Genomic DNA, 288,358 nt, shown 5'->3' with positions numbered 1-288,358 from the left:
TTTCCAATCTCGTAATTTTCTGCACCTGATTGTCCAGCATACAACATGTTTACACCTCACTAAATGGCCAAACTCCCCACACGGGGCCGTGGTATCGACACTTGGCGACAGCACCCGTGAGAGTGCAGTTTGTCTGAAGAGGTGGGTGAGCCCGCTTTTGGTCGATGGCACTGCCACTGGGTCCCTCCTAGTACAATAAAGTGTCTCTGGCGGTGGTGGTGCGCACCCAACGTCAGACACACCGTTGTAATATGAGGGGCTCTGGGCCTGTACCGCCGGCCACAAGACAGTTTCCCCCCACCCCAGCTCAAACAGTGCTCTACCACTTGCAAAATTATCTCACAGCTCCACCAATGTTTAGTCTATGCGCTGACATCCTTCAATGCCTGCCACTGACAATACCATTGTATTGACATTTTTGTTATGTTAGGCCTTCGATGCCTGTCTGTGGTCACTCCTTCCACTAGGCCTCCACTGACCACACCACTGCTGCCCGTGTACCCCTGGAACCAATTTAAAATTGCCTACAGCCATGTGTTATTATTTTAGGCCTTCGATGCCTGTCTGCGGTCACTCCTTCCACTAGGCCTCCACTGACCACACCACTGCTGCCCGTGTACCCCTGGAACCAATTTATAATTGCCTACAGCCATGTGTTATTATTTTAGGCCTTCGATGCCTGTCTGCGGTCACTCCTTCCACTAGGCCTCCACTGACCACACCACTGCTGCCCGTGTACCCCTGGAACCAATTTAAAATTGCCTACAGCCATGTGTTATTATTTTAGGCCTTCGATGCCTGTCTGCGGTCACTCCTTCCACTAGGCCTCCACTGACCACACCACTGCTGCCCGTGTACCCCTGGAACCAATTTATAATTGCCTACAGCCAGCCCAATTTTTTTATTTTAGGCCTTCGATGCCTGTCTGCGGTCCATTCTTTCAACTACTACTACACTGACCAGGGCACTGCTGCCCGTGTACCCCTGGAACCAATTTAAAATTGCCTACAGCAATGTGTTATTATTTTAGGCCTTCGATGCCTGTCTGCGGTCACTCCTTCCACTAGGCCTCCACTGACCACACTACTGCTGCCCGTGTACCCCTGGAACCAATTTAAAATTGCCTACAGCCATGTGTTATTATTTTAGGCCTTCGATGCCTGTCTGCGGTCACTCCTTCCACTAGGCCTCCACTGACCACACCACTGCTGCCCGTGTACCCCTGGAACCAATTTAAAATTGCCTACAGCCAGCCCAATTTTTTTATTTTAGGCCTTCGATGCCTGTCTGCGGTCCATTCTTTCAACTACTACTACACTGACCAGGGCACTGCTGCCCGTGTACCCCTGGAACCAATTTAAAATTGCCTACAGCCATGTGTTATTATTTTAGGCCTTCGATGCCTGTCTGCGGTCACTCCTTCCACTAGGCCTCCACTGACCACACCACTGCTGCCCGTGTACCCCTGGAACCAATTTAAAATTGCCTACAGCCAGCCCAATTTTTTTCTTTTAGGCCTTCGATGCCTGTCTGCGGTCCATTCTTTCAACTACTACTACACTGACCAGGGCACTGCTGCCCGTGTACCCCTGGAACCAATTTAAAATTGCCTACAGCCATGTGTTATTATTTTAGGCCTTCGATGCCTGTCTGCGGTGACTCCTTCCACTAGGCCTCCACTGACCACACCACTGCTGCCCGTGTACCCCTGGAACCAATTTAAAATTGCCTACAGCCAGCCCAATTTTTTTATTTTAGGCCTTCGATGCCTGTCTGCGGTCCATTCTTTCAACTACTACTACACTGACCAGGGCACTGCTGCCCGTGTACCCCTGTAACCAATTTAGAATTGCCTACAGCCATGTGTTATTATTTTAGGCCTTCGATGCCTGTCTGCGGTCACTCCTTCCACTAGGCCTCCACTGACCACACCACTGCTGCCCGTGTACCCCTGGAACCAATTTAAAATTGCCTACAGCCATGTGTTATTATTTTAGGCCTTCGATGCCTGTCTGCGGTCACTCCTTCCACTAGGCCTCCACTGACCACACCACTGCTGCCCGTGTACCCCTGGAACCAACATCAGAAAATATAAAAATAAGTATTTTGCTTATAAAAAAGAAAATACTGGAGAGATATCAAATGCAGACATTTTAACATTAAAAACAAACACATACAACAAAAATCTGGTACAGTACTAAAAATGGCCACCAGCTACAATAACTTTCTCCTGCAAGTAGTTAACTGAAAGGTTTTTTCAATTTTAAACACAGATATGGCATCCACCGAGTGTTGTCCTGTCGCGTCTTCTTTATATTATTGCCAAGAAGATGCAAAACAATGAAAATAATAAAATCATTATTTACCAAAAAAATAGAGTAAGTCAAAACCACATTGCAAATAAACATTCATTACAAATAAAGAAGCAGGGCGCGTCCGAGGGTGAGTATATACCTAATAAGAATATAATCACCCTCGGACGCGCCCTGCTTCTTTCCGACAGCCTTCCTTCCTAAGAATCAGCCCTTCCGTGGTGTAGAGAGAGGGTTTGTTACACTCCAAGGTGTTCCCCAGGTTGCCTTTCCTGAGCTTCGATCTTCCGGCTCTCGTTTAGTAGTTGTTGGAAACTACGCTGCATTGGGCCTACAAATTGGGTATGGGGTGTAGACAGATGGTGTGTTCCACTCCAAGGTGTTCCCCAGGTTGCCTTTCCTGAGCTTCGATCTTCCGGCTCTCGTTTAGTAGTTATTGGAAACTACGCTGCATTAGGCCTACAAATTGGGTATGGGGTGTAGAGAGATGGTGTGTTCCATTGTAGAGAGATGGTGTGTTCCACTCCAAGGTGTTCCCCAGGTTTCCTCGCCAATGCTTCGATCATCATGCTCTCGTTTAGTAGTTGTTGGAAACTACGCTGCATTAGGCCTACAAATTGGGTATGGGGTGTAGAGAGATGGTGTGTTCCACTCCAAGGTGTTTTCCAGGTTGCCTTTCCTGAGCTTCGATCTTCCGGCTCTCGTTTAGTAGTTCTTGGAAACTACACTGCATTAGGCCTACAAATTGGGTATGGGGTGTAGAGAGATGGTGTGTTCCACTCCAAAGTGTTCCCCAGGTTTCCTCGCCAATGCTTCGATCTTCATGCTCTCGTTTAGTAGTTGTTGGAAACTACACTGCATTAGGCCTACAAATTGGGTATGGGGTGTAGAGAGATGGTGTGTTCCACTCCAAGGTGTTCTCCAGGTTGCCTTTCCTGAGCTTCGATCTTCCGGCTCTCGTTTAGTAGTTCTTGGAAACTACACTGCATTAGGCCTACAAATTGGGTATGGGGTGTGGAGAGATGGTGTGTTCCACTCCAAGGTGTTCTCCAGGTTGCCTTTCCTGAACTTCTATCTTCAGGCTCTCATTAAATTGTGGTTAAACGGAACAACTGCATTTGGCGTACTAGTTGGTTTGGGGCCTACTATCGGTGTCTGCCACTCCTTGCTGTTCTCCTGGTTTCCTGTCCTGAAATTCCGTTTTCAGGCGCTCGTTAAGTAGTTGTTAATGTTAGACTGCATTTTGCCTACTAGTTGGGTTGGGGCCTACTATCGGTGTCTGCCACTCCTTGCTGTTCTCCTCCACTGAACAAAGCTGTGCCGCCTGTTTACTACGGTTGCCAATTTTGAACTGCATTTCGACTACTTACTGATTTGGGCCTACTCTCTGTGTCAGCCTCTCATTCCAGTTGTCCTCCACTGCAATGCCCCCTGGTTATTCCTGTGTTACCAATTTTGAACTGCATTTAGCCAACTTTATTCTTTGGGCCTATATCTGTGTTTCCTCCTCATCCTGCCCATTGCCCAGCCAGTGATAGATGAGTCTGCTGGTACATTGACCCATAACGCAACATTCCCGGTGCACGCTACACAACAACATTGTGACCCTGCTGAAAGTCAGGTTGCTCTTCCCGCATACCATACCACCTTACACGGGGACAAAGAGGAAGGTGCAGATGAAAGTGCAGGTTCCTTCATCAGTTGGGGGGGAGGAATACTAGTTGGCGACGTCACTGGCACAGGGCCTCTCATAGTACGCAAAAGTGTTGCTGCCGGTGGGAGGCGCCCCCGCCGTGCAAACACACCGCTGTACTTTGAGGGGCCTTGTGCCAGTGCCAATGCCAACGAGTGGGCCCCCCCTGCTTGCTCAGGTTCACAGCACTTGCAAAGTTGAAATACTTACCTCTCCCTGCTCTACTGCCGTGACGTGGTCCAGATTTCCTGGGCCCACTAATTACTTGAACCAGCCCTACCCACCACAACATTAGCCAAATGACCCCCAATTTCAAATGCCTTCCAATTATTATAAGGTAAATTACGCTTGACAAGCTTCATTAAGAAGAATGGATGGTTTTGACATTAAAATGGGCACTCTAGGTGTTTTCCTGGCCCCCACTCACTGCCGACTATGCTGCCCCATTGACTTGCATTGGGTTTCGTGTTTCGGTCGATCCCGACTTTACGTCATAATCGGCCGATTTCACTCGACCCGACTTTTGAGATAGTCGGGTTTCGCGAAACCCGGCTCGACTCTAAAAAGGTCAAGGTCGCTCAACTCTAGTTAGGAGCACCCGGAATGACCTGATAGTTAAACCTCATACAGAACGAGCTCTGGGATGTGGGAGCTCTGCTGACCGCAAGCCCTAATCCTATCACACACACTAGAAATAGCCGTGGAGCGCTCCTGACCAGACCTAGGCGCCACGTCACAGCCTAAGAACTATCTAGCCCTAGAGATAGAAAATAAAGCCTACCTTGCCTCAGAGAAATTCCCCAAAGGTAAAGGAAGCCCCCCACATATATTGACTGTGAGTAAAGATGAAAGTCACAAACGCAGAAATGAAATAGGTTTCAGCAAAGGGAGGCCAGACTTACTAAATAGACAGAGGATAGGAAAGGTAACTTTGCGATCAGCACAAAAACCTACAAAAGACCACGCAGAGTGTGCAAAAAGGACCTCCGCACCGACTCACGGTGCGGAGGAGCCACTCTGCATCCCAGAGCTTCCAGCTAGCAAGACAAAATCATGATAACCAGCTGGACAAGAAAACAGTGAACAAATAATGACTATCAGGAACTTAGCTTCCGCAGGAGAAGGCAGGTCACCAGAGAGATCCAGGAGCGAACTGAACCAATGCAAAAACATTGACAGCTGGCATGGAGTAACGATCTGAGAGGAGTTAAATAGAGCAGCCAACCAAAGGATAAACCACGTCACCTGTGTAAGGAACCTCAGAAGCAGCAGCTTCACTCATAGCCACCAGAGGGAGCCCATAGACAGAACTCGCCGAAGTACCATTCACGACCACAGGAGGGAGTTCGACAACAGAATTCACAACAGTACCCCCCCCTTGAGGAGGGGTCACCGCACCCTCACCAGAGCCCCCAGGCCGATCAGGATGAGCCAAATGAAAGGCACGAACAAGATCGGCAGCATGAACATCAGAGGCAAAAACCCAGGAATTATCTTCCTGACCATAACCCTTCCACTTGACCAGGTACTGGAGTTTCCGTCTCGAAACACGAGAATCCAAAATCTTCTCCACCACATACTCCAACTCCCCCTCGACCAACACCGGGGCAGGAGGATCAACGGAGGGAACCATAGGCGCCACGTATCTCCGCAACAACGACCTATGGAAGACATTATGGATGGCAAAAGAAGCTGGAAGGTCCAAACGAAATGACACAGGATTAAGAACTTCCGAAATCTTATATGGCCCAATGAAACGAGGCTTAAACTTATGAGAGGAAACCTTCATAGGAACGTGACGAGATGACAACCAAACCAAATCCCCAACACGAAGTCGGGGACCAACACAACGCCGGCGGTTAGCGAAACGTTGAGCCTTCTCCTGGGACAAAGTCAAATTGTCCACCACATGAGTCCAAATCTGCTGCAACCTGTCCACCACCGCATCCACACCAGGACAGTCCGAAGGCTCAACCTGCCCTGAAGAGAAACGAGGATGGAAACCAGAATTACAGAAAAAAGGAGAAACCAAAGTAGCCGAGCTGGCCCGATTATTAAGGGCGAACTCAGCCAAAGGCAAGAAGGACACCCAATCATCCTGATCAGCAGAAACAAAGCATCTCAGATATGTCTCCAAAGTCTGATTAGTTCGTTCGGTTTGGCCATTAGTCTGAGAATGGAAAGCCGAAGAAAAAGACAAATCAATGCCCATCTTAGCGCAAAAGGACCGCCAAAACCTCGAAACAAACTGGGAACCTCTGTCCGAGACGATGTTCTCTGGAATGCCATGCAAACGAACCACATGCTGGAAAAACAATGGCACCAAATCAGAGGAGGAAGGCAATTTAGATAAGGGTACCAAATGGACTATCTTAGAGAAGCGATCACAAACCACCCAAATGACCGACATCTTTTGAGAAACAGGGAGATCAGAAATAAAATCCATGGAAATATGTGTCCAGGGCCTCTTTGGGATCGGCAAGGGCAAAAGCAACCCACTGGCACGAGAACAGCAGGGCTTAGCCCGAGCACAAGTCCCACAGGACTGCACAAAAGAACGCACATCCCGTGACAAAGAAGGCCACCAAAAGGATCTAGCCACCAAATCTCTGGTACCAAAGATTCCAGGATGACCAGCCAACACTGAACAATGAATCTCAGAGATAACTCTACTAGTCCATCTATCAGGGACAAACAGTTTCTCCGTAGAACAACGGTCAGGTCTATCAGCCTGAAAATTTTGCAGCACACGCCGCAAATCAGGGGAAATGGCAGACAAAATTACCCCTTTTTTAAGAATACCCGCCAGCTCCGGAACACCCGGAGAGTCAGGCACAAAACTCCTTGACAGGGCGTCAGCCTTCACATTCTTAGATCCCGGAAGGTATGAAACCACAAAATCAAAACGGGAGAAAAAGAGCGACCATCGAGCCTGTCTAGGATTCAACCGTTTGGCAGACTCGAGATAAGTCAAATTCTTGTGATCCGTCAAGACCACCACGCGATGTTTAGCTCCTTCATGCCAATGTCGCCACTCCTCGAATGCCCACTTCATGGCCAACAACTCCCGATTGCCCACATCATAATTGCGCTCAGCAGGCGAGAATTTTCTAGAAAAGAAGGCACAGGGTTTCATCACCGAGCCATCAGAACTTCTTTGTGACAAAACAGCCCCTGCTCCAATTTCAGAAGCATCAACCTCAACCTGAAAAGGGAGCGAAACATCTGGCTGGCACAACACAGGGGCAGAAGCAAAACGACGCTTCAACTCCTGAAAAGCCTCTACAGCCGCAGAGGACCAATTGACCACATCAGCACCTTTCTTGGTCAAATCAGTCAACGGTTTAGCAATACTGGAAAAATTAGCGATGAAGCGACGATAAAAATTAGCAAAGCCGAGGAACTTCTGCAAGCTCTTCACAGATGTCGGCTGAGTCCAATCGTAAATGGCCTGAACTTTAACAGGGTCAATCTCGATAGTAGAAGGGGAAAAAATGAATCCCAAAAATGAAACCTTCTGAACTCCAAAGAGACACTTTGACCCCTTCACAAACAAGGAATTCGCACGAAGGACCTGGAACACCATTCTGACCTGCCTCACATGAGACTCCCAATCATCCGAAAAGACCAAAATGTCATCCAAATATACAATCATGAATCTATCCAGGTACTCTCGGAAGATGTCATGCATAAAGGACTGAAACACAGATGGAGCATTAGAAAGCCCGAATGGCATAACCAGGTACTCAAAATGGCCCTCGGGCGTATTAAATGCCGTTTTCCATTCATCACCCTGTTTAATTCGCACAAGATTATACGCACCACGAAGATCTATCTTGGTGAACCAACTAGCCCCCTTAATCCGAGCAAATAAATCAGACAGCAGCGGCAAAGGATACTGAAATTTGACTGTGATCTTATTAAGAAGGCGGTAATCAATACAAGGTCTCAAAGAACCATCCTTGTTGGCCACAAAAAAGAACCCTGCTCCCAATGGTGACGACGACGGACGAATATGACCCTTCTCCAAGGATTCCTTTATATAGCTCCGCATAGCGGCGTGCTCTGGCACAGATAAATTAAACAGACGGCCCTTAGGAAACTTACTACCAGGAATCAAATTAATAGCACAGTCGCAATCCCTATGAGGAGGTAGGGCACCAGATTTGGGCTCTTCAAATACATCCCTGTAATCTGATAAAAACTCAGGGACTTCAGAAGGAGTGGAAGGCGAAATTGACAGCAATGGAACATCACCATGTACCCCCTGACAACCCCAGCTGGACACAGACATAGATTTCCAATCCAACACTGGATTATGGACCTGTAGCCATGGCAACCCCAAAATGACCACATCATGCAGATTATGCAACACCAAAAAGCGAATATCCTCCTGATGTGCAGGAGCCATGCACATGGTCAATTGAGTCCAGTACTGAGGCTTATTCTTGGCCAAAGGCGTAGCATCAATTCCTCTCAATGGAATAGGATACTGCAAGGGCTCCAAGAAAAAACCACAGCGCCTGGCAAACTCCAAGTCCATCAAATTCAGGGCAGCGCCTGAATCCACAAATGCCATTACAGAATAGGACGACAGAGAGCAAATCAGAGTAACGGACAAAAGAAATTTAGACTGTACCGTACCAATGGTGGCAGACCTAGCGAACCGCTTATTGCGCTTAGGACAATCGGAGATAGCATGAGTGGATTCACCACAGTAAAAGCACAGCCCATTCCGACGTCTGTGTTCTTGCCGTTTAGCTCTGGTCAAAGTCCTATCACACTGCATAGGCTCAGGCCTATGCTCAGAGAATACCGCCAAATGGTGCACAGCTTTGCGCTCATGCATGCGCCGATCGATCTGAATGGCCAAAGACATAGACTCATTCAGACCAGCAGGCGTGGGAAATCCCATCATGACATCCTTAAGGGCTTCAGAAAGACCCTTTCTGAAAATTGCCGCCAGGGCACATTCATTCCACTGAGTAAGCACAGACCACTTTCTAAACTTCTGACAGTACACCTCCGCTTCATCCTGACCCTGACACAAAGCCAGCAAGATTTTCTCTGCCTGATCCACTGAATTTGGTTCATCATAAAGCAATCCAAGCGCCAGAAAAAACGCATCAACATCACGCAATGCAGGATCTCCTGGCGCAAGGGAAAATGCCCAGTCTTGAGGGTCACCACGCAACAAAGAAATAATGATTTTTACCTGTTGAACGGGGTCACCAGAGGAGCGGGGTTTCAAAGCTAGAAACAGTTTACAATTATTTTTGAAATTCAAGAACCTAGATCTATCCCCAGAAAATAAGTCAGGAATAGGAATTCTAGGCTCTAACATAGAATTCTGAACCACAAAATCTTGAATGTTTTGTACCCTTGCAGTGAGATGATCCACACAAGAGGACAGACCTTGAATGTCCATATCTACACGTGTGTCCTGAACCACCCAAAGGTCTAGGGGAAAAGAAAGACAAAACACAGTGCAAAGGGAAAAAAAATGGTCTCAGAAGTTCTCTTATCCCTCTATTGAGATGCATTAATACTTTGGGCCAGCTGTACTGTTATGACCTGGTGGTTAGGAGCACCCGGAATGACCTGATAGTTAAACCTCATACAGGACGAGCTCTGGGATGTGGGAGCTCTGCTGACCACAAGCTCTAATCCTATCACACACACTAGAAATAGCCGTGGAGCGCTCCTGACCAGACCTAGGCGCCTCGTCACAGCCTAAGAACTATCTAGCCCTAGACATAGAAAATAAAGCCTACCTTGCCTCAGAGAAATTCCCCAAAGGTAAAGGAAGCCCCCCACATATATTGACTGTGAGTAAAGATGAAAGTCACAAACGCAGAAATGAAATAGGTTTCAGCAAAGGGAGGCCAGACTTACTAAATAGACAGGGGATAGGAAAGGTAACTTTGTGATCAGCACAAAAACCTACAAAAGACCACGCAGAGTGTGCAAAAAGGACCTCCGCACCGACTCACGGTGCGGAGGAGCCACTCTGCATCCCAGAGCTTCCAGCTAGCAAGACAAAATCATGATAACCAGCTGGACAAGAAAACAGTGAACAAATAATGACTATCAGGAACTTAGCTTCTGCAGGAGAAGGCAGGTCACCAGAGAGATCCAGGAGCGAACTGAACTAATGCAAAAACATTGACAGCTGGCATGGAGTAACGATCTGAGAGGAGTTAAATAGAGCAGCCAACCAAAAAGGATAAACCACGTCACCTGTGTAAGGAACCTCAGAAGCAGCAGCTTCACTCATAGCCACCAGAGGGAGCCCATAGACAGAACTCGCCACCATTCACGACCACAGGAGGGAGTTCGACAACAGAATTCACAACAGTGGCCCTAGGGACGTCCGTTGTAAAAGGGGGGAAAGGTCTTTAAAGTGGAAATGTTCGTGACGCCACCTGTGGTATTCGGTCAGGGTGACCGACACTGCTTAGGGGTCTGCTGGCGATGTTATGGCAACTAGATGGTATACCTTCCCACAGGTGAAGTATGTCGCCAGGGCTTCCCAGTGTATAGATGGTGGATGGTGTGAGGCGCAGTGAATAACGAGGACACAAGGTTGCAGTCTCTTTACCTTTTTACTGAAGGCTTCAGCATCCACAGTCCAGAGCACCAGACCACAGGGCAGGCAGAGTCCGGCCGGTCTGAAGGCAAATCCAGAGCCCCTTATCCAGGTGGAAATCAGTAGCCTTCATCTAGCGCCTGAGTGTCGTAGTCCCTTCCAGCTAAGCTTCTCGGTAAGGTCCTCACAACTGATGTTGGTGTTCTAGATGTTATGTCTTTCTCTCAGTCCCCCAGATGGATAGGAACCCATATGACTGGTGGTTGTCACGCTCATGCCCTGACTGGTGGGCGTGTGCTCGGGGCATTTGTGGCCCCACAAACCAGACAACCCTGGAAGGGGTGTGACTTTGACAGCTGCCTGGGTTTTCATGGGAGCCTCTGATGGTGAAGTCAGGCTTGTGCAGCAGGCAGCTGCCAGGAGCTACTCAAGGGTTGTGTCTGGCTGTGTCTGCTGATCCCACTTGGAGAACAGGAACACTAGGACAGGTGCTGAGACACAGCACTGGTAGAGACATGGCAGAGAACACAGGGCTGGCAGGCACGGCAGAGAACACAGGGCTGGCAGGCATGGCAGAGAACACAGGGCTGGTTGGTGTGGTGTATGAAGGAACAGATAGGGACTGTTCACACAGGAGGTGCACGTGTGGATATGTAGTATGAAGAAACAGGTAGGGACCTGTTCACACTGGAGGAGCAGGTAAGAATACAAGCAGAAAGAAATGAAGTATTAAGGAACAGGTTGGGACCTGTTCACACAGGAGAGAAGTGCAAGGCTGCAGATAGGAGCGGAAGAGCAGCAAGAGATAGCATAGCAACAAAAGCTAAGCAGAGCAGAACCGCAAGGAATGAGGAGAGGAGTTGCAGCAAAAGATTACTGCAACAAGATCATTATCTATTTGTAGATTTGTAATCTTTTCAACTTCAGATATTTTACAGATGGTGTTATGTTTGTATCAAGAATTTGTTGCCATTTTATTGAATCCATTGTTCCCTCTACCTGTGAAATGTTCCCTGTTCTATTGGCTGCAACACAATCCCAAAGCATGAGTGATCCACCCCTGTTATGGACCTGGTGGTTAGGAGCACCCGGAACGACCTGATGGTTAAACTCACACAGGACAAGCTCTGGGAAGTGGAAGCTCTGCTGACCGCAACCCCTAATCCTATCACACAACTAGAAATAGCCGTGGAGCGAACCTAACATGACCTAGATGCCTCTTCACAGCCTAAGAGCTAACTAGCCCTAAAGATAGAAAATAAAGCCTACCTTGCCTCAGAGAAATTCCCCAAGGGAAAAGGCAGCCCCCCACATATATTGACTGCGAGTTAAGATGAAAGTCACAAACACAGAAATGAAACAGGTTTCAGCAAAGGGAGGCCAGACTTACTAAACAGACTGAGGATAGGAAAGGAATCTTTGCGGTCAGCACAAAAAACTACAAAAGACCACGCAGAGTGTGCAAAAAGACCTCCGCACCGACTCACGGTGTGGAGGTGCCACTCTGCATCCCAGAGCTTCCAGCTAGCAAGGCAAAATCATGATAGCCAACTGGACAAGGAAACAATGAACAAATAATTAACTAGCAGGGACTTCGCTTCTGCTGAAGTAGACAGGTCACCAGAAAGATCCAAGAGCGAACTGAACCAGTACAAGAACATTGACAGCTGGCATGGAGTAGCGATCTGAGTGGAGTTAAATAGAACAGCCAGCCAAAGAATAAACTACGTCACCTGTGGAAGGAATCTCAGAAGCAGCAGCTCCACTCACAGCCACCAGAGGGAGTCCATGGACAGAACTCGCCGAAGTACCATTCATGACCACAGAAGGGAGTTCGAAAACAGAATTCACAACAGTACCCCCTCCTTGAGGAGGGGTCACCGAACCCTCACCAGAGCCCCCAGGCCGATCAGGACGAGCCATATGAAAGGCACGAACTAGATCGGCAGCATGAACATCAGAGGCAAAAACCCAGGAATTATCTTCCTGACCATAACCCTTCCACTTGACCAGGTACTGGAGTTTCCGTCTCGAAATACGAGAATCCAAAATCTTCTCCACCACATACTCCAACTCCCCCTCGACCAACATTGGGGCAGGAGGATCAACGGAGGGAACCATAGGCGCCACGTATCTCCGCAATAACGACCTATGGAACACATTATGGATGGCAAAAGAAGCTGGAAGGGCCAAACGAAATGACACAGGATTGAGAACTTCAGAAATCTTATACGGACCAATGAAACGAGGCTTAAACTTAGGAGAGGAAACCTTCATAGGAACATGACGAGATGAAAACCAAACCAAATCCCGAACATGAAGTCGGGGACCAACACAGCGCCGGCGGTTAGCGAAACGTTGAGCCTTCTCCTGGGACAATGTCAAATTGTCCACCACATGAGTCCAAATCTGCTGCAACCTGTCCACCACCGTATCCACACCAGGACAGTCCGAAGGCTCAACCTGCCCTGAAGAGAAACGAGGATGGAAACCAGAATTACAGAAAAAAGGAGAAACCAAAGTAGCCGAGCTGGCCCGATTATTAAGGGCGAACTCAGCCAAAGGCAAGAAGGACACCCAATCATCCTGATCAGCAGAAACAAAGCATCTCAGATATGTTTCCAAAGTCTGATTAGTTCGTTCGGTTTGGCCATTTGTCTGAGGATGGAAAGCCGAAGAAAAAGACAAATCAATGCCCATCTTAGCACAAAAGGACCACCAAAACCTCGAAACAAACTGGGAACCTCTGTCCGAGACGATGTTCTCCGGAATGCCATGCAAACGAACCACATGCTGGAAAAACAATGGCACCAAATCAGAGGAGGAAGGCAATTTAGACAAGGGTACCAAATGGACCATCTTAGGGAAGCGATCACAAACCACCCAAATGACCGACATCCTTTGAGAGACAGGGAGATCTGAAATAAAATCCATGGAAATATGCGTCCAGGGCCTCTTCGGGACCGGCAAGGGCAAAAGCAACCCACTGGCACGAGAACAGCAGGGCTTAGCCCGAGCACAAGTCCCACAGGACTGCACAAAAGAACGCACATCCCGTGACAAAGAAGGCCACCAAAAGGATCTAGCCACCAAATCTCTGGTACCAAAGATTCCAGGATGACCCGCCAACACCGAACAATGAACCTCAGAGATAACTCTACTAGTCCATCTATCAGGGACAAACAGTTTCTCCGCTGGACAACGGTCAGGTCTATCAGCCTGAAACTTCTGCAGCACGCGCCGCAAATCAGGGGAGATGGCAGACAAAATTACCCCCTCTTTGAGAATTCCCGCCGGCTCAGGAACACCCGGAGAGTCAGGCACAAAACTCCTTGACAGGGCATCAGCCTTCACATTCTTAGAGCCCGGAAGGTACGAAACCACAAAATCAAAACAGGAGAAAAACAGCGACCATCGAGCCTGTCTAGGATTCAACCGTTTGGCAGACTCGAGATAAGTCAAATTCTTGTGATCCGTCAAGACCACCACGCGATGCTTGGCTCCTTCAAGCCAATGACGCCACTCCTCGAATGCCCACTTCATGGCCAACAACTCTCGATTGCCAATATCATAATTGCGCTCAGCAGGCGAGAATTTTCTAGAAAAGAAGGCACATGGTTTCATCACCGAGCCATCAGAACTTCTTTGCGACAAAACAGCCCCTGCTCCAATCTCAGAAGCATCAACCTCAACCTGAAACGGGAGCGAAACATCTGGCTGGCACAACACAGGGGCAAAAGAAAAACGACGCTTCAACTCCTGAAAAGCCTCTACAGCCGCCGGGGACCAATTGACCACATCAGCACCTTTCTTGGTCAAATCAGTCAATGGTTTAACAACACTAGAAAAATTAGCAAAGCCCAGGAACTTCTGCAGGCTCTTCACAGATGTCGGCTGAGTCCAATCATAAATGGCCTGAACTTTAACAGGGTCCATCTCGATAGTAGAAGGGGAAAAAATGAAACCCAAAAATGAAACCTTCTGAACCCAAAAGAGACATTTCAACCCCTTCACAAACAAGGAATTCCCACGAAGGACCTGGAACACCATTCTGACCTGCTTCACATGAGACTCCCAATCATCCGAAAAGACCAAAATATCATCCAAATATACAATCATGAATCTATCCAGGTACTCTCGGAAGATGTCATGCATAAAGGACTGAAACAGATGGAGCATTAGAAAGCCTGAATGGCATAACCAGGTACTCAAAATGGCCCTCGGGCGTATTAAATGCTGTTTTCCATTCATCGCCCTGTTTAATTCGCACAAGATTATACGTCCCTCGAAGATCTATCTTGGTGAACCAACTAGCCCCCTTAATCCGAGCAAACAAATCAGACAGCAGCAGCAAAGGGTACTGAAATTTGACTGTGATCTTATTAAGAAGGCGGTAATCAATACAAGGTCTCAAAGAGCCATCCTTCTTGGCCACAAAAAAGAACCCTGCTCCCAACGGTGATGACGACGGGCGCATATGACCTTTCTCCAAGGATTCCTTTATATAACTCCGCATAGCGGCGTGCTCTGGCAAAGATAAATTAAACAGTCGGCCCTTAGGAAACTTACTACCAGGAATCAAATTAATAGCACAATCGCAATCCCTATGAGGAGGTAAGGCACCAGAATTGGGCTCTTCAAATACATCCCGGTAATCTGACAAAAACTCAGGGACTTCAGAAGGAGCGGAAGGCGAAATTGACAGCAATGGAACATCACCATGTACCCCCTGACAACCCCAGCCGGACACAGACATAGATTTCCAATCCAATACTGGATTATGGACCTGTAGCCATGGCAACCCCAAAACGACCACATCATGCAGATTATGCAACACCAAAAAGCGAATATCCTCCTGATGTGCAGGATCCATGCACATGGTCAATTGAGTCCAGTACTGAGGCTTATTCTTGGCCAAAGGCGTAGCATCAATTCCTCTCAATGGAATAGGATACTGCAAGGGCTCCAAGAAAAAACCACAGCGCCTGGCAAACTCTAAGTCTATCAAATTCAGGGCAGCGCCTGAATCCACAAATGCCATAACAGAATAGGACGACAGAGAGCAGATCAGAGTAGCGGACAAAAGAAATTTAGACTGTACCGTACCAATGGTGGCAGACCTAGCGAACTGCTTAGTGCGCTTAGGACAATCTGAGATAGCATGAGTGGAATCACCACAGTAAAAACACAGCCCATTCCGACGTCTGTGTTCTTGCCGTTCAGCTCTGGTCAAAGTCCTATCACATTGCATAGGCTCAGGCCTATGCTCAGAGAATACCGCCAAATGGTGCACAGCTTTGCGCTCACGCAAGCGCCGATCGATCTGAATGGCCAAGGACATAGACTCATTCAGACCAGCAGGCGGGGGAAATCCCACCATGACATCCTTAAGGGCTTCAGAAAGACCCTTTCTGAAAATTGCCGCCAGGGCACACTCATTCCACTGAGTAAGCACAGACCACTTTCTAAACTTCTGACAGTACACCTCCGCTTCATCCTGACCCTGACACAAAGCCAGCAAGATTTTCTCTGCCTGATCCACTGAATTTGGTTCATCATAAAGCAATCCAAGTGCCAGAAAAAACGCATCTACATCACGCAATGCAGGATCTCCTGGCGCAAGGGAAAATGCCCAGTCTTGAGGGTCAGCTGTACTGTTATGGACCTGGTGGTTAGGAGCACCCGGAACAACCTGATGGTTAAACTCACACAGGACAAGCTCTGGGAAGTGGGAGCTCTGCTGACCGCAACCCCTAATCCTATCACACAACTAGAAATAGCCATGGAGCGTACCTAACACGACCTAGACGCCTCTTCACAGCCTAAGAGCTAACTAGCCCTCAAGATAGAAAATAAAGCCTACCTTGCCTCAGAGAAATTCCCCAAAGGAATAGGCAGCCCCCCACATATATTGACTGAGTTAAGATGAAAGTCACAAACACAGAAATGAAACAGGTTTCAGCAAAGGGAGGCCAGACTTACTAAACAGACTGAGGATAGGAAAGGAATCTTTGCGGTCAGCACAAAAAAACTAGAAAAGACCACGCAGAGTGTGCAAAAAGACCTCCGCACCGACTCACGGTGCGGAGGTGCCACTTCGCATCCCAGAGCTTCCAGCTAGCAAGGCAAAATCATGATAGCCATCTGGACAAGGAAACAATGAACAAATAATTAACTAGCAGGGACTTAGCTTCTGCTGAAGTAGACAGGTCACCAGAAAGATCTAAGAGCGAACTGAACCAGTACAAGAACCTTGACAGCTGGCATGGAGTAACGATCTGAGTAGAGTTAAATAGAACAGCCAGCCAAAGAATAAACTACGTCACCTGTGGAAGGAACCTCAGAAGCAGCAGCTCCACTCACAGCCACCAGAGGGAGTCCATGGACAGAACTCACCGAAGTACCATTCATGACCACAGGAGGGAGTTCGAAAACAGAATTCACAACACACCCCTATGCTTAATGGTTGGTGACATGTTCTTGTCCTGAAATTCTGTGTCTTTTTTTTCTTCATATATACATTTGGTCATTGTGGTCAAATAGTTCTATTTTAACCTCATCGGTCCACAGGACTTGTTTCCAAAATGCATCATGCTGATTTAGATGTTCTTTTGCATACTTCTGGAACTGAATTTTATGATGAGGACGCAGGAGAGGTTTTCTTCTGATGACTCTTCCCTGAAGACCATATTTGTGCCAGTGTCTCTGGACAGTAGAACAATGTACCACAATTTCAGAGTCTGCTAAATCTTTCTGAAGGTCTTTTGCATTCAGGCAGGCATTCTGATTTGCCTCTTTAGCAATCCTACGGGCAGATCTCACTGAAATTTTGCTTGGTCTTCCAGACCTTATCTTGACCTCCACTGTTTCTGTTAACTGCCATTTCTTAATTATATTTCAAACTGAGGAAACTTGAAAATCGTCTATCTTCAAATAGCCTTCTCCTGCTTTGTGGGCCTCCACTATTTCCATTTGTAGAGAACTAGGTAGCTGCTTAGAAGATCCCATGGCTGCAGTATTGTGACACAAGGTAAGAGGAGGTTAGGTTTTTGTAAAACTGGGACATTTGCATCACCTAGCCTTTCCTAATGATCATAGTGAACAAGACATGACTCTAATAGGCTAACTAAGTCTGAAACCTTGAAAAGGTTATCTGAGCACACAAATCTCCAAGGGTGCCCGAACTTTTGAATAGTCCCATTTTCCTTTTTATAAATTTTAAAATAATAAAAAATGACATATATATATATATATATATATATATATATAGACCAAAAGTTTGGACACACCTTCTCATTTACAGATTTTTCTGTATTTTCATGACTATGAAAATTGTAAATTCACACAGAAGGCATCAAAACTATGAATTAACACTTGTGGAATTATATACTTAACAAAAAATTGTGAAACAACTGAAAATATGTCTTATATTCTAGGATCTTCAAAGTAGCCACCTTTTGCTTTGATGACAGCTTTGCACGCTCTTGGCATTCTCTTGATGAGCTTCAAGTGGTAGTCACCGGGAATGGTTTTCACTTCACAGGTGTGCCCCGTCAGGTTTAATAAGTGGGATTTCTTGCCTTATAAATGGGGTTGGGACCATCAGTTGTGTTGTGCAGAAGTCTGGTGGATACACAGCTGATAGTTCTACTGAATAGACTGTTAGAATTTGTATTATGGCAAGAAAAAAGCAGCTGAGTAAAGAAAAATGAGTGGCCATCATTACTTTAAGAAATGAAGGTCAGTCAGTCCGAAAAATTGGGAAGTGTCCCCAAGTGCAGTGGTAAAAACCATCAAGTGCTAGAAAGAAACTGGCTCACATGAGGACCGCCCCAGGAAAGGAAGACAAAGAGTCACCTCTGCTTCTGAGGATAAGTTTATCCGAGTCACCAGCCTCAGAAATCGCAGGTTGACAGCAGCTCAGATTAGAGACCAGGTCAATGTCACACAGAGTTCTAGCAGCAGACATATCTCTACAACAACTGTTAAGAGGAGACTTTGTGCAGCAGGAATTCATGGTAAAATAGCTGCTAGGAAACCACTGCTAAGGACAGGCAACAAGCAGAAGAGACTTGTTTGGGCTAAACCACAAGGAATGGACATTAGACCAGTGGAAATCTGTGCTTTGGTCTGATGTGTCCAAATTTGAGATCTTTGGTTCCAACCACCGTGTCTTTGTGCGACGCAGAAAAGGTGAACGGATGGACTCTACATGCCTGGTTCCCACCGTGAAGCATGGAGGAGGAGGTGATGGTGTGGGGGTGCTTTGCTGGTGACACTGTTGTGGATTTATTCAAAATTGAAGGCATACTGAACCAGCATGGCTACCACAGCATCTTGCAGCGGCATGCTATTTCATCCGGTTTGCGTTTAGCTGGACCATCATTTATTTTTCAGCAGGACAATGACCCCAAACACACCTCCAGGCTGTGTAAGGGCTATTTGACCAAGAAGGAGAGTGATGGGGTGCTACTCCAGATGACCTGGCCTCCACAGTCACCAGACCTGAACCCAATCGAGATGGTTTGGGTTGAGCTGGACCGCAGAGTGAAGGAAAAAGGGCCAACAAGGGCTAAGCATCTCTGGGAACTCCTTCAAGATTGTTGGAAGACCATTCCCGGTGACTACCTCTTGAAGCTCATCAAGAGAATGCCAAGAGTGTGCAAAGCAGTCATCAAAGCAAAAGGTGGCTACTTTGAAAAACCTAAAATATAAGACATATTTTCAGTTGTTTCACACTTTTTTGTTAAGTATATAATTCCACATGTGTTAATTCATAGTTTTGATGCCTTCAATGTGAATGTACAATTTTCATAGTCATGAAAATACAGAAAAATCTTTAAATGAGAAGGTGTGTCCAAACTTTTGGTTTGTACTATATATATATATATATATGTATATATATATATATATATATATATATATATATATATATATACAGTGGGGCAAAAAAGTATTTAGTCAGTCAGCAATAGTGCAAGTTCCACCACTTAAAAAGATGAGAGGCGTCTGTAATTTACATCATAGGTAGACCTCAACTATGGGAGACAAACTGAGAAAAAAAAATCCAGAAAATCACATTGTCTGTTTTTTTATCATTTTTTTTGCATTTTATGGTGGAAAATAAGTATTTGGTCAGAAACAAACAATCAAGATTTCTGGCTCTCACAGACCTGTAACTTCTTCTTTAAGAGTCTCCTCTTTCCTCCACTCATTACCTGTAGTAATGGCACCTGTTTAAACTTGTTATCAGTATAAAAAGACACCTGTGCACACCCTCAAACAGTCTGACTCCAAACTCCACTATGGTGAAGACCAAAGAGCTGTCAAAGGACACCAGAAACAAAATTGTAGCCCTGCACCAGGCTGGCAAGACTGAATCTGCAATAGCCAACCAGCTTGGAGTGAAGAAATCAACAGTGGGAGCAATAATTAGAAAATGGAAGACATACAAGACCACTGATAATCTCCCTCGATCTGGGGCTCCACGCAAAATCCCACCCCGTGGGGTCAGAATGATCACAAGAACGGTGAGCAAAAATCCCAGAACCACGCGGGGGGACCTAGTGAATGAACTGCAGAGAGCTGGGACCAATGTAACAAGGCCTACCATAAGTAACACACTACGCCACCATGGACTCAGATCCTGCAGTGCCAGACGTGTCCCACTGCTTAAGCCAGTATTGTCCGGGCCCGTCTGAAGTTTGCTAGAGAGCATTTGGATGATCCAGAGGAGTTTTGGGAGAATGTCCTATCGTCTGATGAAACCAAACTGGAACTGTTTGGTAGAAACACAACTTGTCGTGTTTGGAGGAAAAAGAATACTGAGTTGCATCCATCAAACACCATACCTACTGTAAAGCATGGTGGTGGAAACATCATGCTTTGGGGCTGTTTCTCTGCAAAGGGGCCAGGACGACTGATCCGGGTACATGAAAGAATGAATGGGGCCATGTATCGTGAGATTTTGAGTGCAAACCTCCTTCCATCAGCAAGGGCATTGAAGATGAAACGTGGCTGGGTCTTTCAACATGACAATGATCCAAAGCACACCGCCAGGGCAACGAAGGAGTGGCTTCGTAAGAAGCATTTCAAGGTCCTGGAGTGGCCTAGCCAGTCTCCAGATCTCAACCCTATAGAAAACCTTTGGAGGGAGTTGAAAGTCCGTGTTGCCAAGCGAAAAGCCAAAAACATCACTGCTCTAGAGGAGATCTGCATGGAGGAATGGGCCAACATACCAACAACAGTGTGTGGCAACCTTGTGAAGACTTACAGAAAACGTTTGACCTCTGTCATTGCCAACAAAGGATATATTACAAAGTATTGAGATGAAATTTTGTTTCTGACCAAATACTTATTTTCCACCATAATATGCAAATAAAATGTTAAAAAAACAGACGATGTGATTTTCTGGATTTTTTTTTCTCAGTTTGTCTCCGATAGTTGAGGTCTACCTATGATGTAAATTACAGACGCCTCTCATCTTTTTAAGTGGTGGAACTTGCACTATTGCTGACTGACTAAATACTTTTTTGCCCCACTGTATATATATAATGTTCTGCCTTTTAGAGATCATTTTATCTTAATCTTGCTCAACTGTTCACAATAACAGTAATATTGACCAGGGGTGCCCAAACTTTTACATGCCAGTGTAACCTTTCCAACTTCCCAACAAAATACAAGTTGTGTTTAAAAAATTATGCAGATGTAAAGTAGACATGTGGTAAATGTTATTTATAAATTATTTTGTTCTCCAAATTTCTGATATTTTCACAAATAAATGCAAGTCATATTGAACAACAATGCGTCACAAGAAAACAATCTCAGAATCAGTGGAATCCATTGAAGCGTTCCAGGCTTATGACCTCATAAAGTGACAGTGGTCAGAATTGTAAAAATTGGCCTGGTCAGGAAGGTGAAAGCAGGCTTTGGGATGAAGGTGTTAATCTTGTGGTGCTCACATATTCACCATAGTTATATAGTTGTACAGGCGTGCACGTAGTTTAAAGATTTATGAAATTATTATAATTATACATCAGTAATCATAGAAACATTTGACTAAAATATCTAGAAACACTGATGCAGAAAAAAACTTTGTGAAAACCAAAATTTGCCAATGTCAAAACTTTTGGCGGCATCTGTATATTCAACAGTACTCTTTTGCCATCTAGTGGTGTTATTTGGAAATAAATTTGCAATCTATTAAAAAAGTAACCAAAAACTTTGAATATGATTTTTCATATTTTGTAGGAACTTTAAAAAGAAAGCATAGATTGAGTAGATTTATCTCAAACGCAGATCACTCTGCTATAAAAATGCCTCTAACATTATCTAACGTAGGGGTGCATAAACTTTCCTGGACTCAGGGCCACATTGTCATATTCCACAACTTCTAAGGGTTGCAATGAAACTTAAAGGGGCATTACTGTTTGAGAAGTTGATGGCATATCAAAATAGTTTACCAGAAATGCCTTAGAGGTGCAGGTTCCACTTCCAGGACTCCCAGATATCGGGAGAATGGGGGTGCTCTTCTCCTCCGATCCGTCCCTCAGAGAGTAGGAGACCCTCTACACATGTGAATCTCCTAATTGAACACTATGGGTGTTGTAGTAGTTGGCTGCATTTCACAATTGATTTTACCATATAGTGTACTGGAAAACGGGTAAAAAATTCCAAGTGCGGTGAAATTGCAAAAAAAAATTACCGGTAAGTCCACAATTTTTGTTTAGTGTTTTTCATTTGCCATGTTCACTAGATGCTAAAACTGACCAGCCATTGTGATTCTCTAGGTCATTACAAGTTCATAGATACCAAACATATAGGTTCTTTTTTAATTAAGTGGTGGAAAAAAAATCAAAACTTTGTAAAAAAAAAAACAAACAAAAAAAAAACCGCAATTTTCTGAGACCCATGCGCCGATGGGCGGGATTAGTGACGCGAGTTAAATGCCAGAGATAAATGTCATAGATTGACAGCGGGATTTAACTAGTTAACAGCAGCGGATGGATCGCGGTTCCACCCACGGCTGTTAGGGGCACGTCAGCTGATCAGATCAGTTGTCATGTGCATGAAAAGATGCGGGCTCATCGCCAGAGCCAGCATCAAAGGGGGAGACACGACATATGACGTATATATAAATGTCAAATGTCGTGAAGGGGTTAAAGGGAGGTATACACATGTGGTAAAAATTGTTGGTACCTCTCGTTTAATGACAGAAAATGCCACAATGGTCACAGAAGTAACTTGGAATCTGACAAAAGTAATAATAAATAAAAGATATATGAAAATGAACAAGTGAAAGTCAGACATTGCTTTTCAAACATGCTTCCACAGAATAAAAAAAAAATAAAACTCATGAACTAGGCCTGGACAGAAATGATGGTACCCGTAACTTAATATTTTGTTGCACAACCTTTTGAGGCAATCACTGCAATCAAACGATTCCTGTAACTGTCAATGAGACTTCTGCACCTCTGGACAGGTATTTTGGCCACTCCTCAAGAGCAAACTGCTCCAGCTGTCTCATGTTTGAAGGTTGCCTTTCCAGACGGCATGTTTCAGCTGTTCAATAGGATTTAGGTTAGGGCTCATAGAGGGACACTGCTTGCAGGTAACAACGGACTTAAATAGCCAGACAGATCCCAAAAATTCAAAACTCTGCTCCTTCCTTCTTGCAAAATTCAAATTTATATCATGGCATTTTGGCGTACCGCTGTCACCGGATATACAGTCGGACCATGTCATTTATTGCCTTTCCTTGGCATCGAAATAGACACCAATTCACTAACTCTTCGCTTACCAGCGGAAACAATACAGAAAACACTACATATGTTGGAAGGTTTCTGTGGAGTCAAAAAGTCACCCTCCAACAGATGCAGTCCTTGCTGGGTCAGCTGACATTCGCCAGCCGCGTAATGTCGTAATGCAGAGCATTCTCTTGCCGATTATCGATGGCGACAAAGCTAGGGGCACGACCCAGCACTGTTAAAAATTTTCGCAATAGTATTGTCGGTGGAACTATGGGGTACACAGTTGAGAAACACGAAAATCCGACAACCGCAAGGAGTTTCAACCATATGTCTTCTGCATATCTGCTCTTACTCGCTCTCTTACACCGGCTATCACTACTATGCTTGAAACACAACATCTGGTGCCGAGCCAGATAAGTGGCAGCTGTAGACGATAATCTCGTTAACTCACTGTTATCTTTCGATTGGCAGGACTTCAGAGACTTCCTCCCCAATGTGCAACCATCGGGTGTCCAGTGTCCTCCATCCCTATGGGATACAGTGGCCAATCAATGATGCCATTCATCGGCTCCTCCGTTTCATTGGCTACCTGGCAGGTCTATGGTAAGGCTTGGGAGGAGTGGTGTTCTCTAATTCAGGATAGACTCGTCGACAAGTGTGATCGAGCGAGATGCGAAGTGTCCACAGAATTTTTGATTTGGCTCAAAGAAAGAGGGAAGTCGGGCGCATCTGCACAGTGGCAATTATCGGGAAAAGTCTTTTTCTTTCAACTAATGGGGTGCGTGGATGTAGCAAAGTTTTTTTCATCAAACAGGCTATTAAAGGCTGGAAAAGGCTTCAACCGAGTCAGGAATGTCATCGCCTCATTTCATTGGGATTATTGCATGACATTATTTCAATATCCCCAGCAGTATGCAAGTCGCAATACGAGGCGATCCTCATATCAGCAGCCTTCGCTATCGCTTTTTTTGGCACGCTGCGAATTGTTGCCGCGTTCAAAAACAGTGACAATTAGGCTGTTTAATCAACGAGGATTCATATGCAGCGATGCTCTGAGCATTCGCGTGCGAAAATCCAAGTGCGATTCTGCCGGTAGCGGTACGTGGGTCCTGATTAACTCATCAGACGGCCCAGTATGCCCACTAAAAATAATCAAACGCTACTGTAACACTCCAGGTTCCTGGTTGTTACAGTAGCATTGCTTTCCTCACGGGGAGAGTGATGTCACGCTTGGGAGCAAGGAAGGATCTCTTTCATCAGATAATCACAAGCATGCAACATGTTGACACTCCAGGCCAAAAGGGGGAGCTCTGATCCAGCTTGTGGGTGGCTCCCCTATATATATATTCTGGTCTGGAGGGAAAGTGAGTCAGTCTGTCAGAGAGACAAAGGAGAGAGAAAGTCAGAGGGGTCGTACAGCCTCCGGAAATGTTACAGCTCCTGGAAGTAAAGAGCTGGAGAGAGAAGCTGAGAGTGGGCTTCCTCCATGCTAAGCGCAGATACCAGTAGCTGGAAGACTGAGGTTGTGCCGTATTCTATATCTCGCAGCAGAAACCGGCAGGACAGCTGATTGCAAGTTACCTGTCCACCACACACCTGAAGACACAGTAACACATAGAGCCTGGGTCGTGATAGAGACCCTGTAAAAAGGCTCGAGTTAACTGTCATACAGGCATTGTCCTACCTAAAGGGGGACAGATAGATAACGTGAGGACTTTGTGTGATGCCTAAGGCAGCGAGGGACTACAACACCACAGCGCTAGAGGGAAGGCTTCTAACCCAACCTGGAAAGGGGGACTCCCAACTTACTTCCAAGCCAGCTGGACCATACCTGCACCTGTGATCCGGTACCCTGGACTGTGGCTGCCTGAAACCTTCAGTAAACCAGGTAAAGAGCCTGCAAACAGATTTTTTTCTCTCACGTACAGCTGGGTCCCCACTTACCAAGTATCAATTTCAGGCAATTTTCAAGCAGTGATTAGCTACAACCGGGGCTGATCCAAAGGAATACAGAACACATTCTTTCCGAAACGGTTCAGCCACCGAAGCAGCTAGGGCATTGGTATCGGAGGCCAAAGTGCAGAAAATGGGTCGTTGGAAGTCCGCATGCTTCCCCAGATATATAAAACCTGAAAGCCCTGGGTCAGTGACTTTCTCTTTCTCCCGGCTGACCCAATGGAAGCATTTGTCCCACCCTCCATCCCTTATATATTGAACGCGACTTATATTGCCATAATAATTGTATGTTAAATGAATAAAAACAAAAACCCTGATGATGATATTAAGTCACAGCGGAAAATGGGGAGAAGGGCAAAGGTTCGTAACCGCTCATTGGACTGCTCGCCTGTCTGTCGCAGACAGGGCATTCGGCAATGAGCCAGTTATGAAATGTAAGAGCCTTTCTCTGCTTACGAAATTAAAAAATTGTGACCTACCTGTTTCAACCCATCTAGACCTGTCTGTGTTTTCATTACGGGACTGGTGGGAGGGGGAGGGGGAAGGCACTGTTTAAGACACGGGGGTCTTCACAGTCTATGCTCAGTGCAGATTAAGTAACAGTGAGGATGTGGCGCTGAGGAAGAGGGGAAGGAACGAGCTGGCTTTTAGAGAAAAAGAGGCTAGTACCCACAAAAGCTTTGTCCTGTCTCTAAGAAGGAGATTGAGGCAAAAGAGATGGAGGAGGAAAAGATGGAGAACAGTCATCATGGTGAAGACAGCGAAGTGTAGGTTGTAGGGACCTTGGCACATATGTACTGCTGCTGTGGCACCCCAGGAGTCCAGGTACCACAGTGGTATTGCCTTCCTCTCGAGGAGGGTAATGCTATGCCTGGAAGCGAGGATGATCCCTTTAACAGGTAACCTGTACATTCAACACTTTCTGACTCCAGGCCAGAAGGGGGAGCTGTAGACCCAGTTTCAGGGGAACTTCCCTATATACAGTTATATGAAAAAGTTTGGGCACCCCTATTAATCTTAAGCTTAATGTTTTATAAAAATTGTTTTTTTTGCAACAGCTATTTCAGTTTCATTTATCTAATAACTGTTGGACACAGTAATGTTTCTGCCTTGAAATGAGGTTTATTGTACTAACAGAAAATGTGCAATCTGCATTCAAACAAAATTTGACAGGTGCATAAATATGGGCACCCTTATCATTTTCTTGTTTTAAATACTCCTACCTGCTTTTTATTAACTTACTAAGGTAACGTTCACACTAGTGTTGTGCGCCAATGCTTCGGCGACGCAACACACAACGCACACAAAAACGCAGCAAAACGCATGCAAAAACGCTGCGTTTTGCGACGCATGCGTCGTTTTTTTCCCGAAAATCGGACGCAAGAAAAATGCAACTTGTTGCGTTTTCTTGGTCCGACGCTTGCGGCAAAAAAGACGCATGCGTCGCACAACGCAACAAACAAAAACGCATGAGTCCCCCATGTTAAATATAGGGGCGCATGATGCGTGCGTCGCCGCTGCGTCGCCCGACGCTAACCCGACGCAAACTAGCATAACGCTAGTGTGAACGTAGCCTAAAGCACTTTCTTTTTTGGTTTTCTAACCTCATTGAGCTTTGAACTTCATAGCCAGGTGTATGCAATCATGAGAAAAGCTACTTAAAGTGGCCACTTGCACGTTGTTCTCCTGTTTGAATCTCCTCTGAAGAGTGGCATCATGTGCTCCTCAAAACAACTGTCTAATGATCTGAAAACAAAGATTATTCAACATAGTTGTTCAGGGGAAGGATACAAAAAGCTGTCTCAGAGATTTAACCTGTCAATTTCCACTGTGAGGAACATAGTAAGGAAATGGAAGAACACAGGTACAGTTCTTGTTAAGGCCAGAAGTGGCAGGCCAAGAAAAACATCAGAAAGGCAGAGAAGAATGGTGAGACCAGTCAAGGACAATCCTCAGACCACCTCCAGAGAGCTGCAGCATCAACTTGCTGCAGATGGTGTCACTGTGCATTGGTCAACTATACAACGCACTTTGCACAAGAAGAAGCTGTATGGGAGAGTGATGCGAAAGAAGCCGTTTCTGCAAGCACGCCACAAACAGAGTCAGCTGAGGTATGCAAAAGCACATTTGGAGAAGCCAATTTCTTTTTGGAAGAAGGTCCTGTGGACTGATAAAACCAAGATTGAGTTGTTTGGTCATACAAAAAGGCGTTATGCATGGCGGCCAAAAAACACAGCATTCCAAGAAAAACACTTGATACCCACAGTAAAATTTGGTGGAGGTTCCATCATGAATCTTGTTAAAGTTCAGGGACGCATGAATTCCTGTTATGACCTGGTGGTTAGGAGCACCAGGAATGACCTGATGGTTAAACTCACAGGACAAGCTCTGGGAAGTGGGAACTTTGCTGACCGCAATCCCTAATCCTATCAGACACACACTAGAAATAGCCGTGGAGCGTACCTAACAGGCCTAGACGCCTCAGACACAGCCTAAGGACTAGCTAGCCCTAGAGATAGAAAATAAAGCCTACCTTGCCTCAGAGAAATTTCCCCAAAGGAAAAGGCAGCCCCCCACCAATATTAACTGTGAGTAAAGATGAAAGTCACAAACACAGAAATGAAACAGGTTTTAGCAAAGGGGAGGCCAGACTAACTAAATAGACAGAGGATAGGAAAGATATCTTTGCGGTCAGCACAAAACTACAAAAGACCACGCAGAGTGTGCAAAAAGACCCCCGCACCGACTCACGGTGCGGAGGCGCCACCCTGCATCCCAGAGCTTCCAGCTAGCAAGACAAAATCATGAAAGCAAGCTGGACTAGAAACCCATGAACAGAAAATAACAAACGGGTACTTAGCTTCTTGCAGGAAGAGACAGGTCTCCAGAAAAATCCAAGAGCGAACTGAACCAGCACAGGAACATTGACAGCTGGCCTGGAGTAACGATCTGAGTGGAGTTAAATAGAGCAGCCAACCAAAGGATAAACCACGTCACCTGTGTAAGGAACCTCAGAAGCAGCAGCTTCACTCACAGCCACCAGAGGGAGTCCATGGACAGAACTTGCCGAAGTACCATTCACGACCACAGGAGGGAGTTCAACAACAGAATTCACAACAGATTCCTCTCAGTATCAGCAGATTCTTGACATTAATGTTCATGAATCAGTGACAAAGTTGAAGTTACGCAGGGGATGGATCTTTCAGCAAGACAATGATCCAAAACACCGCTCCAAATCTACTCAGGCATTCATGCAGAGGAACAATTACACTGTTCTGGAATGGCCATCCCAGTCCCCAGACCTGAATATCATTGAACATCTGTGGGATCATTTGAAGAGGGCTGTCCATGCTCGGCGACCATCAAACTTAACTGAACTGGAGTTGTTTTGTAAAGAGGAATGGTCAAAAATACCTTCATCAAGGATCCAGGAACTCATTGAAAGCTACAGGAAGCGACTAGAGGCTGTTATTTTTGCAAAAGGAGGATCTACTAAATATTAATGTCACTTTTCTGGTGGGGTGCCCATACTTATGCACCTGTCAAATTTTGTTTGAATGCAGATTGCACATTTTCTGTTAGTACAATAAACCTCATTTCAAGGCAGAAACATTACTGTGTCCAACAGTTATTAGATATATGAAACTGAAATAGCTGTTGCAAAAAAAAACAATTTTTATAAAACATTAAGCTTAAGATTAATAGGGGTGCCCAAACTTTTTCATATAACTGTATGTTCTGGCTTGGAGGAGGAGTTTGATAAGTCTGTAGAGAGTGTGAAGGAGGAAGGAGCACAGGAGAAGTGAGGAGCTGGAGGGGAGCTGCGACTGTGCTCCCTCCACGCTGAAGTGGGAGTCCGAGGCTGTGTGTGACTGTATGCCCCACAGCAGAAACCGGAGGGCAGGAGATTGAAAGCTATTTGCCCACAACTACACCCAAAGGCAGAGCAGCATACAGAGCTCAGAGTCACCGTAAATAGAGACACCTGTAAAAAAGGCTTGCGCTGCTTGCCATGCGGGTACTGTCCTAGGACACTGAGAGAGAAAGAGAGAGGACCTTGTGAGAAGCCATAGGCAGCAATGGAGGCACCTTACAGCGCAGCAAGGAAGGTTCCTAATTCCACCTGGCTAAGGGGATCCCTAATCATTTCCAGGCAGCCTGGACCTCACCATCACCTGTTACTGGTACCCTGAACTGTGGCCGTAAACCACCAGTAAAAGGTAAAGAGACTGCAACCTTGTGTCCTCTAATTCTTTCTGGCACCACACCATCTACCATCTTTGCCTACTACACGGGGAGCCCTGGGGATCCAGCTTCACCTGTGGGAAGCCACATCATCATTGCTGCAATAACATCACCCCCAGTGGACCCCTTTAAGCACCGTCGGTTATCCCTGACCGAATACCACAGGTGGCATCATGAACATTCTTTATTCTAAATAACCCCTTTAAAGACCTTCCCTTTAACTTGGATGCCCAGGGCCACAGACCGGGTCACTGCCACCTTGACCACCCCTTTAATGACTACCGAAGCCGGGCAAAGTACCCAAGGTCCTAGCGGGTGCTCCACTGCCCTTTCAGTAATCATCACATAACATTTATCTTGCACAAAAAAAGAGTACTGGTTGTTCACTCTGCTATACCCATGCTACAAGGAGAACAATGCATCTCTTCTTCCTGAAGGAGAGAGGTCTTCTAAAATGGTGCTATACCACTAGGCCATTGAGGAAAATATGTTGAAAAAAATCCCATCATACAATGCTAGAGGAAGGGAGCAACCTTCCTTGCCCAACCAAGGAAGAGAGTTGTGGTAGACCCACAGCAGAGGCAAGGGTACACATTCAAAGGCCTGGGCTAATTTAATGACACCCTCCTAACGTCCATGCTCTGATGACTGGATATTTTTAACAAGTTGGGAAACATTTTTAGAGATGGTCAAGCAATACCTGGCCTACAAAACCAGCATACTTGCTATTTTTTCTGCGACCTTCAGCTGTTGGGCTTCAAAGCTGGACACCTGGCATGACCTGCCCCTCTATACCTTGGAGGTGTTGTGCTGTCCTGCCATTAGAATCTTGTCTGAGCGTGTTTTTAATACCATCATGGTGGTCATAACAGAAAATGCTGATGGGCTCACTCTGATAACAATGAAGAAAGCCTGGATTAGACCCAACTTTTCCACACCACTAGATGACAGCAGCACATAAAGTGTTTTTAATGTTTAATATTTGATTGAGGCCCACCAGTTGTTACCTTCTAGGGTCTATGGATGACTGGATAACCCTACTTATAGTTTGTTCCTGAGTTTGCACTTTGTGAAAAGCCTTTATGAGTGTAGAAGTACCACAAATACACTTTCATTTTTTATGACTCACTACAGTTGGTGCCTTCAAGGTTGTATGAATGACCCTGCTTGTAATTATTGGCAGGCTTTGCACTGTGTGCAGAGCTTTTATGGGTGTAGGAGTACCACAACTACACTTTGTTCACAATGTTTGATTAAGGCAGTACAGTATGTGCTTTGAAGGGTGTATAGATGACCTTACTTGTAATTTTGGCCAGGATTTGAACATAACCTTTATGAGCCTAAGAGTACTAATACATGACAATTTAAACAGAATGCCTATGAGGACTTCATTTAGGGCTAATACAGCTTGTATCCGTGTCCCTCTGAGTCACTAATCTTTTGCACTTTTTACTTCCTTCCTAAATTACACAGAAATTATGTAATAAAAAGGTAAATTTTGGTTAATTTTAACTGTATTTTTTAAAAATCTGTTTTAAATTTAACCTAATATACAAGTCATTATACAGGAAAAAGTGTTTCTTAAATTTTTATTTTCCTATTAATTTCAATTTCTCGTCGATTTTGAATGTTTTATTGTCACTCTTTGGCTTGTTTGATATTTTTCTGATTTAATCTTTTGAGCAGTGTACATGGAATATACTTTATATTGCTGAATCCGTATTTCTGTGTTTTGAGATGAAAATATAAAATAAATAATAATATTCATTGAATTAATCATTCTATTTATGATGCAAAAATATAATTCAGGGTAGAATTAAAGTTCTTTTTATAAAACTAAAGCGTTACAAATTAACTATTAGGAAAGCAAATTACATTTTTCTTAAGTGTACGTTCACCCCACTGTATTTTCCACCTGGATGCTGTGCAAGAAAAAAACTGACTTTACAAGAACCAATGTAATTCAATAGGTCTGTTCAGATAACATCAGTCTATTTGGTATTTTGGATGAAATTTGCCTCTTTGATGGCATACATGTGGCACACGGATGACAATACAGATGAAAAATCATGTTTTGCTGGATACCAGTCCTTTTCAAATTATTCCTCGATCTCCTCCTCCCGAATCTTATGGCTTTTAGTTATTACTAGGCAAAGTAACATTACATCCATATAGAGATAAAGTCATGAACTACGTCATCCTATGTCTACTGCAGGGTATAATATCACTGTGGACAAAACGCCACCGGGTATAAAAGACACTGGACAATGTGGAGATTTTATATACTTGTGTGCACAGTATTTAGATGAAATGTCACTGTGGCCTCTACACAACACAGGGCTGTGGGATGGAGGTGTGGGGGGCACAATGTGAAATATAAGGATTTTTTGTTATTTTCATTGATGTGCATCACTACAGATTTGCACCTATCAGACATAACATGGAAGGCACCTACGTAATATTTTGAGTATTTTGGAGACCTGAGTGATGTTTGATGTGTAGCACGGCACATTCTCCTACTGAAAGGGACCTCTGCCAGTAAGGAACATGGTTGCCATAAAGGGGTATACTTTATTTTTAGATGAGTCCTGGGACATAATACCAAATTGGTAAATCCACCTTAGTTTGGTGAATAGGAGGGTGAAGGGGAAGACAGAGAAATATTCACCTTGTGGGTAATTTGGGTCTGAATCCACCAGGATTGACTTGTCTTCACCTGTTTTATGGTGTCATATACTGGAGCACAGAAATATTTATCTTATACTGTATATATGTACTTGGGAAGCCATGTTTCCTCTTTCATCTGCAATCTTTATGTGCACCCTAATGTTACAATTTATTATTTCTCCTGCTATATTTAGGCGATTTGGTGCCCTCCTTACTATATTCTGTAACACTGCTGTGTTCCTCCATCTCCGATTGTTATTTTAATATGTCTTTGTGCATATGTTGCTTTTAATGAGATCATGTCCATCAATTTTGCATATTTAATGCATAACATACATTTATTTATTAAACTTTATATTTGTTGGTGCAAAAGTTCTTGTATTATTCCTAGGTGCTCACAGTTTTTTGAACAGTTAGATGCAAAACATTTAAGGCCCATCAGTAAAATCTTACAAAAAATAAAAATATGTTACATTGCAAAACAAAACTTTTCATATGCTGGGTCATGTTATTATGTCAAACTTAGACCTTCAGCAGTTGATGACATCATCGCTTACACTCAGGCTGATGATGTCACAATGGCGATGATGTCACAATACTAGGTGATTGTTAGGTTAACAATTCCGCTGTCACTTTTCTTACTTTACCTTCAACTGTTGGAGAGTGAAGACGACTTTTGCGCACTTAACAAACTCGTTATCATTGATATTAACTTATCATGGGACGAAAAAGGAAGTGTGGTGAAAAGAATAAGAGGAGTGCTAAAAAGAGATGCACGGAAGAGAGTTCTTCTCAGCGAGGAGAAACTTCTCAGGACATTGTACAGGACGTACCTGTTGAGAAAACAGATGATCCCTGTACAACATCTTCTGGATATCGACCAGAGATGAAGACGCTTAAAAAGGGGACAAAAAGAGGGAACTCATCTCCTAAGAGAGGAGATGCAACCCCAAATAAGAGAGGAAGAATGGTGGAATCTGAGAGTGGAAAGGATGTTACCTCTGAAATAAGGTTTAGTGGATCAGCTAAAACGGACATCTGACACTGAGACCACCACAAAGAGAAGACGTGAGACTGACAAATCCATCGATCAAGCTCCAGAAGGTAAAGTCTATAGTCATTTAGTCACAGGCCACATCCATGTTTTATATACATTGTTCATTTATTTTACAAAATGTAACCTAATGACATAATCGTATCATGTACATCTTACCGTGTACATAAGAGCTCTCCACCTTCTATACTTGGGGCTCTCCAGCCAGAACATGGTGGTGACCAGGTTCATCATGGTTCAAAGTTTATGATAGCTTTTAAATAAATGCCAACTTATTGTAGCATTATATGTGAGTGTGACTGTAAGATTAATTGTTGGTTCTTATATGTTTTCTTTTCTAGGTGTAATCGGTGCTGAGACCACCAGCCCTTCAGAGCAAGTGACTGCCTGTCTTTCCCTGGAGAGTTTCATCTTTACCAGGAAGCTTGGAGAAGGCAGTTTTGGCAGGGTGATGCTGGCGACACATCAACCCAGCGGACATCAGCTGGCAGTCAAGATGGTCAAGAAGAGGGAATTGTTGGAGAACTCTAAAGACACACTCCGCGTAGAGAGAGAGGTCCTGGAAATCACTGAAGACAGCAGATTCTTCACACATGCCTATGGGACCTTCCAGACAGCGGTAAGAGACTCCTCGCCTTCTAGAAATTCTCTCTCCTTTCTCCCTATCATGTCCAGTTGCTTCTATTAGATTGTAAATTCAATCTTTGCCTGTGCAAATGAATAGCCCTGCTGCATGGTCTGTGTGCCTGTATGCCCTGGGCGCCATTACTGGTGGCTATCATTAGAGGATTTTGACTTAGTTTTCACCCTGGACACCTCTCCAGTGTGTGCAGACACAGAGACATGTCTTCTGGACACACAGTATAGTCCCAGAACCATAGTAAATGTTATCAGGATGGATAAAATCTGCATTATTTACAATCATCTTCCCTCCTCTCGCACAGGACTATGCATTTTATACCATGGAATATCTGAGTGGCGGCGATTTGACTGCATTTATCAATTCCAGAGCCCCCCTGGATGTCTGCACGACCAGGTAAGAGAACAGCCGCTCTGTGATTTCTGTGGCCGCTGTCTCCCCTCATAGTTATTAGTGGTTCAGTAGAACAATTAATGCTGATAGGATTTTTTTCTTCCTTATTAGGTTCCTTGCAGCAGAAATCTTGAGTGGAATAGAGTTTCTCCACAGTCGGGGGATTATTCACCGGTAATAAGTCATTTCTTTTTTTTAGACATAGTGAAAGATTTAATATGGAAAATTGTTAAATGTGCCAGAATTTTGGTGTTATTTGTGACAAAAATCTAGTGAACATGACCAGCGTCGGACTGGAGCACCTTGGACCCACCAGAGAAAATCATTATTGGGGCCCACTATGTAGCTACATAGAAACAAATACAAGACCACCATTTGTGTGGTACAACACGCTAATATCAGGCTATAATATAAGGTAGTACACATCTTAATTATGTAGCAGGGTTTGGGGTAGCCCCTCTCATAGAATATAATGTAGTCCCATCATAGAATTTAATGTACCCTCCCTCATAGAATAAAATGTAACCTCCCTCATAGAATATAATGTAGCCCCCCTCATAGACTATAATGCAGCCCACTCTCATAGAATATATTACAGCCCCCTCTCATAGAATATAAAGTAGCCTCACGCATAGAATATAATGCAGCCCCCTCTCATAGAGTATAATGCAGCCCACTCTCATAGAATATAATGCAGCCAACTCTGAAAGAATATAATGTAGCCCCCTCTCATAGAATATAATGCAGCCCCCTCTCATAGAATATAAAGTAGTCTCCCTCATAGAATATAATGCAGCCCCCTCTCATAGAATATAATACAGCCCCCTCTCATAGAATATAAAGTAGTCTCCCTCATAGAATATAATACAGCCCCCTCTCATAGAATATAAAGTAACCTCACGCATAGAATATAATGTAGCCCCCTCTCATAGAATATAATGCAGCCCCCTCTCATAGAATATAAAGTAGCCTCCCTCATAGAATATAATGCAGCCCCCTCTCATAGAATATAAAGTAGCCTCACGCATAGAATATAATGTAGCCCCCTCTCATAGAATATAATGCAGCCCCCTCTCATAGAATATAAAGTAGTCTCCCTCATAGAATATAATGCAGCCCCCTCTCATAGAATATAATACAGCCCCCTCTCATAGAATATAAAGAAGTCTCCCTCATAGAATATAATACAGCCCCCTCTCATAGAATATAAAGTAGCCTCACGCATAGAATATAATGTAGCCCCCTCTCATAGAATATAATGCAGCCCCCTCTCATAGAATATAAAGTAGCCTCCCTCATAGAATATAATGCAGCCCCCTCTCATAGAATATAATACAGCCCCCTCTAATAGAATGTAAAGTAGCTTCACTCATAGAATATAATGCAGCCCAATCTCATAGAATAGAATGCAGCCCCTATCATAGAATGTAATGCAGCCCACTCTCATAGAATATAATGCAGCCCCTTCATAGAATATAATGTAGCCCCCTCTCATAGAATATAATGCAGCCCCTTCTCATAGAATATAATGCAGCCCCTTCTCATAGAATGTAATGCAGCCCACTCTCATAGAATATAATGCAGCCCACCTCATAAAATAATGTAGCCCCTTCATAGAATATAATGTAGCCCCTCTCATAGAATATAATGCAGCCCCTTCTCATAGAATGTAATGCAGCCCACTCTCATAGAATATAATGCAGCCCACCTCATAAAATAATGTAGCCCCTTCATAGAATATAATGTAGCCCCCTCTCATAGAATATAATGCAGCCCCTTCTCATAGAATATAATGCAGCCCCGTCATAGAATATAATGCAGCCCACTCTCATAGAAAATAATGCAGCCCACTCTCATAGAATATAATGTAGCCCCCTCTCACAGAATATAATGTAGCCCCATCTCATAAAATATAATGCAGCCCCCTCTCATAGAATATAAAGTAGCCTCCCTCATAGAATATAATGCAGCCCCCTCTCATAGAATGTAAAGTAGTCTCTCTCATAGAATATAATGCAGCCCACTTTCATAGAATATAATGCAGCCCACTCTCATAGAATATAATGCAGCCCAATCTCATAGAATATAATGTAGCCCCCTCTCATAGAATATAATGTAGCTCCCTCTCATAGAATATAATGCAGCCCCCTCTCATAGAATATAATGCAGCCCCCTCTTACAGTATATAATACAGCGCCCTGTCATAGAATATAAAGTAGCCTCACTCATAGAATGTAATGCAGCCCATTCTAATAGAATATAATGCAGTCCACTCTCATAGAATATAATGCAGCCCTCTCTCATATAATATAAAGTAGCCTCCCTCATAGAATATAATGCAACCCCCTCTCATAGAATATAATGCAGCCCCTCTCATAGAATATAATACAGCTCCCTCTCATAGAATATAATGCAGCCACCTCTCATCATCATTGCCCATTACACCACAATCAGCTGCCACTAAACTTCTATCTCTCACTTCCTCCTTTGGCCTCACTCAATGGTCTTCTACAGCCACCCACAAAGATAGTCACACACTGGACCTCATTTTCACCCGCTTCTGCTCCCTATCTAACCTCTCAAACTCACCTCTTCCTCTTTCTGACCACAACCTACTTACATTCTCTTCCCTTTCCACTCCTTGTCTACAACCCCCACCCCACAAACTCTCACACCCTCGCAGAAATCTTAAACACCTTGATCTTCACTCACTTTCTGAATCCCTCCTCCCTCTCACAGACATAAGCTCCCTACACAATGCGGATGATGCTGCCGCGCTATATAACACCACAATAGCTGCAGCTTTGGAATCTCTTGCCCCTCTCACACATACCAAAGCTCGCAAAATCAACAGACAACCCTGGCACACCAGCCTGACCAAACAACTGAGGCGAGCTTCCAGGGCTGCTGAGCGCAGATGGAAAAGATCCCACTCCATCGAGCACTTCATCGCATTCAAACAGTCCCTCACTACTTTCAAGACCACACTCGCCACAGCTAAACAAACCTACTTCTCATCTCTCATATCCTCCCTGTCTCACAACCCCAAACAGTTATTCAACACCTTCAACTCTCTCCTCCGTCCCCCAGCACCTCCTCCCTCCCCACTCATCTCAGCTGAAGACTTTGCCTCATTTTTCAAGCAGAAAATTGAGAACATCAGAGACAGTTTTAGTAAACAACCCCCAGAACCCTTCCTCCCAACTACCCAGCCCTCCACCTCCAAAGCCAACTTCTCCACCATTACAGAAGACGGACTCTCCACTCTACTCTCAAGATCGCATCTCACCACCTGTGCACTTGACCCACTCCCATCCCACTTCATCCCAAACCTCACCACAGTCTTCATCCCAACCCTAACCCATCTCTTCAACCTATCACTAACAACTGGCATTTTCCCCTCAAGCTTTAAACATGCCTCAATCACACCTATCCTCAAAAAGCCCTCTCTTGACCCATCCTCTGTATCTAGCTATCGCCCTATTTCACTTCTCCCCTTTGCCTCAAAACTACTGGAACAACATGTCCATCTTGAACTGTCCTCCCATCTATCTTCCTGCTCCTTCTTCGACCGCTTTCAATCAGGCTTCCGGTCACACCACTCCACTGAAACTGCCCTAACTAAGGTCACCAATGACCTATTAACCGCCAAGAGCAAGCGACACTACTCTGTCCTCCTCCTCCTGGACCTGTCCTCTGCCTTTGACACAGTGGACCATTCCCTGCTGCTGCAGACCCTCTCATCCCTTGGAATCACAGAATTGGCCCTATCCTGGATCTCATCATACCTAACTGACCGTACATTCAGCGTCTCCCACTCACACACCACCTCCTCACCTCGCCCCCTATCTGTCGGAGTCCCGCAAGGTTCAGTTCTAGGACCCCTGCTCTTCTCTATTTACACCTTTGGCCTGGGACAGCTCATAGAATCTCACGGCTTTCAGTATCATCTCTATGCTGACGACACACAGATCTACATCTCTGGACCAGATATCACCTCCCTACTAACCAGAATCCCTCAATGTCTGTCTGCTATTTCATCCTTCTTCTCCACTAGATTTCTAAAACTTAACATGGACAAAACAGAATTCATCATCTTTCCCCCATCTCACACGACCTCCCCAACGAACCTATCCATTACAGTAAACGGCTGCCCACTCTCCCCAGTCCCACAAGCCCGCTGTCTTGGGGTAATCCTTGACAATGATCTCTCCTTTAAACCACATATCCAAACCCTTTCCACTTCCTGCCGCCTCCAACTCAAAAATATTTCACGGATCCGTTCATTCCTCAACCAAGAATCTGCAAAGACCCTAGTCCATGCCCTCATCATCTCCCGCCTTGACTACTGTAACCTCCTGCTCTGTGGCCTCCCCTCTAACACTCTTGCACCCCTCCAATCTATTCTAAACTCTGCTGCCCGACTAATCCACCTGTCCCCCCGCTATTCCCCGGCCTCTCCCCTCTGTCAATCCCTGCACTGGCTCCCCATCACCCAGAGACTCCAGTACAAAAGCCTAACCATGACATACAAAGCCATCCACAACCTGTCTCCTCCATACATCTGTGACCTCGTCTCCCGGTACTTTCCTGCACGCAACCTCCGATCCTCACAAGATCTCCTTCTCTACTCCCCTATTATCTCCTCTTCCCACAATCGCATACAAGATTTCTCTCGTGCATCCCCCCTACTCTGGAATTCTCTACCACAACATATCAGACTCTCGTCTACCATCGAAACCTTCAAAAAGAACCTGAAGACCCACCTCTTCCGACAAGCCTACAACCTGCAGTAACCACCGATTGACCAAACCGCTGCACGGCCAGCTCTACCCTCACCTACTGTATCCTCACCCATCCCTTCTAGATTGTGAGCCCTCGCGGGCAGGGTCCTCTCTCCTCATGTACCAGTTGTGACTTGTATTGTTCAAAACTATTGTACTTGTTTTATTATGTATACCCCTCTCACATGTAAAGCGCCATGGAATAAATGGCGCTATAATAATAAATAATAATAATAATAGAATATAATGCAGCCACCTCTCATCATCATTGCCCATTACACCACAATCATAATTGCTTTCTCCCCCACCACCCCATCATTGTCCTTTCCACCACCTCCATCATTGCCTCCCTCCACCACCATCATTGTCGTTCCCCAACACCTCATCATAGCCAATCTCCAATACACACACACAGCACCACTCTCTCTCTCTCACACACACACACACACACACAGCACCACATACACGCACAGCACCGCACCACATACACACACAACACCACACCACTCTCACACAGAAAGCACCGCACCACTTACACGCCCGCAGGCAGGCAGACAGACACACAATACTCACCAATCCGCAAGTTCACCACAACACATCTTGGCAGCCTCTTCCTCGCCGGCAGCTTTCTGTCTGAAACAGCGCGCTGGATGATGACATCATCCAGCTGGGCTGTCTCAGACAAGAAGCGTTGGGCAGGAAGCAGAACGCCGGGATGTGCTGTGGTGAACTTGCAGTGTCTGGATAGGTGAGTATTGTGTGTCTGTCTGCCTGCCTGCGTACGTGTTTGTGGTGTGGTGGTGGTGGGACTTTACATGTGGGCAGTATTAGCCCCACCCTGCAGCTAATGCTGCCTGCTGTTAAAGAGAAATGGTAGTCACTCCTCTCCACGCCCATGGGAGCATGGGGAAGCGTGAATATTCATTTCTCTTTAGCAGCGGGAACAGGTGTGGCTTCCTGTCACCGCTGCTGCTCGCTGGCACAAGGTGGGCCCCCTTGACTCAGGGGCCCCATAGCCACTGGCTGAGGGCCCCTGGAGCAGTGGGGGGCCCTAGGCAGCTGCTGGGCCCACCGGAGAATTCTCCGGTTCTCCGGTGGGCCAGTACGACCCTGAACATGACGTATACCACATTTATGAAGTGTTTTAGACACTTTTTGGGGCTCACTCGAAGAGGGGTCAAGGCTTTTATGGAAATGGGAATAGTTTGATAGGAATTAGTGATGAGCGAATATACTCGTTACTCGGGGGTCCTCCGAGTATTTTTTAGTGCTCGGAGATTTACTTTTCATTGCCGCAGCTGAAGGATTTACATCTGATAGCATGCATAAGTACATGTGGGGGTTGCCTGGTTGCTAGGGAATCCCCACATGTACTTATGCTGGCTATCAGATGTAAATCATTCAGCTGTAGCAAGAAAAACTAAAACTCCAAACACTAAAAAATACTCGGAGGACCCCGAGCGTGCTTGGGAAATCTCCAGTAACGAGTATATTCGCTCATCACTATTAGGAATCCATGTGGCTTACAATGTCACAACGTGCAACTAAATTGTATCCAGATTTTTGTGAAAATTATTGGCTCTAATTAATGAAAACAATAGTATTGTAACATCAGACAAAAGTCTCTGAAGATGCTCTTAATTTGTCAAACAGCCACTGTGATGAATGTGGCGCGTTTTCAGACAGCCTGGTATATGTCTACACAAGATAGGATTAGCGAATCTGCCCCCAGTGTTTAGTGAGTGGTCCTGTGAAGCCCCCACAGCAACTCAAGCACTACAGCTCATCTATGTCTGATTCACAGAACTATATTTCTTTCTTTTTTTAAGGGATTTAAAACCAGACAACATTCTTCTGGACGGAGATGGACACGCTAAGATTGCTGATTTCGGCCTTGCTGCTATGAATGTATTTGGCTCTCAGAAGATCAGAGGATTTTACGGCACTCCTGGCTGCATGGCTCCTGAGGTGACTATGTGACTACTAATATCTCATATTTTATTATCCACCTGCAATTATCACTTAATGTGGAGCTTGTGGAATCACAGATCTATCACCACAGCGGCCCACATTTACTAACGCTAACTAATAGATGGACTGTGTAAGGGCCCCCATACATATTAGACTAAAGTCAGCCGAACCAGCCAATATCAGAAGGATCAACCTAGAGCAGCATGGTGGCTCAGTGGTTAATACTGCAGTCTTACAGCGCTGGTGTACTGGGTTCAAATCCCACCAAGGACAACATGTGCAACGCGTTTGTATGTTCTCCCCTTGTTTGCGTGGGTTTCCTCTGAGTTCTCCGGTGTCCTCCCACACTCCAAAGACATACTGATAGGCAATTTAGATTGTGAGCCCCAATGGGGACAGTAATGATAATGTATGTAAAGCGCTGTGGAATAAGATAGCGCTGTATAAAAAAAGCATAATAAATTAACAGTCTAATGTGTACTGGGGCTTCTCGACTTCAGAGGTAGCCATCAACCAAATGATCTTTTGGCCGACATGTAATACTCTATGTATGGGGGCTTAGGTGTGGAAAAACACTACCAGTAAACATGGACCACGGTTGTTTTCTCTCTCCCAAGATGGACAATAAACTAACTTACTCTTCTAATCTTATGTTTCCACAGATGGTTCGTCGACAGCCCTTTAATTACACGGTCGACCTGTTTGCTTTTGGAGTCATAGTCTTCCAAATGGCCACAGGATATTACCCGTTTTACTCTGGTCAGTGTTCTCGAAGGCGTGCCCGTTCAGTGAAATGTGACAAACCTTGCTATCCGTACACTATGGATTCTCAGCTCAGGGATGTCATAGAGAGAGTGAGTAAATAGACACTTATACCTGGAGACCTAGGAAGGATAGATCAGTCATGAGTTTTGATAATACACCTTACATTTCATCACCACTGTGTTTGGTATTTCAGCTTTATCCAATAGAAGGAATTGGGACAATGCTGGAGCCCCAGGACAGCCTCTCCTATATGTACAGCGCTCTCATCTACAGGCCAATTTATACAATAAAGAGGCTGCGGCACTCACCAAAATCTCTCCTCACAGCTAATCATCAGGATTATTGGGTATCGGTCCCTGACTGATCAACTGCTGATGGCCTATCCTGTACTATCCTATCCTGTCCTGTCCTGTACTATCCTGTTATGATCTGGTGGTTTAGGAACAACATGAGACAAGCTCTGAAGGAGGTGGTATCTGTACTGACCGCAAACCCTCAACCTAGCAGCGCAACTAAAAATAACCGTGGGAGGTACCTGACGCTCCCTAGACCCCTCGGCACAGCCTAAGATCTAACTTCCCCTAAAGATGGAAACAGGAAACCTATCTTGCCTCAGAGATTTCCCCAAAGGAAAGATAGCCCCCCACACATATTGACGGTGAGAGGAGGGGAAAATAACATACGCAGAAATGAAATCAGATTTTAGCATAGGAGGCCAGTCTAGCTTGATAGATAGGACAGGAAAGGATACTGTGCGGTCAGTATAAAAACTACAAAACAATCCACACAGAGTTTACAAAAATCTCCACACCTGACTAAAGGTGTGGAGGGTAAATCTGCTTCCCAGAGCTTCCAGCTAACAGAAATAATCCATACTGACAAGCTGGACAAATATAGAATGCACAGAACAATAAGTCCACAACATGAGGACTGAAAAGAGCAAAGCCAGAACTTATCTTTGCTGAACTGGTCAGGAAACCAGGAAAATCCAAGCAGAGATGTGAATCCAGCCAGGAAACATTGACAAGTGGCACAGGCTGAAGATAGAGCCAGGCATAAATAGCCGAGCAGAAAGACAATTAGTGGAAGCAGCTGCAGACTGCTAAATCCAAGGAGCAGCCATTCCACTTAAAACCACTGGAGGGAGCCCAAGAGCAGAACTCACAAAAGTGCCACTTACAACCACCGGAGGGAGCCCAAGAGCGGAATTCACAACACTATCCTATCCTGTCCTGTACTATCCTGTCCTGTACTTTAATATCCTACCCTGTACTATCCTATCCTGTCCTGAACTTTAATATCCTATCCTGTCCTTTAAAATCCTATCCTGTACTATCCTATCCTGTCCTTTAAAATCCTATCCTGTACTATCCTATCCTGTCCTTTAATATCCTATCATGTACTATCCTATCTTGCACTATTCTGTCCTATCGTATTTGTTTCTAGCAATGGTAGTTTTAATAAATCCATCTTTCTATAAGAAAATGAGAAAATAATTCTACAACTGCTTTTTTTCTGAGATTATTTCTATTATTACAGTACTTGTCATATAATAATGGTTCTTATATATTTTCAGCTCTTGTGTAAAACACCAAAGAAGAGGCAAAATGTTTGCAGCAATTTAAAAGGACATCCATTCTTTTCACCCATAAACTGGGAGGAATTAGAGACAGGAAGGTCACTTCCACCATTTACAATGACACCTGTAAGTGCACAGCGTTATTTTATTATAATGTCACCTCCTCGTCTAATAGTAATAGTAATGTGACAATATGTGTAAGAAATCTATATATATAATTGTCTATGGGTCACTTCCGTCTGTCTGTCTGTCCTTCTGTCACGGTTATTCATTCGCTGATTGGTCTCGCCAGCTCCTTGTCATTGCTGCCACGACCAATCAGCGACGGGCACAGTCCAGAAGAAAATGGCCGCTCCTTACTCCCCGCAGTCAGTGCCTGTCGCCCGCATACTCCCCTCCGGTCACCGCTAACACAGGGTTAATGCCGGCGGTAACGGACCGCGTTATGCAGCGGGTAATGCACTCCATTACCGCCGCTATTAACCCTGTGTGTCCTCAACTTTTTCCTATTGACGCTGCCTATGCGGCATCAATAGTTAAAAATGTAATGTTAAAAATAATTTAAAAAAAAAACACCTGCTATACTCACCTTCCGTTGCAGCTTGCGCCGGCCGCCATCTTCCGTTGCAGGTTCCGGTGGCAGAAGGACCTGCCATGACTTCACAGTCATGTGACCGCGACGTCATCACAGGTCCTGCGCTAATACCAACCCTGGGACCGGAACCTGCCGTGGACTACAAGGGCTTCCTCGGAATGGTGAGTTTATGTTTATTTTTTATTTTTTCACCTGTGACAAACCTGGCTGGGCAATATACTACGTAGCTGGGCAATATACTACGTGACTGGCCAATATACTATGTGGCTCTGTGCTGTATACTATTTCGCTGTGCAATATACTACGTGGCTGCACAATATACTACGTGGCTGCACAATATACTACGTCACTAGGCAATATACTACGTAACTGGACAATATACTACGTGGCTAGGCAATATACTACGTCACTAGGCAATATACTACGTGGCTGGCCAATATATTATGTCACTGGGCAATATACTACGTGGGCTGTGCAATATACTATGTAGCTCGGCAATATACTACGTAACTGGGCAATATACTATGTAGCTGGGCAATATACTACGTGGCTGCGCAATATACTACATCACTAGGCAATATACTATGTAACTGGGCAATATACTACGTGGCTGCGCAATATACTACATCACTAGGCAATATACTATGTAACTGGGCAATATACTACGTGGCTGGGCAATATACTACGTGGCTGGGCAATATACTACATGGGCTGTGCAATATACTACGTGGACATGTATATTCTAGAATACCCGATGCGTTAGAATCGGGCCACCATCTAGTACTCAAATAATGAGTGACAATTAGTGTTGAGCATTCCGATACCGCAAGTATCGGCCGATATTTGCGGTATCGGAATTCCGGTACCGAGTTCCAATATTTTTGCGATATCGGGAATGGGTATCGGGATCCATATTCATGTGTCAAATAAAGAATAAAAATAAAAAATATTGATATACTCACCCTCGGACGCGCCCTGGTTGAAACCGCTGTAACCGGCAGTCTCCCCTCCTAAGAATGAGCGAGTGAAGGACCTGCGATGACGTCGCGGCTTGTGATTGGTCGCGTGAGCAGTCACATGAGCGGTCACGCGACCAATCACAAGCTGCAACGTCATCGAAGCTCCTTCACCCTGCATTCTTAGGAACAGAGGCTGCCGGTTACACCGCTTATAGCCAGGGGCCGTCGGAGGGGTGAGTATATCCATATTTTTTTTTTTTATTCTTTATTTTTTACATGAATATGGATCCCAGGGCCTGAAGGAGAGTTTCCTCTCCTTCAGACCCTGGGAACCATTACAGGATACCTTCCGATATTTGCGTCCTATTGACTTGTATTGGTATCGGATATCAGTATCGGCGATATCCGATATTTTTCGGATATTGGCCGATACAATCCGATACTTTCAAATTTTGGAAGGTATCGCTCAACTCTAGTGACAATCCTACATAGTGTAGGCCAGAATGTGTTTATCCTCCCCTGCTGGTAAATGGGTGGAATTACAGTATGGGGCAGGATGGACAGGCGCCTTTTACATATTTCTCAAAAGTGTAATTATTGTCCCCAATTCTTCAGAAGACCACTTAATGAATAACTCAGATCTATTAAGCTGCGTTCACACCGTGCATTTTTTTGGGGGGAAAAAAGCCATAATGCTCTCGACATTTTATTGGGGAAACCACAACAAAAGTATGAATTTTTGTTGATACTGCGGCAAAATAACCCAATGTGGTTGCAACGTGTGAACACGGCTTTATGGTGCAGCTATAGCAGATGTGGATACCGCAGATTGCCGGGCAGCACCAGTAGTTGACTTGCTCTCAAGCTGCAGGTAACGATGCATCATGGCGATTAGCGGTAATCTGCACACGGTTACCACGGCTCATCCACAATCTGTACAGGTGCCCTCGGGAGGGGACGGATATAATTAAATACCTAATGAAGTAACCAGATTGATTTGTTTTTCTTCTATAGATCCCAGTTTTGGAAACCAGCAAACAAATTGAATTGGACCAAGTGATGTCTGGCATTGAATCTCAGAAACCACCTATAACCCCGGAGGACCAGCAGCTGTTCTGTGGTTTCTCCTATATCAGCAACAGGTGGAAGAGCATTGGAAGCCGCAGAAATAACAGCAATGGAAATATAACGTAGTCCACTCCCCCCAATACCTGACTACTGGGTCAGGGAGGCGTGGACCTGGGTGTGGTCTGAAGAAACAGGCGGGGTCTGTTGGAATCCCACCCCGAGTTCTTCCATCTACTCTGTGACATATCAGAGACCATAGTGTCCTGCATTCTCTATTGCTGCCCCATAACTCACCTGGCTGGCATGCTGCTTGGAGATGTAGGACCGTCATACTACAGGACGGCACGGTGGCGCAGTGATTAGCACTGTTGGCGAGCAGCGCGGTGCTCCTGGGTGTAAATCTGGGACACCACCTGCACAGAGTTTGTATGTTCTCCCCGTGTCTGTGTGGGTTTTCCCCGGGTACTCCGGTTTCCTCCCACAACTCAAAACATACTGCTAGGAGAAAAAAAATAAAATTATTAATTATTGAACATCATCATCCAGTATCTCGTGTATTTCTGTATTTATTACCAGTATGTGACATATAGAAAGGTGGTAACACTGCACACTGTCATGACTTTCATATACTATTACGTATCTTGTACATTACACACCTGTAAGAATTCACTGATGTCCACAGTGACATAAAACATGAATTTCTGAATAAGTAGGTTTTGAGCCTCTAGTAGTCTGCACAGTTACGATGTAACACGTAAACTCACCGGCTCCTTCCTACAGCCCTCCCTATACGTTGTTATTGCTTCCTCCTGAGAATGAGGTTGTGTTGTTACTAGAACTCCGGGTTTCCTGTTACTACGGGCGCTATGAGGATTTTATTTAGCGGTATATGTACAGCGGATGTTGGTTGTGAGTGCATGGAGCGGGCTCAGGAGCGGAGAGCGCGTCCTACAAGGCGGCAGCGGGTTGGATACACAGCTGACTCGTATCTATAACTGACTGAGGTGGCATTGTTACTAGAACTATGGGTTTATGCATCTTCCTGCAGCCTATAACTCTGACATTATCACTCACTTCCATCTCCCCATGAGGCCTAATGTCCGTCAGTCACTAATCTAGTGTACATCTGTCCCATCAAAAGCAGAATAAAGTTACATCAGTCGCCCAATAACTTGGCAGTGCAGTAACGTCCCTGACTACACGGGTGGAATACTATAGCCGCAGGACTCTGCTGGTGATACACAGCACAGAATAGCGCAGTGTGGCATCACATGGCCGAGAATTATCATGACATGTACTGTACATAGCAATGAGAATATTCTGGGAACTGGGTGATATTTCTGCAGCTCCAGGTTCAGCAGTAACCCATAATATCTACCACAGGATGTGACCGTCCAGTCTACTCTATCACAAATTACACAAATTCTCCACATTTCTAGGGATCTCAATGATTAATGTAAGTTTTCCGCTTCTCATCAAGCATACTTCCCCACATCTCAGTGTCTACAATAGGAATGTTCATGTCCTGCCCCCGAGAATACAAGAAACTGCACAGGACGCCTACTTTTGAGTGGGTATGTAATCTGCACCAGTTTTTGGACCAGGACAAGGCCAAGTTGTCTGTGATTTGGCACATTGAAGGCAAAGTGATAAATATTAAATAAACAAAAGCACAAATTCACAGTTTTATCCTCTTCCCAGGGTATGTCATGGCGATTTCGCACCTTCGCCGCCAGGTGTTCAGCTAACATGAAAGCTGACCCCCAGCTCTCACTGCCAGGAGCGGATGTTTAACCCCCTAAATGCTGTGAATGATATCAATCTCAACATATAGGGGGCAGGGAAAGGTAGGGAGACTCTCTCTCCGCTATGATCGGCGCCCCTGTGAGGGCCTGATCATTGCCATGGCCACCCGGGTCACCAGGCTAGCAAGCTTGTTACATCATGCTCATCGCATGGTCTAACAAGCTTGTTTGTCTGTGCAGACCTGACAGCTGTAAATCATTGCAATGCTTTATAACCAGCGATCAGAGTGATAAAGGTGAAAGTTTCATAGTGAGACTAACTAAAAAAAAAATAAAGATAAAGTAAAAAAAAAAATCACAAAATAATGACAATAAATATAAAATAATAAATATATATTGAACCCATATATTTGTATTATTATTCAAAACAAAATAAGTAAACACCTATTTGGCATCGCCATGTCCGGAATGACCCGCCCCATAAAAAACATAACATTGTGTCACACTAGTTAGCCCCTTTAGTGAATACTGGAAAAAAAACGGGGTGAAAAACTATGCTTTTTCATCATACCGCCAAACAGGGCCGGACTGGTCATTTGGTAATTCTGGCAATTGCCAGAAGGGCCTGTCTTGTTATGGGCCGCCTTGTCTGCAACGTTGGTAGCGGAATCGGTTTTCTCAAGACCCCATACTAAATATTGGTTTTGTAGTAAATATTGCTTTCCTCCATCCAGGGAAATATTAGTAATATATCCCATCTAGTACTTGGGGATGGGGACAGCGTGGGCCTGTGTGATTTCAAATGCCAGGCCTGAATTTCAGCCCCAGTCCATCCCTGATATGTGGGCTGCATTATACTGTATTGAGGACCATGGGGAATACATTATACTATATGAAGAACTATGGGGTGCATTATACTATGGGAAGTGAATTGTACTACATGGATAAATATGGCGGTGCATTATACTATATGGAGCACTACGAGGAGATTATTATACTATATGGAGGACAGAGTAGTGTATTATACTATATGGAGGACTGAGTGTATTGTAATATATGGAGGACTATGAGAAGTGTATTATACTACATGGAGGACTGAGGAGTGTATTATACTATATGGAGGATGGAGGAGTGTATTAAACTATATGGAGGACTGAGGAGTGTATTATACTATATGGAGGACTGAGGAGTGTATTATACTATATGGAGGATGGAAGAGTGTATTATACTATATAGAGGACTATGGGGATTGTATTATACTATATGGAGGACTATGGGGCACATTATAATATATGGAGGACTATGGGGTGTATTATGCTAAACAAGCAAAATGCAGCATATTCAACGAGTGATTGGATTGTTCATGCCGGAACAGAAGTCATTGTTCTCAGCAGCACATCGCCGGTGTAAACTGTAGATGTGCTGCTGATAACATGATACTGTATGGGGACAGATTGATCTAATAGTGATTGTTCTGTTCCCTTCATTCTTTCTCAGTTGGTGTAAAGAGGCCGGGAAACAAGCGAACGACTTCAGTATTGTCGATCACAATTATTTAGCGGCCTGAACTCAGCGCTTGTGAATACAACAGAAATGCTTTTGTATGACGTCCAATATGTTAGCATTTGGGGCCCCATTTTAAACTGGGGCCCCACTTTGCCTAAAACCGGCCCTGGCGCCGGGCAGACTAATAACACTATTAACTTGCAGATTAACCCTATATCTGCCGGCTAATAGCATTTTTTTTGGTGACAAGTTCCCTTTAAAAAGGAACAAGTGGAAAAGAAGAGAAAGAGAATGACTCCAGAGCAGAAGTCACCTATAAGATGATGATTGTAAATGTCTATTCGGCCTCTGATTGCTGTATAGTCTGCAGAGTGATGATGGGTGAAACAACTCCCAGCACAGTCTTACCAAGAGGTCTGTTTTCACACTGTTCATTATTAAATGTCATGTCTGTGTAAAACCTGGGCTGGGCACCCACTCACATGTGTTTACTCTCACTTCCCTGTCGCCACTTATTATGTACAGTGCCCTCTCATTATATTATATTTTATACAGTTTTACCTCAATATTTCAATATATACAGTGTGTAAAGCTGTATGTTGGCGCTATATAAAGATTATAATTATGTGCCTAATATACAGTTGTAAGGTGGACACATTGAAGATTTCCACAGTTATTACTGTACAGGGCGTTTGCATGTAAGCGCTGCGATCTACTGGCCAAAGATTGTAGGGCAAGAGTAAGTGGAAAGAATTACTTCAGCAGGAACTGCATAATGAAGTGCATAGTTCCAGAGGGGAGGAGATTGGAGGAGACACCAAGTCAAGTGATAGCTGTGGCGCAGCTAATAATTATAAAAGGTCAAGGAGAGCAGTGAAGGGGAGGAATTGGTGCCTCCACCTAGAGTAAAGGTACCTTCACACTGAACGATATCGCTAGCGATCCGTGACGTTGCAGCGTCCTGGCTAGCGATATCGTTCAGTTTGACAGGCAGCAGCGATCAGGATCCTGCTGTGATGTCGTTGGTCGGTGCAGAAAGTCCAGAACTTTATTTCGTCGCTGGACTCCCTGCAGAAATCGCTGAATCGGCGTGTGTGACGCCGATTCAGCGATGTCTTCACTGGTAACCAGGGTAAACATCGGGTTACTAAGCGCAGGGCCGCGCTTAGTAACCCGATGTTTACCCTGGTTACCAGCGTAAAAGTAAAAAAACCAAACACTACATACTTACCTTCCGCTGTCTGTCCTCCGGCGCTGTGCTTCTCTGCACTGTGAGCACTGGCCAGCCGGAAAGCAGAGCACAGCGGTGACGTCACCGCTGTGCTTTCCGGCTGGCGCTCACAGTCAGTGCAGAGAAGCACAGCGCCGGAGGACAGACAGCGGAAGGTAAGTATGTAGTGTTTGGTTTTTTTACTTTTACGCTAGTAACCAGGGTAAACATCGGGTTACTAAGCGCGGCCCTGCGCTTAGTAACCCGATGTTTACCCTGGTTACCAGGGGACCAGCATCGTTGGTCGCTGGAGAGCTGTCTGTGTGACAGCTCTCCAGCGACCAAACAGCGACGCTGCAGGGATCGGGATCGTTGTCTGGATCGCTGCAGCGTCGCTAAATGTGACGGTACCTTAAGACTGGAACACCTTGGGCCCAACAGAGAGAATCAGTCCTGGGGTCCACTATGTGGCTACATAAAAATAATACAAGCCCACCAGTTGTGTGGCAAAACGTGCTAATATAGAGGTGTAATTTAAAAATACAATGGTTCACATTTATCAAAAATGGTGTAATTTGAGCCACATTTTGTGTACTCACTTCAACTCCACTATTCTATTTTGTCTCATGTCGCCCCTGATGATAAATTTGATGCAAATTATTTAAGCGCATCATTTTAAAGCATGGTAGTACACTTCTCGATGTTAGAAAAAGAGCTGGCGTCCAGTGTGTCAAATGTTGCATAATTATATAATTTTGTACAAATTGCAACTTTTTATGCATGTAAAAAAGGATGCAATATATGTGTATTTGTTCCATGCCTTTTTTAAGACACCCAGTGCCGGGGTAAGGGAGCTCCTCTTCCCTCATGCAAATACATAACATCAATTCAAAACAATAATCCTTTGGAACAGATGAATGTACCAGTTCGTCCACAGTAGGATCCGCATGGGTGGAGTTGGCTCAGAAGCAGAGCACACTTTACACACAACAGATGGCAACTGCGTTATACACTGCTGTTAAACAAGTTATATCAAATCATTGGTCAATCACTGACAGTGGCATTTTAGTTGACATGATTGCGGGGTGCTGATGAGTTGCCATGCAGCTGTGTGCCCCCATCTTGATGCTCCTGTGAAATCCAGCATTAGGCTGGATGATACATATGAAATCATTATTTCCAATATGCACTGCAATACTGTTATATTGAGACATAAAAAACAAGAAGGGGCGTAATGATCGCGGTCAGAGAGAATGCAACCGTGAGCAGACCCATACTGGAGCGTGGCCCACTGACACCAATTTCACCTGGATGTGCGTCCTCTAATGCACATTCTGTTTACATGTATTGTGACGTAGAGACCTGCCAGCTCCCTGCACTGCAATATACACTGACGGACAATCAGAGGTTGGCAGCAGATGTCTTGACAATGATGCGTTGCACATGGCAGTGATAGCGTGCGCTGCCCTTGCTGGCATGCAGAAGTCATCTCCCGGCTCCTTCACTGGCTATTGAAGGACGCCACATGTCGTCAGAGCAGAGGAAGTGTAAGAATAATCTTTTTTTTTTTCTTTTTTAAATGGGATGGAGAAGAACGGAAAGGGCTCAGAGAAAGAAAATTATTACACATTTGGGCAGGGCTACCACTAGAAATTTCAGGGCCCCATAATGGCAAATGTTTCGGGGCCCCCTTGAGACTCCGCCCAAGGCTCCACCCCAGCCCCGCCTCCATGCTTCACCCCTCGAACTGTCCACAGCCCCACCGCTCTCTCTTGGAAAAACTCCACTTCTCACCTTTCACACATTAACAGTTCCCATCACCAGATCACACATATAGCCGGCAGCTTTTGTTTTGACCAAAAGATTTTTTAAGCCGCCACCATAACACGGTAGACACTTTTGGCCTGGCCCTACTCTGCTGTAGCCTATTAAATATTTGTTAAAATATGCAATACAATTTAGGTATATTTGTATTTATTTTTCAATTTTTAAAATGATCAATAATATCACATGTAAGGAACAATTACCGCTACACCATGTCAAGACCACATATTACTGCCACAGTGAATAACATCACATACAAGGAACAAATACCACAACACCATGACCAGACACCATATTATTACCACATAGTGACCAAATAGCACATACAAGGGACAAATACCACCGCACCATGACCAGACCACATATTACCACCACAAAGTGACTGAATACTACAATACTGATCAGTAATAAAAAAAAACACAATACCATCACCATAAGTGGCATTATACACAGGAGATCTGTAATTAGTATGCAGTGTCTGTGTACAGGTAATACCGTGATCACTGGTGATATTTATACACAGGAGCTCTGTATATAATGTATAGGTAATACAGTGATGTGATCACTGGTGACATTATGCACAGGACCTCTGTATATAGTATACAGTGTATAGTGTCAGTGTATAGGTAACACACTGACTCACCAGTGATGTCTCTAGGTGAAGTCCTTCATCTTTCAACTTTCATCCAGCACAGACCACCATCACTTCTTCCAGCCAGGACTTGTCTCTGCAGGAAATAACACAGTTATCTCGAGCTCTGCTTGCAGAACAGATTACTTAATTTTTCCCAACTTCTACATTACACCACATGAAGAAAAAGAGGTGACATAGTGTCACTCCACACAGTAACAGGACCGCCCCCCCCACCATTTAAAACAGTATACTTAAAAAATAAAATAAATACGTCACTGCAGTAATAATATCCCTTAATTAGCCCCTATGGTAATAATATCCCGCATCCTGGCCCCCGTGTGTCTCATTCCTGGCTCCAGCCATATGTTCTCGCATCCTGCCCTCATGAGTATCCATTCTGCCCCATATGATCTCCCCATCCTGCCCCATATGATCTCCCCATCCTGCCCCATATGATTTCCCCATCCTGCCGCATATGATCGCCCCATCCTGCCCCATCTGTCTCCATCGTATCCATCCTGCCCCATGATCCATCCTGCACGATCTGTCTCCAATCCTGCCCCTGATGTCTCCAATCATGCCCCCATGTCTTTCATTCTGCCCCGTGTCTCCAATCATGCCCGTATCTCCATTCTGGCCCCAGTGTCTCCAGTATTTCTGCCCCCAGTGTCTCCAGCATTTCTGCCCCCAGTGTCCCCAGCATTTCTGCCCCAGTGTCTCCAGCATTTCTGCCCCCAGTATCTCCAGCATTCTGCCCCCAGTGTCTCCAGCATTCTGCCCCCGTGTCTCCAGCATCTCTGCCCCCAATGTCCAGCATATCTGCCCCAGAGTGTCCAGCATCTCTGCCCCAGTGTGTCCAGCATCTCTGCCCCAGTGTGTCCAGCATTTCTGCCCCCAATGTCCAGCATTTCTGCCCCCAATGTCCAGCATCTCTGCCCCCAGTGTCTAGCATCTCTGCCCCCAATGTCCAGCATCTCTGCCCCCAATGTCCAGCATCTCTGCCCCAGTGTGTCCAGCATCTCTGCCCCCAATGTCCAGCATCTCTGCCCCGTGTGTCCAGCATCTCTGCCCCAGTGTGTCCAGCTTTTCTGCCCCAGTGTGTCCAGCATTTCTGTCCCAGGGTGTTCAGCATCTCTGCTCCAGTGTGTCCAGCATCTCTGCCCCAGTGTGTCCAGCATCTCTGTCCCAGTGTGTCCAGCATCTCTGCCCCAGTGTGTCCAGCATCTCTGCCACAGTGTGTCCAGCATCTCTGCCCCTAGTGTGTCCAGCATCTCTGCCCCCAAAGTCCGGCATCTCTGCCCTCATTGTCCAGCATTTCTGCCTCCAGTGTGTCCAGCATTTATGCCCCAGCATGTCCAGCATCTCTGCCCCAGCATGTCCAGCATTCTGCCCCAGCATGTCCAGCATTCTGCCCCGTGTCTCCAGCATTTCTGCCCCCAGTGTCTCCAGCATTTCTGCCCCATTGTGTCCAGCATCTCTGCCCCAGTGTGTCCAGCATTTCTGCCCCAGTGTGTCCAGCATTTCTGCCCCCAGCGTGTCCAGCATCTCTGCCCCAGCGTGTCCAGCATTTCTGCCCCATTGTGTCCAGCATTTCTGCCCCAGTGTGTCCAGCATTTCTGCCCCCAGCGTGTCCAGTATTTCTGCCCCCAGCGTGTCCAGCATCTCTGCCCCAGCGTGTCCAGCATTTCTGCCCCAGTGTGTCCAGCATTTCTGCCCCAGTGTGTCCAGCATTTCTGCCCCCAGTGTGTATAGCTTCTCTGCCCCAGCGTGTCCAGCATTCTGCCCCGGGGCCCCCTGGATCGCCGCTCTCAAAAAAAAAACCCAGAGTTCTGACCTGGCCGTGCTCCTGCGGTGGGCGAAGCTCACTCCCTCCACGCAGGTGAAGCCCGAACTCGCCGACAGCTCACAATGACGTCAGACACTGGCAAAGTGCGCGCTGCAGCTCAAGTCAGCTGCCAGCCTCCGATTGGCTGGCGGCTGTTAACTGTTGAAGTGCCGGCGTGGGCCCGCACGTCAATAATGTGCCGCAGCGCCTGTAAGGGAGGCCCGGTGAGCAGATGAGTCGGGGTCCGATGCGGGCCCCTCTGCCCACCGGGCGCCAAACGCCAGTCAGGGCAGTAATGCCCTGATGGCGGCCCTGCATTTGGGACATTTTACCAGGATGTGGACTTAACACCTGGATGAGGGACATACAGTTAGGGACAGAAATATTTGGACAGTGACACAATTTTCGCGAGTTGGGCTCTGCATGCCACCACATTGGATTTGAAATGAAACCTCTACAACAGAATTCAAGTGCAGATTGTAACGTTTAATTTGAAGGGTTGAACAAAAATATCTGATAGAAAATGTAGGAATTGTACACATTTCTTTACAAACACTCCACATTTTAGGAGGTCAAAAGTAATTGGACAAATAAACATAACCCAAACAAAATATTTTTATTTTCAATATTTTGTTGCAAATCCTTTGGAGGCAATCAAAGCCTTAAGTCTGGAACCCATGAACATCACCAAACGCTGGGTTTCCTCCTTCTTAATGCTTTGCCAGGCCTTTACAGCCGCAGCCTTCAGGTCTTAATTGTTTGTGGGTCTTTCCGTCTTAAGTCTGGATTTGAGCAAGTGAAATGCATGCTCAATTGGGTTTAGATCTGGAGATTGACTTGGCCATTGCAGAATGTTCCACTTTTTGGCACTCATGAACTCCTGGGTAGCTTTGGCTGTATGCTTGGGGTCATTGTCCATCTGTACTATGAAGCGCCGTCCAATCAACTTTGCAGCATTTGGCTGAATCTGGGCTGAAAGTATATCCCGGTACACTTCAGAATTCATCCGGCTACTCTTGTCTGCTCTTATGTCATCAATAAACACAAGTGACCCAGTGCCATTGAAAGCCCATGCCATCACGTTGCCTCCACCATGTTTTACAGAGGATGTGGTGTGCCTTGGATCATGTGCCGTTCCCTTTCTTCTCCAAACTTTTTTCTTCCCATCATTCTGGTACAGGTTGATCTTTGTCTCATCTGTCCATAGAATACTTTTCCAGAACTGAGCTGGCTTCTTGAGGTGTTTTTCTGCAAATTTAACTCTGGCCTGTCTATTTTTGGTATTGATGAATGGTTTGCATCTAGATGTGAACCCTTTGTATTTACTGTCATGGAGTCTTCTCTTTACTGTTGACTTAGAGACAAATACATCTACTTCACTGACAGTGTTCTGGACTTCAGTTGATGTTGTGAACGGGTTCTTCTTCACCAAATTAAGTATGCGGCGATCATCCACCACTGTTGTCATCCGTGGACGCCCAGGCCTTTTTGAGTTCCCAAGCTCACCAGTCAATTCCTTTTTTCTCAGAATGTACCCAACTGTTGATTTTGCTACTCCAAGCATGTCTGCTATCTCTCTGATGGATTTTTTCTTTTTTTTCAGCCTCAGGATGTTCTGCTTCACCTCAATTGAGAGTTCCTTTGACCGCATGTTGTCTGCTCACAGCAACAGCTTCCAAATGCAAAACCACACACCTGGAATCCACCCCTGACCTTTTAACTACTTCATTGATTACAGGTTAACGAGGGAGACGCCTTCAGAGTTAATTGCAGCCCTTAGAGTCCATTGTCCAATTACTTTTGGTCCCTTGAAAAAGAGGACGCTATGCATTACAGAGCTATGATTCCTAAACCCTTTCTCCGATTTGGATGTGGAAACTATCATATTGCAGCTGGGAGTGTGCACTTTCAGCCCATATTACATATATAATTTTATTTCTGAACATGTTTTTGTAAACAGCTAAAATAACAAAACTTGTGTCACTGTCCAAATATTTCTGGCCCTAACTGTATACTGTACACCAGTATGGGTGATATACTGGAAGAGGGACATTATACCAGGATGGCGGACATTATACCTAAATGGCAGACATACCAGGATAATGAACATTGTACAAAAATGGGGGACATTATACCAGGATAACGGACATTATACCAGTCTTCTTGGGAATGATGCAACAAGTTTTTCACACCTAGATCTGGGAATCCTCTGCCAATCTTCCTTGCAGATCCTCGCTAGTTCCGTCAGGTTGGATGGTGAACGTTGGTGGACAGCCATTTTCAGGTGTCTCCAGAGATGCTCAATTGGGGTTAGGTCAGTGCTCTGGCTGGGCCAGTGTTGTGAATTCTGCTTTTGGGCTCCCTCCGGTGGTTGTAGATGGTAATGCAGTTGTCCCTGGGCTGCAGTCTTGGACAGGAGTATCTGCTGATTGCAATTCTGACTGGGGTATTTAGGTTTGCAGGACTCTTTAGTCCTGGCCAGTTGTCAATGTTTCTTGGGAAGTGTTGGATCTCTGCCTGGCCTCTCCTGCTTAGCTGCCAATTCAGCAAAGATAAGTGTCTGTTTCTTTTTCTGTGGCACACATGCTGTGTGCTTATATTCAGTGCTATTCATTTGTTTTCTATTGTCCAGCTTAGACTGTGTCAGTGTATTCTCAGTCTGGTTGGATTCTCTGGAGTTGCAGATATACGCTCCACACCTTTAGTTAGGTGGTGGAGTTTTTGTATTTTCTGGTGTGGATATTTTTGGAAGGATTTTAATACTGACCGCTTAGTATCCTGTCCTATCCTTTCCTATTTAGCTAGAAGTGGCCTCTTTTGCTAAATCCTGTTTTCTGCCTGCGTGTGACTTTTCCTCTACTACTCACAGTCATTATTTGTGGGGGGCTGCCTATCCTTTGGGGTTCTGCTCTGAGGCAAGATAGTATTCCTATTTCCATCTTTAGGGGTATTTAGTCCTCCGGCTGTGTCGAGGTGTCTAGGTTTTGTTAAGCACACCCCACGACCTACTTCTAGTTGCTGTGATAAGATCAGGGTTTGCGGTCAGTATAGTTACCACCTACTCCAGTGAAAGTTTTCATGCTGCTCCAAGGTCATCTGATCATAACAGTACAACTGGCCCTTAATGAGTTAAAAAAAGGGAAGAAAGGTCTTGAGCCATTTTTTTTTCTTCAGTCTGCTTTGTCTTCTCCTCCCTCTTTATTTCTGGGTGGCTGTGGAGCCTTGTGCTAGCATGAATGTTCAGGAATTAGCTTCTCGTGTAGACCAGCTTGCTGCTAGGGTACAGGATATTTCTGATTATATTGTTCAGACTCCTGTTTTAGAACCGAAGATTCCTCCTGATTTGTTTTTTGGTGATAGGTCCAAATTTTTTAGTTTTAAAAACAACTGTAAACTAGGGTTGAGCGAAACGGATCGTTCATTTTCAAAAGTCGCCGACTTTTGGCAAAGTCGGGTTTCATGAAACCCGACCCGATCCCTGTGTGGGGTCGACCATGCGGTACGCGACTTTCGCGCCAAAGTCGCGTTTCGTATGACGCGTTTGGCGCCATTTTTTTCAGCCAATGAAGGGGCGTGGGCAGAGTGATGACATAGGTCTTAGGGGCGTGGACGCCTATCGCCATGTTGTCGCTTGTGCGCTGTAGCGATTTGCACTGTGTAACACCAGCTTTTCAGTTCAGGGACGGACGGAGGAGAGAGAGAGAGAGAGAGAGATAGAGAGAGAGAGAGAGAGAGAGAAAAAAAAAATATATTGTATTGTCAGAAATTCAGAAAATGGTCTGTGTTGACTAAATGGAATAATGATGCTTTGGCGGTAATTTTCAGAAAGGGTCTTTCTGAATCCATTAAAGATGTTATGGTGGGGTTTCCCACACCCTCCCGTCTGAGTGATTCTATGTCTCTGGCCATTCAGATTGACCGGCGCTTGCGGGAGTGCAGAACTGTGCGCACTGTGGCGTTATCCTCAGAGCAAATTCCTGAGCCTATGCAGTGTGATAGGATTCTGTCTAAAACGGAACGACAAGGTTTCAGACGTCATAATAGGTTGTGTTATTATTGTGGCGACGCTTCTCATGTCATTTCTGTCTGTCCTAAGCGGACAAAGAGGATCGCCAGTTCATTTACCATCAGTACTGTACAACCTAAATTTCTGTTATCTGTGTCCTTGATCTGCTCATTGTCATCATTTTCTGTCATGGCGTTTGTGGATTCAGGCGCCGCCTTGAACTTAATGGACTTTGAGTTTGCTAGGCGTTGTGGTTTTCCCTTGCAGCCTTTGCAGAACCCTATTCCTTTAAGGGGCATAGATGCTACACCTTTGGCTAAAATTAAGCCCCAGTTTTGGACACAGGTGACCATGCGCATGGCGCCAGCCCATCAGGAAGATTGTCGATTTCTGGTATTGCATAATTTGCATGATGCTATCGTGCTAGGTTTTCCGTGGTTGCAGGTACATAATCCTGTTTTGGATTGGAAGTCTATGTCTGTGACTAGTTGGGGTTGTCAGGGGGTTCATAATGATGTTCCTTTGATGTCAATCGCCTCTTCTTCCTCTTCTGAAATTCCAGAGTTTTTGTCTGATTTTCAGGATGTATTCGATGAGCCCAAGTCCAGTTTCCTTCCACCGCACAGGAACTGCGATTGTGCTATTGACTTGATTCCAGGCTGTAAGTTTCCTAAGGGTCGACTTTTCAACCTGTCTGTACCTGAACATACCGCCATGCGGATTTATATTAAGGAGTCTTTGGAGAAAGGGCATATTCGGCCATCTTCTTCACCGTTGGGAGCGGGGTTCTTTTTTGTTGCGAAAAAAGATGGTTCCTTAAGACCCTGTATTGATTATCGCCTCTTGAATAAGATCACGGTCAAGTTTCAATACCCTTTACCTTTGCTTTCCGATTTGTTTGCTAGGATTAAGGGGGCTTGTTGGTTTACTAAGATTGACCTTCGGGGGGCATATAATCTTGTTCGTATTAAGCAGGGTGATGAATGGAAAACTGCGTTTAACACGCCTGAAGGCCATTTTGAATACCTTGTGATGCCATTCGGACTCTCTAATGCTCCATCTGTTTTTCAGTCCTTCATGCATGATATCTTCCGCACTTATCTTGATATATTCTTGATTGTATATTTGGACGATATTTTGATTTTTTCCGATGATTGGGAGTCTCATGTGCAACAGGTCAGGATGGTATTTCAGATCCTTCGTGACAATGCCTTGTTTGTGAAAGGGTCTAAGTGTCTTTTTGGGGTGCAGAAGGTTTCTTTTTTGGGCTTTATTTTTTCTCCCTCGTCTATAGAGATGGATCCGGTTAAGGTTCAGGCCATTCATGATTGGATTCAGCCCACATCCGTGAAGAGCCTTCAGAAATTTTTGGGTTTTGCTAATTTTTATCGCCGTTTCATTGCTAATTTTTCCAGCGTGGTTAAACCCTTGACCAATTTGACGAAGAAAGGCGCTGATGTGGCGAATTGGTCCTCTGCGGCTGTCTCTGCCTTTCAGGAGCTTAAACGCCGATTTACTTCTGCTCCGGTGTTGCGCCAACTGGATGTTTCTCTTCCATTTCAGGTTGAGATTGACGCTTCTGAGATTGGGGCAGGGGCCGTTTTGTCTCAGAGGGATTCTGTTGGTTCCTTGATGAAACCATGTGCCTTCTTTTCCCGTAAGTTTTCGCCTGCTGAACGCAATTATGATGTTGGCAATCGGGAGTTGTTGGCTATGAAGTGGGCGTTTGAGGAGTGGCGACCTTGGCTTGAGGGAGCTAAGCACCGTATTGTGGTCTTGACCGATCATAAGAATCTGATTTACCTCGAGTCTGCCAAACGGCTGAATCCTAGACAGGCTCGATGGTCCTTGTTTTTTTCCCATTTTGATTTTGTGGTTTCGTATCTTCCGGGTTCTAAGAATATTAAGGCTGATGCCCTCTCTAGGAGTTTTTTGCCTGATTCTCCTGAGGTCCTGGAACCGGTCGGCATTCTGAAAGAAGGGGTGGTCCTTTCTGCCATTTCCCCTGATTTGCGACGGGTTCTTCAGGAATTTCAGGCTGACAGACCTGACCGCTGTCCAGTAGGGAAACTGTTTGTTCCTGACAGATGGACTAGTAGAGTGATTTCTGAGGTTCACTGTTCTGTGTTGGCTGGTCATCCTGGTATTTTTGGTACCAGAGATTTGGTTGGTAGGTCCTTTTGGTGGCCTTCTTTGTCACGTGATGTGCGTTCTTTTGTGCAGTCCTGTGGGACTTGTGCGCGGGTCAAGCCTTGTTGTTCCCGTGCTAGTGGGTTGCTTTTGCCATTGCCAGTCCCTGAGACGCCCTGGACGCATATTTCTATGGATTTCATTTCTGATCTTCCGGTTTCCCAGAAGATGTCTGTTATCTAGGTTGTTTGTGACCGGTTCTCTAAGATAATTATATAATAATAATAATAATTTTTATTTATATAATAAATATTTCATTTGGTGCCTTTGCCTAAATTGCCTTCCTCTTCAGATTTGGTTCCATTGTTTTTTCAGCATGTGGTTCGTTTGCATGGTATTCCGGAGAATATTGTGTCCGACAGAGGTTCCCAGTTTGTTTCTAGATTTTGGCGGGCCTTTTGTGCTAGGCTGGGCATTGATTTGTCTTTTTCTTCTGCATTTCATCCTCAAACAAATGGCCAGACCGAGCGAACTAATCAGACCTTGGAGACTTATTTGAGATGCTTTGTGTCTGCTGATCAGGATGATTGGGTGGCCTTCTTGCCATTGGCCGAGTTTGCCCTTAATAATCGGGCTAGTTCGGCTACTTTGGTTTCACCTTACTTTTGTAATTTTGGTTTTCATCCTCGTTTTTCTTCTGGGCAGGTTGAGCCTTCTGACTGTCCTGGTGTGGATTCTGTGGTTGACAGGTTGCAGCAGATTTGGGCTCATGTGGTGGACAATTTGGTGTTGTCTCAGGAGGAGGCTCAACATTTTGCTAACCGTCGTCGGTGTGTTGGTTCCCGGCTTCGGGTTGGGGATCTGGTCTGGTTGTCTTCCCGTCATGTTCCCATGAAGGTTTCTTCCCCTAAGTTTAAGCCTCGGTTTATTGGTCCTTATAGGATTTCTGAGATTATTAATCCGGTGTCTTTTCGATTGGCGCTTCCGGCCTCTTTTGCTATCCATAATGTCTTCCATAGATCTTTATTGCGGAAATATGTGGTGCCCGTTGTTCCCTCTGTTGATCCTCCGGCCCCTGTGTTGGTTGATGGAGAGTTGGAGTATGTGTTTGAGAAGATTTTGGATTCTCGTTTTTCGAGGCGGAGGCTTCAGTACCTTGTCAAATGGAAGGGTTATGGCCAGGAGGATAATTCTTGGGTTTTTGCCTCTGATGTCCATGCTGCTGATTTGGTTTGTGCCTTTCATCTGGCTCGTCCTGATCATCCTGGGGGCTCTGGTGAGGGTTCGGTGACCCCTCCTCAAGGGGGGGGTACTGTTGTGAATTCTGCTTTTGGGTTCCCTCCAGTGGTTGTAGGTGGTAATGCAGTTGTTCCTGAGTGGCAGTCATGGTCAGGTGTATCTGCTGATAGCAGTTCTGACTGGGGTATTTAGGTGTGCAGGATTCATTAGTCCTTGCCAGTTGTCCATGGTTCAGGGAGGTTTTGGATCTTTGTCTGGTTCCTCTTGCCTTGCTGCCAATTCAGCAAAGATAAGTGTTTGGTTTTTTTTCTGTGGCACACATGCTGTGTGCTTAATAATTTTGTGCTATTCATTTGTTTTCTCTTGTCCAGCTTAGATTGTGTCAGTGTTTTCTCAGTCTTGTTGGATTCTCAGGAGTTGCAGATATACGCTCCACATCTTTAGTTAGATGGTGGAATTTTTTGTATCATCTGCTGTGGATATTTTTTGGAAGGGTTTTAATACTGACCGCTTAGTATTCTGTCCTATCCTTTCCTATTTAGCTAGAAGTGGCCTCTTTTGCTAAATCCTGTTTCCTGCCTGCGTGTGTCTTTCCTCTACTACTCACAGTCAATATTTGTGGGAGGCTGCCTATCCTTTGGGGTTCTGCTCTGAGGCAAGGTAGAATTCCTACTTCCATCTATAGGGGTATTTAGTCCTCCGGCTGTGTCGAGGTGTCTAGGATTTGTTAGGCACACCCCACGGCTACTTCTAGTTGCGGTGTTAAGCTCAGGATTTGCGGTCAGTACAGTTTCCACCAACTCCAGAGAAAGTTCCATGCGGCTCCAAGGCCACCAGATCATAACAGGCTGGCTTGTGCGCACTGCTATGTTGACGTTGTAGTAGAATTCTTCAATAAAATGGCTCTGGAGTCAGCGCATGTGCATTTCCGCACTCTCCGATTCCATTTTTGTGAAGACAATGTGTCTGTGAATTTGCATATACAGTGTCGTCAATAAAATGGCACTTGAGATTGTGGTGTGTGCATGCGCTGACTCAGACGGCATTTTATTGAAGTAATGTACTACAACGTCAACATAGCAGTGAGCACGCGCCGGCCACATGGATAATGGCGATGGCTAGCACATGTGCACTGCTATGTTGACGTTGTAGTACAAGGCTTCAATAAAATGGCGCCACAGTCAACTCGTGTGCATCCTGTGATATCTGAGAATTCACACATACAGCATCTTCAATAAAATGGTGTCGTAGTGCAGTATGTGCAGGCGCCACACTTCGCAGGCGGCACCCATCCCAGCTTCGGACAGAAGGACGCATCCATCATTATATATAAGATGCAGCCACTCTCTGCCTAAGGCTGGGGTAACACTAGCGTAGAATACGGACAAGTGCTATGCGAAAAAATATCGCATAGCACTCGGACCAGTGTTCATTTATGGGGCAGATCACATCTGCGATTATTTCCTCTTGCCGAATTGGCATGCGAGAACTATCGCAGTATGGTGCGATTGTCACCGACACATGGCCGAGTCTCGGCTCATTCGCAACCATATAAGTCTATGGGTGCGAGTGACACAACGCACATCACTGGGATATCATCTGAGTGCAGTGCGATAAACGCTGATGGCAATGAAGAAGATGGAGAAAGTCATTTCTCCGCCTCCTCCACAGCTGCCCATGAGGCTCGGAGGACAGACGCATGACACTCGGCTCCGGCTCGCAGCAGAGCAGGAGTCGGGGGTCATTAGCATATCGCATCGGATGCCATACGCTAGTCTGACCCCAGCATTACACTGGTAATAGGGGCATTTTTTATGAGGGCGCTCTCTGACTGGCATACTGTACCATGGCATGCACTGGTTGGTATTGTTTCCGGTGACTTCACCTATCCGATACTGTGAGTATAATGGCACATATGTTGTTCTTGCAGCAAATTGAAAGAGGCTTTCATTAAGGTTTGTAACAAAGAGGAAAGTAAATATGTGATAGGCACCGCATTATATCAACACATTTAATTGTTTCTTGTGCTTTGGACAACTTCTGATGAGTTCTGTATTTCTCTGTGTGTTCTGGATACTGTAGACCGCCACGAGGGTATAATTTTTTTTTAACCATTTTATTAAGGAATATTTTGCTTACTGTATAAAGGCACTGTTTTCAGTCATAGTATAATGGAATATTCTTTTCGAATATAGGGCATCATTACAGTTCTGCTATGGTGTGATAACTTAATTTACTATATAGCAGTATGACAGTTTTATTCTGTTACTGGTTATCGATATTATTCTGTTGTTATAGGGCGTCATTATTCAGTCACTTTGCAGGTGGCCTTTGTTTACCTACATGTAAAAGACACATGACCGCTGCAGCCCATCAGCGGTCGAAACGGTCTTGTGCAATAGTACTACCATCAGCACTCAATGATGGGTGCCATATTGGCAGTTATATCGAACAATCAATTAGTGGCTGCAGTCGGCACGTGGTGACTGTATGTGAACAAAGACCAGGAGGACCACCGGAGGGTCAACCCTGGATTGGAAATGGAAAAATTATGTTGTTTTGTTTTCTTTTATTCCATCCGTAACTATTTTTTAAAAAGTTCAAAAACCATCTTTAAAGAGAACCTGTCCCTTGCCTTAAATATATAATTTGCTCTTGTGCCTCTCCATCCATGTGCCCCATGTGCCTCTCCAGTCCCCTTTTCCTTCTTGTTATCCAAGGAGGAATTATTCTCAAGAAGATTCCCATAGAGAAGAGTTGAAGACCCCTTGGTTAACAAGACTAGATGTACTTAGATGGAAAAGGGAGGCACATTTCAGGGATGGAGACGCGCAATGGAAAAATATTGCCAGATTCAGGGGAGAACAGCAAAAAAAATAATCATATTTAAAGCAATTGACAAGTCCCCTTTAACTAGTAAAATGAGTCTCTTTGGGTCGTCATGCTATAGAATTATAGTCTATACTTCCTAAATATGATAAAGTGCATTTACTAACATGAAGCACATTATTATATTATTTTGTAATCTAATTTATGCTGCTTAGAAGTTCAAGAAATATCTCCAGCTTTGCAACAATAAGAAAGTTAATGTAGAAAGGAGACTGATTTATGCCACCACCTTGTATGGATTTTAGAAAAACCAATTACATATCACAAAGAACGTGTCTTAAGTAGAGATAAGCAAATCTCCTGTAGGCAGATAGACGGAGTTCTCATATTAGAATGTGCAGATCTTTTAATTTCAGTTTCGAATACCAAAATAGGATGTAGGCGATGTAGTTAAAGAGAATATGTTAATAGGTTTTTTGTAACCCCATCTGAGAGCAGCATAATGTAGGGACAGAGACCCTAATTGCAGCCATTTATGACTTACTGAGCTGTTTGCTGTAGTTTTGATAAAATAACAGTTTTATCGGCTGCAGATCTAGCAGTTCTCTGAAGGCTGAGCTCAGTATAACCCCGCCCACACCACCGATTGGCAGCTTTCTGTGAACACTGTGCATTTACCGAAAACTGCCAATCAGTGCTGGGGGCGGGGTTATACACAACTCATGAATATGGAGGACTACATACTAATTTACTAGTCCTCCACTGATAATCCCCTGCTGATAGTTTTATCAAATCTACAGTAAGAAGCCCAGTAAGTGATACATCGCTGGAATCAGGATCTCTGTCTCTCCATTATGCTGCTCTCAGATTAGGTGGCAAAAATCTGGTGACAAATTTCCTTTATGGAGAATCTATCAATAGATTCTGGCTGCCTGAACCACGAGCACAATGAATCATTGCCGGGTTGTGCAACTGCAGCCAGTTTTTTCAAACTCAAAAGCACTGCGCCATTTTAAAGAAAACACAGCTTGAAAGAGAGAGATCCAAATAGACCAATGACGTCTCCACTCAGCTTTTTGCCGCCCCACTCCAGTTGATTGACAAGTGTCTCCCTATGTACACACATGAGAGAAACCTGTCAATTCTGATGTATGCTTAGTACAAGATCCTTTGTCATTGTGCGATATTACTTTCAATGCACACTGACAGTGCTCTCTCTCGTCAGCTCTAATGAGAGGTGACAAGTCAGCAACAGAGCGCACTATCAGTGCGTCTCATAAGGAGAGAACTCAGCGAGCCCCCAAAAGTGACATCTGCTTGACAAGTTCTTTCTTTACAAAGCACACTAACTGTGCACTCTCTTGCTGGATCATCTGTTATCAAAGCTGGTATGGAAGTGCACTGTCACTGTGCACAGAAAGTAATATTGCACAATGACGAGGGAACATGTACTGGGCATAGGCCTCAAACCTAAGAGATAGGGAGAAAAAAGGGGAACAAACGCTGAGCACGATCTAAGTGTAGTAAAAACTGTTTCTAAATTGCACGCTACAATAGCCTCTGACCCCTGATGATGTCTCATTTGAATTTCCCAGCATGCACTGGGGATTCTCAAGTGAAATGTCTTGAAGCCGGAAGTAATTAAAAAAAAAAGCAGCTAGAGAGAGTAGAGAGGGAACGATAGGGACTTTTGAACTAAAGTATATTGGAAAAGCTATTAGATTATTGCATTGAAGAGATAGACATTTAGGCTTAAAATCAATGTGAATTTTGGAGGTCCCCTTTAAATATAGTTGGAGCCTTAATTATCATTTTATAACCCTGCTGGCCTGTATACTTTCAGAATGTTTAGTTTCTCGGTACAACCATCAGTTTTGTGCACATACTAAAATGTGTTATTGTGTCAAAATAAGGGGACATCAAACCAATGATAATAACACTCCTACACTCACAACATAACCTCTTTACAGTTGTGTCTGTAGGTATGGCAGTGGTAAACCACACAGTCAGCGTGTCAGAAGCATTAATAACCTCACTGAAAACAGAGTGATATACTAAAATACTAACATTTTAATATTTTACAAATGGCCTAAAAACAAAACAATTGGTTTAATAATCACCCTAAAACTGTTTCTACAAAGAATCACAAAGTCTTAATGTGATAAAAACACAATGTGGAGGAAACGTGAAGGGGCCACACCTCGCCACCCCATCTGATGTCAATATTATGTCAGCGGTATCACGTGGTAAGGTCTCCCCACTTGTACCAACATGACGATTCCAAACTCCCTAAGGACACATAAGGTCAGCCTGGCACAGTTTTACATAGACCCCCGTGTCCACACGAACCCAGGAAGGTAGGGGAGTGAGAGAAGGTGACCCACGCAGTCACTAACGTGGCACCACACTCGCCCACAACCCTGACAGGCTGAGAGGCCCCTTTCACTAGCTCCAGTGAAACAGAACCTTATCAGCCCTGTAGGACTGCCACCAGTTCCTCGTTCGTTATATGCCTGGTCCATTAACAGGGTTATATCGGTCCAGGGACCAACCCCCAGTAGCATGTGAGATTAAGCCGAGAAACGGACATGTGGATTCGTGGATCAAGATAAAAAGCAGTCCAAGGTTAAATTATATATTTCTTCGCCTTAAGGGCGCACTAGACAATACACTATATATACACAATGGTTAAACATATAATTGTCAAATATGCAAATACAATAGTGGTAGGACAAAGGGTATAAAGAGAACATATAGTCAGTTACCAGTTAGATGAAAGACCTGGCTTGCCGGGGAGGGGCTGCCACATGGGAGACTTGTGCTCTCCTTGGTGTGTGACTTGTCCTCACACGATGCAGAGAAAAAAGCAATAGGAAATGCTGCACACAAGTATTTAACCCTCTGGGTCACTCCCCTCCTGCCCACTGGGCTGAACCTAAATCTACAAATCTACTCCCCTGGAGGTTTGGAGGTAAATTTCTCCAAACCTATGAAAAATCATAACTCCTTTCTGGGTGGCCCTAGGGCAGAAATTCTGGCACCATCAGAACCAGCCGGGCCCCTGCTACTCATAGACTAAGCACAATTTTGCTACCTAGTTGTTAGTAGCTGTTCTAGGTATTTCCCTTCCCATGCGTGTTAGAATGACTCGAGACCCAGATCTACCTATAGGGGTGCTGCCTTATACTACAGGGTCTGCCTATGTGGTGCTGCCTTATACTACAGGGTCTGCCTATGGGGTGCTGCCTTATACTACAGGATCTGCCTATGGGGTACTGCCTTATAATATAGGGTCTGCCTATGTGGTGCTGCCTTATACTACAGGGTCTGCCTATGGGGTGCTGCCTTATACTACAGGATCTGCCTATGGGGTACTGCCTTATAATATAGGGTCTGCCTATGGGGTGCTGCCTTATACTACAGGGTCTGCCTATGGGGTGCTGTCTTATACTAAAGGGTCTGCCTATGGGAGTGCTGCCTTATACTACAGAGTCTGCCTATGGGGTGCTGCCTTATACTACAGGGTCTGCTTTTGGGGTGCTGTCTTATACTACAGGGTCTGCCTATGGGGATGATGTCTTATACTACAGGGTCTGCCTATGGGGGCTGCTTTATGCTATAGAGTCTGCCTATCAGGGCTGCATTGTGCTATAGAGTCTGCCTATGGGGGTGCTGTCTTGTGCTATAGAGTCTGCCTATGGGGGTGCATTATACAATATAGAGTAGACCTATGGGGAGTGCATTATACTATATTTAGGATGATCTGGTGCATTATACTATATGGAGGCTATCTAAGGGGCCATCATACAGTGTGGAGATTACAGTGAGGGGGCCATCATACAGTGTGGGGATTACAGTGATGGGGTTATCTTACAGTGTTGGAGCCATCAAACAGTTTGGGGCTACTAAGGGGTCAGTATACTGTGTGTGGTACTATACAGTGAGGGGGCGTTATACTGTGTATAAGAGAGGATCATGCTGTGTATAGGGGAGCTGTACAGGGGGAAGACTCAGGAATTTATTAAATGTAAATTGGGCACTTATTGTTATAGGGGAACTCAGGTTACTGTGACTGTCAAAGGGGCACACAGGGCATTATTACTTTCTAGCTGACAAAATATGGGCAGTGTTTTCTAGGGCACTTGCACCTGGCATTACTACATTATAGAGTGTTGCTTTAGAATTTAGGAGGCACAGTGAACCACACAGTAGGTTCAGTAATAGAGACACATATGAGACCAGCGGCTCAGAATTTGGGGTATCAGCAGGATGAGGAGTTTGTGCAGGTTGGGAATAGATGGTGATGGGGCTGGAATATGAGAAGTGAAGTATGTCTTTGTTGTATTCTTGCAGTTTAACTTCCTCAGTTGGCACTTGAATATTGGCAGCCTGGACACCTTTTGTCAAGATGTCTAGTAGTCACAAGAGGTACCCACTGCCCAGCATTCGAGTGCCAACTGGGGAAATTCACATTGTCCATATCCTGATACCATTGACAAGGCCTTCAGATCTTTTTGCACAACTCTAGCACCGTTATTTAGGTATTGTAGTATTGTACATTGAAATCCACTATTTTATGAGCTACAGTACGGACTGTAATGTTATGTTTCCATGTAAGGAGCTAATCTTTCTAATAAGATACTTTGGGTGAGGAGGTGCAGGTACGATTTCAAGTTTTGTCCTCAGACAGCAGGAACGGTAGAATCACCTATAATTTTATGACATTAAATGTATTTGTTTCATAAAATTAAGTTGCATTTCAAAAAAGTGATATGGAAAGAGTGACACTTGCAGGATATTATAAACCATTGAGAAGAACATGCACCCAGCTGAACAAATTGCAAAGAAAAAAAGCTCAGTTTAATTGCTTTATTAACTTCTATCCACAAAACCATAAAGCCGCTGTATGATTTAGCTTGAAAAATGTGCTTAAAATTATAGCTTTTTAATGAAGGATTAAAAGTATTAGGCTGGCCTTACACTGTGTGTTTTATGAATATTATTACCTTGTTTAAATGAAAAATATTACCTTTTTCAAATGAAAAAAAATGAAATAAGTGCAAAACCACAGAATCCGAAATCACTGTCCTCTCAAATATTGCATTTTTCTGTTATTTCTGAGAACTCCATTTGCAAGAGAGGCACACACGGACCACACGTCCCACCATGGATACGATACGATACGATACGATACACTTTATTGATCCCGTGGGAAATTATGGTATCACAGCAGCACAACTTAAATCATAAAAATCATAAAGGAATTCCATAGTTGACATGACAGTTTGTTGACAGAAGAACATTATACATTAGAATAGGTCATACACAACGAGTGAACTGAAATGTAGAGAAATAAGTAGACATTCACCTTGGTGGTTTAACCCTAATGTTATTGTTGTACATTCCCATGGCAGTTGGCACAAACGATTTCCTATATTTTTCCTTCTTACACCTCAGAAGTATTAGCCGGTTGCTGAAGGTGCTCTTCTGTCTCATGAATAGCTCATATAATGGATGTGCATTATTGTTCATAATTGTCATACACTTTCTCAGAGTTCTTTTCTCCACTACCTCCCCAAAAGAGTCCAGATTGCAGCCCACAGCAGAACTTGCCTTCTTAATAATCTTATTCAGCTTACTAGCATCAGAGGCCCGCACACTACTACCCCAGCACGTGATTGCAAAAAAGATGGCACTTGCCACTACAGATTGGTAGAACATTTCTAACATTTTGCTACACACATTAAAAGACCTCAGTTTCCTTAGGAAATACAGTCTGCTCATCCCCTTCTTGTAGACAAACTCTGAGTGGCATCTCCAGTCCAGTTTGCTATCCAAATGGACCCCCAAATATTTGTAACTCTCCACCTGCTCTACCTCCTGACCAGCAATAGTGATCGGTAAGCATTCCAACTTTATCCTGCTATAGTTGGCCACCAACTCCTTGGTTTTCTTAACATTTAGCTGCAGATAGTTACCATTGCACCAATCCACGAAATTCGACACCACCCTTCTATATTCCTCATCCCCCTGATCTCCCCTAATGCATCCCACAACCACAGAGTCATCCGAAAATTTTTGAAGATGGCAAAGTTCAGATTTATACTGAAAGTCTGAAGTATACAGTGTGAATAGAAAGGGCGCAAGCACCGTTCCCTGGGGGGCACCTACACTGCTCAATAATCTGCTTGACACCACTGCTCCCATCTGTACAAACTGTGGCCGATCTGATAGGTAGTCAGTTATCCAATTTCTCATCCCCTCCTCCACCTTCATATCAGTCATCTTTTTGTGTAGTAAAAGTGGCTGCAGGGAGTTAAATGCACTCGAGAAATCAAAGAACATCGCTCGCACCGTGGCTCCGTCATTCTCCAGAAATGAATGTACCCTATGTAGCAGAGAAAGGATAGCATCATCCACCCCCAATCTATGTCGGTAAGCAAACTGAAGGGGATCAATAAAAGCATTGACCCTCGGTCTTAAGTGAGCAAGCACTAATCTTTCCAAGGCCTTCATAGCATGAGATGTTAAGGCTACAGGACGATAGTCATTTAGGGTTGCAGGAGAAGTCGTCTTGGGTACCGGCACCAGACAGGAAGTTTTCCATAACACCGGTACCCTCTGTGTTTGTAGACTTCCATTAAATAGGCGCGTAAAGACAGTACACAGCTGGTCTGCACAAACTTTAAGGACACGTGAGCTGAGTCCATCTGGTCCTGCAGCTTTACCAATGTTAAGTGACTTAAACTGCCTCCTCACATCATTTTCGGATACTCTAAAATAGGTCTGCTCATCCTCCAATATCGATGTTGCAGAATTTGCACCCAGTTCCCATCCACTATCAGTTGGCACATGTACACATGTACTGCTGAACCTGTTGAAATACTCATTCATCTCATTAGCCTTGTCCATTGTTCCTGGATCATTTTCAAGCCTCAGCTTAAGCCCAGTCAGTAATTTCATTCCTGCCCAAACCTCTCTGGTATTATTGTGGGACAGTTTCTTTTCAAGTTTAATTCTGAAGGCTTCCTGGGCCTCCTTTATTTTATGCTTCAATTCATGCTGTTGGATGTTGGCGCATAGATTATTACTGCTAGTAAGGGCATGGTCACAGTGGTGCAAAGATAGTAATCACACCTGGGACCTCCACCTGCCACATATACATCTCGCAATTTTCCAAGCAGAAGAAAGACAGATCATGTGGTGCATTATGGGTGGCATGACAATATTTAATCCACGTTCTGAACCACATCCCTAGCCATACCCTTTTACCATTTTGTTCTCTGCTGGCCCCATAAAGAAAATATTAGTGATGAATGAACACTGTAAAAATAAAAACCAAAAAACATGTTAGAATTGCATGTCTTACATTACTTTATCTTACCAGTGCCAGCATTGAGGAGAAATACTGGGCAATTGTCCAGGAACCCTACTCCGTTAGGAGCCTTCAGCATTTGCAGCAAAAGCTACACTGATAATCGCAATCCTGCATTATCAGTGTAGTTTACGATGTTGTGAATGCTTCATGACATTGGTATTGTCGACTACCGTGAATAAGTGCCTCTCCAAAGGGTCTCCGACCCCCCTTCCTTCCCAACCTCCGAATAACGACATGAGTCTCAAGCTGGATATAATTGGCCACAGCGGCCTTTTATTATAACAAACAAAACATATAATCGTAACATGAGCTGGGAAGGGGTCCTTGAAGCTAAAAGTCTGGTGTTAACCATAGTATAGACAAGTGGACAAGAGACCAACTGTAGATTACTCTCAGCCGTTACCCCACAGGCTCGAGTGCACCAAAATACCCCGAAGGGTTACCATTGTCCACTTCCAACTTAAGAATCTGGCCCACCATTACCAAGATCCCCCCAAATCACCAGACCCGCAACCAAAACTTATACCAACTGGCGAATCCGTATCCCGACGGACCCCCCAGGCCAATTTAGCACCAACTCCAAGGACCCCTCCCCCCGCCAGCACGAGGATACTTGACTTCCTCAAGTACGCAAGACCCCACCAACCTTAACCACTATGGCTCGTTCAATTCCAGACTGCAGCCCCAGGGCCCACAAATCAATGCCCACTGCGTTCAGATGAACGCCATCACCCAAAAGAAATTGGTCACCACCACGTTCCAGCTCAAAATTACGCACAGCCAAGCCCCCATTCCGCACAACAAAACCAGACACGGCCCGATTCACCTTGATGCAAGCTTTATTAATCTTGTCCACCGACCTAGCGTGCCTCCAGGATTTCCGAGGAACAATCTCTGACCACACAATAGACATTTCCCGAAAGGAAACCCATAACCTCAGCAAGTCATGTTTAAAGTCCCGGATCAACTCACGACAATGGCGAACTCCCAAGTCATTTCCCCTAACGTGTAAAACCAAAATATCAGGAGGCCTGTCCAATCGAACGCCATTGTGTACTTCCTGCAGTACTCTGTTCCAACCTAAGCCCCGAAACCCCAACCACCTGATGACGGCCACGTCCCTGGAAAAGCCGAGCTGTCTTCCATCCTGTGGGACGTCCGCCCGCTTTGCGCCCCAGTACACATTAGAGTGGCCTACAATCCACACCAACACCGAGGATGAACCTGAAAAACATAAACAACTTAGACAAGCACCAACAACGAGTAAAATGACCGAACAGTCCCCAGCCTCTCAAGGCCTCACATAACTCCGATAACGGCCAGACTCCCACCGACCTATCCTCTGTATCACCGCAGGAGCCAATCCATTCTGCGCTCCCTCCGTAGCGGCCCCGATCCGAAAAGAATGCGAGGCGAACCTAGAAGAATCCACACCGATGGCCTCCAAAGACTGCCGAAAAACCGCTACAAACTGATATTTCGACAGAAAAGACCCGACCTCATGACGCAACAAAGGGCCATCACCACGTGGGTGAAGCCTATCAAAATCCTGCCAGCAACGGACAGGGCACATAACGGAACCTGGAACGGGGCCAAAAACCACCCTTTTACCCCGTCCCATCTGATCTGTCTTAGACTTCCGAATCCAAAATTGCAGCGACCCCTTGGAAACAAAAAAGTTCCCAGCCCAAAAGCCCCCTTGACGAACCGTAGTAGGAGACACTAGCTCCCCAACCCTCAAAGCTCCATAAAAGGCCAACGAAAAGCTAGGCGAAATAGCGCAACCTCGAAGCTGGAAACACATATATCACCCAGACATACCCTCAACCGCTCCAACATCTCAAATGACACCGGGAGCCTGCGATCACCTCGGCTACCTGTTCTTCTCAACCCGTTCACAGCCTGCTTTACCAAAAAGGACTTCGTCAAATCTTATAGGCTCCGGAGCCTGAAACCAAAGGCTAAAGCCGCTATAGTCCTTTCAACCTTCGCTGCCGACCATCCCTGATCCGCCCCATGTCTCATCCATAACAACAACGCCCCCACTTGGTCCCGACCAGTACCCGCCACACCACAAGATGTCAACCAGCTCTCCCAAGTGCTCCATACCGACTGATAAACCGACCACATACTCGGCGCCAAGGACGCTTGAATTAAAGGTTCTGCAGCCCGGACACCACGCTCCAAAGCTCCGCCGGGCATTCCAACCCTGTCTCCTTGGCCTCCGGAGCAAGCGACCGAAAACGCTTCCACTGGAAACGAGACAGGGAAACGGCAATGCAATTATTAACACCGGGCACATGTAATGCCGTGAAATAAGCATTCAAGGATAAACAAGACAAAACCAACTGCCAAAGAACTCTGACCACAGGGGGCGAAGCTGTAGTCAAACTGTTAATGGCACACACGACCGCCATATTATCACAATTAAAACGAACCCTTTTATTTAAAAAATCATTGCCCCAAAGCCGCGCCACCACCAAAATCGGAAAAATCTCCAACAAAGTAATGTTCCGTACCAACCCTGTTTCAAACCAGGCTTCCGGTCATCTAGCAGCACACCAACGGTCCCCGAAAAATGCCCCGAATCCAATACCGCCTGACGCGTCAGTAAATAAATCTAAATCGGCGTTACCCACTGCTTCTTCCATCAACAATGAACGCCCGTTGTAACAGGACAAAAAACGGTCCCAAACCTCCAAGTCGGCCTTGTGTTCAGCCGATAAACGAACAAAATGATGTGGGGCGGTAATCCCGGCCGTAGCGCTAGCCAATCTACGCGAAAAAATCCTCCCCATTGGGATAATCCCACATGCAAAATTCAATTTCCCCAGGAGCGACTGCATTTCGCGCAGCGGCAATTTCTTCAAACATCTAGCACGGGCCACCTCGTCTCTCAAGCCCCACACCTTGTCAACCGGCAACCTAAACTCCCACTTCACGGAATCGATGACAATACCCAAAAAAGACAGACTCGTGCACGGACCCTCAGTCTTGCCCGGCGCCAGCGGGACCCCAAAACGCTCAGCAACCCAAACAACTGTCCTCAACAGGACCTCACAACATTGAAACTGTTCGGGACCTATGCACAAGAAGTCGTCCAGATAATGAATCACCGAATCCAAACCGGACACATCCCGCACCGCCCTTTCCAAAAAAGAACTAAAGGCCTCAAAATAAGCGCACGACAGTGAACAGCCCATCGGCAAACATCGGTCAACATAAAACCTGCCGTCCCAATAACAGCCTAACAACCTCACGCTATCGGGGTGAACCGGCAATAAATTAAAGGCCGACTCAATATCGGTCTTAGCCAACAATGCCCCCTTACCACAACTGCGCACTCACCTGGCTGCCTCATCAAACGACGTATAAACCACCGAACAAAGTTCTGGATCAATCCCATCATTCACGGACCTCCCTTTCGGGTATGACAGATGCTGAATGAGCCTAAACTTATTAGGCTCCTTCTTGGGGACCACACCCAAAGGCGACACCACCAAATTGTCCAAAGGATGAGTGGGAAAAGGTCCCGACATCCTACCTAAAGCCACCTCTTTGCTTAACTTTTCCGACAAGACTGATGCGTGCAACTCGGCCGATTTAAGGTTCTTCAAACTCGGTGGTACCACAAAATCCGGGGCAGGTATATAAAAACCAACGCTAAAACTGGCCCGGAGCAAATCTGCCCTCTCCCTATCGGGGAACCTACTTAGATAGGGGGCCATCGTGTCCAACCTCACCGGAGTCACCCCCATTGGAATTACCCTCTGGCTTCCCTTTCTTAAAACATTTGGAGGCTCCATGGGAAGCGCCATTGCAGTGCGAGCACAAATGCTTGAACTTACAAGTCGCTCCGAACTTACCCTGGCCCTCGTTGAACTGCCAACACACACCGTGCTTCTGACAGCCGGATTGTCCCGATTGATCCCCGGTTCCTGAAGAGGAACCTTGCGAAGTGCCCTGGCCGGAAGTTCCGGCCCCGCTTTGAAAGGAGTGACAGAACTTCGTTGGCGCCATCACGCGCAACCACAAGCCAATGTCCTTCTGATCCCACTGGATCCCAGGACGAACCGCCTTCCGCTGCCGAAACTGCTCATCGTATCTTAACCATGCTTGCCCTCCATAGGCCCTATGCGCCTCACCTATGGAATCCATATAACAAAACAAAGCAGAGCAATTCTTGGGAGCCCTCTAGCCAATAACACTCGCCAAAATCGCGAATGCCTGAAGCCAATTTACAAATGTCTGAGGAATAAGATGCCATCGCCGCTTTTCCTCATCCTCCTTCTTACTATCCTCCTTCTTACTCTTGTCAAGGTTAAATTTTTCCAACGGCAAAAGTGAAAATATCTCCACATACTCGTCTTTCCAAATCTTTTCACGCACCTCCTTCTTCAAGTGCGCCCCTAACGGCCCCTCAAAGCAAACATATACCTCACCACGTGCCTTATCGTCTAGACGAATGCCCCCTTCTTTCTCTTTTTCAGTCTGCACTGATACCGAGACCGGCTCAGCCGACCTGCCCTGTTCGGTAGAACCGCTGCCGGACAACGCCAACCCAGGATCAGACGATCCGACCCAAGCTGACAAAGGGGATGGCCCTGGCCTACCACTGCCCAACCGTGACAACAGCTCTCGTACACCCGACAGCAACTCCCCCACCCCTTCACGACTCGCATGCGCCCGCATACCGACTCCATCACCCCGCTCTACATACCCCCCAACCCGATCTACAGAAGTCAAAGTCGGTGTCGAAAATGCTGGGGACAAACAAAACATAGATGGGTTCTCACCAGGCTGCAGGGGAGCTGTGATCCCCCCAGCCGCAGACGTTGTCGCCGTCCAGCCATCACTCGATCCCGAAGCCGTCCTTGTGCCCTCACGGACGTGAACTGCGCTCCTCAATACTGCTCCAGCTGACCCGACCCCTGCAGAGGGGACTGTGCTGACCCCGTCAGCCGAGGGGGCAGCCTGGTATCCTGTAGGCCCAGACCCGGACCCGCCAACCGAAACGCTGCCATCTGCCGCCGCCACATGAAGGGATGCAGGCCCGGTCGCAGGTGTGTGATGGGAATGGTGCTCCCTGGCCGAGTCCAGCGACCCCGCTGGATCTGGGGAGCTGCCCGCCGCTGCCACTGGGATGCTCCCCCACCGTCTCAAGCTGCCGCAGGAAGCAGGCTGCCCGGCCTTGACATCACCGCGGCGGCCCGCCATGACATTGCTCCGTCTGTTGGTGGCTTTGGCGCTCGTAGGCTCAGACCCCCGAAGTGATGGGGGAGAAGGCCCAACTGCCGCCGCAGGGCCCAGCGCGGCAGATGGATTCCTCCCGGACCGCGGCCTGCTGGGGCACTTAGAAGCAGGCGCACGGCCCGGAGGGTCCCCTGAGGGGCTCCTGTGCCACCGCTGGGACGCCGCAGTAAGATCAGGGGATAAGCGCTCTGGAGGGGCACTCGCCTGGTCCGCCGCTCACCGGGCCCGGCCGCTGGGGGATCCACACCGCTGCTGACGCTGCTGCTACCGCCCAGGATCCCGGACACCTGAGCTTCCAACCAGCCGGGAGGCTGTGCCGCCGCTGCCGCCCGCAGCTATGCCAGGACGTGTTCAATGGAGGCCATGGTAAGCGCTGGCGTTCCTTCCTGCTCACAGGTCCTCAGAGCGGGAAGTGATAGGCTCCTCCCCCCCACTCACCCCATAACCCTCTCTGGCCAGAATTAACCCTCCCCTAGGAGCGAACCCCACGCCCCCTTCTTCCTGCTCCAAACCCCCTGTCATGGCGGCTTCCATGTACGCCGCCCGGGGGAGGGGGTGGGGCGGCTCGTTCCAGCCTGGTCTGGACCTTCATGTTACAGTGATATCACCACAGGTCCTGTACCTTGTGGAAGTCTAGATGAACTGAAGATGATGAAACAGAAACGTAAGTCCCCTATATTGTGTGAGAATGTATGTGTGCATGTATGCAAGTATCTATATGTATGAATATGCTCTCGGTATGCATGTGTCTAAATGTATGTGGACCGCCCCCACGTCAGGGCAGCGGGGTACTCGGATCCGGGCCCTTTCTGCAGTCGATGGGGATGTCACGGTGGCTGACCCGGTCCGTGGCCCTTTGAGGGGCGTCCAATAAAAGGTGTACAGTTTATAGAGATAGTGTTCGTGACGCCACCTGTGGTATTCAGTCAGGGTGACCGACGCTGATTAGGGGTCCGCTGCGGAGATGTTATGGCAGCTAGATGGTATACCTTCCCACAGGTGAAGTGTACCCCCAGGGCTTCCCAGAGTGTAGTTGGTAGATGGTGGATGTTGTAAGGCGCAGGAAATAACGAGGACACAAGGTTACAGTCTCTTTACCTTTACTGAAGGCCACAGGGTAGGCAAAGTCCGTCCGGTCTGAAGGCAATATCCAGAGTCTCCTTGTCCAGGAGGAATTCAATAGCCTTCCCCTAGCGCACAGTAACACAGTAGGTCCCTACTTGTATAAGCTACCATAAGGTCCTCACTGTTGTTACTCCTCTCTGTCCCCCAGATGGTATGGATAAGACAAAACCTGTATGACTGATGGCCTGAGGCTTTTTATAGGGACCCTAGAGACGCCCCGGCCCCCCACAAGTTGCCACCATATCAAGGGTCGGGCAGCCAACTTGCAATTGACTGTCCTGCCAGTCTCTGAAGTAACGGCATAGAGCTCTTTACTCCCTCGGTGTTCTGGATACCAGTCCTGCGCTTCAGATGGAGGCAGCCTGCTTCTAGCTGGTCTCCCACTGATGTGTCACTCCTGTTGCTACAAAGTCACAGATGATTGGCCTCGGGGAGACCAAAACATCCAACACCGCGGAGACACCATCACGTGTTTCTCAACGCAGTGATTCCAGAACACTGCCCCCATCCCTTATGGGAAATATGCAGATGCAAGTAAAGAAGCTGCGGAGACACCATCACGTGTTTCTCGACGCAAGCAGTGAATAGCCAGGCCTTTCCCCGGGAAGGAACAACCACGGGAAGGGCAGCATCCTATGAAGGAAAGCACCTATGCCAAGCATGGTATCCATCCACAGACAGCTGTTTCGGGGTTTTTGCCCCTCATCAGTGTGGAGTGGGAATCTGGCTATTAGGAGCAGTGCCTAGTAAAAAGGCTATAAAGTCACAGATGATTGGCCTCGGGGAGACCAAAACATCCAACACCGCGGAGACACCATCACGTGTTTCTCAACGCAGTGATTCCAGAACACTGCCCCCATCCCTTATGGGAAATATGCAGATGCAAGTAAAGAAGCTGCAGAGACACCATCACGTGTTTCTCGACGCAAGCAGTGAATAGCCAGGCCTTTCCCCGGGAAGGAACAACCACGGGAAGGGCAGCATCCTATGAAGGAAAGCCACCTATGCCAAGCATGGTATCCATCCACAGACAGCTGTTTCGGGGTTTTTGCCCCTCATCAGTGTGGAGTAGGAATCTGGCTATTAGGAGCAGTGCCTAGTAAAAAGGCTATAAAGTCACAGATGATTGGCCTCGGGGAGACCAAAACATCCAACACCGCGGAGACACCATCACGTGTTTCTCAACGCAGTGATTCCAGAACACTGCCCCCATCCCTTATGGGAAATATGCAGATGCAAGTAAAGAAGCTGCGGAGACACCATCACGTGTTTCTCGACGCAAGCAGTGAATAGCCAGGCCTTTCCCCGGGAAGGAACAACCACGGGAAGGGCAGCATCCTATGAAGGAAAGCCACCTATGCCAAGCATGGTATCCATCCACAGACAGCTGTTTCGGGGTTTTTGCCCCTCATCAGTGTGGAGTAGGAATCTGGCTATTAGGAGCAGTGCCTAGTAAAAAGGCTATAAAGTCACAGATGATTGGCCTCGGGGAGACCAAAACTAGGCACTGCTCCTAATAGCCAGATTCCTACTCCACACTGATGAGGGGCAAAAACCCCGAAACAGCTGTCTGTGGATGGATACCATGCTTGGCATAGGTGGCTTTCCTTCATAGGATGCTGCCCTTCCCGTGGTTGTTCCTTCCCGGGAAAAGGCCTGGCTATTCACTGCTTGCGTCGAGAAACACGTGATGGTGTCTCCGCAGCTTCTTTACTTGCATCTGCATATTTCCCATAAGGGATGGGGGCAGTGTTCTGGAATCACTGCGTTGAGAAACACGTGATGGTGTCTCCGCGGTGTTGGATGTTTTGGTCTCCCCGAGGCCAATCATCTGTGACTTTATAGCCTTTTTACTAGGCACTGCTCCTAATAGCCAGATTCCTACTCCACACTGATGAGGGGCAAAAACCCCCAAACAGCTGTCTGTGGATGGATACCATGCTTGGCATAGGTGGCTTTCCTTCATAGGATGCTGCCCTTCCCGTGGTTGTTCCTTCCCGGGAAAAGGCCTGGCTATTCACTGCTTGCGTCGAGAAACACGTGATGGTGTCTCCGCAGCTTCTTTACTTGCATCTGCATATTTCCCATAAGGGATGGGGCAGTGTTCTGGAATCACTGCGTTGAGAAACACGTGATGGTGTCTCCGCGGTGTTGGATGTTTTGGTCTCCCCGAGGCCAATCATCTGTAACTTTATAGCCTTTTTACTAGGCACTGCTCCTAATAGCCAGATTCATACTCCACACTGATGAGGGGCAAAAACCCCGAAACAGCTGTCTGTGGATGGATACCATGCTTGGCATAGGTGGCTTTCCTTCATAGGATGCTGCCCTTCCCGTGGTTGTTCCTTCCCGGGGAAAGGCCTGGCTATTCACTGCTTGCGTCGAGAAACACGTGATGGTGTCTCCGCAGCTTCTTTACTTGCATCTGCATATTTCCCATAAGGGATGGGGCAGTGTTCTGGAATCACTGCGTTGAGAAACACGTGATGGTGTCTCCGCGGTGTTGGATGTTTTGGTCTCCCCGAGGCCAATCATCTGTGACTTTATAGCCTTTTTACTAGGCACTGCTCCTAATAGCCAGATTCCTACTCCACACTGATGAGGGGCAAAAACCCCGAAACAGCTGTCTGTGGATGGATACCATGCTTGGCATAGGTGGCTTTCCTTCATAGGATGCTGCCCTTCCCGTGGTTGTTCCTTCCCGGGGAAAGGCCTGGCTATTCACTGCTTGCGTCGAGAAACACGTGATGGTGTCTCCGCAGCTTCTTTACTTGCATCTGCATATTTCCCATAAGGGATGGGGGCAGTGTTCTGGAATCACTGCGTTGAGAAACACGTGATGGTGTCTCCGCGGTGTTGGATGTTTTGGTCTCCCCGAGGTCAATCATCTGTGACTTTATAGCCTTTTTACTAGGCACTGCTCCTAATAGCATCTAAACAATAATCAATAAGCACATCAGAAAAATGGGGTCGAGAAAAAACCACTCGTGTAACCCCCTTAATATTACCCAGATGTCTCGGGTTATAAGGACAACTCCAATAAACATATAGACCCAAAAAAAGGAGTAAACCAGTCCCACAAAACATAATAAAATTCAATAGTACTTTATTATTACAGAAAATCGTATCTACAAACACACATATAACACATAAATCCAGTAAACTGCTATCATAGCAAATAAGGAAGGAATTCAGGAAGGAAAAATACCGGTGAGCTGGGTAGCCTACATAGGAACTAATGCATCCACAGGGAAGCACATGGGACTCATAAATGAGTATAAGGTGCAAGTGCCAATAAAAGGTGCTCTACCGCACAATCAGTGCTGCCAGCAAATAAGCTACATACTCATTCCCACAAGCTTACCCATTATGTAGAAGGATGGTTCCCCGCGGCTCCCAGCTGCCCCTTGACGCGCGTTTCGCCGCCTAGCTTTCTCAAAAGGGGGTGTTGTCCATTGATTAATCCCGCTGGTATATATACCGCACATACCGGAACTTCATCCGACTCCTGGCGCGCATGCGTATGAGACCCTGTTCCGCCTCCCTCACACAGCCGTCACAGCCGTACTCGCATGTGGGCGGAACTCCGCCGTATGACGTCAAGTGACATGCGTGCACGGTAGATGGAGATAGCCGCAGAGGGGGAGGAACCTGCCCGGGACCCACAGCGCATGCGCGCACTATCGGTGGCCATTTTTATGGAGACCATGAATGCCGCCATTAAATGTGAGAGACTAAGTGCTAGGACAAAAAACAACGGCAGGAACCGCTATCCTTATCCGGTGTATACTTATACAGGGTGTAACCTACCAACAAAGACGATCAGTGATCAGAAGACGATCAGTGAGACTAGGTGTACAACATCATAGAAACAGTTTAGAACATAATTATATATATATATATATATACATAAAAAAGTGACAATAGTGCAGAATTATAATAACATCAATTAAAACAGTGTACACATATTATCTTGAGAAAAGAAATCCTTTTCCTTGAACAGGGCAGCAGGACGATCACACTAAGCTCCAAGAAAGGCCACAGATTAACCCATACGGACGAAGTCATGCGGATGATATGATATGAATATGAGTCACTGAAAAAAGACAAACAATGGTTAAAATCAAGTAAAATCCAAAATGGTGGACTTGTATGATTCATATATAGGAGAGGAATTGAGAGAAAATGTCGCATAATGTCTCAAAAGATGCATAAAATTGCATCTATTGATATACTTTTATCTTCTTCTGACACAGAGAACGAAGGAACAGTGGTAAATACGGAGGACAAGGAGGGAACGAGAAACAGAGAAGAAAGAGGGGTCGTAATGAAGCAAAATTTCAACATACCTAGGATCCAGGGAAGGTTTACATTGAGGTGAGTATATTATAAGAAAGGGGCAAAGCTCAATTTTTCATTAAGCCCTTTAGGTGCAATCGTATCAAGTGTAACCATCCACCTACATTCACATTGAGCCAATAATTGGTTCAAGTTCCCACCTCTAATACCACCGTGGATCCTATCAATACCCCTCACCTTCAATCCACTGGGATCGGATCCGTGGCACATCAAAAAATGTCTCGGTAAGGTCTTCAACATGGCCATATCCGATGTTCCCCTGGCAGCCAAAATGTCCCGCACGTGTTCGCGCGTCCTCACTTTCAATTCCCTTGAAGTGAGGCCGATGTATATGAGGGAGCAGGGACAAGTGGCGTAATATACCACGTGTGTTGTACTACAAGAGATATATTCTCTGATCTTATATTCCCTGCTCCCATCAGATGATCTAAAGGACTCACTTCTCAGGATGTTAGGACACGCGACACACGTTCCACAGGGGAAACAGCCCATTTTCGGGCCCCTGCTCATAAAGAAAGATTTCTGTGTGGCTACATAATGGCTTTTCACCAAACAGTCCTTCAAATTTCTCCCCCTACGCTGTGTCATAAGTGGAAATGGAGACAGATGGGCTGCCAGAGTACCATCAGTCATCAAGACTGGCCAATGTTTATTAAGAATACCACGGATCCGGTCCCAGTGGCAATTAGAAGTAGAAATAAACCTAGTTTCAACACTCCCCCCTCGATCCAGTCTATTAGGCTGCAGCAACAAGTCCTCCCTCCGTTTGGATTTTGCCCTTCTGTACCCTGCCTTAATGCACCGTTGGCTGTACCCCCTGGGCTTAAACCTATCTGTCAGCACAATGGACTGCTCCTCGAAGCGGGCCTCAGTCGAGCAGACCCGCCTGTTCCTCAAGAACTGGCCAACCGGGATGGCTTTAATGGTCAAATAGTTATGTGCCGATGAGGCATGGAGTAAGGAATTTACAGATGTCTCTTTACGAAACAGATCCGTTTCAATCGAACCATCCTCCGCCACAATTAGAGAGATATCAAGAAAATCCACTCTATTCCGATTCCAAGTGTAAGTAAACTTAAGATTAAAAGAATTCTCGTTTAACTCCTGCATAAAGTGTGATAGGCTAGCCTCGTCACTGTTCCAAATCATCAGGACATCATCGATGTAACGAAACCAGCCTATCACTGGGTCCGCGGCATGTGCTCCGTCGCCCTGAAAGATAAATCTTTCCCAGTAGCCCAAAAACAAATTTGCATAAGACGGAGCACATGCCGCGCCCATAGCAGTACCCTGTAACTGCAAAAAAAACCTATCTTTAAAAACAAAAAAATTGTGAGTCAGAATAAATTGAAGTAGATCTAAAATGAAATCCACAAAGTGGCCATCCCGGTTCGCCATCTCAAGGAAGAAGCGGGCCGCCCTTAAGCCATCTTCATGCCTAATCGAGGTATACAAAGACTCAATGTCGATGGTAACCAGAAGCATCCCAGCCTCGAGGAACAGCCCATTGACTTTGGTCAATACATCAGATGTGTCTCTGACATAGGAGGGGAGCGTCTCCACTAATGGTTTTAAGTAATGGTCAATGAATTTGCATACATTCTCGCATAACCCTCCCATGCCAGAGACAATCGGTCGGCCAGGGGGATTTGCCATATCTTTATGCACTTTCGGCAAAAGATAAAAGGTAGCAACTTTGGGGAACCTGGGCAGCAGCCCATCAAGGACCTTCCTCGGGACAGCACCAGACTCGCTTGCATATGACAAAATAGATTCAAGTTCCCTAACATAAGACAGCATAGGGTTTTGGGGCAAGGCCTGATATACAGATCTATTCTTCAGCTGACGAAAGGCCTCCCTTTCATATTTCTCAGTTGGCCAAATCACCACATTCCCCCCCTTGTCCGCCGGCATAATAACAACTGATTCAAGTGACTGTAAATCTCTCAGGGCCTTCCTCTGCCTGTTAGTTAAATTATCATTGCAGATGTAGTTGGGTATTTTTCTCAGGTCCTCAGTCACAAGTCTACAAAAAATCTCTACCTGGGGGCAGAGGGACAAGGGAGGGAACGTTAGTGACTTAGGCACAACAGATGTGGGAAAATTACCTGGAATCTCAGATTGTTCCCTTAGTAAGTCCTCAAGTGCCTCCAGGGCCTCCTGTTCCACATCATCAGAGGGACCTTGATTTGAATTTCTTTGGCTATGTAGCTTTTTTAAAATCAATTTGCGGCAGAAAAGGTGTGTATCTTTTAGAACTGTGAAAAAATCAAATTTATTAGAGGGAACAAAATTTAAACCCAACTTTAATAAATCCACCTGTGTTTCTGAAAGGGAGTGCGAGGATAGGTTGATTACCTCCAGATGTGTATTTTTCCTTCCTTATTTGCTATGATAGCAGTTTACTGGATTTATGTGTTATATGTGTGTTTGTAGATACGATTTTCTGTAATAATAAAGTACTATTGAATTTTATTATGTTTTGTGGGACTGGTTTACTCCTTTTTTTGGGTCTATATTGCTCCTAATAGCCAGATTCCTACTCCACACTGATGAGGGGCAAAAACCCCGAAACAGCTGTCTGTGGATGGATACCATGCTTGGCATAGGTGGCTTTCCTTCATAGGATGCTGCCCTTCCCGTGGTTGTTCCTTCCCGGGGAAAGGCCTGGCTATTCACTGCTTGCGTCGAGAAACACGTGATGGTGTCTCCGCAGCTTCTTTACTTACTCCTGTTGCTACGACTTCTTTTCTCACTCACTACAGCACAATTCGCTTCGTGTCCTTTCCTGGGATGCTGCCGCATGGGTTGCAGGCGCAGCTCCTTGTACCCTCGTCCTCCTAAGACTTCAGTCTGGATCTGACTAGAGATCGCTCTAGCCAGCTCGACCTGGAGACCTTTCCTCGTCGGACCCCAGCCAGGAACTCTCTAACTTTCCTTCCTACTACCAGTTTTACCCTAATGTGAGGAGTGGCCTAATAGATAGAACCTTTTGCTCCCCCTGGTGGCTGGAGTGTGAAGTGTGTGTGTGGCTGTGATACCTGGACAGAATATCTCCTTCATTGCCTTCAGACGTAACATCACTCCCCCTGGTGGAAGAATAACATTACTGCAACGAACCAGGACTCTGGGGCGCTTCATATGTATATGATCTATGTTTGCATGTGTCTGCGTATATGTATGTGCTCTGTGTATGCATGTGCCTGAGTGTATGTATCTGCTCTGTGTGCATGTCTCTGAGTGTGAGTATATATATATATATATATGTATATATATATATATATATATGCTTTGTATACGCATGTCTGTCTGTATGTATGTGCTCTGTGTATGCACATGTCTGTCTGTATGTATATGCTCTGTGTATGCACGTGTCTGAGTGTATGTACAGTACAGACCAAAAGTTTTGACACACCTTCTCATTTAAAGATTTTTCTGTATTTTCATGACTATGAAAATTGTACATTCACACTGAAGACATCAAAACTATGAATTAACACATGTGGAATTATATACTTAACAAAAAAGTGTCAAACAACTGAAATTATGTCTTATATTCTAGGTTCTTCAAAGTAGCCACCTTTTGCTTTTGATGACTGCTTTGCACACTCTTGGCACTCTCTTGATGAGCTTCAAGAGGTAGTCACCGGGAATGGTTTTCACTTCACACGTGTGCCCTGTCAGGTTTAATAAGTGGGATTTCTTGCCTTATAAATGGGGTTGGCGCCATCAGTTGTGTTGTGCAGAAGTCTGGTGGATACACAGCTGATAGTCCTACTGAATAGACTGTTAAGGTACCTTCACACATAACGATTTCGTTAACGATATCGTTGCTTTTTGTGATGTAGCAACGATATCGTTAATGAAATCGTTAAGCGTGACAGCGACCAGCGATCAGGCCCCTGCTGGGAGATCGTTGGTCGCTGGGTATGATCAGGACCTTTTTTTGGTCGCTGATCACCCACTGTCATCGCTGGATCGGCGTGTGTGACGCCGATCCAGCGATGTATTCACTGGTAACCTGCTAATGCACGTGAGCTTTCCCTGCACTGTGTCAGCGCTGGCCGGCCGTAAAGCAAAGCACAGCTTTACGGCCGGCGCTGACACAGTGCAGGGAAAGCTCTCGGCAGCAGCGCGTGCATTAACCCTGTGGACGCCGGGGGACGTGACAGACATCAGAATGTGAGTATGTACTGTTTGTTTTTTTTTAACTTTTACAATGGTAACCAGGGTAAATATCGGGTTACTAAGCGCGGCCCTGCGCTTAGTAACCCGATGTTTACCCTGGTTGCCCGGGGACTTCGGCATCGTTAGTCGCTGGAGAGAGCTGTCTGTGTGACAGCTCCCCAGCGACCACACAACGACTTACCAACAATCACGGCCAGCAGGGGCCAACGATCACTTACCAACGATCACGGCCAGGTCGTTTCGCTGGTCGTGATCGTTGGTAAGTCGTTTAGTGTAACGGTACCTTTAGAATTTGTATTATGGCAAGAAGAAAGCAGCTAAGTAAAGAAAAACGAGTGGCCATCATTACTTTAAGAAATTAAGGTCAGTCGGTCCGAAAAATTGGGCAAACGTGTTAATTCATAGTTTTGATGACTTCAGTGTGAATGTACAATTTTCATAGCAAATAGATGAATGGCTGCACTCAATTGTACTAAAGCAAGGAAATGTGCGATACATGAAATGTGAATAGCATGATGGCTTGTGAAATCTATGAAGAAACACATGAGATGCTTAGCACAAAATTTGGCCAAAAAATGTGAGCCCCTCCACCAACGTCAAGGTAATCTCATGAATCGGATGGGTCCCTGACTGCCTAGTGTGAACATTTACCTCTGGCTAATATCATGGTAAATCCTGCATTTATAGGAAGGTCAGAACCAACTGTGTTTGCTGTGATTTTAATTACATCCCAACACAGTTGGTTCCGACCTTCCTATAAATGATAAATCACTCTTCTGCCTCCTGTTTTTAGTCAAATATTATTATTTCAATATTCAATATTGTACAAAATGTCACAACAGTTTTCCACCTATGTAGCGGCTTCGTTCACAGTAACATATACCCATCACTTTTATTATAACCCAACCTCTAATTTATGGTGCAAGGACTTCCCCTATTGATCGATTTATAAATGTCCACGTTATGAGTTTGGTAGTGACTAGGGTTGAGCGAAACGGGTCGAACATTTTCAAAAGTCGCCGACTTTTGGCTAAGTCGGGGTTTCATGAAACCCGATCCGACCCCTGTGCGGGGTCGGCCATGCGGTACGCGACTTTCGCGCCAAAGTCGCGTTTCAATGACGCGAAAAGCGCCATTTCTCAGCCAATGAAGGTAAACGCAGAGTGTGGGCAGCGTGATGACATAGGTCCTGGTCCCCACCATCTTAGAGAAGGGCATTGCAGTGATTGGCTTGCTGTCTGCGACGTCACAGGGGCTATAAAGAGGCGTTCCCGCCGACCGCCATCTTACTGCTGCTGATCTGAGCTTAGGGAGAGGTTGCTGCCGCTTTGTCAGAAGCAGGGATAGCGTTAGGCAGGGTCCATTAACCACAAAACCGCTTGTGCTGCAGCGATTTGCACTGTCCAACACCACCCTCGGTGTGCAGGGACAGTGGAATTTTTTTTTTTTTTTTTTTTCCCCTCAGCGCTGTAGCTCATTGGGCTGCCCTAGAAGGCTCCCTGATAGCTGCATTGCTGTGTGTACGCCGCTGTGCAAACCAACTGCTTTTTTCAAAGCACAAATCCTCTTGTTCCTTCCTTTCTGCACAGCTATCTTTTTTGTTTGTCCACACTTTTTATTTCATTTGTGCATCAGTCCACTCCTTATTGCTGCCTGCCATACCTGGCTGAGATTACTGCAGGCAGGGAGATAGTAGCTGCCTGCCATACCTGGCTGAGATTACTGCAGGCAGGGAGATAGTAATTGTAGGACATTCCCTGTTTTTTTTTTTTTTTTTTTTTTGGTGGGAGATTAAGATTGGCAATTTGGCATTTCTGCTAGAGTGCCATCCCTGTGTGTGCCATCTCTCTCACATAGTGGGCCATAGAAAGCCTTTTCATTTTTCTGTATTTTTTTTTGTGGGGTGTATAAATTCTCCCTGATAAAAATACAGTGGGAGATTAATATTGGCCTTTGGGCTTGTGTGCCAGTCCTGAGTGTGCCATCTCTCTCACAAATAGTGGGCCATAGAAAGCCTATTTTATTTTTTTTTGGGTTTTATAAATTCTCCCTGAAAAAAAGGGAGATTAATATTGGCCTCTGGGCTTCTGTGCCAGTCCTGAGCGTGCCATCTGTGCCAGTCCTGAGCGTCCCATCTCTCTCACAAATAGTGGGCCATAGAAAGCCTATTTAATTTTTTTTTTGGTTTTATAAATTTTCCCTGAAAAAAGGGAGATTAATATTGGCCTCTGGGCTTGTGTGCCAGTTGTGAGCGTGCCATCTGTGCCAGTCCTGAGCGTGCCATCTCTCTCACAAATAGTGGGCCATAGAAAGCCTATTTAATTTTTTTTTTGGTTTTATAAATTTTCCCTGAAAAAAGGGAGATTAATATTGGCCTCTGGGCTTGTGTGCCAGTTGTGAGCGTGCCATCTGTGCCAGTCCTGAGCGTGCCATCTCTCTCACAAATAGTGGGCCATAGAAAGCCTATTTAAATATTTTTTTGGTTTTATAAATTCTCCCAGAAAAAAAGGGAGATTAATATTGGCCTCTGGGCTTCTGTGCCAGTTGTGAGCGTGCCATCTGTGCCAGTCCTGAGCGTGCCATCTCTCTCACAAATAGTGGGCCATAGAAAGCCTATTTAAATATTTTTTTGGTTTTATAAATTCTCCCAGAAAAAAAGGGAGATTAATATTGGCCTCTGGGCTTCTGTGCCAGTTGTGAGCGTGCCATCTGTGCCAGTCCTGAGCGTGCCATCTCTCTCACAAATAGTGGGCCATAGAAAGCCTATTTAAATATTTTTTTGGTTTTATAAATTCTCCCAGAAAAAAAGGGAGATTAATATTGGCCTCTGGGCTTCTGTGCCAGTCCTGAGCGTGCCATCTGTGCCAGTCCTGAGCGTCCCATCTCTCTCACAAATAGTGGGCCATAGAAAGCCTATTTAATTTTTTTTTTGGTTTTATAAATTTTCCCTGAAAAAAGGGAGATTAATATTGGCCTCTGGGCTTGTGTGCCAGTTGTGAGCGTGCCATCTGTGCCAGTCCTGAGCGTGCCATCTCTCTCACAAATAGTGGGCCATAGAAAGCCTATTTAAATATTTTTTTGGTTTTATAAATTCTCCCAGAAAAAAAGGGAGATTAATATTGGCCTCTGGGCTTCTGTGCCAGTTGTGAGCGTGCCATCTGTGCCAGTCCTGAGCGTGCCATCTCTCTCACAAATAGTGGGCCATAGAAAGCCTATTTAAATATTTTTTTGGTTTTATAAATTCTCCCAGAAAAAAAGGGAGATTAATATTGGCCTCTGGGCTTCTGTGCCAGTCCTGAGCGTGCCATCTGTGCCAGTCCTGAGCGTCCCATCTCTCTCACAAATAGTGGGCCATAGAAAGCCTATTTTATTTTTTTTTTGGGTTTCAGAAATTCTCCCTGGAAAAAAAAAGGGAGATTAATATTGCCCTTTGGGCTTGTGTGCCAGTACTAAGCGTTCCATCTCTCTCTCTCTCTCAGTCAGTGGGCCATAGAACGCATATTTTTGGTTTTATTTGTTTTCTAAATTCTCCCTGAAAAAATCATTTTATTTTATTTGGTTTCTAAATTCTTCCTGATAAAATCATATTTTTTTTATTATTTTTTTTTCTAAAGTCTCCCTGAAAAAAAAAAAAAAAAAACAACCAAAAAAAACAGTGGGAGATTAATATTGGCCTTTCTGCTTGTGTGCCAGTCTTGACTCCTGGGTGCGTCATCTCTCAGTCAGTGGGCCATAGAACGCCTATTTTTGGTTTTATTTGTTTTCTAAATTCTCCCTGAAAAAATCATTTTATTTTATTTGGTTTCTAAATTCTTCCTGATAAAATCATATTTTTTTTATTATTTTTTTTTCTAAAGTCTCCCTGAAAAAAAAAAAAAAAAAAACAACCAAAAAAAACAGTGGGAGATTAATATTGGCCTTTCTGCTTGTGTGCCAGTCTTGACTCCTGGGTGCGTCATCTCTCAGTCAGTGGGCCATAGAACGCCTATTTTTGGTTTTATTTGTTTTCTAAATTCTCCCTGAAAAAATCATTTTATTTTATTTGGTTTCTAAATTCTTCCTGATAAAATCATATTTTTTTTATTATTTTTTTTTCTAAAGTCTCCCTGAAAAAAAAAAAAAAAAAAACAACCAAAAAAAACAGTGGGAGATTAATATTGGCCTTTCTGCTTGTGTGCCAGTCTTGACTCCTGGGTGTGCCATCTCTCTCTCTCTCTCTCTCCAATTGTGGTCCATAGAAAGCCTACATTTTTTTTCCTTGATTTGGGTTCCAAAATCTACCAGAGAAAATAACTCCATCAATCATTGGTAGAAAAATATTGGCCTCTGGGCTTGTGTGCCACTCCTGATTCCTGTGTGCGTCATCTCTCACTCAGTGGCCCATAGAAAGCATATAGTTTGTTACATTTGTTTTCTAAATTCTCCCTGCAAAAATCTATTTTTTTTTTTTGGGGGGGTTTCTAAAGTGTTCCTGAAAAAAATAAAAATAAAAAAAAAATAATAGTGTGACATTAATATTAACATTTGTGCTTCAGTGACAGTCCTGCGTGTGGGGCATCTCTCTAATTTGCAGCCACCAAAAAAAGAGTGTGTAACATTGGGCCTGATTTTCGCTGTGGTCTCACCAACCTGTAAAGGGGTAGCTAAATCATACAGAAGTTATAGCTCACCGTGTAAGTTGTGTGACTGCAACAAATAACGTTAGTTTGGTTACGTTTTTAAAACAATGAGGAAGTCTAGTGGAAGAGGTCGTGGCCGGGGGCGTTCATTGTCAGCTGGTAATGAGGGTAGTGGTAGTGGTGGAGCATCAGGTGGTCGTGGGGGAAAAAATATTGCACCTAAGTCTGGAGCTGTGGAGCCAGGTTCGTCGTCCGGCTACACAAGGCCTCGAACGCTCCCTTTTCTGGGATTAGGAAAACCGCTTTTAAAGCCGGAGCAGCAAGAGCAAGTTTTGGCTTATCTTGCTGACTCAGCCTCTAGCTCTTTTGCCTCATCTCGTGAAACTGGTAAAAGTAAAAGCAGCGCGTCGTTAGTGGATGTTCACGGTCAGGGACAAGTCACTTCCTTGTCCTCTTCAGCAAAAACAACAACAGAGAAGAATGCAGCAGGCGACACAACGGGTTACTCCATGGAGCTCTTTACACATACCGTCCCTGGCTTAGAAAGTGAAGCAGTTAACAGTCCATGCCCATTACAAATTGAATCTGACATGGAGTGCACTGACGCACAGCCACAGCCAGACTACTATGCTGGTCCTTTGACTCAGACCACAACATTGCCCTCGCAGGGTGCTGATCAAGAATCAGACCCTGATGAGACTATGTTGCCCCATCACGAACGCTATACCACCGAACGACACGGTGACACAGACGAAGTTGCGCAGGAGGTACAAGAAGAGTTATTAGATGACCCAGTTCTTGACCCCGATTGGCAGCCATTGGGGGAACAGGGTGCAGGCGGCAGCAGTTCTGAAGCAGAGGAGGAGGAGGGGCCGCAGCAGGCATCAACATCGCCACAGGTTCCATCTGCCGGGCCCGTATCTTGCCCAAAACGCGTGGCAAAGCCAAAACCTGGTGGAGGACAGCGTGGCCATCCGGTTAAAGCTCAGTCTGCAATGCCTGAAAAGGTATCCGATGCTAGAAAGAGTGCAGTCTGGCATTTTTTTAAACAACATCCAATTGATCAGCGCAAAGTCATCTGTCAAAAATGTTCTACTTCCTTAAGCAGAGGTCAGAATCTGAAAAGTCTCAATACTAGTTGCATGCATAGACATTTAACCACCATGCATTTGAAAGCTTGGACTAACTACCAAACGTCCCTTAAGGTTGTTGCACCCTCGGCCAATGAAGCTAGTCATCAACGCAACATCCCTTCCGGCAGTGTAGGACCACCATTTAGCGCACCACCTGCTGTATCTGTGCAGGTATCTTTGCCAGGCCAAAGCAGTCAGGGTCAGGGAATCACCAGTTTCGTAGTAGGAAACACTGCATCTAGGGCACCGGCGGCAACAATACCATCTCCCACCGTCTCTCAGTCTGCCATGTCCACCGGCACCCCCGCTAGTTCCACGATCTCCAGCTCTCCAGTCCAGCTCACCCTACATGAGACTATGGTTAGAAAAAGGAAATACTTAGCCTCGCATCCGCGTACACAGGGTTTGAACGCCCACATAGCTAGACTAATCTCGTTAGAGATGATGCCCTACCGGTTAGTTGAAAGCGAAGCTTTCAAAGACCTGATGGACTACGCTGTACCACGCTACGAGCTACCCAGTCGACACTTTTTTTCCAGAAAAGCCATCCCAGCCCTCCACCAGCATGTTAAAGAGCGCATCGTCCATGCACTCAGGCAATCTGTGAGCACAAAGGTGCACCTGACAACAGATGCATGGACCAGTAGGCATGGCCAGGGACGTTACGTGTCCATCACGGCACACTGGGTAAATGTGGTGGATTCAGGGTCCACAGGGGACAGCAAGTTTGGGACAGTTCTGCCTAGCCCACGGTCTAGTAAACAGTTGTCTGTAGCCGTTCGCACCCCCTCCTCCTCCTCCTCCTCGTCCTCCTGCAGAAGCAAGAGCTCGTCCACAGACCGCAGTCGCACAAACACTCCATCCGCACCTGCCACTGTTGCACACCAGGTCTCCCATTATGGGGCAGCTACTGGCATACGTCAGCAGGCTGTATTGGCTATGAAGTGTTTGGGCGACAATAGACACACCGCGGAAGTTCTGTCCGAGTTCTTGCAGCAAGAAACGCAGTCGTGGCTGGGCACTGTAGATCTTGAGGCAGGCAAGGTAGTGAGTGATAACGGAAGGAATTTCATGGCTGCCATCTCCCTTTCCCAACTGAAACACATTCCTTGCCTGGCTCACACCTTAAACCTGGTGGTGCAGTGCTTCCTGAAAAGTTATCCGGGGTTATCCGACCTGCTCCTCAAAGTGCGTGGACTTTGCGCACATATCCGCCGTTCGCCTGTACACTCCAGCCGTATGCAGACCTATCAGCGTTCTTTGAACCTTCCCCAGCATCGCCTAATCATAGACGTTGCAACAAGGTGGAACTCAACACTGCACATGCTTCAGAGACTGTGCGAACAGAGGCGGGCTGTTATGTTTTTGTGGGAGGATACACATACACGGGCAGGCAGTAGGATGGCAGACATGGAGTTGTCAGGTGTGCAGTGGTCGAAGATTCAAGACATGTGTCAAGTCCTTCAGTGTTTTGAGGAATGCACACGGCTGGTTAGTGCAGACAACGCCATAATAAGCATGAGCATCCCCCTAATGCGTCTGCTGATGCAAAGTTTGACGCACATAAAGGATCAGGCGTCTGCACCAGAGGAAGAGGAAAGCCTTGATGACAGTCAGCGATTGTCTGGTCAGGGCAGTGTACATGACGAGGTACCGGGCGAAGAGGAGGTGGAGGATGAGGAGGATGATGGGGATGAGTATATTTTTAATGAGGAAGCTTTCCCGGGGGCACGGGAAATTGGTGGCGTGGCAAGGCCGGGTTCTGGTTTTTTGAGGGACACAAGTGACGTAGATTTGCCTGCAACTGCCCCTCAACCAAGCACAACCGCAGATTTGACAACGGGAACTTTGGCCCACATGGCGGATTATGCCTTGCGTATCCTCAAAAGGGACACACGCATTACAAAAATGATGAACGATGACGATTACTGGTTGGCCTGCCTCCTTGATCCTCGCTATAAAGGCAAATTGCAAAATATTATGCCACATGAGAACTTGGAACTAATATTAGCAACAAAACAATCAACTCTTGTTGACCGTTTGCTTCTGGCATTCCCTGCACACAGCGCCCGTGATCGTTCTCACACGAGCTCCAGGGGCCAGCAGACCAGAGGTGTTAGAGGGGCAGAAATCAGAAGTGGCGTTGGACAGAGGGGTTTTCTGACCAGGTTGTGGAGTGATTTTTCTATGACCGCAGACAGGACAGGTACTGCAGCATCAATTCAAAGTGACAGGAGACAACATTTGTCCAGTATGGTTACAAACTATTTTTCATCCCTTATCGACGTTCTCCCTCAACCGTCATTCCCATTTGATTACTGGGCATCCAAATTAGACACCTGGCCAGAATTGGCAGAATATGCATTGCAGGAGCTTGCTTGCCCGGCAGCTAGTGTCCTATCAGAAAGAGTATTCAGTGCTGCAGGTTCAATACTAACAGAAAAAAGGACTCGTCTGGCTACCCAAAATGTAGATGATCTAACCTTCATTAAAATGAACCACAACTGGATTTCAAAATCTTTTGCCCCACCCTGCCCGGCTGACACCTAGCTTTCCTATGAAAAGGTCTTGCCTGTGGACTATTCTGAATGACTTTTCCAATCTCGTAATTTTCTTCACCTGATTGTCCAGCATACGACATGTTTCCACCTCACGAAATGGCCAAACTCCCCACACGGGGCCGTGCTATCGCCACTTTGCGCTTGGACCCTTGAGAGTGCTGTTTGTCTGAAGAGGTGGGTGTGGCCGCTTTTGGTCGACGGCACTGCCACTGGGTCCCTCATAGTACAATAAAGTGTCTCTGGCGGTGGTGGTGCGCACCCAACGTCAGACACACCGTTGTAATATGAGGGGCCCTGTGCCTGTACCGCCGGCCACAAGACAGTCCCCCCCCCCAGCTCAAACAGTGCTCTACCACTAGCAAAATTATCTCTCACAGCTTCACCAATGTGTAGTCTAGCCGCTGACATCCTTCAATGCCTGGCACTGACAATACCATTGTTTTGACATTTTTGTTATGTTAGGCCTTCGAAGCCTGTCTGCGGTCCCTTCTTTCTACAACTACTACACTGACCAGGCCACTGCTGGCCGTGTTACCCTGGAACCAATTTAAAAGTGCCTACAGTCAGCCCAATTTTGTTATGTTAGGCCTTCGAAGACTGTCTGCCGTCACTCCTTCCACTAGACTTCCACTGACCATACACTGCTGCCCATGTACCCCTGGAACCAATTTAAAGTGCCTACAGCCAGCCCAATTTTGTTATGTTAGGCCTTGGAAGCCTGTCTGCGGTCACTCCTTCCACTAGACTTCCACTGACCAGACCACTGCTGCCCGTGTACCCCTGGAACCAATTTAAAAGTGCCTACAGCCAGCCCAAGTTTGTTATGTTAGGCCTTGGAAGCCTGTCTGCGGTCACTCCTTCCACTAGACTTCCACTGACCAGACCACTGCTGCCCGTGTACCCCTGGAACCAATTTAAAAGTGCCTACAGCCAGCCCAAGTTTGTTATGTTAGGCCTTGGAAGCCTGTCTGCGGTCACTCCTTCCACTAGACTTCCACTGACCAGACCACTGCTGCCCGTGTACCCCTGGAACCAATTTAAAAGTGCCTACAGCCAGCCCAAGTTTGTTATGTTAGGCCTTCTAAGCCTGTCTGCGGTCCATTCTTTCAACTACTACTACACTGACCAGGTCACTGCTGCCCGTGTACCCCTGGAACCAATTTAAAATTGCCTACAGCCAGCCCAATTTTTTTATTTTAGGCCTTCGATGCCTGTCTGCGGTCCATTCTTTCAACTACTACTACACTGACCAGGTCACTGCTGTCCGTGTACCCCTGGAACCAATTTAAAATTGCCTACAGCCATGTGTTATTATTTTAGGCCTTCGATGCCTGTCTGCGGTCACTCCTTCCACTAGGCCTCCACTGACCACACCACTGCTGTCCGTGTACCCCTGGAACCAATTTAAAATTGCCTACAGCCAGCCCAATTTTTTTATTTTAGGCCTTCGATGCCTGTCTGCGGTCCATTCTTTCAACTACTACTACACTGACCAGGTCACTGCTGTCCGTGTACCCCTGTAACCAATTTAAAATTGCCTACAGCCATGTGTTATTATTTTAGGCATTCGATGCCTGTCTGCGGTCCATTTTTTCAACTACTACTACACTGACCAGGTCACTGCTGCCCGTGTACCCCTGGAACCAATTTAAAATTGCCTACAGCCATGTGTTATTATTTTAGGCCTTCGATGCCTGTCTGCGGTCACTCCTTCCACTAGGCCTCCACTGACCACACCACTGCTGCCCGTGTACCCCTGGAACCAATTTAAAATTGCCTACAGCCAGCCCAATTTTTTTATTTTAGGCCTTCGATGCCTGTCTGCGGTCCATTCTTTCAACTACTACTACACTGACCAGGTCACTGCTGCCCGTGTACCCCTGGAACCAATTTAAAATTGCCTACAGCCATGTGTTATTATTTTAGGCCTTCGATGCCTGTCTGCGGTCACTCCTTCCACTAGGCCTCCACTGACCACACCACTGCTGTCCGTGTACCCCTGGAACCAATTTAAAATTGCCTACAGCCATGTGTTATTATTTTAGGCCTTCGATGCCTGTCTGCGGTCACTCCTTCCACTAGGCCTCCACTGACCACACCACTGCTGTCCGTGTACCCCTGGAACCAATTTAAAATTGCCTACAGCCATGTGTTATTATTTTAGGCCTTCGATGCCTGTCTGCGGTCACTCCTTCCACTAGGCCTCCACTGACCACACCACTGCTGTCCGTGTACCCCTGGAACCAATTTAAAATTGCCTACAGCCAGCCCAATTTTTTTATTTTAGGCCTTCGATGCCTGTCTGCGGTCCATTCTTTCAACTACTACTACACTGACCAGGTCACTGCTGTCCGTGTACCCCTGGAACCAATTTAAAATTGCCTACAGCCATGTGTTATTATTTTAGGCCTTCGATGCCTGTCTGCGGTCACTCCTTCCACTAGGCCTCCACTGACCACACCACTGCTGTCCGTGTACCCCTGGAACCAATTTAAAATTGCCTACAGCCATGTGTTATTATTTTAGGCCTTCGATGCCTGTCTGCGGTCACTCCTTCCACTAGGCCTCCACTGACCACACCACTGCTGTCCGTGTACCCCTGGAACCAATTTAAAATTGCCTACAGCCAGCCCAATTTTTTTATTTTAGGCCTTCGATGCCTGTCTGCGGTCCATTCTTTCAACTACTACTACACTGACCAGGTCACTGCTGTCCGTGTACCCCTGTAACCAATTTAAAATTGCCTACAGCCATGTGTTATTATTTTAGGCATTCGATGCCTGTCTGCGGTCCATTTTTTCAACTACTACTACACTGACCAGGTCACTGCTGCCCGTGTACCCCTGGAACCAATTTAAAATTGCCTACAGCCATGTGTTATTATTTTAGGCCTTCGATGCCTGTCTGCGGTCACTCCTTCCACTAGGCCTCCACTGACCACACCACTGCTGCCCGTGTACCCCTGGAACCAATTTAAAATTGCCTACAGCCAGCCCAATTTTTTTATTTTAGGCCTTCGATGCCTGTCTGCGGTCCATTCTTTCAACTACTACTACACTGACCAGGTCACTGCTGCCCGTGTACCCCTGGAACCAATTTAAAATTGCCTACAGCCATGTGTTATTATTTTAGGCCTTCGATGCCTGTCTGCGGTCACTCCTTCCACTAGGCCTCCACTGACCACACCACTGCTGTCCGTGTACCCCTGGAACCAATTTAAAATTGCCTACAGCCATGTGTTATTATTTTAGGCCTTCGATGCCTGTCTGCGGTCACTCCTTCCACTAGGCCTCCACTGACCACACCACTGCTGTCCGTGTACCCCTGGAACCAATTTAAAATTGCCTACAGCCATGTGTTATTATTTTAGGCCTTCGATGCCTGTCTGCGGTCACTCCTTCCACTAGGCCTCCACTGACCACACCACTGCTGTCCGTGTACCCCTGGAACCAATTTAAAATTGCCTACAGCCAGCCCAATTTTTTTATTTTAGGCCTTCGATGCCTGTCTGCGGTCCATTCTTTCAACTACTACTACACTGACCAGGTCACTGCTGTCCGTGTACCCCTGGAACCAATTTAAAATTGCCTACAGCCATGTGTTATTATTTTAGGCCTTCGATGCCTGTCTGCGGTCACTCCTTCCACTAGGCCTCCACTGACCACACCACTGCTGTCCGTGTACCCCTGGAACCAATTTAAAATTGCCTACAGCCATGTGTTATTATTTTAGGCCTTCGATGCCTGTCTGCGGTCACTCCTTCCACTAGGCCTCCACTGACCACACCACTGCTGTCCGTGTACCCCTGGAACCAATTTAAAATTGCCTACAGCCAGCCCAATTTTTTTATTTTAGGCCTTCGATGCCTGTCTGCGGTCCATTCTTTCAACTACTACTACACTGACCAGGTCACTGCTGTCCGTGTACCCCTGTAACCAATTTAAAATTGCCTACAGCCATGTGTTATTATTTTAGGCATTCGATGCCTGTCTGCGGTCCATTTTTTCAACTACTACTACACTGACCAGGTCACTGCTGCCCGTGTACCCCTGGAACCAATTTAAAATTGCCTACAGCCATGTGTTATTATTTTAGGCCTTCGATGCCTGTCTGCGGTCACTCCTTCCACTAGGCCTCCACTGACCACACCACTGCTGCCCGTGTACCCCTGGAACCAATTTAAAATTGCCTACAGCCAGCCCAATTTTTTTATTTTAGGCCTTCGATGCCTGTCTGCGGTCCATTCTTTCAACTACTACTACACTGACCAGGTCACTGCTGCCCGTGTACCCCTGGAACCAATTTAAAATTGCCTACAGCCATGTGTTATTATTTTAGGCCTTCGATGCCTGTCTGCGGTCACTCCTTCCACTAGGCCTCCACTGACCACACCACTGCTGTCCGTGTACCCCTGGAACCAATTTAAAATTGCCTACAGCCATGTGTTATTATTTTAGGCCTTCGATGCCTGTCTGCGGTCCATTCTTTCAACTACTACTACACTGACCAGGGCACTGCTGGCCGTGTACCCCTGGAACCAACATCAGAAAATATAAAAATAAGTATTTTGCTTATAAAAAAGAAAATACTGGTGAGATATCAAATGCAGACATTTTAACATTAAAAACAAACACACAACTCTAATCTGGTACAGTACTAAAAATGGCCACCAGCTACAATTACTTTCTCCTGCAAGTAGTTAACTGAAAGTTTTTTTAAATTGAAAACACACATATGGCATCCACCGAGTGTTGTCCTGTCGCGTCTTCTTTATATTATTGCCGAGAAGATGCAAAATAATGAAAATAATAAAATCATTAATTACCAAAATAATAGAGAAAGTCAACACCACATTGCAAATAAACATTCATTCCAAATAAAGAAGCAGGGCGCGTCCGAGGGTGAGCATATACCTAATAAGAATATAATCACCCTCGGACGCGCAATGCTTATTTCCAACAGCCTTCCTTCCTAAGAATCAGCCCTTCCGTCGTGTAGAGAGACGTTGTGTTACACTCCAAGGTGTTCCCCAGGTTGCCTTTCCTGAGCTTCGATCTTCCGGCTCTCGTTTAGTAGTTCTTGGAAACTACTCTGCATTAGGCCTTCAAATTGGGTATGGGGTGTAGAGAGATGGTGTGTTCCACTCCAAGGTGTTCCCCAGGTTGCCTTTCCTGAGCTTCGATCTTCCGGCTCTCGTTTAGTAGTTGTTGGAAACTACGCTGCATTAGGCCTTCAAATTGGGTATGGGGTGTAGCGAGAGGGTGTGTTACACTCCAAGGTGTTCCCCAGGTTGCCTTTCCTGAGCTTCGATCTTCCGGCTCTCGTTTAGTAGTTCTTGGAAACTACACTGCATTAGGCCTTCAAATTGGGTATGGGGTGTAGAGAGAGGGTGTGTTACACTCCAAGGTGTTCCCCAGGTTGCCTTTCCTGAGCTTCGATATTCCGGCTCTCGTTTAGTAGTTGTCGGAAACTACGCTGCATTAGGCCTACAAATTGGGTATGGGGCGTAGAGAGAGGGTGTGTTACACTCCAAGGTGTTCCCCAGGTTGCCTTTCCTGAGCTTCGATCTTCCGGCTCTCGTTTAGTAGTTGTTGGAAACTACGCTGCATTAGGCCTTCAAATTGGGTATGGGGTGTAGCGAGAGGGTGTGTTACACTCCAAGGTGTTCCCCAGGTTGCCTTTCCTGAGCTTCGATCTTCCGGCTCTCGTTTAGTAGTTCTTGGAAACTACACTGCATTAGGCCTTCAAATTGGGTATGGGGTGTAGAGAGAGGGTGTGTTACACTCTAAGGTGTTCCCCAGGTTTCCTTGCCATTGCTTCGGTCTTCCGACTCTCGTTTAGTAGTTGTAGAAAAGTACACTGCATTAGGCCATACAAAATGGGTATGGGGTGGAGAGAGATGGTGTGTTACACTCCAAGGTGTTCCCCAGGTTGCCTTTCCTGAGCTTCTATCTTCAGGCTCTCATTAAATTGTGGTTAAATGGAACAACTGCATTTGGCGTACTAGTTGGTTTGGGGCCTACTATCGGTGTCTGCCACTCCTTGCTGTTCTCCTCCACTGAACAAAGCTGTGCCGCCTGTTTACTACGGTTGCCAATTTTGAACTGCATTTCGACTACTTACTGATTTGGCCCTACTCTCTGTGTCAGCCTCTCATTCCAGTTGTCCTCCACTGCAATGCCCCCTGGTTATTCCTGTGTTACCAATTTTGAACTGCATTTAGCCCACTTTCTTCTTTGGGCCTATATCTGTGTTTCCACTTCATCGTGCCCATTGCCCAGCCAGTGATAGATGAGTCTGCTGGTACATTGACCCATAACGCAACATTCCCCGTGCACGCTACACAACAACATTGTGACCCTGCTGAAAGTCAGGTTGCTCTTCCCGCATACCATACCACCTTACACGGGGACAAAGAGGAAGGTGCAGATGAAAGTGCAGGTTCCTTCATCAGGTGGGGGGAGGAATACTAGTTGGCGACGTCACTGGCACAGGGCCTCTCATAGTACGCAAAAGTGTTGCTGCCGGTGGGAGGCGCCCCCGCCGTGCAAACACACCGCTGTACTTTGAGGGGCCCTGTGCCAGTGCCAATGCCAACGAGTGGGCCCCCCCTGCTTGCTCAGGTTCACAGCACTTGCAAAGTTGAAATACTTACCTCTCCCTGCTCCACTGCCGTGACGTGGTCCAGATTTCCTGGGCCCACTAATTACTTGAACCAGCCCTACCCCCCACAACTTTAGCCAAATGACCCCCAATTTCAAATGCCTTCCAATTATTATAAGGTAAATTACGCTTGACAAGCTTCATTAAGAAGAATGGATGGTTTTGACATTAAAATGGCCACTCTAGGTGTTTTCCTGGCCCCCACTCACTGCCGACTATGCTGCCCCATTGACTTGCATTGGGTTTCGTGTTTCGGTCGATCCCGACTTTACGTCATAATCGGCCGATTTCACTCGACCCGACTTTGGACATAGTCGGGTTTCGCAAAACCCGGCTCGACTCTAAAAAGGTCAAGGTCGCTCAACTCTAGTAGTGACAAATCATTGCTCAGAAATCATCGCGTTTAAGTATTTGTGGATTTTAGTGTTCCCACTTTTTGTTCACAACTCTTTTCTCTGCAATATGTCTGTTATATGTGTGTTATTTATTATACTTGCACAGCCAACAGAAAAAATAATGCAATGTACAAAAACCACTGCGTCAGATAAAAACACATGTAAAAAAGCGCATTAAAAAAAACGCAATGAAAAACGCAAGTAATCTAATATTATTTAATTGGTGCAGAAAATCTGCAATATCAAAATCTCACCAAAAGCTCATCATGGGAACATAGTCTAACACGTTTTACAAAAAAGTGCACATTAAAAGGAACCTGTTACCCCCAAAATCGAAGATGAGCTAAGCCCACCGGCATCAGAGGCTTATCTACAGCATTCTGTAATGCTGTAGATAAGCCCCCGATGTATCCTGAAAGATGAGAAAAAGAGGTTAGATTATACTCACCCAGGGGCATTCCCGGGAAAGGTCAGAGAGGCCCGGCGCCTGCGCACTGCAGTACTTTGCTCTGCCCTCAACAGGGCAGACAAAGTACGCCTGCGCCAGAGTTGCGGCAGGAAGACAAGAAGAGGATGTCATCATAAGAAGATGGGAGGCGCCGGACTGGACTGCGATGCCCATCAGACCGGACCGCCCACCCACGTGAGTATAATCTAACCTCTTTTTCTCATCTTTCAGGATACATCGGGGGCTTATCTACAGCATTACAGAAATCTGTAGATAAGCCCCTGATGCTGGTGGGCTTAGCTCATCTTCGATTTTGGGGGTGACAGGTTCCCTTTAAATGTTGCAGTTCACGGTAAACATATGCACTCTTGTCTCTTAGTTGTCCACACCAAGGCCAGCTATAGGTTTATGTGGACCCTAGGACAACAGACCCCCAGTGAGCCACTCTTTCCTTTTGATATTTCCTTCACCTAAGTCATTTATGATAAGTGAGTACATAGACAAAACAGTAGGGGCTCACAGCTGCTACTTTCTCAGGTAACACATTTCCCTGCCTGTTTTATCACAGGAGTGAGTGCTTCTGCTACATTTCCAGCACTCTGAACTCATCATAAGTCAAATCAGTGACAGAGGAGCTCGAGCAGGCATGTGTTCTCTTTTATCATAAATGACTTATGCTTCTTCTCCTGGTCAGGAGCCATGTTATGTGCCGACTATGAACTGGAGCATTTCTGTGTGGTCGGACACATCCATTACACAGTACCCAGCAGGGGTACATTTATAAAATTATGTCAGCACAGGAACATTTTTTCTACACATGTGGAAGTAATTATTATTCCAAGATCTGGTAATTAAAAAGTACTTTTTTTTATGGAATAACCCCTTTAATAAATTTGGCACATTTTCTCAGTTGTGTGCACCTCCGTGACCCTAGCAAGAAATGTTACTACAGTCATAGACGTGAGTAGTATTCCTCGCATAAGAAACGTCACCAATTCCCATGAATTTGACAGGCAAGCGTAGCCATATCCTACCCTTTTTGGCAGAGTTACCTAAAACTGTCAAAAAAAAACGTTGCGTAACATTCAGTTGTGCACAAATTTTGTATATTCTGGCGTTTAAAAAAAAAAAAAAATGCACAGTGGCATATTACACACAAAAATACAACTTTTCAAAGTGTTTTACCCCAAAACTGGTATTGAACACTTTAATGAATCGGCCCCTCTAACTTTTTTTTTATTTTTCATTCGATAGTGTTGTATCCGGGCATGTTTTTTTATCACCTCCATTTTGGGGCCCATATGACTTTTTGATCTTTATATTAAATTTTTTTTTGGGGGTAGAGGCATAGTGAACTAAAAACAAAGATTCTACAATGTAAATCAAATCAATCTTTTGATGTGACCTTCTTTTGTCTTCAAAACAGCATCAATTCTCCTAGATTCACTTGCACACAGTTTTTGAAGGAACTCGGCGGAGAGGTTGTTCCAAACATCTTGGAGAACTCGCCACAGATCTTTTGTGGATGTCGTTTCTGTAAATTCGCCTGTCTCGTCACGTAATCCCAGACATTCTCCATGATGTTGAGATCAGGAATTAATGGGGTCATATCAAGATTCATCACCAAAGAATATTGCCCCTCAGTAATAATAAAACAATATATAAGCAAAGTATAACTAATCATTTGTTTTCAAGGAACATTAGCTTCAACATATGTCAAAACACCCGGTTTCTGTGAGCATAACCTGTAGAACATTAGCTTCCAGAAAATTCCATGGGTGACTGCAGGCCTAATTGATTTCTTTAGCTGAAATTAACCAAACACAATTTTATAAAGCTGGTATCAGTGCGGCAGCCGGACACCATTGGATCTCTATCACCTGCAGATAAGCCCATTACCTGCAGGTTAATAGCAATTAGGGACATGACAGGTTTCCTTTAAAAAATACATCAAAACATGTCAATAGTAGCAGTTTTTCATATCAATAATAATTCATTATATTTAAATTTTTTATGTGTAGAATTAAATATAATACTTCTGACAGAGACCGCAATATATACAAGTACGTTTAGCAATTAGTTTTCATGGTGTAGGATTATAAACTTTAAATAAATGAGCTTCGTTCTTATAAATATTTCTTCTGCACATTAAAATTTTGTACATTCATCAGACATATTTTTATATAGTGCAATGATTATTATTTCTTTTTTCCCTTTCTATGTATTTGTATAATTTAATTCTACTTATTTTTGTCATGTGACTTAAGAAGTCTTTGAGTCATATCTTATATATACGGCTTTCCAAATTATTATACAAATTGGATCTAAGTGTCATAAAGATGTAATTTTTTAGTTTTTCAAGTAAACTCATGGGTGATATTGTGTCTCATGGTTTTTGGATCACTGATAGAGAAGGGCGAACCCAAACAGTAAAGTTCGGCGTCCGTACTGAATACCTGCTGTTTAGGCACGGACTTCACCAGGAAGTCCATGTTGCTGCTCGGATTCGGCCATCCCGTGTTCCCTGCAAAAACCGCTACTGATCGGCGATTATATCATCACCACTGGTCAGAGAGCCACAGTTCACATGCTGTCAAAAGACAGAGTGATCGAGCAGCTGTGATCGGAGGTATAAAGTTTACCTTCGGTCACTGGTGTCAGCTGATGGGACAGAGCAGTGTTTGCCACGCTGTCATGCATATGACAGCATGACAAACACTGGATTTTCGGGCCCCCTATTTGGTCCATGTTCAGGTTCGGGTCCGGGTACTGTTCTGCTACTTGAACCCAAACTTTGTGTAACTGTTCAGCCGAACCCGCTGGACCCGAAAATCCAGGTGTCCGCCCATCTCTAATCACTGAAATCAATCTCAAACACTTGTGATAATTATTTTTCCAGCTGAGCCCAATTAAATGAAAACTACTTAAGAAGGATGTCCAACATTATTACACAGGCCATAGGGTTCAAGCAATATGGGAAAGAAAAAGTATCTCCCTGCTGCCGAAAACTTTCAAACTGTACAATGCCTTGGGCAAGATATGAAAACATTAGATAATTCACAAAACCTAGTGTGATCATTGTTCTGTGAATAGATTTGTGGCTGATACACAGTACAGATGGGTTTGTGCAGATAAAAGCGTAATGAGAAAGGTTTCTGAAAGACAAATTTGTCAAATTAAGACAGCAGCTGCTAAAATACCGTTACACAGCAGCAAATAGGTGTTTGAAGCTTCTCCTGCCTCTGGAGTCCTGCAAACCTCAAGCTGTAGGATCCTTCAAAGGCTTGCAGTTGTGTATAAACCTACTATTCGGCCACCTCTAAACAGTGCTCACAAGCAGACACAGTTGCAGTAGGCCCAGAAATACATGAAAACTAATGTTAAAACAGTCTTGTTTACTGATGAATTCCATGCATCCATGGATGGCCCAGATGGATGGAGTACTGGATGGTTGGTGGATGGCCACCATGTCCCAACAAGGCTTCAACATCAGCAAGGTGGTGGCAAAGTCATGCTTTGAGATGGAAACATGGGGAGAGAGCTGTTAGGTCCCTTTAGGATACCTGAAAATGATCTTAGCAAAGTATTGAGTTTCTGACTGACCACCTTTTTCCATGGTACAAAAAGAAGACCTGTGACATCCGTAGCAAACATATTGGGCCCAAGTCATCAAAACTTTTATGCTACAAAACTGATGTAAAATGCTTTGAATAGTTTAAAAAAATCTAGCTAGTTGTTTTCATGCCAATTTAAAACAACTCTGCCAAAATGGGCAAAGCTGGAGTGGATCCATGCAGGATACGGCGTGGCTCCAACTACCTGTCAAATTCAGCAGAAGTGCTTTCATTCATTATACCAGAAATGGTAACCTAGTCTATGACAAGCAGGGCTGGACTGGCCATCCAGCAATTCTGGCAAATGCCAGAAGGGTCTGTCTTGTCATGGGCTGCCTTGTCTGCTACATTTTTATCAGAATCTGTATCCTCAAAACATTCATACTGTTAACAGTTGTGACGGAGTACAAAGTCGCGGGCTTCTTCATTTACTCCAGCAGTCCACATGCATTCCCCCTGTCAGCAACCTGCCGGAGACCAGCACCAACAGAGGATGTTGGTGGTGAAATTACATCACTGCATTGCACTGCCAGCATCCACTGAGAGAATGGATAGAAGAGGAGTCAGATGCTGCGGATGATGTGTCTGGAATAGGAGTGTATAGGGATTTTTTTTTATTTTGAAGGGGGTTGTAGGTGACCATCACATTATACTGTATATGGCACTGTGAGTTAGACCATCACAGTATATAAGGGGCTGTGAGGTGGACTACTATACTATACTAGATGGTGGCCCGATTCTAACGCATCGGGTAATCTAGAATATGTATGTATATAGCAGCTACATAGTATATAGCACAGGCCACAACATATTCTTGAATACCCGATGTGTTAATACAGGCCACACAGTATATAACAGTGGCCTCGCAGTATAAAACACAGCCCAAACAGTATATAACACAGCCCACACAGTATATAACTTTGCCCACATAGTATATAACACTGCCCACGTAGTATATAGCAGCCATGTAGTATATAACGCACTCCACACAGTATATAACACTGCCCACGTAGTATATAGCAGCCATGTAGGATATAACGCAGCCCATGCAGTAGATAACATTGCCCACATAGTATATAACACAGCCCACATAGTATATAGCAGCCATGTAGTATATAACGCAGCCCATGCAGTATATAACATTGCCCACATAGTATATAACACAGCCCACATAGTACATAGCAGCCATGTAGTATATAACGCAGCCCACGCAGTATGTAACACAGCCCACATAGTATATAGCAATGTGGGCACTATATGCGTGGTTAAAAAATACTTAAAATAAAAAATAAACATATACTCACCTTCCGAAGGCCCCTTGTAGTCCTGGCATCTGTGTGCGGTGCACGCAGCAGCTTCCGGTCCCAGGGTTGGTATGAGCGCAGGACCTGTGAGAATAACCTTTTTTTTTATTATTATTATTTTTAACATTAGGTCGTTTTACTAGTGATGCTGCTTACGCAGCATTAATAGTAAAAAGTTGGTCACACAGGGTTAATAGCTGTGTTAATGGAGTGCGTTACACCGCGGCATAACGCGGTCCATTAACGCTGCCATTAACCCTGTGTGAGGGCTGACTGGAGGGGAGTATGGAGCGGGCACTGACTGCGGGGAGGAAGGAGCGGCCATTTTGCCGCCAGACTGTGCCCGTCGCTGATTGGCCGTGGCAATGGTCGTGGGCGTTTTGCCGCGACCAATCAGCGACTTGGATTTCCATGACAGAGGCCACGACCAATGAATATCCGTGACAGACAGACAGAAAGACAAACAGACAGACAGACGGAAGTGACCCTTAGACAATTATATAGTAGATAGTATACTGTTGGGGGACCAATATACTACCTAGGATAGGAGACTGCTGAGAGGACCATCATACTATATGGGGGACTGTGAGGTGCAGGGCCGGCCCGAACGTATAGGCAAACTAGGCGGCCGCCTAGGGCGCCGACCCAAAGGGGGCGCCGACCCAAAGGGGGCGCCAGAGAAAAAATAGAAAAAATTATAAAAAATCTTTTCAAAAGGCAAAAAGTTTTAGGGATGGAAAGAAAAGTGTACATAATTTTTTTTTTACCATAAATTTAAAAGAAAAACCGTTGAGCTTCAATTTACGCACGGAAAGGAGGCACTAAACTACGGACGTGAGTCGTTTGCATCGTCTGCTGACAGGTGTTTGATCCCACGCGTTTATTTTGCTCCTAAGTTTTCAAATGTTAGCAAAGCAAACAACCAAAAATGCACACTTAGCACACACTACACTAAGGGGGCGCCCGAGAGAAAAAAATATGTATAAATTTAATTTATATCCCAAGTTTTCATCTACTGCCAAGAATAGTAGGGGCGCAACAAAATAGTTTCGCCTAGGGCGCCGTAATCTCTCGGGCCGGCCCTGGTGAGGTGGACCATCAAACCATATAGGGGCTATGAGGTGAACCATCATACTATAGGGGGGCTGTTGGGGTACCATCATACTACATAGGAGCTGTGAGGTGTAGCATCATAATTAGTGATGAGCGAATATACTCGCTACTTGAGATTTCTCGAGCACGATCGGGTGTCCTCCGAGCATTTTTTAGTGCTCGGAGATTTAGTTTTTCTTGCCGCAGCTGAATGATTTACATCTGTTAGCCAGCATAAGTACATGTGGGCAGAGGCGTAGCTAGAGCTTTTGCCGCCCGGGGCTGTTCCCGAGTTTGGCGCCCCCCCCCCGGCTCAATACACACAAAGGTTACCAAAAACGGTTTTCCTGTTTTGTAGAACTTAAACTGGGCCTAATGGTGTCACCCCCACATGCCACACCTGTGACTTAATACCACCACACCATGACCAGGCCACATAGTGACCGAATAATACTACATACAAGGGACAAATACCACAACACCATTTCCAGACCACATATTACCACCACATAGTGACTGAATACTACAATACTGATCAGTAATAAAAAAAAACCACAATACTATCACCATAAGTGCCAGTATTCACAGGAGATCTGTACTTAGTATGCAGTGTCTGTGTAGAGGTAATACAGAGATCACTGGTGACATTATACACAGGACCTCTATATAGTATACAGTGTATAGTGTCAGTGTATAGGTAACACTGACTCACCAGTGACGTCTCTAGGTGAAGTCCTTCATCTTTCATCCAGCACAGACCGCCATCATTCCTTCCAGCCAGGACTCGTTTCTGCAGGAAATAACACAGTTATCTCGAGCTCCGCTTGCAGAACACATTACTTAATTTTTCACAACTTCTACATTACATCACATGAAGAAAAAAAGGTGATATAGTGTCACTCTGCACAGTAACAGGACCGCCCCCCCATTTAAAACAGTATACTCAAAAAATAAAATAAATACATCACTGCAGTAATAATATCCCTTAATTAGCCCCTATGGTAATAATATTCCCCACCCTGGCCCCGTTTCTCATTCCTGGCTCCAGCCATATGTTCTCGCATCCTGCCCTCATGAGTATCCATTCTACCCCATATGATCTCCACATCCTGCCCCACCAGCCTCCATCGTATCCGTCCTGCCCCATGATCCAATCCTGCCCCGTGTCTCCAATCATGCCCCGTATCTACATTCTGCCCATGCCTCAAGTCCTGCCCCCAGTGTGTCCAGCATATTACCCCCATGTTGTCCAGCAATCTGCCCCAGTGTGTCCAGCATATTACCCCCATGTTGTCCAGCAATCTGCCCCAGTGTGTCCAGCATATTACCCCCAGTGTGTCCAGCAATCTGCCCCAGTATGTCCAGCACTGCCCCCAGTGTGTCCAGCAATCTGCCCCAGTGTCCAGCCTTTCCCCAGTGTGTCCAGCAGTCTGCCCCAGTGTGTCCAGCATATTACCCCCAGTGTCCAGCATTGCCCCAGTGTGTCCAGCATATTACCCCCAGTGTGTCCAGCAATCTGCCCCAGTGTCCAGCATTGCCCCAGTGTGTCCAGAAGTCTGCCCCAGGGTCTCCAGCATTGCCTCAATGTGTCCAGAAATCTGCCCCAGGGTCTCCAGTATTGCCCCAGTGTGTCCAGCAATCTGCCCCATGGTCTCCTGTATTGCCCCAGTGTGTCCAGCATTCTGCCCCATGGTCTCCAGTATTGCCCCGGTGTATCCAGCAATCTGCCCCATGGTCTCCTGTATTGCCCCAGTGTGTCCAGCATTCTGCCCCATGGTCTCCAGTATTGCCCCGGTGTGTCCAGCAATCTGCCCCATGGTCTCCAGTATTGCCCCAGTATGTCCAGAAGTCTGCCCAGGGTCTCCAGCATTGCCTCAATGTGTCCTGAAATCTGCCCCATGGTCTCCAGTATTCAGTGTGTCCAGCAATCTGCCCCATAGTCTCCTGTATTGCCCCAGTGTGTCCAGCATTCTGCCCCATGGTCTCCAGTATTTCCCCAGTGTGTCCAGCATTCTGCCCCATGGTCTCCAGTATTGCCCCAGTGTGTCCAGCAATCTGCCCCATGGTCTCCTGTATTGCCCCAGTGTGTCCAGCATTCTGCCCCATGGTCTCCTGTATTGCCCCAGTGTGTCCAGCAATCTGCCCCATGGTCTCCTGTATTGCCCCAGTGTGTCCAGCAATCTGCCCCATGGTCTCCTGTATTGCCCCAGTGTGTCCAGCATTCTGCCACATGGTCTCCTGTATTGCCCCAGTGTGTCCAGCAATCTGCCCCATGGTCTCCAGTATTGCCCCAGTGTGTCCAGCAATCTGCCCCATAGTCTCCTGTATTGCCCCAGTGTGTCCAGCAATCTGCCCCATGGTCTCATGTATTGCCCCAGTGTGTCCAGCAATCTGCCCCATGGTCTCATGTATTGCCCCAGTGTGTCCAGCAATCTGCCCCATGGTCTCCAGTATTGCCCCAGTGTGTCCAGCATTGCCCCAGCCCCAGACAGTCAGACATAAAGAAAAAAAAAAAAAGTAAAATCCTCACCTCTCCCGTTCCTAGCGCAGGTCCGGTGCAGTCAGCGTCTCTCCGGCTCTGCGACGCTCAGGACAGAGAGGCAGAGCGGCGCGCACAGTAGTGACGTCATCGCGCCCTCTGCTCTGAGACGTCGCAGAGTCAGAGGACGCTGCAGCTGCCGGCGCCGCAGGAACCAGGAGAGGTGAGTATAGAGCGGGGGGCGGGGTCCGGTGGTGGGGGGAGCTGGCCCTGGTCGTGGCGGCGGACGGCGCCGCCCGAAGATTTAAAGGGGCGTCTTTTTTTTTTTTTTTTCTTCTCCTGCAGCGCCGGCCGCCCCCCGCATTGTGCCGCCCGGGGCGGACCGCCCCCCCCGCACCCCCCTTCCTACGCCACTGCATGTGGGGGTTGCCTGGTTGCTAGGGATGCTCCAACTAGCTCATCTGTAAAAATACCAGCCCATAGCAATGTCCCAACTCCACCTTGCTGGCATCTAAGTGAAAGTCTGTGTCCATTAATGATCCAGCTATGGGCCCATCCGTCTGGTCTGTCAAGAGTCACTCTCATCTCATCAGTCCATAAAACCTTTCAGATACGTCTCGGCCAAGTCTTGATGTTTCTACTTTTGTATGTTGGGTGGGAGTTGTAGAATATAACATTTAGGACACATCATGTCCACATCTCAAGCCACTTGACCTTGGCACGGTTGACTGTCTGGCCATCCTGAGTGAAAAAGGATCCTGGCTCCTCCCTGCGTCCTTTTTAACCCCCTGTGCCCCCCCTTTCAACCCGTCCTAAGTCACCTCCCCTATGTCACTTCCCCTTTTATCAAACCCCTACCACTTCTCTCCTTCCCTCCCCCCCGTTTACCCCTGCCGTCCCACTGCCTTTTTCCGAATCCTCAAACATATCCGTCACTTGCAACCTGCCTGGTCATGGCCCCCTCCTTTCGGACCTTCCGTGCCTTATCCGGGGGTTACTTTACCAGCACTGCAATTTGGTGGCCTGTTCCCTGTGAACGGCATAGGTCACCTATAACTAAAGCCGTCCTTGCCTTTTCCCCTCTCAGGGTATCTGTACGCCATTTTTTAGATGCATCAGGACAGGTCAGTGTCTTTTTTTTAAATGTCTTTTCAGTTGTTTCTTCAGCATTTGTTTTCATAGTCTTTTTTTTATACAACTTCTTTATATAAGGTTGTGAGCGACTTCCAAGTAAAAGTCGGCTGAAGAATGGTGAGGTCACATCTTCTGTGTCACGTCTCTCAATGCCTGAAGCTGATAAAAGAAGCTTAAAAGACTGGACATAAGTGTAATGACCAGAGGTCCGAATAAGATCCAGTGAGTCACAAACCAAGACCAAGGCAGAAATCTCCAACGGTATTTACTCAAAAGCAAAATAATAAAGGTAATATGGAGAATATTAAGGCAGATGCACCCCAAAGATACACTAGCTCAGCAGCAGCTGAAATCACTGTGCCACTCTAAGGTCTCCTGAGAGTTGTATACTACAACAGACTAGTAAGGAATTTACTTAAGAGAGCAACTAAAAACAGGAAACAAGTGTAAATTGAATGTAGTGTTATCAAGGGAGCCCCTGGAACGGCACACTGAGTATAACTTACACAACTCTAATATAAGATTCACCTCTAAAGTAACAATTAAACACTCAGAGCAGGGATACCCGGGTATCTATAACTATGGTACCGTATCCTGAGATGGATTTCCTCTCAGGCAGGAATCTGCACAGGCTGCAGCCAGTCCATATCTTCAGCGCCAATAGGTTACAGCAAGCTCCTCTTGTCTTGTCGGCCGATGCCGAGCCCAAACGCCGGGGACTTAGTTAGTGGTCTCACGATGTTGTCTCTGCTTCTGTAGCTCCTAGGAATGCTTCCACGACAACCCGTCCGTCTCTGTATCAGCAGTCTGCCCAGACTTGTTTCTCCACTCAATGCACAGGGAATCCACAGACTTCCAAAAACGTACTGGGTTTTTAGTAAAGTCTCAGTCTTTTCTTAGATAAAGAGTTAGCTCTTCTCCAGGAAACGTTAGCAACAAAAGTCTCTCAAAAGCTTCTTTTCCTCCAAACACACTCGCAGTAAATCCACACACAGTCTCTTTCTTTAAGATATCACAGCAGCCTCTGCCTTTTCTTCCCGCCTTTCTCTCTCAGCTCTCACTTCCTAGTTTCACTTTCCACACAAGACACCAGACCCCACCCCCCAGCACACATTGTCTCCGGGAGTTTTGCAGGGTCTGTCCTCTGCTGCAGCAGGCAAAAACCACAGGGTCCTAGTGCCCTCTCAGTGGGACTACAGTTCACTCTCTTACATGCCACCCCACTAGAGGTTGGCGTCCTCGACATACCTTCCCACTCAAATTTATCTTGAGCATATCGCTGAGGCGGTATTCCTGCCGTAGATCGTGTAGTTCTCCTGAGTCCTACATCAACAGGTGCAACCTTAGAGGGAGCTAAAGTCTCTTCCGTGGTCGTGTTAGTGGGCGCAAGTGGAGTTGTCTCCTCCTGCGGCTCGATGTCCTGTGATACAGCGTCAGGACCAAACAGTTGACCTGATGCACTCTCCTCAACAACATCCTCCATATCCCCAACATTCTCATCACCCGAGGCCAGATCGATCACAGGGGGCAAATAAGCAGGCGCAGGAGTAAGCACATCATCAAACTCAAGATCATTCAGAGTTCCCGCCCCTTGGAACATGGCCTCTGGCTCTAGGGGGGTAGGCGCCGAATCTTCAAACCAGCACCGTTGTAACATGTTATGATGCAAATTACGGGTTGGCCCCCCTGTCCCCACCGGTTCGACCTCGTACACTGGAATCTCAGAGTTCACCTGTTTTTTTATCAGATACGGTATCGCCTCCCATCGGTCACTCAGCTTTCCTGACCGTCGTTTTGCCCTCACCAACACTCTGTCTCCCGGAGAGAACAGCTCTGTTTGTACAGGTCGCGTGTCCTTATGGACCACCTGGCGAAGGCGGTCGCCCACCACCTGATGCACCACCCTCAACCGCCGCCGATGCTCTCGTACCCACTCGGATGCAGTCCGAAGGGGGGCGGAGGAGGGATCTGGCATGTTCAAATCCTCAATGTCTCGGCCAGGTCTACCAAACATCAGCATGTGTGGTGAGTAACCAGTAGTACTGTGCACCCTGTTATTGTAAGCCCACATCAATTCGGGGAGATACTCAGACCAGCATGTCTGTTGCTGACTCTCTAAGGACCTCAACATTTGCAACAAGGTCCAATTAAAACGCTCACACGCCCCGTTACCCTGAGGGTGGTAAGGTGTTGTTCTCGACTGCTCGATACCATAGAGCTGGTGCAACTCTTTCATCAGCGTCCCCTGAAAGCAGGCCCCTTGATCTGAATGTATTCTCTGCGGACACCCGAACACTTGGAAGAAATGTCGGCACACTGCCTCAGCCGCCGACTTGGCCGTCTGATCTCTTGTCGGCACCGCTACAGCATACTTGGTAAAGTGATCTGTCATCACCAGGCAATAGGAGTACCCTGACGTAGAGTACCCTATCAACACGTAGTCAATCATGAGTAGCTCCAGTGGAGCTGAAGTCTTAATAGACTGTGTGGGAGCCCGCTGCTCAGGGCTTTTGTTGAGCCCACAAATTCGGCACTGCCGACACGCGTCGGCCACCATCCCTCCCAACTCAGGGCAGTAGAGGACTCGCTGCAACCACTGAAGTGTCTTTTCACTTCCAAAATGGGCCCCCTTCTCATGCGCCTCACGAGCGACCACTGGACCCATCCCCACAGGAATTATCAGTTGGTACCGATGCTGCAGCTCCGATGGCAGGTACACCTTACGATACAACAGACCTTGTTCCACACACAATTTATCCCATTGTCGAAGGAGTTTCATTCCTTCCATGGACAACTGAGCCTTGTCCTCTGCACTGGGCCAGGCCTTGTTTTGTACCCAACGGCGTACAAGTGCAACGTCCGGACACTTATCCTGGACTCTTGTCCAATCTGAGGGTGTTTTACCCAGGACACAGGGCATCCCGGTGGCCACCCCACTTGAGTGTACCACACTTTGGAAGATAGGTATCTGCCCCAAAGCTGGAGTTTCAGTATCCTCAAGTTGTTCGTCAACATCTTCCCCTGATGACCCAAGGGGCACTCTTGACAATGCATCTGCATTGCCGTTCTCTCGACCAGAGCGAAATTTAATGCGGTAATTGAACTTGGCCAGTCTGGCGACCCACCGCTGCTCCAACGCCCCCAGTTTCGCATTCTCTAAGTGAGCTAGCGGGTTGTTATCTGTCATGACTAGCACCTCAGCTCCTGTTAGGTACTCGGCGAAGCGTTCTGTCATTGCCCACACCAGGGCCAGCAATTCCAGCCGGAATGAGCTGTAGTTAGCCGGATTTCGCTCGGAGTCTCTTAAAGATCTGCTGCCATAAGAAATCACTCGCTCTCGGCTGTCCTGCACCTGTGCTAGTACTGTCCCCAACCCATGAAGACTACCATCGGTATATAACAAAAGGGGTGTCAAACCGGGCGTAGGCCAGCAATGGGGCACTCGTTAGGGCGGTTTTCACTTCATCAAATGCCTTTTTCTGTAGGGGCCCCCATGGAATGGGGCGATTTCGAGGACCCAGCGCTGTCCCTCTCAAAAGTTCATTCAAGGGACTCACCACTTGTGAGAATTTAGGCACAAACCGCCGATAGTATCCTGCTAGGCCCAGGAAGGCCCGCACTTCTCGCAGGTCACAAGGAGGTGGCCACTCTTGTACCGCCTTAATCTTACTGGCTAAAGGTAGTACCCCATCCGGGGTCACCAGATGCCCCATATATTCAATCTGGTTTCGTAACAGTTGACATTTTTTTGGCTTTATTTTCAGGCCGTAGCTCTTGAGCCACCGGAGAACTTGACGCAGCTTCTCCAGATGATCTTCAAATGAGGTTCCGAACACCACAATGTCATCTAGATATATCAGGACTCATTCAAAATTTAGATCGCCCAAGCAATGTTCCATCAGGCGTTGGAAGGTTCCCGGGGCGGTAGCGAGGCCAAAGGGCATCCGGTTGAACTCAAAGAGCCCCATTGGCAAGACAAACGCCGTCTTGGCCCGATCTTTTTCAGCCATTGGGACCCGCCAGTACCCGCTTGCCAAATCCAACCTTGAGAAATACTTGGCCCGACCCAGGGCCAACAGGGATTCTTCAATACGGGGTAAAGGATATGCGTCCCGTACGGTGTGGGCATTCAATTTCCGATAGTCCACACAAAATCGGAGTGTCCCATCCTTCTTGCGGACCAAGACTACAGGGGCCGCCCAGGGACTCCGGCTCTCTCGGATCACTTGATTGTCCAGCATACTGGCCACCATGCTCTTCACCTCTTGATAGAGCGCCGGAGGAATTTGACGATATCTTTCTCTAATGGGTGGAGTATCCCCCGTTGGAATCTCATGCTCAATCGTCTGGGTGCACCCGAAGTCCTCTCCATGTCGGGAAAAGGTCTCTTGATGTTCCCACAAAACTCTCTCCAACTGCTCCAACTGCACGGGGGTCAGCTTCTCCCGATCCACTCCCATCTGCTCCATGATCACATGACCATTCCATTCCTCCGTAGGAGGCTCAGTCCGGCCTACCTCGACCGCGAATGTCCAGGATGACTGTTGGTCTGGTCGCAATTCGAATCCTGCATTTTATGGCACCTTCTCTGCCGGCACGAACAGTTGAGCCAGTATGGTCCCAGCGGGGATTGCAACAGCTTCATCTAAAACATTGATGCATCGGACCGGCACTCGTCCATTCTTCACAATCGCCAAAGACCGGGCCACATGTACCTTGGCAAATGAGGAACCCTCTCGGGCGGGCTCAAGTAGCACTTCAAACCCATTCAATCTCTGTGCAGCTCCCACAGGCAGCATTAAGAGTTCCTCTTGTCTGGGTCCCAGCAGGATCGGGGCCCTCGAAGTCACTCGGACCCGGCCCACCCGGCCACCTGGGACCGCACTTTTCAGCAAGTCGCAACTCAGCACTAGACGGTGTAGAATTCTCTGTGTGGGTCGGTGTCTTGTCGCACGGGCCCAGTATCGGGGTCCTTCACTGGCATACATCTGGTGATTCAAGTCTCGCAGCACGTTCATTCCGAGCGTCACTTCCATCCCTCTTCTAGGGGGGTGATCCACCAGTACTACCCCTTTCTGCCCCAGCTCTTGACCAAACATTTTTAGTTGCATCCACACGATTCCCTTGACTGACAATTGACCATTATATCTGCATTATATCTGGAATCACTAGTCGACTGAAGTATCTCTCATATACTTCTAGAGGCATTATAGTACATTCGGATCCCGTGTCAACCAAGCACCTCATCTTCCGCCCTTCAAACTCTGCTTCTATCACTGGACTACATGCAAACAAATCTTGTTCATTCCGTCGAGGGCTTTGTGTGTGTGGGGCCGCTGCTGCTTGCCCTCTCATGGCAGCGGCCGGAAGTTTAAAGCCGGCGACGGGGTTTCTGGGGCTGTACGCGTCCGGCAGTAACGCGAGATGTGTCCCTGGCGACCACACTTCCAGCAGGTGATTGTTCCTTGTGGACGAGGGCTTGACTCATTCTGATAGGACGACCTGGCCATTTGCGGGGTCACCGTTCCAGGGGGTGGGGCAGGAGGTCCCCGTGAGGGGGTAGAGGCGGGATCAACTGTCAGTTGAGACAATTTCAGCTTCAACTCCTTCACCTCAGCACGCAAAGCTTGTACCACGCTTACCAGCCCCTCTTCCCCCGACCCTGATGACCCACCTTCCTCCAGCTGGGCACTGTTCACTGACCCCTCGGGAACATAGGCTGATTTCTCTTCCCTTTCCACTGCAGCTCGGTAAATCTGCCAGAAAGATAACTCTGGTGCAACCCGGGCCATTTCCAACAGTTTGTCCCGAAGAAGTCTATTGGCTAAACCGGTGATGAATTGGTCCCGGAGCAAGTGGTCTACCTCCCGGAACGCCCCCATGGCCCCCGTGTCTAGTCGCTGCATCTCATTCAACGTCTCTTGCAAGATATTAGAGTACTGCATCAGGGACTCACACTCAATCTGGGGACGATTAAAGAATAGGGACCGAAGCTGGGCCACACGCGCTCGGCCCCCCAAACTCCCCTCTAACAGTTCCAAAATCTTTTCTAACGTATCCCTCTCTGATTCTGGGCGCACCATCACCATACGCCTAATATCACCCTCCAGTGCGTTTAATGCCAGCTCAGCTCAGCGCGTAACGCGGGGGTCAAATTACACATACGCAGAATACTCCGGATTCTCTCAGCCCAATCTTGCAATGCCATATTGCGCCCATCGTATTTCGGCATGTGCTGAAGTAAAGCTCCTACAGGCACATACCCTCCCGGAGTCGCCGCGGCTGCCAGGGGAACCCCAACCCCCGAGGAGGATGCGGATACAGCGGGGTCATTTCCACCCTCGCCCCCGTCCATGACAAACACTGGATCCTGCCGACTACGCCAAAAATGTAATGACCAGAGGTCCGAATAAGATCCAGTGAGTCACAAACCAAGAACAAGGCAGAAATCTCCAATGGTATTTACTCAAAAGCAAAATAATAAAGGTAATATGGAGAATATTAAGGCAGATGCACCCCAAAGATACACTAGCTCAGCAGCAGCTGATATCACTGTGCCACTCTAAGGTCTCCTGAGAGTTGTATACTACAACAGACTAGTAAGGAATTTACTTAAGAGAGCAACTAAAAACAGGAAACAAGTGTAAATTGAATGTAGTGTTATCAAGGGAGCCCCTGGAACGGCACACTGAGTATAACTTACACAACTCTAATATAAGATTCACCTCTAAAGTAACAATTAAACACTCAGAGCAGGGATACCCGGGTATCTATAACTATGGTACCGTATCCTGAGATGGATTTCCTCTCAGGCAGGAATCTGCACAGGCTGCAGCCAGTCCATATCTTCAGCGCCAATAGGTTACAGCAAGCTCCTCTTGTCTTGTCAGCCGATGCCGAGCCCAAACGCCGGGGACTTAGTTAGTGGTCTCACGATGTTGTCTCTGCTTCTGTAGCTCCTAGGAATGCTTCCACGACAACCCGTCCGTCTCTGTATCAGCAGTCTGCCCAGACTTGTTTCTCCACTCAATGCACAGGGAATCCACAGACTTCCAAAAACGTACTGGGTTTTTAGTAAAGTCTCAGTCTTTTCTTAGATAAAGAGTTAGCTCTTCTCCAGGAAACGTTAGCAACAAAAGTCTCTCAAAAGCTTCTTTTCCTCCAAACACACTCGCAGTAAATCCACACACAGTCTCTTTCTTTAAGATATCACAGCAGCCTCTGCCTTTTCTTCCCGCCTTTCTCTCTCAGCTCTCACTTCCTAGTTTCACTTTACACACAAGACACCAGACCCCACCCCCCAGCACACATTGTCTCCGGGAGTTTTGCAGGGTCTGTCCTCTGCTGCAGCAGGCAAAAACCACAGGGTCCTAGTGCCCTCTCAGTGGGACTACAGTTCACTCTCTTACATAAGAACAGCAAGTCTTTTTACCATGGCAATGCATATGTTCATTCTCTTTATCTGTTATTATGGCGGATTTCAGAGCGGACTCCCCTGAAAAAGACGCTGTGTGCGCTCCAAGAGCAGGTGGAGATGCCCGTAGGTTTTCTCATCCGAGAGAATCGGGTGGATTATGGAAATGACACTGTGATCAGAGTGCGATCTGAATCTCTCAGATGAGGAGAAGATGGAGAACAAAATTTCTCCATCATCTCTTTTCTGTGAATCCATGGAAACCAGATTCCACTCAGATGTTCTCCAAGCGCAGTCTGATGATTTACACCGACTTATTGACTTGTGATCTGAATATTAGATCAAACTTGGGCATGCAGTGATTTTTTTTTGCTCATAGAGACTCTGTCCAAAGAAAATATTGGGCTTGTGCATGGCCCCATAGACTAATGTTGATCCCATGTTTTCTTGGATCGTACTCGGACAGTAAATGCGCTCGTGTACACCGAGCCGTGCACTGGAAAGACTAGTCTCTGTCCAGTTCAAATGGACATAACTTCACGTCAAAGTCTTCACCTGTAAAATGATAGATTTCAATGTTGCCCGCGCAGAATATCTCACATCAGTTTTTGCTGCAGCCTGCAGAGGGCACCAGCCTCATATCCCTTCCCACAATATCTCAGACTTTGAACTAACATGAAAGGTTTGTTCCTCCGACAGTTTCACATCTTTCCATGGTGTGTTACCTGCTCAGCGTGTGGCTCAGTGGCTGTACCTGTCAAAACAGCGATTATCCATCAGCATAAAAGTAGCAAAAATACTGAAAATTATGCCTGACTTTACAAATACCTGGCATGCCATGAAGGCAACAAGCTGGCATCTGAGCGACACTATACTGTGCAATATTAAAGTGAATAAGAAGTAAAAATCTAAGTGTGTAAGGCAGGTTTCCAAGCGGAGAGTGACATGCCAAGCCTGGCATGCCAAGGTAAGGAGACTTTTAAGCCTTGCAGTGCTCCTCTGGAAAATTAAATGTGCAAATTGTCTCTTCAGAGAGGAAGACGACTAGAACTCTAGTGCCGCCTATTGGAAGTAGCAATCCTAAAAGTCAATATCAATGCTTTAACGAGTCTTGCCACATAACTTAGGATAAAAGCCAAACCGGAATCTCAATTTGCAGACACTGTGTTTCGGGTTACTGCCCCTAATCAGTGCAAAACCTGAGATCTGATTTGGCTAGGTGAGAGGAGTCTGACCGGGATCCAAGGGGTAACGTTTCTCTTTGCAGAGAGTGACATGTCAAGCCTGGCATGCCAAGGTGAGGAGACTTTTAAGCCTTGCAATGGAAAATTTAACCCTTATCCGGCTGAATAGGTACAATTGTAACTATTCCGTTTTAAAATTGCAATAACTTTTTTTTGAAAAGACGTAGAGGGCTGAAATTTCGTGACATCTCTACATTTTTGGTCCAGAATATATTGGCCAAATTTCAATAAAATATCTCCACCCGCTTCCGAGATAAGGGGTCGAGATCTTTTTGCATCCATAACAAGCTGCATAGGTACAAATGTACCTCATATATTTTGAATGAAGATAATGCAAGGGAAAAAGCATAAATTTTTTTTTAATGATAATGCTATTTAACTATTATAAACAAGTAAAAAACTGTTCATTTACATTATAAAAGAAAATGTAAGAAACTTTTTTTTATTGATTTTCTTTGCAAGTAATGCATGTTGGCTTTGCTACAGAGTGTTCATCGCAAATGGGTTTCACACAAACCACACAAGACTTTCTAGTCTTGCGTTGTTTTCGCCTCAGGTCTCTGCAGACATAGCAACTACCAACAACAGGGGAGGGTCCACGACTACCATGAGGTATTTTGGGGCCAGCTGCTGGCTGCGATGCTACCACAATGCATCGTCCAAGCACCATTTCTACTGCACCTCGAAGAAAATGGTTTCTCATTATCATTTTGTTTGTACTACGATCTTTAATTGCAATCATACACAGCTGATTTGCGAGATCTTTCAGGAACTTTCTTCGTTGATCCTTTGCCCTGAAGCTTGGATTGTGTTCTCTGTAGATGATGTAGGATGCTAACCCACTGACATCAATCATATTGTAGAAAAATGCCAAAGTCCAACGTGATGTTCGTCGTTTCACAGTGTACTCTCCCAACATTTTATCCATAACATCAACGCCACCTTTTGTTATGTTGTAGTATTTTATTATCTCTGGCTTGGCTGCTAGTGTCTCTTCAACTTCTCCCGTCATGTGCATAGATGATAGAAGCACGACTGATTTGTTCTTCTTTGGTACATATGAACAGACTGTTGCATCATGATTGTAGGCAAAATTTGTCGAGTATACAGGCCTTTCTTTGGCAGGCTGCATGTTGTTAGGTAGGAACCTTTTGTTTTTTCTCACTGTACCAACTAGTGTCATGTTCCAGGAGTTCAATACCTTAGCTAGTTCCATGGTTGTAAAGAAGTTATCGGTGGTGACATTTCTTCCAGAGCCTTTATACGAGCTCACTAGGTCCAATACTGTTCGTTCTCCAATGTTTACTTGTCGAGGACCATCAGTTGGTTTCCCAGTGTAGAGCTGACCTTGTAAAGGGTAGGCATTTGATGAGTCACAAGCCCAGAAAATCTTTATGCCATATTTAGCTGGTTTTGAAGGTATATACTGGGTAAATTTAGTATGACCTCTAAATGGAAATAATTGCTCGTCGACGGTGATACAATGATATGGCTTGTAGGCTCTCTCCAGATTACTGTTCAGCATTGTCCAGATGTCCCGTATTGGTGCAGCTTTATCTGTTTGCACACGTTCTGCACGTGTATTTTCGTTGTCAAACCTGATAAATCTGAGTATCATCTTGAAGCGGTCACGAGACATGGCTGCACGTATAAGAGGCAGAGCAGCAACATTCCACATTTCCTCCAGATTCTCTTTGTTGGCTCTGTGCACACCAGCAGCAATCAGTATGCCCAAAAATGCATGAAGTTCAGTTTCAGTAAATTGCTTGAATGTTTTTTGTGGTGGCCGTTTGGAAGAATCAGGAAAACGTTGTACCAGTTCGTTGTTGTAAGCATCACAAACTCTCTTGGCCTTTCGATTCGTTTCCCGTAATATGATGTCACACATCTCGGGAGTCATGATGGACTTGAATAGCTCTTTTGCTGTATATAGGTTGCTGATTGCTGCAGGGCCACCTCTTTGTCGTAGGACATTACGAGATTTTGTTTGTGCATTTGGCAGTGGATTACTGCACCATTGAGTTTCATCCTTAGCAGTCCAAATGTCGCCTGCACTTTGAGGCACAGAATCATCCTCAACACTTTCGTCTGATTCGTATTCATTTTCATGCTCTATGACCATTTCTTGTTCAATGTCTGAATCTTCTTCAGTAACATCCACTTGTGGTACATAGTTTTCATCATCAGATGGAACATATGGTTCATCCTCATGCTCAGAATCAGATTCTTCTAGCATTCGCATTATTTCGTCAGACGTAAATCTGTAAATATGAAAAAATGTAAAATAAATAATTTTCCGAAATACTACATTATTGGCTTTTCACAAAATTATACTAACCTGCAAACACGTTTTCTTGGATTATGGCGGAAACTAGATCCAGCATTACTATCACTCATGATGACTTGCTAGATGAATTTTGGCTTCGTATTTTGTGCTGAATATAAATAAAACATCGTAAAACAATATGTAGATACTAATTATTATCAATTTTTCGTATAAAAATTATACCTATAGTGATAAGTTTCATACAAAATATATGTAAGCCAAGTCCAGGCTGAAAGACAATTTGACTGTTCTGTCCCCACATAATGAGAATAAAGGTATAACTGGCTGTTAGATGCTGTGAGACTTTCCTACCTTCGTTTCCAAGAAATTGAAGACTTCACAAGCCTAGAAATGTGTGCTCACAGCCAGGGCCGTATTTGCCACTAGGCACTTGAGGGCACGTGCCTAGGGCGGCGGGATGCGGGGGGGCGCCCTTGAGCTAGGTTTTTTCCTTTTTTTTTTTTTTTTTATTTTATAAAACTCCGGGGTCAAGTTTCCGCCCCCCCTCCTCCCTCCCCCCTTCCCGCCCCCCCTCCTCCCTCCTTCCCGCCCCCTTCCCTCCCTCCCTGAAGACGTAATACTCACCTTCCTCCAGCGGTGGCTGCAACTGCGTCTCAGCGCCGTCCTGTCTTCAGCGGTCACATGGTACCGATCATTAAGGGTGATGAATATGCGCATATTCATCACCCTTAATTAGCGCTACCATGTGACCGCTGAAGACAGGAAGGAAGACGCTGAGATGCCAGGAAGTTCTGTGCTGCGCGCCGGTGAGAGGTAAGTATGACAGGGAAAAAAGTGGGGTGCCGTGCACACAGGGGAGGAGGATGGGGAGCCATGCATACAGGGGAGAAGGATGGGGAGCCGTGCATACAGGGGAGAAGGATGGGGAGTCGTGCATACAGGGGAGAAGGATGGGGAGCCGTGCACACAGGGGAGAAGGATGGGGAGCCGTGCATACAGGGGAGAAGGATGGGGAGCCGTGCATACAGGGGAGAAGGATGGGGAGTCGTGCATACAGGGGAGAAGGATGGGGAGCCGTGCACACAGGGGAGAAGGATGGGGAGCCATGTACACAGGGGAGAAGGATGGGGAGCCGTGCACACAGGGGAGAAGGATGGGGAGCCGTGCACACAGGGGAGAAGGATGGGGAGCCGTGCACACAGGGGAGAAGGATGGGGAGCCGTGCACACAGGGGAGAAGGATGGGGAGCCATGTACACAGGGGAGAAGGATGGGGAGCCGTGCATACAGGGGAGAAGGATGGGGAGCCGTGCACACAGGGGAGAAGGATGGGGAGCCGTGCACACAGGGGAGAAGGATGGGGAGCCGTGCACACAGGGGAGAAGGATGGGGAGCCATGTACACAGGGGAGAAGGATGGGGAGCCATGAACGCAGAGTGGGAGGATGGGGGAGCCATGCTTGCAGGGGAGAAGGATGGGGGAGCCATGAACGCAGGGTGGGAGGATGGGGGAGGCATGAACGCAGTGTGGGAGGATGGAGTATAAATATGGAGTATAAATACTGGGCCCTATAAGGGGGACACAGTGTGAGAGGACAGTGTGAAGAGGGGACTGGTATAGAAAGGAGAGGACAGTGTGAAGAGCATGTACCATAAGAGGGACAGTGTGGGGGTCATACTTTGTGCAGACAATATAGTGAGGGGCAATTTTTTATTTGGGAGCATTATAATGACACTTGTATCTTTAAGGGCGTCATGTGGAGACTTTCTGCAAAAGAGCGGCGAAGATGGAAGTCTGCAGAGACGGCTGTGGATGAGAAAACTCATCATGGGATCTGGACAAGATGAAGAAAAGGAGAACGGCTCCAGAGGCGACGTCATCTATCAGGTACCTGGATGTAAATGTTATTTGTGATGCTAACTCTCATGTTTTTATATATGTTAGGAGATTTAAAGGGACACTGTCACCTGAATTTGGAGGGAACAATTTTCAGCCATAGGGGTGGGGTTTTCGGGTGTTTGATTCACCCTTTCCTTACCCGCTGGCTGCATGCTGGCTGCAATATTGGATTGAAGCTCATTCTCTGTCCTCCGTAGTACATACTGTACCTGCACAATCTGCAATCTTGCCTTGCGCAGGCGTGTACTATGGAGGACAGAGAATGAGCTTCAATCCAATATTGCAGCCAGCATGCAGCCAGCGGGTAAGGAAAGGGTGAATCAAACACCCGAAAACCCCACCCCTATGGCTGAAAATTGTTCCCTCCAAATTCAGGTGACAGAGTCCCTTTTAAAGGGGATGTCCAGGCTTGTGATGAGTCTGCAGTCATTCTTTGTGACTGCAGACTTCTGAATTCTCACAGTGCACACTGCACGCTGTCAGGATTCTCTCATGCTGGGGATTTACATTAATGCGATCACGTGCTGACTAGACATGCGTGACCTCCGTCAATGAAAATGAACTGAGCGAGGCCGGGCACATCTAGTCAGAATGTGGTCAGAAGTCTACAAATCACATACTTGTGCTGACATGACTGTCCACCGGCAAGGGAGAATCCTAAAAGTGCAGTGCATGCGTTGTGAGAATTCAGAAGCTGCGATGTCAGGATTCAGCTCTGCAAGTTCCAGTAGTCGTCACATGGACACGTCACTCATATGCGATTTTTCAGACTTAGGGTGTGTGTCCACGTTCAGGATTGCATCAGGATTTGGTCAGTATTTTACATCAGTATTTGTAGCCAAAACCAGGAGTGGGTGATAAATACAGAAGTGGAGCATATGGTTCTATTATAGTTTTCCTCTAATTGTTCCACTCCTGGTTTTGGCTACAAATACTGATGAAAAATCATGACCAAATCCTGATGCAATCCTGAACGTGGACACATACTCTTATGGTCCTGCGACATCGAGCTTCTCTTCTGCTTCTCTTAGTTTTTCACTGAACATTGAGAGCATTAGGGAGAGGAGCTCGTGGGCACATGACTGAGTGTGCAAATCACATATGTCCTTGGCGGAGGGGGGGCACCAAAATGAATTCTTTCCCCGGGTGCCAGAAACCCTAGATACACCTCTGCTGGTATGCTACTGCGAGCGGTGATTACCGGGTGCGGTGGAGGGTGGTCTGTGCACAGGCAGTGAGGCAGGGACTGAGGGTGTGCACAGAGAGGATGGAGACCCGGAGACTGCCCGTCCCAGTCTACGCCGTAGCCTAGAGCCCTCATTATCATAGGAATATGGCAGTTAATAAATTGCTTTTCTGAAGCTTTATAGTGTAGTTTTAGGTCAGGGAGGGTTGGATAGGGATGAGCTAGCAAGGTGCAGGGACAGGTAATGATGGCTACTTGCGAACATGTGCGGCAATTGCGGTTTTGCACTTACGATGATACATAAAACACTGCTAGTAGTGTTTTTTCTCATTGCTGCAAGTACCGCATTTGCCGGATGGCGGCAAAACCGCAAGAGCCGCACATGTCTGTAAGTCCCATAGGGAATGAATGAGGCCGAACGCAGTGTTGCCCTAAGTGATCCATTACGCGGCAGATGCGGAAAAACTGTCGGATCTGCTGCAAAAGGCGACTTTCACATCAGCGATTTTTGCCAAAGTCACTGCCGATAGTGTCATACTCACCAAAGGGGGAGGCAGCACTAAAAGTGCCTAGGGCAGCAGAAACTCTAAATACGGCCCTGCTCACAGCAATGAGATGAACAGCAAAATGGCTAATGAGAGGAGGGAGGCAGGAAGACAAGTAGAAGCCACTCCCAGTTTGAATTAACTTAATTGACAGCAACATAAGTGACCAGTAACAACACTGAACAATAGATATCAGCATAACATTTGTAGCTGAATGAACTTTAGTTTCTGAAACCAAGTAAAGTCTTCCCACAGTGGAGGTATATGTGAAGGTACAATTGTACCTATGCAGCCTGTTAAGGTTGTAAAATTATGCAGCCTGACAAGGGTTAATATGCAAATTATCTCTTCAGAGAGGAAGAGTACTAAAACTCTAGTGCCGCCTATTGGAAGTAGCAGTCCTAAGGCTGTGTGCACACGTTGCAGATTTTTTGCGTTTTTTTTCGCGTTTTCTCGCTATAATAACGCGAGAAAAACGCATGCGGATTTCTTGCAGAAAATGTCCTTTTTTGCTCAGGAAATTTCTGCAAGAAATCCTGAACGTGTGCACATAGCCTAAAAGTCAATATCAACGCTTTAACAAACGGAAGCATTTTTTTTTAGATCTGTGGTGTTTTAGTTAAAACACAGCAAGCTGTAGGTATTTCAGTTTCTCTGGCTTTCGTCTTCACCGGCTTTTCTATAGAAAAACGCCTGTACCAAATTGTTGCAAAGAAAACTCACTAGAAACACTTGAAGTCCAAAGCTTTTCAATGACAAGAACAAAAAGTGAAAGCGACCGAAGAAAATGCAGTCAACTTTAGGAGACTCCAGGCACTCTGAGGCTGTGTTGAATTGGAGAATGTAACCTTATTAGACATGACTGGAGGGCCGCTTTCCCTAGAAGGGTTATTTATTGTAAGCGCCCGATTTGTGCACTTGCTTCTTATATTTTTCCAAGATGCGAGGCTGAGAACACATCCATATGCAGAACAGCACCAATTCATTATTGCATTTACACCTGTTTGTTGAGTTTTTAGTGTTTTGCATTTTTTTTTGTTTATCCCAAATTCACCTTTACATCTGACTTTTTTAAAGTTTTTTTTTTGTTTATCTGTTGTTGTTTTTGTGTTTTTTTTCCCTCCGTTTGAGGTTGCCGTCACACTAGCAGTATTTGGTCAGTATTTTACATCAGTATTTGTAAGCCAAAACCAGGAGTGGGTGATAAATACAGAAGTGGTGCATATGTTTCTATTATACTTTTCCTCTGATTGTTCCTCTCCTGGTTTTGGCTTACAAATACTGATGTAAAATACTGACCAAATACTGCTAGTGTGACGGCAGCCTAACACTATAGGCAGAGTTTAGACTTTCCATATGTTTTCAGCTGATTCATTATTTACCCCTTTTTGAAAAAGTCACCAAATTTGCTATAAATGTACTCGAGCCCTAATACCCCGCCATACCTCATTCCTTCAGGGTGATTTTATATACAGGTCCTTCTCAAAAAATTAGCATATAGTGTTAAATTTCATTATTTACCATAATGTAATGATTACAATTAAACTTTCATATATTATAGATTCATTATCCACCAACTGAAATTTGTCAGGTCTTTTATTGTTTTAATACTGATGATTTTGGCATACAACTCCTGATAACCCAAAAAACCTGTCTCAATAAATTAGCATATCAAGAAAAGGTTCTCTAAACGACCTATTACCCTAATCTTCTGAATCAACTAATTAACTCTAAACACATGCAAAAGATACCTGAGGCTTTTATAAACTCCCTGCCTGGTTCATTACTCAAAACCCCCATCATGGGTAAGACTAGCGACCTGACAGATGTCAAGAAGGCCATCATTGACACCCTCAAGCAAGAGGGTAAGACCTAGAAAGAAATTTCTCAACAAATAGGCTGTTCCCAGAGTGCTGTATCAAGGCACCTCAATGGTAAGTCTGTTGGAAGGAAACAATGTGGCAGAAAACGCTGTACAACGAGAAGAGGAGACCGGACCCTGAGGAAGATTGTGGAGAAGGACCGATTCCAGACCTTGGGGAACCTGAGGAAGCAGTGGACTGAGTCTGGTGTGGAAACATCCAGAGCCACCGTGCACAGGCGTGTGCAGGAAATGGGCTACAGGTGCCGCATTCCCCAGGTAAAGCCACTTTTGAACCATAAACAGCAGCAGAGGCGCCTGACCTGGGCTACAGAGAAGCAGCACTGGACTGTTGCTAAGTGGTCCCAAGTACTTTTTTCTGATGAAAGCAAATTTTGCATGTCATTCGGAAATCAAGGTGCCAGAGTCTGGAGGAAGACTGGGGAGAAGGAAATGCCAAAATGCCTGAAGTCCAGTGTCAAGTACCCACAGTCAGTGATGGTGTGGGGTGGCCATCTTACCCATGATGGGGGTTTTGAGTAATGAACCAGGCAGGGAGTTTATAAAAGCCTCAGGTATCTTTTGCATGTGTTTAGAGTTAATTAGTTGATTCAGAAGATTAGGGTAATAGGTCGTTTAGAGAACCTTTTCTTGATATGCTAATTTATTGAGACAGGTTTTTTGGGTTATCAGGAGTTGTATGCCAAAATCATCAGTATTAAAACAATAAAAGACCTGACAAATTTCAGTTGGTGGATAATGAATCTATAATATATGAAAGTTTAATTGTAATCATTACATTATGGTAAATAATGAAATTTAACACTATATGCTAATTTTTTGAGAAGGACCTGTACATCTCAAATTTTGGCACAATTCTTGCAACATTTAAGTGGAACATGCAATTTTTAATTTATTTTGTGATAAAACGTTGCAAAATAGGTATTAACCCCTTCACGACATATGACAAAGTTACGTCATTTGTCATGTCCTGCCTTTGATATGGGCTCTCAAGCCAAGCCCTCATCTTTCCCTGTAGATCAGGGGTGTCAAACTGCATTCCTCGAGGGCTGCAAACAGGTCATGTTTTCAGGATTTCCTTGTACTGCACAGATGATAATTCAATCACCTACACACATAATGATTGCAGCACCTTGTGCAATGCTAAGGAAATCCTGAAAACACGCATGGTTTGCGGCCCTCGAGGAATGCAGTTTGACACCCCTGCTGTAGATGATGGCTTATAAATTCAGCCATCATAAGCCTCTTAGGCTACTTTCACACTAGCGTCGGGCTCGGCCCGTCGCAGTGCGTCGGGCCGAGGTTACCGACACTAGCAGTGAATGCACTGCACAACGGGGCAGCGGATGCATTTTTCCAGCGCATCCGCTGCCCCATTGTGAGGTGCGGGGAGGTGCGGGCGGAGTTCCGGCCGCACATGCGCGGTCGGAAAAAGCGGACCGTCGGCAGCAAAAAACATTACATGTAACGTTTTTTGCTCCCGGCGGACCGCCACAACACGGCGCAACCGTCGCACGACGGTTGCAACGTGTGTCAATGCGTCACAATGCGTCGCTAATGTTAGTCTATGGGGCAAAAACGCATCCTGCAGACAACTTTGCAGGATGCGTTTTTTCCCCTAAACGACGCATTGCAACGTATTGAAAAAAACGCCAGTGTGAAAGTAGCCTAACAGCTGCAAGTGGAGCAGAGCTCAGCCTGAGGCTGCTAACCTGTTAAATGCTGCTGTCAATCTCTGACAGCGACATTCAACATGTACCGGCAGGGGGCCTGTCATTCCTTGAGTCCATAGGCACAACTGTGATGAGATCATCGAGCATCAATGGTTTCCCATGACAGCCGGAGGTCTGATGAAGACCCCAGTGCCTGTCATTACAATACTCCTGTGAAAGCCAACGATTAGCTGGCATTCATAGATCGTGATTTTTAGCTAATGCACTGCTATGTATTGAACAAGCGACTAACAAATACAGTAAAAAGTTGAAAAAAAATCTTTAAAAACGGCATAGAAAAACAATAAAAATTCCAGAACTAAATTTTTTGGCCGCCTCAAAATGCAGTAAAATACTATAAGAGCCGATGAAAAATTGTATCTACCCCAAAAATGGTATAAGTAGAAACATCTGCTCAGGGCTCAAAAAAATAAGCCCTCACAGTCATATAACCCTGATATTTAAAATGTTACTGGACAATGGTGACAAAAGCAAAAAAAAATTTTCTTACGAATATGCAAGTAAAAAATTCACCACTTAAAAAAAAACAATAATACATGTTTGGTATATGTGTAATTGTACTGACCCGGAAAATCAGTTTTACCATATAGAAAACATGGCAAATAAAAAAAAATGTGGAATTGCAATCTTTTTGCAAATTCTTTGCACTTGGAATTTTTTTTCCTGCTTTCCAGTGCATTAAATGATAAAATGAATAGTGTCATTCAAAAAGTATAGTACAACTCGTTCCCGCAAATAAAAAAAATAACTCTGATATGGCTATGTGGATGGAAAAATGAAAAAAAGTTATGGCTCTTATAAGAAGAAGGGGAGGAAAAAACGAAAACAGAAAAACGAAAAATAGCCTCATCAAAAAGGGGGGTTAAAAGCAAAAAGAAACAATATTTTTTTATTTTACGCGAAATTCATGAACCGCGCTTGCCATTTTGATGAATAAAAAAGGCAGCGAATACTAAAAGGCAGAAAAAAACGGAAAGAGATTTTTTAAAAATTGCAAATAATGATTTAAAAAAATAATTAAAAAAATAAAAAAAATTGTAAATAATAAATAGGACCCAAAACACACGATACTGGTAAGAAAGTGGAATCGAAAATATTTTAATATCTGAGAGTTTCACAGGTGTAACCGCCGCGGCAGAAACGTACATGCCGTCAGATATCCTGTAGGTGTTATGTTGCCGATATGGTTTTAATTCTAAATTTATTTAGTTTTACCTGTAACGTCATGAAATATTTATGAAGGAACAAGTACAAATTAGGCCGAAAGTAACTGAGGTCTCGCACGCTTTATTAACCCTCTCCTGCTTTCTGCTCCCCTCTGACTTGATCCGCTCCCCGCCCCACAACCACGCCGTATTTATCCATCTTTAATTTCTTTTTTCTGTCACTTTCGTGATTAATGCTCCTGTTTTCCCTTTCTCACACACCCCCCTCTCCAGGTTGTTTGTAGAGGGGGTCTTCTCTTCCCCACATAGTCGCAGTGTTGCTGCAGTTGCTATGGTTCCTGTCTGTGGTGAGAGACATCTGGATTCTGGTCACGATCTTCTCCAACGCTTTGTGTGGAGTCTGATTGATTTAGGAAACAGGACGGTGGGGTGGTTAGGAGGAGGATTGGGGTGGGATGAGGTTGTTCTGCAATCCACTTCAGGGGGCTTTGAGGGTTTTTTAAGACATAAGGACCTTGAGATAAGCCAGGGATCCCGATGCTGGAGAGGTGAGTAAATGATTCCGCAACCGCAGGGGATTACTTATACCGCAACTCTGGCTAATTTATAGGGATCATATAAAATCCCACCATCCGAGGTTTATAGGGTACCGCTCCGCAGCGCTCCAAATATACGATATTACTGATCAGCACGTGCTGAGGAAGCCGCGGGTCTTCAATATGCACAATCTATTTCTTAGAGCCACTTTCTACAACTTATCGAAGATCAATAACTTCTAATCCGACTGCAGAGAGAACTACAAGCGCCATAATTCCTTGCAGAATAGACATTTACTGGGGGGAGCTTTAGGAAATCGATGAGAAACGAGTTGCAGACACTAAGCATCAGCAACATGTGTCTCTGAAGATGCCACCGTCGGACAAGGAGCATCTACAGAACCTGTGGCTCCTCATTAGATGCAGGTTGTTGAAGCCTCGTTCAAATCGTAAGACATCGATTAATCAATTGTTTCGTTTTGATGGCACGGATATTATATGACCGATCTTTTTTATTATGTAGATATATGTATTTCACATTTTCATTCATACCTTTACCTACGAGGAGCAGACTGGAGAAGGGAATGATGCTCAGAATTCATAGGTTTTTCCATCTCTCTGGATCATACCATATCCGTAATTTGCTTCCATCTTGTAAATAGAACTGGATTACATACAATCTTGTGCTATGTTATTACTATGTCAAATGCCAGCATTTCCCTGTGTTTGTTATGTTCTCACACACATACTATATACAGGTACCGGTGAAACTGATAGTGACAACCGGAGAAGAGTTTATAAGTAAGTTTAAGAGCTCCTCCGATGGACGCTTTGGGGCCGATACATCAAGTCTGCCGTTTTGTACCTCAGAGGTGTTCCACGGTGCGCTAGAGAAAGATGTGTCAAATTTATCAAGTAGCGTGCGACTCTTAATGACTTTGGCGCAACTTTCAGCTGCAATGCGCCATAACAACAAAATATTCTATAGAGATGGTCTGGAGTACTAAAGTGTCTTATAGGCAGTGTCCAGGCTCAGGGTACAAGTCTGACGTCACTCAGAATTATGAAACCTAACAGTGCTCATAGTACGCGCTGTCAGGATTCTTAAGTGCCGACGGTGGGAGAGGGCAGTCATGTGACCACAAGTATGCGATTTGCATATTTCCGGCTACAATACGACTAGACGTGCCCAGACACTTTTCAGCACACGTCTATTCGGCACGTGACCATGGGTATGCAAACCACATACCTGCGTTCACGCTCAGCCCGATCCTGCTGACACTAGAGGATCCAGATAGCACGCACTATGTGCTGTGAGGATTTACAAGTCTGCAGTCGCATAAACTGATTGCAGATTTGTACAACCACTTTATTTTGCATCACAAAAAAGTTGGGGAAACTCGAGTAAAAATGTCAAAAGTTGCAAGTTTGCACATTGTAAAATTGCACAAAAATTTTGAAACATTTCAAACACTTTTAAGCTAGATTTCTGGCGCCTTAGTCCAAGCCTTAGGCCGGGGTCACACTTGAAAATACAATGCGAGAAAGTCGCACTGGTCTCTCGCCTCAATACCAAGCATAGCTGCCGGCACTTGGGCCCGGAATGTTCAGCATAGAGCATACATGGAGCCACATGCTCCGGTCCCGAGTGCCGGCGACAGTGGCGGGTATTGATGCGAGAGACTCGTGCCATTTTCTCGCATTGCACTCGCAAGTGTGACCCCGGCCTTAAAGGGCTTGTCTAGAATTTGTCTCAAAGTAAGGGGACATGAACAAATACCAAAGAACTTACCTGGTAAGTTTTCCTCTGCTCTAGCGTCCCAGTTCTAATGGTCTTGCAGAGCTTTGTGATCTGCCCTACTAAGCAGTCATTCACACATGACTGCTGCAGACAATCATTTTCCTCCACAGTCACGTGCCAACCATGCTATTCTAGTACAATAATTGACTTCAATGATCAAGTGTGCACACTACAAAAACTACATGCATCATAACAGCACAATCATGTTAAATTGTATTTCTTTTGCCAAGTAAAAGTGTTGTCACTATGAAAATTTGACTTATTACGTTGTGGGAGCACTGCATGTAGCCAAAATGCTAATGCTAAACAGTACTGAGCAGTGTACTTGTGAATCCAGCACTGGGATTATCTAAAACACCTACTAAAAATCTTCAGCATGATTTGTCAGTGTGCTTCTCTGTCTGCGTCTCTCTGAGACCTTCCCTCCTCTACACCCTCTCTCCTTCCAAAGACTTCAATATACAAAATAGTATAATGGACCCCCACATAGTCGGGTAAACAGGATAATGGACACACACACATAGCCCTGCAAACAGGAAATGGAACCACACACAGCCCCCAATGACCCCAATGACAGCCCTACAAACAGAATAATGGCCCCCACATAGCACTTCATGAATTATAATGGCTCCCACATAGCTCTCCAAATATTATAATGGCCCCACGCATACTGTAGTCCTTCAAATAGTATGATTGCCCCAACATAGTCCTCCAAATATTTTAATGGCCCCTACATAGTATAATGGACCCCATATAGTCCTCCAAATAGTACAATGGACCCCACATAGAACACCATATAGTATAATGGGAAGAAGATAGCCTAGCCCTCTATATAATATAATGGCCCCACATAGCCCTCCATATAATATAATGACCCGTACATAGCACTCCAAATATTACTAAAGCCCCCCATTACCTTCCATAAAGTACAATGGGTCTCACTTTGACCTCCATATAGTACAATGCACCCCCATTGCCTTCCATATAATATAATGCACCCCCATTACCCTCATATGGTATAATGCACCCCCATTTCCCTCCATATAGTAAAATGCACCTCCACTGCCCTCCATATGGTATAATGCGCCCTATTGCCCTCTATATAGTATGAAGCTCCCCATTGCACTTCAAATAGTAGAATGCGCCTCCATATAGTATAATGCACCCCCATTGAACTTCATATAGCATAATGCACCTCCATGTAGTATAATATACCACATTGCACCTTAAATAGTATAATGTACCCCATTACACTTCATATAGTATAATGAGCTCCTACTGCACTTCATATGGTATAATGCACCCCATTGCACTTCATATAGTATAATACACCTCCATATAGTATATTGTGCCTCCATATGGTTTAATGCACCACACTGCACTTTATATTGTTTAATGTGCCACCATTTTATTTTAAATGATGCGTCCCTTTGCACTTCATATAGTATAATGTGCCTCCATATAGTATAATGCACCCCATTGCATTTTTATATCGTTTAACATACGTCCATATAGTATAATGTGCCTGCATATAGTACAATGCGCCCCATTGCACTTTATATAATATAATGCACCCCATTGCACTTTATATAGTATGATGAGCCCCCATTGCACTTCATATAGTATAATGTGCCCCCACTGCACTTCATATAGTATAATGCACCCCCACTGCACTTCATATAGTAAATATATAATAGATATTCACCTCCCCTTGATCCCCCGATCCCCTGCTCTCCTGATTGGAGAAATATTTGTGGAAAGGAGTACAGAAGCACATGCCATTCATCAGAAACTCCTGGTTCATTAAAAAGATGCACCCCTTACTAAATCATGAGCTTCTGACTCTATACACCCCCTCATCAAAACTGGTGAGAAATTCGCGGCCATTGAATATCTTTTATTCTCATCCTCGAAATCAGATCACATAATCTGTCTGCAAGTCAGTTATCCACCCTCAATTCATTATAAGTCCCTGTTGAGCATTTTATCGCAATTTTTTATAAGTTGCTGTATAGTGTCCTTTCCCTTTTTTTCCTTATCATGCTCTCTCACTGCGTTAAAAATAATCATTCACTTCTGCAGATGATCCCCCTGAGCCTAGGGCCTCCAAGCGACAGGCTAGACTGCCCTAAGGCTACGTTCACACTAGCGTTGTGCGCCGCTGCGTCGGCGACGCAACGCACAACGCACGCAAAAACGCGGCAAAACGCACGCAAAAACGCTGCGTTTTGCGACGCATGCGTCGTTTTTTGCCGAAAATCGGACGCAAGAAAAATGCAACTTGTTGTATTTTCTTGGTCCGACGCTTGCGGCAAAAAAGACGCATGCGTCGCACAACGCAACAAACAAAAACGCATGCGTCCCCCATGTTAAATATAGGGGCGCATGACGCGTGCGTCGCCGCTGCGTCGCCCGACGCTAACCCGACGCACACTAGCATAACGCTAGTGTGAACGTAGCCTAATTGCACAATTGCATGGGATCTCTCCCACCTTAGGACCCCTGTGCAGTTGCACCTGTGGTATGTCCGCAATTGACAAGAATTCCTGAAATCTGTGTGTGCCGAGTATGGCAGACATCAAAGCAACTGGTATACAGTCATTAGCTCATAAAAACTGAAAATGAAAGGGAACCTTACCGTACGTTTCAGGGAAAAACATAGTTTTATAGCAGCCGGGGGACCGAGCTGCACTGAAGACTAGTCAGACAGGTGGCTTCTCCCCACCCACTGCCCTGGAGTGACAGGTCTCTCTCTCCCTGTGTCCGTGTATAGGGAGAGGCCTATCACTCATTGCTGGGGATCCGCCTGTCTGACTAGTCTCCAGCGCGGCATGGTCTCCAGCTGCTATCAAACTTTCTGAATATATGGTTGCCAGCGTCTGATACATGCTGCCCTTATATCAGGCAGCATGTATTAACTCTCATGTTCCCTTTAAGGATGCAAATGTTTTGATGCAGTTTTTGGCATGAATACAGCAGGACGCAGTTTTTTTTTTACATTTCCTTCCATTTTTATTTACTTTTTTGGCTTGACTCCAACACTTGCATGTATGATTTTACCCTTTGATCTAGACCAATTAGTAAATTGTGACTTTTCTACCATCTTTATAGAATAATAGAATCCATGACTCTGGAGGGCCAACAGCATTAAAAAGAATATATATATATATATATTTCCTAAGACAATTGAAAATTCTAAAATATAATTCAATGTAACACCAAAATTCATCTGGGATTGTTAACTGTTTGTGGAATACCCAACGTCTTAAAATGTTGTGCATGTGACTCAACAATGACATTTCAAAATGTCATTTGCAATGTCAATATTCAATGGAGTAGGTGGGTCACAAGGTGTGGGACAGGTGCAGTCACATAAGGGCATAATTCCCAAATTTTAAAGACAAGGATAGAGACATGTTTTACAAAGACAGCAATTGTGCTCCTGCCGAAGGACATTAATATTCTCACCCACTACAATTCCCCTTTCAGGGCCCCCATAGAGTATGATGCCTCCAAAAGTAAGATACCTCAATAGTATCCTCTCACATGCACATTATGATGACTCCACAGTGACTTGACAAAGAACAACCGTGTTTGAAACGCGTTGCTTGCTGACCATCATGTCTTTGATTTTTTAAACTTTGATGGAATAAAGACACTATTTGATATTTTGCCAGAAGCTGGAACTCCATTCACTTTTTTATACATTTTCAACACGAGTGGTTGGCTCGTGGTTCCGTGCACACTGGATTCTCATAAACTTCAATGGTGGGCTGATATTACTTTTCTTCTTGACTCCACAGTAACCCCAGCAAAGTAAGATGCCCACACTGTGCCCCTAACAGTATTTTTTCCAATGTATAATTCCCCAACAGTGCCGTCAGCACAATATAAGGCCCCAGCAGTGCCCCTACCCATTATGATGTTGCCACAGTGCTCCCAACACAGTATAATGACCCCCCTAGCACAACAACACAGTGTAATACCCCCGTAGTCCTCTAAAATGATATGATGCCCCTAAAATTCAAGCATCCCAGTATGATGTCCATGAAGCTCACACACAGTATCATGGCCATCACAATTATTCCACCCATAGTATGATGGTCCCCAAAGTCATCACTCCCACAGCATGATGGCCCTTACAGCTCCAACATTGTCATGATGTATGATGACCCCCCCACAACACTTTCCCCCAGTATGATGAAACCCACAACCCCACCACACAGTAAATTATCTTGGCCATCAAAGTCCACACAGTATCATGGCCCCTACAGCCCCCCACAAACAGTATCTTGACATCCACAGGACACCACACACGGTATAATGCCCCACACACACAGTATGCTGGACCTCACAACCCCTCATACAGTATACTGGTTCCCACAATCCCTCACACAGTATGATAGCCCCCACAGCGCTCTTCACACAGTATGATTCCACAAATGCGTCCCACACGCAGTATCATGGCACCTACAGTCCGCCACACAGTGTGACGGCACCCACAGACCCAACACACAGTATGATGACCTCCATAGTCTCCCCACACTCAGTATGATGGCCTCCCCAAACAAAATTATTATATCCACAGGCCTCTACAAAGTATGATGACCTCTCCAGAAACCCACACACATGATGGCCCTCACACACGCAGTATGATGGGGCCACAAAGCTCTCCCCACGTAGTACGATTTCCTCACAAATTGCCCCCCACAAATACTGACAATGTAAAAAGGAATAAAAACTACTTACACAACCCCATTACCCCTGCTCTGCTCTGTGAAGCATACGAACTGAGGTTTTGTGAAGCAGGCATGATCTAGTGATGTCATGAAGTCAACTGCTCCCTTTTCCACCATTGAAATCAACTTTATCTGCATTCTGAGATATAGTTTACCAGCCACAAATCAATATAACATTCACCAATATATTGACTCCGATATAGATCTTGGAAAATAGGAGAACCTGAGTATTCATATATTAAAAAGTGTCATCTATTTGTACAAAAATATAAAATAAATATTCAATACAATTTTTATAAATGTTACATATGTATGGAAACAAATGTGATCCTCAAAAGTTGAGTCGCCGCTAACCCTGATGCGAAAGGTGCAGCACCAGAGATAATTAGAAAATTAGAATATTATCAAAAAGTTAATTTATTTCAGTTCTTCATTAGAAAAAGTGAAACTCATATATTATATATAGAGAGTCATTACAAACAGAGTGATCTATTTCAAGTGTTTATTTCTGTTAACCCCTTACCGGCATCGGACGTACTATACCGTCCGATGCCGGCTCCCCTGCTTTGATGCAGGGCTCCGCGGTGAGCCCGCACCAAAGCCGGGACATGTCAGCTGTTTTGAACAGCTGACATGTGCCCGTAATAGGCGCGGGCAGAATCGCGATCTGCCCGCACCTATTAACTAGTTAAATGCCGCTGTCAAACGCAGACAGCGGCATTTAACTACCGCTTCCGGCCGGGCGGCCGGAAATGACGTCATCGCCGACCCCCGTCACATGTCCGGGGGTCGGCGATGCGTCTCCATTGTAGCCATAGAGGTCCTTGAGACCTCTATGGTTACTGATTGCCCGTCGCTGTGAGCGCCACCCTGTGGTCGGCGCTCACAGCACACGTGCAATTCTGCTACATAGCAGCGATCAGCAGATCGCTGCTATGTAGCAGAGCCGATCGGCTTGTGCCTGCTTCTAGCCTCTCATGGAGGCTATTGAAGCATGGCAAAAGTTAAAAAAAAAAGTTTAAAAAAATGTGAAAAAAATAAAAAAAACATAAAAGTTTAAATCACCCCCCTTTCGCCCCAATCAAAATAAATCAATAAAAAAAATATCAAATCTACACATATTTGGTATCGCCGCGCTCAGAATTGCCCGATCTATCAAATAAAAAAAGTATTAACCTGATCGCTAAACAGCGTAGCGGGAAAAAAACTCGAAACGCCAGAATTACGTTTTTTTGGTCGCCGCGACATTGCATTAAAATGCAATAACGGGCGATCAAAAGAACGTATCTGCACCGAAATGCTATCATTAAAAACGTCATCTCGGCACGCAAAAAATAAGCCCTCAACCGACCCCAGATCACGAAAAATGGAGACGCTACGAGTATCGGAAAATGGCGCAATTTTTTTTTTTTTTTTTTAGCAAAGTTTGGAATTTTTTTTCACCACTTAGATAAAAAATAACCTAGTCATGTTTGGTGTCTATGAACTCGTAATGACCTGGAGAATCATAATGGCAGGTCATTTTTAGCATTTAGTGAACCTAGCAAAAAAGCCAAACAAAAAACCAATGTGGGATTGCACTTTTTTTGCAATTTCACCGCACTTGGAATTTTTTTCCCGTTTTCTAGTACACGACATGCTAAAACCAATGATGTCGTTCAAAAGTACAACTCGTCCCGCAAAAAATAAGCCCTCACATGGCCAAATTGACGGAAAAATAAAAAAGTTATGGCTCTGGGAAGGAGGGGAGCGAAAAACGAACACGGAAAAACGAAAAATCCCCTTGTCATGAAGGGGTTAATGTTGATGATTATGGCTTACAGCCAATGAAAACATAAAAGTCATTATCTCAGCAAATTAGATTACTTTATAACACCAGCTTGAAAAATGATATCAAAATCTGAAATGTTGGCCTACTGAAATGTATGTTCAGTAAATGCACTCAGTACTTGGTCAGGGCTCCTTTTGCATCAATTTCTGCATCAATGCAGTGTGGCATGGAGGCGATCAGCCTGTGGCACTGCTGAGGTGTTATGGAAGACCAGGTTGCTTTGATAACAGCCTTCAGCTCGTCTGCATTGTTGGGTCTGGTGTCTCTCATCTTCCTCTTGACAATACCCATTATGGGGTTAAGGTCAGGCGAGTTTGCTGCCAATCAAGCACAGTGATACTGTTGTGTGGACAGGTGCCAAGTCCTGCTGGAGAATGACATTTCCATCTCCAAAAAGCTTGTCGGCAGAGGGAAGCATGAAGTGCTCTACAATGTCCTGGTAGACGGCTGCGCTGACTTTGATCTTGATAAAACACAGTGGACCTACACCAGCAGATGACATGGCTCCCCAAACCATCACTGATTATGGAAACTTCACACTAGACCTCAAGCAGCTTGGATTGTGGCCTCTCCACTCTTCCTCCAGATTCTGGGACCTTGATTTCCAAATGAAATGCAAAATTTACCGTATATACTCGAGTATAAGCCGAGATTTTCAGCCCATTTTTTTTGGGCTGAAAGTCCCCCTCTCGGCTTATACTCGAGTCATACCCGGGGGTCGGCACGGGAGGGGGAGCGGGGGCTGTGTAATTATACTTACCTGCTCCCGGCGCGGTCCCTGCAGTCCCTGCTTCTTCCAGCGCTGCAGATTCTTCCTGTATTGAGCGGTCACATGGCACCGCTCATATACAGTAATGAATATGCGGCTCCACCTCCCATAGAGGTGGAGCTGCATATTCATTACTGTATATGAGCGGTAACGCTGCCCGCTCAATACAGGAAGAGGATGCAGCGCCGGGGAAGAAGCAGGGACGCAGCGCCAGGACCAGGTAAGTATATGGGGAGGGGGAGCGCTGCGCTGCGCGATAGTCACCTGCTCCTTGGTCCGGGTGTCGCTCTGTCTTCAGCAGTGACACTCAGGTGAGAGGGCGCGGTGACATAGTCAGTGCCCGCCCTCTGCTGAGCGTCAGTGCCGAAGACGGAGCCGCACGAGGAGCAGGTGACAGTGCCGGGGTCCTGAGCGAAGAGAGGCGAGTATGTGATTTTTTTTTTATGGCAGCCACAGCATATGGGGCAAGTGATTGTGCAGAGCATCTTATGGGGCCATAACACTTGTGCAGCACTATATGTTGCAAGTGGCTGTGCAGAGCATCTTATGGGGCCATACTTGTGCAGCATTATATGGGGCAAGTGGCTGTGCGGAGCATCTGTATGGGGCCATAACGCTTGTGCAGCACTATATGGGGCAAGTGGCTGTACGGAGCACTATAATGGGGCCCTAACACTTGTGCAGCATTATATGGGGCAAGTAGCTGTGCGGAGCATCTGTATGGGGCCATAACACTTGTGCAGCACTATATGGGGCAAGTGACTGTACGGAGCATCTTATGGGGCCATAACACTTGTGCAGCACTATATAGGGAAAATATCTCTATGGAGCATCTTATGAGGCCCTTATTACCCTTTATGCAGCATTATATGGGGCATATTTTAATATGGAGCATCTAATGGGGCCCATCAAACTTTATGGAGCATTATATGGGGCTCCTGATTCAATATGGATATTCAAAAACACTTAACCTTCTGATGTCTCAATTAATTTTACTTTTATTGGTATCTGTTTTTACTTTTGAAATTTACCGGTAGCTGCTGCATTTTCCACCCTACGCTTATACTCGAGTCATTAAGTTTTCCCAGTTTTTTGTGGCAAAATTAGGGGGGTCGGCTTATACTCGGGTCGGCTTATACTCGAGTATATACGGTACTTTCATCTGAACACAACACCTTGGACCACTGAGCCACAGTCCAGTTCTTTTTCTCCTTTGCCCAGGTAAGACGCTTCTGGTGTTGTCTATTGATCATGAGTGACTTGACACAAGGAATTTGACACTTGTAGCCCATGTCCTGAATAAGACTGTGTGTGGTGACTCTTGAAGCAATGACTCCAGCAGCAGTCCACTCCTTGTGAATCTCCCCCAAATTTTTAAATGTCCTTTCCTTAACAATCCTTTCAATGCTGTAGTTATCCCAGTTGCTTGTGCACCTTTTTCTACCACACTTTATCCTTCCACTTAACTTTGCATTAATATGCTTGGATACAGCACTCTGTAAACAGACATCTTCTTTAGCAATGACCTTTTGTGGCTTACCCTCCTTGTGGAGTGTGTCAATGACTGCCTTCTGGACATCTTTCAAGTCAGCAGTCTTCCCCATGATTGTGGAACCTACTAAAACAGACTAAGAGACATTTTTAAACACTTAGGAAGCCTTTTTACATTTTTTTTATTAATTATTCTAATTTACTGAGATAATGACTTTTGAGTTTTCATTGGCTGTAAGCCGTAATCATCAACATTTACAGAAATAAACACTTGAAATAGATCACTCTGTTTGTAATGACTCTATATAATATATGAGTTTCACTTTTCGTATTGAAGAACTGAAATAAATTAATTTTTTGATGATATTCTAATTTTGTGAGAAGCGCCTGTATGTGTTGTATGTCTGCTGTATACGTCTAATATGGGAGCAGTGTGTGCTGCATGTGTATACCTTTTGGCTAAGATCAAGCATAGTATCTTTTGAAAAGGCGGCTATGGCTTGTGCTGCCTTAGTAGAATGGACGATTCGGGGTGTACACCAGATGGCTTTTATAGTCATTTGGTAGACAACCCTGATTCTCCTTCTCCGAGGATCGAAGCCATGGGTTGAGTAGTTTGGGAGCAGAAGAGCCCCAGGAGTGGTGACCTTAGGATATCTTTACTAACTAGGTGTGGAAACCCCACTTGAGTTAGGCATATTTGCACAGCATTTCAACTTTCATTCTTTTAAGCACACTTTTTCTTTTTTGTGCCTTCTGGATTGGATAGGGATCCGGTCAATTTTACATTAATACACCTATCACTATTTAGTTCATTTTCTTCACTGTGTGTCCTTGTCACAAGAACTTTTCAGCATGTGGTTCCCTTATGATTCCTTCCTGATCGGTCAAGTAGGGGGAGTGTGTGGCTGCCCTGGGAAATACTGGGATCAAGACGTCCGTATGTCTCCCTAGGCTTTTGCTATGTGATGCCACTGTTCCTAGATTCTCGCTGTGACCTTCTGTTCTGGAGAGTCGGGATGGTTTATTGGAGGTCCTTCTCCTTTTCGAAGGGGCTGCAATAGACTGCATCCTTGTGCACTTTTTTTCATGACACTGGTCCACTTTAAGTTCTGCGATGTAACATATTTTACGTCTTCAGAGATAATTCCGTTTCTTATTTCTAAACTTCAAATGCTAAGATCCTGTTCCTGGCAGAATATTAAGAGGTGCAACTATGAGTCAGATCAAGAGAAAGAAGTATCTTAAATTTGAAAGGCCTGAATTGAAAACATTTCGCCCAGGACAACTACCTTTAGTTGTCATAATTTACAGCCATGGGCCAATGAGTCCCTTAATCAGTCACTGGTGGGAATCTGTGTGATCCTGAAGTATTTTACCTCTGAATAAGGCAATTGTGATGGAAATGGAATAAGGACAATTACTTGCCGGCAGGCATTTGAGAAACCCTATTGCCCCATTGTATCAACAGCTATTTGTGTGAACTGGTCCATTGACTGCAAGGGTCACTATTCACTGCATCTCACCACAGCAATTAGGCTTGAAAGGATTGGAACTGGGAATAATTTGTGTCCATTTTTCGACTTCAATCTTTTCCGTAAGAGAAATCACTGAGGTTTATCTAGCTCGCAAGAAAAAGTCCAAAAGAAATAAAGTTCATATTTCTATACTGGGTTTTTATCATTCGGTATTAAAAGGGTTTGAAAAAATATCTTTGAATGTTTGTAACATAGCAAGAAATATACATCCATCCTACTCATGTGCTGTAAAGAGGACCTGTCTCCAGACCAAGATGGACTTTTATTTTATTCCCGCTGCTCTCCTGATTATTCTGGGTTGTTTTGTTTGTTTGTTTTTAATCCGCCATGCTCAGTTTTATGGCATTTTCAAGAGGTCATGGATCACAGGGTAATAATGCAGAGCAGCATAATGACACGCCGACCGAGACATCTGTGAGCACCACAAAAATGAACACTACGTAAAAAGGCCCATATCTCTGGAAATGCATGGTGCAATAAAAAACCAATACACAGGGGAACAGCAGGAATACACCTTGTTCCAAATTATTATGCAAATTGGATTTAAGTGTCATAACAATTTATTTTTTTTGTTTTTCAAATAAACTCACAGATGGTATTGTGTCTCAGGGCTCAATGGGTCACTGAAATCAATCTTAAACACATGTGATAATTAGTTTTCCAGGTGATTCTAATTCAAGGAAAACTACTTAAAAATGATGTTCCACATTATTAAGCAGGCCACAGATTTCAAGTAATATGGGAAATAAAAAGGATCTCTCTGCTGCTGAAAAGTGTTAAATAGTGCAATGCCTTAGACAAGGTATGAAAACATTAGATATTTCACGAAAACTTAAGAGTGATCATCATACTGTGAAGAGAATTGTGACTGAAACAGAGCACAGACAGAGTTCATGCAGATAAAGTCATAATGAGGAAGGTTTCTTCCAGACAAATTCATTGGATTAAGAGAACAGATGCCAAAATACCATTACAAAGCAGCAAACAGTAATTTGAAGCTGCTGGTGCCTCTGGAGTCCCTCGAACCTCAAGGTGTAGGATCCTTCAAAGGCTTGCTGTGCTGCATAAGCCTACTATTCGGCCACCCCTAAACAGTGTTCACAAGCAGAAACGGTTGCAGTGGGCCCAGACATACATGAAGACTAATTTCCAAACAGTCTTGTTTACTGATGAGTGTCGAGCAACCATGGATGGTACAGATGGATGGAGTAGTGGATGGTTAGTGGATGGCCACCATGTCCCCCAACAAGGCTGCGACGTCAGCAAGAAGGTGGAGGAGTCATGTTTTGGGCCAGAATCATGGGGAAACAGCTGGTAGGGCCCTTTAAGGTTCCTGAAGGTGTCAAAATGACCTCTGCAAGGTATATAGAGTCTTCACTGACAACTTTCTTCCATGGTATAAAAAGCAGAAACATTTTTATTCATTTTGGAGATTATACTGTTATCATTGGGAGGTTTCTTTAATAAAATTCGATGTATAATCTAACGGGTGATGACTATTATTAGACTGATGGTGGAATAAATTTTTTTCCAATCTTTCACCTGACTGGAAGCTGTTCAATATTTTATTTTGGAGTTACTACGTCCAATTGGGTCTGTGGACTTGGAGCGTGCATCTTTTTTTCTGATGTGCTGTCAGCTGTTTTTTTTTCTTTTATTAGACTGACTGTCATTTGCACCAACCATTTAGGAAAATCCAAGAAAAATATCATTTGCATAATAATTTGGAACACGGTGTAAAATTGGAGCCAATACTGGACACTATTGACCTGTTAACAGGTCCTCTTTAATTATCAAAGGTGCCCCAATCTTCCTCCAATACAAGGATATGTCACTGTAAGGTCTCAATAGTTCCACTTAGAACTAGGCTTCAAAACAGGACAGAGTTTCCTGCGTCAGCATATAATTACTTGTCAATGGGGGCTGGCTGATCTTGCCCCCTTTTCTGTGATGGCTAAAGTCAAGATGAAGGCATTGCTATTGAAATGAGGCAGTCAGCCATCAAACTTTACATACAGTGGTAGTCACCAGCTACTTTCAGAACAGGCTCTCCTTAAGAATCATAGAATCATAGAATGTTACAGTAGAGTTGGAAGGGACCTCAAAGGTAATCGTGTCCAACGACCTGCTTAATGCAGTATTCACTAAACCATCGCAGACAGATGTCTAATGATGGCCTGTTTCGCTTTCATTGAGAGCTCCTTTGCTTGTTGTGGGTTCACAGCAACAGCTTCCAAATGCAAATGCCACACATATAATCAGATGCAGACCTTTTTCTTGCTTAATTCATAAAGTCATAGAATGTTAGAGTTGGAAAGGACCTCAATGGTCATCGTGTCCAACCCCCTGCTCAATGCAGGATTTACTAAACCATCTCAGACAGATGTCTGTCCAACCTCTGTTAAAGACTTCCATTGAAGGAGAACTCAGCACCTCTCGTGGCAGCCTCTTCCACTCATTGATCACCCTTAAAATCAATCTCACCCTTTATCAATCCCAAGCCAGAAGTGGAGCTTCTGAGGCCCTCGTCTGATGCAGATATTAGGAGATTGTTGCAACTTTATTAAAGGGATTTGCGGTCTGCAGTCACTCTATGTGAGGATTCTTCAGTGCTGGCATCGGGAGCAGTGGGCGAATGGCTGCAAGTATGCAATTTGTATACATGCAGTTACGTGCCAACTAGATGTGCACGGAATCACTTAATGCAAGAGCATATTGAGCAGGGCTGGACACATCTAGTCGGAATGTGGACAGAAGTATAAAAATCACATACTTACAGGCACATTACTGCCCGCTCCCAGTGCCAGTACTGAGAATCTGTGCTATGAGGATTCACAAGTCTGCAGTCACTCTATGTTCCCCAAGTTACAATGTTAGTCACTTGTACCCCAAGCCTGGACAACCCCTTTAATTGAAGTATAGGAGTAAGTTCTACCCTATAAGGACAAGAACACTGGAACACATGTCCTAATCACTGAATCCAGGAATTTAATTCAATCCCATTGCCCCTCGATGTATAACATCTACAGTAGCCCCACACCATGTCATCTATCTTTACTAACGTGAGAGGATGGATTGTTCCAAAAGGCTCACTGATACCAGCACGGTCCTGTAATAGGATGTAATCGGTGTAAGGCCGGCGTCACACTAGCAGTATTTGGTCAGTATTTTACCTCAGTATTTGTAAGCCAAAACCAGGAGTGGAACAATCAGAGGGAAAGTATAATATAAACATATGCACCACTTCTGTATTTATCACCCACTCCTGGTTTTGGCTTACAAATACTGATGTAAAATACTGACCAAGTACTGACCGTGTGACGACAGCCTTACAAGTCAGTTTGTAAAATATAATCTTTCCTAATTATTCTCCCGTCAATTATGAGTGTTGTTATTGAAAAGTATCAGTGTTCAGGAACTACAGAAACTCAGCCATGAAGTTTGGGACCCCCATAAAGTGACAGAGTGGGGTCATAAGGTGCTAAGGAGCAGAATGCCAGGAGAACGTTACCTGCCTGACTGCACTGTGCCAACTATAGGGTTTTATGGAGGATGGATAATGATGTGGTGGTATTTTTTTAAAGGGTTGGCCTAGGCTTTTAAGGAAAATCTTAAAGGGAGCCTGTCAGCAGATTTTTAGACCCCAAAAGTCATCACAATAAAGTACTTGTAATGATAATTGCTTCCACACCTTTATTTTACAAATCTGTATCTATATTGTTTTATAATCCAAAGGAAAATTTTTATGCAAAAGAGCTTGCAGGAGACTTAGTCTGCACCTACAGTTCTCTGGTTTCTCCTGCCTCTTTCTCCTTCTGGCGCTAGTCTTCTGCTAATGATTGACAGGTTACTCTTCTGTGTGACTTGCTCCTCCCGGCCAACATTCTTGGATTGGTCCATTCACCGTAACGTCGTCGTAACGTCGTAATGACATTGTGAGAACCAGAATAGCCATCTGCATATGCGCCACCTACCGGGAATGTCATACCAAGACATTCTGGACAATTTTGTCTAACTTTGTGTGACCAGTTTGGGGAAGGGCCTTTTCTGTTCCCCATAACTGTGCCCGATGCACAAAGAGAAGTCCATAAAGGCATGGCTGGAGGAGTTTTGTGTGGAAGAACATGACCGGCCCTAATCTCAACTCCATCCCACACCTATGGGACTAACTAGAAGGGAGTCTGCAAGCAAGACCCTCTCCTCTACCACCAACGTCTGACCTCACAAATACTCTTCTGGATGAATGAGCAAAAATTCCATAAACACCTCCAAAATCTTGTAGAAGTCCTTCCCAGAACATAGAAAAATGTTATATAGTAGCTGTAAACTTTATTAATGTCTATGGCTTCAGAATGGGAAGTCATAAAAGCTTTCATCGGTGTAATGGGTAGGTCTATATAGTGTATATTCTGTTATTTTACACAAATCTATTAAAGATATTTCTTAATTCTGGACAACTCCTTTAAGTAGATAATAATCCAGTAACTGAGTCTCATTTTAATCCCTTCGACATTAACCTTTTTTTTTTTTTTTTTTTTTAATCATATCCTATTGAGAAATATTAAGCTTATATTTCCAATCTTGAACATGAGAAATGAAAAGGATATTAACACGGGACTTGTTTTTAGAGCTGTATTATATAGGACTTTAAAAAAGCTGACAAAAATGCGCTTCTATTCTCTGGTGTTGCTAGGCAACCACTCATTACTGTGGGATACTTCATAAACTCGGAACCCTGGCATTCTTTAAAACATTTCAAATATTTACAAAGCATTTTTTTTGTCAGTAATGCTTTAATTATGAGCAGTTTGAAAAATGTGATGTCTGTTTTCCCAAAGTGTCATTTCTCACCTAACTGATTTTTAAGCCAAATTAATTCAGGGCACAAAATAAAAAACACGATGCAGTGTGTACTCTTTCTTCCTCCCCTGCCCATGAGCCATGGTATGATTAGACAATGTTCCTGTACAGTCAGACACGGCCATTACACAGTACACAGCAGGGGCACATGTATAAGATTATCTCAGCACAGGAACATTTTATTTAAACACATCTAATTGTTGAAATTATTATTATTCCAAGATCTATTGATTATAATACATTTTTCTTTGTGGAAAATCCCTTTAAGTTAACCTCTCAAAATGTGCGTAACACTCAAAAATCATGTTCTGTGTTGCAAACAAAAATGCATTAACAACGGTGCAAATGACATGATAAAAGTACATGAGTTTGCTCCTGCATAACACCTTATTCACACGTACATGTCCAGTCTCTAAAAAAAAAGATCCTTTCATTATTCGTCTGATTGTCCATTTTTCATCCGTTTTTGGTGGTTTGCATTTGTTTTTGCCATTAATGTGTCATCTCTTTTTCTCAAATGCAAAAAAAAAGCCTAATGGAGGTTTCTCAAGTTTTTTCTAGCAACTACAGTGTGTCCATAAAGTCATGGTGCACTTTTGACCATTACATTTTGGCGCCCTTTCTCTTGCCCAATCATATCAGACCTGTTCATCAGGAGAGATAACAATAACCAACCAAACAACACAAACTCATTTAAGCTGTTGCTGAGCTCCCAGTCAGATTAACCCCTGATAAACTGAACTCTGATTAATACATTGCCAGGTCTGTGCCATCATGCAACCACAAGCTTATGCCAGCAGTGTGGTTTAACATGCCAGTCGAGATGTAGACAGCACTGAGGAAAGTTCAGTGTGTTCTGTGGCTCACTAAATTCAAATCTGTGACCAAAGTGCTTCGTGAATATCGGTGCATTTATAACGAAGAGCCACCACATAGGTGGGATAAGCAGTTGAAGGAAACCGGCAGTTTGGTGGAGAAATTCCGTCCTGGTAGGCCATCTGTCAGTTATGAGTCTGCAGAGGCTATACAGGATAGCTACCTAAGGAGCCCTAAAAAATCTGTGCGTGGGTGTTCTCGACAATTACACCTAAGCAAGACTACAGTTCATAAGGTGTTAAAGAAACATCTTTGTTTTACGGGGTACAAATTGTGGCTGTGGCACGCTATCAAACCAGCGGATAGACCCAAGCGATGCACGTTTGTTATAGATATGCTTCATGAGATCGACAATGATGCAAGATTTTTGCAGAAGATTGTGTTTAGCGATGAGGTGATCTTCCATATCTGTGGACATGTTCATTGCCATTAATCACTTAAAACAGAGAATCAGACGTTGTTCACTCTGTTACACCAGATGTCCACTCCTTACCCGTGTGTGGCAAGAACTTCACTATCGTTTGGATGTGTGTAGGGCAACAAATGGAGCCCACATCAAACTGAACTGAATAGGTATGAAACCGGGAGAGTTTTTCTTTTATTTGGAGCAGATTTCACGTTTCTATCGTTTTATGTTGCTTTCCAGTGACTGGTCAAAAGTGCACCATGACTTTACGGACACACTGTATTTAGTGAAAATGGATTTCATCCATGTGCTGTAACAACTTTTTTTCAGTGTGCGATCAGCAAAAATAAGACAAAAAAGCCAGGTTAGGATAAGCATTTGAAAAAAATTCCATTATTTAAAAAATGGATGATTTTTTTTATCTGCACATGATCCGTAAGTCTGGCTTTTCATAACCGTATGTTCACATCTGTATGAATTTTGTTTTTGATATAAACAATTTAAAAATAATAATAAAATGCCTAAAACAGTTTCCTACTAAATCTTTGCAATGGATACTGAACAATGAATGTCGTGCGGATGTGCACAGTGGCGTCTATAAGTCTTCTTTATTCTACTGTAGCACTTGTGCATTTGTTATTGCCTTTCATTGATACGGCATTGCATGCCTGTAGACCTGAATTCACCTTATTGTGGGTGTGTATCTATTTAAGGGCTCATACTCACATGTGAGAAACTCGGATGAGTCTCGCACGTCAATACCCCCATTGCACCCGGCACTCAGGAGCGGAGCGTTCGGCTGCATGTATTCCTATGCGACTGCACGCTCCGATCTGAGTGCGGGGTGCAGTGCCGGGTATTGACGTGCGAGACTCATCCGAGTTTCTCACATGTGAGTATGAGCCCTTATGTGAGTGATTTTATCCAGTATGACTAATAAAACACATGATTTCTTTTTTTTATATAAAAAAAGCTTAGTTCTTTGCTAATCTTGTTTTTTGCTGCCTTGCTACAAATTTCCCTTCAGTTACACCATTGGGTGGCTGCTTTTTATACATATATATCTTTTCGTTTTGGAACAATTTCACCATGACTAATATGATAAAAATGTCTTGCACTGAAAGCTAAACAACATTAACACTAACTAAGGCAAGGTTGAAGACTCCATCGGAGGTTTGACTTTGCGCTATTTTTGCTTTATGGTCTTCAGTGAGGCAAAAGTAGTCCAAAATATACATATGTAGCTGCCAACATTTCTACTGATGTATAAGTCTCAACCCTACCTCTCCTCAGAATGCCACCAACCCTTTCCAGTCCACCATGAATTACTTGCTTTTGTGGTCCTTACGGACTAGGAGTCCTGGGAGCTCCAGAACAGTTGGCAACTATGAATATTTACCGTATATACTCGAGTATAAGCCGAGACCCCTAATTTTGCCACAAAAAAACTGGGAAAACTTATTGACTCGAGTATAAGCCTAGGATGGAAAATTCAGCAGCTACTGGTAAATTTCAAAAATAAAAATAGATACCAAAAAAAGTAAAATTAATTGAGACATCAGTAGGTTAAGTGTTTTTGAATATCCATATTGAATCAGGAGCCCCATATAATGCTCCATACAGTTCATGATGGGGCCCATAAGATGCTCCATACAAAATACACCCCATATAATGCTCCATAAAGATCATGATGGGCTCCATAAGATGCCTCAAATAAAATATGCACCATATAATGCTGCATAAAAGGTTAATGATGGTCCCATAAGATGCTCCTTAGAATATTATGACCCATATAATGCTACACAAAGGTTGATGGCCCCATAAGATGCTCCATAGAATATTATGCCCCATATACTGCTGCACAAAGGTTGATGGCCCCATAAGATGCTCCATAGAATATTATGCCCCATATAACGCTGCACAAAGGTTGATGGCCCCATAAGATGATCCATAGAATATTATGCCCCATATACTGCTGCACAAAGGTTGATGGCCCCATAAGATGCTCCATAGAATATTATGCCCCATATAATGCTGCACAAAGGTTGATGGCCCCATAAGATGCTCCATAGAATATTAAGCCCCATATAATGCTGCACAAAGGTTGATGGCCCCATAAGATGCTCCATAGAATATTATGCCCCATATGCTGCTGTTGCTGACCTGAAAGTCATAGCCAGAGGACGCGGAAGATACAGCCCGGCGGTTGAATGGGGACAGCTGAATTTCGCATGGCTCACCCTCCCCATCATACTCACACCATCCTGGCGATGTTGCTGCTTCTCCGAAGGTCTCTGGCACCGACAGCTTGTTCCTGTGTTCAGCGGTCACATGGTACCACTCATTAAAGTAATGAAGTTGCTCTCCACGCCTATGGGAGAGGAGTCGCATCCATTTGACCACTGAACACAGGAAGAGCTGCAGGCACCCGAGACCATCGGAGAAGCAGGGAAATGCAGAGACCGTGCTGGGAGCAGGCGAGTATGACGTGACAGCCACCACTCCCCTCCCCCGCCAACCCCCTGGGACAATGACTTGAGTATAAGCCGAGAGGGGCACTTTTAGCTTAAAAAAATGGGCTAAAAATCTCAGCTTATACTCTAGTATATTCAGTAACTTAGGAGTCTGTTTGATCTCCTTTCTAGGATAGTCTACTGGGTTTCCTTCCACATTAAATATACACTCAAGCTCTAAATGCCCCCATACACATTAGATGGCTGTCAGTTGAACAATTCTTCAGATGATCATTTGGCCAACAGCCATCTGGGTCATTTCTCCAATACACAGTAGAGCCGGTCGGCTCAGCGCTCCTGCTCCTGTGTTCTCTATGAGAAATCCACCAACAGACATCTCTGCTGGCGTCCTATCTATGGGAGAGCAAAGCTGAAATCAGACATGACCGTTCAACATCTTCCCCGACAATCCGTTGGCCAGTTCTCCTGTGTACAGTAGAGTGTTGGTAGAAACCGTCGATATCGTTGGGTGCAGCCAACATAAGTCTAAAGTGAGAAAGACTGACATCTTCCATACAAAGTAAAGCCTCCCATATACTTTAGATGGCTGACGGCTGAACCATGATGGTTCAGCCAATCATTCAATCGACAACTATCTTGCTTGTCTCTTCCATATGTAGGGGTGATCACTCAGCTGAGCACTCCTGTGTTCTGTATGAGAGAGTCGCACCATGCATTGAAATCAGGCATGCCAGATCCTTAACTCCCTCAATAATCTTCTGTCCAGGGCCTCTATACACATTAGTCTGTTAGTCTGTTTTCTGCTACCAGTACTCCACACTGTGGAATTGATATCTTTTTTGATATACAGTACAGACCAAAAGTTTGGACACACCTTCTCATTTAAAGATTTTTCTGTATTTTCATAACTATGAAAAATGTACATTCACACTGGAGGCATCAAAACTATGAATTAACACATGTGGAATTATATACTTAACAAAAAAAGTGTGAAACAACTGAAAATATGTCTTATATTCTAAGTTTTTCAAAGTAGCCACCTTTTGCTTTGACGACTGCTTTGCACACTCTTGGCATTCTCTTGATGAGCTTCAAGAGGTAGTCACCGGAAATGGTCTTCCAACAATCTTGAAGGAGTTCCCAGAGATGCTTAGCACTTGTTGGCCCTTTTGCCTTCACTCTGCGGTCCAGCTCACCCCAAACCATCTCGATTGGGTTCAAGTCTGGTGACTGTGGAGGCCAGGTCATCTGGCGTAGCACCCCATCACTCTCCTTCTTGGTCAAATAGCCCTTACACAGCCTGGAGGTGTGTTTGGGGTCATTTTCCTGTTGAAAAATAAATGATGGTCCAACTAAACGGAAACCGGATGGCAAAGCATGCCGCTGCAAGATGCTGTGGTAGCCATGCTGGTTCAGTATGCCTTCAATTTAGAATAAATCCCCAACAGTGTCACCAGCAAAGCACCCCCACACCGTCACACCTCCTCCTCCATGCTTCACGGTGGGAACCAGGCATGTAGAGTCCATCCGTTCACCTTTTCTGCGTCGCACAAAGACACGGTGGTTGGAACCAAACATCTCAAATTTGGACTCATCAGACCAAAGCACAGATTTCCACTGGTCTAATGTCCATTCCTTGTGTTCTTTAGCCCAAACAAGTCTCTTCTGCTTGTTGCCTGTCTTTAGCAGTGGTTTCCTAGCAGCTATTTTACCACGAAGGCCTGCTGCACAAAGTCTCCTCTTAACACTTGTTGTAGAGATGTGTCTGCTGCTAGAACTCTGTGTGGCATTGGCCTGGTCTCTAATCTGAGCTGCTGTTAACCTGCAATTTCTGAGGCTGGTGACTCGGATAAACTTATCCTCAGAAGCAGAGGTGACTCTTGGTCTTCCTTTCCTGGGGCGGTCCTTATGTGAGCCAGTTTCTTTCTAGCACTTGATGGTTTTTGCCACTGCACTTAGGGACACTTTCAAAGTTTTCCCAATTTTTCAGACTGACTGACCTTCATTTCTTAAAGTAATGATGAAATCCCACTTATTAAACCTGACAGGGCACACCTGTGAAGTGAAAACCATTTCCGGTGACTACCTCTTGAAGCTCATGAAGAGAATGCCAAGAGTGTGCAAAGCAGTCATCAAAGCAAAAGGTGGCTACTTTGAAGAACCTAGAATATAAGACATAATTTCAGTTGTTTCACACTTTTTTGTTAAGTATATAATTCCACATGTGTTAATTCATAGTTTTGATGCCTTCAGTGTGAATGTACAATTTTCATAGTCATGAAAATACAGAAAAATCTTTAAATGAGAAGGTGTGTCCAAACTTTTGGTCTGTACTGTATATACATATTTTTTGTAATGCTATGAGTGCTAAACTGCCTCTCTTTGTGAATTGTTTTTTTGGTGTCAAATAAAATAATTTTAATTTCATATGACTTTTTGATTACTTGTTTCAAGTAGTTTTTTGGGGGGTTGATACTTAAGTCTATTTATCTGCTTGAAGTTTATTTATTGTTACTTTGGGGCATTTTCCTTGTCAGATTAAAAAATAATACCCCTCTTCCTCCTTTCAAAATTCTACCCGTCCACCCACCAGGCAGTTGAACCCCTCCTCCCCCCAGGCAATCATATCCCTCATTCTCCCAGGAAATCCTACCCTTCCTCCCCCCAGGCAATTGTACCCCTCACCCCTAGACAATCGTACCCCTCCTCCCCCAGGCAATCATAGCCCTCCTCCCAAAAGACAATTGTACCCCTCCTCCCCCAAGCAATCATAGCCCTCCTCCCCAGGCAATCATAGCCCTCCTCCCCAGGCAATCATAGCCCTCCTCCCAAAAGGTAATCGTACCCCTCCTCCCCTCAATCAATCATAGCCCTCCTCCCCCAGGCAATCAAAGCCCTCCTCCCAAAAGGCAATTGTACCCCTATTCCCCCCAGGCAATCGTACCCCACCCCCCAGGCAATCATAGCCCTCCTCCCCAGGCAATTGTACCTCTCCTCCCCCAGGCAATAGTATCCCTCCTCCCCCAGGCATTCATACCCCTCCTCCCCCCAGGCAATCGCACTCCTCCTCTCCCAAGCAATCGTACCCCTCCTCCCCAGGCAATCATGCCCCTCCGCCCCCAGGCAGTTGTACCCCACCTCTCCCTAGACAATCGTACCCCTCGTCCCCCCAGGCAATCATATGGCTCCTCCTCCAGGCAATCGCACCGCTCCTCCCCCCAAGCAATCATATCCCTCCTCCATCCCATGCAATCACACCCCTTCTCCCCCCAGGCAATCATAACCCTCCTCCATCCCAGGCAATCACACCCCTTCTCCCCCCAGGCAATCACAACCCTCCTCCATCCCAGGCAATCACACCCCTTCTCCCCCAGGCAATCGTACCCCTCCTCCCAGGCAATCGTACCCCTCCTCCCCCCAGGCAAATGGCAATCATACTCCTCCTCCCCTCTAGACAATAGTACCCCTTCTCCCCCCAGGGCAATCATAGCCCTCCTCCCCCAAGGCAATCATACCCCTCCTCTCCCCAGGCAATCGTACCCCTCACCCCCTGGCAATCGTACCCCACGCCCCAGGCAATCGTACCCCTCCTCCCCTCTAGACAATAGTACCCCTCCTCCCCCCAGGCAATCATAGCCCTCTTCCCCCAAGGCAATCATACCCCTCCACTCCCCAGGCAATCGTACCCCTCAACCCACCCCCCAGGCAATCGTACCCCTACCCCCTAGACAATCGCACCCTTTACCCAGATTTCAGAGTATTCTCTGTCTCCAACATACTGTACTTTTGAGCTTAATTTGCTGTGTGGCAGCATCAGACCCGACCGGCTTAACTGTATAAAGAAAAGCAATTAATTCTTACAAGTCCAGACACTAACTCTTCTCTTCTCTCCTACCAGTCACAACACAATGATTCCCAGTTTAATTAATACAACTATTTGGACAATAAAGGTTCATAAATTATTCTTCCATTTCACAAAATATTACCAATTGAGGTCTTGTAAATGCCCTAGCGAGATTTCTCCGAGGCCGAGCCTACAACATGCAGGGACTAGTCACGGACTTCCCAGGAAGGACTGAGGGTTGTGCAATCACATAAGTATAATGTACGTGGATTTAAGCTGTGATCACTGAAATCTTGTGCTGACAGGTAATTGTGGCAATCCGCTCCATTGTACTGAGGAATTAAAGACCAAGAGGATAATCTCTAGCGTACATAGCAATCCACCAAGGGTGAGTACAGCACTCCGCTTTATAACTCTATTATAGGTATAGTGCACTGGAGGATGACGGACAGATATGATGTCAGGTACGTTCATACAATGTATGGGTGCGGTTTAGCACATCCACCTACCACTGTATTACCTAGAGCACTTTGTAGCTTCGCTTTCATGTTCTCCATCACATTTCCAGAGAACGGGACACAAAGGTAACACTTTCTGATGTACATAGATATAAGTTAATTTTATATGTTGATTTTTGCTAGTATTATAGTATTATATGTATCTCTCAGGCTGTGATCCTTTTTTGTTAAACTTGGCTAGCAATTCTAAATATTTCCTAGCGCACAGCATGAGCAGGAACCTGACAGTGATCTGACCACTTGTGACAAATGCTTTCAGTGCCCCCAAGGATAGAAATCCCAGGTGGATTCATGATGTTTTATTCATTTATTTATTTTAAACATTTCATTTTTTTATCTGAAATTTCCTTTTATTCTATGTGCGCATAACCTTATTTATCAAGTTTCCAGATCTGATGTATTAAATGAGCTTGAAAATGTACACTATACTGTGTGTTGAAATTTGTAAATGGATGGGGGACTTCTTCCAAGCCTCTCGCACATACAGATGTACAGTTAGGTCCAGAAATATTTGGACAGTGACCAAATCTTGGTGATTTCAGCTCTGCATTCCACTATTTTTTATTGAAAATGAAACAACTGAGATACTGTATAATTGAAGTGTAGATTTTAAGGTTCAATTTAAGGGGTTGAACAAAATTATCCTGTGAAATGTTTGCGAATTTCAACCATTTTTCTACCAAACCTCCTCATGGCAAAAGTAATTGGACAAATTAACATTACTATGCAGGTGATCTTAGTTTCATCAGTCCAAAGAATGTTTTTCTAGAACTGGGCTGGCTTCTTTATATGATTTTTTTGGCAAAGTCTACTGTGGCCTTCAATTTTTAACACTGATTAATGATTTGCACCTTGTGGTGAACCCTCTGTATTTGCTCTCATGAAGTCTTCTCTTTATAGCAGACTTGCGGTAGACATTGAAACACCAACTTCCTGGAGAGTGCTCTTCACTTGGGTAGATGTTATGAAGGGGTTTTTCTTCACCATGGAAAGGATTCTGAGATTATCTACCACTGTTGTACTCCATAGACATCTAGGCCTTCTTGAGTTCCCAAGTTCACCAATGCGCTCTTTTTTTTTTTTTACAGAATGTACCAAACAGTTGATTTGGCCACTTCTAACATTTCTGCCATCTCTAAACATGGATTTTGTTTTCATCTTAGTGATGGTCTGTTTCTCTTCCATTGAGAGCTCCTTTGACCACATGTTGTGGGCTCACAGCAACAGCTTCCAAATGCAAATGCATCACCTATGATCAGATACAGACCTTTTTTCCCTGCTTAATTCATAGAATCATAGAATGGTAGAGTTGGAAGGGACCTCAAGGATAATCGTGTCCAACCCCCTTCTCAATGCAGGCTTCACTAAACCATCTCAGACAAATGTCTGTCCAGACTCTGAAGACTTCCATTGAAGGAGAACTCACCACCTCTCATGTCAGCCTGTTCCACTTATTGATCACCTTCACTGTCATAAAGTTTTTTCTAATATCTAATCTGTATCTTCTTCCTTTCAGTTTCATTCCATTGCTTCTCTTGTTTCCACGTGCAAATGAGAATAAGGATGATCCCTGTACACTGTGACATCACTTCAGATTTTTGTAGACAGCTATTAAGTCTCCTTTTAGTCTTCTTTTTTGCAAGCTAAACATTTTCAGATTCTTTAACCGTTCTTCGTAGGACATGCTTTGCAGTTCGCTCACCATCCTGGTCAGGGGTGGATTAAGGGTAGCCAGGGCCCCGGGCTGTTCACACACTGTGGGCCCCCCCGGTAATGTGACGGGGGTCACGTGACGGGGTCATGATATACCCGAACCAGATTATTCCAGAAAAAGGGCCGGGCCCTACTCTACTGTAACCTAGGAAATATTTGTTAAAATCTGCAATACAATTTAGGTATATCTTGACCAATAATATCACATACAAGGAACAAATACCACCGCACCATGACCAGACCACAAATTACAACCACAGTGATCGAATAATAGCACATACAAGGGACAAATACCACCGCACCATTTCCAGACCACATATTACCATACCTCCCAACTTTTGAAGTTGGGACAGAGGGACAAAGTTTGCGCGTTGCGCGCCGCAGCAAATTTTGGGACACACCTCTGACCACACCCATTCACTAGTCACACCCATATCCATGTCTCAACCACACCCATTTAGCACTGCTGATCACACTGTTCATAAAGAATAATTATAAAAAAAAATATGGCCACACAGTGCTCGATACTGTATAATGGCCACACAGTGCTCCATACTGTATAACGACCCCACATGACCACATGATGCTCAATACTGTATAATGGCCACACATGATGTTCAATACTGTATAATGACCCCACATGATGCTCAATACTGTATAATGGCCACACATGATGCTCCATACTGTATAATGGCCACACATGATGCTCCATACTGTATAATGGCCCCACATGATGCTCAATACTGTATAATGACCCCACGTGATGCTCAATACTGTATAATGGCCCCACATGATGCTCAATACTGTATAATGACCCCACATGATGCTCAATACTGTATAATGGCCACACATGATGCTCAATACTGTATAATGACCCCACATGATGCTCAATACTGTATAATGGCCCCACATGATGCTCAATACTGTATAATGACCCCACATGATGCTCAATACTGTATAATGGCCCCACATGATGCTCAATACTGTATAATGACCCCACATGATGCTCAATACTGTATAATGGCCACACATGATGCTCCATACTGTATAGTGACTGCACATGATGCTCCATACTGTATAATGACCGCACATGATGCTCAATACTGTATAATGGCCACACATGATGCTCCATACTGTATAATGGCCACACATGATGCTCCATACTGTATAATGACCGCACATGATGCTCTATACTGTATAATGACCACACATGATGCTCCATATTGTATAATGACCGCACATGATGCTCCATACTGGCCACACATGATGCTCCATACTGTATAATGACCGCATATGATGCTCCATACTGTATAATAGCCGCACATGATGCTCCATACTGTATAATGACTGCACATGATGCTCCATACTGTATGACAGCACATGATGCTCCATACTGTATAATGACAGCACATGATGCTCCATACTGTATAATGGCCACACATGATGCTCCATACTGTATAATGACTGCACATCATGCTCCATACTGTATAATGACCGCACATGATGCTCCATACTGTATAATGACCGCACATGATGCTCCATACTGTATAATGACCACACATGATGCTCCATAGTGTATAATGACCGCACATGATGCTCCATACTGTATAATGACCGCATATGATGCTCCATACTGTATAATAGCCGCACATGATGCTCCATACTGTATAATGACTGCACATGATGCTCTATACTGTATAATGGCCACACATGATGCTCCATACTTTATAATGACCGCACATGAGGCTCCATACTGTATAATGGCCACACATGATGCTCCATACTGTATAATAGCCGCACATGATGCTCCATACTGTATAAGGACCGCACATGATGCTCCATACTGTATAATGGCCACACATGATGCTCCATACTGTATAATGACCGCACATGATGTTCCATACTGTATAATAGCCGCACATGATGCTCCATACTGTATAATGACTGCACATCATGCTCCATACTGTATAATGACCGCACATGATGCTCCATACTGTATAATGACCGCACATGATGCTCCATACTGTATAATGACCACACATGATGCTCCATAGTGTATAATGACCGCACATGATGCTCCATACTGTATAATGACCGCATATGATGCTCCATACTGTATAATAGCCGCACATGATGCTCCATACTGTATAATGACTGCACATGATGCTCCATACTGTATGACAGCACATGATGCTCCATACTGTATAATGACTGCACATGATGCTCCATACTGTATAATGACAGCACATGATGCTCCATACTGTATAATGACAGCACATGATGCTCCATACTGTATAATGGCCACACATGATGCTCCATACTGTATAATGACCGCACATGATGCTCTATACTGTATAATGGCCACACATGATGCTCCATACTTTATAATGACCGCACATGAGGCTCCATACTGTATAATGGCCACACATGATGCTCCATACTGTATAATAGCCGCAAATGATGCTCCATACTGTATAAGGACCGCACATGATGCTCTATACTGTATAATGGCCACACATGATGCTCCATACTGTATAATGACCGCACATGATGTTCCATACTGTATAATAGCCGCACATGATGCTCCATACTGTATAATGACTGCACATCATGCTCCATACTGTATAATGACCGCACATGATGCTCCATACTGTATAATGACCGCACATAATGCTCCATACTGTATAATGACCACACATGATGCTCCATGGTGTATAATGACCGCACATGATGCTCCATACTGTATAATGACCGCACATGATGCTCCATACTGTATAATGGCCACACATGATTCTCCATACTGTATAATGACCGCACATGATGCTCAATAATACTGTATAATGACCGCACATGATGCTCCATACTGTATAATGGCCACACATGATGCTCCTTACTGTATATTGGCCGCACATGATAATAGCCACACATAGCTACTCCTACACACGCGGCTGCGCTCCGTAAACTTTGCATACACGGCTCCGCTCCGTACACACGGCTCCACTCCATACATCTCATACACACACGGCTCCGCTCCGTACACATTCAGCTCCGCTCCATACACCTCATACACGGCTCTGCTCCATACACCTCATACACGGCTCCGCTCCATACACCTCATACACACACGGCTGCGCTCCATACATCTCGTACACACGGCACTACTCCGTACACCTCATACACACACCGCTCCGCTCCATACACATTGCACACACTGCTCCGCATACCTTGCACACACACAGCTCCGCTGCGTACACCTCATACACATACGGCTCCTCTCCATACATCTCGTACACACACGGCACTACTCCGTACACCTCATACACACGTGGCTGTGCTCCGTACACCTCATACACACGCGGCTGTGCTCCGTACACCTCGTACACACGCGGCAGTGCTCCGTACACCTTGTACACACGCGGCAGTGCTCCGTACACCTCGTACACACGCGGCTGTGCTCCGTACACCTCGTACACATGGCTCCGTACACCTCTTACACACGACTCCGCTCCGTACACCTTGTACACATGCGGCTGTGCTCCGTACACCTTGTACACATGGCTCCGTACACCTCTTACACACAACTCCGCTCCGTACACCTCGTACACACGCGGCTGCGCTCCGTACACCTCGTACACACGCGGCAGTGCTCCGTACACCTCGTACACACGCGGCTGTGCTCCGTACACCTCGTACACATGGCTCCGTACACCTCTTACACACGACTCTGCTCCGTACACCTTGTACACATGCGGCTGTGCTCCGTACACCTTGTACACATGGCTCCGTACACCTGTTACACACAACTCCGCTCCGTACACCTCGTACACACGCGGCTGTGCTCCGTACACCTTGTACACATGGCTCCGTACACCTCTTACACACAACTCCGCTCCGTACACCTCGTACACACGCGGCTGAGCTCCGTACACCTCGTACACACGCGGCTGTGCTCCGTACACCTCGTATACACGACTCCACTCCGTACACCTTTCACATGCTGCTCCGCTCCGTACACCTCGTACACACGCGGCTGTGCTCCGTACACCTCGTACACACGCGGCTGTGCTCCGTACACCTCGTACACACGCGGCTGTGCTCCATACACCTCGTACACACGACTCCACTCCATACACCTTTCACATGCTGCTCCGCTCCGTACACCTCGTACACACGCGGCTGTGCTCCGTACACCTCGTACACACGCGGCTGTGCTCCATACACACGACTCCACTCCGTACACCTTTCACATGCTGCTCCGCTCCGTACACCTCATACACACGCGCCTGTGCTCCGTACACCTCGTACACACGCGGCAGTGCTCCGTACACCTCGTACACACGGCTCCGCTCCGTACACCTCGTACACACGCGGCTGTGCTCCGTACACCTCGTACACATGCGGCTCTGCTCTGTACACCTCGTACACACGCGGCTGTGCTCCGTACACCTCGTACACATGGCTCCGTACACCTCTTACACATGACTCCGCTCCGTACACCTTGTACACACGCGGCTGTGCTCCGTACACAACGTACACATGGCTCCGTACACCTCTTACACACGACTCCGCTCCGTACACCTTGTACACACGCGCCTGTGCTCCGTACACCTCGTACACACGCGGCAGTGCTCCGTACACCTCGTACACACGGCTCCGCTCCGTACACCTCGTACACACGCGGCTGTGCTCCGTACACCTCGTACACATGCGGCTCTGCTCTGTACACCTCGTACACACGCGGCTGTGCTCCGTACACCTCGTACACATGGCTCCGTACACCTCTTACACACGACTCCGCTCCGTACACCTTGTACACACGCGGCTGTGCTCCGTACACAACGTACACATGGCTCCGTACACCTCTTACACACGACTCCGCTCCGTACACCTTGTACACACGCGGCTGTGCTCCGTACACCTCGTACACATGGCTTCGTACACCTCTTACACACGACTCCGCTCCGTACACCTTGTACACATGCGGCTGTGCTCCGTACACCTTGTACACATGGCTCCGTACACCTCTTACACACGACTCCGCTCCGTACACCTCGTACACACGCGGCTGTGCTCCGTACACCTCGTACACACGCGGCTGTGCTCCGTACACCTTGTACACATGCGGCTGTGCTCCGTACACCTTGTACACATGGCTCCGTACACCTCTTACACACGACTCCGCTCCGTACACCTCGTACGCACGCGGCTGTGCTCCGTACACCTCGTACACACGCGGCTGTGCTCCGTACACCTTGTACACACGACTCCGCTCCGTACACCTCATACACACGCTGCTCTGCTCCGTACACCTCGTACACACGCGGCTGCGCTCCGTACACCTCATGCACACGGCTCCGTACACATCGTACACACACGACTCCGCTCCATAGACCTTTCACACGCTGCTCTGATCCATACACCTCGTACACACACGGCTCTGCTACATCCACCCTGTAAACACCTCCTGACCTCACACATACGCTGCCTTACCCTCCTCCGGCGCCATGGCAACCAGCAAAGTCCTGTACACGGAGGTCCTCCTCCCGATCATGTGACCCCTGACTCCTCCCATCCTGTGACCTCATCACAGGTCCTGTGCACAGAGCAGCCATTATGTGGTGTGCTGCTGTGCAGGCCTGGTGCAGGGACTCGGAGCTCTCAGCTGACCGGCTGATACACGCACCTCCCAACCAATGCGGGCCCCCTCTCTCTGCCCAACGGGTCCGGGGGCACACAAATGCCGGCGGGCATTCAGACAATTAGTGGAGGGTCAATCTGTGCGGTAGCCCAGGGCCCCCCCAGACCACTGGGCCCTGGGCTACCGCCCATATTGACCCTCTGATAATCCGCCCCTGATCCTGGTAGCTCTTCTCTGAATTTGGTCCAGTTTTTCAGTGTCTTTTTTAAAATGTGGTGCCCAGAACTGAACACAGTATTCCAGATGAGGCCTGACCAAGGAGGAGAAGAGGGGGATAATTACTTCACGTGACATAGATTTTATGCTTTTTTTAATACATCCTAGTACTGTGTTTGCCTTTTTGATGCTGCATCACACTGTTGACTCATGTGCAGTCTGTGATCTATTAGTATACCCAAGACTTTTTCACATGTGCTGTTGTTATTCCACCCCATTCTGTAGATGTAATTTTCAGTTTTCTTTCCCAGATGTAAAATTCCATTCCTCCCTGAAAAATACCATTCTATTAATCGCTGCCCATCATTCAAGCTTATCTAGATCCTTCTGAATCCTTTCTGTCTTCTCTAGTGTTAGCTATCCCTCCTAGCTTTGCATCGTCTGCAAACTGAATCAGTTTACCTTCAGTTCTCTTATGTAGATCATTTATAAAATTGTTGAACAACACTGGGGTCAGGACAGAGCCTCATGGTTCCTCACTTGAAAGACTCTTCCAAATGGATGTGCAACCATTTATTACCACTCTTTGAGTACGATCACTGAGACAGTTATGAATCCACCTAACCATAGCTTTGTCAATCCCATACTTGGTCATATTTTCAATAAAGATAGTATGAAATACTTTATCAAATGCTTTGCTGAAGACTAGATATACTATATCTACATTTCCCTGATCCACCCAGTCAGTTATTCCATAATAGAAGGAAATTAGATTAGTCTTTTATGACTTGTTTACTACAAACCCATGCTGGCTCTGGTTAATTACTTTATTTATATCCTAGTACTTATATACTTTGTTTAATACCTTGTTCAAAGATCTTTCCATTTTATAGAAGTAAGGCTCACTCGCCTGCAATTTCCTAGCTCAACCTTCTTTCATTTTTGAAGATAGGGCCAATATTTACCCTTCTCTAATCTTCTGGGACTACTCCTGTTCTCTAGGATGTCTTCAAAGATTCTGGCTAGTGGTTCTGCAATTTCCTCTGCTAACTCTTTCAGTACCCTAGGATGTAATTCATCAGGACCAGAAGATTTAAATTGATTTAATTTAGCTAAGAGTTCCTCACTATCTCTCTGTTTATAGGTAGTGTACATTATTTTATTCCTTCAATGGCACCAGGAAGATCAGTTGATGCTACAATTGCTTTCTTAGAGAACACAGATGGAAAATAGGAATTTGAAAGTTCGGCCTTCTGAACATCATTTTGACCACTTTACCCTTTTTCATCCTGTAAAAATCCTATAGCATCTTTGACTTTTCTTTTGCTTTTGACATATCCCCAAAATCCTTTTTTACTGCTTTTGTTCTCCCTTGCAAGCCTCACTTTATTACCGGCTTTAGCTCTTCTAACTCTTTCACTGCATTTCCTGCAAACATTATTATATTCTTCTTTAGACATGCGCCCTCTTTCCATTTGACATACATTTATTTTTTAACTTTTTAACAATCCATCCTGGTCTCTTTAAATGCTTCCAATTCTTCCTTCTTTTTGAGATTGTTACCAATTGTGCAGTGAGAATTTCATTTAGCAAAATCTCCCATCGTACTTGGACATTTCTGTCCTTTAGAACATCCAATCATTGGACCTTTCCCACTCACTTTCTGAGTCCATTAAAATCTGCCTTTCTGAAGTTCAACCTTGTATGGTGGATTACTGAGGGAATAGCCCATGCAGTTCATTAAAGCGCTTTTGAGAACTGCCCAATTACTTTTCATCCGTTTAAAAAGAGGCAGCTACATATCAATGTGCAGTAATTCCTAAATCCTTACTCTAATTAGGATGTTAATACCCTCAGCTTAAAGCTAAGAGTCTGCACCTTAAAGGGAACCTGTCAAATTCCCTGCCTAACCATCTCTGTATAACGTAATTCAGTTAAATAAATGCTTTAAAAAGAATTTATAATTTACCCGTTTCCTATATTTATAAAGGCTTTAACTAGTCGATGGAACGTTAGTTGACCTCTAGCTAGTCAGCCCTCTTTCCATGTTATCATGCCCCTGTGGGCATGATAACATAATTTGCACAAGCTGACCTGATCGCCAGCTCATGCAAACTTAGCGCATGCGCGCCGCTCATTTTGGCAGCGTCATTGCATCTCTGAAGCCGGGTATACGCTTTCCAGCTTCAGAGGCACAGTGCACTTGACCAGAAGCCACCCTCTGAACTTCCGGTCATGTGCAGTACATCTCAGAAGCCGGGAAACGTATACTCGGCTACAGAGATGCATTGATGTATGTACCTTATTAAAATAGTTTTCTGAGTTTGCAAGATATTAGAAATTAATAAAGTTTAAAATATACGATGGTCTTGATTAATCATTTGCAAAATTTTTTAAGTGACTTTTCTTTTTAGTCTTGTGATAGTCGTTGCCGATTTCATCTTCAAAATAGTACTTGGGTTGATACATTTTGTCCAAAATCAAAGATGCTCTTTTTTTCCTCTTTACTTTTTGGCACCTAGTTAGAGCCTTAAAACACGTGATGTTTTAAAATTTTGCAAATTAGTCTTGAACTATGCAAAAATAAAAATAGACAAATGTTATGCTCCAGTAAGTGCCAGCAGAGCAATTTGACAAAAATGTTCTGACATTTTTGAAAAGTCAAAAATGATAAATTTAAAGTAAAAAATGATAAATTAAAAGTCACAAATGATAAATTAAACTTTAAAATTCTGGATAAGGAAAACCACACCCACATTGTGTTGAAAAAAAAAACCACATACGTAACAGATAAAAGTTAACGTAAAAAGAAAGATGCAAATTAAATAAAGAATAAGGCGCCAATAAAAAAAGTCACTACGACAACAATCTTTACTACACAAAAAAAAGACACTAAAAAAATGGTGAATCGGGGTATTTGATGTAAAATAGGGAATAAATGTAAAAAAAGTATTTTTTTTTTAGGATGGATGCAGAGTACCGATGTGGAAAAGAGGGGGGCAGAGGTGACAACTAAAGAGTTAGTAATTAGCAGGGAACGGAATGATTAAGTAAAGAGTTTGTTTGAAACGATAATTAAGCGACGATGCAACGTCACAAATCGTGCCGTCGTAGCGATCTAAATTGCACTGTGTGACGGTGTGACGGTACCATTAGTCAACTCTTCAAGTGACCGTTCAATACATCAGTCTGGATGGACACAGATAGAATAAACTGAAAGATATTATCCAAAAAAGATACTGGAATATATAAAATGTAACGTTAGATAAAACAGAAGAGATAATAACAGAAGGTAGGATAAAAAGCAAAAAAATGGAGCTAAAAGACAAACAAACCGCAAGCAGTCTGTTCCTCTTGTCATTGAGTCAAATGCATAAAGAGAAACTTTAAAGGGATTGTCCAGGCTTGTGTCTGCAGACTTCTAAAGCATCACAGTGCGCACTGTCAGGATTCTTCGGCGCTTAAAGAGATTTGCATACTTCCGGTCACATTCCGACTAGACATGTCATGCTCAACTCACTTGAATTGAGTGAAGTTGCACATGTCTAGTTGGCAAGTGACTGCATATATGCAAATTGCATTCTTGCGGTCACACACCAGCCAGAATCCTGAAAGCGCACACACTGCGCGCTGTGAGGATTTTCAAGTCTCCAGTCACAAAGTGCCTATAGACTAAAGCCTCAAGCCTTGAAAACCCCTTTAAAGTTGTTCTATATAAAAACATTAAAATCATATAAAAACATTAAAAAAAATAAGTGCTGGATTAGATTCTTTGCGACTTGAATGTTGTAGTCTCGGTAGCTTGTAGGTCGCAATACGACCACATTCACTTTTATAATGTAGCGACGTAGCATTGTCGTGCTGTGGTATTTGGCAAAACATCACATATCATGGTCAGGTTTGCCGTTATGGCTCAGCCATAAAGTGACTGAGAGACAAAAAAAGTCAGATAAGCCAAAATGATGTATCGTTCAGTTTGCCGATCCAACATATCCGACTAAGAAATTACAGAGGGGTTCTGCTTGGTTGCTATTAGCAGGTTTTTTTCTCTTAGTTGTGATAAATAATGTCCAACATTATCCGTTCTTTTCTATCAGATGTTGGCATGAATGAAAGTAATAAATCAATGGCCTATAATTGAGAAACAGCAATCAAAGGTTTCAGCCAATATTTATCTTGGCTTCCGTCGGCTTTACTAATTGTTTTCCAGATTTGTGTTGTTTGTTCAGTCTTGAGCTGCTCTAATACATGTGAACAAAGCAATGTTTTTGTTTAGTGCCCAAGAGAGAAAACCATGTGTGTCCGTGGGCAAAGTGGGCAGGCTGTACGTTGCTTTTTCTGTCTACATCATTAACCTCTGATGCTACATTGGACACCTTCTACTCTGCTGAGAAAACATTGCGCACGGGTTTTAGCAAAGGTTTCAGTCTAAAGCCCCCCGTACACATTGAGCCGGTCATTCACATTAGATGGCTGGTGGCCGAACGGTGCTATGGCTCATCGCTTGGCCAACAGCCATCTCGGCTCTCTCTCTAATACACATTGTTTGGCTGATCGCTCCTGTGTTCTCTATGAGAAAACTGACAGACATCCCAGCTGATGGCTCATCTCCGGAAGACCAAAGTGATCAGCAGTCAAAATTCAGACACGTGAGATCAACATCTCTATGGACCATCAGTTGACCCCCATACACATTAAAGTGTCAGCCAAAGCCATTGATATTGGTGGGTCCAGCCTACATTATTCTAAGGTGTATGGGGGCTTTAGATTAATAATGGTCGCACCCATAGTCATCAATGGGTTCAGCCAAGACACTATTGTGTATGGGGGCATTGGCGAACTGATCATCTGGTGAGACTGGGATCCGATTTTGGATGCCGGCAGAGATCTGTTGGCGACTTTCTCAAAGAGAACACAGGACCGCTTGTCCAAACAAGCGCTCGTGTATAGCTGAGACAGCCAACATGGCTGTCAGTCATAGAATCGACTAAAGGATTGTTCATCCAACAGCAATCTACACTACCTGACAGAAGTTATGTAGTTTATCCATGATATGTAAATAAAAGCTTATAACCTGATGTTAAATTCATCCATTGGTTGTATAAATTATTCATTTGGAAACTGAAAGCCTCCGAAATGTGGTTTAGGTTAAGAAAATAAATTGGCATCAATGCAGAAATATTGATCAGTTAATCGACACAGAACGGTCAGATTTTGACAAGACAAAAGTTTTGTCGCCTGGTCATATAATGCACCCAATCCTAGTTTACATCCTCACCTGTGCTCAGTAAATGATTGGTTAAGTAGTGTGTGTATAAAAAGAAACCCAGCTCCCCAGAACTTCACTTGAACTGCAACTTGAGCTCTGACTACATGCCAAAAATCCACCCTGCGACCAAAGACTGGATTATCAAGAGGCTGAAGACCAGATCCACTGCAGAGGTGGCTGGCATCTTTAATGTGTCTCCGCGTCAAGTACAAAAAATTAAAAAAAGATTTGAAGAGACTGGAGATGTGTTTGACAAGCCCAGGTCTGGCAGACCCCACAAGACAACTGCTCAAGAGGAACGTTTATGGTTAGAAAATCCAAAGCAAGCCCCTCTTCCACTGTAGCAGAGCTCCAACAGGCCTGGTCACCTCAAGTCCCTGTGTCAACTAGAACAGTTTGTAGGATTCTGTCTCGAAATGGCCTCCATGGTCGAATCAGTGCCGAGAAGCCAGCACTAAACAAAAGGCAAATAAAAAAGTGTGGTATTTGCAAAGTCCCACAGCCTGCTAAACAAATGGACGCTGGAAAAGTGGCAGAAGGTGTATTTCTCTGATGAATCTTCAGTAGAATTACACCACAGCTGCTGCAAATACTGCAGGAGACCTACTGGAGCCCGTATGGATCCAAAATACACCAAGAAAACAGTTACATTTGGTTGTGGAAAGATCATGGTCTGGGGTTACATTCAGTATAGGGGTGTGAGAAACATTTGCAAGGTGGAAGGCAATATCAATAGCCTAAAATATCAAGAAGTATTAGCTACCTCTTATATTCCAAATCATAAACGGGGTCAAATTCTGCAGCAGGATGGTGCTCCATCTCATACATCCATCTCTACATCAAAGTTCCTCCAGGCAAAAAAGATCAATGTGCTCAAGGACTGGCCAGCCCAGTCACCAGACATGAACATCATTGAGCATGTTTGGGGTAGGATGAAAGAAGAAGCTTGGAAGACGAAACCAAAGAATCTAGGTGAACTCTGGGAGGCATGTAACACTGCATTCTTTGCTATTCCTGATGACTTCATTAATAAATTGTATGAATCCTTGTTGAACCGCATGGATGCAGTCCTTCAAGCTCATGGAAGTCACACAAAATATTAAATATGACTCTAATAGCACCACAACTTCATTCACCAATGTTATGCAACAGATATTTGTATTTTAAGTTAATTATTTGTTTGAATATCACATTACTTTCTGTGGGCGACAAAACTTTTGTCTTGCCAAAATCTGACCATTCTGTGTCCACTAACTGATCAATATTTCTGCATTGATGTCAATTTATTTTCTTAACCTAAACCACAATTCGGAGGGTTTCAGCTTTCACAGGAATAATTTATACAACCAATGGATGAATTTAACATCAGGTTATAAGCTTTTATTTACATAACATGGAAAAGCGACAAAACTTCTGTCAGGGAGTGTAATGTGTATGGGACCTTAAGGCTGCATTCACATGTAGCTGCCAGGGCGCTAAGAGAAGCTTAGGACATTACTCAGATAGGTCTGTCCGTATATGAGTGCAGTGTGTATTCCGATATAATACCGCTATCCAGTTCCTATATAAAATTGCTATATGGTAGTTAAATTGAGGTAGGGGACAGATGGGGAGTCAGGCTGCACAGTATGAGCTTAAATTTATAGTCCCATAACAGAGTATAAAGGGATATACATTAATGATAAAGGCACATTATCGATCATATATTCAAGATATCAGCATGTTAAAAGTGGTATATAAATTAAATAAAGTGCAAAGCTAGTACAAATATCATTGTAAACTATTATGCAAGATGGCTGATATAAAAAATATGTATACAAGCAAAAATAAATGAGGACAGTGATCAAATTAATGCCCAAAAGTGCATGAGACCTGTATACTATTGAATGAGGTATATATAAAGTAAAATGCTGCAGATAAATATTGCAGAAGTATAAACAAGGGTTAAATAGCCACCAGCCAGACAGTGAATGTATATGGATAAGTCACCTACATGTCAACCAGAAAATAGATAAATAAAAATCACATTATAATCTGAAGCTCATACCTAAAAAGTAGTCGCAGGTCCGAGGGTCCACCACACATCATATAATGTACGGATCATTATATGGGGCCGCTCATTATATGTATGGAGCATTATATGGGGCCCATTATATATGGAGCAATATATGGGGCTCATCATATACTGGAGCAATATATGGGGCCCATTCTGTTTGGAGCAATATATGGGACCCATCATATACTGTATGGAGCATTATATGGGGCCCATTATATATAAAGCAATATATGGGGCTCATCATATACTGGGGCAACATATGGGGCTCATTCTGTAAGGAAAAAACACAAAAATTGAGCTTGGTTTAAGTTGGTATACATGCAGCACATAAATACTGCATTTTTACTTTTTTTTGCTCTTTACTTATTTAGTTACAGCAGGGTTAATGCTTATTTTGCTTCTTGCAGGTTTTTTATCTTTTATGGCCAATGTGAACATGCGTTTATGTGGTGCATCTATACAAACTTAAACCAAGCTCAATTTTTGTGTTTTTTTTTTCTTTGTATTTTTGCATTCTGTGCATGCCGGGGTGTGTCCTCCCTGCCTTGAGCTGGAAACTACATTTAAGAGCTTCCCTAACCTGGTGTCCTCAGGTCGGGACCCGGTCCTTTTGTCGACCCTTATTCTCACACTGAGGTCATCTCTGACACATGGTAAGGATTTTAATATTACACAATGTAGGACCATCATGATCAGGGTCACCTTGTCGACGGTGGGATGGCTTTTTTGCTATTTTGATCAAAACAGTATTATTAAGAACCCTGTGTTATTTAGATGCACTTTTGCTTTTTACTTATTTAGTTACAGCAGGGTTTATGCTTATTTTGCTTCTTGTAGGTTTTCCATTCTGTATGGAGCATTATATGGGGACAATCATTATACTGTATGGAGCATTATATGGGGCCAATTCTTTATGGAGCAATATATGGGGCTCATTATTCTGTATGGAGCAATATATGGGGCTCATTATTCTGTATGGAGCTCTATGTGGTGCCCATAATACTGTATGGAGGACTATACTGTTTGGCTTCTGACCTATTGATATCACTCATGTAATGTAAGAAGTGAAATCTTTTGCATTGTACGATACCTATATTTTTCTACCGTAGCTGTGCATCAGGAATGGTGGTATGTGTCACAGAGGCAACTGACACTCTTTCGCCCGGGGTCAAGGAAAACCTGGAGCTGACCCTGTCATTGGGACTTACGCCCCAACCCCCTGCAAAACAAGATTTGGGCATATGCGCTGACAGAGCCATAGACTATAATGGTGCTCACAGAGTGAACGTGTGCTCTGTCGTGCATCGTTTTCTGACGTGTACGCCTACAGGAGGTGGTCACCCAGCTGTTTCTCTTCATGAAGGCACTGTCTGGTTGGCATTTTGCATGGGGACAATGTCTGGTGTGCCTGGTACTAGGCATTGAGGCATTATCCGGGTAGATGGCACTGTATATGGACCCACTGGATGGCTGGCATTATTTATGAAGGCTCTGAACAGTATATTTTCACCATCTGTAGACAACTACGGTAACTGGAATTACTTATGTCTGCTTATCTGGCACCATGTGTGGGTGCATATGTCTATCAGGTACTGTGTATGAAGGCAACTTATTTAGTCAACATTACCACAATATCATGCAGACAGAGACGTAGCTGGGGGTTCAGCTTGGGATCGGGGGGCAAAACATCTGATTGGGGCCCTAACCTAGGTTAACTTGTTTACAACTATGGTGGCGCACCCTAATCATGTGTCTTGGGAAACCTCAGCAGATCACTATGCCGTACTGAAAATAAATCCCAATACAGAGACCAACACATATTACCGCCATATGGTGATCATATAGTGATAGATACCAGTCCTGCAGAACATACAAGTGATTACAATACATGGTGATTTACAGCTGATGTTCTTTCTAATGAAGTCGTTCACTTTTCCCGTCTTTTATAACTGGCTTAGAAAAACATAACATGATGGCCCCCAGTAGCCTCTCTATGTTGAATATTGGCCCCCAGTATCCACCCACACTGTATGATGGCACAAAGTAGCCGCTCCACTTGTCTGATTTCCCCCCATAGCCCCTCCACATTGTATGCTGTCCCCCAGTAGCCACTCCATGTTGTATGCTGGCTCCTAGTAGCCCCCTACCACTTCATATGATGGCCCCCAGTAGCCTCTCCATGTTGAATGATGGCCCCCTGTATCCACCCACACTGTATGATGGCACAAAGTAGCCGCTCCACTTGTCTGATTTCCCCCCGTAGCCCCTCCACATTGTATGCTGTCCCCCAGTAGCCACTCCATGTTGTATGCTGGCTCCTAGTAGCCACCTACCACTTCATATGATGGCCCCCAGTAGCCTCTCCATGTTGAATGATGGCCCCCAGTATCCACCCACACTGTATGATGGCACAAAGTAGCCGCTCCACTTGTCTGATTTCCCCCCCGTAGCCCCTCCACATTGTATGCTGTCCCCCAGTAGCCACTCCATGTTGTATGCTGGCTCCTAGTAGCCCCCTACCACTTCATATGATGGCCTCCAGTAGCCTCTCCATGGTGAATGATGGCTCCCAGTATCCCCCCACACTGTATGATGGCACAAAGTAGCCCCTCCACTTGTCTGATTTCCCCCCGTAGCCCCTCCACATTGTATGCTGTCCCCCAGTAGCCACTCCATGTTGTATGCAGGCTCCTAGTAGCCCCCTACCACTTCATATGATGGCCCCCAGTAGCCAACCCACATTGTATGATGGCCTCCAGTAGCCTCTCCATGTTGAATGATGGCCCCTAGTAGCCCCCCATATTGTGTGATGGCCCCAAGTAGCACCTTTACATTGTATTATGGCCCCCAATAGCCTTTCCACTTGTATGATGGCTTCCAGTTAAAAAAAATTGTATACTCCCCAATCCCCAATTCCTGACGAGTCCTCCGGCATACAGCTGCTAGGCAAACCAATGAAGCGATAGTATGGCACCAACGCATGCAAACAACATCAGTGTCTTGGCGCATTGATGTCATCACGTCGCTCTGTCCGGGACTTGTCCTGTGCATCTCCTTGCTGTTCTGCAGGTCCCAAGAATAAAGTGATCTGCGGTGTACAGAATGGGGAGCCGTAGTGCCAGGAGACATCATGTCTCCCTGTTCTACCACAGGGCTTAACTGTATCGGTGCGTTGTGTATGACAATAAAGGTGGGCTATTCTGAGCGCGGGGCCTGGGGCAACTGCATCCTACGCTACGCTACTGCCTGCAGACCATGTATTTAATCACTGCATAGTACTATTGTTATTGTTTTGTGGTACTATTTGATCACAGTATAGTGGATCACGCTGCCAGGGCCTTGGGGTGCTCGGTATCGGGTACGGTCTTAAAGGGGATGTCACGGTGGCTGCGACCCGGTCTGTGGCCCTGGGCGTCCAATTAAAGAGAAAGGTCTTTAAGGGGATTTGTAATGTCTATGTTCGTGACGCCACCTGTGGTGTTCGGTCAGTTGGGACCGACGCCGCTTACAGGGGTCCTCTGGGGTGATGGTAGGGCGGCTAGATGGTAACACTTCCCACAGGTGAAGCGGGGTCCCTAGGGCTTCCCAGGTGTATGGCAAGATGGTGTAAGCTGATGAATGCACAAAGAACGAGGATACAGGTTTGCAAAGTCTTTTACCTGGTTTACTGATGGTAGCAGTCCTCAGTCCAGGGTACCAGGTGTAGGGTAGCTGTAGTCTGGCCGGCTTGGAGGCAATAAGGGGGTCTCACTTCAGGTGAGGTCCATAAGCCTTTCCAACTTGCACCAGATGGCGAGGTCCCTGCGGCTTAAAGCTTGCTGACAGGGTCCCCTCTCCTGTTCTAAGACAGATGTCTGTACAATAGGCAGTTTGAGCCTGTTTATAGGATCTCTTAGGTGACCCGGCTCTTAAGGTTACTGCTTCACCTCAGACCTGTTACAGGCAATTGACATATAGTACGATGCCCTCCGGTTCGGTCGCGCCTGGAGAACAACACGACCTCGGGCTCCCAGTACCCAGCTTCTGCGCTCTGGCACTGAAAGTGTCCTTCCGCTGTGTCCCTCCTGAGCCCTTTCCTCCACTGTGCTTCTTCCCTTTCAGCTCCTTCACAATTCAACTCTCCTTCTAATTCTCGCTCTTTCCAGGGGTAGCATCTCCCTCATGGCTGCTCGGCCCCTACGTCTGCTCCAGATGTCCTTCTGCACTCGAAACCAACTGTCTACCTCCACTGTCTACCTCAGACTGACTAAGACTGACTCGCTCCTCCTCCAGACCAGAATACATAAAGTATAAGGAAGCTCCCCTAAATCCGGGTTCAGAGCTCCCCCTCCAGGCCTAGATTCAGATGTGTTGAATGTAAGTGCCTTACCTGATAGAAAGAACCCCCCTTGCCTCCAAGCGTGACATCACCCTCCCCGAAGGGAAGGCAACATCACTGCAGCAACCGGCCACCTGGGGTGCTGCAATAGCGGTATTATTCAGCCACAATGGTGATATTATCTGATAACTAAGTGATATTCAGTCTCTGTATGCTTTCATTATTCGGTCACTATACGGTGATATTATTTAGCCACTATGGTGTTATTTTCAGTAGCTATATAATGGGATTATTCAGTTGCTGTATTATTTGGTCAGTGAATAGCAGTATTATTGGGTCACAATAGGTGTATTCATTTATTTTGATTTTTCCAAGCCATAAGTGTGGATCGCCCTACTCGGCACCAGGTCTGGTCGCTCTTAAAGGGGATGTTACGGTGGCAGCGACCCGGTCCCTGGCCCTGGGCGTCCAATTAAAGGGGAAAAGTCTTTAAAGGGGAGTTGTGGTAAAGTCTGTTGTGACGCCACCTGTGGTGTTTGGTCAGTGGAAACCGACGCTGCCTTAAAGGGATCCCCTTGGGGATGTTGTTGCAGCAATGATGGTGACGCTTCTCACAGGTGAAATGGGGTCCCCAGGGCTCCCAAAGTGTATGGCGATGATGATGTATGCCAGTCAATAAGTGGAGGACACAAGCTGTAAAGTCTTTACCTGGTTTACTGTAGATGTAACAGGCCTCAGTCCAGGGTACCAGGTACAGGTGTAGTTAGGGTCCGGCCGGCTTGGAGGCAATTGGGGAATCCCTCTCCCAGATGAGGCCCGTAAGCCTTTCCAACTAGCGCTGTCTTATGAGGTCCCTGCTGCTGGAAGCTGTTTAGCAAAGTCCTTTTTTCCCTCTATCCTAAGACAGGTACCTGCACGACGGACAGCTTGAGGCCGTTTTACAAGGACTCTATCATGCCCCGGGCTCTTCAGGTGCTGCTGCGTCTCAGGTGAGGTGTGGGCCAATCACATAAAGTTTTTAGTCCTCCAGTTCTGCCAAGTGTCCTACATTTCTACTAAGGCCTCAGGCTCCCGGTACCCGGCTGCTGTGCTCTGGCTCTGAGGGTGTCCTGCCACTGTTCCCCTGCTGAGCCCTGTTCCACTCCCATGCTCCTTTCCTCTGTGCTCCACTGCATTTCACCCTTCAGGTTCTCTACCTTTCCTGGAGCTGCAGCACTTCACTGGCTGCACGGCTTCGGCTGCCTGCTCCACGTCTTTCCTAGACGTCGGCTCTCCTTGGTCTCTCTCGACCAATTCCCTAACTCCTCCTCCAGGCCAGAGCACATAAAGTTGGGAGACGCTCCCCTGAATCCGGGTTCAGAGCTCCTCCTTCTGGCCTGGATTCAGAATGTGGTGCATGTGTGTGCTTACCTGGTAAAGAGAACCCCATTGCCTCCAAGCATGATATCCTCCGAAAGGAAGGCAACATCACTGTAACAACCGGTCCCCTGGGGTGTTACAAGTACACAAACCCTTTAAGATTAAACAATTCTTTACTGAATGTGTATATCTTTTCCAGAGAAATAATGCAGACGCATAATTTCCATAGAGACAAATACTATGCAGCCACCGTAATCACCGTCAATAAAACAGAGCTCAATTTGCAGCACATAATATATCATAAGGTGTGTGCATTGTAATAAATAAAATATATTTGCTGAATCATGGAGAACCGCTTCAAAGGCAATATATATTCATGAAACTGATTGCACAAAACAAAGGCTTTGGTAGCTTGTGCCACTTTTCTGATAGGAAAGACAATGAACATTACCATAAAGAACAGTCATTATTGTGCAATTTGACCAGATGAAATTGTCTTGGATGAACCATGAGAATAAAACAGAACGACCTCTGGGGACCCCTAATATCAGCCATAGTATTGAATGGAATGGCTGGAAATAGCAATGTATAATTGGATATGTATATGGAGCGGATAACTATAAGCCTAAGTGCCCACGAGTATTTGGTGAGTTTTAGGCGCGTTGTATTTTCCTGGGCAAAAAACACAGCGTCTAAGGGTATGTGCACACGTTGCGGAATGGTGTGCCGATTTTTCCACACTGATTTTGGTAAATCCGCATGAAATCCGCACTGCGGATTTACTGCAGAAATACAGCGGTTTTTGTGCGGATTCCACCTGCGGTTTTCCGCGCGTTTTTTTCCGCAGCATGTGCACTGCGGATTTTGTTTTCCATAGGTTTACATGGTACTGTAAACTCATGGAAAACTGCTGCGAATCCGCAGTGGCCAATCCGCTGCGAATCCGCAGCGTGTGCACATAGCCTAACAGTTCCAGAAAAGTGGATGGGATTCATAGAGATCTCGCGCCCACTGTGTTTTTTTTTTATACAGCGTAAATTTTTTTGAAATCCACAGCGTGTCATTTTCTCTTGCTGTAAATATTCATTTTATTTGCCGATTTTCATAGACTTAAAATGAGATGAAGAATATCCGCAGGTAAAAATGTCTTTCGGCACTAAAAAGCATGTAATCCAAACATGACTTTATCAAATGTTTTATTAAAGCCGAGTAACAGGGGGGATACGAAACGAAGCAGCTTTTTTAAAGCAAGGCATACCAAAAAAAAGATAAAAAATGCGGCTGACAAAAAGTAGATAAAAACTAGGGATGAGCAGACCTGTGGAAGTTTGGCCGAACTTCAGGCCAAAGTTTGGTCGGGCACCAGAATTTGACCCAAACTTGAACCCGGACTCGAACCCCATGTAAGTCAATGAGGACCTGAACTTTGGTGCTGTAAAATAGCTGTAAAATGGTCGTAGTAAGAGATATGTTTTTTTCCCCAATGTGGAGCTTACTCTTTGCCACATGTTTTTTTTTTTGCCTTCCTCTGGATCAACATGTTAGGGCATGTTAGGTTAGGCTATGGGTTGAACTAGATGGACTTATAGTCTTCCTTCAACCTTAATAACTATGTAACTATGTAACTATATGTGTATGAAAAAGGAAGCAAAATGGGGGTAAGAGCAAACAAATGTGGATAGGGAAATTACTTAAAATAACAGAATTAAAAAAAATAATAATAATCATGAGCCGAGGAGTGGGGGAGTGGAGCACTACGCTGTGTGTGCAATTTACTGTATTTGCTAATAAATTAAGAAAATGAAAAAAAAAATGATGTGGGGTATTTTTAATTCTGCGATCTGTGTTCGGTCCATTTTTCATGGACTGTTTGATAGGAAAACGACGTACAAACTTTTCTCTTGAACCAAACCCTGATGACACTGATGAAGCTCGGATCAAAAGCACTGATGACACTCGTACGGGGGAAAAAAACGTACGTCTGAATGATGCCTAATAGAGAAAAACAGTGGCATAGATTGGGATTGTGGCGTGACTGTAGAAAATCCTACACAGTCCTGAGCACGCCTCTGTTAACTTGCATGTTGGACATTTACCGTCACCATTTCATTACATGCTTTGATCTGGGAGTTTTCAGATGACGGGTCTGCTGACTGCACATGCCCAGAGGGCGCATATTTTAGGTTAAATAGCGCAAAGTCACCGAGCTGTGCTTGACTAATACGGTCTATATACATGTAATGCTGAAATCAAGCACGGTGCATCCGAAACTAAATGTGACAACTCTCCACTGAATGCATCATTGTAACGCGCCATGTGAAAGCTTTAGGTATCGGAGCAATGTCTGCTATTAATTATTGTAACACTTATAAATGTAATTCTAATGTGTACATAGAAATTATATGTAAAAGTAGAGGTATGAATGTTTACATCTGCATCTTTGTGGATTAAATGGAAATGTTAAATGTATCACAACTTTGCCTAATCGCATCCGTAGTTCGACAGGAAAATGTTCGGCAGGAAAATTAATATTGGCATATACATATTTCGATGAGCATATGAAATATCGTCCAATTTAGGGCTTGACGTGTGCTAGCCGAGTAAATATTCCATAGCCCACAAACCAATGTACTTCAACAGAGCTGTTAAGATGACAGGGACCAAGTGTGAAAAAAAAAATCGCATCACGCACTATGCTCTTCCGACTCTTGGATGAAAATCGCCCATTCAAGTCTATAGGTGCGTAAAAAAAAATTGAATACCACAAAGAACATGTCCAATTGTTTTCAGATACATTATTAACCAAGTAAACTGAACTTTATCAGGTATATTTTTGAATGTAGATGCATGAAAACGGGTATCACACAGACTTACAAACCGACAGACAAATGGCACTCTGTTGACATTATGGATGAAAATCGTCCGAGTTCTCAGGATTAAACTTGGACGATTTTTCATCTGTATTACATCTATGCGCTACCCGTATGTTCATTTTTTTTACATCCGTATGACATCCATTTTTTGTACGTCAGCAGTAACTAAAATTTACAAGACCGCATACACTTTCTTATGTTAGTACCATAAATACAATGTACCTGTAGAAATGGAATGCAATATGGATGATCCATAGGGAACTGATTTTTTTGTGTGTGCGTGCGCCCATAAACTTGAAAAGGGGAGTCTCATCCGAAATGTTGAAAAGAATGTCATATTTTTTAGGCTACGTTCACACGTTCAGTGTTCGGTCAGTATTTTACCTCAGTATTTGTAAGCCAAAACCAGGAGTGGAACAAATAGAGGAAAAGTATAATAGAAACATGTCACCGCTTCTGTATTTATCACCCACTCCTGGTTTTGGCTTACAAACACTGAGGTAAAAAACTCACCAAATACTCAACATTTGCACGTGACCTAAGGATATGTGCACATGTTGAGTATTTGACTGCAGAATGTTTCTGCATCTCTAGGAATTTGCTGGCAGCAAAAACAGGACCGAAAAACTGCGCGTTTTTGATCTGTTTTTGCATGCATTTTTGTATAGCAATGAATACGTTTTGGAGCTATGTATACCTGAATGGAAAATTGAGGATTTTAAGCAGAGAAAATTCTTTCATACAAAACAATTAAGAATGTGGCTCACTGTTAGAGTTTCTGCCTTCCATAACACATATCCTGAATTTGACTCCTAGCAGTGACTAATTTCAGGAGGATGAAATATAGAGAACAGGGGGTGTACATATCAATGGTGCAACCTATGCAGCCACACAGGGGCCCAAGAAGTAAAGGGATCCCATGTATATCTACAAAGCAGGTGCAAGGTTGCATTTTTAGGAGCTCTTGGGCTGCAAAGGATCCATATATTGTTCTTGCACAGGGGTTCTTTTGTGACCGCCAGTGATGGAGACATGCATTGAAATAACATGGATGGGAGAGGGTAGGTGCCCCCCAATGTTGTGCATTAAAGGGGTTATCCAGGCAACTACCTGCCTGTTGTGCCCAGTACAGATCTCTGCTGGCACAGAGCGGTCACTGACCACTCCTGCTGGCGATTCTGTGCCTTCCACTGACATCACGTCGACAGAACATCAGCTTCCATCCTGCTCTGTTGACGGGGCGTGACTGCCAACATCATGCTGATTGACAGCCCACTCCCTGCTGGCCAACTGAAGCCTGACGTCATCAGTAACGCGCCATCTGCAGTGCAGCCCGGAAAAAGAAGAGTTACTCTGTTGACATGGAGCAGCTGAATCGCCGGCAGGAGCAGTCAATGACCGCACTGAGCTGGTGCCAGATAGAACCGGCAGGATTTTGCTAACTAGTTTCCTGTTAGTAATAATTTAGTCCTGGATAATACCTTTAAAAATGAAAACTGTAGTTTCCTATATAACAAACTGTACAGGAGACAATTGCAGCAGAAATCTGCAGTGTAGGCAATCAGCTGCTTGACATAGGGTATACGTGAGTTCCGTGACCTGGAAAAAAGAAATTCCCCCAATCCCTTTAAACAGTCCCCTTAACAATCTAAAGAATAAACTTCTATCGTACACAAAACAACAGACTGAGACATATGTTGGATTTAATTGGCCACAGCAGCCATTTTATTAAAGATAACATAACTTTTATAACAACCCAGAATAGGAGGGGCGGTCCTCGAAGCCCCAAAGTTATAAAACTCAACATCCCAAAACTCCACAATGTTCAGCCCAGGATGAGTCTTACCCCCAGCCGTAAAGCACCAGCTCAGGGATAGATAACAACCAATCCTGGTCCACCGAACCCACCCCATGCCAGGGGCCCATAAATCCACCTCACGCGGGATAACCGTACCGCGCCTTGTTAAATTCTCTCATGGGGGGTCCAGGACCTCTCAAGATCCCCCCCATTTACCATTTCCACCGACTTCGAGGACCTCCACCTCCGCCAAACTGCCGTGACAATACCCTAACAGCATTCACAGAACAAAACAAATACATTTAGGCGCCTCTTAACCCAGTACCCAAAAGCCCTCGTGGGCAGACTTCACCCCCCATTACCCTAACCAAAAAGGGAGGGCGGGCGGGAGATTCCTCACTTGTCACGCAGGCACCTAAAATGGATGCCTGCGTGATGAGCGTGCCCCTTTTTATGTGCCCCCTCCCCGCAGTCCCATAGTTCCACCCCCTTCATTCAAAAAATGCCCCTTAAGCCACCCCTCGAATTCCGGTTAACCCTTACCTCTGTACCCTCTCTAAACTGCTCCAGCTCCCCAGGTGCCACGTAACCCCGTCATGGCGGCCTCCCCTTAAGTGCCGTGGGCCCCCCAGTACGGCCTTTCTGGATGTGCTCTGCGACTTCTACATTAGTCTTGTGGCTATTGTCCTGTGTGCACAGGTAGCACATAGATAAGGCCGGCCATGATCCTGTGGATAGAGTGGAACCCGCTGTTTAACCTTCCGGCAAAAAAAAGTCAAAGCAAAAGCCATAAATGTGATGTGAACACAGTTACACAACTTGTGATCCTGTTATGCATTTACATTGTTGGGCGACATACTCTGAAGAGTGAATCAGTGCAAGTGCTAACACGACTGGTATTTTACCCGCAGCTTTCATTTCCCACAATAATGAAAAACATTCACGTTCTCCATAAGTTAAAGGGGCATTTTTAATTAATTTGTCACAGTCCTAGTGCTGATTTAATATTAGAACTTGTACTCCAAAGTATCATACATAGGAAACGCTCTATTGTAGCCGGCTGCTCAAAGAAATATCAGATGGTTATAGTGCCATGGTAGATGTTAAGTCTACGGACAGAGTCTAAGCATTTCTTCTTCTACCCATTACCTTTGTCACATTTCTGTTGATTCATGTGCCCCAGAGCATATTACCACACCTACCGATCATTACTATGTTGTTTCCAAACTTATTATGTGTTGTAGTGCTAAAAGTAGTAATTTTCTGTATCCAACATTTCCTAATAACAAAGTTGTTAAAGTGGTATTCCCATCTCCAAGATCCTATCCCAATATGTAGTAGGTGTAATAATAATAATATTAGCAAATTCCTCCAATTAGGAATGTAAAGCAGTTTTTCTGATTCACTGTCTCTTTCCTTATGTGCAGACATTGCAGGACCTTAGGTATCCATGGTTGCAACCACTGATATAGTGGCAGTTAGCGAGTTGCTAATGGTGGTAACCATGGATACCTAAGGTCCTGGGATGCCTGCACATGAGAAAAGAGACATAGCGAATCAGAAAAACTATACTACATTTCTAATTCTAAAAACTTTTTTTTTTACCATCCTGGACCTCCAGGGGAACTGACCAGTGATGTTTCCACTTATTCCACCACTATTTTCTCCTGCTAGCATGGAGTCCTGTACTGAGCTGTACTTTTTACAGCATTTTCATTTAATAACGCAATACAATTTTTCTCATTTGTCCCACATTTCAATAGAATCTAATACAACAGACCCAGTATGGCTAAGATTCAGTAATAAGGTCGCTTTAATCAAGGAGCGGACAATTATAATAACAGCCACTGGCCCTTTAACGGCCGTCAAATAAACAGAAGAGAAAAACGCAACTTTGGTGCCAAATGCAATTGGCCAGAAGTTGAAAGTCATCATCATAAAGTACTTTGTGGCAACCAACTAGTTGGCCCATAGTATATCAATTACTAAGAATATGGGTTTGTGGTGCGTGAAAAGTCTCTTCGGTTTCCAAGGGTTTCCACAATGAGCTCCCGAATCTCTGAGTCTTCTTGCCAATGTGCCTCTTCTTTCGGCAGTTTTAACGCTTGGCATTCTAACAATTACTGAGTTTTACAAGTAATTACATCAATTAAAGGCTGAAACACTGGGGACAATTCCACAACTGTCACTGTTAAAATATTGGAACCTGTTTTTCAGGACACTGGACTTTAATACAAGTCATCCTCATTTATAAAAAAGAACTAGAGAAAATTACCAGGATCAAAAAAAAGAATCTACAAAGTCAATCCCTGCATGTGTTGCTGCTTTTGAACAGTCATGAGACATGGAGCGGCGGGGATTCAAACATATTTTTCGAGCACACTGAAGACACTCAGTTATCACCCGAGCATGCTCAGATAACACCTTATCCCAGCTCGTTTGCTCATCACTAGTAATTAACCTTTTTTTTAGATGATTAGGGTGTCAGTCTGCTCATAATTGTCTTACAACAGGCACATGAAAATAATAAACCTTAGTCAGAAAAATTTTGTGAGAAAGCGTTGTGGGCATGCTCAGTGACCTGTGCTGTGGCTACTGTGCAGGGAGGAGGAGGAGGAGGACGAGGAAGTAGGAGCGAGCATATCTGGCCCTAAATAAAGGAAAATTTGCAACAGAGATGTAATGTACGTGAAACTGACTTTTCGGTTTCCGAGCGTCAACTATTGTGGGAAATAAGATGTATCATGTTGGATTGTAAAATATCTTATTATTTTTTTCAAGCATTGTCAGATGCATCTTGCAGCAACCTGTCCTCGCTCCCTAAGGCAGGAAATCTGTATACATAACAATTCAATTTGTTCAAGTAAGGAGAAGGAAGTTCCAATCCCCAATGTTGGCAAAACTATACAATATTATGTGCCACATAAAAAACACAATATATTGTAAGAGTTTTCAAAGTCAAAATCTCTTGCTGCTGCTAAGGGCTTGAAGCAAGTGGATGTGGGAGGCCCCTAGGCCCCAGAAGACCCCTTTCAGACCTTTCTATGGTCTTACCTAAATCCTGCCCAGTACTGATAGCTGACTGCTAAAACATTACTTCTAAAGAGCCAGATAGAGTTAGGGCTTGTTCACACACTGTGTTTTTGCTGTGCTTTTTTCATGGGAAAAACGCAGCATTTACTAGTACCTGCAAAGTGAATGCGATTTCTGAAATCTCCTGCACGTGCTGATTATTATTTTCTTGTAGATTTGAACCTTTGTAGCATTTTTTTTTTCACATCTGCAGCATGTCAATTCTTTGTGCTTTTGCAGTGTTTTTCAACCATTCAAATGAATGGGGGAAAAGGAACATAAAATAAATTTAAAAAAGCAACAAAAATGCCCCTCTTTCAAGTAGTGTTTTTTTTCTGTCAAGACATTGTTTTTTTGGTGCAGAAAAATCTGCTGCAAATACTCGTGTGCACATAGCCTTAGTAAGGGCCGGCCCGGCGTCAGCACCCGGCGCACCCAGGCAAGTGCCGGGGCCCTGAGCAGGCTGGGGGCCCACTCGCCGTCGGAAACACTGGCGCACTATAGTGCCAGCCTCCACGAGTGGACCCCCCGCCTGCTTTGGGCCCCGGCACTTGTGATACTTACCTCTCCCGGTTCCAGCGCTGCAGCGTCTTCCATCCTCTGACTGTGACGTTCAGGTCAGAGGGCGTGATGATGTCACCAGTGCGCACCCTCTGCCTGAGCAGAGTGGACTGCTAGGTACAGTTTTGATAGAATCTCTGTTTAATCTGTTACAGATCTAGCAGTGCTCTGAATACAGAGCTGTGTATAAACCCGGCCCCACTCCTGATTAGAAGCTTACACTGTGAACTGTCAGAAAGCTGCCAATCAGTGGTGGGGGTGTGGTTACACAGATTAGCCTGCACAAGAGACCTGATCCTGCAGTGATAATCTCCTCCTGATAAAACCCTGATTGTAATGAAACTACAGCACGCAGTCTAATAAGTGACACATCCCTGGAATCAGGCTCTCTTGCTCTATATTACACTTCTTTCAGATAAAATGGCAAAAACCTGCTGAAATTAATACTACCCAAAAAATTTAAATATATATATATATATATATTTTGTAACATATCCATAGGAAATTTTGTTATAGATACGTTTTATTAAGGATAACTTAATTTATGGTGAGCACAACAGCAAATAATAGACATAAATATCCCCATAGTTGATTACCTACTGGTGAGCAGACTACCAAATTTGACTTAAGACGAGAAGAAAAAAACAACCACAAAGTTTCGGCTTTTCTCGACGCTCAGACGTACCACTCACCTACAGCCAACCCTTTGATGATTAAGCAGCTGACCCAACATAACAGTGAATACAGGGCTGATATAATAAGTAACCATACCTTATTACCAGCATCCGCCTGTGTAATATATGGTGACTTGCGGCTCTTTTGTGCCGTTAGTCTTTCATGCTGAATATAAACGATATCTATTGTCTCCCTCTGCAGGTGCAGCAATTGTCTAATGTGCCGTATGATTGACGGGTGGAAGAAAGGCAGCTACGATCAAACAGACTCATCGTAAAGAAGATGCTCTGTCTCTCCAGTAAAGTTGTTTTCTGCCTTCTGACATTTCTAAAATGTTTTAAGACTGTAGAAATACCACTTGAGGGTAAGTTGTTGCTCTCTTTTTATTTGATTTTTTTAATGGGTGTTTTCGGCAAAAACTTAATTAAAAAAAAATTGTATTTCCAATTTACTTTCACAAATGCCAGTGTTTCAGACTTTTTTTTAACTGTTGATGTAAATAATGGTTCAGACAATAGCACATAGGCTCCATTATAATCCCTAAAAGTGGATCCGTCACCATATTTCACAATGCAAACGGAATATATTATAAAATTGATATCTTATGCCTGATGATGCGTGTGTACTTACTTTGAAAATCCATCAACTCCATCATAGAATGGCTTTATAATCCATTATGGAGGTTTTACTCCGTCCATCAGGTCTGATTGACAGCTCCTCAGTGCCCCTCTTCCCTGCTGCTGCTGACATCTCACATTGCCCAGTACAAGCTGCTCACTGCAGGCTGGGTGAGCAAAGATTAAATACTTCTACTCTTTAGCTAGACTCATAAAATGCTAATTTAAATATCAAAATTATACTGCCATTATGACTTGGATTTCTAGAGTGAGGACATCAGGTTTAGATTTATTGAATAAAGTATGCAATTATTATAGTGAAATCTGGGCACAGATTTGCACTAAATGAACACATGAAAAATATTGGAGATATAATTTAATGTCAATCATTTGTATCCTATCTGACAAGGGATTATATGAACCCCTTCAGTGTGCAGCTGTATGAGAAAGCTGGCACCTAGCTCAGCCTCCAAGGCTGTGAATGACAGATATCCCACCTTGACCAGCTCAGAGCAGGACAAAGGCTTGCTTGCAATATAGAACCCTGCTGAAGCTGCAGACACCTTCTAGAACATTCTAGAAATATAACTCCATAAGGTGTAGGTGTAAGGTGTAGGTGGAGATACAGAGAATAGCTAGTAGAAACAAGATAGCAAAGCTGTGTTTAGTCTTAACGCGTAGCAGGGGCCCAGCCAGATCCAATGGCGTCAAACTGCCTCCCTAGGACCGTCTACAGATAGTGTCAGGTTGGTGCCGTTATACTGATTAAAATGATACCTTGGTTGATGAAATCTGTCTTGTGGTTCTTGTTTAATCTTTATTTTTAGTTTTGAGATAAGATTCTTATGCTTTGGGGTGAGCCTGTGGGGGGGGGGGGGGGGTCTTTATGTGGTGCTCTGCTTAGGTATTCATACTGACGGCTTATGACAGGTCACTGATCCCTCACTTACCTGCCCGTATTTTACATACTGATTATTATATTATATTAATAACCAGCTGAGGGAAATCAAACAGCTGGGGGCTGGTGTTATTATTCTGGGAAGAGGCTATTGTCCATGGATCTTTCCAGCTGTCTGTGTACCCTTTACTGGTTATGAAAGAGGGGGACCCCAAAAACATGACTTGGGTTCCCCCCTAAATTTAATACCCAGCAAAGGCTAAACAGACAGCTGCAGTCTGATATTAATAGACTGAGTAGGGGCCATGGATATTGGCCCCCTCCCAGACTAACAACATCAGTCCTCAGCCATCCCAGAAATGGCGCATCAATAAAATGTGCCAAATCTGGTCATTAGCTTTGGCTCTTTCCACTTGCCCGTGTGCGGTGGCAAGTAGGGTAATATTTGTGGGGTTGATGTCAGCTTTGTAATGTCGGCTGACATCAAGCCAAGGGGTTAGTAATGGAGAGGCATCTTTCAGACGATCCCATTACAAACCCTGTAAGTGTAAGTTAATAAACACAGAGAGTAAAGTCCTTTATTTGAAATAAAAACTCCCCAGCCCTCTTTCACCCATTTATTATTGTCCAAATGAAAAAAAAATCACAGTATTCTTTAACTACCCGCTAATAATCCGTATGTCCCACGAAGAGCTGAACTCAGCTACATCTAGATGCATTGCTGAGTGGTGACGGGATGCAACTGCTCAGCCCTGCATCCAGGATACACTAAGCTGAGTGTGAGAACACAGCTGCGTGTGACCGACGGTGACGTCATTAACCCCTTCCCGACCTTTGACGCCACGTAGGCGTCATGAAAGTCGGTGCCATTCCGACCCATGACGCCTATGTGGCGTCATGGAAAGATCGCGTCCCTGCAGGCCGGGTGAAAGGGTTAACTCCCATTTCACCCGATCTGCAGGGACAGGGGGAGTGGTAGTTTAGCCCAGGGGGGGGTGGCTTCACCCCCTCGTGGCTACGATCGCTCTGATTGGCTGTTGAAAGTGAAACTGCCAATCAGAGCGATTTGTAATATTTCACCTATTATAACGGGTGAAATATTACAATCCAGCCATGGCCGATGCTGAAATATCATCGGCCATGGCTGGAAATACTAATGTGCCCCCACCCCACCGATCCCCCCCCAGCCCCCCGATCTGGCCGGTACACTGCTCCGGCTCCCCTCCGTCCAGTGCTCCGCTCCCCCCCGTGCTCTTGTCCGCTCCCCCCGTGCTCCAATCACCCCCCCGTGCTCCGATCACCCCCCCTGCACTCCGATCCACCCCCCCCGGTGCTCCGTTCCACCCCCCGGTGCTCCGTTCCAGCCCCCCCCGTGCTCCGATCCACGCCCCCCGTTCTCCGTTCCACCCCTCCCGCGCTCCGATTCCCCCCCCGTGCTCCGGTCCCCCCCCCCCCCGTGGTCCCCCCCACCCCATCATACTTACCGATCCAGCCGGGGTCCCGTCTGTCTTCTCCCTGGGTGCCGCCATCTTCCAAAATGGCGGGCGCATGCGCAGTGCGCCTGCCGAATCTGCCGAATCTTCGTTCCAAAGTGCATTTTGATCACTGAGATAGGTTATATCTCAGTGATCAAAATAAAAAAAATAATAAATGACCCCCCCCCTTTGTCACCCCCATAGGTAGGGACAATAAAAAAATAAAGAAATTTTTTTTTTCCACTAATGTTAGAATAGGGTTAGGGTTAGGGGTAGGGTTAGGGTTAGGGGTAGGGTTAGGGTTAGGGGTAGGGTTAGGGCTAGGGTTAGGGCTAGGGGTAGGGTTAGGGGTAGGGTTAGGGGTAGGGTTAGGGTTAGGGTTAGGGCTAGGGTTAGGGTTTCGGTATGTGCACACGTATTCTGTTCCTCTGCGGATTTTTCCGCTGCGGATTTGATAAATCCGCAGTGCTAAACCGCTGCGGATTTATGGCAGATTTACCGCGTTTTTTTCTGCGCATTTCACTGCGGTTTTACAACTGCGATTTTCTATTGGAGCAGTTGTAAAACCGCTGCGGAATCCGCACAAAGAAGTGACATGCTGCGGAATGTAAACCGCTGCGTTTCCGTGCAGTTTTTCCGCAGCATGTGTACAGCGATTTTTGTTTCCCGTAGGTTTACATTGAACTGTAAACTCATGGGAAACTGCTGCGGATCCGCAGCGTTTTCCGCAGCGTGTGCACATACCTTTAGAATTAGGCCATGTGCACACGGTGCGGATTTGGCTGCGGATCCGCAGCAGTGTTCCATCAGGTTTACAGTACCATGTAAACATATGAAAAACCAAATCCGCTGTGCCCATGGTGCGGAAAATACCGCGCGGAAACGCTGCGTTGTATTTTCCGCAGCATGTCAATTCTTTGTGCGGATTCCGCAGCGTTTTACACCTGTTCCTCAATAGGAAACCGCAGGTGAAATCCGCACAAAAAACACTGGAAATCCGTGGAAAATCCGCAGGTAAAACGCAGTGCCTTTTACCCGTGGATTTTTCAAAAATGGTGCGGAAATATCTCACACGAATCCGCAACGTGGGCACATAGCCTTAGGGTTAGGGTTGGAATTAGGGTTGTGGTTAGGGTTAGGGTTAGGGGTGTGTTGGGGTTAGGGTTGTGGTTAGGGGTGTGTTGGGGTTAGGGTTGTGATTAGGGTTATGGCTACAGTTGGGATTAGAGTTAGGGGTGTGTTGGGGTTAGTGTTGGAGGTAGAATTGAGGGGTTACCACTGTTTAGGCACACCAGGGGTCTCCAAACGCAACATGGCGCCACCATTGATTCCAGCCAATCTCGTATTCAAAAAGTCAAATGGTGCTCCCTCACTTCCGAGCCCTGACGTGTGCCCAAACAGTGGTTTACCCCCACATATGGGGTACCAGCATACTCAGGACAAACTGCGCAACAATTACTGGGGTCCAATTTCTCCTGTTACCCTTGTGAATCTAAAAAAATGCTTGCTAAAACATAATTTTTGAGGAAAGAAAAATGATTTTTTATTTTCACGGCTCTGCGTTGTAAACGTCTGTGAAGCACTTGGGGGTTCAAAGTGCTCACCACATATCTAGATAAGTTCCTTGGGGGGTCTAGTTTCTAAAATGGGGTCACTTGTGGGGGTTTCTACTGTTCAGGCACACCAGGGGCTCTGCAAACGCAACGTGACACCCGCAGACCATTCCATCAAAGTCTGCATTTCAAAAGTCACTACTTCCCTTCTGAGCCCCGACGTGTGCCCAAACAGTGGTTTACCCCCACTCATGGGGTATCAGCGTACTCAGGAGAAACTGGACAACAACTTTTGGGGTCCAATTTCTCCTGTAACCCTTAGGAAAATAAAAAATTCTGGGCTAAATAATTATTTTTGAGGAAAGAAAACGTATTTATTATTTTCACGGCTCTGCATTATAAACTTCTATGAAGCGCTTGGGGGTTCAAAGTGCTCACCACACATCTAGATAAGTTCCTTTCGGGGTCTAGTTTCCAAAATGGGGTCACTTGTGGGGGGTTTCTACTGTTAAGCCACATCAGGGGCTCTGCAAACGCAACATGACGCCCACAGAGCATTCCATCAAAGTCTGCATTTCAAAACGTCACTACTTCACTTCCGAGCCTCGGCATGTGCCCAAACAGTGGTTTACCCCCACATATGGGGTATCAGCGTACTCAGGAGAAACTGGACAACAACTTTTGGGGTCCAATTTCTTCTGTAACCCTTGGGAAAATAAAAAATTCTGGGCTAAATTATAATTTTTGAGGAAAGAAAACGTATTTATTATTTTCACGGCTCTGCATTATAAACTTCTATGAAGCACTTGGGGGTTCAAAGTGCTCACCACACATCTAGATAAGTTCCTTTGGGGGTCTAGTTTCCAAAATGGGGTCACGTGTGGGGGGTTTCTACTGTTAAGCCACATCAGGGGCTCTGCAAACGCAACGTGACGCCCACAGAGCATTCCATCAAAGTCTGCATTTCAAAACGTCACTACTTCACTTCCGAGCCCCGGCATGTGCCCAAACAGTGATTTACCCCCACATATGGGGTATCAGCGTACTCAGGAGAAACTGGACAACAACTTTTGGGGTCAAATTTCTCCTGTTACCCTTGGGAAAATAAAAAATTGCAGGCTAAAAGATCATTTTTGAGAAAATAATTTTTTTTTTTTATTTTCATGGCTCTGCGGGTTCAAAGTCCTTACCACACATCTAGATTAGTTAATTGGGGGTTTAGTTTCCAAAATGGTGTCATTTCTGGGGGATCTCCAATGTTTAAGCACACAGGGGCTCTCCAAACGTGACATGGTGTCCGCTAATGATTGGAGCTAATTTTCCATTTAAAAAGCCAAATGGCGTGCCATCCCTTCCGAGCCCTGCCGTGCGCCCAAACAGTGGTTTACCCCCACATATGGGGTATCAGCGTACTCAGGACAAACTGGAAAACAATATTTGGGGTCCAATTTCTCCCATTATCTTTGGCAAAATAGGAAATTCCAGGCTAAAAAATCATTTTTGAGGAAAGAAAAATTATTTTTTATTTTCATGGCTCTGCGTTATAAACTTCTGTGAAGCACCTGGGGGTTTAAAGTGCTCAATATGCATCTAGATAAGTTCCTTGGGGGGTCTAGTTTCCAAAATGGGGTCACTTGTGGGGGAGCTCCAATGTTTAGGCACACAGGGGCTCTCCAAACGCGACATGGTGTCCGCTAACAATTGGAGCTAATTTTCCATTCAAAAAGTCAAATGGCGCGCCTTCCCTTCCGAGCCCTGCCGTGTGCCCAAACAGTGGTTTACCCCCACATATGAGGTATCGGCGTACCCGGGAGAAATTGCCCAACAAATTTTATGATCCATTTTATCCTACTGCCCATGTGAAAATGAAAAAATTGAGGCGAAAAGAATTTTTTTGTGAAAAAAAAGTACTTTTTCATTTTTACAGATCAATTTGTGAAGCACCTGAGGGTTTAAAGTGCTCACTAGGCATCTAAATAAGTTCCTTGGGGGGTCTAGTTTCCAAAATGGGGTCACTTGTGGGGGAGCGCCAATGTTTAGGCACACAGGAGCTATCCAAACGCGACATGGTGTCCGCTAACGATGGAAATAATTTTTCATTCAAAAAGTCAAATGGCGCTCCTTCCCTTCCGAGCCTTACCATGTGCCCAAACAGTGGTTTACCCCCACATGTGAGGTATTGGTGTACTCAGGAGAAATTGCCCAACACATTTTAGGATCCATTTTATCCTGTTGCCCATGTGAAAATGAAAAAATTGAGGCTAAAAGAATTTTTTTGTGAAAAAAAAGTACTTTTTCATTTTTACGGATCAATTTGTGAAGCACCTGGGGGTTCAAAGTGCTCACTATGCATCTAGATAAGTTCCTTGGGGCGTCTAGTTTCCAAAATGCGGTCACTTGTGGGGGAGCTCCAATTTTTAGGCACACGGGGGCTCTCCAAACGTGACATGGTGTCCGCTAAAGAGTGGAGCCAATTTTTGATTCAAAAAGTCAAATGGCGCTCCTTCCCTTCCAAGCCCTGCCGTGCGCCCAAACAGTGGTTTACCCCCACATATGAGGTATCAGCGTACTCAGGACAAATTGGACAACAACTTTCGTGGTTCAGTTTCTCCTTTTACCATTGGGAAAATAAAAAAATTGTTGCTAAAAGATAATTTTTGTGACTAAAAAGTTAAATGTTCATTTTTTCCTTCCATGTTGCTTCTGCTGCTGTGAAGCACCTGAAGGGTTAATAAACTTCTTGAATGTGGTTTTGAGTACCTTGAGGGGTGCAGTTTTTAGAATGGTGTCACTTTTGGGTATTTTCAGCCATATAGACCCCTCAAACTGACTTCGAATGTGAGGTGGTCCCTAAAAAAAATGGTTTTGTAAATTTCGTTGTAAAAATGACAAATCGCTGGTCAAATTTTAACCCTTATAACTTCCTAACAAAAAAAAATTTTGTTTCCAAAATTGTGCTGATGTAAAGTAAACATGTGGGAAATGTTATTTATTAACTATTTTGTGTCACATATCTCTCTGGTTTAACAGAATAAAAATTCAAAATGTGAAAATTGCGAAATTTTCAAAATTTTCGCCAAATTTCCGTTTTTATCACAAATAAACGCAGAATTTATTGACCTAAATTTACCACTAACATGAAGCCCAATATGTCACGAAAAAACAATCTCAGAACCGCTAGGATACGTTGAAGTGTTCCTGAGTTATTACCTCATAAAGGGACACTGGTCAGAATTGCAAAAAACGGCAAGGTCTTTAAGGTCAAAATAGGCTGGGTCATGAAGGGGTTAAAGTTACCAGTGGTCACAGGCAGTGCTTCTCACAACCCCACAACTATTACCCGACTTGCCACCGCACCAGGGCAAGTGGAAAGAGCAGAAGCTAAGCACCATAACTGGTGCATCTAATGGATGCGCCATTCCTGGGGAGCTGAGTGCTGATGTTAATAGTCTGGGAGGGGGCAATATCCATGGCCGCTATCCAGCCTATTAATATCAACTCGCAACTGTCTGTTTAGCCTGTGCAGCTTATTAAATTTAAGAGGGACTCAACATAATTTTTTTTAATGGGTACCCACTTTTTAATAACCAGTAAAGGCTGTGCAGGCAGCTGGAAGATGTTATTAATAAGCTGGGAAGATCCATGGATAGTGGCGGCTTCCCAGAATAATAAAACCAGAAACCAGCTGTCTGCTTTCCCTCAGCTGGTTAAGAAAAATGAGGGGGACCCAACGCCATTTTTTTCTTTTATTCATTAATTAGCTAATACATATACAGTATTAGATACACACAAAGCACTGATTATATCTCACTGACATATTTCTATCTACATCGGAATTTAAGATTCTTTTATAACTTAGAAAACTAGCTTCAAATGACATAGAGAATGACAGTATGTAAAAGCCGATGTTAAAAATGCAATGCATATACAGTAGATTGACTACTCAAGTCATACGGACACTAGGTGAGAAAAATCGCATTGTACTCATATGACAATCAAATGACACTCGTCCTACTTTTCAGGAACAACATTGGAGCGATTTTATTTAGGCTGATGAATGGGAGCCCTAAAATGTACATTTTCGTCATAGGTCATTAGGCAAAGTATAAAGCTGGCTCAGAAACTGATCCTGCTTCATATCAGGCAGACGCCGGCTGTGTTACATAGATGAACGATTCTAGTTGGTCATGCACAGGTCCTGGCAGGCATCATCAGCACCACTCGCCTCTCGGCACAGGAGCAAACGTTTGTCTTCAATTTCAAGCGTCAAGTCTCCTTCCTAAAACAAACCAGCTGTATATTTTTCAATCAGGATGTTGCTGTTTACTTCACATTTCACTCCTTTTATTAGGCATACATAATACGTTGCCATTATTATCACTCACCTAGGTTTATAATCTTTTGTATTACTCACTTCCTATTAGGTAAACATACTCAGGAGAGTTTATGACCAGGCCCTCCAAAATTGCAGACAAAGCTTTTATGCTTCTCACAATGAGCAGATCACAGATTTATAATATGTGATTATTTATATGAGCCATTTACATTTGATGCCATCAGACATTATCCTGAGTGATCTTCATCTGTACAAAGCCAAAGCTAGCAACAAGGGGCGTACATAGCCCCTATACAGTATGATAAATGTCAGCACACACGATATGATACCCCACATTGATTCTCCCACTTAATTTGTCCCTAGAGTACCCCACATGTACAGTATGACAACCCCAGAGCAAGTCCCACAGTACATGCCCCACAGTGAGAACCCTCCTAGTGTGATTTCCCTACAGTCCCTCACATAGTATGATGGGCCAAACACTATGATGACTGTGGCCCAAATAGCATGATGGCCCCCACAGTTACCCACACAGTATAATGGCTCCCATAGACCCTCCCACTCTATTATGGCCCCATAAACTCTCACACAGAATGATTGCTCCAACAAACCTTCACAGAATATAATGGCCCTACGGATTCTCACACAGTATGATGGCCCCATGGTTCCCACATACAGCATAATGGCCCTCACATTCCCCTCAGACAGTATGATGACCCCACAGTTCCCACATATAGTATGATGGCCCTCACATTACCCTCACACAGTATCATTGCCCCACAGTTCCTACATACAGTATGATGGCCCTCACATTGCCTTCACATTGGGGCCATCATACTGTGTGAGGGCACAGTTCCCACATACAGTATGATGGCCCTCACATTCCCCTCACACAGTATGATGGCCACACAGTTCCCACATATAGTATGATGGCCCTCACATTACCCTCACACAGTATAATGACCCCACAATTCCCACATACAGTATGATGGCCCTCACATTACCCTCACACAGTATTATGGTCCCACAGTTCCTACATACAGTATGATGGCCCTCATATTACCCTCACACAGTATGATGGCCCCACAGTTCCCACACACAGTTTGATGGCCCTCACATTCCGCTCACACGGCATGATGGCCCCACAGTTCCCACATACAGTATGATGGCCCACACATTACCCTCACACAGTATGATGGCCCCACAGTTCCCACACACAGTTTGATGGCCCTCACATTCCGCTCACACGGCATGATGGCCCCACAGTTCCCACATATAGTATGATGGCCCTCACATTACCCTCACACAGTATGATGGCCCCACAGTTCCCACATACAGTATGATGGCCCTCACATTACCCTCAGACAGTATGATGGCCCGACAGTTCCCATATACAGTATGATAGCCTTCACATTACCCTCACACACACACAGTATTATGGTCCCACAGTTCCTACATACAGTATGATGGCCCTCACACAGTATTATGGTCCCACAGTTCCTACATACAGTATGATGGCCCTCACATTACCCTCACACAGTATTATGGTCCCACAGTTCCTACATACAGTATGATGGCCCTCACATTGCCTTCACATTGGGGCCATCATACTGTGTGAGGGCACAGTTCCCACATACAGTATGATGGCCCTCACATTCCCCTCACACAGTATGATGGCCACACAGTTCCCACATATAGTATGATGGCCCTCACATTACCCTCACACAGTATAATGACCCCACAATTCCCACATACAGTATGATGGCCCTCACATTACCCTCACACAGTATTATGGTCCCACAGTTCCTACATACAGTATGATGGCCCTCACATTACCCTCACACAGTATGATGGCCCCACAGTTCCCACACAGTTTGATGGCCCTCACATTCCGCTCACACGGCATGATGGCCCCACAGTTCCCACATACAGTATGATGGCCCTCACATTACCCTCACACAGTATGATGGCCCCACAGTTCCCATATACAGTATGATAGCCTTCACATTACCCTCACACACACACGGTATTATGGTCCCACAGTTCCTACATACAGTATGATGACCCTCACATTACCCTCACACAGTATTATGGTCCCACAGTTCCTACATACAGTATGATGGCCCTCACATTACCCTCACACAGTATTATGGTCCCACAGTTCCTACATACAGTATGATGGCCCTCACATTACCCTCACACAGTATTATGGTCCCACAGTTCCTACATACAGTATGATGGCCCTCACATTACCCTCACACAGTATTATGGTCCCACAGTTCCTATATACAGTATGATGGCCCTCACATTACCCTCACACAGTATGATGGCCCAACAGTTCCCACACACAGCTTGATGGCCCTCACATTCCGCTCACATGGTATGATGGCCCCACAGTTCCCACATACAGTATGATGGCACTCACATTACCCTCACACAGTATGATGAACCCACAGTTCCTACATACAGTATGATGGCACTCAACTTACCCTCACACAGTATGATGTCTGTAAACTAGTGCTTGGCTGAAAGTTATTTAAGGTGTATGAGAATCTTTAGGATTTATCATCAATAGAGCACTAGAAACCCTCAACACCTCCACCGTTCAGGTTTTCAACAAGGGATATGCCATAGCAGTATGGTGTATAACTCCACAAAGCACAACTGAGAACAGACCAGATAGAAAATAGATTTCTAGTCATGGGTAGTAGAGGCTGGTGTGATAAGAAAGCATAATATATTTACATTGCTCTGAATGTCTAGGAAATGTCACTTAGGCTACGTTCACATTTGCGTTGCGTCGGGCGCAGGTTTGGCGACGCATAGCGACGCATGCGTCATGCGCCCCTATATTTAACATGGGGGCGCATGGACGTGCGTTGTCTTGCGTTTTGTGACGCATGCGTCATTTTTGGCGCAAGCGTCAGGGCGCAGAGGACGCAGCAAGTTGCATTTTTTTTGCGTCCAAAATCAAGCCAAAAATGGATGCATGCGTCACAAAATAATGCGTTTTTGCGTGCGTTTCACATCCGTCGTGCTTTGCGGCGACGATGCTGCGTCCAAAGACGCAAATGTGAACGTAGCCTTAAAGGGTTGTTCTCATGATCCTATCTTCAGGAGCACACCACTCCCTTGCCTTCTGGTTCCATGCTTGCAAAGGGACTCTTGAAAATTGACATTGGGCCAACAGCATGGCTGAGCAGTTCCCTAACTGATGTTGCAAAGGAAAAGCAGAGATAGCTTTGCCTTTGTAACAACAGAGGAGCACAGGGACACTGGAGCAGAGCAGTGTCTACAAGTTCTAAACTAAAGCAAAGAGCTTGCAAGTGTATGATGTTTATCAAGGAAACTAGCCTCCTCTGATTATAGTGGTGGCCAGCATCCTAGGCTAGGGGCGTACACAATAGAATTAAAAATCTCTCCATTCTTGAGAACGGAGAGGATTTTCAATAAATGGTAAATTGAAAAGTTGATTGTTTTTACAAGTAGTTTGTAATTTAACTCATTTATGATTATGAGAAACACCCAATTGAAAGGGTTTTCTATTCCCAATTTACAAAATCTGTGCCCACTTAGATGATAGATTCCCATCAATGACCAAATAGAATAAACAATCACTAATCACTTGGGTATAATTCTCAACAATTCACATTCTGAGCTCATATTTACAGCAGGAGTGCGCAACCTGCAGCCCGGGGGCCAAATGCAGCCCACGATGCCATTCTGTGTGGCCCCCAACCATATGGACAGAAAAAATGGCACATGGTGTAGACTGTTGTGAATTCTGCTCTTGGGCTCCCTCCGGTGGTTATGAGTGGTAGTGCTGCTGTCTTTGGATCGCAGCATTTATCAGGTGTGTCCACTTATTGCAATTTGGACTGGGCTATTTAGTCTTGCTTGATCCTTTAGTCTGTGCCAGTTGACCATTGTTTTTGGAGGATTCACATCCATACCTGGTCTCTCCTGTTTTGCTGTTCATTTCAACAAAGATAAGTTCTGGCTTTGTTTTTGCTGTCCACATGCTGTGGACCTTATAGTTCAGTGCATTTTCATGTTTTGTCTTGTCCAGCTTTGTCTGTGAAGGATTTTTTGCAGCCAAGCTGTGTCTCTGGAGATGCAGATATACCCTCCATGTCTTTAGTCAGATGTGGAGATTTGTATTTTCTGTGGTGGATATTTTCTAGTGTTTTAATACTGACCGCATAGTACTTTGTCCTATTCTTTCTTTTTAGCTAGAATGGCCTCCTTTGCTAAATCCTGATTTCAGTCTGCGTATGTCATTTCCCTCTCCTCTCACAGTCAATATTTGTGGGGGGCTGTCTATCCTTTGGGGATTTTCTCTGAGGCAAGATAGTTTTCCCGTTTCTATCTTTAGGGGAAGTTAGTTCTTAGGCTGTGTCGAGGTGTCTAGGGAGTGTTAGGTACATCCCCTGGCTACTTCTAGTTGCGGTGCTAAGTTCAGGGTCTGCGGTCAGTACAGGGACCACCTTCTCCAGAGTACGTCTCATGCTGCTCCTAGGCCACCAGATCATAACAGTAGACATCTCTGGAGGTCTCATACATCAGGAGAATGGGGTCGCATCACCCGTTTGGCACTCTAGAAAGGAGTATGTGACTTAGATAGGTGGCCTCCATGTCTATGAGAACATTAGCCAGTAAGTAAAAAAAAAAAAATCTACTGTAGAGAGCCATGTGTATGCATGACCGCTTCCGCTTGAGAGCCTGTTCACACAGCTTTTTACGAGGATTTAGAAGCTGATTTTATTGCAAATCCACATAAAAAATCCTTCAAATATTTTTGAATAATCTTCCTATTAGTTTTACTACTAAATGGGTGCAAAGTAAGTAACAGAATTTTTTCCCATTAAAATCAATCTGAAACTTATTCAGTATTTGACTCGTCAAAAATCTCAGTGTGAACGTACCGTTAGAGTGCTGATTTTTGGAGGTAAGAGTCCTGTAAGTAGAATTTGTCCCTATTGGACATATACCCCTTTAATTGTTAGTGCAGCCCACCGGTTGGTTCAGTATAACAATGTGGCCCTTGGACAAAAAAAAACTTTCACACCCCTGATTTACAGTTTTCCATCATCGTCGGGAAATCATATTTCAAATTTAATTGTTCATTATGAAAACTGATGTGGAGACCATGTAAGTTTCCTACTGTTATTCATAAATATGTAGAGACCTGTCCTAGATCCGAGACGTAGACATGTACTGATCTGAGGATCGGCACCTTTAGTAGTTCGAGAAATATGAATGAATTTGACGTGTGCAAACATGGCACAAAAGTACAAAAAGATGCAAATGTATCACCCTCCATAAAAAAAAGAGTTTATTAGACATACTCATAAATGATGCATATTTTGTCTTAACTATTTCCAGGGTAACATTGTATTTAACAAGTCTAACCCTTTAGTGACGGAGCCAATTTTTTAAAATCTGACCATTGTCACTTTATGTGGTAATAACTCTGAAACACTTGTACAAATTCCAGTGATTTTGAGACTGTCTTTTCGTGACACATGATACTTTAGGATAATGGTAAATTTAGGTTGATATGTTTTGTATTAGATAGATAGATAGATAGATAGATAGATAGATAGATAGATAGATAGATAGATAGATAGATAGATAGATAGATAGATAGGTGGATGCCTATTGTTGGATATGGCTTTAACTTTCCTAAACCCTGTTCCTTACAGTGGAGCAATTGCCAACAATTGTTGAAGTCACCCAAGGTATCCAAGTTGCTTTTCCTGTAGGAGAAGAGTTTACCATCAAATGTAAAGCTAAAGGAAACCCAGCCCCAGAGTAAGTTCTGTTTTTACCATTTTTAGGTGATCACAAATGTTGCTGATTGAGAAAGAAAGCCCAACCACGTACACAATGGAAAAAAGAAATAGACAAAGATTAACAAACCTTAAAAGGAACCTTTCATGTTCTAAATGCCTCTCAGTACCATGTAAGTCATAATACTTGCATGCCCAACATAATGCCCTCCTCTAACGGAGGACGTTTCTCCTTGTGGAGACTGCCAAGTTGGCGTAAGGAGACTTATAGGCTTACAATGCTCCTATTCATGGCTTATAAGTCTGTCTGCAAATGGCTTGCCTGGTTTGGCTTTTTATCATATGTCATGTGACAAGGCTGATTAAAGGGTTAATATTGTCTCTCAAGTTTGCTACTCCAATTGGTGGTGCTGAGTCGAAGACCTCTTCCGTCCCGAAGAGGATATTTTAAGCATGGTAATGTAGCGCTATGTATCTCAGCACATCACAGAAAAATGCTTTAAATTTTTTGGGACCCGCTATGTAAACTACCAGATTGCAGACAGGTAGAAGCAACTGGATCTCAGAACAGTCAAGTTTGAGCACCTGGGATCATGTCCACCTGGGTTGGATTGATGGAAAATTGCAAATCGGATGCAAGTGAAGTTGAACAGTGTTCAATCCATCAAGCAAACCTTGGGGGCAGTGATTACAGACACTCAAGCTTGACTGTTTTGGGGGCTTATGCCTCCCACTTGGCTGGATGTTAGTAATTTACGATAGAAGGTGGCCAGTCCAGTGCTGTGGTCAGTGTCAGTAATCTTTTGTTCAGTATCAGAACTGGTTTTAGTGTCTTGTTATAATTTTGTATGTAAAATATAACATTTCTTTGATTTTTCTTTATATTAGATATCACTGGATGAAGAATGGGCATCCATATAATCCCTTTACAGACCAAAATGTCAGGACTGTGAAGGACTCCGGCTCATTTACTATCTATAATGATGGTGACATTTTATCCTACAATGGAACATACCGATGCTATGCCAAAAATAACTTAGGAGCCGCCGTATCGGAAGAGACCATTTTTCTCGTTCCCGGTACGTTACAGGACAGCGGCTCTTTGTATTTATTAAGGCCTAAAATCAACCTTCTCAATGTATTTCTACTAGTTACTCAAAGGCCAGAACATGGTTGTGCCTGGCTCTCACCATTTGTCATTTGTCCATGCCAAAAGTTTTAAAAATGACCTTTATATTAAAATGTATCTCTAAAACCCTTTAGAAGATTGAAATAACTCCAAAAGGAGTTGGTTATGTTGAAACTACAACCTCAATTGTTTCTCTGTACTCCGGCTTGTAGAGGGGCTCCCAAAGTAATAGACCCTAATAGGGCTTATTGATCTAGCCACAAAAATGGGTGTCTATAATATGCTTATTCAAAACGGTTCTGTCACGCAGGCACTGTACGTGGCCACTTGGCAGCTTCAATATGGCTACCACAAACAGGCTTGGGCCAAACTACTCCTTTTCCCAGAACCCAGGGGTTGTCCTGACCTTCACCTTTTAACCACTGTACAGGGATCTGAATTAAACAGGGGTCCCTGGGCTAGGGCCACGGAGTCAGCTGCTAGTCGGTGGTGCAAGCTAACAAAAAGGATAGTCAGATGGCTGATTCAGATCTAGGAGGTATGGGAGATAGAAAATCGTCAAGAAGAAGAAACATCAATAAACTAGCCGAGGTTAGGGAACAGAATAAATCGGGATGCAACACCAGATGCACAGAACACAAGTAAAACCAGGTAGCACAAAAATTGACTGGTAGTGGGAATTGGCTCTCATGGGTTTACATGGTGAACAACCCCACCCAGTGCTTACAACAGGAAGAAGCTGAAACAGGAATAACCCCATAGCTTCTGGGCTAGCAGAGCTGCAAGTCTCAGGAATAACCCTATAGCTTCTGGGCTAGCAGAGCTACAAGTCTCAGGAATAACCCTATAGCTTCTGGGCTAGCAGAGCTACAAGTCTCAGGAATAACCCTATAGCTTCTGGGCTAGCAGAGCTACAAGTCTCAGGAATAACCCTATAGCTTCTGGGCTAGCAGAGCTACAAGTCTCAGGAATAACCCTATAGCTTCTGGGCTAGCAGAGCTACAAGTCTCAGGAATAACCCTATAGCTTCTGGGCTAGCAGAGCTACAAGTCTCAGGAATAACCCCATAGCTTCTGGGCTAGCAGAGCTACAAGTCTCAGGAATAACCCTATAGCTTCTGGGCTAGCAGAGCTACAAGTCTCAGGAATAACCCTATAGCTTCTGGGCTAGCAGAGCTACAAGTTTCAGGAATAACCCCATAGCTTCTGGGTTAGCAGAACTACAAGTCTCAGGAATAAAATAGGATTGATGCTGTCAAGCATCACCTGCAAGAAAGGCTAAGCTCCACCTAGAGACTGAAGCAGAAACCGGCACAGATGTTACAGGTCCTTGCCTAAATTCAAAGATTGTACATTTTGTGATTTCTTAAAGGGTAACTATCGTTTTAATTTATATTTCAGAAATCAATAGTGCATAGGAAATTCAGCAACTTTGTAATATATCTTATCAGAGGATTTTGCTTCTTTCTCCTCCTGGACTGATCTTTCAAATTCAATTTACCAGTAAAATCTGTATTCAGTCAAGACAGACTTTAGCATTACTAGGATTGGAGATGACAGTTGCTGCTCGTGAGAATCTATGGAGAAGGGAGGAGCTAGAGACAGACACAGACATTCTGTTACAAGTTCTTCTGAAGCGACAGCTGCATTTTAATAATGTCAGAAGTTCCATCAGTTGACTGTTAAACAATAAACAGGAGCTGTGATATATTTTCCTTCATTTTTAGGAGTCCCCAGATTTCCCAAAGAAGATCTCCCACCTGTAGAACTAGAAGAGGGGGATTCGTTGGTTTTAAATTGTGACCCTCCTCCTGGTATCTCTCCAGTCAGTGTTGTTTGGATGACACAAGGTACGTGTATACAGTCAATGTAAAACCTTCACGATAAGACTAGTCTGCGCTTGTATTGTATTTCTTTCTGTTTCTTGTTTCATATGGTTTAGAGGGAATCTATCAGCAGGTTTTTGCTATGTAATCTGATGGCAGCATGAGATAGGGGCTGAGACACTGATTTCGGTGATGTGTTATTAGGCTGTGTGCTGTTTGTTTAATACAAATGATGTTTTATCAGCAGGAGATTATCACTGCCTGGATTGGTACCTCTGTGAGACCTGGTCCAACCACACCTCCAGCGCTGATAAGCAGCTGACTGTCAATAGACAATAGAGAGCCTGGTGTGAGCTTTGCTACATGCTACATCTCAAAACTCTTGATTCTGTCAGAACTGCTGCACCCAGTAAACTAAGTGATACATCACTGAAATCAGGGTCTGTTTGCCTACATCATGATGCTCTCAGATGAGGTAACAAAAATCTGGTGACAGATTCCCTTTAAAAAAACAACAAGATAGACATATAAGGTTTTCAATCCTAATATCGTATTACAGGTGTTTCTTTTCAATTTACTTTTGTTCTAGATTTACGGCAAATCCCTCTGAGCAAGCGCGTGTCTGTGGGCCTTGACGGAAAGTTATATTTTTCACATGTTGTTCAGACGGACAGCAAGATAGATTACTTCTGTGTTGCTGTATATTCCAGGATCAGACATATGTCACAGAGAATACCTGTAAAGCTCAGCATAAATCAGAGTAAGATATTCTTTCTTATCTATCACAGTCGGGACGTTGGTTGGTTACTTAGGGTGGTGATTTGAAGGGGTGTGGGATGATGGGGAGTGTTACGGTATTGTGTTTGAGCTGCTGATAGCGATTTATGTGTCGGATGCTAGGTGTCATTAACACACACAACACAGTAGAAGACTATAATTACTGTAGCCCTTTACTTCCACCCTGTTGCAGGCGGAGATGGATGTGATTAAAGCAGCCTCAGTGCTGATTCAAGCAGTCTTTGTTGTGGGGCAAAGGAAAAAGAAAAACAAATTATTATTTTTACATCCCACAGCTTTCATGCTGAACTTCACAGACTGAGGCCATGTTCACACGATCCTTTTTTTCATGCGGAATTGCCGCGATTTTCCCGCTGCGGGTCCGCAGCTGTTTTCCATGCAGGGTACATTACATTGTACCCTATGGAAAACAGGAACTGCTGTGCCCACAATGCGGAAAATCAAAAAAAAAAAAAACGCGCTGAATAGCTGCGGGAAAAAAGAAGTACCATGTCACTTCTTTTTTCGGAGCCGCAGCGGTTCTGCACCCATTGACCTCCATTGTGAGGTCAAACCCGCAGTAAAACCCGCAGATGAAAAAAATATCTGCGGGTTTTACTGCGGTTTGTGGTGCCGAACCGCTGCAGCAGGAAGTGCGGGGAAGCGGGCGGAAGTGCGTGGGCGGAGTGTGGCTGCCCCCCCGTGCTCCGATCCCGCCCCCCCGTGCTCCAATCCCACCGCCCCGTGCTCCGATGCCCACCCCCAGTGCTCCGATGCCCCCCCCCCCGTGCCCTAATCTCCCCCCCTTATACTTACCCGGCGTCCCGGTGTCTGTCCGGCCGTCTTCTCCCTGGGCGCAGCCATCTTGCAAAATGGCGGGCGCATGCGCAGTGCGCCCGCCGAATCTGCCGGCCGGCAGATTCGTTCCAAAGTGCATTTTGATCACTGAGATATAACCTATCTCAGTGATCAAAATAAAAAAAAATAGTAAATGACACCCCCCCCCCCCCCCTTTGTCACCCCCATAGGTAGGGACAATAAAAAAAAATTAAGAATTTTTTTTTTTTCCACTAAGGTTAGAATAGGGTTAGGGGTAGGGTTAGGGGTAGGGTTAGGGTTAGGGGTAGGGTTAGGGGTAGGGTTAGGGGTAGGGTTAGGGGTAGGGGTAGGGTTAGGGGTAGGGTTAGGGTTAGGGGTAGGGTTAGGGGTAGGGTTAGGGGTAGGGTTAGGGGTAGGGTTAGGGTTAGGGGTAGGGGTAGGGTTAGGGGTAGGGGTAGGGTTAGGGTTAGGGGTACGGTTAGGGGTAGGGTTAGGGTATTTTCAGCCATTTTAACTGCATAGAAAACTGCATAAAAAAAAGGATCAAAAAAAGGATCAAAAAAAGGATCAAAAAAAGGATCAAAAAACGCATCAAAAAAGGACAAAAAAGGACCAAAAAAAGGACCTGCGTTTTCTGCCAAGAGCTGCAGTTTTTTAAAAAACAGTCCTGAAAAAAAAAGGATGGAAATCAGGAACGTGTGAACATACCCTGAAAGTATTTACGCACATTCTTAAACCCCTTAGCACCAACAAAGCTTGTCCCATCAGTGTACTGAATAATAAGAAACTGTCTCCTGCACGCCCCAGAGGATCCTGTGATCCACGCCCACGCCTTGCTGAAGACCATAAAAAATAACTAACTACTGGAGCATTCATCAAATTAAACATTTGTGAAAAGGTAGATACACTGACACCCAAGGATCATGCTTTTACAATATAACAGAGGTGGGTATTTAATTTTATCAAAGAACCACATGAGAGACTGTTGTGGTGTGCTGAACTATCAGGGTGAACTTAATTCTGCTCAATATTGTTATTATTATTCTTCTTATTACTTAACATTGATCAGAATTATGTATGTTGACCATCAGCTACCTGTAGCACTTAATCAAAATCATATAATCTATTGCTTTTAATAACGTTTATAAATCATACTGCGCCTGTTATTCAGCCTTAATTATTTATACTAAGTATATATTTACCTTGGCCAAGAGCTCCTGCCACAAATTTTGATGTCCCCACAGTTACCACACAGTATTATGCCCCCGCAGTCACCCATCACACAAAATATGATGCCCCTCCTAACACCCACACAGTCTGATGCTCCCACACCTGCCCTACAGTATGGTGTTCCCAACATACAATATGATGACCCCACAACTTCACCAAATAATGTATGATGGCCCCTACAGTTTCCCCACAAATATTATGATACCCCCATAGCCCCACACACAGATTGATAAGTCCAACATCCCTTCACAAAATATGATGGCCACAATTTTTCCCTGACATACACAGTATGAGGCCCCACACAGTTCCCCTAGCACAGTATGGTGATCCACACAACTCAACCAACACCCACAGCCCCCTACACAGTAGGATGTCATTCAGAGCCCCCACACAGTATGATAGTCTCCACAGCCCCCCACACACAGTATGAGGGCCCCTATATGCCCCCACACACAGTATGAGGGCCCCTATATGTCCCCATACACAGTATGAGGGCCCCTATATGCCCCCACACACACAGTATGAGGGCCCCTATATGCCCCCACACACAGTATGAGGGCCCCTATATGCCCCCACACACAGCATGAGGGCCCCTATATGCCCCCATACACAGTATGAGGGCCCTTATATGCCCCCACACACAGTATGAGGGCCCCTATATGCCCCCACACACAGTATGAGGGCCCCTCTATGCCCCCACACACAGTATGAGGGCCCCTATATGCCCCACACACAGTATGAGGGCCCCTATATGCCCCCATACACAGCATAAGGGCCCCTATATGCCCCCATACACAGCATGAGGGCCCCTATATGCCCCCACACACAGCATGAGGCCCCTATATGCCCCCACACACAGTATGAGGGCCCCTATATGCCCCCACACACAGTATGAGGGCCCCTCTATGCCCCCACACACAGTATGAGGGCCACTATATGCCCCACACACAGTATGAGGGCCCCTATATGCCCCCATACACAGCATAAGGGCCCCTATATGCCCCCATACACAGCATGAGGGCCCCTATATGCCCCCACACACAGCATGAGGCTCCTATATGCCCCCACACACAGTATGAGGGCCCCTATATGCCCCCACACACAGTATGAGGGCCCCTATATGCCCCCACACACAGTATAATGGCCCAGTTTCATCCCTACAAGTACAGACTGACAGTTTGATGGCTCCATACAATGGGATGTCCCCACACAATATGATGGCCCCCACAATTTCCCCCAAGTACTGACTGACAATTTAAAAATAAAATCTGCTCGCTTAGCCCCATTTCTCCAATGCACTGCTCTGGTCTGTTCATTGGGTACATTGAGGCTGCGCGCAGCAGGCACGATCTAGTAACATCGTCATGCATACTGTTTTGAGACTCAGACGCGCAAGCTGAATGGCAGAGGAGGGAGCCAACAGCTCCCTGTTCCACCATTGTATTCAAAAGTATCTACATCCCGTCCATGCAAATATAGTTGAAATTCAGACTCCGGGGCAGGGGCAGGGGGTGCATTGCTCCCAGCACTTTGGATGTCCCAAACTGTGGCCCGGACAAGGACAGTTAAAGGGCAGGATATAGACCACAGGCTACACTCAGCAATTGTTCAGCACCCCAGAAAATACCTTCCTAAATTTTAAGTATTTTATTTAACAATGTGTAATATTTTCAGGCAATATAATAAAAAACCGAAAACCAAACATATTAACAACCCAAGGAGGAGTGGATAAGCCTATTATTGTGCTGAAAGGTGAAGTACTACAGCTGGAATGCATCGCTGAAGGATTGTAAGTAAAATATTTGTATCACAGACTTAAAGGGGGTTGTCTGGTCTAAAGATACAAGTCTGCAGCCACTCTGTGTGACTTGCGATTCCTCAAATCGCATGCTCTGCGAGGATTCTCCGATACCGGCACCAATATGCATACTCCCAGCCACATTCCGACTAGACTGTTTCCGGCCTCACTCAATACACTTGCCCTGAGCGAGGCCATGCATAACTAGTCAGAATGTGGCCAGGAATATGCAAATCACATACTTTCGGTCACATGACTGCAGCTCCTGGTGCCGGGACCAAAGAATCCTCACAGCACACAGTGCACGTGATGTGAGGATTCACAAGTCTGCAGTCATACAGAGTGACTGCAGACTTGTAGCTTAAGACTTGACAACACTGACAACTGGAGCCACAATTGTTTCACACTCTAAAGGCTCTCTTGTTATATGTAAGAAGCACCATCAATTAAATCCTATTGATTTCCTAAATCAAACTTCCACAGTGCCATGTGCAGAATATTAATATTATCATATATTGCACAATTCCAATATCAATATTATGGCAGTAGTAAAATACTATTAGTATCTACCTGTTAATAATTCATCAACAGCCTCCCTTTGTAAAAGAGGCTCATACCTGGAGACCAAAAGAAATAGACTGATGCCAAGAGCAGCCTCCAGTGATCCATTTAATATCCTCTAAGGATATGCACTAAATGTGGAAATGCAAGCTAATAAACTAGAATTAAAATTTTAGTGGGCCATGCTATTTTGTAGCCTTGTTTAATTGTATGCTTCCTGTATTTCAGTATACGGCTGAGTAGGTAGAGACTTTCATTACAGTAGCACTTTATTTGCTCCCTGCTGGAGGAGCAGGTAGATGCTATTACAGCAGCCTCAAGATTGGGGAGGTATGCAGTAGAAACAGCTGAGATATAACGGGAAAAAAAAAATTGGTATATGAGAATCTAGCAGCATATTTATATCTTTTTTTTTCACTAGAGATACACATTAAAGTGTCAGTAGGATTTTGATAAGCAAACAAAAGGCATTGTCAGGTTGGCAGTGTTAAAGTGATTACAGTTATACCTGGGGTGAAGAAATCCGTCATGTGGTTCTTGTGTAATCAGTGTTAGAAGTTTTAAGTTAATGATATGCCCATGCTTCGGGGCAGGACTGTAGGCACTGAGAAATCCGTCTTGTGGTTCTTGTGTAATCAGTGTTAGAAGTTTTCAGTTAATGATATGCCCATGTTCCGGAGCAGGACTGTAGGACTGAGTCTTATCTTTCTGTTCTAAGCCAGAGAGACCAAGAAAAAACCTGCCCACAGGCCACCTCGAAGCACAAGCCTGTTCCTCACCATAGAGACAGACTTTTTCAGGGCGACCTGTGGGCAGGTTTTTCCTTGGTTTCTCTGGCTTAAACCAGAATAGAGCAGGAAGATAAGACACTACCTACAGTGAGCCCCGGATCACTGGCATATCATTAACCAAAAACTTCTAACACTGATTACACAAGAACCACAAGATGGGAAAACTTCTAACACTGATTACACAAGAACCACAAGATGGGAAAACTTCTAACACTGATTACACAAGAACCACAAGATGGGAAAACTTCTAACACTGATTACAAAAGAACCACAAGATGGATTTCTTCACCCCATATATCATTGTTATCAGTGTAACACTGCCGATCTGACAATGCCTGTAGTTTACTTAGAAAAATCTTGCTGACAGGTTCACTTTAAGTAACTGTAAATTTTTATCCATTATTTATGTAGTACATCTGATTCCCAGCCACACATACCTGCTATGGTCAATATACATGGTATGGATTCACTTTGTATTCTTCCAGAGTAGATTAAAAGCTGCAATGTCTTTTGTATGTATGTACTAATGAATTGGTGATCTTTAGGCCCACCCCTACAAATAAATGGCAAAAAGATGGCGAGGAATCAATAAAGCACCGTGTCATAGTAGAGGGCCATGGGACACAATTGAAGATCAAAGACATTACTAAAGATGATGAAGGAGTATATACTTGCGAAGCAGAAAATGAGATGGGTTCTGATCAGCGAATGTTTCATGTTCTTGTTGAAGGTATTAACTATTTTTTAACAATTTTTAAATTATCAAATTATTAAATTTGCTAAATATGATTGTAAGTTTGAAGTGGGAATTACTGCAGGAACCCTCCCACCTCCACCAAATTAACTTTGCCTATGGGGAAGCTACAGTGTTTAATAGAAAAATGAAGAATGCAAGGCAAGTAAGACAAATCAATGGCCATTCATGCCATCCATTACCTGAAATTGAAAATATCGCTATAGAAGATCTGGATGTAATAAACCATCCTTACATTGGATTTTTTGGAGCTCTGCTTTTGTCTTTGGTGTTTGTGGCTGTTTTTGAGCTTTAGAGTTAACCCTTTGAAGTTTTGCTCCAGTCCATTTTGGATTCATCTTATTGTGCTGTTTCTTCACTAACATATTTTCCAAATCTTTGTTGCTCTGAAATGCCCCACATAGCCTCTTTCAGAAAAAATGTATTGGTTATTTAACAGGCTTTCCTTAGCCAAGGTATTTAAATTATGCCAAAAATGTCAATCAAGTGGGCAGTCCCACATATAAGATCTCGTCTTAGTAGCAAAAAAGGGTTCCTTATTTGCTGTTCCGTCTGACGAAGCAACTGGCACTTGCCATACTTAGACACAGGTTGGAAAACCCATAGAAGGTTGAACGTAATGCATGGCTCTAAATTCAAGTGTGTGGGATTAAGAGAAAAATATGAGGAAGTCTGCTTATTATTTATTGAGATTTATTGCATATATTGGGATTTATCTCAGAATACAAAGTAACAGTAATGCAATATGTAGGATGAATGGGCATCCATGTCAACTATTCTTTATATTGTTATCTTTGAGACTAGATCTGAGCGAAATAAAGTTGTAGATAGATAGATAGACAGATAGACAGACTGCACACCTGCTAGAAACTACTGCAATTTCTCAAATATAAAAACCTTTCCCTTGACCCCCACTCCATCACTCCCTCTATCTGGAGCACTTTGGAACACCCGTTCCATCTGCAATAAGCTCCATGTCATTCATGACCTCTCGCAATCTATCCTTCCTGAGCCTCACCAAAACATGGCTGACACCCTGTGGCATGGCCTCCCGTGCTGCACTGTGCTAAGCGGCCTTCACTTCACCCACACTCCTCACCCTGGCAATGGACTTGGTGGAGGAGTGGGTCTTCTCCTTTTTAAGACCTGCACCTTCTACCCAATTCCCCTTCTACCCTCCCATCTTTTGAAGTGCATTCTGCCTGTATCTACTCTCCCTCCAACATCCAAGTGGTGGTCATATACTGACCCTTGGGCCCAGCCACTATCTTTATTGACCAATTCTCCACCTGGCTTCAACACTTTCTCTCTGCTGACATTCCTACCATCATCATGGGTGACTTCAACATTCCCATCAACACACGCCAGTGTGGCAGACTCCAAAGTCCTGTCACTTGCTTCATTTATTTACTTCACTCAGTTGTCCTCTATAGCCACCCACACAGACAGACATACATTAGACCTTATCTTCACCTGCCTGGGCCCCCTATCTAACCTTACCACTGTCTACTTACATTCTCTTCCCTGTCCTCTTCACCTGCCCCCAAGTAAAGCATCTAGGTCACACCCTTAGAAACTTCACACACCTAGACACTGACACACTCTCCAACTCTATTCTACCGCTGTCCTCCATATCTTCACTCCATGTTACACAGACAGTGGCACTGTTTTCTACCATGCTACACTCACATCAGCTACTGACTCAGTCACCCCTCTCATGCATGGCAGACAGCAATGAATTAATTAACAGCAACCTCTCTAAAAAGCTTCTGCAAGTGTCCATGGTTGCAAAGCAGCGCGGGAAGAAAACACATTCACAGGAAGACTTCACCACATTCAAAAAAGCAACTATCACATTTAAGTCGGCCCTCACCTCTGCTAAACTTCACAACTCTTGAATCCTCTTTATCTCTCAACCACAAGCAGTTATTAAACACTTTTAAATCGCTCCTCAGCCCACCACTGCCCATTCCGACCTGTCTCATCTCTGCTGAAGACTTTGCTGTACACTTGAACAACAAGATCGACCAAATCAGGCAAGTCTTTACTGCTCAACCACCACAACTCCTATGTATACCAGACCACTTCCCTCCCCCACTAACTTTCCTCATGACTATCACTGAAGGAGAGCTTACTTATCTCCTCTCCAAATCACACCTCTCCACCTCTCCATCTCATCCCAACTCCTCCCCAACCTCTCCTCCACACTTATCCTAGCCATAACCCATCTGTTCAACTTATCATTAACTATTAGTACCTTACCTTCTGCTTTCAAAGATGCCACAATTACACCTATCCTGAAGAAGCCACCCCTCGACTCAACCTCTACATCCAGCTATGAGCTCACATCACTTGTCCTGTTCACATCCAAACTCCTAGAAAAGCATGTCCACACTGTACTTTCCTCCCATCTCTCATCTAACCTACTCTTTGACAACTGTCAATGCAGCTTCCTCGCCCACCATTCTGCCAAAACTGCCCTAACCAAAATTACCAATGACTTACTGCCAAAGCTCACAGACATTTCTCTATAGACCTCCTTCTAGGTCTGCCCTCTGCCTTCGAAAAAGTCGAGCACTCTTTCCTACTACAGATCCTTTCTTCCCTCGGTTTTACAGACTTTGCCCTCTCCTGGATCTTCTATTACCTTTCTAACCACACATTAAGCGTCTCCCACTCCCACACTACGTCTTCATCCCATCCTCTCTTTGTCGGAGTCCCTCAAGACTCTGTCTTGGGACCCCTACTCTTCTCCATCTATACCTTGGGCCTGGGACAACTCATTAAGTCCCATGGCTTCAAATACCATCTATACGCTGATGACACTCAGATATACCTCTCTGGCCTAGACGTCACCTCTCTGCTGTCCAGAGTCCCAGAGCGTCTATCAGACATATCCCCCTTCTCTTCTTGATTCCTCAAGCTCAATGTGGACACAATTGAACTCATAATCTTTCCTCCATCCAACCTATCTGTCATACCTGATCTAACTATTGCAGTAAATGACATCATGATTTCCACTGTACCTGAAGTCAGCTGCCCAGGAGTAACCCTCGACTCTGCCTTCTCCTTCAAACCACACATCCAAGCTCTCACCACCTCCAGCTCAAAAATATTTCCAGAATCTATTCTTACCTCAATATTCAATCTACTGAAATAATAGTGCATGCTCTCATCATCTCCTGCCTTGACTACTGCAATATCCTCCTATGTGGCCTTCTTGCTAACACTTTCACATCTCTCCAGTCTGTTTTTTACTCTGCTGCCAGACTAATCCACCTCTCTCCATGTTTCTCCTCCCCTTCTCCCCTCTGCAAATCCATTCATTGTCTCCAAATTTCCCAACGTATCCACTTCAAGCTACCAACACTGACATATTAAGCTGTCCATAATCTGTCTCCCCTATACATCTCTCAATATCTCCCACCACGTTATCTCAGGTCCTCCCAAGACCTCCTCCTCCACACTCGTACTTTCCTCACCCAAACATCTGCAAGACTTCTCCCGAGTATCCCCCATCCTTTGGAATTCTGTGCCCCAATACGTCCGATTATCCCCTACATTAGAAACTTTAAAGAAGAACTTGAGAACCCATCTCATCAGAACAGCTTACAGCCTGTAATGACCTTGCTGCCACCTCAACACTACCAGAACTGCCGCCTGACCAATACAAGAGCTGCTGAAACCACCGCACCTACTGTCTCCTTCTCCTGTAGAATGTAAGCCTTCAAGGGCAGGACCCTCTCTCCTCTGTACCTGTCTGTCACTATTAGTTTGTTCATTGTAATTTCTATCTGTATGCAACTTCTCCTCATGTACAGCATCATGGAATCAATGGTACTCTAAAAATAAATAATAAAAATAATAATAGAACCCCCAAGTATACTGATAATAATAGCCTATTATGATATCTGAAATGATGTGTCAAAACCCAGTCAGTCCCGGTAAGGATATTGCTGCTTATTTTAAACATCATCCTCTGATTTAGTGTTCCCCCTTTTGTGTACCTGTAAAATGAAGAACATGTGCATATAATGTATTCTTTTCTGGTTATCTCACTGTCTTTACTTCTTGTTTTCGCTATTTTCAGAGCCTCCAAGATGGGAAAAAATGCTAAAGAGCTCTATACAAGGAGTCGGATCCGAGGTTTTCCTTAACTGTTCAGCTACGGGGACACCTGAACCGGAAATCCAGTGGCAAAGAAATGGGATCCCTATTAAAAGTAAAATCAAGAATTAAGAGCTGAAAGTTACTTGTGTAATTGTAGTTATTGTATGCTACCTTTGTAAGATCTCAGAATACTTTGCTTCTTGCGTTATTTCATTTTCAATATCTGGTGATAAAATTAATAATCACATATGGTACGATGATTAGATGCCAAGCGTCTGAAGGAAGAGCCTGATTTACCATGGAAGTGTCCCGTTTTTTTGCCAATCGGCATTCCTCCAACCCTTTCATTTTCTCTTGAATGACAGGTCTAAATTTCTAATGATGGAGCCATCATTAAAGTGTGGAGTAATTAGAGAACATTTGAGGGGAGTGAACTGACAAAGTCAATGAAAGCAAAAAGGGCAGAGAGCTTAGGTGTGAAATGCTGCCCCTTCCTATTGACTCACACCCATCAAAACTTCTCACATGTCGAAAGTTTGAAAAACCATAGGTACCTTATAAATATTCTTATGTGTCACATATCTAGTGGTTTTAGCACTGGTGTCAGAACTCTTCTAAAAAGGATGTGTCTTGATGGCCCTTTCGCAAATTAAAGCTCTGTCATCCTCAGCCTATGTGTCCAATTTTGGGGGCTTATTGGGTCCGTACAAATTGTGTTGTCCAGGTCTGGAATCCAGGGCAATTTTTCCGTAACAGCCGGTCTTCACTTCTGCACTGGCATCTTTACCTCAAAATCCTGGACACCTTATGTGTTTACTATGCCACACGATATCATGAGATCACAGGGCCAAGTAAGCGCCATAGGCACCCGGAATGTCAAGCTGAAGAAGCTGGGCGCAAATGTGAATACTGGCTGGCATGGATCAGACTGGATGCTGGAGTAGGACATCATAAATCAAATTGCTCATCTCGATCATACATCATAAGGGGCGCCAAAAAAGAGGCACATCGTCCCGATAAGAACAGTCCTGGTCATATGGAAAGGAGTTGTCCTTTAAAGGGAATCTGTCGCCAGGTTTTTGCTGCCTCATCTGAAAGCAGCATTAAGTAGGAACAGAGACCCTGGTTCCAGTGATGCGTCACTTAGCTTACTGGGTGCAGCAGTTGTGATACAATCAGACTTTTTAGATGTAGCATGTAGCAGAGCTCAGGAAACTAACTCCGCCCACACCAGGCTCTCTGTGTACACTGTCTATTGACAGTGAGCTGCCTATCAGAGGAGGGGGTGTGGTCGGAGCAGAGCTGTAGTTATAATCTCCTGGTGATAAAACATTCATTGTATGGAAATAACAGCACACAGCCTAAAAAGTGACATATTCCTAAAGTCAGTGTCTCAGCCCTTACTTCATGCTGTTCTCAGATTGTATACCAAAACCTGCTGACACACTCCCTTTAACATGAAACAGTTTTAACTGTGTTAACAAGTAGTAACTTTCTTTTATAATATTACAGTCGGGAATACTTCTAATACATAGCGGAGGTATTCGATAATAATCAGGGCTTTAGAACTTCCTGCTCTTAGCAAAATACAGACGTTCATTTTCCGCAGCCTATAATCAGTCAATGGAAAATAGTAATTTTGTGTGAGACTTTCTGGTCTTATTAATGTAAGAAATAATTACCCCTTCAGGGTCACATTGTTCTGTACTGTTTTCTTTGTGTGGTCTCCACAGAATTTTCAGATCTTTTCAATGAGTCATTATGATTAAAAAAATTTTTTTTTTTATTTTTTATCTTTTTTTTCACATAAAGGAGAAACACTCCCTCAGAATCATAACATGAGAGGAGGCGTCATATTCATTCACTCTCTCGAGCTATCGGACAGTGCAGTGTACCAATGCGAAGCATCAAACAAGCATGGGACCATCCTCACCACCGCCAACATTGATGTTCTAGGTATGTCGTCCTCGATGATTACTGGCCTGAAGATGCCATATGCAAATACCTGCAAAATCACACTCAAACCACCAATTTTGTAATTAACGCTGAGACCTTCAGACACATTAATCGGACAGTCTTGCCACCTGCTACAATCCAAAATGATTGATGGCCTAACGCAGGGCCGGCGTCAGCACCCGGCATACCCGCGCAAGTGCCGGGGCCCTGGTGAGACAGGGGGGCCCATTCAGGGCCAGCGTTAGGGACAGGCAGCTGCTTAGGGCCCCCGCTCCCCCAGGGGGCCTCAGCTAGCTGCACATCAGCAGCTACTATGGGGCCTCTGTGAGGCAGGGGGGCCCGCCTGTCGCCAGCGCCAACTCCCCCGCCGCCATATTGAACTATACCGGCGGTGTCTGCCGGTAAAGTTCAAAGCAAATGATGGAGGAGAGAGCATCACCTGACACTCCCTCTCCCATCATTCCCCACTCTGCCTCCAACACTGCCGCTGCGGGTGCGCGAAAATGTCATCGCGCACTCGCTGTGTGTCAGGCACTGCAGCGGCAGCCGCCGAGACCGGAGCAGGGAGCAGCGTGCAGCGCGGGCACATTGAGAGGTGAGGAGTGTTGTTTTTTTGTAACTGTAACAGTGAGTACTGGACTATGGAGCCATTCTTGGGGGAAGGGGGGCTGTGCTGCATACTACATGTCTGTGCTATATACTACATAGCTGTGTTATATACTACATGGGCTGTGCTATATACTATATGGGCTGTTATATACTACGTGGGCTGTGCTATATACTATATGGGCTGTTATTTGCTACGTGTGCTATGCTATATACTACATGGCTGTGCTATATAGTACATGGCTGTGTTATATACTACGTGGGCTTTGCTATATACTATATGGGCTGTTATATGCTATGTGGGTTGTGCTATATACTACATGGCTGTGCCATATACTACATGGCTGTGCTATATACTACGTGGACTTTGCTATATACTATATGGGCTGTTATATGCTACATGGGCTGTGCTGTATACTACATGTCTGTGCTATATACTACATGGGCCGTGTTATATACTATGTGGCTGTGCTATATACTATATGGGCTGTCATATGCTACGTGGGCTGTGCTATATACTACATGGCTGTTCTATATACTACATGGGCCGTGTTATATACTATGTGGCTGTGCTATATACTATATGGCCTGTTATATGCTACGTGGGCTGTGCTATATACTACATGGCTGTTCTATATTCACAATGATTGCTCTCAAAATCTGACATACATTCCTCCCAAACGGAAGGTACAGTACCCCATAGCACAATGTCTCACAATTGGTGTGAACCAAGCATATATAAATCCACACTATGGTACCAGATAAAAAATAACAATTTTATTGAATCGTATAAAAAACATATATAAAACACATAACTACAAATCAAGAAAAGTGCAGTAAATCCACAAAAAGAGGGACATAAATGCCATAGGCAAATACACAACCCACATGAATACTGTCACCTATATTGGTGATAACCTACTAAAAAGGCCACTCAGTATACGTATGCCAGAATGTGAGGGGCTACCGCTAACCTTACTATAATAAGAAAAGTATAGGCAATCCTAAAAGGAAAGTAGCCCAGGCATAGTAGCGTTCCCAAACAAAAGTGGCTATACCAAAAAATAACAGCCTGTAGAGGTGAGTAAAGGTAAATTACCTGATGGTATGTGTGGGGTGAAAGCTTCGGCGTCCCTCTGCCCCGACGCGCGTTTCGCGGTAGCTTCTTCTGGAGGCTATTATTATATACTTAACAAAAAAGTGTGAAACAACTGAAAATATGTCTTATATTCTAGGTTCTTCAAAGTAGCCACCTTTTGCTTTGATGACTGCTTTGCAGACTCTTTGCATTCTCTTGATGAGCTTCAAGAGGTAGTCACCGGAAATGGTTTTCACTTCACAGGTGTGCCCTTTAATAAGTGGGATTTCTTGCCTGATAAATCCAGTTGGGACCATCAGTTGTGTTGTGCAGAAGTCTGGTGGATACACAGCTGATAGTCCTACTGAATAGACTGTTAGAATTTGTATTATGGCAAGAAAAAAGCAGCTAAGTAAAGAAAAACGAGTGGCCATCATTACTTTAAGAAATGAATGTCAGTCAGTTCGAAAAATTGGGAAAAATTTGAAAGGGTCCCCAAGTGCAGTTGCAAAAACCATCAAGAGCTACAAAGAAACTGGCTCACATGAGGACCGCCCCAGGAAAGGAAGACCAAGAGTCACCTCTGCTTCTGAGGATAAGTTTATCTGAGTCACCAGCCTCAAAAATCGCAGGTTAACAGCAGCTCAGATTGGAGACCAGGTCAATACCACACAGAGTTCTAGCAGCAGACATATCTCTACAATAACTGTTAAGAGGAGACTTTGTGCAGCAGGCCTTCATGGTAAAATAGATGCTAGGAAACCACTGCTAAGGACAGACAACAAGCAGAAGAGACTTGTTTGGGCTAAAGAACACAAGGAATGGCCATTAGACCAGTGGAAATCTATGCTTTGGTCTGATGAGTCCAAATTTGAGATCTTTGGTTCCAACTACCGTGTCTTTGTGGGACGCAGAAAAGGTGAACGGATGGACTCTGCATGCCTGGTTCCCATATGTGAAGCATGGAGGAGGAGGTGTGATGGTGTGGGGATGCTTTGCTGGTGACAATGTTGGGGATTTATTCAAAATTGAAGACAAACACACCTCCAGGCTGTGTAAGGGCTATTTGACCAAGAAGGAGAGTGATGGGGTGCTACGCCAGATGACCTGGCCTCCACAGTCACTAGACCTGAACCAAATCGAGATGGTTTGGGGTGAGCTGGACCGCAGAGTGAAGGCAAAGGGGCCAACAAGTACTAAGCATCTCTGGGAACTCCTTCAAGATTGTTGGAAGACCATTCCCGGTGACTACCTCTTGAAGCTCATCAAGAATGAATGCCAAGAGTGTGCAATATGCAAATTGCCTCTTTTGAGAAAAAGAGGACTTAAACTCTATAGCGCCACCTGTTGGAAGTAGCGATCCTACAAGTCACAATCAACCCTTTAAAAGCCAAATCAGTATCTCAATTCTCAGACACGGTGTTTCGGGCTGTTGGCCCTCATCAGTGCGAAGCATGAGAATTGATTTGGCTAGGTGAGAGGCTCTGGACTGGGGTCTAAGGGGTAATGTTTCTCCTTATGGAGAGTGACATACCAGCTGGCTTGTCAAGGTAAGGAGGTTTATTCGCCGTGCAATGCTCCTTTCACTCTCCATAAGGAGAAACGTTACACAGAGGAGCATTGCACGGCAAATAAACCTCCTTACCTTGACAAGCCAGAGCTGGTATGTCACTCTCCATAAGGAGAAACGTTACCCCTTAGAAGAGTGTGCAAAGCAGTCATCAAAGCAAAAGGTGGCTACTTTGAAGAACCTAGAATATAAGACATAATTTCAGTTGTTTCACACTTTTTTGTTAAGTATATAATTCCACATGTGTTAATTCATAGTTTTGATGCCTTCAGTGTGAAGTTACAATTTTCATAGTCATGAAAATACAGAAAAATCTTTAAGTGTGACAGTGTGTCCAAACTTTTGGTCTGTACTGTGTATATATATATATATATATATATATATATATATATATATACGTATATGTATATATATATATATATATATACATATATATACATAACAAGCGATAGGTCCTCTGTAAGAGGAAATATATGGTTTAGGTTAGTCCTCATTATTAAACATCTCTTTTAGCAATAACTAGCAACATTTATCATGTATTGTTATTATTAGCCGCATTATTATTAGCAATATTAGTATATTAGCATTATTATTGTTAGCAATATTATTATTAGCATTGCTATTAGCAATATATTTAGCAATATTATCATTATTATTAGCAATATTATCATTATTAGCATATTATTCTTCTCGTCATTATTATTATTATGTATTAACATACACACACACACATATATATACAGGTCCTTCTCAAAAAATTAGCATATAGTGTTAAATTTCATTATTTACCATAATGTAATGATTACAATTAAACTTTCATATATTATAGATTCATTATCCACCAACTGAAATTTGTCAGGTCTTTTATTGTTTTAATACTGATGATTTTGGCATACAACTCCTGATAACCCAAAAAACCTGTCTCAATAAATTAGCATATTTCACCCATCCAATCAAATAAAAGTGTTTTTTAATAACAAACAAAAAAAACATCAAATAATAATGTTCAGTTATGCACTCAATACTTGGTCGGGAATCCTTTGGAAGAAATGACTGCTTCAATGCGGCGTGGCATGGAGGCAATCAGCCTGTGACACTGCTGAGATGTTATGGAGGCCCAGGATGCTTCAATAGCGGCCTTAAGCTCATCCAGAGTGTTGGGTCTTGCGTCTCTCAACTTTCTCTTCACAATATCCCACAGATTCTCTATGGGGTTCAGGTCAGAGGAGTTGGCAGGCCAATTGAGCACAGTAATACCATGGTCAGTAAACCATTTACCAGTGGTTTTGGCACTGTGAGCAGGTGCCAGGTCGTGCTGAAAAATGAAATCTTCATCTCCATAAAGCATTTCAGCCGATGGAAGCATGAAGTGCTCCAAAATCTCCTGATAGCTAGCTGCATTGACCCTGCCCTTGATGAAACACAGTGGACCAACACCAGCAGCTGACATGGCACCCCACACCATCACTGACTGTGGGTACTTGACACTGGACTTCAGGCATTTTGGCATTTCCTTCTCCCCAGTCTTCCTCCAGACTCTGGCACCTTGATTTCCGAATGACATGCAAAATTTGCTTTCATCAGAAAAAAGTACTTGGGACCACTTAGCAACAGTCCAGTGCTGCTTCTCTGTAGCTCAAAAGTGGCTTTACCTGGGGAATGCGGCACCTGTAGCCCATTTCCTGCACACGCCTGTGCACGGTGGCTCTGGATGTTTCCACACCAGACTCAGTCCACTGCTTCCTCAGGTTCCCCAAGGTCTGGAATCGGTCCTTCTCCACAATCTTCCTCAGGGTCCGGTCTCCTCTTCTCGTTGTACAGCGTTTTCTGCCACATTGTTTCCTTCCAACAGACTTACCATTGAGGTGCCTTGATACAGCACTCTGGGAACAGCCTATTTGTTGAGAAATTTCTTTCTGGGTCTTAAGGTACCGTCACACTAGACGATATCGCTAGCGATCCGTGATGTTGCAGCGTCCTCGCTAGCGATATCGTCCAGTGTGACAGGCAGCAGCGATCAGGCCCCTGCTGGGAGATCGCTGGTCGGGGAAGAAAGTCCAGAACTTTATTTGGTCGCTGGACTCCCCGCAGACATCGCTGAATCGGCGTGTGTGACACCGATTCAGCGATGTCTTCACTGGTAACCAGGGTAAACATCGGGTAACTAAGCGCAGGGCCGCGCTTAGTAACCCGATGTTTACCCTGGTTACCAGCGTAAAAAAACAAACAGTACATACTTACATTCAGCTGTCTGTCCCTTGCCGTCTGCTTCCTGCACTGACTGCTGGCCGCAAAGTGAAAGTGAAAGCACAGCACAGTGGTGAGTCACACAGCGGTGACTCACCGCTGTGGCTGTGCTCTGCTTTCACTTTACGGCCGGCAGTCAGTGCGGAAGCAGACGGCAAGGGACAGACAGCTGAATGTAAGTATGTACTGTTTGTTTTTTTACGCTGGTAACCAGGGTAAACATCGGGTTACTAAGCGCGGCCCTGCGCTTAGTTACCCGATGTTTACCCTGGTTACCGGGGACCTCGGGATCGTTGGTCGCTGGAGAGCTGTCTGTGTGACAGCTCTCCAGCGACCAAACAGCGACGCTGCAGCGATCCGGATCGTTGTCGGTATCGCTGCAGCGTCGCTAAGTGTGACGGTACCTTAACCCTCTTGCTTGAGGGTGTCAATGATGGCCTTCTTGACATCTGTCAGGTCGCTAGTCTTACCCATGATGGGGGTTTTGAGTAATGAACCCGGCAGGGAGTTTATAAAAGCCTCAGGTATCTTTTGCATGTGTTTAGAGTTAATTAGTTGATTCAGAAGATTAGGGTAATAGGTCGTTTAGAGAACCTTTTCTTGATATGCTAATTTATTGAGACAGGTTTTTTGGGTTATCAGGAGTTGTATGCCAAAATCATCAGTATTAAAACAATAAAAGACCTGACAAATTTCAGTTGGTGGATAATGAATCTATAATATATGAAAGTTTAATTGTAATCATTACATTATGGTAAATAATGAAATTTAACACTATATGCTAATTTTTTGAGAAGGACCTGTATATATATAGTGAAAAATCACATTTTGTTTTGTACGCATTCATTATTATTATTATTTTATATATTTTGATGTTGGCTATTTTTTGTCCTCCTATAGATATTGTACCATTGCTATTCACCCAAGAGAACAAGACATACACAGCAGTGTGGGGGCAGAATGTCTCATTACTGTGCAGTAGTTTTGCCTTTCCTGTGGCTGATGTGACCTGGTGAGTGAGTGTTTCCTTTAGTCGATTGTGGTACTTGATGCAACATAATGTATAATATGAAGAGTAGGTCGCCTGTTTGATATGGATAAAATACTGGACTGATCACCTGTAGCGTTGGCATAACATTTTCTAGGGGGTCCTGGAAACGGAGACATTTGTCTTGGCCATATACATTAGGTCTGTCCCGACTCCTGCATGCACAGGAACGGTGGGCCGAGCCCTCCTGTGTTCTCTATGAGAGCGTTGCTGCCGGACTCCTCTTTCAGAGACTTATCTGTGTGCCGAACATAATCCGTCAGCGAGGAATCAGGAGCCACCCATACACAATAGATGTTGGCCAATCCCACCCAAATTAGTGCATTTACCCTACTTTTATCTTATATGTATAGGGGATCCTAAACTCCAAGCAAGATTTAATGATTTTACTCCCTTATCTAGGGCCATTAATTCCACAGCGCTTTACAGACATCATCATCGCTGTCCCCATTGGGGGCTCACAATCTAGATTCCTTATCGGTATGTCTTTGGAACCTGGAGGAAACCCACACAAACATGGGGAGAACATACAAACTCCTTGCAGGTGGTGACTTTGATGACGTTTAACCCCAGGAGCCCAGAACCATGCAAAGTCATATTGAACCATGGAAACAATATTGTATATTTTGAGATATTATGAATGAGTAAAGATCACTTTTAGAGATCTCCACTTAATAAAGTGTATTTCTATTAGGTATCATGGCAAGAGAATAGTCCAAACAAAAAGTGGTCGGTACACACTAGATACCAATGGTACCCTTCATATTCGGGATCTAAAAGCAGAGGACGCTGGCTCATACACGTGTGAGGTGTTGAACACTAAAGGAAGGAATTCACTTCAAGCAAACCTTTTACTTCGAGGTATGGCACGTTCACTAATGGAAAATTGCACAGTGCTTTGCTTTAAGGAGTGATGCGGTAATCTTATCTACATGTTTCTGGATTAGAGCCTACAAAGGGTTACGTGTCCCCCGAGAATCCATGGATTAGGAGATGGCACTCTATAACATTGACATGTCGCGTTCAGTGTGATCCCCACCTGTGTTCCTCTCTGAGGATTACCTGGTTAAAAGATGGACAGGAGCTCCGAAAAGTCAGCAAAAGGTATTCATAACCTAATTGGTGAAACTTCAAAATAGTTTTTTGTCAATGTGAGCGTGTAGGTTTCTGTCTCATCCAATCTGGATATTTAACAGGACATTTTCCACCCTATTGCTGTTCCACCTGGGAATGTCCCGTAGCGTGTTACAAACACCATATTTTATGTAAATGTTCAAAAGCCCCTCTTATTTTTAGGGATGGTCCCATAAAAACGGGACTGTTAGTATGCTAAGCTTTTATAGAGTCCAATGATTGGAAGCTAAATGTAAAAATACATTTATAGACATGATAAAAGTGTCAAGTCCTCTGCAAAAATATGATGTTAACAGGAACCTGACAGCTAATACATGCTGCCCAATTCACGAGCAGCATGTACAGGTGCTTCTCACAAAATTAGAATATCAACAAAACGTTAATTTATTTCAGTTCTTCAATACAGAAAGTGAAACTCATATATTATATAGAGTCATTACAAACAGAGTGATCTATTTCAAGTGTTTATTTCTGTTATTGTTGATGATTATGGCTTACAGTCAATAAAAACCCAAAAGTCGTTATCTTAGTCGTTAAATTAGAATAATTAACAAAAACACACCTGCAAAGGCTTCCTAAGCATGTAAAAAGGTCACGCAGTCTGTTTCAGTAGGCTCCACAATCATGGGGAAGACTGCTGACTTGACAGATGTCCAGAAGGCAGTCATTGATACACTCCACAAGGAGGGGAAGGCACAAAAGGTCATTACTAAAGAAGCTGGCTGTTTACAGAGTGCTGTATCCAAGTATATTAATGGAAAGTTGAGTGGTAGGAAAAAGTGTGGTAGAAAAAGGTGCACAAGCAACCGGGATAACTGTAGCCTTGAAAGGATTGTTACAAAAAGACCATTCAAAAATTTGGGGGAGATTTATAAGGAGTGGACTGCTGCTGGAGTCATTGCTTCAAGGGCCACCACACACAGACGTATCCAGGACATGAGCTACAAGTGTCGCATTCCTTGAGTCAAGCCACTCATGACCAATAGACAACGCCAGAAGCGATGGTTTGGGAAGTCATCTGCTGGTGTAGGTCCACTGTGTTTTATTAAGACCAAAGTCAGCGCAGCCGTCTACCAGGACATTTTTGAACACTTCATGCTTCCCTCTGCCAACAAGCTATTTGGAGATGGAAATGTCATTCTCCAGCAGGACATGGCACCTGTCCACACTGCCAAAAGTACCAATACCTGGTTTAAAAACAACAGTATCACTGTGCTTGATTGGCCAGCAAACTTGTCTGACCTTAACCCCATAGAGAATCTATAGGATATTGTAAAGAGGAAGATGAGAGACACCAGACCCAACAATGCAGATGAGCTGAAGGCTGCTGTCAAAGCAACCTGGGCTTCCATAACACCTCAGCAGTGCCACAGGCTGATCGACCCCAATGCCACGCTGCATTGATGCAGTAATGCAGTAATTGATGCAAAAGGAGCCCCGACCAAGTATTGAGTGCATGTACTGAACATACATTTCAGTAGGACAACATTTTGGATGTCAAAATTGTTTTTTCAAGCTGGTGTTATAAAGTATTCTAATTTACTGAGAAATTGACTTTTGAGTTTTCATTCGCTGTAAGCCATAATCATCAACATTAACAGAAATAAACACTTGAAATAGATCACTCTGTTTGTAATGACTCTATATATGAGATTAAATTTTTGTATTGAAGAAATGAAATAAATTAACTTTTTGATGATATTCTAATTTTGTGAGAAGCATCTGTACCAGGCACTGGCTGTATGATCCCACCCAGGTATGTTTGACTTTTGACTCTGAAACACTGGGACATTTCAGAGAAAAATATATTTTATAGGCTGCCACGGACAAAGCAGCATGGAAGACTAGTCTGGCAATCAGGACCCTGGTAGCTTCTACAAGCCCACTCTCCTTGAGTAACAAGTCCCTTCCTAGACACACACAGGGAAAGACCTGTCACCGGCACCATGTGGGAAGAAGCCACCGGGGACCCACCTGTCTGACCAACCTCTTGTGTGGCATAGTCCCTGGTGGCCTTTAAAGTGTTTTTCTCTAAAATGCAGTAGAGTTTCAGAGACAAATATACATGTCTGAGATCATACAGCCAGAGTTTGATACATGCTGCCCATGGATTGTCTAGCTTGTGGAGCGCCCCCAGACGCAGGGCCGCGGGTTACTCGGTACCAGTCCTCTCTGTCTTAGTGCTGGGGTTGTCACGGTGGCTGGACCCGATCCGTGACCCTGCTAAGGGGCGTCCAATAAAAGGGGTGATGGTAGTTTGTCAAGGGTTTGTGATGCCACCTGTGGTATTCGGTCAGGGTGACCGACGCTGCCTAGGGGTCCGCCAGGGTGATGGAATGGCAGCTAGATGGTATACCTTCCCACAGGTGAAGTATATCCCCAGGGCTTCCCAGTTTGACGGGAAGGCTCGGAGCTATTCTGGGACCCTAGAGACGCCCCTCTCCAACTTTGCCCCCTATGTCTGCTTAGGTGATGTAAGGTAGACAGCCATCTAAAATCAACTGTCCTGCTGCTGTTTGAAGTAATGCTTGAAGTCTGTTACTTCCTCGGCGTTCTGGCCACCGGCTACGTGCCTCAGTAGGATGTTGCCGATCACGGGGCACGACTCCTACTGGATATCTCCTTGTGCTGCGATTTCGTTTCTCACTTCTCAACAATATCCTTTGCTTCGTGTCCTTCCTTAGGATGCCGTGGCAAGGTAGTGCAGGCACGGCTCCGTATGTTCTGTCCTTTCTGCTAGGCACCTGCCAGGAACCCACCCCTGACAGGTCCTCCCTGGAGCTCTCCCAGGCTGCGTTCTCCCTAACTTCCTATCCAATCCCCAGTTTTACCAAAGTGTGAGGAGTGGCCTAATACATAGTGCCTTTTGCTCCCCCTGGTGGCCGAAGTGTGAAGTGTAATGTGTGACTGTGATACCTGGTCAGGTGAACTCCTTTAGTGCAATCAGACATAACATCACTCCCCTTAGTGGCAGAGCGACATTACTGCAACGACCAGGACTCTGGGGTGCTGCACTTGTATCAGCTGTCAGGTTCCTTTTAGGAAAAAAAACTTAAAGGGAATGTCTACTACTAAATGTCTACTACTAGGACAACCCCTACTTGATCAAAATGCTTGGCTTCCATAAAATAATAAAGCCTATACTCCCTCCCATGCCAGAGCTATTTCCTTGATGTCAGCACTCGCTCTCCCCGAGGTTGTGATGCGGTGTTTTGACACGTGACGCCGGCGCCCAATCAGAGTTGGCGTCACTGTCTCCGCCTTTGGACAAATCGATCATGAAGAGGAGGTCCGGGCTGCAGCTGATCTTGGACTTCTTCTTCATGTTCGATTTGTCCGAAGGTGGAGACAGTGACGCCAGCCTCACGTGTCACAACACCACATGTGGCCATGGGGAGAACGACTGCTGATCCTGCGGGAATGGCGCCAGCACGGGAGGGGAGTATAAGCTTTATTATTTTATGGGTGGCAAGCGAGGGGTATGAGAAGAAGTAGTCCAAGTAGGTGATAACTTCTTTAACCCTGCTCATTACAGAGCTGGCGGCCGTCTTGCCGCTTCTAATATATGCATTTTGTAGCACTATAATTATTGGCTTTGGTGAATTTGGAGATTTTCTCTTGGTTTTTGGTTACTTTACAGCTTGTGTTATTTCTCTAATACAGAATACAAGTGAAATCGAATACTTTGTCTATAAATGATGTAAGCTGGGAAGATGGAGGAACCTATAGGTGCATTGGCAATACTTGGCTGGACTCTGTGGAAGCTGAGAGTCATCTGACCGTGCGAGGTAATATCACCAACCAGATCCAAAATGTAATGTGTGACTATCAGAACTCCCACAGAAGTGAGTGAAGCGCGCCATGCAGCCACCTCTCAATTCCCTGCGTCACCAGACCTCGATCTCACCTCTGGGCACCACATCTACATTTATGGATTATCATGTGGATATACTATTAATGTCTGAGATCAGAATATCCATATAAGGGAATCCATTAGAGCAAAATGACTGTTCAAACAGAGCACAAGTACTAGGTACACTCTTGGCGTGGCCGAGCAGTTCAGTTCCCATTTCTCCACTATTTGTTTGTCTGTTAGCAAAACATTTTTGGATATCTGTTTTGTTTGGAGGTCTGTTACCTTGAAATGACTGTTCAAACCAAGCATGTTCTCAGCTGTATTATGGATACATTGTCTGAATAAGTAATACTTTGCCTATAGCTTACCACGAGCCCACATTGTACCTCCATGTGCACATAAGTTTTGCTGCTTAAAAAAATTTGGTGCCTCTTAAGAGGACAATATGGCAGCACAAGGGAGGTTAACAACTTGGTAATAGTATTTGATAAGTACTAAAAACTTTAATTTAGAGATGATAAATAGTAGTACATATTGTTCATATTTCTTAAATAATTTCTTTATCCATAGATGTTCCAATGCCGCCTGAAAATGTGCAGCTTTTAAAAAAGCAGGACCGTAGCGTTACACTGTCCTGGACGCCAGGTGACAGTCACAACAGTCCCATTTCTGGTATGTTATTATTATTATTATTGTTATATTGTTTTATTCATAAGGCACCAACTTATCCCCAAGTGTGAATGGACGGGTGCTTAGGCTTGCACAGTGCCGGTCAGGCAATGCCCATGGCACTGACCAAAACATGAGTGCCAAGGAAGAGTCCAGCAGCGGGTGATGAGAGTTATTATGACTTCATACAGGCAGTTTTTTAAGTGAGGATGCAGTGTATTTTGAAAATGTTACATATAGTCATGGCCAAAAGTGTTGGCACCCTTGAAATTGTTCCAGTAAATGAAGTATTTCTCCCAGAAAATTATTGCAATTACACATGTTGTGTTAAACACATGTTTATTTGCTTTATACAGTATGTACTGGAACAACACAAAAAAATACAGAGAAAAAAAGTCAAATTGGACATAATTTCACACAAAACCACAAAAATGGGCCAGACAAAATTATTGGCACCCTTCCAAAATTATGGGTAAATAACTTTATTTCAAGCATGTGATACTTGTTCAAACTCACCTGTGGCAAGTAACAGGTGTGGGCGATATGAAAATCACACCTGAAATCAGATAAAAAGGGGAAAAGTTGACTCAATCTTTGCATTGTGTTTTTGTGTGTCACATTAAACATGAAGAACAGAATGAGAAGAAGAGAACTGTCTGAGAAATTAAGATCCAAAATTCTTGAAAAATATCAACAATCTCAAGGTTACAAGTCTATCTCCAGAGATCTTGATGTTCCGTTGTGCACGGTGTGCAACATAATTAAGAAGTTTACAACCCATGGCACTGTAGCTAATCTTCCTGGATGTGGCCCAAAGAGAAATCGATGAAAGGTTTCAACGCAGGACAGTCCCAATGGTGGATAAGCAGCTCCAATCATGTTCCAAAGAAATCCATGCTGTCCTGCAGGCTCAGGGTGCAACAGTGTCAGCTATGGCAGGAGACCCAGGAGAACCCCACTGCTGACAGAGACATAAAAAAGCTATACTGCAGATTGCCAAAAAGTAGGAAAGTAGGTGAGTAGAATGAGGCCTACAAAGAAAAGACCACAGCACCTACAGTCAAATATGGTGGATGTTCAAAGATGTATTTGGGTTGTTTTGCTTCCTCTGGCACTCGATGCCTTAACTATGTGCAAGGCATCATGAAATCTAAAGATTGCCAAAGGATTTTGGGTTGCAATGTAGTGCCCAGTGTCAGAAAGCTGGATGTGGGTCTTAGTTCATGGGTAATCCAGCAGGACAATGACTTCAAACATACTTCCAGAAGTACCCAGAAAATGGATGTAAACAAAGCACTGTAGAGTTCAGAAGTGGCAGCAATGAGTCCAGATCTAAATCCCATTGAACACCGGTGGAGAGATCTTAAAAATGCTGTTGAGAGAAGACGTCTTCACATATGAGAGACCTGGAGCAGTTTGCAAAGGAAGAGTGGTCCAAAATTCTGGTTGAGAGGTGTAAGAAGCTTGTTAATTGTTATAGGTAGCAATTGATTACAGTTATTTATTCCAAAGGATGTGAAACCAAATATTACGTTGAGGGTGGCAACAATTTTGTCCTCAGTTTTTGTGTTGTTCCAATATACACAAATGAAATAAACCAGTTGCAATAATTTTCTGGGACAAATAATCTTCTGGAACAATTTCAAGGGCGCCAAAACTTTCAGCCATGACTGTATGTGAAAGTTTCAGGACTTAGATATGTAGAAGTAGGGAATAAAGTATGAAAGAGTCAAAGGTTTCCCAAAGATGGCAGTCTTGTAAAATAGTAGAGCCACCTAGATACATGTTACGCTCACGCCCTGACTGGGTGGCGTGAGCTAGGGGATTGTGGCCCCACTGTGCCACAAACAAGACTACCCTAGAAGGGGGGTGACTAAGCAGCTACCTTGGTGTTCACTGGTGGTGAGGTCAGGCTTGTGTGGCAGGTAGCTGCCAGGTACCACTCTAGGGTGGTGTCTGGCTGTGGCAGCTGATTCTACTGGAGGGATAAAATACAAGTGACAGATGTGAGCAAGTACACATAAGCACGACTGGTACTCTGGCGGGCACGGCTGGCACGCGGGTATGGCTGGCACTCGGGCATGGCGGGCACGGCTGGCACTCGGGCACGGCTGGCACTCTAGGCAGACAGGCGGGCACTCTAGGCAGACAGGCGGGCACGGCTGGCACTCTAAGCGGGCATGGCTAGCGGGACTGGGACTGGTTCCGGTATGAGTAGGGAGCAGATAGGAACCAGTTCAGACTGGAGGGACAGGAACTGTTTCAGGAGACATGGGAACACAGGCTGGAATGAGTAGGATAGGGGAGCAGGTAGGAACCAGTACAGACTGGAGGGACAAGGATACACAGGCCGCGGAGCGGGAACAGAGCAAAGCCGCATGATGCGGAGAGTGGGACAGAGCCGCAGGAGGTGATACAGGAGCAGAGCAGAACCGCAGGAGGCAGAGCAAAGAGCAGAACTGCAGGAGGCAGAGCAAAGAGCAGAGCCGCAGGAGGCGGAGCAAAGAATAGAGCCTCAGGAGGCACAGCCAAGAGCAGAGCCGCAGGAGGCGGAGCAAAGAATAGAGCCTCAGGAGGCACAGCAAAGAGCAGAGCCGCAGGAGGCGGAGCAAAGAGCAGAGCCGCAGGAGGCAGAGCAAAGAGCAGAAGGAGTGAACACAAGGAAAGACACAGCGGAATAGGAAAGGCTACAGACAGGGATACAAACGGACACAGGTGTAGGACTAAGTTCAGACAGGAAAAGCCATGCAGCAATGCCGGCAGGAATGTTACAATACAGAGATATCAAAGAGTAGAAAAAAACATCTGTACAGCACTATTACATTTTCATGTTTTCCAAATTATTGTTATCTTTCTAGATTTTATCATCCAGTCAATGAAAAGTAAAGACGAAACAGGACAATGGGAAGATGTAGGAAAAGTTCCTGGAAATGTCACCACAGTCCATGTGCCGCTGAGCCCAAACTTTAACTATCAATTCCGAGTCTTTGCTGTGAACGGAATAGGGAACAGTCCTTTAAGTCTCATCTCGGAAAGTTATGGCACGCCGCCGGCAGGTAACCTTATGGATAAATATATTTCGCAATTGATGTAACCTCGATCACGTAATGATTGTTATACTGCTGCATTATATTTTGGAGATTACATAACTACTTAGCGATCACAGGTTGTACCAGTCAAAAATACACAAGCTGAATTGTGTTGTTGATTACAGTTGTTATATACAGGCCTCTATGTGACCCATACATTATCTGAAAGTCCAGCTTCGGTTAATATTTTACACAGGTCAATATTAAAGCGTTATTCTCGTCTTCTTAAATGGGTAAAATTGGAAAATAATTGAAAAGTAAACAACTCTGCACTTTACCGCTCGATCTTAAGAAGGGAGTGATTTTTAATTCTATTGTATACTCATTGCCTAGGTTTCCAGCCACTGCTGCAGTCCATCAGAGGTGGCAGGTTTCCTAGGCAAGGAGAAAAGCTACTTCTGCTTGAAGCATCAGAGAGCCTACAGTTTGGGTTAGCAGCTCAGCCATACCTCTGGTCCCAAATGCAATCATCAGGAGCACACCGTTCCCCATCAAGCAGGAAGCTGAGAGGCAGGGGAGAGGTGAGCTCCGGAACAGGGACGGATTTGTCATTGGTGCAATCTGTACAGCCATACAGGGGCCCAAGAGGTAAAGGGGCCACTACCACTTCCAAAGCAGGTGGAATTTTGAATTATGATGAGTTATTGGATTACAAGAGGCCCATATATTGTTCTTGCCCAGTGGACTCTTCTGTCTGTGTCCTGAAGATATTATTATGAGGACAATCTTTTAACGCAACAGTACAAGAAATTTTGCCACTTTTCATTTATTGGGCACGTCATAAAAATCTGATGGTTGAGCCCCAAATTCAAGAATGGATCACTGTCTTTTGTGCTGTCATTTTATATTATTTTAGCCTGTGTGCACTCACTATTTCTAAACTAGTAATTATTGCTAAGAACTGGATAACTTCTAGCACACCCTCTTTTAAGCATGGAAACAACAGGATAGGGCTAGTTCTAGGTTCCAATATTTAGAGCCGGAATAATAAGTATCAGCAAATAGTCTTTGAAAATTAGGCAGAAATTATTATTTGTTTTTTTTTTTTCCTTTTCCTCTGTCCTTTGTGCGGTAGGTGCTAGGACAGGTTTAAAAGGAGAAGAAAAAATAGAAAAAGTTTGATAATTGTATAAATGTATTCTTTTCCTTGTGCTTATGTGTCTACTGTGTATGATTGAATATAGAAAAAAAAACATTTGAAAGTGTTAAAAATATATTAATAAATTGCAACGAGAGGTGGTGAGTTCTCCTTCAATGGAAGTCTTCAAACAGAGGCTGGACAGACATACAGTATGTCTGAGATTGTTTAGAGACTCCAGCATTGAGCAGGGGGTTGGACACGATGATCCTGGGGGTCCCTTCCAACTCTAACTTTCTAGGATTCTATGAAATGAACTATAATGAAAATAGATTGGAAATGTGCAGTCACTTCTACACTTGAAACTGGACTGGGCGACCCATTCTTGGTATTGGTGGTGTTCTGGCCAACCAAAGGATGTGCCATAAGGCTAGGGCTTCACGGTGATATGTGTTGAGGAACAGCATGCGGGACTAGAGAAAACTGGAAAAAGAGAGCGCAATAGGGTCTTATCCGATAAAAAAATGAGGTTTGAAGGAAGGGAATCCACTCACCTAGTATGGTTGCTAAAAAGCAATGTGTATCTTGCATATATAATTATAACGCGGCTGCGGCAAGGACTCCGGTCTAGAAAGGACCAAATTGGATGAAGACAATGTGACGGAGGTGCCACTCATGCGCTGCCAATGATGAATCCACAGTATATCCAACGGAATATATTGAAGGATTTATTGAATAGGTTTACAGAGTCAATGTGTTTCGAGACGACGCAAGACCTCTTCATTAGGACAGAAACCTTCGAGGAACAGCATGTGTCAGACAAGTGACATTATAAGAGGGTGTAGACAATCATAGTGTGGGAAGATTACTATAATGCATGCCAGAATTAAAATCTACAGCATAAGGTTTGTTAACTTTGGCATGGACAGTACAGAATATGCTAAATGTATAATGAATGCCTAACAAACCGGAAATCCCTGCATGTGTTGTGGCTGCGAGACATGGAGCCGCGGGGACTCAAACATATTATCGAAGCACATTCGTTTATCACTACCTGGGATAGACCAGTTGTAGGCAATCGCCGTTCCCAAATCAAGAACTCTGTAAAAGAAGCCGGCTTTTGTATTATGTTACAGATATAGAAAAAATGACGATGCTGATTTCCTGTTTCTGGTTTCTTTTAGCTCCTGATAATAATCCCCAGACTTTATTCGTTGAAGCAAATCGTCCTGATGAAATGACAGTGAGATGGGAGGTGCGGTATCAGAGCAGTGCATAATCTGCTTAATCTCTCACATATTTTTAATATTTTTTTTCTCCTTCAAAAGGGATGTACTTGGTCTTTACATCAATGAATGTGATGATAAAAATATGATGGGCCTGATGCCTGCAAATCTCATTAGGTGCAGACACTGACGACAATGAGCTGATGATCATGTGCAGGTCTTGTGCTTGGGACCCCCATTGTCATTCCCCACTGGTGTATACGTCTTAAGGTACCGTCACACTCAGCGACGCTGCAGCGATATAGACAACGAGCCGATCGCTGCAGCGTCGCTGTTTAGGTCGCTGTAGAGACGTCAAACACAGCAGCTCCAGAACGATGCAGGAGCGATCCAGTGACGTAACGGCGACTCACTTATCGTTCTCGCTGGTTGTTAGCTCCAAAAACGTTGCTGGCATCATTGCTTTTGATGTCAAACACGACGATACATGCCGACCTGACGACCAAATAAAGTTCTGGCCTTCTAGCTCCGACCAGCGATGGCACAGCGGGATCCAGATCGCTGCTGCGTGTCAAACACAACGAGATCGCTATCCAGGACGCTGCAACGTCGCGGATCGTTGTCGTTCTCATTGTAAAGTTGCTGAGTGTGAAGGTACCTTTACAAAACTCCCAGCTTTGAATGATAAGAAAGAGCTGCCCACACCCCTGGGGTCTATTCAGTGAGCAGTGGGGGGTCTCAGGACCTATAACTCCACCAAGCTGCAGGCATTTAAACTGTCTTCAAAATATGAAAAAACACAATGTTTAAAGGGGTTGGCCACTATTGGACAACGCTAGCGTAATCATTTCAGGACCTCAATCAAAATAAAAACAATCTATACTCACCTGTTGTAGTGGCTCCATTCCAGCAGTGCTCCAGAAGACTGACGTGACTAGTTTTGTCATTGCCAGCTGCAGCATTTACTATTTCCTCAGATCAGGCATCCACCCTGATGGAATATTGATGGCCTCCAGCTGTTACATGACAAAACACATCACGTCGCTCTACGGGAAAAACGGCACTAACATCACTGCAATACCGGTGCTGGAGAGGCTGAGCAGCCACAGTTTTTATACTATGTGACTGCAGACTTGTGACTCCTTACATTGTGTGCACCGTACACTGTGAGGATTCTCTGGTGCCAGCGGCGAGACTGAGCAGTCATGTGACAGCAAGTATGCGATATGCAAACTCCCGATCACATTCCACCTTGTCATGCATGTCCTTGCTCAATTTGCTTGTATTGAGCCAAGCTGTGCACGTCTAGTTGGCATGTGGTCAGAAGTATGCATATCTCACACTTACAGTCACATGACTGTTTGGTCTCGCCGCCAACTCCACAGAATCCTCATAGTGCGCACTGTCAGGAATCTTTAGTGCTGGCACTGGGCGATTGCCACATTCCAACTAGAGTCAGTGTCCAGCCTCATTCAATATACTTGCATTGAGTGAGGCCTCGTATGTCTAGTTGGCATGTGACTGCATGTACTGTATGCACTTTACATACTTGCAGTCAAGCGCCCACCCGCTCTCCTAATCGGCACCGGAGAATCCTGATAGCCCGCATTGTGCATGCTATAAGGATTCACAAGTTTGCACATAGTCACTGAACAACCCCTTATTGTATTATAACTCTAACGCTCTGAGAAAATAAAATATATTGTGATTTTAATTGGTACAAAATGTATGAAATAAATGAATTTAGGAGTTAAAAAAGCCTTGTCTGCGGTCTCCATCACTGTATCCTGCACGATTCATCACAATCACTCCTGGCGCTGTGTTACACACCACTGGGCAGAGAATGCTAAAGAAAGACGTCTGGCAGGTTTCAGGAGGGGTGAGAAAATAACAGAGCTACTTCTAACAAATATTATGGAATAGTGAAGTGATGAAGAGTGATTCTCTGATATATGGCCAGCGTCTACTCAAGGCTTCATGTTGTTTCATTTTATCATCTGTTTCAGCCCCTGAATTTAGATAAACAAAATGGTCCAGGATTTGAGTACAGAGTCAGTTGGCGTTTACAGGGCGCGGAGACTGACTGGCATCATAAGAAAGTGAAACGTCCACAATTTACGATAAGGAACACTCCGGCTTTTGTGCCTTATGACATTCGTGTCCAGGCTGTTAATGACATCGGTGCTGGTCCAGATCCAGAAATACACACTGTATACTCGGGAGAAGACAGTAAGCATCTCTTACTATAATGATAAAATAATAATTATTCAAAACTTTCATTAATTACCATTGAAAGAGGACCGGTCACGTTTCCTAAATATGTTTTTTTTTTTTTTTTTTAACCTGGTGTGAACGCCATCGTTCTTCTGAATCTGGCATCGTTTTTCTTTTGTTCCTGGGCCTCTCCATTCCTGAGATAGGGCTCTTTTTAAGAAAGTGGGCGTGAACCTCAACTTTTTTCTATAGGAGTTTTCATGAAGACCACACCCACGTGGCTACCATGACTAGATTTATGTACAAAGTAGAGGGGAGCATATCTCAGAAATGGAGAGGAGCAGGAAGAAAATAAAAACATCGCCGGATTCAGGAGAACAGCAGCATTTACATCAGATAAAAAAACTCCATATTTATGAAAAGTCATAAGACCCCTTAAATAGTTGAAAATGTTGAATTACATGTCACTTTTCAGGCACTTCCACTGTTTACACATCTTAACACACACAGAAGAATAGTTTGGCCATTCTTACAGGTTTTGCTTCCATTGCCTTTGGTTTCACAAGGGTTGTCTACTAACAAACCCTGCTTAAAGGGAACCTGCAAGTCAATTTATCCTGCCTATTATTGTTGGAGCATTTCAGAGAAAACATAGCTAGAAGAGCAAAATAGGAACCATAGGAATAGACATGACTAGTCTGGCACTATTCTTGGCTAGTTTCCTATTCGCACCGCTCCTGCTGATTGATGGGTCTTTTCCATGTGTGTACATAGGGACAGACCTGTCAATCACCAGTAACGGCGCCAGACTGCGAACTCAGTATGTTATTTTTATCTCTGGCATTTTCGCATTTAAAGGAATGCTAACAGGTTCCCCAGGCCCTTCAAACTGCCACCATGTAGTTATTACTGCTTTTATACCCTTCCCAACAAGTATGTCTTATTGATTTCTGCACAAGTCAATAATCTATTTTATAGCTGCAGTGGCAATATGCTAATTAATGGGTGACTAGTCATTGGGGCGTTGCTTTCCCCAGACTAATCATCCCACTAATCATATTATCACATCGGAGAGTTAAATGATTTGCAAGAATGGCAACTGCGCAATGCTAGAGAGGCAGAGATTTGCAAAGAGCGGACGGTTACGCTGCTTCATATCCACAGGAGCGAGATAATGTGATTAGTGGGATGACTGGTGTAAGGAAAGTAATGCCCCCATGACTAGTCACCTACTAATTAGCAGACACTATAGATTTTTTATATTGGTAAAACTTCTTAAAAGGGATATCTGGGACTTTAGAACAAAATGTGCCTCTGTTAGCAACAACCTTAATAATCTGTACTGTTTCATTAGTTCATTAAATATATTGCCACAGAACATAACAATGCAGAAACAATACATTAATATAATCTGTCTTTTCAGCTCCTGATGCGGCTCCATCTAATCTGTCAGTGAACCTTGTAAACAACATGATAGCCAATGTGACATGGGAAGAAATGTCACAGGACAGGATACGAGGACATCTGTCAGGTTACAAGGTATAGAATTTCTGTCATTTATAACAAACATTCATAGTGTAGGAGCAACACAAAATGGGATTAAAGTATAAAGTGAATCTGGCATTAGGTTTTGCTACTCCATCTGAGAGCAGCATGATGTGGGGGCAGACAGACTGATTCGAACAATGTGTTACTTACTGGGCTGCTTGCCTAGGAGCATTTTGCCTTGCTTATTCCACTTCTTAACATGCCCCCCCAAACAAAAAGCAAGTCGAAACACGCGTCGGGGTGGAGGGACACTGTGGCTGGGATCCCTTTTGCAGTGACTTCATTATTTTAGGTAACTTTACCATTTACATTTACAAAACTGCTATAGGGTTAGACCTATTAATTTTTGACTTGGCAGTTTTTCATACCGGTAGTTTAGTGATGTGTTCATTTTTATCTGTTTATTGATCCTGGCCATGTTGTTTGTCCTGCTCATTAATTTTTGTTTATCCAGTGTGAGCCAGTGGAGGGCACTATTTGTGCTCTCCAGAAAGTGTACGGAGATGTAGTGAGGCCATGAGGGCGTATTGCACAGGTGAAGCAATGATTAGAATGAAGCAGTGACTGATTAAAAGCCCTGTAGTAGAGGGGGAGGGGTGTCAGTGTTGGTCTTGGAAGCAGACAGAGCAGTTGTCTGAAGAGCACTCCTGTTATGGCTGGCAATCAGGCAACACAGCGTGCAGTAATCAGCGCACATACAGAGATCTGGCAATAACCAAAAACAATAGGACGAGCTCTGAGACGTGGAATCTCTGTAGACTGCAGTACCTGATCTATCCTCACACAACTATAAGCAGCAGTGGATTGCGCCTATCACTACCTATGCAACTCGGCACTGCCTGAGGAGCTGACTAGCCTGAAGATAGAAATACAAGCCTGACTTACCTCAGAGAAATACCCCAAAGGAATAGGCAGCCCCCCACATATAATGACTGTTAGCAAGATGAAAAGACAAACATAGGAATGAAATAGATTCAGCAAAGTGAGGCCCGATATTCTAGACAGAGCGAGGATAGCAAAGAGAACTATGCAGTCTACAAAAAACCCTAAAACGAAAACCACGCAAAGGGGCAAAAAGACCCACCGTGCCGAACTAACAGCACGGCGGTGCACCCCTTTGCTTCTCAGAGCTTCCAGCAAAAGTTAATAGCAAGCTGGACAGAAAAAACAGAAAACAAACTAGAAGCACTTATCTAGCAGAGCAGCAGGCCCAAGGAAAGATGCAGTAGCTCAGATCCAACACTGGAACATTGACAAGGAGCAAGGAAGACAGACTCAGGTGGAGCTAAATAGCAAGGCAGCCAACGAGCCCACCAAAACACCTGAGGGAGGAAGCCCAGAGACTGCAATACCACTTGTGACCACCGAAGTGAACTCAGCCACAGAATTCACAACAGTACCCCCCCCTTGAGGAGGGGTCACCGAACCCTCACCAGAACCCCCAGGCCGACCAGGATGAGCCACATGAAAGGCACGAACAAGATCTGGGGCATGGACATCAGAGGCAAAAACCCAGGAATTATCTTCCTGAGCATAACCCTTCCATTTGACCAGATACTGGAGTTTCCGTCTAGAGACACGAGAATCCAAAATCTTCTCCACAATATACTCCAATTCCCCCTCCACCAAAACAGGGGCAGGAGGCTCCACAGATGGAACCATAGGTGCCACGTATCTCCTCAACAACGACCTATGGAATACATTATGTATGGAAAAGGAGTCTGGGAGGGTCAGACGAAAAGACACCGGATTGAGAATCTCAGAAATCCTATACGGACCAATAAAACGAGGTTTAAATTTAGGAGAGGAAACCTTCATAGGAATATGACGAGAAGATAACCAAACCAGATCCCCAACACGAAGTCGGGGTCCCACACGGCGTCTGCGATTAGCGAAAAGCTGAGCCTTCTCCTGGGACAAGGTCAAATTGTCCACTACCTGAGTCCAGATCTGCTGCAACCTGTCCACCACAGAATCCACACCAGGACAGTCCGAAGACTCAACCTGTCCTGAAGAGAAACGAGGATGGAACCCAGAATTGCAGAAAAATGGAGAGACCAAGGTAGCCGAGCTGGCCCGATTATTAAGGGCGAACTCAGCCAACGGCAAAAATGACACCCAATCATCCTGGTCAGCGGAAACAAAACATCTCAGATATGTTTCCAAGGTCTGATTGGTTCGTTCGGTCTGGCCATTAGTCTGAGGATGGAAGGCCGAGGAGAAAGATAGGTCAATGCCCATCCTACCACAAAAGGCTCGCCAGAACCTCGAGACAAACTGGGAACCTCTGTCAGAAACAATATTCTCAGGAATGCCATGTAAACGAACCACATGCTGGAAGAACAAAGGCACCAAATCAGAGGAGGAAGGCAATTTAACCAAGGGCACCAGATGGACCATTTTAGAAAAGCGATCACAGACCACCCAAATGACCGACATTTTTTGAGAAACGGGAAGGTCAGAAATGAAATCCATCGAAATATGTGTCCAAGGCCTCTTCGGGACCGGCAAGGGCAAAAGCAACCCACTGGCACGTGAACAACAGGGCTTAGCCCTAGCACAAATTCCACAGGACTGCACAAAAGCACGCACATCCCGTGACAGAGATGGCCACCAGAAGGATCTAGCAACCAACTCCCTGGTACCAAAGATTCCTGGATGACCGGCCAGCACCGAACAATGAAGTTCAGAGATAACTTTACTAGTCCACCTATCAGGGACGAACAGTTTCTCGGCCGGACAACGATCAGGTTTATTAGCCTGAAATTTCTGCAACACTCTCCGCAAATCAGGGGAGATGGCAGACACAATGACTCCTTCCTTGAGGATACTCGCCGGCTCAGATAACCCCGGAGAGTCGGGCACAAAACTCCTAGACAGAGCATCCGCCTTCACATTTTTAGAGCCCGGAAGGTATGAAATCACAAAATCAAAACGAGCAAAAAATAACGACCAACGGGCCTGTCTAGGATTCAAGCGCTTGGCAGACTCAAGATAAGTAAGGTTCTTATGATCAGTCAATACCACCACGCGATGCTTAGCACCCTCAAGCCAATGACGCCACTCCTCGAATGCCCACTTCATGGCCAGCAACTCTCGGTTGCCCACATCATAATTACGCTCAGCAGCAGAAAATTTCCTGGAAAAGAAAGCACATGGTTTGAACACTGAGCAACCAGAACCTCTCTGTGACAAAACCGCCCCTGCACCAATCTCAGAAGCATCAACCTCGACCTGGAACGGAAGAGAAACATCAGGTTGACACAACACAGGGGCACAGCAAAAACGACGCTTCAACTCCTGAAAAGCTTCCACGGCAGCAGAAGACCAATTAACCAAATCAGCACCCTTCTTGGTCAAATCGGTCAATGGTCTGGCAATGCTAGAAAAATTACAGATGAAGCGACGATAAAAATTAGCAAAGCCCAGGAATTTCTGCAGACTTTTTAGAGATGTCGGCTGAGTCCAATCCTGGATGGCCTGAACCTTAACCGGATCCATCTCGATAGTAGAAGGGGAAAAGATGAACCCCAAAAATGAAACTTTCTGCACACCGAAGAGACACTTTGATCCCTTCACGAACAAGGAATTAGCACGCAGTACCTGGAAAACCATTCTGACTTGCTTCACATGAGACTCCCAATCATCTGAGAAGATCAAAATGTCATCCAAGTAAACAATCAAGAATTTATCCAGATACTCACGGAAAATGTCATGCATAAAAGACTGAAAAACAGATGGAGCATTGGCAAGTCCGAACGGCATCACCAGATACTCAAAATGACCCTCGGGCGTATTAAATGCCGTTTTCCATTCATCTCCCTGCCTGATTCTCACCAGATTATACGCACCACGAAGATCAATCTTAGTAAACCAACTAGCCCCCTTAATCCGAGCGAACAAGTCAGAAATCAATGGCAAGGGATACTGAAACTTAACAGTGATCTTATTAAGAAGGCGGTAATCAATACACGGTCTTAGCGAACCATCCTTCTTGGCTACAAAAAAAAACCCTGCTCCCAATGGTGACGACGATGGGCGAATATGTCCCTTCTCCAGGGACTCCTTCACATAACTGCGCATAGCGGTGTGTTCAGGTACGGACAAATTAAATAAACGACCCTTAGGGAATTTACTACCAGGAATCAAATCGATAGCACAATCACAATTCCTATGCGGAGGTAGGGCATCAGACTTGGACTCTTCAAATACATCCTGAAAGTCCGACAAGAACTCTGGGATGTCAGAAGGAATGGATGACGAAATAGACAAAAATGGAACATCACCATGTACTCCCTGACAACCCCAGCTGGTTACCGACATAGAGTTCCAATCCAATACTGGATTATGGGTTTGTAGCCATGGCAACCCCAACACGACCACATCATGCAAATTATGCAGTACCAGAAAGCGAATAACTTCCTGATGTGCAGGAGCCATGCACATGGTCAGCTGGGCCCAGTACTGAGGCTTATTCTTGGCCAAAGGTGTAGCATCAATTCCTCTCAACGGAATAGGACACCGCAAAGGCTCCAAGAAAAATCCACAACGTTTAGCATAATCCAAATCCATCAGATTCAGGGCAGCGCCTGAATCCACAAACGCCATGACAGAATACGATGACAAAGAGCACATTAAGGTAATGGACAAAAGGAATTTGGACTGTACAGTACCAATAACGGCAGAGCTATCGAACCGCCTAGTGCGTTTAGGACAATTAGAAATAGCATGAGTAGAATCACCACAATAGAAACACAGTCTGTTCAGACGTCTGTGTTCTTGCCGTTCTACTTTAGTCATAGTCCTGTCGCACTGCATAGGCTCAGGTTTACTCTCAGACAATACCGCCAGATGGTGCACAGATTTACGCTCGCGCAAGCGACGACCGATCTGAATGGCCAAGGACATAGACTCATTCAAACCAGCAGGCATAGGAAATCCCACCATTACATCCTTAAGAGCTTCAGAGAGACCCTTTCTGAACAAAGCCGCTAGTGCAGATTCATTCCACAGAGTGAGTACTGACCACTTCCTAAATTTCTGACAATATACTTCTACATCATCCTGACCCTGGCATAAAGCCAGCAGATTTTTCTCAGCCTGATCCACTGAATTAGGCTCATCGTAAAGCAATCCCAGCGCCTGGAAAAATGCATCAACACTACTCAATGTCTCCTGGTGCAAGAGAAAACGCCCAGTCCTGAGGGTCGCCGCGCAAAAAAGAAATAATAATCAAAACCTGTTGAATAGGATTACCAGAAGAATGAGGTTTCAAGGCCAAAAATAGCTTACAATTATTTCTGAAGCTCAGGAACTTAGTTCTGTCACCAAAAAACAAATCAGGAATCGGAATTCTTGGTTCTAGCATCGATTTCTGATCAATAGTATCTTGAATCTTTTGTACATTTACAACGAGATTATCCATTGAGGAGCACAGAGCCTGAATATCCATGTCCACAGCTGTGTCCTGAAGCACTCTAATGTCTAGGGGAAAAAAAAGACTGAAGACAGAGCTAAGAAAAAAAAATGATGTCAGGATTTCTTTTTTCCCTCTATTGGGAATCATTGGGGGGCTCCTTGTACTGTTATGGCTGGCAATCAGGCAACACAGCGTGCAGTAATCAGCGCACATACAGAGATCTGGCAATAACCAAAAACAATAGGACGAGCTCTGAGACGTGGAATCTCTGTAGACTGCAGTACCTGATCTATCCTCACACAACTATAAGCAGCAGTGGATTGCGCCTATCACTACCTATGCAACTCGGCACTGCCTGAGGAGCTGACTAGCCTGAAGATAGAAATACAAGCCTGACTTACCTCAGAGAAATACCCCAAAGGAATAGGCAGCCCCCCACATATAATGACTGTTAGCAAGATGAAAAGACAAACATAGGAATGAAATAGATTCAGCAAAGTGAGGCCCGATATTCTAGACAGAGCGAGGATAGCAAAGAGAACTATGCAGTCTACAAAAAACCCTAAAACGAAAACCACGCAAAGGGGCAAAAAGACCCACCGTGCCGAACTAACAGCACGGCGGTGCACCCCTTTGCTTCTCAGAGCTTCCAGCAAAAGTTAATAGCAAGCTGGACAGAAAAAACAGAAAACAAACTAGAAGCACTTATCTAGCAGAGCAGCAGGCCCAAGGAAAGATGCAGTAGCTCAGATCCAACACTGGAACATTGACAAGGAGCAAGGAAGACAGACTCAGGTGGAGCTAAATAGCAAGGCAGCCAACGAGCCCACCAAAACACCTGAGGGAGGAAGCCCAGAGACTGCAATACCACTTGTGACCACCGAAGTGAACTCAGCCACAGAATTCACAACACACTCCCTGTGTGAAGCAACACAGGGGCAAGAGGAACCAAAGGGACTGACACCCTGCGTCTCGGAATGTCTTTTGTTTACCCGGCTTCGATCCGGAGGATACAGAGTGCTGTGCACGGTGTGAGTAACGAGACTTGGTCCCGACGTGCGGTCGCCCAGGGAAACTGGACAAAGGGAAGTCCGGCCTGTTTAGGGACTGCAAACATAAAGCCATGTACTATGTATTCTTATGGACTGTGTGAAGTAACATATTAAAGAAACATTTTGTTTGAACTTGCTTGGGTCACTGCCATCTTCACTACGTACGGTGATACCGCTGCATCACACCAGGTGTCCCTTTCAATGAGGCACCTTTTCTGATTAAAAAAAGTTAAACTTTTTCCTAATAAACTTATACCTTTTAATATCTATTATAGCATGGTTCTATTCTATTCCTGGGAATGTGCACATCCCTGGTGTGTTGTTAATTATATTTATATTGAAGTGCCATGCACTTTTGTGGATTGTAGGAGTTTATTTATAACTAGATTGTGGCCCGATTCTAACGCATCGGGTATTCTAGAATATGCATGTCCCCGTAGTATATGGACAATGATGATTCCAGAATTCGCGGCAGACTGTGCCCGTCGCTGATTGGTCGAGGCAACCTTTATGACATCATCGTCGCCATGGCAACCATTATGACATCTACGTCGATACTGTGCCCGTCGCTGAATCAGAAACGTGAGATGTCTACATCCTTTATGACATCATCGTCGCTGTGCCCTTTGCTGATTGGTCGAGGCCGCCAGGCCTCGACCAATCAGAGACGCGGGATTTCCAGGACAGACAGACAGAAAGACAGACAGACAGAAAGACGGAAAAACCCTTAGGCAATTATATATATAGATTAAATAAATTACCAGTAATAAAGTAAACTTACTAATTTTACTAAGTTATTATTGTATCCTTAATAAGTGGAAGTGGCAAGTTCTGCTTTGTTTCCTTTTGGTCCAATTGCAAAGAGGATTCTGAAATATCTCTCTTGTTCTATCTAGATAATATACTGGAAAGTAAAAAGCCTACATGATGGAAAGATGCATCATGGTGAGCGACATACTCTATCATTTACTGGTCAGAGGAACTCAGGGATAATCCCAATAGTTCATCCATTCTGCGAGTATCAAGTGTCTGTCGCAGCCTACAACACGCGAGGTGATGGCCCCGAGAGCGTCCCGGTCACATTCCAAACTCCAGAAGGAGGTGAGAATATCTGATAGAAACTATTCTTGTTAACAATATGGATTGGGGTGTGTGACAGATGTCTGAGATAGATGATCAGTGAATATGTACCTGTTTTAAAGCTGTAGTTTTATTGATTTCTCAGTGCCTGAACAACCACAGTTTCTACGAATTGTAAGTTCGGACCAGGAGTCCTTCACACTGTCCTGGGCCCCACCAAGGAGAATAAATGGCGACCTTATCGGTTACGTACTGCAGCATCAGACAAGTAAGAACATTTACACTGAACTTCACAAAATATGTGATGCTCAAAAATGATATAACCGGTACTGACCATCAGTTATAAAAGCACATACATTCCCTGAAATAAACAGAATAGATTGTCCCACCTCTCCTCTAGATAAAAAAAAACTGATTGATGCAGATCCAGAAGCTGAAACCATGAGTGATCATAGCATAAATGGGCGACCCACTCTGTAGGAGCAATTTTTTGGTATTAACTCTATGATTTGGCTAATAGAGAGGCACCAAGCTGGACTCCACACTATGATGCCAATATTTCATAATATAATAGCTCCTTTTCCTCGCAACAGTAATGTTCTGAGACCCATAGGATATTGGATGTAATGTACAGACCAGTATGGATTCAGCTTTTACTCATTCCCACTTTAGAAACATTTGATGAAATACGGAATACACAGTGCATGTAAAAACGGTGAAAACTCCACCCAATGTTATATATTATGGGCCCCCGTCACTAGTAACCGGCAGCTTTAAGAATGGTTTAGCACAAGCCAGGTTTCCCTGGTCCTCTTCACCCTTTAGTCCTGGCACAGAAATCTGGACTAACAGAAGAGCATTAGGTTAAGGCCATGGAGTCATCTGTTGGCTGATGGTGCAAGCTGGCAGGAAGCCTGGTCAGAACCAGGAGGATAGTCAAGGTATAAAATCAGAAGGCAAAGGAATAGTCAGGAAACGACAGACAACAGAAATATCAACAAGTTAACCAGGAGTTGAAAGCACATTCCCGAACCAGGGAAGATACACTATTAACTGCCAGTGAGAGTCAGAGATTCAGGAGCTTAAATAAGAGATAGCCTCACCCAAGGCTCAAAAAAAGAGCTAAATAAGAGACGGCCTCACCCAAGGCTCAAAAAAGAGCTAAATAAGAGACAGCCTCACCCAAGGCTCAAAAGAGCCAGGAATGAACCCCATATCTCCCTAACTGAGCAGCACAAAAAGTCCCAGGAATTACACATGACTGCCGTGTCTCTGCCGTGCGTCACCGGAAACAAAGGCACTAGCCTGGTGTTACAGTACGAATGGGAAAAATGTATTGATCTTGTATTAAATGCAGGTTCACTTTTCAGGTCCACCTGCGAAATAAATTGTAACACTAATCTATGTAGACAATACCTTAAAGGGGTTGTTCAGGTAAAACAAGTTATCACTGTTGCATACCGGCATCCATTGGCAGAACAGAGCACTTTAACCCGTTAGAATGGAGTGGCAATGCGAAGGCTCAGCTGCCGCACCTGTTGTGAATTCTGTGGCTGAGTTCACTTCTGTGGTCACAAGTGGTATTGCAGTCTCTGGGCTTCCTCCCTCAGGTGTTTTGGTGAGCTCGTTGGCTGCCTTGCTATTTAGCTCCACCTGAGTCTGTCTTCCTTGCTCCTTGTCAATGTTCCAGTGTTGGATCTGAGCTACTGCATCTTTCCTTGGGCCTGCTGCTCTGCTAGATAAGTGCTTCTAGTTTGTTTTCTGTTTTTTCTGTCCAGCTTGCTATTAACTTTTGCTGGAAGCTCTGAGAAGCAAAGGGGTGCACCGCCGTGCTGTTAGTTCGGCACGGTGGGTCTTTTTGCCCCTTTGCATGGTTTTCGTTTTAGGGTTTTTTGTAGACTGCATAGTTCTCTTTGCTATCCTCGCTCTGTCTAGAATATCGGGCCTCACTTTGCTGAATCTATTTCATTCCTACGTTTGTCTTTTCATCTTGCTAACAGTCATTATATGTGGGGGGCTGCCTATTCCTTTGGGGTATTTCTCTGAGGTAAGTCAGGCTTGTATTTCTATCTTCAGGCTAGTCAGCTCCTCAGGCAGTGCCGAGTTGCATAGGTAGTTGATAGGCGCAATCCACTGCTGCTTATAGTTGTGTGAGGATAGATCAGGTACTGCAGTCTACAGAGATTCCACGTCTCAGAGCTCGTCCTATTGTTTTTGGTTTTTGCCAGATCTCTGTATGTGCGCTGATTACTGCACGCTGTGTTGCCTGATTGCCAGCCATAACAGTACAAGGAGCCCTTCAATGATTTCCAATAGAGGGAAAAAAGAAATCCTGACATCATTTTTTTTTCTTAGCTCTGTCTTCAGTCTTTTTTTTCCCCTAGACATTAGAGTGCTTCAGGACACAGCTGTGGACATGGATATTCAGGCTCTGTGCTCCTCAATGGATAATCTCGTTGTAAATGTACAAAAGATTCAAGATACTATTGATCAGAAATCGATGCTAGAACCAAGAATTCCGATTCCTGATTTGTTTTTTGGTGACAGAACTAAGTTCCTGAGCTTCAGAAATAATTGTAAGCTATTTTTGGCCTTGAAACCTCATTCTTCTGGTAATCCTATTCAACAGGTTTTGATTATTATTTCTTTTTTGCGCGGCGACCCACAGGACTGGGCGTTTTCTCTTGCACCAGGAGATTCTGCATTGAGTAATGTTGATGCATTTTTCCAGGCGCTGGGATTGCTTTACGATGAGCCTAATTCAGTGGATCAAGCTGAGAAAAATCTGCTGGCTTTATGCCAGGGTCAGGATGATGTAGAAGTATATTGTCAGAAATTTAGGAAATGGTCAGTACTCACTCTGTGGAATGAATCTGCACTAGCGGCTTTGTTCAGAAAGGGTCTCTCTGAAGCTCTTAAGGATGTAATGGTGGGATTTCCTATGCCTGCTGGTTTGAATGAGTCTATGTCCTTGGCCATTCAGATCGGTCGTCGCTTGCGCGAGCGTAAATCTGTGCACCATCTGGCGGTATTGTCTGAGAGTAAGCCTGAGCCTATGCAGTGCAACAGGACTATGACTAAAGTAGAACGGCACGAACACAGACGTCTGAACAGACTGTGTTTCTATTGTGGTGATTCTACTCATGCTATTTCTAATTGTCCTAAACGCACTAGGCGGTTCGATAGCTCTGCCGTTATTGGTACTGTACAGTCCAAATTCCTTTTGTCCATTACCTTAATGTGCTCTTTGTCATCATATTCTGTCATGGCGTTTGTGGATTCAGGCGCTGCCCTGAATCTGATGGATTTGGATTATGCTAAACGTTGTGGATTTTTCTTGGAGCCTTTGCGGTGTCCTATTCCGTTGAGAGGAATTGATGCTACACCTTTGGCCAAGAATAAGCCTCAGTACTGGGCCCAGCTGACCATGTGCATGGCTCCTGCACATCAGGAAGTTATTCGCTTTTTGGTACTGCATAATTTGCATGATGTGGTCGTGTTGGGGTTGCCATGGCTACAAACCCATAATCCAGTATTGGATTGGAACTCTATGTCGGTAACCAGCTGGGGTTGTCAGGGAGTACATGGTGATGTTCCATTTTTGTCTATTTCGTCATCTATTCCTTCTGACATCCCAGAGTTCTTGTCGGACTTTCAGGATGTATTTGAAGAGTCCAAGTCTGATGCCCTACCTCCGCATAGGAATTGTGATTGTGCTATCGATTTGATTCCTGGTAGTAAATTCCCTAAGGGTCGTTTATTTAATTTGTCCGTACCTGAACACACCGCTATGCGCAGTTATGTGAAGGAGTCCCTGGAGAAGGGACATATTCGCCCATCGTCGTCACCATTGGGAGCAGGGTTCTTTTTTGTAGCCAAGAAGGATGGTTCGCTAAGACCGTGTATTGATTACCGCCTTCTTAATAAGATCACTGTTAAGTTTCAGTATCCCTTGCCATTGATTTCTGACCTGTTTGCTCGGATTAAGGGGGCTAGTTGGTTTACTAAGATTGATCTTCGTGGTGCGTATAATCTGGTGAGAATCAGGCAGGGAGATGAATGGAAAACGGCATTTAATACGCCCGAGGGTCATTTTGAGTATCTGGTGATGCCGTTCGGACTTGCCAATGCTCCATCTGTTTTTCAGTCTTTTATGCATGACATTTTCCGTGAGTATCTGGATAAATTCTTGATTGTTTACTTGGATGACATTTTGATCTTCTCAGATGATTGGGAGTCTCATGTGAAGCAAGTCAGAATGGTTTTCCAGGTACTGCGTGCTAATTCCTTGTTCGTGAAGGGATCAAAGTGTCTCTTCGGTGTGCAGAAAGTTTCATTTTTGGGGTTCATCTTTTCCCCTTCTACTATCGAGATGGATCCGGTTAAGGTTCAGGCTATCCAGGATTGGACTCAGCCGACATCTCTAAAAAGTCTGCAGAAATTCCTGGGCTTTGCTAATTTTTATCGTCGCTTCATCTGTAATTTTTCTAGCATTGCCAGACCATTGACCGATTTGACCAAGAAGGGTGCTGATTTGGTTAATTGGTCTTCTGCTGCCGTGGAAGCTTTTCAGGAGTTGAAGCGTCGTTTTTGCTGTGCCCCTGTGTTGTGTCAACCTGATGTTTCTCTTCCGTTCCAGGTCGAGGTTGATGCTTCTGAGATTGGTGCAGGGGCGGTTTTGTCACAGAGAGGTTCTGGTTGCTCAGTGTTCAAACCATGTGCTTTCTTTTCCAGGAAATTTTCTGCTGCTGAGCGTAATTATGATGTGGGCAACCGAGAGTTGCTGGCCATGAAGTGGGCATTCGAGGAGTGGCGTCATTGGCTTGAGGGTGCTAAGCATCGCGTGGTGGTTTTGACTGATCATAAGAACCTTACTTATCTTGAGTCTGCCAAGCGCTTGAATCCTAGACAGGCCCGTTGGTCGTTATTTTTTGCTTGTTTTGATTTTGTGATTTCATACCTTCCGGGCTCTAAAAATGTGAAGGCGGATGCTCTGTCTAGGAGTTTTGTGCCCGACTCTCCGGGGTTATCTGAGCCGGCGAGTATCCTCAAGGAAGGAGTCATTGTGTCTGCCATCTCCCCTGATTTGCGGAGAGTGTTGCAGAAATTTCAGGCTAATAAACCTGATCGTTGTCCGGCCGAGAAACTGTTCGTCCCTGATAGGTGGACTAGTAAAGTTATCTCTGAACTTCATTGTTCGGTGCTGGCCGGTCATCCAGGAATCTTTGGTACCAGGGAGTTGGTTGCTAGATCCTTCTGGTGGCCATCTCTGTCACGGGATGTGCGTGCTTTTGTGCAGTCCTGTGGAATTTGTGCTAGGGCTAAGCCCTGCTGTTCACGTGCCAGTGGGTTGCTTTTGCCCTTGCCGGTCCCGAAGAGGCCTTGGACACATATTTCAATGGATTTCATTTCTGACCTTCCCGTTTCTCAAAAAATGTCGGTCATTTGGGTGGTCTGTGATCGCTTTTCTAAAATGGTCCATCTGGTGCCCTTGGTTAAATTGCCTTCCTCCTCTGATTTGGTGCCTTTGTTCTTCCAGCATGTGGTTCGTTTACATGGCATTCCTGAGAATATTGTTTCTGACAGAGGTTCCCAGTTTGTCTCGAGGTTCTGGCGAGCCTTTTGTGGTAGGATGGGCATTGACCTATCTTTTTCCTCGGCCTTCCATCCTCAGACTAATGGCCAGACCGAACGAACCAATCAGACCTTGGAAACATATCTGAGATGTTTTGTTTCCGCTGACCAGGATGATTGGGTGTCATTTTTGCCGTTGGCTGAGTTCGCCCTTAATAATCGGGCCAGCTCGGCTACCTTGGTCTCTCCATTTTTCTGCAATTCTGGGTTCCATCCTCGTTTCTCTTCAGGACAGGTTGAGTCTTCGGACTGTCCTGGTGTGGATTATGTGGTGGACAGGTTGCAGCAGATCTGGACTCAGGTAGTGGACAATTTGACCTTGTCCCAGGAGAAGGCTCAGCTTTTCGCTAATCGCAGACGCCGTGTGGGACCCCGACTTCGTGTTGGGGATCTGGTTTGGTTATCTTCTCGTCATATACCTATGAAGGTTTCCTCTCCTAAATTTAAACCTCGTTTTATTGGTCCGTATAGGATTTCTGAGATTCTCAATCCGGTGTCTTTTCGTCTGACCCTCCCAGACTCCTTTTCCATACATAATGTATTCCATAGGTCGTTGTTGAGGAGATACGTGGCACCTATGGTTCCATCTGTGGAGCCTCCTTCCCCTGTTTTGGTGGAGGGGGAATTGGAGTATATTGTGGAGAAGATTTTGGATTCTTGTGTCTCTAGATGGAAACTCCAGTATCTGGTCAAATGGAAGGGTTATGCTCAGGAAGATAATTCCTGGGTTTTTGCCTCTGATGTCCATGCCCCAGATCTTGTTCGTGCCTTTCATGTGGCTCATCCTGGTCGGCCTGGGGGTTCTGGTGAGGGTTCGGTGACCCCTCCTCAAGGGGGGGGTACTGTTGTGAATTCTGTGGCTGAGTTCACTTCTGTGGTCACAAGTGGTATTGCAGTCTCTGGGCTTCCTCCCTCAGGTGTTTTGGTGAGCTCGTTGGCTGCCTTGCTATTTAGCTCCACCTGAGTCTGTCTTCCTTGCTCCTTGTCAATGTTCCAGTGTTGGATCTGAGCTACTGCATCTTTCCTTGGGCCTGCTGCTCTGCTAGATAAGTGCTTCTAGTTTGTTTTCTGTTTTTTCTGTCCAGCTTGCTATTAACTTTTGCTGGAAGCTCTGAGAAGCAAAGGGGTGCACCGCCGTGCTGTTAGTTCGGCACGGTGGGTCTTTTTGCCCCTTTGCGTGGTTTTTGTTTTAGGGTTTTTTGTAGACTGCATAGTTCTCTTTGCTATCCTCGCTCTGTCTAGAATATCGGGCCTCACTTTGCTGAATCTATTTCATTCCTACGTTTGTCTTTTCATCTTGCTAACAGTCATTATATGTGGGGGGCTGCCTATTCCTTTGGGGTATTTCTCTGAGGTAAGTCAGGCTTGTATTTCTATCTTCAGGCTAGTCAGCTCCTCAGGCAGTGCCGAGTTGCATAGGTAGTTGATAGGCGCAATCCACTGCTGCTTATAGTTGTGTGAGGATAGATCAGGTACTGCAGTCTACAGAGATTCCACGTCTCAGAGCTCGTCCTATTGTTTTTGGTTTTTGCCAGATCTCTGTATGTGCGCTGATTACTGCACGCTGTGTTGCCTGATTGCCAGCCATAACACGCACCATTCATTCCTTATGAACTACTACCATCTCTGTGCTCAGCTGTTTTCAGCAGCCTATAGAGAATAAATTGAACGGAGGTCAGGCCTCCAACCTGCCTTCTGTGAGGGGGTTATCACTGCCCTGTAGGGGATAACAATTTCTTTTTTTGCAGTCAGACACTCCTCAATCACTAAGTTATCACCTATCCTATGGAAAGGGGTTTTCATCGGACAACCTCCTTAAACTTGACATAGAAGATAATTGTTGGGGCAACAAAATGTAAACTTTTATTCTAAATAATTTCTTTAACATTACTCCAAATAATTTTCTGTTTTCTGTGGCCCAGGATAGGGGACATATACCAGGATGGGGGATACAGAGGTGCTTCTCACAAAATTAGAATATCATCAAAAAGTTAATTTATTTATTTCAGTTCTTTAATACAAAAAGTATATTATATAGAATCATTACACACAGAGTGATCTATTTCAGGTGTTTATTTCTGTTAATGTTGATGATTATGGCTTACAGCCAATGACAACCCAAAAGTCATTATCTCAGCAAATTAGAATACTTTATAACACCAGCTTGAAAAATGATTTTAAAACCTGAAATGTTGTCCTACAGACTTGTATGTTCAGTAAATGCACTCAGTACTTGGTCAGGGCTTCTTTTGCATCAATTACTGCATCAATCCCACCAAGGACATCTGCAAGGAGTTTGTATGTTCTCCCCGTGTTTGCGTGGGTTTCCTCAGGTTCTCCGGTTTCCTTTCACAATCTAAAGACATACTGATAGGGGATTTAGATTGTGAGCCCCAATGGGCTGCGTTGCCCTTTTGGGGGCACAGAGACCATTATTATACGTGAACTAAGATTGTTAGCTTGGCTCTCTAACAGATTTTGCACTAGGGTTGAGGCGGGGCTTCAAACTATGTTTCTGTTTTTTTAAATAAACAGTATATATATTTATAAATTTCATTTTTTATATTTTGTGCACCTAATTATGTTCATTTTTATATCTTGTAGTTAATGAAAGTGATGTCATTGGGAGTTTATATAACATCACCATAACAAATCCACAGGCGGTCAGACAAAGGATTCCTCGTCTTGACCATGGTGTGAAGTACAAGTTCTACCTTCGAGCCTGTACCCGGGTTGGATGTAGTAACCCTGTAAGCGAGGAAGGACTGACCTTAACACAAGCAAGTAAGAAATCAGCAAATACTATTTATGATGGGTTCTACAAGATTATATATTGCATAATAGCCAAAATCCAGACAATTGGTGCTTTCGGGAATTACTAAAGAACTACGTTTTTCACAAGGATTTAAGGAGGACCACCAGTGATGATGACAACAGATAATTGTCTGTTTTGCCTATAAAGCGTAAGCAGACTATGGCAGACATGGCACACCTAATACTAACTGGGGATGCACAGAATGATTCATAAATGCTGGTTCTCATCCAGATTCCCAGGAATGTCCTCGGAGCTATTTCCCACCTTCAACGATTGTGTCTTAAATTATGGTCCGTTTTAGGAGATACCTCCCATGGACGGAGCTGGTTTTAGGCAAAAAGTAAAAGTTTGGCCAAAATGCTAACATATTGCACCATCACACAGAAACATTTAGGATGCATTTACGCGAGCTGATTTCAGAGGGTTAAATGAGCGACCGTAGACTATACTCAAGTCGTTCAGTTTAAATGATGGAGATAGAACGTCCGCCATTATGATGGTTCTGTCCTCATCTACAGTATCATGTTATCAGCAGCTTATCCCGTTTACAACGAGAAAACTGTGTGCCAAAACGATGATTCGGTAATGTATTTGAAAAGTAAATCGGGTGCCTGCTTTATGCAAGCCACAACAGTTCATGCTTGTTAAAGGGAACTGTCACGAGGTTTTTGCAGACTAAACCATCATCATGGCGTTTTGTAACTCATTTGTAAACTTGCTCGTTAAAATCGCCAATAATACTATGATGGATAAAAAGAAGATATAAAGCACAACATGCCACTCAGCAAATCAGTCATCTGGGCAGTGCTGGTATGGTGAAGAGTTACCGTATCCTGGCTCTTGGAATGACTACCCTGCTTTGATTGACATCTGATCTGATTATTAAAGGTCAGTGCTGGGTCTTCCAACAAGACGTCAATCAAGGTAGAATTGGCATGTCAACAGCAACAACATTAGAACTCTTCACTGCTCATGTGCTAACCGAATGTCCCCAATGTGCTCGAAAAATATGTTCGAATCCCCGCGATTGCATGTCTCGTGGCTGTTCGATAGCTGCAACACATGCATGGATTGCTTAACAAACTGGCAATCCATGCATGTGTTGTGGCTGTCGAACAGCTATGAGACATGCAGCAGCGGGGACTCAAACATATTTTTTGAGCACATTGGCGACATTCGGTTAGCACACGAGCACGCTCAGATAACACCTTATCCCAGCACAAACGCTCAGCACTACTCTTCTCCATTCCATCACAGCCCAGATGACTCTTGGTGAGAAGCTTGCCATTGTTCTATAACTTCTTTTTATCCAGCATAGGGAAACTATTTTTCCTTATAATTCTAGAATGGCTAATGTTTAGAAAAGTTTTAAGACTCTTCTGTTGTGCCGATTCTCATTGGCAGCTCTGTAGAATGGTGGGAATCGTTTCTCCACCCATTCACAATAGGGTCCAGATGGAAGGCTAAACTACTGGGCATGTGTGACCAAAAGCATGGGACACATTTATGGAAGCTGCACACAGAATCCGTTCTGGCTTTCATTACACAGAGAGATTACTGTAATAAAACAAGGTTTATACAATAATATGGTAGAAAACATCTAAAAACATAAATTACTTATAAAACAATATATAAGATACATTTCCGCGAGGATGATGACCTGTGATACTCTGCTTCTATAATTGCAGCAATTCCGTAAGTAACGGTTTCACAATATTGCCCTGAGGAAACGAGTTCATTTTCTAGATCATTATAACAATCAATCACAAGAATTCTCATGTGACAAAGATGAGGAATACAGGAAGTTGTGCGCATGAAAATATCTTCAAAAACTTCTCATTTCTTTCAGGATTTTCCACTTTTTCTTCTTCTCCAACTCAAACTTCTGCTTTTGCTGCCAAAGTTCCTGCTATAGGTTTGTTTTGATGCTGCTGTTCATGCTACATGACCGTGTCAATGTTATATTCCTTGCTTTTTCTTAGATTGTCTGCCAGATTTGAAGGCTATCTTCGACATGGATCTTTTTTTTTAACTTAGAATAGTGGATACCATTAGTTAATAAAATTACTTTATGTATCAGTCTGCAATCTTTATTCCTTTAATCAGACCTCCTGATATACAGTTTTCACCTTGATCCAGGTTTCTTTTTTTTTCTCTTGTGGGAGTGTCTCTCCCAGTAATGTAGGCTGGATGTGAGGTCTGTATTATCAAGGGTGCTGATGTCTTCACTCGCTTTCATGTATCAGCACAGTTCTAGTACTACACTTATGCACTTTCCTCTTTGTCGCTAGCTTATTTTCTCTAATCTCAAGAAAACTTTAAATGCATTCTCCCCTGTGCAGTGTAGATCTGCGTACAACCATCATCCCTTCTGCTATCTGTAACTCTGAGAGGCGGGGAAGTGAGCTGTCAAAACCAGGAATGGTAGATATGATAGATCTATATCAGTTTTGCAACAGCAAAATAGTAGAACATTTTAATGAAGGCTATTTAGAAACTTGCTTAACTTTGCCTTTAGTCTGAAGGGTCCAACCTCTGGGACCACTACTTACCAGGATAATGTGCTTAACTTTGCCTTTAGTCTGAAGGGTCCAACCTCTGGGACCACTACTTACCAGGATAATGTGCTTAACTTTGCCTTTAGTCTGAAGGGTCCAACCTCTGGGACCACTACTTACCAGGATAATGTGCTTAACTTTGCCTTTAGTCTGAAGGGTCCAACCTCTGGGACCACTACTTACCAGGATAATGTGCTTAACTTTGCCTTTAGTCTGAAGGGTCCAACCTCTGGGACCACTACTTACCAGGATAATGTGCTTAACTTTGCCTTTAGTCTGAAGGGTCCAACCTCTGGGACCACTACTTACCAGGATAATGAGGTCACCTGACACCCATTCTGCATGACTAGGTGTCTAGAGATGATTACATTAAAGGGGCTGTCTGGTCGTAAATTACAAGTCTTCAATAACTCCGTGTGACTTGTTAATCCTCACATCACACACAGAGAGTATTCTCCATTTAGTGATAGTGGAATCCCACTGTAGGTTTGGCGCCACTATCACTTCGCGCTGCACTTCATACAAGTTCTCACCATCTTTCTGTGTCACATACTCTATGGACAATCTGTTTGTCTGAAGGTCTACAACAGACCGAAATGTCATATATTTTACTGTGGATTGCAATTAAAATTATTTTCTCACATGTATATACTTGAGTGCCAAGTTCTTTAAACAACTCCTTTAATGAAGTGACTAAATAGATACCCGGGAGAAATCATTTAAACTAACCTCCTGCTTCTTCACTGCCTACTTATTAACCCAATTAATTCTACAATAGCTAAATTTTACTTCCAAGCACATTTATATAACAACATTAATGTTTTTCATTTTGCTAAAATAATTAATAAATTGAGATGTTTTGAATATTTTGTTACCATTTTTGCACACTTGCAAAACAAAACATGTTCTTCAATCCTGTGATTTCCATAATTCCACGATTTTTCCTTCTCAGTGTTGTAATTTCAGTGTTGAGATGTATTTATTTATTTTACTTACATAGTGCCATCATATTCCACAGCACTTTACAGACATACTTAACCTTATTTGCACTTGCACTTTATTTTGCCAATGAAGTTAAAGGGACACTGTCACCTGAATTTGGAGGGAACAATCTTCAGCCATGGAGGCGGGGTTTTTGGGTGTTTGATTCACCCTTTCCTTACCCGCTGGCTGCATGCTGGCTGCAATATTGGATTGAAGTTCATTCTCTGTCCTCCATAGTACACGCCCACGCAAGGCAAGATTGCACCTTGTGCAGGCATGTACTATGGAGGACAGAGAATGAACTTCAATCCAATATTGCAGCCAGCATGCAGCCAGCGGGTAAGGAAAGGGTGAATCAAAAACCCAAAAACCCCGCCTCCATGGCTGAAGATTGTTCCCTCCAAATTCAGGTGACAGTGTCCCTTTAAATAATCAGTAGAACCATATCACAGATAAAATACAGAAATATCATTAGAAAAGTCGGATTCTTTCGTTGCTCACTGTAGTGTTTGGGCCCGATTCATTATTGCATTTGCACTTTTTTTTTAAATCTAGTTTTGGCGTTTTTCACTTACACCATTTTTTTAAGTCTAAAGCTTTATGTATTTGACGGTTTGTTTTTTTCATGCACGTCATTGTGGATGGGTTTGGGCGGTCCAGATGTTTCCATCTGATCCAATCGCAATTTTATTTTTAATCACATTTTTGTGCAAATGTGCCTCAGTCTCCCTCGAAGTGATTTTATGTAAGCTTTGTGACATTTTAGAATATGCAACTTTTTTGCACCATAACTTACAAAAAGTTTAAAATAGCATTTTTTATTTTGCACAAAATAAAGAAAAAATCACGTGCATCAAGTTGAAGAATTTGGCACAAAAAAAAAGTCAACAAATTCCAAAAGTCCAAAAAAGTAAATTGACTTATAAGAGAAATGCAAATGGTGAATTGTGCCCTATGTGTGTAATGTGTATGTAGTCTGTAGTATATGTAGAAATATACTAGGAAGATGGATACATAGTAGTTGAATCTTTTAATAATGATGAAATGTTGCACTATAATGTTGCAGATCCTAACATTGTATCTGTGTTCTACTCCATTGCAGCTTATGCTAATGCATCACAGAGCCTGTCTACCCGAGGATGGTTCATCGGACTGATGTGCGCTGTGGCTCTTTTAACACTTTTAGTGCTTATTGGTTGTTTTGTACAAATAAATCGAGGAGGAAAATATGCAGGTACAGTCACATAAGAGCTTCGCATGACACACCGCCTCATATTGTGATGTGTAGCGCAGAAAGTGGCATATACAATGCATGGGATATGGAAGCTACTTGACCCAAATGCTTTGGTAACTTCAACAACTCACTTGTGTCTAGGATGCTGAAAGTATGCTCGGAAATATAGCCGTCATATTATAATCTTTATTTTTATTTTTCTACTAGGAGGTTCCTGTGGGAAGATATGACACAAATTAAAGTCATGTCCTTGCACAATCTTTCTGTGCATAAAATTAGCCATCCTCATCTCACCTGACCAGGAAGAAGGATTGCGGGGTGTGGATGAGACCCTTTAAAATCTCACCCCAAAAAAACTGAATGTCAGGTCTAGGAGAGACAACGTGAATTGTAGATGTGTCTTAGTTTCTGCGGCGATCTCTGCAGTGTCCCCCTGTGTATGGCAACACAGTTGATACTGGCACTCACCTGGGCACACAGCCAAGAGCCACATATGAGGGGTCCCCAAGCCACAAGTGTCTCATGAGCCCTTGGTTGGAGATCAATGATTTAGGGCAGGGGTGGGGAACCTCCGGCCCCATGGCCATTTCCGGCCCTCGATGACGTTTTATCAGGCCCCCGAGCAGATTCTCAGGGACCGCATTTTTAAGCAAGGAACTGTATTCTGACTGCCAAAACCTCATTAATTTCTTCTTGCTCTCTTAGCACACACACATTGTGCACTGCTGAACACTAAATGGCATGCAATGAAAGATTACATCCTGAAACCAGTGCCACAGTCAGGATGTACTTTCTGGTACGGCCCCCGAAGGATGGGATAAATATCCAAACTGTGAGATCTTTTGGAACACCTGGTTCCTATGACTAAGGGCGCCGTGGTGCGCCAGAAACGCGTCAGGCAGAGAGGGTATCTCTCTCTCTTTTTTAACACTGTTTTTTAAAATGTTCTAATAAATTTTGGATATTTTACTTAGACTGGATGGACGTGCTGGAAATTCCCTTTCTTTTCTTCTTTGGGAAAGTACTGCACCAGCACCAATGGCAGAAGCGTCTACCTCAAGAATGAAGGGCTTGTTGACCTCAGATCAACCGAGTTCAGGAGCCGAAGCAAAGGCTTGTTTCAGAGAGCGAAAAGCATCTTCAGCTTCAGAAGACTAGATGTGGGGGTTGGACCCCTTGCGAGTCAAAGCAGAAATTGAGGCGACCAGAGTGGAGAAATGTGGGATAAACTGCTTGTAGTAATTTGCGAACCCGAGGAAGCGTTGGATAGCTTTTACTCCCTGAGGACATGGCCAGTTAAGCACAGCAGACACTTTTTCCGGGTCCATTTGCAAGCCAGAGTCAGAAATGATATAGCCAAGAAATGGTAGCAAAGACTACTCAAAAACGCACTTCTCGAGTTTGGCATAAAGACGGTTCTCTCTAAGACGAGACAACACTTGGCGGACATCCCTTCTGTGGAAAGCAAGATCTGAGAAGAACACCAAAATGTCGTCTAAATATACCACCACACAGGAGTAGAGTAGATCACGGAAAACATCATTCACAAACTCCTGGAAAACCGCTGGAGCGTTATACAAGCCGAAAGGCATGACTAAATACTCATAGTGGCTATCTCGAGTGTTAAAAGCGGTTTTCCATTCATCTCCTGAACAAATACGGATTAGATTGTAAGCTCCGTGAAGATCCAATTTCGTGAAAATTCGGGCTCCTCTCAGGCGATTAAACAACTCAGGAATGAGAGGTAGCGGGTACTTGTTCTTGATCGTGAGATTGATGAGACCACAGTAGTCAATACAAGGACGAAGGGACCCGTCCTTCTTAACGAAGAAGAAATCCGCACCTGCAGGGGAGGAGGATTTGCGAATAAAACCTTTGGATAAATTCTCCCGGACGTATTCAGTCATGGCTTGAGTCTCGATAGGAAACAATCGGTAGATTCGACCTCGGGGAGGAGTAGAGCCCAGAACAAGATCAACTGGGCAGTCGTAGGGTCGATGCGGAGGTAAAGTCTCTGCCTCTTTCTTATTGAAGACATCCAGGAAAGACAAATACGAAGAAGGTAAATTTGAAGACACCGAAATTGGACGAGGGTTTTTTGGCAAAACAGGAAGTAGACAGTTACTCTGGCAGAAGAGTCCCCAACGCAGGATTTCGCCAGACCGCCAGTCAATACAAGGCTCATGAGTCCTGAACCAAGGAAGTCCAAGAAGAAACGTGTGGGATAAAGAAGGCAGCACATAGAAGACGATCTTCTCACGATGCAGGATTCCAACTTGGAGTTCCAATTCTTCGATTACCAACGTAATGGACTCCCGCAGTGGTTGGCCATCGACTGACACAATCTTTCGAGGAGTCTCCAGGGATCTGACCAGAATCCGCAATCTCCTAACTGCCTCGAGTTGAATAAAGTTCCCGGCTGCCCCGGAATCTATATAAGCAGAGTCAAAGAAACGTTTATTACCCAGATGTAAAAGAGAAAGAGTGAGGTGTTGAGAGGGTTCTGGGATAGCTAGGGAGACCTCTTACCAGTCCTAGGTGGAGGCGCTTCCCGGACTCAAAGGACAGGAACGCAAGAGATGAGAGGCACTACCACAATAGAAACAGAGACCTTGAGTTAGTCTCTCTTTCCGACGTTGCTCCACATGCTTAAGACGATCCACCTGTATGGGTTCTGGGGCAGAATTAGCAGAAGAAGACTCAGACTGAGGACAGGAAGAGATAGGAGAAATGGGAGGAAGTCGAGGAAATCTCTCTCTAGCGGATTCTCGAGAATGTTCTACAAAACGTAAGTCAATGCGGGTTGCCAACGAGATGAGATCCTCCAAGGAAGTCTGAGTATCATGACCCGCCAACTCGTCCTTAATTCGAGGAGAAAGCCCCCGCCAGAAGGCTCCCACCAAAGACTCATTATTCCATCCTACCGTATTTTTCGGACTATAAGACGCACCGGACCATAAGACGCACCCCAAATTTGGGGTGAAAATTGCAGAAAAAAAGATTTTTTATAAGATGGGGGTCCGTCTTATTGTCCGAATTTACAGTATCTTACCTGAGGGATGGCGGTGGCAGAGCAGGGTCACAGGAGGCAAGGTGTTGGCAGAGGTGGGGTGATGCTGGGATGAGGAGGTGCTGGGATGAGGAGGTGCTGGGATGAGGAGGTGCTGGGATGAGGAGGTGCTGGGATGAGGAGGTGCTGGGATCAGTAGGTGCTGGGATGAGAAGGTGCTGGGATCAGGAGGTGCTGGGATCAGGAGGTGCTGGGATCAGGAGGTGCAGTGAGAGGTATGGCGTGAGAGGGGTCCCTGGCTTACCATGCAGGCTTACCTAGGTGGCAGAGGTGCGGTGGCAGAGGTGCGGTGGCAGAGGTGCGGTGGCGGCGGTGTGGCGGCAGAGGAGGCGCAGTAAGCGGGGTCCCTTTCCCCGGTATGGTGATGCAGCAGGCCCGGTATGCAGCAGAGCCGGGTGAATCCTCTTGTTATCGGTGGGCGCGGCCATCTTCCTGAGGCCGCGCGTGTGCAGATGAAGCGCTCTGCTCCCGGGGCTTCAGGAAAATGGCCGCGGGAGGCCGCGCGTGCGCAGATGGAGATCGCGGCGGCCATTTTCCTGAAGCCCTGGGAAGCAGAGCGCTCCATCTGCGCACGCGCGGCCTCCGGAAAATGGCCGCCACCACCAATAACAAGAGGATTCACCCGGCTCTGCTGCATACCGGGCCTGCTGCATCACCATACCAGGGAAAGGGACCCCGCTTACTGCGCCTCCTCTGCCACCACACCCCCGCAACCGCACCTCTGCCACCGGACCTCTGCCACCGCACCTCTGCCACCTAGGTAAGCCTGCATTGCGACTATTAGACGCACCCCCCATTTTCCCCCCTTTTTTGGGGGGGAAAAAGTGCGTCTTTTAGTCCGAAAAATACGGTAATTTGGATGAAAGGGTGCGAAACCGGAAAGCGTATTGGCCCACCGAAAGCGTACCTTGTTGAAGGTTGAACAGATACTCGGTGGTAGAGGCCAAGCGACCCGGTTCATCAAACACTTTGCGAAAAGTATCAAAGAAGGTGGAGAGTTGAGAAACAAGGGGATCATCCCGCTCCCAGAGAGGATTAACCCATGCCAAAGCCTCACCCTCTAAGCGAGAGATTACAAAAGCCACTTTAGAACGGTCAGTGAGATACTGCATGGGAAGTAACTCAAAATGAAGCTCGCATTGATTTAAAAACCCTCTACACAATTTTGTATCTCCACTATATCGAGGAGGTTTAGCCAGATGGGGAGGTGGGTGAGGAGCCGAGGCCAGAGAAGAGACGGGAGCCTAAGACTGGAGGGCGTGAAGACGATCATCCCCAGAAGCCATAAAATTTAGAATATGAGCTTGAGTGTCACACTGTTGGGCCAGCTCCTGTTGGAGACTTGTTAACTGCGAAGCTCTCCCAGAATTGGAGGCCTGCAGGGACGAGAGACGAGATTCCAAGGTTTTCAAAAAGGACATAATCCTAGACTGATTCTCCCTAAGGAACAATAATTCCTTCTGGGTAGGAGTCGGGGTACCAGCGGGGTCCATGGCCTGTCTGTACTGTGAGATCTTTTGGACCACCTGGAGTGGACCCACAGATCCATGACAACGAACCTCCTAAGGGTGAGCTGACCAGGTAGACCACCCCTTATACAGGGAGCGTTAGGGGCAGACCCAAGGGAGACTATTGCCGCAGAAGCTGGAACCCAGAGACAGGTAGTAGGAGGTACAAAATAGAGAAGTTGGGCGTAGGACGGACAGAGGGTAAGATGAAGTACAGTTTGGTAGGAGCTGAGTACAGGCGAGACCAAAGGAGCACTGGGAAGGGGAAGACACAAAGGAAGCAGGACAGGACAGAGACACCAGACCAGACTAACAGAGTATGGAGCGGACACTGGGAAGGCTGGACTGGACGTGGAGACAAGGAAGCCTGGGAAAGGCAGAGAAGCTGAACTGGCTGAACAGGGCGGAGACTCAGAACAGGCAGAGCAAAGACAAAGGTGGACCCGAGTCACAGAAGCACAAATGACAGACAGGCAAGGAGCAGAGGAAGGAATTGCCTTAATTACATGGAGTGCTGAAGGACACGGTGACGGTCCTCCAGGATCACAGAGAGGAGATACAGAGCGCCTGTAAATCAGAAAGAGGAAGTGCTGGAGTGGGCGGTACGCACGCGCACCCGACGAGAACCAGGGAGCGGAGAATGGAGAGGACGCGTGCCTGCATGAGGAGCACGCTGCAGCGGGTAAGTATGAGCGGAGGGAGCGGCGGTGATCCCAGCAGCAGGCACGGCCGCAGAAGGAGTGGCCGTGACACAAATAACCATTCGCAGATTCCCCAACCCTGATTTAGAGGAACCCCTACACTCACATTCTCAATCCACTGCTTCTTCAGTGCTGCCCTCTCTTGCTTTCCAGTAGTCCGTACTGGCTTACTTTATGCTACAAACACATACTGCACATCATTACGTGATGGCTGCACCCATGACTATCATCAATAGTGTTGAGTGAACATGCACGGATAAGGCATTATCTGAGCATTCAGATACAGAGTATCTCCAGCGTGCTCGAATACTATGTTCGAGTTGCCGGAAATGCATGTCTCGTGACTGCTCGACAGGCGCAACACATGCTGGGATTGCCTGTCTGTTAGGCTATCTCTGCATGTGTTGCAGCTGTCGAACAGCCATGAGACATGCAGGTGCAACGACTTGAACATAGTATTCGAGCCCAGAAGATACTGTTAGCAAAGGAGAATGCTTGGATAACAGCTTATCGGAACACGTTCACGCAACACTAGTCATCAATTGTAAATGCTGCCATCCCCACTCAGGTCAGTGATTGGCTGCAGCCGTCACATGAATGACGTGCGGTATGTGATCACTACATGAAGCAAGCTAGTGAGGAGCATTGGACTGGCGGCTTTGAAACATCTGAGACTGTAGAGGTAAATTTAATTTGAATTTAATTCATTCCCGTGTCTTAACTTTTTAGCCTCTACCACTGCAAGGAAGGAACCGTACTTTTTCATAAATATTGATTAATTTGATGCCATCACTTCGAGCCCAGCCATAACGTTATAGCAAGGCTATTATTAAAGTAATATGTCCTTGAATATTAATATTACAACTTGTCAAGGATAGGTATCACTGTAAGGAATATATCTTTTATGCATTCTGATGTCCGGCTGTACAGCACAACTGAAGGCTCATCACACAATTTCACACCCTACTGTTCTTATTTAATTGAAAATGAATAGACCATATCAAATACTCCGAAATTTCTATTATATTCCATGTGGTGTGACGGGTCTGACTCCTGCAATATCAAAGGATTTCAAAACGTTGCATTTTTTTCACAGTTGTTGCATCGTGGTCACAAACAGAATGTGACCTTTTTTTACGACTGTATGTTAGAAATACAGGACACTAAGTACAGTAGATACCACAGTCTTTATGTTGTGTAGATCCAGGAATGGAAACAATTAGAAAAAAAACTTACGGTAAATTAAGAATTTTTCAATAAAAAAAAAAAATGGAAACTTAGGGACTAGGAAACGAAAAAGGCTGTGATGATGAGATTTAACAAAGTCCTTGTATCAAATATGTTTACTCAATCATCCATACTTTTTTTCAGTGAAGGAGAAAGAAGAGCTCCATCCTGAACCGGAAGTGCAGTCTATGAAAGATCAGTTCTTTGATGACTACAGGTTTGTGATGGCAAAAGTTCAGACCAAGCATTTTGCATACGTACATATATCCCCAAGATGTATCTTAGGATATCGTGTGTATATATATATATATATATATATATATATATATATATATATAATTGAGTGTGATCTGTACACTGTGGACACAAGTAACTGAGCTAGATACGACCCGCCAACTGACTAGACTACTAAAAATATCTTAAAAAGGACCTTTCCCTACATGTTCCAATTGCCTCTGCTCCACTGATTCCGGAACAGTTTTTCTTTCATGCCGGTCCATTCAAAAGTTATGCCCCCAGTAAAACATTTTCCCTTCAACCAACTGGGTTGAAGTATGTATTGATTGGATAAAAAGCAAATACCTTCATAAAAGATTTGTGGTAGACGCCCAGTTGGTTGAAAGGGAAAGTTTGCATCTTTATTACTGGGGGAAAAACTTTGCAATGGAGAGGCACAGAAGAAAAAAAAAAAAAAGAATAAAAATCTGAATTATAGGAGCAGCGCCACTTAGAGGAAAAAAAAAATCCAGGGAAAGGTCGTCCTTAAAGCATGGCAAGGCTAAAGGTGTTCATAGTAGGGAACAATTCTATTTTTCTGCTTCATGGCACAACAGAATGCCGACACAGATATGGATGGTACCTCTTATATGATGGGACTTCTTATACCCTAAAAGACAAAACAGGCAATGTCACCCCCATGACATTACCACCTCTACCCCTTTTGCTATTACATGCATTAAAGAGGACCTATCACCCCGTGTTACTGTATTATATCAGTGTTATGGCCCGTTCATATCTTTTGCCTGCATTATGGCAGCTTGCCCACCCAATGCGCAGGGGAACTGCAACACCGCTCTATTAAGCTGAATTAGCCCCGCAGCCCCGTTGTTCTGTATGGGACTGCCACTGATCATAAAGTGATGGCATACCCTAGTGATAGTCCATTACTTTATGAACTATTTAAAACTATTTTACCATTTGGATATTTATCAGTGTTACAAAGTTGCAAACTACAAATAACCCTGTGTAGTCAGATCCAAAAATTATCCCTGCTCTTTCCAAACATTTTCCTGAACGCTGTAGCAGTATTTCTGTACAGTGGATGCCAGCATTATTTTCAGAAATGACATTATATATTGGTGACTGAGGACACTTCTGGGTCTATCCCTAAAAAAAGCATGCAAACCCATATCAGTATGAGGTAAGGAGGAGACACAAACCAGAGGGATAGCAAAGGGACAGGGCAAGATGATGCTTCATAAGGACCGACCGCCAGCACAATACGACTGCCGACTGAAAAGACCTTACGGACGGATAGCCGTTTAAATCCCTATTTACACAGACAGACCGAGCTAACGATTGACACTGAGGGTATGTGCCCACACTGCGGATTTTCCTGTGGATTTTTCCGCAGCGGATTTGGAAAATCCGCAGTGCAAAACCACTGCGGTTTTCACTGCGGATTTTCTTGCGGTTTCTTCTGCGGATTCTTCTGCGGGTTTTCACCAGCACTTTCCTATTGGTGCTGGTTGAAATCTGCTGCGGAATCCACACAAACAATTGACATGCTGCGGAAAATAATCCGCAGCGTTTCCGCACGGCTTTTTCCGCAGCATGTGCACAGCGGGTTTTTTTCCCCTTAGGTTTACATGGTACTGTAAACTTTGGGAAAACTGCTGCGGATCTGCAGCGGCCAAATCCGCTGCGGATCCGCAGCAAAATCCGCAGCGTGTGCACACAGCCTGAGCCATCTGCAATAGATCCAAACTAGATCTCTCAGTGCACGTAATCTGCCATGATTTTCGCCAGAGTGAGTTCTGTTTACACAGGACAATGCACTGCCGAGAACAATGATTTTTTGCACTTTGCAAAAATAATTTCACTCAATGAAAGAGTGAATGTCAGCCTGTTTACACTGCAAAATAATCATGAAACAAGCAGTTTTAAGAATCTACGGAGATCTCAGTAGTCTGATCTCTACTGTTGTAGAGTCCATCTCCTCTCCGATATATAGGTGATAATTTGTAGTATCTGTATTACCCCTCTTATACCAGCCTCAGCCTTTAATCTGATCGTTTCCCCTTAGTTCCAGTGATAAGAAGGCAATAAATGGCAGCATGGACTCATTAAGCTTAGATATTAAAACCTACGACAGCGTGGACAGCCTCGTCCAGTACAGCGATGGAGAACACAGTCACTTCAATGAGGATGGATCTTTCATTGGTGCGTACACAGAATCGAAAGAGAAAAATCCAGAGGATGGAACCCCACACATTCAATCTGTCCACTCCAAATAACAGACCTGCATCCATGAAGAACTGTATCTTATGCATTGTAATTCTTCAGGTGACATGGACAGCACATTTGGTGCCCTTATACAAGAAGGAATTGGCTTGGATATTTCATTGTTGAAAACCTAGTAGCCAAAAAAAAATAACATGTTCTTTCCTAGGCGCTCACCTAAAACAATGGAACATTGGCATCTATTTTCCAGCATTGACTGAAGGTACAGAGCCATGTATTACTACATATGAACGTCACAATATATAGACTCTGTGAAGGACGTGATTGCGTACGCACATCGATGTGGCAACAAGAGTCGGTCTGGTCTTCCATTAAACCTATTAAATCATCCCATCTGTGCATCATGCATGTGATATGAAGATCCTATGTTTTAATGCCCATTTTACAGAAAGATTACGGGGGCTGCCCCATTACATATAACATAGGCCTTTCTTTGTTCCTCTGATGTAAGCCACTGTCAGCCGGCAACTAATGTCCCTCTCCCCATTTGAACACATGCAGGTTTGACCAAGCGTGCACGTGTATACAGGATTTGGGATTTATACTGTAGCTGTCATTCAGCCTACAACTATCTACGGTGTATGTGCATCTTTTTAAAGGGATTGTCCAAAATGTTATTTACTTAAATATACATAAATCATTATTGCAATTGGGTTTCATTAACAGTTTTGCATCCTAGTTAATCTGTATTTTTCTGAGCTGTTCTCAGCTGTTTTATGACCCCTAACCACTAGTGATGAGCGAACGTGCTCCAATAACGTCTTATCCGAGCATCTGGGCGTGCTCGTATATTATGTTCGAGTCCCTGCGGCTGCATGATTTTTGGCTGTTAGACAGACACAGCACATGTGGGGGATTCCATAACAAACAGGCAATCCCCACATGGATTGTGTCTGTCTAACAGCCGCAGGGACTGGAACGTAATATACGAGCACGCTCAGATACTCGGATAACACCCAAGCGAGCTCGGATAAGACGTTGTCAGAGCACGTTCGCTCATCACTACTAACCACATGAAAGTTATGAATGTGCTGGAAACAAAGAGCCTGTAAAAGCCAAATGATTAATTTTTTCAATGAAAAACAATTGCAAAATGATTTTTAGCCCCAAATACATGCACTTATGCAAACCCGTAAGTAATGTTCCAATGGTGGACATCCTCTAAGATCCCATCTGAAAGGTGAACATAGAGACAGTATGTTTTGATGACAATTACGGGCACAATTAGTTGACAATTGATTGGTCAAATCACCTTACTGTTTTACGGTTTACTTCCTAAACTTCTCGGTACAGTACACAGTTGAATATGCCTGCACTTAGCTCCTTGCTTTTTCAACCTGCGGCTCTATATCTGCGGTAAAACTACAACTCCCAGCTTGCCCCGACCGCTTATAATGGGCAGGCTTACCAGGACCTGCTAGGAAATGTAATTTTGGAAAAGTTGGAGAATCACGGCTTGGAGACCATTGATTTAGATGGTAAACTGGACTTAGCTGGTAATAGGTGGGTCTGAAGGGATCCCGATGCCAGGGCAAGTGCTGTAGCCTCCACTGCACTTACATTAATTTGCAGGCTGGTTTGTATTTGCGGCATTATACTTTTCTTACCTGCGGTGTAAGGTTTCGCACATTGTCCTATTTACTTACCTACCAAACAGACTTACCGTACTTGTATTTTTTTTCCAACGTAGTATGTATGCAGCCAAAACTTGACATTGCATTTACTAAACAGGTTGCTTGGTCTAAGGCCGGGGTCATACTAGTGTATGGCGTCTGATGCGAGCATCAGCCGAGTGTCAGTGCACTGGACTCCGATCCTCTCACATGAGGTGTGGAGGAGATGGAGAAAGTAATTTCTCTGTCTCCTTTATTGCCTGTCTCACCGTATGGGATGACATCCGAGTGCAGTCCGATGTTTCACAAGCACCCATAGATTTGTATGGATGCATGTTAGCCGAGTCTCGCTGCCATTTGCAGCATGCTGCGATTGTTATCTCATACCGAATCGTCAAGAGAAGATGATAATCGCTGATGTGCGCTGCCCCATAGTATAACATTGGGCCGAGTGCTATGTGATTAAACATCGGACAGCACTTGTCCATGTTATACGCTCATGTGAGCGAGGACTATAGCTACAAGTCTACAGTCACTTTATGTGACTGCAGACTTGTGAATCATGACGTCACGCACACTGCACACTGTGAGGATTCTCCAGTGCCGGGAGCGCCGGTGATATGACCACATGTATGCAATATACATACTCCTGGCCAGATTCCAAATAGATGGGCGCACACTCGCTCAAAGAAAGTGTATTGAGCGAGACCGGAAACAGTCTAGTCATAATCTGGCATTTTGCTGTCACAAAACTGACGCTCTCGATGCCAGCACTGGAGAATCCTCACAGCGTGCAGTGAGCGTCATGTGAGAATTCATAAGTCTGCAGTCACAAAGAGTGACTGCAGACTTGTAGTTTTAGACTGAACAACCCCTTTAACATTTCTATTGTCTGGTGGATAAAAGATAATATGAGGATTGTGCCCATGAACTAAGAAAATGTATAAACCAGAAGAGCCTGATGTAATGACCTCTACTGGTAGTGGTGGACGCAACGTTCTAGCATTTCTGCTCATGGACAATAATGCTGGTGGCACTAAAACTCAGCTATAACGTTACATGTTTGGTACTTTCAGGAATAAGTATTGAATATATCATAACAAAACCTTCCATACAACTGTATGTTTGTAGACAACAAATACACTATAAACAAAGGTATTAGGACACCTCCACATTACACCTACACATTCTAATTCATCCCTAAGGTTTTCAATGGGGTTGAGGTCAAGGCTCCGTATGGTTGGTCATGTTCTTCCACACCAAACTTTCCCACCAAGGACCTTGCTGTGTGCACTAGGTACAGTCATGGGGAAGAGTAAAGAGTCTTCCCCAAACTGTTCCCACAAAATTGGAATCAAACAATTGTCCAAAGTGTTAGAAAAAAAATTAAAAACTCATATTTACATAAAGCACATCTAATAAACTATTGAGGGTACTAACAAATTGTACATAATCCCATAATTACCACTATAACAAATACAGTAAAGTATAAGCAGCTTATTTTCTGAATAGCATCAGAAAGTTTATTAATAAACAATTAAAACACAAATACAAAAAACAATTACCCTTAAAAAAACAAACATAAAACCCAATTAAAAGGAAAGATGGGCAGTGTGACCAAAACAACATGAAAATGCACATCAAAACAGACAATATTAGTAAACGGGTATGGGTGTAATATTATATATCACAACTACCAGGAGCATATAATATATATTTATGGAAACAATTGCAATAACAATACAACCTGTCCCTAGATAGATGTGACAGCAACTCAGAAAATCTCATTATAAATATATGTAGCTTAGGGAACTGACAGACAGTCCCGAATATTGCCAACAGATTAAGGTAGTGTATAGGTTAGCCATCATACCCACCATGTGCCATTATGAAACAGAGACCACAAGCACAGTACCCCAACGTGCGTTTCGCGTCAGCTTCGTCAGGGGGTCAATTGTCAAAAGTGTGCTGAAGAATCAAGATTTCCCTTTACTGGGACTAAAGGGCCGAGTCCAACCCCTAAAAAATAAGCACATAGTATTATCACCCCTCCAATAAACTTTACAGCTAGCATAATGAAGCCAGGCAGGAAACATTCTCCTGGCATTCACTGATGCTGAGTGCTGATGTTAATAGGAGGTCTGGACACTGCAATTATGGAGTCAGCAGTGTTGGTGACTTCTCTGCCCTCTTCTCCTCAGCACTCAGTGACCCCGTTTGGTAACTTTATGTGGTCTCCACTTCATGGCTGAGTTATCTGTGCTTCCTTCCACTTTCCAGGTGTGTTCAATACTTTAGTTCATATACTGTAGTGAATAAAGATTTGAGATTTGTCATTGCGAATTGTGTTAATGCCACCTTGACTCTGCATGATGAGCACCCATAAAAGACTAGGGTCAAGTGCTATTAGAGAAGGAATCATAGATGCTGTTGAAATGGAAGAAGGTCAAAGCTTTGTGTGGTCTTGTTTGTATTTTGCTTTTTCATAAAAAAACAGAAAAAAAATAAAATAAAAAAATTGACTGTTCTTTGATTACTTGAAAAAGTGTTTTTTTCTCATGATTTCTACATATACAGTTAGGTCCATATATATTTGGACAGAGACAACATTTTTCTAATTTTGGTTATAGACATTACCACAATGAATTTTAAACAAAATAATTCAGATGCAGTTGAAGTTCAGACTTTCAGCTTTCATTTGAGGGTATCCACATAAAAATTGGATGAAGGGTTTAGGAGTTTCAGCTCCTTAACATGTGCCACCCTGTTTTTTAAGGAACCAAAAGTAATTGGACAGATTCAATAATTTTAAATAAAATGTTCATTTTTAGTACTTGATTGAAAACCCTTTGTTGGCAATGACTGCCTGAAGTCTTGAACTCATGGACATCACCAGACGCTGTGTTTCCTCCTTTTGATTCTCTGCCAGGCCTTCACTGCAGTGGTTTTCAGTTGCTGTTTGTTTGTGGGCCTTTCTGTCTGAAGTTTAGTCTTTAACAAGTGAAATGCTGCTCAATTGGGTTGAGATCAGGTGACTGACTTGGCCATTCAAGAATATTCCACTTCTTTGCTTTAATAAACTCCTGGGTTGCTTTGGCTTTATGTTTTGGGTGATTGTCCATCTGTAGTATGAAACGACGACCAATCAGTTTGGCTGCATTTGGCTGGATCTGAACACACAGTATGTCTCTGAATACCTCAGAATTCATTCGGCTGCTTCTGTCCTGTGCCACATCATCAATAAACACTAGTGACCCAGTGCCACTGGCAGCCATTCATGCCCAAGCCATCACACTGCCTCCGCCGGGTGTTACAGATGATGTGGTATGCTTTGGATCATGAGCTGTACCACGCCTTCGCCATACTTTTCTCTTTCCATCATTCTGGAAGAGGTTGATCTTGGTTTCATCTGTCCAAAGAACGTTCTTCCAGAACTGTGCTGGCTTTTTTTAGATGTTTTTTAGCAAAGTCCAGTCTAGCCTTTTTATTCTTGATGCTTATGAGTGGCTGCACCGTGCAGTGAACCCTCTGTAGTTACTTTCATGCAGTCTTCTCTTTATGGTAGATTTGGATATTGATACGCCGACCTCCTGGAGAGTGTTGGTCACTTGGTTGGCTGTTGTGAAGGGGTTTCTCTTCACCATGGAGATTATTCTACGATCATCCACCACTGTTGTCTTCTGTGGGCGCCCAGGTCTTTTTGCATTGATGAGTTCACCAGAGCTTTCTTTCTTTCTCAGGATGTACCAAACTGTAGATTTTGCCACTCCTAATATTGTAGCAATTTCTCAGATGGGTTTTTTCTGTTTTCGTAGCTTAAGGATGGCTTGTTTCACCTGCATGGAGAGCTCCTTTGTCCGCATGTTTACTTCACAGCAAAACTTTCCAAATGCAAACACCACACCTCAAACCAACTCCAGGCCTTATATCTGCTTGAGAATGACATAACGAAGGGATTGCCCACACCTGTCCATGAAATAGCCTTGGAGTCAATTGTCCAATTACTTTTGGTCCCTTTAAAAACAGGGTGGCACATGTTAAGGAGCTGAAACTCCTAAACCCTTCATCCAATTTTAATGTGGATACCATCAAATGAAAGCTGAAAGTCTGAACTTCAACTGCATCTGAATTGTTTTGTTTAAAACAAATTGTGGTAATGTCTATAACCAAAATTAGAAAAATGTTGTCTCTGTCCAAATATATATGGACCTAACTGTACATGAAATACTAAAGAGTGTTGTTGAGACAAGCTACCTAAAATTCATTGCTGTCAGCAGCACATCTCCTCGTGTTAACAGGATGTGCTGCTGACAACACGCAAAACATGTGGGGACCAAACAATACAGTTTCCATTGGCTCGATGGATCCATGCACCGCTCGTTGCACAGCCTCATAGACTTTTTATCGAGGCCATACAACACTTTGTGGGAACTGCATGGAGAAGCTCAGTGATACGGATGGTTCAGACGAGTGTATAATCCATGTGTGTGCTGCCCGAATGATATGCAAGTCAACAGGGAACGTTTTGACACAAGGCCTAATCATCCATGTGTAAATAATTGCAGCACGAGCTACTCACATCTGGTTTTTGGATCAGATTAAAAACTGATTTGTTATAGCCACCATCCATGCGACATCCCTTAGGGTGGTTCTTACTTTCGAAAGTGTGTTTTCTTTAGTAGGCAGCCCTTGATTCTCTTTCTGTATGTAACCTAAAAATGCAGAAAATAATTCAGCCAGATACACACAGATTTAGGCGTTCCTACCTACCATCAAATTTACTGGATTTTTGCCATAGCTGAGTGCCATTTGCAGGGCCAGTTCTAGGATTTTATGGATCCTGGGCAAAAGAGTCTCAGTGGCTCCTTTAACACATACCACAATTCATGGTGCACAGATACGGCAGAGAAATATAGGTATAGTACAATGCCAAAGATTTCACTTCTTATATGAGTGATAACTATTGTACATTCTACAATAGCTCAGAAACCGGACAGTATAGTCCTCTATACAGCATTATGGGTACCACCATATAGAATAATAAACCCCATATAATGCTCCATACAATATTATAGGCACCATGTAGTGCTCCATACAGAATAATGAGCCCATACAGTATTATGGGCACCGCTTAGTGCTCCATACAGAATAATGACTCCATATAATGCTCCATACAGTATTATGGGCACCACATAGTGCTCCATACAGAATAATGAGCCCCATATATTTCTGCATACAGTATTATGGGCACCACATAATGCTCCATACAGAATAATGACCCCATATAATGCTCCATACAGTATTATGGGCACCGCATAGCGCTCCATACAGAATAATGACCCCATATAATGCTACATACAGTATTATGGGCACCGCATAGCGCTCCATACAGAATAATGACCCCATATAATGCTACATACAGTATTATGGGCACCGCATAGCGCTCCATACAGAATAATGACCCCATATAATGCTACATACAGTATTATGGGCACCGCATAGTGCTCCATACAGAATAATGAGCCCCATATATTGCTCCATACAGTATTATGGGCACCACAAAGTGCTGCATACAGAATAATGAGCCCATACAGTATTATGGGCACCGCATAGTGCTCCATACAGAATAATGACCCCATATAAGGTTCCATACAGTATTATGGGCACGACATAGTACTCCATACAGAATGAGCCCCATATATTGCTCCATACAGTATTATGGGCACCACATAGTGCTCCATACAGAATAATGAGCCCATATAGAATTATGGGCACTGCATAGTGCTCCATACAAAATAATGACCCCACATAATGCTCCATACAGTGCTATGGGCACCACATAGTGCTCCATAATAATAATGACAATAATATTTTATTTATATAGCGCCAACATATTCCGCAGCACTTTACAATTAAGCGGGGAGGGACATGTACAGACAATAAATTCAATACAAGTTAACATAATTTAAACCCAACTAGCGGCAGACGAGGCGTTGGTGCAGGAGACAGATGCTAACCACTACTTCTTCATCTTGAACAAAGCAAATTCACTGCTGAGACCTGTCTCTATGGTATACATGTATACATCCCACTATATATATTCCTATTATTACGGCAGTAGGACTGAGGAAGGTCCATATAGGACCGAAACGTCTCATGTTACTGTGACAAGACTGCATTAAAATATTACTGGATTGCAAAAACTAAGCTGAGTGCCAAGTTTATATTATCACATATTGGGCCTGGGAACCTACTTGTGCACCCTCACAGTAGTGCTATGATATACTCTGTAAGACAATTTAAACAGTGACATTAGGGGTGAGGTCCCTGCTTGGAAGCTTACAATCTACAAGAAAATGGGGGGACACAATAGGTGAAAAGTGCTTGTTAATTCAGGTCTGGGAATTATAATAAATAGGGATTTTCATATAAAGCTGCATGATCCGGTCATCAGCCCGTGTGTTTAAGTGCAATAGTCAAGTATCTCCATACAGAATAATGAGCCCCATATATTGCTCCATACAGTATTATGGGCACTACATAGTGCTCTATATAGAATAATGAGCCCCATATATTGCTTGATACAAAATAATGGACCCCATGTAATGCTCCATACAGAATAATGAACCCCATATATTGCTATATACAGCATTATGAGCACCACATAGTGCTCCATACAGAATAATAAGCCCCATAAAATGCTCCATACAGTATAATGAGCCACATATATTGCTCCGTATAGAATAATGGACCCCATATAAAGCTCCACACAGTATTATGAACCCAATATGTTGCTCCATACAAAATAATGAGCCCCATATATTGCTCCACACACTATTTGATGGGCCCCATATAATGCTCCAGTATATGATGGGCCCCATATACTGCTCTATATATAATGGGCCCCTGATAATGCTTCATATATAATGGGCCCCATATAATGCTTAAGGGAAAAAATGGGCCCAAAAATTTGAGGTGCTATTTCTCCTGAGTATGCCAATACGTCATATGATACGACTGCTTGGGTGCACGGCAGAGCTCTACAAGGAAGACTTTGATGGAATGGTCTGAGGGCGTCATGTCGCATTTGGAGAGCCACCAAGGTGCCTAAACTTTGGAAAAACAACAGAAGTTACCCCATTGTGGAAACCCCTCAAGTATTTTATTCAGGGTATAGTGAGCACTTGATTTTTGTAGACACATATCATGGACCTGTGGAAGTGCTGATTGCACGAAACAGCCGTCGTCCTTCTTCACTCCCTGCACCCTCACTAAAAACCTGATATGTGTCTACAAAAATCCGTGTATGGACTGAAGGCACATTAAAGATGTTCATTCAGCAAACTGGTGAGTGCCGCTCTTTTTTATCTTTCGTCATTTGAGAAATATTCTCAGTAATAAGAACCTCCCACTCCCGTCTCCAAGACTTTTCACGTGCTGCACCAATTCTTTGGAATGCACTACCCAGGTTAATACGATTAATCCCCAATCCCCAGAGTTTTAAGCGTGACCTAAAAACACATTTGTTCAGACTGGCCTACCGCCTCAACGCATTAACCTAATTATCCCTATGTGGCCTATTCAAAAAACTTAAACCATAATCAGGTTCCTCGCATCATGTTCTCATACACTTTATGCAGTTAATAGCCCTCGGTGTCTGTACTGCTACATACTTAGGCAGTTAACCGGTTCATGCAGCTTTACATGAACACCCGATCCTTACACTATGGCTGGTCCAAACAACGATAGCAGTTGTTACCATCTACCTTTCGTGTCTCCCCTTTTTCCTCATAGATTGTGAGGTTGCGGACATGGCACTCACTCCTCTTGGTATCTGTTTTGATCTTTGTTTATTGTTATGCTGTAATGTCTATTGTCTGTACAAGTCCCCTCTATAATGTAAAGTGCTGCAGAATACAGTATGCTGGCGCTATATAAATAAAAATTGATATGATTAATTTTACCACTGTCAAGAAGTACAATATGTCACGAAAAAACAGTCTCAGAATCAGTGGGATCCATTGAAGCGTTTCAGAGTCATTACCTCGTAAAGTGACAGTGGTCAGAATTGTAAAATTTGGCCTGGTCATGAAGGTGAAAAAAGGCTTGGGGGCTAAAGGGGTTAATCCATGGCATCCATACATTACAGATACATTGCAATTGTTACTAATTGAGGACGTGTCCGTCAGCAGCTGAGATCCGCCTCCTGATCCTCAATGGCGGGCGGAGACAAAGAAACAGAAACCGCCCACGAAGGAGAGAGCGGGAAAAGGATGAGGAAGGAGCCGGCCATGTGGAGGACGCCATGGCCAGCCGCCCGGAGCCAGAGCGTGGGGCCGGAGCAGAGGACTCCCCCAGCTACCCGGAGAGGCACCGCAACCAGGTCTCCACCACTGATGCCGATTTCCTGCAGGCTGGAGTGGACGAGCTGATTGAACAGCTTCTGCAGCTGCGGGTGAAGACCAAGGCCCAGTACCAGACACCCCCTGCGGAGGGCCCACCGGCACCGCCACCGACACCAGGAGCCGCTGCCAGCACCGCTGCAGACGCAGCCGCCAGTGGAACCGAACGGCACCGGTGGGACCGCATCTAAAGCAGGTATGAAGAACAACCCTGCCCTGATGACCGACACCACTCCAGCGACTGCTCGTGCCACCGCTGACTCCGTTCCAGTGACTGATCTTGCAGCAGCCGCTACCTCTGCTGCAGTAAATGCCCATCATCAAGCAACGCAGACCTCCATTGCTGCGCATGATATGACAATCCACGAAAGACAGACCAATGGTGTTTATCTGGCACCGGTTGTAGCCCTGGATTCTGCCCTTCCCAGGCCAAGGAGGGCTGTGTGCCAGGTAAAGCCCTTAAAGCCGTCCAAGTAAATGTTGACTGAAAAGAATGTAAATAGTTAACTGTTCATCTTTTGCTGCTTTACAAAGTACTGAACCCGTCTAGGGTTAACTCTTAAAGGGGTCCCCTGCTTAAAGGGATCCTATGTTTTTGCACAGGTTACTCTATTTCAAAGAACTGCAGAATCATGGACTGTTGCATGATCACAAACTGTCCTTGAACATAGTTTGCACCTTCTTAAAGGTGCTCCCTACTGGTTTTACAAAGGAGGCTTTTACAGAGACTGTCTCTTAACAGAAACTGCTGTTAAATCTTGCTGTAATAATTGCTTTACTTTACAGACCTGAATAAAAACCCGTTGGTGTGGCAGAATTCCGGGTCAGGATTACACGTCTTGTAGCCCACCCAACACCAACGTTGGGGGGGTTCGTCATGGGTCCCTCGCATCACGTCGCCTTTTTATATTGACTTGAATGTTGATGATGTGATTGTTTGCACTACCTCAGAAAACACTTGACTTTGTCCTTAAAGGGATTGCTTACTTGTTGCACTGCGCCAAAGAGTTAATATATTATGGAGTAATATAGCAAAGTTGAAAATTTAGGTTTAGATAGTAATAATGTTTATATAGTTGATAGTATGTAGCCAGAAAGTTTGATAATGCACTGCTGAATAAAATAAATGGAGCTTGTCGCGGAACAGCAGCTAGGCGGAGCTGTACGTAAGGAGAATAGCTGAACAGGCGTGAGAGTCTGTAGCTCCTAGTTGAAAGAAGGAACTGAGAATTAACTTGAATATGTACTTTGAATAAAATTGAAGTTAAATTAAATGATAGGCTGAATAAATTAAAGGAAAATGCAGTGGGCCCGTGGGGGTAGACAGATAGTCCTGCATGTGTAGAAAAATAAAGAAAATGTTGATTTGCACTTAGTAGATAGTACACCTGTACGGGTAGTTGTGTTTCATAGCTAGATAATTGTTCTTAACTTGCCTTAAAAAGTCGTACGCACCATGTACAGTAAATATGTTATTGTTTGTAACGTTCAAGTGTCCTCACCTCCCATAAAGGGAAGCCAAAGTTTTACAATTGTTCAAATGTTTTTCAAATCTGCATGTCTTTTGCTAATGTATTGTTGTTTTCTTTTCCCAGTTCCGGAGTACTAGATTTAACAGGAGGGGGAGTGCAGCTCCCCAGAGTCCTGGTCGTTGCAGTAATGTCACTCTTCCACCAGGGGGAGTGATGTTATGTCTGAAGGCAATAAAGGAGATCCCTTTACCAGGTATTACAAACCACACAACACACTTCACACTCCAGGCTGCCAGGGGGAGCCATGCTTCTATCTATTAGGGCACTCCTCACAATTAGGTAAAACTGGTAGTCTGGACAGGAAGTTAGAGAGAAGTGAGCTGGGCTTCACCCAGTGAGCTGCTATCTGACCTCCTCTCAGGTAGTGGGTCCCTGACAGGGGTGGGATCCTGTCAGAGGCCTAGATAGAAGGCCATGGAGCTGCGCCTGCCCCACGTGCGGCAGCATCCAAGGAAAGAGACATTGAAGGGAATTGCGTTGCTGAGAGTGAGAAACGAAGTCATAGCAAAAGGAGAGGAAACCAAAAGGAGTTCTGCTCTGTAAAAGGCTGCCTCCTTCTGAGGCGCAGAAGCCGGTAGCCGGAACACCGAGGGAGTCATCGTCTCCAAGCCTGGCTCCAGAGACCGGCAAGACAGCTAGTTCCATATTAGTTGCCAGACCCTACACCCAGGAGGCACGGTGGCAACTTGTGGGGGCTGGGGCATGATAGAGTCCCTGTAAAAAGCCTCAGGCCATCAGTCATACGGGTTTGTCCTATCCTTACCATCAGGGGGACAGAGAGAGAAAGACATAACATCCACAACAGTTGTGAGGACCTTACCGAGACGCACAGCAGAGAGGTACTACAACACCTAGGCGCTAGAGGAAGGCTACTGATTTCCACCTGGATAAGTGGACTCTGGATTTGCCTTCGGACCGGCCGGACTCTGCCTGCCCTGTGATCTGGTGCTCTGGACTGTGGATGCTGAAGCCTTCAGCAAAAAAGTAAAGAGACTGCACCCTTGTGTCCTCGTTCTTCACTGCACCTCACACCATCCACCATCTACACTTCGGGAAGCCCTGGGGATATACTTCACCTGTGGGAAGGTATGCCATCTAGCTGCCATAACATCACCCCAGCGGACCCCTAAGCAGCATCGGTCACCGTGACCGAATACCACAGGTGGCATCACGAACATTTCCCCTTTAAAGACCTTTCCCCCTTTTATCAACGGACGCCCCTAGGGCCACGGACCGGGTCAGCCACCGTGACATCCCCCTTGAGAACCGAAGGGCCCGGCTCCGAGTACCCCACTGCCCTACTGGGGGCGCTCCAGGAGCAAACTGCACCACTACCATCCTGTCGTTCGCTCCAAAAATAAAAGCCCTTGACAGGTTTTCCTAAACATTGCTAGGCCAAATAACTTGACTAGGTCCATACTTACTTTTATTTTGGCCTGCAACCACGGCTATGCCTGTGACTGCAATGTACTCCAGCGGCCTCAATACACTTCTATGAGCATCCTGGTGGATACATATCAACCCTCGCATATGATCCCCCTCACTGCCTCACACCCTGATTACTTCTAATGGTGAAGACGCCGATGCTATATACCTTGCTGAGGTCCTGAATCTGTCCGTAGTCTGTTCCCTTCCCCTTTCCCTGGATGTTTCCTTCTCTCACCCAAAGAACCGGGCAGTAGTAGTGTGTGGAAATACACCAAACAGACTAACAAGGAAATACGTACAGGGCTAAAGGAAAATACTAATCATACAAAATGAACACACCAACAACAGAGGGGAGCACCAGGAAGTGAAGGAAGGGAAAAATCAAAGTAGAATAGGATTTGCACACAACCAAAACCAAGCAGCAGTCTTTAGATAAATCCACCAAATGCCTACTCCAACAACAAACCTCCTCCAACTCCTGAACCATGCCGCTTGAAGCTAACTCTGGCATTGCCTACTTGCCAGAGGCCAGTATATACAGTTAGGTCCATATATATTTGGACAGAGGCAACATTTTTCTTATTTTGGTTATAGACATTACCACAATGAATTTTAAACAAAACAATTCAGATGCATTTGAAGTTCAGATTTTCAGCTTTCATTTGAGGGTATCCACATTAAAATTGGATGAAGGGTTTAGGAATTTCAGCTCCTTAACATGTGCCACCCTGTTTTTAAAGGGACCAAAAGTAATTGGACAATTGACTCCAAGGCTATTTCATGGACAGGTGTGGGCAATCCCTTCGCTATGTCATTCTCAATTAAGCAGATAAAAGGCCTGGAGTTGATTTGAGGTGTGGTGCTTGCATTTGGAAGGTTTTGCTGTGAAGTAAACATGCGGACAAAGGAGCTCTCCATGCAGGTGAAACAAGCCATCCTTACGCTGCGAAAACAGAAAAAACCCTTCCAAGAAATTGCTAGAATATTAGGAGTGGCAAAATCTACAGTTTGTTACATCCTGAGAAAGAAAGAAAGCACTGGTGAACTCATCAATGCAAAAAGACCTGGGCGCCCACGGAAGACAACAGTGGTGGATGATCGCAGAATAATCTCCATGGTGAAGAGAAACCCCTTCACAACAGCCAACCAAGTGACCAACACTCTCCAGGAGGTAGGCATATCAATATCCAAATCTACCATAAAGAGAAGACTGCATGAAAGTAACTACAGAGGGTCCACTGCACGGTGCAGCCACTCATAAGCATCAAGAATAAAAAGGCTAGACTGGACTTTGCTAAAAAACATCTAAAAAAGTCAGCACAGTTCTGGAAGAACGTTCTTTGGACAGATGAAGCCAAGATCAACCTCTACCAGAATGATGGAAAGAGAAAAGTATGGCGAAGGCGTGGTACAGCTCATGATCCAAAGCATACCACATCATCTGTAAAACACGGCGGAGGCAGTGTGATGGCTTGGGCATGCATGGCTGCCAGTGGCACTGGGTCACTAGTGTTTATTGATGATGTGACACAGGACAGAAGCAGCCGAATGAATTCTGAGGTATTCAGAGCCATACTGTGTGTTCAGATCCAGCCAAATGCAGCCAAACTGATTGGTCGTCGTTTCATACTACAGATGGACAATGACCCAAAACATAAAGCCAAAGCAACCCAGGAGTTTATTAAAGCAAAGAAGTGGAATATTTTTGAATGGCCAAGTCAGTCACCTGATCTCAACCCAATTGAGCAGCATTTCACTTGTTAAAGACTAAACTTCAGACAGAAAGGCCCACAAACAAACAGCAACTGAAAACCACCGCAGTGAAGGCCTGGCAGAGCATCAAAAAGGAGGAAACACAGCGTCTGGTGATGTCCATGAGTTCAAGACTTCAGGCAGTCATTGCCAAAAAAGGGTTTTCAACCAAGTACTAAAAATGAACATTTTATTTAAAAATTATTGATTCTGTCCAATTACTTTTGGTCCTGTTAAAAACAGGGTGGCACATGTTAAGGAGCTGAAACTCCTAAACCCTTCATCCAATTTTAATGTGGATACCCTCAAATGAAAGCTGAAAGTATGAACTTCAACTGCACTGGAATTGTTTTGTTTAAAATTCATTGTGGTAATGTCTATAACCAAAATTAGAAAAATGTTGTCTCTGTCCAAATATATATGGACCTAACTGTATACAGAGAAGGGAAGTTGCAAACAGTGAACAGCTGAGAGCATCAAGCAGAAAAGCTTCCAGATCTCAACTGAACAGATTAGCCCCTGCACTGCTAGAAGAAACCTGCACTGTTTAATATGAAGGTGAAGTGCTTCTAACTAGTGCAGAAGTAAAAAGAAATCAGACGGCGCAGCTTACTGTCTCCTATCGCGGCAAACCGTGACACTAGCATTTTTCCACATCTTCCTAAAACAACCGTACAGTACTAATATATAAAAACACACCTTATAATACACCTTATAGAGGCCACATATCCGAGTATGTGCACTGCAGTCAGGGTGTATACTGTGCCCTAATTGTATACAGTCAGTGTGTGTACAGTTTCCCCTATTGTATAGTCAGGTTGTATACTGTCCCCCCATTGCATACATTCAGGGTGTATACTGTCCCCCATGGCATATAGTCAGCTTGTATACGGTTCCCCATTGTATACAGTCAGGGTGTATACTGTCCCCATTGTATACAGTCAAGGTGTATACTGTCCCACCATTGTACACAGTCAGGTTGTATACTGTCCCCCCATTGTATACAGTCAGGGTGTATACTGCCCCCCATTGTATACAGTCAGGGTGTATACTGCCCCCATTGTATACAGCCAGGGTCTATACTGTCCCCCCATTGTATACAGCCAGGGTGTATACTGTCCCCCCATTGTATACAGTCAGGGTGTATACTGCCCCCCATTGTATACAGTCAGGGTGTATATTGTCCCCCCATTGTATACAGTCAGGGTGTATACTGCTCCCCCATTGTATACAGTCAGGGTGTATACTGCCCCCCATTGTATACAGTCAGGGTGTATACTGCCCCCCATTGTATACAGTCAGGGTGTATATTGTCCCCCCATTGTATACAGTCAGGGTGTATACTGCCCCCCCATAGTATACAGTCAGGGTGTATATTGTCCCCCCATTGTATACAGTCAGGGTGTATACTGCTCCCCCATTGTATACAGTCAGGGTGTATACTGCCCCCCATTGTATACAGTCAGGGTGTATATTGTCCCCCCATTGTATACAGTCAGGGTGTATACTGCCCCCCATTGTATACAGTCAGGGTGTATATTGTCCCCCCATTGTATACAGTCAGGGTGTATACTGCCCCCCCATTGTATACAGTCAGGGTGTATACTGTCCCCATTGTATACAGTCAGGGTGCATACTGTCCCCCCATTGTATAGTCAGGGTGTATACTGCCCCCCCCCACTGTTGACAGTCAGGGTGTATATTGTCCCCCCATTGTATACAGTCAGGGTGTATATTGTCCCCCCATTGTATACAGTCAGGGTGTATGCTGCCCCCCCTTGTATACAGTCAGGGTGTATACTGCCCCCCCATTGTATACAGCCAGGGTGCATACTGCCCCCCCCCCCCCATTGTATAAGGTCAGGGTGTATACTGCCCCCCCATTGTATACAGCCAGGGTGCATACTGCCCCCCTTCCCATTGTATACAGTCAGGGTGTATACTGCCCCCCCCATTGTATACAGCCAGGGTGCATACTGCCCCCCCCCCCATTGTATAGTCAGGGTGTATACTGTCCCCCCACTGTATACAGTCAGGGTGTATACTCCCCCCCATTGTATACAGTCAGGGTGTATACTGTCCCCCCACTGTATACAGTCAGGGTGTATACTCCCCCCCATTGTATACAGTCAGGGTGTATACTGCTCCCCCATTGTATACAGTCAGGGTGTTTACTGCCCCCCATTGTATACAGTCAGGGTGCATACTGCCCCCCATTGTATACAGTCAGGGTGTATACTGTCCCCCCATTGTATACAGTCAGGGTGTATAATGTCCCCCCCCATTGTATACAGTCAGGGTGCATACTGTCCCCCCATTGTATAGTCAGGGTGTATACTGCCCCCCCCCCCCCCCACTGTAGACAGTCAGGGTGTATATTGTCCCCCCATTGTATACAGTCAGGGTGTATATTGTCCCCCCATTGTATACAGTCAGGGTGTACATTTCCCCCCATTGTATACAGTCAGGGTGTATACTCCCCCCCATTGTATAGTCAGGGTGCATACTGCCCCCCCCTATTGTATAAAGTCAGGGTGTATACTGCCCCCCCATTGTATACAGCCAGGGTGCATACTGCCCCCCTTCCCATTGTATACAGTCAGGGTTTATACTGCCCCCCCATTGTATACAGCCAGGGTGCATACTGCCCCCCCCCCCCATTGTATAGTCAGGGTGTATACTGTCCCCCCACTGTATACAGTCAGGGTGCATACTCCCCCCCCATTGTATACAGTCAGGATGCATAGTGTCCCCCCCATTGTATACAGTCAGGGTGCATACTGCCACCCCCCCCCACCCCCCCATTGTATAGTCAGGGTGTATACTGTCCCGCAACTGTAATACAGTCAGGGTGTATACTCCCCCCCATTGTAATACAGTCAGGGTGTATACTCCCCCCCATTGTATACAGTCAGGGTGTATACTCCCCCCCCATTGTATAGTCAGGGTGCATACTGCACTCCCCCCTATTGTATAAAGTCAGGGTGTATACTGCCCCCCATTGTATACAGCCAGGGTGCATACTGCCCCCCTTCCCATTGTATACAGTCAGGGTGTATACTGCCCTCCCATTGTATACAGCCAGGGTGCATACTGCCCCCCCCCCCATTGTATAGTCAGGGTGCATACTGCCCCCCCCCATTGTATAGTCAGGGTGTATACTGTCCCCCCACTGTATATAGTCAGGGTGCATACTCCCCCCCATTGTATACAGTCAGGTGCATACTGCCACCCCCCCACCCCCATTGTATAGTCAGGGTGTATACTGCCCCCCCCCACTGTATACAGTCAGCATGTATATTGTCCCCCCATTGTATACAGTCAGCGTGTATATTGTCCCCCCATTGTATACAGTCAAGGTATACATTTCCCCCCATTGTATACAGTCAGGATGCATACTGCCCCCCCCCCCATTGTAATACAGTCAGGGTGTATACTCCCCCCCATTGTATACAGTCAGGGTGTATACTGCCCCCCCCCCCCCCCCAATAGTATACAGTCAGGGTGCATACTGCCCCCCCCACGCACTGTATAAAGTCAGGGTGCATACCCTTAACCTACCGTCTCCTTCCCCACCATCCTGTAGAATGTAAGCCGGCAAGGGCAGGGTCCTCGCCCCTCTGTATCAGTCTGTCATTGTTAGTTTACTGTAAGTGATATCTGTAATTTGTATGTAACCCATTCTCATGTACAGCACCATGGAATCAATGGTGCTATATAAATAAATAATAATAATAATACCCCCCATTGTATACAGTCAGGGTGTATATTGTCCCCCCATTGTATACAGTCAGGGTGTATACTGCCCCCCATGGTATACAGTCAGGGTATATATTGTCCCCCCATTGTATACAGTCAGGGTGTATATTGTCCCCCCATTGTATACAGTCAGGGTGTATATCGTCCCCATGGTATACAGTCAGGGTGTATACTGCTCTCCCATTGTATACAGTCAGGGTGTTTACTGCCCCCCTTCCCATTGTATACAGTCAGGGTGTATACTGCTCCCCCATTGTATACAGTCAGGGTGTTTACTGCCCCCCTTCCCATTGTATACAGTCAGGGTGTATATCGTCCCCCCATTGTATACAGTCAGGGTGTATATCGTCCCCATGGTATACAGTCAGGGTGTATACTGCTCCCCCATTGTATACAGTCAGGGTGTTTACTGCCCCCCTTCCCATTGTATACAGTCAGGGTGTATATTGTCCCCCCATTGTATACAGTCAGGGTGTATATTGTCCCCCCATTGTATACAGTCAGGGTGTATATTGTCCCCCCATTGTATACAGTCAGGGTGTATACTGCCCCCCATGGTATACAGTCAGGGTATATATTGTCCCCCCATTGTATACAGTCAGGGTGTATACTGCTCCCCCATTGTATACAGTCAGGGTGTTTACTGCCCCCCTTCCCATTGTATACAGTCAGAGTATATACTGCCCCCCATGGTATACAGTCAGGGTATATATTGTCCCCCCATTGTATACAGTCAGGGTGTATACTGCTCCCCCATTGTATACAGTCAGGGTGTTTACTGCCCCCCTTCCCATTGTATACAGTCAGAGTATATACTGCCCCCCATGGTATACAGTCAGGGTGTATATCGTCCCCCCATTGTATACAGTCAGGGTGTATATCGTCCCCATGGTATACAGTCAGGGTATATACTGCCCCCCATGGTATACAGTCAGGGTATATACTGCCCCCCATTGTATACAGTCAGGGTGTATATCGTCCCCAT

General features: G+C 44.8%; 1 protein-coding gene and 1 long non-coding RNA gene across 4 annotated transcripts; both read left to right on the top strand.

Moving 5' to 3' along the window:
* The first annotated feature begins 41,821 nt into the window (after positions 1-41,821).
* LOC138647115 (uncharacterized) lies at positions 41,822-43,453 on the top strand. Its single transcript, XR_011314883.1, has 3 exons — positions 41,822-41,907; positions 42,012-42,164; positions 43,395-43,453. It is a non-coding gene; the product is annotated as an uncharacterized lncRNA (long non-coding RNA).
* An 89,020-nt stretch (positions 43,454-132,473) lies between these two features.
* CHL1 (cell adhesion molecule L1 like) lies at positions 132,474-268,967 on the top strand. Of its 3 annotated transcripts, none has more exons than XM_069736841.1 (26): positions 132,486-132,615; positions 187,500-187,662; positions 201,883-201,991; positions 202,858-203,048; positions 204,825-204,947; positions 205,513-205,683; positions 209,424-209,538; positions 211,445-211,629; positions 215,744-215,875; positions 217,576-217,719; positions 224,121-224,232; positions 224,963-225,129; positions 225,216-225,372; positions 229,066-229,190; positions 229,829-229,930; positions 232,786-232,983; positions 235,279-235,349; positions 237,327-237,549; positions 238,958-239,073; positions 246,450-246,654; positions 246,779-246,901; positions 254,872-255,051; positions 256,932-256,997; positions 259,727-259,858; positions 266,509-266,581; positions 268,670-268,967. In XM_069736841.1, the coding sequence occupies exons 2-26, from the start codon at positions 187,581-187,583 to the stop codon at positions 268,878-268,880; spliced, it is 3,513 nt and encodes a 1,170-aa protein (XP_069592942.1). In that variant the 5' UTR covers positions 132,486-132,615; positions 187,500-187,580; the 3' UTR covers positions 268,881-268,967. The 3 variants fall into 3 exon arrangements, with proteins under 3 accessions (XP_069592944.1, XP_069592942.1, XP_069592943.1); XM_069736842.1 differs by lacking the exon at positions 132,486-132,615 and adding an exon at positions 157,506-157,620; XM_069736843.1 differs by lacking the exon at positions 256,932-256,997 and having other exon boundaries at positions 132,474-132,615.
* The last annotated feature ends 19,391 nt before the right edge of the window (positions 268,968-288,358 follow it).

Source organism: Ranitomeya imitator, chromosome 8, assembly GCF_032444005.1.
Source record: "Ranitomeya imitator isolate aRanImi1 chromosome 8, aRanImi1.pri, whole genome shotgun sequence".
In the NCBI taxonomy this organism is placed as follows: domain Eukaryota; kingdom Metazoa; phylum Chordata; class Amphibia; order Anura; family Dendrobatidae; genus Ranitomeya; species Ranitomeya imitator.
This window is presented reverse-complemented; position numbering and strand designations above follow the sequence as displayed.

What these genes read in the sequence shown, in the direction of transcription:
- CHL1 (XM_069736841.1), top strand. Translation starts at nt 187,581, where the DNA reads ATGCTCTGTCTCTCCAGTAAAGTTGTTTTCTGCCTTCTGACATTTCTA. An exon ending in TTATGGCACGCCGCCGGCAG is followed by an intron (nt 232,984 to 235,278) that starts GTAACCTTATGG and finishes GGTTTCTTTTAG; the next exon opens with CTCCTGATAATAATCCCCAG. An exon ending in CGTACTGCAGCATCAGACAA is followed by an intron (nt 246,902 to 254,871) that starts GTAAGAACATTT and finishes TATATCTTGTAG; the next exon opens with TTAATGAAAGTGATGTCATT.